At 47.6% G+C, this 244,504-nt stretch overlaps 3 protein-coding genes and 2 long non-coding RNA genes across 54 annotated transcripts in view; 3 read left to right on the forward strand and 2 right to left on the reverse strand.

The window, feature by feature from the left end:
- The window catches only part of RAB17 (RAB17, member RAS oncogene family), a 21,989-nt gene extending 475 nt beyond the window's left edge, over positions 1-21,514 (reverse strand). Inside the window, exons 1-6 of the mRNA XM_067027567.1 lie at positions 20,948-21,514; positions 14,743-14,904; positions 5,355-5,506; positions 3,967-4,092; positions 951-1,044; positions 1-676 (exon numbers count right to left, since the gene is read on the reverse strand). The exon at positions 1-676 is cut by the window's left edge and continues 475 nt beyond it. Of these exons, the coding sequence (XP_066883668.1) occupies positions 564-676; positions 951-1,044; positions 3,967-4,092; positions 5,355-5,506; positions 14,743-14,899 (642 nt within the window). The 5' untranslated portion in view covers positions 14,900-14,904; positions 20,948-21,514 and the 3' untranslated portion in view covers positions 1-563. The remainder of the gene's footprint in view (positions 677-950; positions 1,045-3,966; positions 4,093-5,354; positions 5,507-14,742; positions 14,905-20,947) is intronic.
- Positions 21,515-34,365: 12,851 nt separating this feature from the next.
- On the forward strand, positions 34,366-38,230 carry LOC136793641 (uncharacterized). Its single transcript, XR_010839259.1, has 3 exons — positions 34,366-34,548; positions 35,852-36,153; positions 38,125-38,230. It is a non-coding gene; the product is annotated as an uncharacterized lncRNA (long non-coding RNA).
- Positions 38,231-46,770: 8,540 nt separating this feature from the next.
- LOC131749812 (uncharacterized) lies at positions 46,771-48,162 on the reverse strand. The gene is made up of 3 exons (XR_010839258.1): positions 47,829-48,162; positions 47,572-47,653; positions 46,771-47,106 (listed from the first exon to the last, which is right to left on the reverse strand). It is a non-coding gene; the product is annotated as an uncharacterized lncRNA (long non-coding RNA).
- A 601-nt stretch (positions 48,163-48,763) lies between these two features.
- LRRFIP1 (LRR binding FLII interacting protein 1) lies at positions 48,764-195,928 on the forward strand. Of its 50 annotated transcripts, none has more exons than XM_059051638.2 (26): positions 48,769-48,927; positions 127,088-127,174; positions 133,314-133,331; positions 136,412-136,459; positions 138,070-138,114; positions 138,735-138,785; positions 142,202-142,240; positions 145,826-145,885; positions 148,176-148,238; positions 150,387-150,470; positions 151,839-151,883; positions 153,067-153,132; positions 158,398-158,487; positions 167,755-167,790; positions 168,236-168,361; positions 169,912-169,983; positions 171,970-172,140; positions 175,214-175,306; positions 176,240-176,332; positions 177,505-177,597; positions 178,906-179,047; positions 189,644-189,693; positions 191,248-191,365; positions 191,987-192,066; positions 193,095-193,199; positions 195,072-195,928. In XM_059051638.2, exons 1-26 carry the CDS (start codon positions 48,838-48,840, stop codon positions 195,180-195,182), a joined length of 2,076 nt encoding a protein of 691 aa, XP_058907621.1. In that variant the 5' UTR covers positions 48,769-48,837; the 3' UTR covers positions 195,183-195,928. The 50 variants fall into 50 exon arrangements, with proteins under 50 accessions (XP_058907625.1, XP_058907621.1, XP_066883337.1 ...); XM_067027235.1 differs by lacking the exon at positions 48,769-48,927 and adding an exon at positions 107,957-108,334; XM_067027240.1 differs by lacking the exon at positions 48,769-48,927 and adding an exon at positions 109,945-110,268.
- Positions 195,929-207,248: 11,320 nt separating this feature from the next.
- RBM44 (RNA binding motif protein 44) lies at positions 207,249-236,148 on the forward strand. Its single transcript, XM_067027263.1, has 15 exons — positions 207,249-207,306; positions 216,726-216,813; positions 219,641-221,253; positions 221,540-221,598; positions 223,152-223,328; positions 223,963-224,146; positions 224,238-224,260; positions 224,392-224,476; positions 226,898-227,012; positions 227,710-227,838; positions 228,507-228,589; positions 228,693-228,766; positions 230,886-231,177; positions 235,744-235,889; positions 236,025-236,148. The coding sequence occupies exons 2-15, from the start codon at positions 216,744-216,746 to the stop codon at positions 236,146-236,148; spliced, it is 3,174 nt and encodes a 1,057-aa protein (XP_066883364.1). The 5' UTR covers positions 207,249-207,306; positions 216,726-216,743.
- Positions 236,149-244,504: the final 8,356 nt, after the last annotated feature.

Raw genomic sequence — 244,504 nt, forward strand, 5'->3', positions numbered from 1 at the left:
CCCAGCTGCCCTCTGCCAGGCACCGGCCTTCGGGGGAACCTCACAGAGATCCAGGGACGACGGAACCAGCCCCGTGATGGTCGCGCCATCTCTCCCTGGCACTGCCCCCTGCAGCTGGGCCTGCTGTCTCCTCTCCCACCTCCCAGGAGCACGGGGGCTCCAAGCCCCCGGGCAGCCCCCTGCCCAACACCAAGTGCATGCTGGGTGCTTTTCCGATCTTTATTTCCCCTCTGACCATCTCATTCTCCGGTGTCTGGTGGCCAGGCGGCTAAGGGCAGGGTCACGTGCGCCCACCCCCAGGACATCCGGGATTCAGTCGGTATCTGGTGTCTGGGAGCCTTGGACACGGGACCCTCTCCTGAATGATTCCCACCAGCTTGGGAGGTGGTTATTCTAAGGGATGCCCTCTTCCAGAGCCTCTCGGACTCAGGAGCAAGCCAGCGTCGACAGTGAATCAGGATCAGTACCACAATCGACCTGGAGCTGGCGGTGGCTCACCCTGAGGGCCAGTGGGTTGGGGGCTGGGGGCCTCCTTCCCACGGCCTTTCCTGGAGTGGCCCCTTCTAGCGGGCGCAGCATCTGCCCCGCCCCGGGGGCGTCCCATTCAGAACCAGCCGCGCACCTCCCTGCTGCCTCTGGCCCTCCTTCTTCTCTTCTCTCTGCAAAAGCTCTCGGGCTGTGGACGACAGAAGGAGAAGGACGTGGCCTGGTTGGGAGGAAAACCCCCCAACCCAGCCCAGTACTCGCCTTGTACACGTGGCATCCCCCCAGGGCCCCACCCTCCCTGATGTTTTCCAGGAAGCAGGAAACACGGGCCCTTGACTCCTGCCCGCTTTCCAGGCCCTGGGGACGTTCTGCTGGGTCCCAGGATGCCAGAGAAGAAGACCTGTTGAGGACCCAGTGATGGTCCCCCCCACCCCCTGCTCTGGGGTCGGAGGCTGGTCACTCACCGACAGCACTGAAGACTTCTGTCACCTGGTGGTTCAGTTTGGCCGAGGTTTCCATGAACAGCAACCCCTTGCTCTCTGCAAACTCCCTCCCTTCCTGACGGAAATGGCCACGGAAAGCCCACATTAATCACGAGAAGTTTCCCAAGAACACTTACACGCCTTCTAACAGGAAGACCCAAGAAACACCGAGAAACAATTGCACCAGCAGAGAACGTCATTCCTCAAGTTCCGTTTCTGGGGCTCCTAGAGAAGGGGGCCCAGACCAGGGAGCAGGGCAGGGCAGGGAGGTAGGGTGCTTGCTGGCAGGGGAGCCCGGCACCCCCAGCGGGGTCCAAGGATGCTTTCCTTGGCGAGCTTCCCACCCCTACCACGGCTCTCTGGCACCGGTGGGCTCTGAAACCAAGTGAGAACAGAGCAAACGTGGAAGGGGCGTGGGGACAGCCTGGTGGGAGCCCGGCCCTCCTCTGGGTCCCCCACCACCGTCCCACAGGGGTCCGGCCTACGCGGAGGGAAGGGTGTATGGAGCAAGGGCGTCTGGGAAACACCAGGACTGCTCGTGTGGCCGAGAGGCCGAGAAGCGTTCATGGGACGGCCGTGGTGAAGGAGGACCTGGGGGCCTCCCCCTGCAGGCCCCTCACCTCCAGACCCTCCCAGGAGGCACTGAGCTCAGTGCCTGGCGCTGAGCCGGACCCTGGGGGCTGGGCCAGCCGTGCCCACAGCATATGGCACCCAGCGGTGTCTACTCCCCCCACCCCCAACCTGGCCCACAGAGCTTTGCTCTTCACCACCCCCAGCGAGCTTCTCGGCCCCTTCCCAGACACAGAGGGATGGGGACATTATTACTTGTATTTTAAAGGACAAGGTGACCTGGTACAGCTGAAGACTCAGTGACTTCAAGTAACTCATATCTGGGTCACGTGAATGAAGCTCAAATATCCCCCTTTGCCCAACTAGCTTGGGGGTTCCAGATGGGGTCATTTGAGGGGTTTGTCCTCGGGTCCAATGAGCCTCTGGCTCCTAAATTGCAGGTCCCCAGCCCTCCATCTGCCAGTTTGTCCTGGAGGTTCCCCAGGATGGGAGCCACGGTTACCTCACCCCCGGGGAATGAACACATCCAGTGCACAGATCTTGACTCCTAAATTCATTCCCCAACACTAGGAACCAGGGCTCTTTGGGGGAAATGATTGATTCCAGGGCTGGGGCCAAGAAAGGACGAGATGAACCTGGAACAACTTGGTGAGCCAGAAAGGAAGGAAGAGCTCAAAGACTAACAGGGCGGGGTGACAGGGCCAGCGGAGGGGAGAGCTCTCAACGGCCAAATGTAGGAGCAGATTTCCCCAAACCAAGAGAAGGGCATTAGTGGGAAAAATGATAAAATCTGAACAAGATCTGTAAAGTCGTTTGAACGTTCGTTTCCTGCTTTGCTTGTTGTTCTGTGCTTATGTAAGATGTTAACATTTGGAAAAGCTGGGAGAAGGGCAGACTTTTTTTTTTTTGCGGTACGTGGGCCTCTCCCATTGCGGAGCACAGGCTCAGCGGCCACGGCTCACGGGCCCAGCCGCTCTGCGGCACGTGGGATCCTTCCGGACCGCGGCACGAACCCGCGTCCCCTGCATCGGCAGGCGGACTCTCAACCACTGCGCCACCAGGGAAGCCCCAAGACAGGAACTTTTTGTACTATTTTTGCAACAATTTTTGTAATTCTGAAATTATTTTAAGATGAAAAGCCCCCAAATCAATGTAAAAGCTGCACTGGCCACAGGTCAGCTTGGCCTCTGCCCCAGCCGAGGCACTTGCGGCTCCGGGGTCAGCACCCTGCCCCCCGCCCCCAAGGCCCAGCTCAGTGGGAGCAAGAAGCCAGCGTGGGGTCTGGGGACGCAGGGTCTACAGCCCAGGCCGTAGGGTGGCCGCTTCCGTGCAGTGTAAGCCACAGGCTCCCCCTCCCACGGGTAGGGGTCCTGGGAGAGAGGAGAGGAGGCCCCTCCCGTCCCTGAGCCGGGCCCCCGGCCTCCAGCGGGTCTCCCCACCCAGGCCCCGTCTCCCAACTCGGCCTGACCTGGGCCCCACACACTCTTCCTAAATCTCCCATCAGGTCCCCACCCCAGGGACTCAAGGCTGCCCCAGAATAAAGCCCCCAGTCCCAACACCAGCGCGGGGATCTCTGCCTCTGAGCCCCAGCGCCTGCTGGGCATGGCCTCCTCTGGCCGCCCCCTGCCCCCAGACTCCCTCCGCATCCTCCCCTGTGCTGCAGCCCAGCGCCCTCCCCCTCCTGCTCTCCCCTCACCTGCCCCTGCTCCCAGAGCCTCTCCTAAAACCCACACCCACATGCACACACACACACACACCACTGTGCACACACGTCCTGTTCACACACACACACACACCACTGTGCATACACGTCCTGTTCGCACACACACACACCACTGTGCATACACGTCCTGTTCACACACACACACACCACTGTGCACACACGTCCTGTTCACACACACACGGACCCCTCGCTCCCTGCTGCAGGCTCTCATCACTTTGCAAGCATCTGTCTATAGAGCATTTCCTCTGCGGCCGGTCATTTCACAGAAGAACCGCAGCTTTCAGGTTCTTTCTCCCTTGCTCATTGCCTAGCAAAAACTTTGGATTTGCCCCTTCTTGAACAGTTTATTGAACACAAAGAGAAAGATCTGAAACCCGCATTACTCAAAGAAGGAGAGAGGTGGGAAGGGTCGTGGTTTCCTCATGGAAGCCGTTCCCTGCCCTGCGCCCGCCCCGCCAGCCCGTGGGAGGCAGCTGTGGTGTTCACAGCTCTCCCCGCAGCCAGGAGCGACCATCTCTGGGTCTGACCTTCCCAGGAGAGACCAGAAACCTCCGCCCAGGAGGGAAGCTAAAGTGGTATGTGTGCGTGCGCGCGTGGGGTGGGGGTGTGTGTGTGTACGAGTGTGTGGGTGGGTGGGCATGTGTGTTTGGGGCCCCTCCCCCCTCCCGTCCCGGGGACATAATGACAGTATCCAGGCAGGCCCACCTCAAGGGTCACCTCCCGCTCCTGGCTGAGGTCCGTCTTGTTCCCGACCAGCATCACCACGACTTCTCCCGGGTGGAACTCCTCCTCCAGGTCCTTCAGCCACTGCTGCGCCTTGCAGAAAGAATCCTGAGAAAGGAAAACAGGACGGTCAGGCAACCCCGGTGGTCTTCCGCAGCCGTCCCAGGAAAGACAAGGCAAGTGTCGGTGGCCACCCTGCGTAAAACACAGGATCCAAGCGACCCACCCAAGGAATCGTGAGTGATGGATGGGGGTGCTCTGTTCTGGGTACTCCGGGAGGACCACGGAGGGGCACAAACCCAACCGTGCAGCAGGAAGAGGGGCTGTCAGGGAGGGCTTCCTGGAGGAGGTGACCAACTTTCACTGAAGAAATCTACTGATTGTCACGATTTTAACATAAAATGGCACATGATCCAACTGGCCTTATGTCGGGCCCCAAGGGCTGTTCTGCCCCTTGAGCAGGGGTGGCTTGTCTTTCTCTGGCCTCGGGTGGTCTGGGCCAAAGGCAGCTCTGTCCCCACCCGGCCAGCAGGAGGCTGGGGGCTGCAGGAGGTTCCGAGTCAGACCTGGAGCTCTAGAGGCCTCTGCTCCAGGATGCCCTCAAGGACCACTTTGTGGGGAAGTGGCTGTCACCCCAAACCCTGATCCTAACTGCAGCGCCCCACAGACCCGGGAACAGGGCCTCTGCCCTGGGTCCCACGCAGCCCCTCTCCCCAGCAGCCATGCTGACCCAGTAGGCCTGCTCTCAGCACTGCAGGGGCTCCATGCACGGCACTCGACCTCCTTAATTCTACCAGCGCTGCCCTCTGACCAGCACTCCCTTCCCCCCCACCGCTCACATGCCCACCACCAGCTCCCTGCCCGGCCCTGCCGGGCACACACGGCACACACAGGGCTAATCCTGCTTCTCCCAACGTCTCAGCTAGAGCCTTCCTGCAGGAAGTATGGTGCCCCTGCTGTCAACTCCCATAGAACCCCACCCTTCCCTGCCGGTGCACTGAGCATCTGCTCACTTCTGTTTGGCCCGATGATATTCTGTAGAGTGGAGATGCAGCCAGGGGCTGTATCCTGTTTTCATAACAACCCCTCACCAGCTCAGTGGGCACCCAACGGATCGTGAGTGATGGATGGGGGTGCACTGTTCTGGGTACTCCAAGAGGATCACGGAGGGGTGCAAACCTAACTGTACAGCAGGAAGAAGGGTTGTCAGGGAGGGCTTCCTGGAGGAGGTGACTGACTTTCACTGAAGGATTCTCCACGGGTGCTCACGATTTTAACATAAAGTACCAGCACAGGTCAGTCACATAATGCCTCCAGAAGGTTGCGTCCGTGTGCCTGGGAGGGCGGGGACACACCCAGGTGAGCCTCACCTTCCTGGTGACATCATACACCAAAAGCGCAGCATTGGCACCCCTGAAGTAGAGGTGGCAGACGCTGTGGTACTTCTCCTGGCCAGCCGTGTCCCAGATCTCAAACTTCAGAGACGCAGCCCCCAAATCCACCACCTTTGTGAAGAACGCACCTGAAACAGAAGCCCAGCAGGAGCTTTACGTGGAGGACGAGGTCTTTATCCACGGCTCAGCCTGGACGGCGCGAGCCCTCCGCTCAGCAAACCAGCCAGAGACCGCCAGCCCCGTGCTTCCTGTCACCCTCAGTGGGGCAGGCTCAGCAAACTCCTCTTCTAGAAGGTGGCAGTTTCCAGAAAAAGCAAAGAGTCGCGAGGAATTTGCTGCAGACCTTTGCAGATTCCACAGGGGCTTTGGGTGGGAAGATAGACTCTCAGGGTCCTATTCAAATCCTCTGGACTCTGTGTGCCATGGAAGGGTCGCTGACAACCAGGGTCCGATATGGCCCCGTGGGTGTCCAGCGAGGTAGCTGGCGTATGCTGATGGTCACACCAGCTCCTCCTCCGCCTCCTTCCCGGCCTCCTGCTAACCTCCTGGCCTGATCCATACCTCCCCCTGCTGACCTCCCTTCTCCACCCACCTCTCTGCTTGGAATCCTTCCTCTTCCCCCCCTCCCTACATGTCCACCGGGTCTTTGAGTGTGAGCCCTTGGGGCGGTGCCGAGGCCCCCTTCCCCGGGGGTGGTCTATAGTAGGCCCTGTGCTCATCACTCAGCCACTGCACAGGTAGACTTCTGCGCTCTCACCTGTCACCCCTGGGGACAGAGAGCACCTGAGGGCAAGGACTTTTATGCGTTCTTACTCCTGCTTAATAAGTGCACACAACGAGAGACCTATCCCCAAGCCATTCATTCAACGTATCGCGCAATCCACCTTTCATCTGAAGACTGTTTTCCCCTTAGCATAGCTTTCCAAAGTGTTGTGACTTTAAGATACTTATTTACTAACACCAGGATGTTCTATCCCCAGGATGTAAATTGGTGCAGCCACTATGGAAAATAGTATGAAGGTTCCTCAAAGAACTAATAAGAGTTGCCATATGATCCAGCAATCCCACTCCTGGGCATATATCCGAACAAAACTCTAATTCAAAAAGATACGTGCACCCCAATGTTCACAGCAGCACTATTCACAATAGCCAAGACATGAAACAACCTTATGTCCATCGACAGATGAATGGATAAAGAAGATGTGGTACATGTATACAATGGAACATTACTCAGTCATAAAAAGAATGAAATAATGCCATTTGCAGCAACATGGATGGACCTACAGATTGTCATACTAAGTGAAGTAGGCCAGAACGAGAAAGACAAATACCATATGATATCACTCATATGTGGAATCTAAAACATGATACAAAGGAACTATTTACAAAGCAGAAACAGACTCACAGACATAGAGAACAGACTTGTGGTTGCCAAGGGGGAGGGGGGGAGGGAGGGATGGATGCAAACTAGTATATAGAGCATATGGATAAACAACAAGGTCCTACTGTGGAGCACAGGGAACTATATCAATATCCTGTGATAAACCATCGTGGAAAAGAATGAAAAAGAATATACATATGTATAACTGAGTCATTTGCTGTACAGCAGAAATCAACTATACTTCAATAAAATAAATTTTTTTAAAAAAAAAAGATGTTCTGCCCCCATAGCAGATGGGGTATGTCATACACAGAACTAGACCAGGGACTGGGAGGGGCCAGGGGTGAGACTCCAGGCAAAGCTTCTGCCCTGCCCAGAGCCGGGCTGGGTTGGAAGCTTGTTGGGAGATTCTGGTAAATGTAGCCACATGCTTGAAGTTAAATTTTTCACTCCAAGGCCAGTGTGTTAGTGTCCTGGGGTTGTCATAACAAATAACCACAAAATGGGTGGCTAAAAACAGCAGACATTTATTCTTTCAGTTCTGGGGGCCAGAGGTCCAAAATCAAGGTGTCTCCAGTGTTGGTTCCTTCCAGAAGTTCTGAGAGGGAATCTGTTCCACGCCCCCTCCCGGCTCCTGGTGGGGACCAGCACCCGTCGGTGGTCCCTGGCTCGTAGATGCATCTCTCCCGTCTCTGCCTCTGTCTTCACATGGCCACCCCCTCTGCATCTTTGTGTTCTCCTGTTACAGAGACACTGGTCATGGGATTCGGGGCTCACCCGACAGCCAGGAATATCCTTAACTAGTTACATCTGCAAACACCCTTTTTCCAAATGAAGCCACATGCACAGGCACGGGGGATTAGGAGGAGGATGAATCTTTTGGGGGACACAATTCAATCTGCTACACACAGGGAATAAGACACAAGTCTGGGCTGAGATTTTTAGCATAGAAAGGGTGAGATCATGATTCTCTCTCATGAGAATCCAGTTCGGGGTGACTCCTAAATGGAAACCGCTGACCCACCCTCTGGCCTGCACATCCTGCATTTTTCTGCTTAACCACAAACTTGAAGTCAGATACACTTCCTGGGTGTTATGGACTGAATGATTGTATCCTCCCCAAATTCACATATAGAAGCTCTACCCCTCCGCATGATAGTATTTGGAGATGGAGCTTTCGGGAGGCGATTAGGGTTACATGAGGTCGTGAGTGTGGGGCCCTCAGGATGGGATTAGTGCCTCTGTAAGAATGCACTCCCTCTCTCTCACTGTCTCTCACTCTGTCTTCTTCCCTCTGTCTCTTCTCTCTGTCTCTGTCTGTCTGTCTGCTCTCTCTCTCTCTCTCTCCCCTCCCTTCCATGCAGACACAAAGAAGAGGCCATGTAAGCACACAGCCAGTTACCTAGAGGGCAGCTATCCATAAGCCAAGAAAAGAGGGCTCAGGATGAAACCTACTTTGCCAACACCTCGCTTTTGGACTTCCAGCCCCCATAACTATGAGAATAAACCTCTGTTATTTAAGGCACCCCGTCTGTGGCGTTTGTTATGACGGCCCAGCAGAACACGACACCAGGTCAAACAAAGCTGCCATCCTCAGCTCAACAGTAGGACTGACAGCTCCCAGCTCATACGGGGCTACTGTCAGGACTGAGCAGGACAGAAGCTCCATTAAGACTGTTGAGGTCATGAGGGTGAGGGCCACGCCTGGGCCTTGGAGGGAAGTCTATCAGCTGCAACAAACTCCGGCGACTTGCTTCAACCTCAGAGATCCCAGCTTCCTCCTTTACCAAGAGTCAACAGTACCCTCTTCCCGGGGCGGTTGTCAAACCCAGGAGAAAAGAGAGGTGCAGGGTGTGGCACCTGACGCCCCCTCCTCCCCTCTCTCTCCGCCCTCCGGCTCATTGTCTGGGAACAGCAGCCTTTTATCCACACCCTTTGTCTGTTTGCTATCAGGTCAAATCACACTTCTGCATGCGATTTTGGTTTCCTCCTAAAAGCCATCACTGCCAGGTTACCGGTGGGCATAAAATTCAGGTTTGCCTCCTTTGCTTAACAGCCTTAGCTTCTGGTATTTTCCTTTTCTACTCTGAAAACGATGGCTGGTGGTTGAGTGTAAATCAATGTAAAATCCCAACCGATTTCCAAGGACCGCAGTGTCTTCACACCAAGCAATGACGTGGCATGAGTAGCTGTTGGATATTCACAGGCCGCAGCACCTCGTCTCCCCTGGAGAGAGACACAGACCCCTCAGGGGGGCCCCTGGGGGGGGGGGCTGGTATCCGAAGCAAACTTCCACCCCCTGCCCCGTGAACTCCTGGCTCCAGCCCACAAAAGAGCCCACATGTATTACCTTCCCTGTTCAGAAACCCACTGACCACGTTTTCTACCTGTTCACAGCTAAAGCCAAAAAGTGATTAAAAAATAAACTTCCGAGATATTCAAACAGACTGGGAGATTCTTCCTGAAATGATGTTGGCAGCAAGCTGGGGTGCGGGGGCAGGGCCGGGCCCAGAACCCGGAGTCGTTCACGTTTCTAGAACACGCTGGTGGAGGTGACATACCGGCACATTTTTACCCGACGACACTCTGAACCGGGGCCACCTGGCACTGCTTTATACGGTGACGTGACGTAAAGCAGGGCTCCGGCCTCTTCTGGCCCCAGCACAGACCTCAACACAGGAGCCCCAGCGGTGGGGACGCTTGGGGACGCTGCCGGCCCCCTCCGCAGCCTCTGCAAGCGGGGTGCCTTCCACTTGCTGAGCTGAACGGACCCCCAGTGGGCAACGAATGACAAGAGAATTCACGGGGGGGCGTGTTCTTCAACTTGCATTTTGTTGCCCCCAATTAAAAGGTGTCTCAGCTAAACGTTAACACAAGGAAAGGTTTTGCTTTTTGACCTTTTCCTTTAAATAAACGGCCGACCCTGCTCCCTGAAGCCCTCTCCGCAGCGCTCTCTTTTCTGTAAAAGTCACGAGCTGCTTCCTGGTGGAAGGGAACATGACATGGGTGACTTCTCAGGGTCACCGGGGCTCCAGCAATGTTTCATTCAGCAGGGAAGGGAGGTGGGGCGAAATCCAGTACCTTTTGCACCTTCCCTGCCCCAGGCAAGGCCCAGCTGGTCCAAACTGGCTTCTGCCAGCAAATCCGGACACAGGCACTAGATGTCACCATGCCTCCAAAGATGTCACTAAAACGTGCAGGGCAGGGAAATGGGCCAGAATTTCCCCTGCTGCTGCCCCTCAGGATTCCCGGATGAGGGGTCAGCGGGAGCTCAGTGGGACCTTCGCAAGCTCTCGGTGCTCCAGGTCCCCAGCCAGCATAAGCGCTTTGGGGAGCCGCCCACCTCCCCTGCCAGCCCCCCTCTCAGGTGGGCCTGGCGGGCTTTGTGGTGCTGGGGCAGCCAGTTCAGGGGGCTCTGGTCTCCTCCCAGCGGGCCACGCCCTCGGGAGGCTGTGCTCAATTCTACTCTGGCTCTGCTTTGGGTACAAGAGTCTGTCAGCGCCTGTCACAGTTACATTATGGCTCCGGCTTCCTCTGGAAGGACGGGTCTTACCGCAGGGCAGCTGGAAGCCTGTCTTGGCTCAGGCGCTGTTCTGCAGAGCTGTGCCCAGTGCTTGTGTAACCCTCCACTGCGGGGCCACTCTGCACACTCACCCACCGACAGATCCAGACCCTCCGAGGGGCCCAGGGACCCCCGCCGTTCCCCGGGGCTGGAGTACCTTGCAGCTACCCTGCCCTGAAGGCAGCACGGGCGAGGACATGCCAGGCCCCGGCCCCACCCCTGCCCACGGGAGTGTGAGGGTGGGGGCGCCTGAGGAAAGGGGGCAGCAGGAAAGGGTGACAACTGAAACCAAGCAGGACCCTGTGGGGCTCCTGGGCACAGACGCCTTTCCATGCCCCCCGCTTTTGTTCGTAGGGAACAGACTCCAGCCCCCGTGACCTTCCCTGAGTCCCAGAGGGCAGATTTGAACAGTTGCTAATCAGGGAAGGGAAGGGATGCAGAGACAAGGGAGGAGAAGCCAAGAAACAATAGAGCAGCCTTGGGCCAGGGTCCTGGTTCCCCCTCAAGGGATACACGTAGGAACTTCCCTGGTGGCGCAGTGATTAAGAATCCGCCTGCCAACGCAGGGGACACGGGTTCCAGCCCTAGTCCGCAAGATCCCATATGCCGCGGAGCAGCTAAGCCCGCGAGCCACAACTACTGAGCCCGTGTGCCACAACTACTGAAGCCCTCGCGCCTAGAGCCCGTGCTCCACAACAAGAGAGCCACGGCAGTGAGAAGCCCACGCACCGCAACGAAGAGCGGTCCCCGCTCGCCGCAACTAGAGAAAGCCCGCATGTGGCAACGTAGACCCAACGCAGCCAAAAATAAATAAAATAACTAAATTTATTGTTTTTATAAAGGGATACATATAACAATATCTTGGAGCTCCTTACAGAACTAAAACCCCCAACAAATAGATGTCAGCATACTTCATTCCAGAGAAGATCACAGTTTGATACACCTCGTCAAGAGACCACCTGAAGCCACATTAAAGGAGTGCAGGCCCTGCTACACCCCGATCCTTATCTGCAACCCTGGCCTTGAACCACTGTTATAAAACTCCTCACTAAATCCTCCTGGGTTGGGACCCACAGTTTTCGAGGGCAGGAGCCTGTTGTCTCCCCCTTTGCCTGGCAAAGCAGTAAAGCTATTCTTTTCTACTTCACCCAAAACTCTGTCTCTGAGACACAATTCAGCACCGGTGCAGAGGCCGAGTTCTCAGCATCCGAACCCTAAATCATAACGTGGTGATCCGTGACTTGACATCCTTGATCGACCTTTCACGAAGCCCTCCCCCCCCTCCGCAGCGAGGACTGTACATCCCATTTTACAGATGAAAGCATGGCGCTGAGAGCCTAAGCCCCGTCCCCTCGTTTGTAAGTTCAGCTCATAGTTACCAAGGGCTTCCTGCAGGCCAAGCCCTGGGCAAGGCACCCCCACCTGGTTCCCCCAGCTGCCCCCGGGGAGGAGGTGAGGGCCCTCACCCTCTCCCTATGGCTCTGCACCTCTTCTTATCCCCCATAAAGCCAAGCCGTAGTGAGAAAGCAATGGGTGTGTCTGCCTTCAAAGGGTTTCTGTACAACACAGACTGTCTCCCTTAGATTAAAGGGATATTCGTGGTCCATTGCCTGCTCTGAAAATTCAGGGAACTTCCCTGGCAGTCCAGTGGTTAAGACTCCGCACTTCCAAAGCAGGGGGCGCAGGTTCGATCCCTGGTCAGGGAACTAAGATCCCACGTGCTGCGCAGCGTGGCCAAAACAAAAAAAGGGGGGATGTCTGCTTTTATAATAATATAATAATTATCATAGCATAATAATTAATAAAATCACATAGAATATAATACGTGACTAAATATCATATTATAATAAATAATTCTTTATTTATTTCTATAATAACGTAATAATCCTCATAATATCCCCTGCAAAGGTCACAAGGTGTAAAAGGCATGTGAAGTAGGCCCAGAGATGTACGTGGCGGAGACCGTCATTCCCACAGGGGATTTAGCTCCTCAGAGCAAAGGAGGGCGCACTCATCTCTACGTCCCTTACACCCAGCTCAGTGGCTGGCACCTAGGAGGTGCTCCATAAATGGGCTGGTGGCTGGTTGAATAAAGGACCGCTAGACTCACCTAGAGGGCTGCAGGCCACAACAGTGATCCACACCCTCCCAGGGCAGCCCAGGAAGCTGGAGTGGAAGCCAAGACCTAGGGCTCCAGCCCCAGGGCAGACACGGGGTCCTGGGGAGAGGAGCTGGGGCCTGGGGGAGGTGCACGAGCTGGAGGAGGGCGGCCGGGGCCAGGCAGAGGACCAGGAGTGGAGAGGACACACCCGGGCCTGCCACCCAAGCAAAAGCCCCCCCACCCTGACCCGAGCCCAGGCTCTGTGCACCCTCCTGACCCCCGTAGGGCCCCTGAAGAGAGCGGGGTGACTTGGCCAGCCTGGGGAGGGTGACAGCTGGGCCCCCGACTTGCTGGCGCTAAAGGAAGCGGTGGAGGTGACTGGGGTCAGGGAGACAGGGCACCACGGCCACCGTCCACGAGCTGCGGCGCGCTGGACCTGCGGGTTTCTCGCTTGGGAGAGTTAGTGAACTTGTCTGCACTCTCCTTTCCCTCCCCGGAAATACAGAACGCCAGCCAGCACCGCCCGCAGGCTCGCCTGGCTCTGTGTTTACGGGGCTCTTCTGCCCCACAAGGTAGGTCCGAGTTGCAGGCCTCCCTGGGCCCGCTGAGCTAAGTTCTCGGCTCACGGTGAGTTCCAAGGCCACTCCATGCCCACTGGAGCCCACCCCCTGGCTGCCCACTGCCTCCCGGATACTGGCTCTCGAGCAGGGGTCCTAAACTGTTGAGGGGAAGTTCCCCGTAGAAAACATTTTAGCCTTCGAGGGATGTACTGTCACGGTTGCCAGCAATCAACTCAAAGCCCCCCTTCCAGAGGGAAAGCAACCACAGAGGTTACGCGGGCATGAGCGGAGCTGTGTCCCCATAGAACCTGATTTGCAAAAGCAAGCAGGGCCCCGTGAGCCGTGGCCTCAGACCTCGGTCTTAGAGTGAGATCCAAGCCGACAAGCCACCCGGTCTGGTGCCTGCTGTCCCCTCCCCTGAACTGGAATCCAGGTTCACACCCAGGCGCACAGCCCTCGATACCCCAGCTTGGCCTGGCCCCCGTCTGTGGTCTCTGCTCTCAACGAAACCCACCTTGAAGCCAGACTTGGCACTTTGTTGTATTTTTTTAAAGCCCGGTTTGATGTCACGGGTGAGCGGTGTCAACTTTCCTGCTGGTGGAGAAGAGGTGGCCCCAAGTGCCTCCCCGCCGCCGGCCTGAATCGCGGTCTTTACCGGCTCTGCCCGCGTTCCCGTCCTGGGGCCAGCGCCTCACCCTGCTCCGCCCTTCTCACCACTATTTCTGGGGGCCTGGCCCTGGCAGATCCCTCCGGGCCCCAGATTCCTCAGGGACTCAGGCACCGCCCCCCTGAGAAGATTGAGGTCCCCAAGGAGTTCATACCGTTTGCTGAATTTTGTGCTGTTTCTACGTTGGTGCGTCTGCTTGGCATCCTAGAGAATCCTCCACACCTAACGTGGGCCTGGGACAGACGCCACACCCAACAGATACTTGCTGAGTGAGTGAGTGAATGGAGGGGTGAATGAACGGATGGGTGACTGAATGAATGAATGAGTGGACACAGAGAAACGGAAGGCTTATCCATAGCGGAGTCCAAATTTCAAACCGAAGCTTTCGTTCGCAGTGAGGTGTCTCTTCCACCAGGACGGCTGCCTCCCGAGAGGACTGGGACAAAAGCAGACACTGGGTCTCCCTATTTTAGGTGGGGAGCGGGGCTTTTCACCCCCAGACAGGATGTGAAGGAGACCAGTTGTCCACAGATGCACCAAAGTCCCTCCCCTCTGAAAGCCATGACTTGCCATCCTCTTGAAGCAGTGCGGTGAGAGGGGCCTCCCTCCCGGCCGTCCCTTCCTACAGCACCCACCCGATCCGCCAGCCCGGGCCAGGTGGGCACGCGGGGTCCAGGCGGAAAGGGAGCAGAGGGCAACCAGCCGGGGTGAGAGGCCGGCTTGTCTAGGGGGCTGAGTCGCAGAGCCTGGGGGCAGGTTCTCCTTCTGGGCTCCCCACCCCCTCCACCAGCAGGAGCCCTCACACACCCAACCCTTTGGGGCCAGAAACTCTGTCCCTGATACACTACCCGCCCCCTCCCCGGCCCCCGCAGACTCCAGCTGAGCTGCAACCTGTCTGAGTTCTGGATTCCGTGTGCACGCCTGCCTGGGGTGGACCTCATGGCCTCCCTGCACGTGCCAGGCCCTGCCCGAGGCTCCAGGAGAGCCTGGGAAAGTCCCAGGCGGCCTCGTCCCCAGGTGCCCCACGTGTGTGTCAGCGGCCCTGGCTTGCCCACCAGGAGACGAAGGAAGGGTGCCCTGTCCCGTCACTTACATCCCACGGTCGGCAGGTTGCTCCAGAAGTCATGCTTCACGTACTGGAGAGCCAAGCTGGACTTGCCCACAGAACCACTGCCCAGCAGAACCAGCTTGAAGATGCAGGGCTGGCCCGGGGCAGCCCCGGGCCGGGGGGCCCCATCCACCTGCGCCATATGCCCTGCAGAGACACAACGATGGACGGAGGCTGCACGTCTGATGCCAAATAATCTCGGCAAGTGCACCCCCAGGACGCTGCTGCCCTGGCCGAATACAGACAGCCTCGAACGGAATGGAGCTCCAAGGCAGAGGCACCTGGCTGGCCACTCTGCACCTCGTCTCCCCTTCTGGAAAGGGCGGTGAACACTTTCTACTATATTATATAGCTGTGATATAGGCCTGCTGTGTAGGCGTATATTATAGCTACATAATATAGTAGAAAGTGTTCTGCTGTATTAGAAGGAGGGGTTTTCACCTCCAGGCAGAGTGAAAGTGTCGTGAGGCGCTCGGAAAGCGTGTCCTCGGTGCCCGGCGGGGGCCAATGCACACGAGCGGCTTCGTAGCCTGCAAAGTAGTGACTGTGTGCTAGCCATCACACCGCCTCACTGTCCCCTTTCCATCGCCTCTCACTCTTGAAAAACCTATGACCTATTCCAAAAGGTTCTGAAACACCTAAAAGGTACAGCACTCTCTCAGTTGTGGTTCATGGATTAAAAGTGGTGTTTCGAGAAAACCTATTTACAAAAAAGCTTGGTGTTTCAAGGATCTCAAAACATTGCAGTCCTTCCCACTGTACTGGAAGCCTCAGAACCCACAGTGATAATGCCCTGGAGAAAAAAGGCTCTGTGATCAAAATTAATTTGGGCAAACCCTGCATATGTTTTCACTGTAGAAAATTTCAGGCATGTACCGGAACAGAGAGGATGGAGGTGGTTCTGGTGGACCTCAGGCCTCCATCATCCACCTCCACAAGAATCAGCTGTAGCCAATCTTGTTTCACCCACATCCCCAAAGCCCCCTTCCTCCAAAGATTAGTTTGAGGGAATTCTTAGACATCCTATTAATTCTCCTGCAAATCTCAGTATATGTACACGCATCCTCTTTTCCTCTGTAATTTTATTTGTTGAACAAATCCGATTGCCCTGTAGTTTCCAGTCTGGATTTTGCTGATTGCATCCCTATGTTGAATTGAATTGAATGTGTTCCCTTGAACCCTGATTTTCCGTAGCTCGGTGGCTCAGAACAGAAATCTGATTGGATATAGGCTATCTTTTGGCAAGGATACCGTCGTGAGTGTAGTGTACATTTCCTCAGGAGGCAAATAATGTCCGGTGGTCTCTTTGTGATGTTAGCAGCCATTGAAAACTGTCCCTATGTCCACTGTCTCACTAGGGGGCTGCAAACTGGTGGCATTCTACTGTTATCATTTTGTCTTCGTCTATTATCTGGATTGCATCTAGAGAAAAGCTTCCCCTGAAAAATACCCAAACCCACCTCAGAGCTAGCCCGTCCAGTGAACAGAGCCTCTCCCACCTCCTTGCAGTGGGAGGGAATAGAGGAAGGGAAGGAATTTTGAAGAGGGAGGGAGGAAAGACAGAGCAGCAGGAAGCAGACCTTGTCCCCTCTCTGTCCCCAACAAGCAGCCACAGCCACAGACTGGTCTGGTCTGCCCTGTGGGGACAAAAGGAAAAGAATCGGGTTTGGGATCAAAGTTTCAAAACAAACAGGACCAGGCTTCCCTGGTGGCGCAGTGGTTGAGAGTCCGCCTGCCGACGCAGGCGACACAGGTTCGTGCCCCGGTCCGGGAGGATCCCACGTGCCGCGGAGCGGCTGGGCCCGTGAGCCATGGCCGCTGAGCCTGCGCGTCCGGAGCCTGTACTCCGCAACGGAAAACAGGACTGAGTCCTAAATACCAACAAGACTTTCTAAACAGAAAGTGAGCGACTGGAGTTACAGGGTCTGTCAGAGAAGGGTTCACAGGCCCATCCACTCCCTGGGGAAAGGGACACAGCAGAGCTGAATGGTTATTGGAAAGCATGTCTGGAACCCCATCTTCAATGGGATGCTCTCAAGTTTCCCCATTGGGGGTGATGCTTAATTGTGTCAACGGATGACATCCTGCAAGGGCACCCTGCAACTTCCTCTGCATCCCGCAGACCCACAGCTGCCCCAGGGGTTGGGGAATGGAGCTCTGCAGGGGCCAGGCCTCTCTCCAGAACCCACCACCCATGCAGGTATTCAAAGCAGTCCTTCTACAGATTTCTGATCCAGGGGTAGAAATTAAACTCAAAGGTAAAATAAAATAAACACCAGGAACAAATGGGGGTGCCCCCCAAAGTGGCTGGCCCTCCAGGGATAAAATGACAGCCTATGATTCAGCTCTACAGGCCAAAGGGCAAATCAGAGTCCGGAATGAGGATTGAAGCCCCAGGAAAGATAACAAAAAGATGCCGGCTCAAAGTTCAGAGGGGGCTAGAGCTGCTTATCTGTCAACCCCACTGCCTAAACATCTGGGGAATTTGCCTTACGGTGAAGCTGCTACATCTGCTGTCTTCTCTCTGTTCACCTTGATGCAAATCCCTCTCCTACCACAGCCTCCTGGCTGGTCTCACAGCCGCCACCCTTACCCCACCCCCTCATCCCCAACCGTGTGTCCAGCCCCCATAAATAGCAGTTCATAAAAGAGAGAAATGTCTCTGCATCGTGGGGCCTACAGCTCCCTGTTCCTCTTCTTGATGGAAATGATCTGTTTCCAACTCTACCTTAATTCGTAGAATTATTTTTTTCTTGGTTCTCTCTCTCACCGGGCTACAACTGCTCACGAAAGCAAAGACAGTATTCACTGAGATTACAGTAGGTGCTCAATAAATGTCTCATGCATATCCGTGGGGATGGCTTAGCAAGTCATTACTAGACAGACATGCTGTTTCCACCCACGGCCAGTCCAACCCCAGGGAGCTTGTCAAAAAGTGGGCTGGGATCTCTGCAGAAAGAGAGACCAGAGAGGGGCATCCAGCAGGTGCTGGGACCAGCTTCCTCCAGGCAGCTCAGCCCGAGTGACCAAGAAAAGCAGAAAGTTACAGGTTTAAAGGCAACCCCGCATTCAGATTCAGACAACGTATTCAGATGAGGCTGCTGTAACAGCACGTAAAACCTTGACCAACTTAACGTGGTTTTGCCTCCTTAAAGAGGCGGGTTGACGCATCAAACCCGGAGTTACTGTACAGAGACAGCACTGCGCATGCGCGAGGCGGGAGCCCTCGTCTCCAGGATGACCCCCGAACCAAGATGCCCCAGACTAGGGAACTCAAAGAATAGAAATGTTGCCACCAGAGCCCTTTACGAAGGACAGGTCCTTTAATAAGCAGAATCTGGCTTCCAGGAGCGCGTAGCTTATAGGGACTGATTCAAGACTAGCCAGTTCGCTTCCAAGTTTAAAATTCCCCGAAGCCCTTAAATTTTGCCCCAGACGTGGATTGCAGAGACTCGTTTGAGAGCCTTGCCGGTCGACGTCGAATGAAAGCTCTTGTCTTTTCTCAAAAGCCAGTGCCATAGTGTTGGCTTCTATGCTTGCTGGGCAGGGAGCCCTTGCCCTACAACACTGCGGGGGAGGAGGGGACCGGGGCTCATGGACCTGCCATCTCCACTGAGAAGCAGGGTTACCGTGCTCAGTGCCCCCCGCTGCACGGTTCGGCTGCACACAGGCTTCTATGAAGCGGAGCGAGAAGCCTCCGGGGGTCCTGGCGTTACCCCACCTTACAGAGAGGTCCAGCAGCTTTTCTAAGAGAAAGATGCAGGAGTCCAAAAGCCAAAGCAGGCTCAGCGACGAGGATGGGGGTCCGGGGAGGGATGGATCGGGAGTTTGGGGTCAGCAGATGCAAACTATTATGTATCGGATGGATAAACAGCAAGGTCCTGCTGTTTAGCACGGGGAATTATATTCACTATTCCGGGATAAACCATAATGGAAAAGAGTATGAAAAGGAGTGTATATATATGTATAATTGAATCACTTTGCTGTGCAGCAGAAATTCACACAACATTGTCAATCAACTATACTTCAATAAAACAAATTAAAAAAAATTTTTTTTTAAAGCCAGAACAGGCTGCCTTCACGTCCACACTGGATTCACCAGGCACAGCATCACTTCAGTCACGTACAGAGGCAGCAGGACCTGCGCTCCATCCACATCAAGAACCTGGTGCAGTGAGCCGGCCGGGGGGCCGCTGGCCTGACCTCATTGTCCAAAAGACGGTCAGCTCAGCAGCAAAGCCCTCACTTATAAACCACTTTTTTTTTTTTTGGCCTGATGTAGAGAAACAGAGAGTAGAGTGGTGGTGACCAGAGGCTGGGGTGTGTGTGGGAAATGGGGTGATACTGGTAAAAGGGTGCAAACTTCAGTTGTAAGATTCACAAGTTCAGGGGATCTCATGTACAGCCTGATGATTAGAGCTAAGGCGTTAAGAGAGTAGATCTTAAGTGTTCTTACCACAAAAAGAAATGGTCATTATGTGACGGGGTGGAGGTGTTTTTGCAATATGTAAATGTACCCAATCAACACGTAACATACCTTAAATTTACCCAATGTTATATATATGTCAATTGTCTCAATACAGCTGGAAAAAAGGAACGCTTTTAAGAATGGAACTCCCCAGGTTTCTGTGCCACCCCAGGCTAATACCTTGTTTCTTGCTGAAGTACTTAAAGCACCTGCTTAGAAGCAGATATTCCACTGATTTGTGCTGTAATTTTACATAAAGAGAAAGTTCTAACACACCTACAGCAATTCTCAAGTATTTAAAGATACCCCTTCCAGTTTTCCTTGCTATTTATGCACACTAGTTAATAAAACTCTCCTTAAGTCAAGAAAATCTTTAGCCCCAAACATGTCTGAATTAACCAAAATCGGTGGAGTATGAATAAACATGCCATTACTATGATACCATATACAGGTGACACATCTCTTTATCTAAAACATTATTTTTCAATAAATATGAACACATAATTGTCAATATGAAAAAAATGAAATTACCCGTAATCCCACACCTTTAATACAATGAGGGATGGTATTTTGCCTACTTTCTTCTAGTTTTTTTAATAAGAATCTTAAAAACAAACAAACCATCATTTTAACATAAAATTATGCATCCTACATTATTTTTTTTTTAAAAAATAAGACATATCAAGGGCGGTTTTCCACATTACTGCATATGTTGTAGATGCATTTAACCTATGTGTGTTTAATGACCACATAATACCCCTACAACGATTCCAATTTCCTGAACTATTTCTCTGTTACTGGATTTTTACTTGGCTTTCATTGTTTTTTCTCTGTAATAAATAAGACTGCAGTAAGCATTTTCATGTATGAGTTTTCACGTGATTACACGTTGATTAGAGGTTGAAGCCCTCTGTTCAGAGAGGGCTCCAAATGAAAAATGTGACTCCCGACTCGGCCCCTGGAATTCCATGAAGATAGGGTTACTGAAGTCTCTCTAAACGCAGAAACGTTCTCAAGAATGCCACGTTCGTGATCGGGGCCAGCAGGGACACCCTCCGGAGCATTTCGGTTTCGGGCTTTTCACTTCTGACAAGCTCATCTCCTTGCACCAAGGGAAAAAGGAGAGATCGCAAGTCCAAACCAGTCTTCCCGGTGGAGGGTCGCTCCAGGGAAGCGTCTGACCTGCCGAGCCCGCCGCCAGCGAGCACGTCCTGCTCCAGCTCCCCCCACCCAGGCGTGTAAGGAGCGCGCAGGGATTACTGTGCAGTTGTTTACTCTGAGGTCAGTCGGTAGCACTTGGGCATGGTGATCCGTTTGAAATGGATTCCTGTAAGGGCTCCTATTCCTTACGCTCAAGCCTTTAACTGGATTTTCCCAGAGGCCACGCTTTAAATAGGACTCTCCTTCCAGGACCCTGACCTAGCGAGCCTTCTGGACCAGCAAGGACATCTCTGGCGCTCAGGAGAACACACTCCTGGCTCTTCACTTCGCCCTTCGATTCTGTGCACAGGGGCTCGTGCACAGACACACGTCAGACACAAAGGTGCAGGCACCCATGGCACACACGGATACACTCACACCCACATGCATGCACACAGACACAAATACACACAGACACACAGATACAGACACATCGATATTCGCACACAGATACACACACACACACACACACACACACACTCACTCTCGACAAAGCACGCGGAAGTTCAAACAATGACTCACCTGTGTCCCCCAGGCCTAGTCACTTCCAGTGAGCCTGACGCCCTGTCATCACTGGGTCCCACAAGGCCCCGCTGTGTGTCCCCTTGCTCCCCGCTTCTGGCCAGGGGAATGTTTTGTTCCCTCACCAGGCGGGCTGGGGCGTGGCCGTGGCCCCGGGGCCAGGCAGAGGCTCACAGAAAACAGGTGAGAGGCAGCAGCCCGGGGCCAAGGCGATGCCCAGCCCCCTCCCCCAAGGTCAGGCCTCCTCCCTTCCCGAGAGGCCCTCAGGGCAAGGTCCACCTTGGTCAGGTGGTCACCTGGGGCAGCGCTGCGGGTGCACCTGGGCACCCGCCGGAAGTCTCGCTCCCATCCGGTCACCCAGCTCCGCCTGAGTTTGAGTCGCATTTCAATGCTGATTTATTTCCCTCTGCTTTGTCCCTCGAGCTGTGGGGCTCTTTGTTGCGCTTGAAACTAGTAGCCCAGAAGAGAAGGAAGTATGTGGGTCAAATGAATTCATTCCTGCCACAAATAGCTGGGCGCCAGCGCTGGGGGGGCCCTGAGCCTGGAACCAGGGGCAAGGCAGGGTGTGCTGGTCCTGGGGTCAGACCAGCCCATCCGGCCTGGATGCCTGGGGTGGGGGTGGGGGGGCTGTATTTCCCTGATGCCTTCTCCCAGCCACCTGACTGCATCTCCCCGGAGGTGGGAGGTGGGAGGGTCTGGGCACAAGTCGGAGGGCAGGGGACTTATCCCTGGTCCGCCCAAATTCTTCACACGACTCTAGTTGCGGAATTTCCCGCCTCAGCAATGATGGAATAGCCTCTGGGAGGTAAGATTTTCAGAGTCTCCGAGCACTGGGGTAGGGGGAGCCAGATGCTGAGAAAGGTAGACATTTGTCGGCCAGGAATCTGTCTGCAGACACCGTGCGCAGAAAGCTGGCTTTCTTTTGTTCTCATAACTCACCTTAATTTCCGTGAGACACGCTCTGTCAGCGCCCTGCGGGGCCCTGGGGTCTTCTGTTGGAGGGGACGCCTGTGTAGGTTCCAGTGGGGACTCCCTCCCTCCAGGGCCAGCCTCTCTCGGCTGCACCCACGCCACCCTGGGGACAGGGGCTCGACCCCCACACAGTCATTTCGTCCGGGGTGCAGCCACCTCCCCGGGTGCCACCACATAATTTTCCTGTCACTCTGGAGACTGAGAACCTCTCTCTCCTTTTGAATGATGTCCTCATCCCCGACCCGCAGACCGGGAACCAAAGGTCTGGGTGCTGACCTGCCTCTCTGCCCAGAGAACCCGTGTGACAGAGGGTCCAGCTCTGATGCAGGTGAAGGTGCTTTTCTCTAACGGGGATGGGCGTCTCCCCAGTTATCGTGAAGCATCCACCTTCCTGCAGGTGGACAGGGGCACAAAATGGGAGGGAGTTGTAAAGATCAGTTTTGTGGCAGGAACGCAAGAGACAAAATAGTTCATAATCAGCGTCTAACACCCCAAATGGGAGTTTTGCGTCCGCAGTCAGACAGCAGGTTTGAAAGCCAGACCCCTTCCAAAGAAGAGATTTGGGGCTCCTTTAAAAGCCTCCCATGTGACTCCCCAGCCGCCATGGATCGTGTTAGGGAGGGTCCCAACTGGCGGGCAGAGGAGGAGATGCGGGAGGAACGCGGACGCAGAGGCCACCTGCTCACAGCTGCACACACGCCTTTCCTGCCCACCCTCGAGGGCAGGGGCTTGCGAAGATGCTGGAAAAGTCTGGGGAGCCCAGATACGCCAGGGGGGCAGCTGGAAAGCCCTGGAAGAGCCACCCGTGCCAGTCTTCTCTGTCCCCTCCGCCTCCCGACGCTGCCGTGAGGTCTCCGGTCACCCTGCCCACCTAGGTCCGCAGCGTCCCTCTCGGAGAGAGGCAGGGGTAGAAAGAAGGCATCTGAGAGAGCGGGCATTTCACCCCAATCCTTTCTGTGACTGCGGGGGACCAAGGTCCCTGGACTGGACACAAGTTGAGAAGCCCTCCCTCAATTTTCCAGCAGAAGGGGCCTTGCAGAGAAGTTCTGGTTAATCGCTATGAAATAAAGCTGCATTAAGAATTCTGTGACCTGTGACCCCAGAACCCTCAGTGTCGGCCCCAGGGGAGGACGTGTCGCTCCCGGGCACAGAGGAAAGGGCCCCGAGTTTATGACGCTCCCACCGCAGCCTGGAACGGAGCCAACACAGCACTCGGACAACCGCTGGGTGGATAGGGGCTCGGGGCCTGTGTCCTTGTCTGTCAGCCTGTAACAAGCAACCACCAACACGGTCGCCTGCAACACACGCTGATTATCTCACCGTTCCCGTGGGTCAGGGGTCTGGGCACAGCCTACTGGGCCCTGTGCTCGGGGTCTCCCAGGCTGCGGTCAAGGTTTCGGCCGGGCTGCATCCGTTCTGGAGCCCTAGGTCCACTGCAAGTTCGTGTAACCTTGGTGGAACCCAGTCCTTTGCTGTTGTACGACTGAAGTCCCGTTTTGCTACTGGCTGCCAGTCAGAGGGCACTCTCAGCTCTTAGAGGCCCCCATAAAAGCGACAAGCCCCCAGGCCCTCTCACACATAGCAGCTTGCTTCCTCGAGGCCATCAGGGTCTCTCTCTGACTTCCAGACCCACTATCACAGGCCTCACCTGATTAGGTCAGGCCCACAGGGCACAATCTCCCTTTCCCTAACTCAGAGTCAGCTGAGGAGGGACCTCAGTTACATCTGCAGAAACCTCTTCCCCTTCGGCATGCACTATGACCTAATCTCAAGAGTGGCATCATTGTAACCAGGCCCTGGGCACCCTCAAAGGAGGGGATTATGCAGCGTGTGGACACCTGGGGTGGGAATCTCGGGAGCCATCTAGAATCCTGTCTGCCTCGGACCCGAGCCAGGGCACACAGAGGGAGGGCACTCCTCCCCGGACCAGGTGACGCCGAGGGAAAGCACACCACTGGCAGGTGGCGAGAACCACGCCCGGGGCCTGGACTCAGCCGGCCTCTTCCAACCTCGAAAGGCCCAGGGGCACCACGAGAGGCCAGGACTCAGGAGGGCCTAGGGGCTGTTGCTTCTGTGTTCTTAGGGTCACCCTGCATAGCTGTCATTTGGGTGGGTCTTCTCCCTGAAACCGGTGGGTTCCTCCTGCAGAGACCTTGGCAAGTCACTCCCCTCTCGACACCTGTTTCCTCACCTCTAAGGTGAGGGGGTTCCCTTCACCTCTGACCTCTGCGATTTGGTCTCAAGGCACAGAGAGCAAAGCCGCGGGCACTCATGCTTAAATCAGAGGAGGCTTTCCTGTGAGGTTGTGTGAGTCAGGCTCGGGGACGAATAAAGTCCCTGGTGGGGAGGATGGAGACTTAGAACACAGACCTTCTAACCCCACTGAGACCTACACCCCAGAATTATCACTGCTTATGGTGGAAACTAATCAAAGACAGTACATAAGCAATTTGCTTACGTGACCATAATTAATATTATTTTTATATGGCCGTGCCAACTTTTAACTTTCTCTCTTGGCATTTGTCAACTTTCCTGTATTGACATTCATGGGAAGAATTTCCACCGCACCAATTAATCAGGCCACAGATTCAGACACATACACTCATGGGCATATTCCCCCTTCAAGAGAAATGCAAAATTACAGCATTCTGGAGCTGAAGGGGCCCCTGGGGCCTATCTGGCCTGAACACCCAGTGGCCGAAGAACCCAGCAACAACGCTGCTGACTCATGTCCCAGTCCCTGCTCAAATATCCACGGTGGATTCTAGATTCTCGGATCTGAAATCCTGAGATGGTTCAAACATCAGCCTTTTTTTACTTCCCACCTGTTTGTCCTCCTGGGGTCACTTGGTGAACGCCTGACCCACTGCTGCATAAACATTTCTGAAATTTTTGAAGCTGTTATCAGGGCTTGTAACCAACACTGCCAACTGCTTGCCCAGACCTCCTTGTAAAAGGACCCCCCCCCCCCATGGCTCAGACGAACAACACAGCTTTCCAGTAGATGTGCCCAGCGACCCACTCGAGGGATCTGGGGCGAAGAGGAACCTCCCCTTCCTCCCTGAGGCCTCCTTGCTGAGCTGTAGTTAAGGATCAATCTCATAGTGGGATAGACATCTGAGGTGCAGATCTTCCAGAATATTCTTATCTCCTAAGGCCTTTGAGATAAGCAGGAATGACCTCCAGCCTTGCCCCGAAACGGTCAACCTTGCTTATCTCAATGGAAAATTCCAGCAGGGGTTTCTGAGCACCAAGTGAAATTCCTCAGCTCAACAATCAGTTCAGTGCATGGCTGCCAGCCAGGCTGGGCAGAGGAGAGGGGAGGAAAGCAAACAAAGCAAAGCCCTGCCCCGGGGTGCCCAGGGCTGTAGGGACGGGACAAGGACCACGCCGAGCAAGGGGGCTGCCCTGGTTCAGACACGGTCCAACAGGGGCAGAGGGCGCAGGCAGAGGAGACACCTCGCTTGGCCGGAGGGAAGAGAGATGGGTGTTTCCAGGGGGACATACTGACACACAGATGGACAGACGGATGAGAAACTTACTCACTGGCCCAGAGAAGGAAGGGTTTTCCCAGCCCCAGAGGTAGTGTGAGCACAGCGCGAGCCCTGGAACCGCGCACTAAGGGGCGCTAGGGGAGGCCGCCAGTGAGTGCGGTCTGGGGTGGGCAGCCGGGGTGAGGGTGGGGAGGCCTTGTCCGATTCCATGAAGACTAGAAACGTAGCAACCAACGTAGGTACTCTTTATTGAGCACAGACTATGCACCAGCACTGTGCTCCGTCCTTAACTCGGAGTCTCTGATTTCACCCTCATCCTCACAGCAACCCCAGCCTGTGGGCCCCTCCCCAGAGGGCCCTCTGCTGGCCTTCTTCCGGCCGTGCCTTCCTCACGGGAGAGGAGTCCATGGAACCAAGGGACATGACTACTTAAAACCCGTGCCCCTGACTTCTAGATTCTGAGATGGCAGAATTCCCTAGGAGACCTAAGCCCACTTCCCTGCAGGTCTCGGGGCTGGGTCTGCCCCCCCAAAGCAAAGCACGCCACCGGCGTGTGCGTCCCGGCCAGGAGGCAGTGGCCGGCGGGCAGAGTGCTTGGAGATGCAGAAAAAGACTTGATACCTGAAGACCTCAGGCTGCTGCCAGATCAGAGACTGACGTCCTGAAGCTGACACTGCCCCTAACCCCGCCTCATCCAGTTCAATGAGTTACCGTTTCCTGAATATGCGTGATAAAACATGTAACAATCTACCTGTACATCATAGCCTGGGGCTTAAGAACCTAGGCCTCATTTCCTGTCTCAGGGCGACACTATGTTTTAACGTCCAAGTACACCACTTGTAAATGAATGTTTTGAGCCCACCTGCCAACGGGGGGAGCATTTATGAGTATGAACACATTTCCCATCCCATCTTTCCCACTGTATACCTTACAGCAGCGGTCCCCAAACTTTCTGGCACCAGGGACTGGTTTCATGGAAGACAATTTTTCCACGGATGGTGGGGGGGTGTGGGGGGGATGGTTCAGGCAGTAATGCGAGTGATGCGGAGCCATGGGGAGAGGTGGGGAGCAATGGGGAGCGGCTGTAAATACAGATGAAGCTTTGCTCGCTCGCCCGCTGCTCACCTCCTGCTGTGCGGCCCAGTTCCCAAGGCCATGGACCGGTACTGGTCCGCAGCCTGGGGGTTGGGGACCCCTCCCTTAAAGGGAATTCTGTCTTTGCCTTCTCTGCTTCCTCCCGTCACCCTGCCTTCCATGGAGCGTATTTCCAGGCCAGCCTGACTCCAGGCCTTATGGGGCTGACTTGGGAAAGTGGATAGTGAGGCATGGGACTCGCGAGGAAGGAAAGAGGTAGGGACCACCCCCGCCCTGCCGCAGGGCAAAGTGAGCCAATATATCTTTTCCATACTTGGATTTTCAGCCTGTTTTCATGCTTAATGTGCATCTCTTATAAACAGTATACAGTGTTGAGTATTAACTTTTTGATCCTGTCTGCCTTCCAATTTAGCATCTGGTCCGTCTACCTTTATTTTTTTTTATTTTTATTTTTTTTGTGGTACGCAGGCCTCTCACTGTTGTGGCCTCTCCCGTTGCGGAGCACAGGCTCCGGACGCACAGGCTCAGCGGCCACGGCTCACAGGCCCAGCCGCTCCGCGGCATGTGGGATCCTCCCGGACCGGGGCACGAACCCGCGTTCCCTGCATCGGCAGGCGGACTCTCAACCACTGCGCCACCAGGGAAGCCCTGTCTACCTTTAATATAATTATTGGTGGGGTTCTGCTTAAGTCTGCCATCTTGCTGTTTGTTTTCTGTTTGTTCCCTCTGTTCTTTTTCCTCTGTCCTTCTCCTTTTGATTTAATCAAGTACTTTTAGCATTCTATTCTATCTTCTTTACTGGTTTTTTAAGTACATTAGATTGTATTTTTCAGTTCTATGGTTTCCATTTGGTTCTTTTCTAGAATCTCTAAATCTCTCCTGAAATTCGCCCCTTCTTCGCTCTCTATATGCATCCTTCCCTACAGATTCTTTACCGTGTTCACCATAGTATTTTAGACTCCTTATCTACTAATTCCAACATCTGGTTAGTTTGTGGATCTTTTCCTACTGATTGGTTGTTTTGTGTTTTTCTTGACCATGGGTCACATTTTCCCGATTCTCCATATGTCTGGGAATTGTTATAGTGTATCAGATATTGTGAATGATGTGTTGCTGAGATTCTGGATTCTTTTCCTTTGAAAAGTGTTGAGCTGATTCTAGAAGCCAGTTAAATTACTGTGGATCATCTTGAACTTGTGGAAACTTAGCTTTACACCTTGTTGGGGAGCTTGATTTGCCTTTAATCCTAGGGTGAATCTTAATCCTGGCACATAGTCTTTGTTCCTAAGCTGAGGCCCTTTTTGGGTTTTGGTGGAAAGTCTGAGGGGTCCACCAGGCCCCTCTACTCTGCAGAACTTAAACTCCAAACTCACTCTCCCCCTGCAGCGAGGGGGTAGCAGCTGAAATCTCTGCTCAGCTCTTTTTCTTTTTTTTTTTTTTTGCAGTATGCAGGCCTCTCACTGTTGTGGCCTCTCCCATTGTGGACCACAGGCTCCAGATGCACAGGTCCAGCAGCCATGGCTCACGGCCCAGCCACTCTGTGGCATGTGGGATCTTCCTGGACTGGGGCACGAGCCCATGTCCCATGCATCAGCAGGTGGACTCTCAACCACTGTGTTACCAGGGAAGCCCCCTCTGCTCAGCTCTTTAAACCTTACAGGCATTGCTTTTCTCTGGGTTTCTTGAAGCCTCACCTCTGTATGAGTTTTTGAGGGGTCTGTTAAGGATTTAAGGAGCATTAATATGCAATATTTGGGACCTCCCTTCTTTTTAAGATTTCACCTCTGCATCCAACAACAGCAGAATACACATGTTTCTCAAGCTCACATGGAACGTTCACTGAGACAGACCACATTCTGGGTGATAAAACACACCTTAACAAATTTAAAATAATAGAATTCATACAATGTCTGCTCAGACCACAGTGGAATTAAAATAGAAATCAATAACTGGAAAATCTCCAAATTCATAGAGATTAAACAACACACTGCTAAATAACATATGAGTCAAAGAAGAAATCACAAGAGAAATTTCAAAAGATATTTAACAAGATGAAAATGAAAACACAGCTTATCAAAATTGTGGGGTGCAGCAAAAGTAGTGCTTAGAGGGAAATTTATAGCATTGAATGCATATATTAGAAAAGAAGATCAAAAATCGTTAATCTAAGTTTCCACCTTAGAGACTAGAAAAAGAAAAGCAAATTGAATACAAAGTTAGCAGAAGAAATAATAAGAATGGAACAGAAATCAATGAAATTGAAAATAATAAATCAATAGAAAAAAGTCAAAGAAACCAAAAGCCTCTAGCCAGGCTGAGAAAAATGGAAAGAATAAATAAGTCACTAATATTGGAAATGAAAGAGGGGACACCACTCAGATCCCATGGATATTTAATGATAATAAAAGAGTGCTATGAACAACTCTATGCCCACAAATTTGGTAATCTAGATGAAATGGACCAATTCCTTGAAAGACCCAGTGTGCCAAAACTCACACAAGAAGAAATAAACAATCTAAATAGGCCTATAGTTATTATAAAGAAGTTGAATCAATAATTAAGAATCTTGCAAAACAGAAAGCTCCAGGCCCAGATGCGTTCACTTGTAAATTCTACCAAGCATTCAAGGAAGAAATTATACCAATTCTCTACAATCTCTTTCAGAGGATAGAATCAGAGGAAGTACTTTCTAATTCATCCTATGAGGCCAGCATTATTCTAATACCAAAACCAAAGATATTACTACAGACCAATATCTCTTCTGAACATAGATGCAAAAACCCTCAACAAAATATTCTCAAATCAAATCCAACAGTGATGAAAAGAATTATACACCACGACCAAGTGGGATTTATCCCAGGTGTGCAAGGCTGGTTCAACATTCAAGAATCAGTTCATGCAATCCATCACATCAAGACGCTAAAAAAGAAAAATCTCATGATCATATCAGTAGATGCAGAAAAAGCATTTACAAAATCCAACACCCATTCATGACAAAAACTCTCAGTAAACCAAGATTTCACCTCTCATTTTCCAGCCACTCCATCCTCCGACTTCTCAGACCGGTAAGTTCTAGCTGCCCCTCCCTGAGCAGACTAGGAAGGGCCCTCCCCCTCTGAGGAACATCCCATTCACATGGATCTCATCCAGATCAGTTCCCTTCTTTCAAGGGTCAAATCCCCTCCAGTTTTTGCTTCTTACGTCACTCTCCAGTGTCCTGAGACAGTGTTTTACATTTTATCCAGAGTTTATCATTGTTCTTTGTGGGGAGATTAGTCCAGTACAAGCTCCTGCACAGTTACTAGAACTGGAATTCCCCCTGGAATCACTTTTTAAATTACCTTTAGTTGTCGGATAGTATTTGTTTAAGGGGGAAACCAAACTGTGATTGGGCCATGGGGTGCTGGGACTTACGTAGGTTAAACACCTATTTATCTGTTGGGGGACTGGCTCCATACACAGACTCCTTCACTGAAGGAGAGTCGAGACACTTCCAGAAACGGCCACTGAGAACGTACGTTTTTCTGGAGGGTAGACTGGGAATAGGTACCGATGGGCTGGACAATAATACAGCCTTTGACTCAGCTGCTTCCCCACACGCAGAAAGCGTCTAGGACCCGGAGGGCAGAATTGAGGAAATGATTCAGTTCTTTAGTTCATCGGCTGATTTTAGCTACACTTCATATGCTGATGGTAAAATTACTCACCCTCCTGCCCAGCCGGCTGTTATGCACACAAGGCAGCCTTGGGAAAACGCAGAGCTGACAGTGGAGGAAGGTGGAGGAGGGGCAGGGATTCAGCTCGATTCAGATACACGTCTGAGACGCGAGCTCTTTATATCTAAGGGTTGTCTGAGCCCCAGGCCGTTGGGTTTCCTTTCCTTTTCTGGTGGTTCCTCAGCTTTCACTGAGATTCCCTGGCTGACCTCCCTAAGGAGGAGGCTCTGGAATAGACCTTCTCCAGCACCCACCCACCCCTGACCCTCCCAAGCTCAGAGGCTCATTGGAGCGGTCACGTTCTACTCCCGAGGAGCCTTGGGTGGCGTGACCAACAGCAGAGGCCACAGGCTGCTGTGCCCACGTGCTCAGCCAGGGCAAGCGAGCGGGCGAGGCAAGGGGGACTCAGCCGGGATGTTCTTGGTCATGTCCAGAGGCAGCCAGGCAGGAGTAAAGGAAGAGCCAGACATCGGGAAAACGCATCCCCCATAAAAAGTGGAGAAATAGCACTTTGTCCACCCAACCATTGTGTCGGCCGGTCAGTTCCCTCTGAGGCTGAGAGCGGGAAGCTGTTTCAGGCGTCTCCCCTGCCTCGGCGGGCGTGCTGCAACCTTCGCCATTCTTTGGCTTGTATTATAGAAGCATCACCTCCATCTCTGGCTCCATCCTCAGGAAGCCTTCTCCCCGTGATTGTGTGTCTGTGTCCAAACTTCCCCTTTGATTAGGACACCTGTCGCATGGGCCCGTGACCCACCCTGACGAACTCACCGCAACCCGATGACCTCTGTAAAGTCCTTCTCTCCAAATAAGGTCACGTTTTGAGGCACTGGGGCTTAGGACTTCAACATATGAATTCTCGAGGGACGCAATTCAACTCATAACACCTTGGACGTCATAAATACTCATGAGAAGGTCAACCAACGTACTTTTTCTTTTTTTTTTTTGTGGTACGCGGGCCTCTCACTGTCGTGGCCTCTCCCGTTGCAGAGCACAGGCTCCGGACGTGCAGGCTCAGCAGCCATGGCTCACGGGCCCAGCCGCTCCGCGGCATGTGGGATCTTCCTGGACCGGGGCACGAACCCGTGTCCCCTGCATCGGCGGGCAGATTCTCAACCACTGCGCTACCAGGGAAGCCCCTAGCAATGTACTTTTGTGTAGGTCTGTCTCTGTGAAAAGCAACTCGAGCATTTGCCCCAGGCCTGGTCCTTTGGGGGTTCCTGAATCAAGAGGAGGCCTTTGGACTCCAGACGACTGTACTGCATTGAAGAGTGTCCCTCAAATTCATGTCCAAGGAACATCAAGGATTGCCAGTAACCACCGGAAGCCAGGAGAGTGGCAAGGAACAGATCGTCCTCAGAGCTTCCAGAAGGAACCAACCCTACCCACACCTTGACTTCCAGGCCTCCAGGACTGTGAGACCACAAATTTCTGTTGGTTTAAGCCCTCCAGTCTGTGGAGGTTTGTTACATCACCCCCAGGACACCAGTACAGACCTCAGCCCAACCTGTGCCCTTTGGGAGGTTACTAGGCCGACACAGAACGTCAGGCCAATGCTGGAGTCTTCCGGAGCACAGCCCTGTGTGTCTGCACAGGTCACGCTCCGTGATGCTAGCCCCCCGTCAGACCCGCACCTGGGCCCCAGGTGACAGAGGCTGTGCACGAAGTTTACCCAGCAGAGGTAATGCTGGTAACATGTATGTACACTCACGATGTCACTCGTTAGCCCCAAGTGACTAAGACAGTTTAGTCTCTGGTTAAGCATTTGGCCACAACAGCAGAAACCAAGAAGGCGGGCGGAGAGAAGGAAGAGGGCAGTGGAGCGGTGACAGCGTGACACTCCAGAGGGCTGGCCGACTAGACTTTGGCCCCTGGAACTGCAGAGAGAGCCCTGAATCGCTTCACTCCTGCTCCCATGAGGGCTGCCGTGTGGCCGGCATTTTCTGCCGCTGACATCTTCGTCACTCTTTTTTTTTTTTTTAACATCTTTATTTGAGTATAACTGTTTTACAATAGTGTGTTAGTTTCTCCTTTACAACAAAGTGAATCAGTTATACATATACATATGTTCCCATAACTCTTCCCTCTTGTGTCACCCTCCCTCCCACCCTCCCTTCGTCACTCTTAACAGCTGAAGAATTGGCAGCACAGAGTCCCTGCCCTGCTGGCCGAAGGCGGGGTGGCGGGCGGGGGTGTAGGCTGAGCTGGTGCACCGGCACCAGGCAGGGTGCCTGGAGATCCCCTCCGCCACCTCCAGCAGGGCCGGGGCTCCCCATGGCCGCCCAGCTCCCTCCACCGGCTCTGCGGACAGGGGAACCCTCGGAGCAGTGAGGCTCCAACCTCTCACCCCTGAAGCCGCAACCTCCCCCCAGTAGAGGCCAGTCTAGGGCCCACCTGGCCTCCGCCCGGCCCTCCCCACTGCGGAGAGAAAAGTACAGCTCGGCACACACAGAGAGAGGTTCAGGGCATGGCCTTGGTGTCTGACAGACTGGACTTGGAGACTGCTCTGACCTTTGCTGGTTGTCTGACCTTTGCACATCACACGAGCTCTCCGAACCTCAGTTCCTCCATCTGTAAAAGATGAATAGGTCCAGTGGTTAGGACTCCGCACTTCCAATGCAGGAGGCAAGATTTCAAACCCTAGTGGGGGAACTAAGGTCCCACATGCCGTGCGCTGTGGCCATAAATAAATAAATTAATTAATTAAAGTGCTTCTTCTTTTTTTTTTAAAAAAAAGAATAAAGTTGGGCCTCAGCCGCAGGAAGTTGTGAGTACTGAAATATCAGGTATGGATAAGACCCAGCACAGAGCCTAAAAAAATGCACTCAAGAGGGGTTTATTTTTTTATATTTCTTTTTTTTAAAATAAATTTATTTTATTTTATTTATTTATTTATTATTTTTGGCTGTGTTGGGTCTTCATTGCTGCATGTGGGTTTTCTCTAATTGTGGCGAGTGGTGGCTTCTCTTGTTGCGGTGCGCGGGCTTCTCATTGCGGTGGCTTCTCTTGTTGCAGAGCATGGGCTCTAGGTGTGCAGGCTCAGTAGTTGTGGCACGCAGGCTCAGTAGTTGCGGCTCGCAGGCTCTAGAGCGCAGGCTCAGTAGTTGTGGCACACGGGCTTAGTTGCTCCATGGCATGTGGGACCTTCCCGGACCAGGGCTCGAACCCATGTCCCCTGCAGTGGCAGGCAGCTTCTTAACCACCGAGCCACCAGGGAAGTCCCAAAAAGGGATTTTGAAAACAGTTTTTTTGGTTGCAAGTTACCAAACCAATTCAAGCTAGCTGGAGTACAAGGGATTTTATTAGATATCTACTGAGGTTGTTCATGGAAGTGGAGGGCAGCCAGGCCTGGGACCAGTAAGTGACGAGCTGTCACCCCCAGGGGTCCTCTCTGCGTCCGCCATCGCTTGTCTGCTTCTCTGCACTCGCAGCAGCCCGCGGTTCTGCAATTGACAAGGGACCAGCCCTGCCTGACGGTCGGTCCCTCTCCCTCCTCTTCCCAAAGTCCCACACGGTCACCCAGAGCCCATCAACGGTTGAGGAAGCTGGAGGCGGTGGATGGTGGGGGCAGGACCGTGAACAAACACGGTGGAAGGAGGGAGCTCTGAGCAGAAGGGGGCCTCATGGGGAGGAGGGGTCCCCTGCAGAGTGATGGCTGTCACATCAGTTGTCACCATTAAATGGCCGCACACGGCCTACCGACTCCAGAGTACAACAGCCAAGCTGGTCTCGTAGTGTTTCAGCTCCTCAGGGCAGGTGTACCTAAGATGCATCCTGATTCCAGAGAGGAAAGGTGCCCGAGCCTGTTCCGAAAGCCGCTGCTATGGGCTAAATATCTGTTCCCGGGAAACTGTCATGTGTTGAAACGTAATCCCCAGTGTATGATGGTATTGGGTGGTGGGGCCTTTGGGAAGGGATTAGGTCATGAGGCTGTAGGATTAGTGTCCTTCTAAAAGAGCCCCCAGAGAGAGCTCCCATCCCCTCCACCCCGTGAGGACACAGGGAGGAGATGACGGTCTTTGAACCAGGAAGCGGACCCCACCAGCCATGATCTTGGACTTCCCAGCCTCCAGGGCAGTGAAACATAAATGGCTGTTGTCTATAAGTCACCCAGTCTGTGGTGTTCTCTTATCTTACAGCCCGAATGGATGGAGGCAGCCACAGAAAGCTCCAGTGAGGCACCCAGCTCAGCGGATGAACCTGTCTGTTGCAAACTCGCAACCGGAAGAGCCCTTGGCCTCGGCCTTGTCAGACTGTACTCTGTTATCCCCGAAGTGGGCTCTGTGAATTCTAGACCTGTGATGTGTTTCCAGGGCAAGGGTCCGAGGTCAGATGGGCTTGGAAGGACTATTCCTTGCAATCCCTTCTCGGAGACTCGGTGCCCATCTGTACACAGAAGACCCCGAGAAGGCCCTGTATTGCAACCTGTTCAACTTTGTTCAAACCAGCGTTTCCCAACGTTTACTGGAGCCCAAACACATTTTTCATGGAGCACCTATTATCATGCCCCGGAATTAGTGGTCCAGGAAACACACGTGGGGGAAAACTCGCCCAGCCCGATACCAGCCCCTCCTCGGGGCGGGGGGGGTGGGGGGAGGGGTCCTTTGGAGGCTCTCCGCGCTGGCCGAGGCGTCCCTGTCCTCCCTTGGGGCCTGACGCCGAGGAGGTCCTTCCTTCCTGCCATTGCACCCACGCCTGTCCCTCGGCCCCCTCGCCCGGGACAGTCGACTCTGCTCAGCCTCCTCCCATCACGAAGTTCTCCCACTTGCCCTCTGGACGCTTTGCCTGTGTCCCACTCAAGTCCACTTCCTGAACTAGACCAAACTCCCGAGAGCGCTCCGACCAACACGGGATGGAGTGGACACATCTCTTCTCTTACACAGTAGATCTCAAAACTTACCCTTCATTCAGTGCTTATCAAAAACCTTCCCGAGTCCCCAGAACTGTGTCAAAAACCTACAGGGCCACCGAGAAATACCCTCCGGGAGCTTCCCGTGTACTGAGGAGGCCAAAGAAAACTTCACAAAGTTCAGCAACAAAATAAACAGTAAATTATTCATGTCAGCAGTACAGTACATGTTGCAATAAGAATAGACGGGTACTCCTGTCCTGCCCCTAGGTCCTTGAGGACACGGGGAGGGGGAAGGGTAAGCTGGGACGAAGTGAGAGAGTGGCGTGGACGTATATACACTACCAAATGTAAAACAGAGAGCTAGTGGGAAGCAGCCTCATAGCACAGGGAGATCAGCTCGGTGCTTTGTGACCACCTAGAGGGATGGGATAGGGAGGGTGGGAGGGAGACACAAGAGGGAGGGGATATGGGGACATATGTATAGGTATAGCTGATTCACTTTGTTATACAGCAGAAACTAACACAACATTGTAAAACAATTATACTCTAATAAAGATTTAAAAAAAAATAATAGACGGGTAAGGCCCCCAAGAGTATAAAAGATAATCAGAATCATCAAAAGCACGCAGTGCCCACCTCCCCACCCCCCACCCCACCCCCGCAAGAAAAGTGCAGCAGATGCATTGGAACAGATGCCAGCACGGAAAGTCAGGCGGGGGAAGGCAGATGTCTGATCTGACTCCGTTTCTCTTTCTTCCTCTCTGGGTTTGCTGTGCAGGATTCTTCTCCCTCAATACTGCGGCCTGAGGACAGGGTTAGTCTCCCCAGAACACGGCAGAGCGTGGAAGACACCTTCCCAGGAGGCGGGCCGGCGGGAAGAGCCTGCGGTGAGACTCCGCCAGCAGGAATGGTAGCTGTGGAAACGCTGATAACCACAGGAACTGCTGTGATCCAGAGGGAGGAAGGGGGCCTCTCAAGGACACCGGAAAAGGCTCTGCCTCACCCTGGGCTCCACCAAAGGATGGAGGGTTCCCGCTTGCCTTGTTCCCAGGGGACATTCAATAAATACTTATCCAATTGGTGAGTGATGGAGTGAATGGTGGGTAAGTGAAAACCACAAAAACACAAAAGTCAGGCCTCCCACCGGAAGCAAGGCCAAGCACAGAATTAAAGGGCCATGTGAATGAATGGATAAATGAATGAATGAATGCCCCATTTCCTTTAGGAAATGAAATAATTTGAATATGGAATACATTTTGGTAATTTGAAATAATTTGAATGGATGCTTTACCCCCAGTCTACCCAGAAAGACCAAAGCAAGTTCTTGCTCAAGACTGGGAAGCAGGAAGTTGATGATGTACCTTACACACTCAAACACACACACACACACACACACACACACACACACACACACACCCTAAGCCGGGCTCCGTGAAAACACACGCACACGCTCACACACACACACACACACACACACACACACACACACACCCTAAGCCGGGCTCCGTGAAAACACACACACACACACACACCCAAACACACACTCACACACACACACACACCCAAACACACACTCACACACACTCACACACGCACTCATACTCACACAAGCAGACCTGTGGACACGTGGCTTCGCACGGCCACGTCTCTGTGCCCTTACCTGGGCCTGTTCTGGAGGCCTTCCCTCCTTCAGCGATTGGCCCTGACCCGATCCTCAGCCCTGTCCCTGCCTCCTCCGGCCCTGCCCCTCCTCCCCATGGCCAGAGGCCTTCCTTCCGGGGAGCTGGCTTCTCATCTCTGTCCCATCAGGGCAGCCAGCGGCTTTGGTCAGCAGCTAAGGTCTGGTGCTGAGCAGGGATCCTGAGTCCCCTTCTCAGAGGAACAAGACGGCGGTCCCTGGAGAGAGACAGAGATGGCTGCAGGGCAGAAAAAACAATTCTCCTTTTGGCCTTCTGAGTTCTTGGCTGAGGTCCCTAAAATAAAACAGTAACAAGAGAAAAACAACTAGAAGTTTATTAACACGCGTAGCTCGTGTACACGTGGGAGATCCCCAGGGAAAAAATGAGTAGCTCTTCAGGGGGGCCTCAGCCACCAGCTTAAATGCCATCTTCAGCTAATGACACAAGAGAAAAGGTGGGAGGTTCATCTGGGAGCTGAGCAGGCAAACAGGGTGAGGCTGTCGGGCAGCTCTAAGCTGTGCCTTCGCCATTGATGCGAGTTTCTTGTGATTTAGAGTCATCCTCTATTCCTGGTACAGGGAAGGAGACCCCCTTATTCATGGAGATACCCTTTCCACGTGCAGATTTCACTTACAAAAGGGCAACTTCTACTCTGTTTGCTGAGCTTTCCCTGTGTCTGCTGTTTCTCGAAATAATCAGCTCAGAATAAGCCTCAAGCCAAAAAGGCGTATTTGGGGATAATGCATCCTGCTACCGGTCGAGGTTTCACTCAAAATTTTCCCCTTCAGGCAGCGAAACCATGGCCCGCGAGGCCCGTGTAAAAGCAAGGATGCAACTCACAGCCTCCCTGCCTGGGCTTTCCTTGGATACAGCTTCTTCCTGTGGGAATAAATCCTATCCGTCCACAGAGCAAGTGCTCCTTCCTGATTTTCCCAGTGAGGTGCTCCGTTGGAGCAAAGCGATTTTATCCCTCCTTTTGCCAACTTGAGACCCACTGGAGACAGGAACGGGCTCTTGCTCATCTTCCTCTTTCTCCGGCCTCTCTCTACTGCACACAGTAGGTGCCCTGATGTACATTTCCAGCATGCTGGACTCTGCCAGGCACTTTGCAGGGTTGTGATTTCATTTAATCATCCCAGAGATGCTAACTTGCATTGTGATTAGATTTTACTGTGAGAAAAGAAAAATTTCCTAAGAAGAAGACCATATAATCTTTGCTCTGCTTGAGGCAAAGCTAAATTTTACAAACTGCTTGTAGCAAATTTTATAAACTGTTCTTTGTCTGGGTTAGAAAGACATAAAGAACTTAACTTGAGCACAGACTGCAGATGAGTAAGTGGTAAACTATTTTTCTCTTACGTTCCTAAAATAGCCCTGGTGCCGGCACGGAGAGCTTCATCTTGGCCCAGAACCCTTGAGCGCTGTTATGGCGGAGAGTAAAACAAGGTAAAGCTCAGGACCCTCCGGAGTGTTTTCAGTTGTTCAGCGTTACCTTCATGTAGAGAAATTTCCAGTGAATTCCTCACAAGAAAGTCTTCAGAGCACTATTCAGTATAACTAAAACTTGGTGAAATGTTTGTCCTATTTAAACATTGGCAAATCCAGCGTACAGTGTACTCTTAAAAGCTACTGCCAAAAATATGGTGAGCATCTTCCTATAATAATGAAAAAGATCTGAAACATCTGTGCTCAATTTCCGCTTTGGAGGACTGGAGTTGAGTAGTTGATAAGGATGCTGCTTTGCTCGTAAACACAGCGATTCCTCAAGGGGAAAAGCTACATTCACTAACTGGTCCATGTAAGTCGTGGAGAGACTCGGTGACTTCCTACTCAAGATGCCTCACCAAGTGGCAGGGACATATACACACTACCAAACGTAGGGTGGCTAGCTAGTGGGAAGCTGCCGCATAGCACAGGGAGTTCACCGCTGTGCTTTGTGACCACCTAGAGCGGTGGGATAGGGAGGATGGGAGGGAGGGTGACGCAAGAGGGAAGAGATATGGGAACATATGTATATGTATAACTGATTCACTTTGTTGTAAAGGAAAAACTAACACACTATTGTAAAACAGTTATACTCCAATAAAGATTTTTTTTTTTTTTTTTTTTTTTTTTTTTTGCTGTATGCGGGCCTCTCACTGCTGTGGCCTCTCCCGTTGCGGAGCGCAGGCTCTGGATGCGCAGGCTCAGCGGCCATGGCCCACGGGCTTAGTTGCTCCGCGGCATGTGGGATCCTCCCGGACCAGGGCACGAACCCGTGACCCCTGCAACGGCAGGCGGATTCTCAACCACTGCGCCACCAGGGAAGCCCAATAAAGATGTTTAAAAAAAAAAATGCCTCACCAATAAATAAGCTACAAGGATATATTGTACAGCATAGAGTATGTAGCCAATACGTTATAATGACTTTAAGTGGAGTATAATCTATAAAAATATTGAATCACTATGTTGTACACCTGAAACTAATATAATATTGTAAATCAACTATACTTCAATTAAAGAATAATCAGGCTTGGCTGCAAAGCAGAAGAAAAAAAAGGCCTCACCGGATGTACAGATGTATACAAACTGTCAAACACTGCACAGGTACCAGGCCAGGACTATGATCACCTGTACCAGACAGAAAACAGGGCAGATGAAACACAGCCTGGAACTCCATGGCTCTGCCCTCCAGGCTACAGACGCTCAGTGACCACGAGAACAGAAAAGCTCACAGGGAGAAAGGGCCACGGGAAATGGGATGAATTGGCAGGCGAGGAAAAAAAGGAGTGAGCTTCACGATTCCTTTCACAGCTGCCACAGTGCGTTGAACTGGACTGTGAGAAAATCACCTTTTTGTTTCCGTGTCCTGATGTTACCTGTGGTCCTTCTGCAGGAAAACAGCACGCCAGTGGGGGTCTGAGACCCCACAACAAGTAAATAGGGGAGAAATAGATGGAATCTCCCCAACCCCCTAAACCGTCCCAGGAGACAAGTGTCAAATAGGCTGACACCAAATATCCCTTCACAGCATCTCTTTTTATCCAGCATCTCCACATCCTGGAGGAAGTGATGTGTAGTCAGTGATGGGTCGTCAGCGCTGTGTTAGGTTTTGGTCTTTCCAAAAGTCATTGCATTAAAACCATGAGTTTAATACGAAGCCTAAAGGAAAATGCTCTCTTCTGTTGCCTGCTTATGTTTTCATTGGTTTGGTTGTTTTCCCATCATAACTTCTTTAAATACCCTTTTTTTTTTTTTTTTTTTTTTTTTTTGCGGTACGCGGGCCTCTCACTGCTGTGGCCTCTCCCGCCGCGGAGCACAGGCTCCGGACGCTCAGGCTCAGTGGCCATGGCTCACGGGCCCGGCCGCTCCGCGGCATATGGGATCTTCCCGGACCAAGTGACGAACCCGCGTCCCCTGCATTGGCAGGAGGATTCTCAACCACTGCGCCACCAGGGAAGTCCTAAATACTCTTTTTTAAAAATTGTATAATCAACACATAATAAGATGCACAAATTTTAAGTGTGCGTGCTCCTGGACATGCATGTAGACATGCATGCAAAAATCCTACGAGTTGTGACAAATGCTTACATGCGCATATGAAAGGTGACCAACTGGTTCCAGTTCTCCTGGGACTATCCCTGTTTGAAGTCTGAAAGTCCCACGTCTCAGGAAGCCCCTTATCCCCAGATAAAACTGGACAGTTCGTCTCTCTACGCAGCAAACACTCACTGAAGATAAAGTATATTTCCATCACCCCAGGAAGTTTCCTTGTGCCCCTTTGTAGTCAATCCACTCACCCTGCAAAGGCAGCCGCTATTCCAATTTCTATCACCACAGCTTAATGTTGCCTGTTGCAGAATTTCAAATAAAGAGAACCATCCAATATATACTCTTTTGTGTCTGGCTTCTTTCACTCAACATCATGTTTTCGAGCTTCATCCACATTGTTGCCTGTATTAGGGGTTTGTTAGTTTATATTGCTGAGTAGTAGTACATCTATAACTATAATTTGCTTATCTGTTCACCTGTTGGTGGACATCGGGCTGATTTCAGCTTTGGGCTGTTACGAACATTCTTGTGCATGTCTTTTTGTGGACATGCTTTCATGTCTCTTGGGTAAATACCAATGACTTGAATGACCGGGTTACAGCGTAAGTTATGTTTCTAAGAATCTTCCAAACAGCATTCCAGAGCAGCGATACGATTTCATACTCCCACCGGCAACGAGTGAGAGTCCCAGTTGCTTGACATCCTCACCCACATGTGGTCTTGTCAGTCTCTCCAATGGTAGACATTCCAGCGGATGTGAAGTGGTATCTCACTGTGGTTTCATCTGACATGATAAGCATGTTCTTAACACTTTTCCTATACTTTTTGGTCATTTGTATATCCTCTTTTTTTTAAACAAACAAACAATTTTTTATTGAAGTGTAGTTAATTTACAGTGTTGTGTTAGTTTCAGGTGTACAGCAAAGTAATTCAGTTATACATATACATATATATATTCTTTTTCCAATTCTTTTCCATTATAGGTTATTACAAGATATTGAATATAGTTCCCTGTGCTATACAGTAGGTCCTTGTCATTTATTTATTTTATATATAGTAGTGTGTGTCTGTTAATCCCAAACTCCTAATTTATCCCTCTACTTCCCTTTCCCTTTCAGTAACCATAAATTTGTTTTCTATGTTTGTGAGTCTGTTTCTGTGTCATAAATAAGTTCATTTGTATCATTTTTAAAGATTCCACATATAAGTGGTATCATATGGTATTTGTATTTCTCTGACTTACTTCACTTAGTATGATAATCTCTAGATCCATCCAAGTTGCTGCAAATGGTATTATTTCATTCCTTTTTATGGCTGAGTAATATTCCATGGTATATATAAACCACATCTTCTTTATCCATTCATCTGTTGATAGACATGTAGGTGGCTTTCATGTCTTGGCTATTGTAAATATTGATGCTATGAACACTGGGGTGCATGTATCTCTTCAAATTAGAGTTTTCATCTTTTCTGGAATATATGCCCAGGAGTGGGATTGCTGGATCATATGGTAACTCTATTTTTAATTTTTTAAAGGAAGCTCCATACTGCTCTCCACAGTGGCTGCACAAATTTACATTACCACGAACAGTGTAAGAGGGTTCCCTTTTCTCCACACTCTCTGTATATCTTCTTATATAAAGTGTCTGTTTAAGAATTCAAATCTCTTGCCTGTTATTTAAATGACTTATTTATCTTTTCCCTATTGATTTGTAGGAAGTCTTTCTACATTCTGGGCAGAAGTGCTTTGTCACATTTACATACTGAGGATATTTTCTCCCAGTCTGTGGCTTGTGCTTTCATTTTCTTACTGAAGTTTTTATATAAGCAGAAATTTTTAATTGCAACAAAATCCAATTTATCAATTTTGGATTTGATGATTAGTGCTGTTTAAAAACTGTCCAGGAAATCTTTGCCTATCCCAAGTTTTCAAAAACATTCTCCTAGATTTTCTTCTAGAAATTTTACAGCTTTAGCTTTTAAGTTTAGGTCGAAAATGTTTCATGATTTCATTATTGTGTAAGGTGTTAGTTAAGGGTCAAACTTTATTTTCTCTATAGATATCCAGTGGTTTGGGCTCCACTTACCCAAAAAAGATTTTCCATTCTTTGCTGAATTTTCTTGGTGCCTTGTTAAAATCAAGTGACCACTGTGGTAGCCTGAATCCCTGTAACCTGTTTTTTTTAATGTCTTTTTCTCTCTGTCCTTCAGTGTGGGTAATTTTACTGACCATTCCTCAGGTTCACTGATCCTTTCTTCTACATTATCCAATCTATTGCTAATACTATTCAAAGATTTTTTAAATTGGAAAGCATTGTATTTTTCAGTTCTACAATTTCCATTTGGTTCATTTTTAGAGTCCCCAAATATTTCCTTAAATTCCTTATGTCTTCTTCCATTATATCCATCTTTCTCATAGTTATTTTATAGTACTCCTCTGCTAATTTCCACATCGAGGTCATCTGTGAATCTTTTCCAACTGATTATATTTTTCTTGACTGTGAGCCTCATTTTCTTGATTCTTCTTGTGTCTAGTAATTCTTTATTGTATACTGGACATAGAGGACATTACATTTCAGAGACTCTGGATTCTATTGCCTTCTTTTGAAGAGTGCTGAATTTGGTTCTATCAGGGAGGGAAGTTACCTCAACCCTTCATAGCACCTTGATCTTGTAGAGACTTGGCTCTAGGTTTTGCTACAGCATGTGTATTTTGATTTTCCTGTGATAGCTCTTAGTCCTCTACTGTCATCTTACTATTAAGGCATAGTCCTTCTGTGGTTTCCATGAAAGGCTCAAGGTGTTTGCCAAGCCCTCTAACTTGGTAAGACTTGAATTTCTAACTTTGTCTTCCTAACATGGGACAGCTGCTGAAATCTCTGCCCAGTTCTTCCAGGCTTCCAGCTTCCATGTGAATTTCCTGGAGTTTCACTCCACACACGCATTGTTCAGGACTCAGCCATGGCTTTCACATAAGTTAGTATGCAGATCTTGAGGCTTAACCCTCTCTGCATCCCTTTTTCTGGGATTTCCTCACTAAATTGCCAGCTGTACTTGTAGTCTCAGACCCTAACATCTATTCCCAATCCAATAACTCTTGAATTCTATTCCCAGTGCACCTTGAGGACTGGAGAATATCCTCTGGGGAAGCGGATGTCACCTTTTACTTCCCTTAATTGAAAGGTTGTAGCCACTCCAGTCTCTATCTGCATTAATTACTCTTCAGTGGGTACTTTTATATTTTGTTTGAGGTTTATAATTATTATTGACAGGAGGATTAGTTTGAGGTAAGAATCCGCCTGCCAATGCAGGCGACACGGGTTCAAGCTCTGGTCCGGGAAGATCCCACATGCCACGGAGCAACTAAGCCCATGCGCCACAACTACCGAGCCTGTGCTCTAGAGCCCGCAGGCCACAACTACTGAAGCCCGCACGCCTAAAGCCCATGCTCTGCAACAAGAGAAGCCACCACAATGAGAAGCCCACGCATTGCAACCAAGAGTAGTCCCCACGCGCCACAACTAGAAAAAGCCCACGCGCAGCCACGAAGACACAGTGCAGCCCAAATAAAACAAATTAAATAAATAAATTAAGAAAAAATTGTGCTCAATTTCCTGTTTAGGTGCCCTTTACTTTCTTCCTTTTTCTTTTTCTTTTTTTTTTTTTTTGGTGGGTGAGAGGAATCCAGCCTTTATCAGATTTTCAAAGGAGTTCACAATCCCCCCAAATTTAAGAATTATTGATCTAGAAACCAGACTTTTTTTTTATCATGAACTCAATCACCAAATATTTTAAAATACACCCCAAATTTTATATATTTATTTATGTGTAAATTGTGTTCATAATCTATTTTCATGTGTGATATCAGGGCACAATATCCACTAAAAATAATCATTAATAATAGGAAATGTAAATGCGTGTTTCAAATTGTTTGCGATGATTATTCACTGTTCTCATCATATCTAATAACCTGATATTGAGACCAATGAAGAGTTCCTCCTGAGTTAGAAATATGTCTCTCATTCTCTTGTTTGTCTGTGATTTGGGGGAAATATTTTCTTGAGAATCTTTTAAATCCTTTGAAGTCATTTATCTACCTTTTGAGTTTTAGTTAAAACTAGATTATGTAACCCATAAACCCATTTCTTGTTCATGCAAATACATCAAAATATTCTGAAAATGGTCTAATGAGAGAGAATGCCATTAGCAGCCCCTGGGAATAGCTTGTGTATCATTATGACATGACCTGTGACCGCTTAAAGTGAGGCTACAGATCACACATTAACATTTGATCTATAACATTCTATTTTTAGTTTAAAATACATATTAATGGAAGTTCTAGTATGTTTCTCCTGCACCCCTGTGTATTGTCGCACGCACCCCACCCTGGAGACCTCAAGTTCAGGAGATGATTTACTGCAAGTCACCCACAGGTATGGCAAAAGGTGAACCAGGTACAGACCATCACGGAGTCAGCGAAGATGAGGAAGGGGGATAGGGATAGAATCAATCAGAGACGAAGGATAAGATAAATTTAAAAATCCAACATGATTCCAAAGTTTTAACTCCAAGAGACATGAAAACATGACTGGAAGTGGTGGTATCCTGGGAGAGGAGAGGCATTTAGAATGACAAATTGGGTTGGGTGAAGCATCAGTCCAATTTTCTGCTTCGAGATGCTGAGAGAGGAAAGAGACAAAGGCCAGCAGGCCACTGGAGACAAACCATTAACCTCCCAGGCGTGGTGGAGACCCTGACCTCAGCCAGCTCCCCTCTGGGCATGATTTTGGCTCCAGGTTCTGTCCACTGCCCTTCAAGCCATCCTTGTGAGTGGCTGCGATTCTCCCTAGCCTTTCTCCAGCTGTAATCCAAGGGAGGTTTTTCCATCCTCTGTTAACTGGAAGAGCAAGGCTGGAGCACGAGTGAACGCTGTTTGAACCACTTGGAAGGCTTTCTCAATGGACCCAGTGAGTCAGCTCACGGCCCACGTGACTGTCCTTCAGAGGGCCCCATCAGAGCAGCTCTGAGTCACCCTCCAGCCTGGATGACTCCTCCAGAGATGCCCATTAACTTCTTCCCCCAGCCGGCTCACAGGCTTGCCTAGTGAGCTCCCGAACAAAAGGGACGCTGTGTCGGGAGTGGAGAGTCCACGTGGGGTCCCCTGTGTGGTGCCCCTCACCGAGGCTGCCTTCACGTATTCGGGGGCCCTTCCTGAAGGGCATCTGTATCTCAGTACCAGGCTTGGAGCCTCAGTACCAGGCTTGGAGATGAATATATTGATTCTCTTGCCCGGGACCTCAGACTCCTGATGTGGCTTCTCTGAAGTAACGCCTTGTGGGTAGTATAATCACCTGGAATAAGAAAGGGGCCACGTGGGAGGGGCTAGGTAGTGCTGGTGGCACAATACAGTCTTCTAGGTAGAAGCGAGTTCAGGGACTGCCGTGCAGGAGAGGCCGAGAGTCCAGAGCAAATAGAAAGCCACAGCTTCCTGGTAAGCCCGTAGCTCAGCGTGATGGACGGGGTCTTGCAGGTTTCTGTATCCCTCAAGGGGCACCCCAAGAACAGGTGACAGCCACAAAGCTGCCTGATGTTCTTGCGCACCTCCCCACGCCCCAGCAGGAGCTGCTGCCCTATTCATTCCAGACCCAGGCCTTTGGGGAGACGAGCTGGAGGACCAACCACTTATTGATCGCCTGTGTGTCAAGCCCTGAGATACATCTTTACATGGACTGCCCCCACCCTGCCAACGCAGGTATCATATTTCCACTTAAAGGCAAGAACTGATTCCAAAGGGAGAAGCAGACAGCTGTAGGGCACATCACCAAAGAAGGAGGAAGCATGCGGATGGTGGTTCAGGAGGTCACGACACCATGGGACCACCTGAGGACCCGCAACATTGGTTCTGATGATTCCCAAAAGGTTGGCCTTTCCCCGATGTGGGTGGTTGATGGGGGAGAGATGGGAGACAGAATTCACCCTAGGGTCTGAGAACACTGTGTAGGGACTGAACTATCCAGAAATACCTCCAGTCAGTCCCCAAAGCAGTGAGTCCCCTGTCTCTGTACAAAACCCAATTGGGATGGTGAGGAGGCGCTTGGGACCTGGACTCAGTGCCCAAAGTCAGCCAGACGCTCTCATCAGGATTGAAGCAGTGGCACATGCAGTCCCCAGTGAGGGAGGAAAGATGAGCAAGACAAGGTCCGTTCCTGCCCTCCTCACATCGTTAGATCAGCACAGAAGAATTCAAGTGCTAGAATAGAGAATCACCTGATGTTCTGAAGACCAGTGAGGAAAGTAAGGAGCAGCCTTGGAGAGCTGGGAAGACTTCCTCCAGAATGGAGAGGGGTTAAGAGAGGTTAAGACTCTGCACTTCCACTGCACGGGGCATGGCTTTGCTCCCTGGTCAGGGAACTAAATCCTGCATGCCATGCAGCATAGCCAAATATTTTTTTCTGAATTTTATTTATTTTTTTATACAGCAGGTTCTTATTGGTTATCTATTTTATACATATTAGTGTATATATGTCAATCAAAAAAGAAAGGAGATGTTGGAGCTTGGATGTGGCTTTGGAAGAGGAGTTCCAGGTATCTCAGGTAAGTCCTGAGAGAACAGCGGCTCTGTCTGTGTCCTTTGCAGTTCTGCCCCGGCTTCCGGCGCAGCACCTGCCAGGAAGCAGGTGTGGGGGAATGAATGAGTGAAGCCATGGGAACAAGCCTGAGCAAAGACGAGTCTTCACCCAGCATCACGGGCTAAGGGAGCAGCGAGCCTCCAGCAGGGCTGAGGGCAGAGCAAGAGATGGTCCTCCAACCAGGACCATGTCACCTAAGGAGTATGGGGTCCTAAGTGATGTAATGTGACATAGAAGATTCAATCAACAGGTATTTCCTCAGTCCCTCCGCTGTGTCAGGTGGAACAAGGTCACAGCCCTAATACCATCTGCCCTGTCGACCCCCCCACACACACTGAGGTCCACTCAGGTGTCCTGAGCAATGGAACCTGGTTCCTCCCTCCTGTGTCACTCCCCCACCATCTTTTCCCTGCAGTAAACCTCCAACATCCTTCTCTGCCACTGTCAGGTCCTCTTTCTGTTCCCTCCTCCATCCAGCTCCCAGGTTACTCTCTGAGAACCCAGACCAACCTGGTCATGTCACTTGATTAGAAATATACCACAATGTCAGCTGTACTCATCTCTAGGGGGAAAATCACAGGTGACTTCAGGATGGCCCTGCCCTCCCATTCTTCCCCAGCCGCATTAAAGAGCTCCCCATACCCCCAAAATACCAGTACCTATTGGTTACTGTGCTTCCGCCGGCACATTTCTTCTTCCCTAATTCAGTACAGACAGCTAGCAGTTACTCGGGCCCTTACCCTGGAAGAGAAGGTAATGGCTTTGTAAAGCGCATCTGGTCCTCCTATTCATTTCCGCGGCACGTGGGATCTTCCCAGACCGGGGAACGAACCCATATCCCCTGCATAGGCAGGCAGACTCTCAATCACTGCGCCACCAGGGAAGGGAAGCCCCTCCTATTCAATTTTAAATCCACCTTTAGAGAGTGGAAGGTAAAGCTGAAGTAGTCATTCCCAAAATCTACTTCTTGAGAGCAGCTGATGTTTCAGACCTTTTCCGAGAAGCTGGGGACACAGGAGTGCGGTGGAGAAGGAAAGGCCCACATCAACACGGGGGTTCTGAACGTGCTGTAAAGCTCAGGGGGCTGGCGGGATCCCACAGAGCGGGATCTGACCTCCCCTGAGCCTGACCCTAGAACCCAGCTTTCACCCATCTGTGAGGCCAGACCCCACTTCACCTGGGGCGCAGGTTTGAACCACGACGTCCCTGCACCCACCCCTGGGTGCAAACCCCTCTCTGCAGCCCACTCCCTCCCTGTGAGCCCTCCAGCGCCCCCGATGAAGTGACTGCTGCCCTGGTGAGGTCAGCCCACGATTACCAGGGGGGTCCACCCTTCAGTGTCCCCCGCCCCGCCGGCCCAGACCTCTCCAGGCATCTCGAGCTCCAGCCTCCCGCCCCTCCCGCCTCCGAACCCTCCGTGGTCCCTTCCCCCCGTCCCCAGCCCAAGCCTTCATCACCCCGTCCCCTGCGCCCACGCGCCCCCGACCCCCAGCCGTCCCAAGTCTGCTGCCGTTTCCACGCTCACCGTCCCCCAGCGTGCCCGCACACCCGTCCCCGCTCCCCACTCGCATCCCCAGCCCTCGTCGTCCCCGCGGGTCGCCGGCGTCCTGGACCCCGTGTCCCGCCGCTCCGGCGTGACCTCGCGCCCCCAGCCCGTTTCCACCGGCACCCCCCGTGTCCTGGCCCCCAGCGCCCCCGACTCCCAGGTCCCCTCTCCGGCGCGTCCCCGCGTCCCCGGCGCCCGAGTTCCCGTGCTCCTCCCACCGGCGCCCCCAGCCCCTGTGCCCCGCGTCCTCGCGTCCCCGCGTCCCCGGCCCGCGCCCGCTGACGCCATGACGCCGCGGCGGAGGGAGGGGCTGAGCGGGCCCGGCCGCACCGAGAGGGGCGTGGGTCCCGCGGCGCGGCGGGCGACGCGGCCGGTGGACATGGGCACCCAGGGCTCGGGGCGCAAGCGGCTCCCCAACCGCGAGCGGCTGACGGCGGAGGACGACGCGCTGAACCAGATCGCGCGCGAGGTGAGCGGCGGGGCCGGCCGGGCGCGGGCGCTGGGGGCGCCGCCGTAGCTGTCAGGCGGCCGGCCGTCCGCTGTGCGTCGGTCCGCCGGCGCCGCGGACGGGGCGCGGGCCAGGCCGGGACCGCGGTGGGCCGGGCGCCGGTCCTCGGCCGCGGGGACAGGCCGGCGGCACCGACCGACCCCTGCCCCCATGTCGCCAGCTCCGTTTGGCCGCCGCCCCTCCCCCCACCGCGCAAGGTGGCCCCGGGCCGGCCGGGTGGGGGGCGAGCGAGCGCCCCGCTCTGTTGCGCCGCATGGTGAGGGTGATGTAGGCCCAACCCTGGAGGCCCGAGGACAGTCCCCGGAGGCCACATGGCCCGGGCGAAATGACCCGCTCCTGTCGATAGCCAGTTGTCGTCTCGATTGACACACAAGGTGCAGCTTGGGCTCGAACCGGGGTCGCCGTGAATCTTGTTTCTGGACCAAGCGTGCAGACGGGTCAGGCACGCCGAGAGGTTCTCCTCAAAGTTTCCCGGGCAGAGTTTATTATAATGGTCGGTGATGAACTTGAAGTGTGGCGAACAAAAGGTGCACCGCCCGCGTAGCTGTACAAGTGCCTTTTTCTCCCACAAGGATTCAGCCTTCAGGTTAAACAAACAGTGACGTAGGCAGAGATGCCCAGCAGATTGGTGGCAACAGCTTCCCTGGGAAGGGGCGTGATTCCTTTGGGCCCACAGTGGACAAGCTTATTTTTTTACCGTATACCCTTTTGTACCTCTTGAATGTGTACCCAGTGTGCTAACTATAGAGGATGTATATGCAGAGGCAGGGCCACCTTCCTGACGCCCTCTCCTCCAGGTGTTGGAGTGTGATAGAGTTTGTCTGCATGTCATTATCATCACCTGGAAAAACTTCCAGGCGATTTAGGCTGAGGCGTCTGGTTGCCTCAGTCAGCTATTTATGGTCTATTCTGTAACCAGTTCTTAGGCGATTTTGCTTTTATGGACACATGGCTGTCAATCAGTACTTGTTGACTACTGAATGAATGAACACTTTTGTTTTTCTCCCTACGCGAAGAGAAAGGCTTTCCAGGAAAACTCCTATTCATCCCTTAAAGCCCACGGTAGATTTGTGTCCTCTGTGAGACCTCCTACATCACCCCGGGGCAGCAGTCTCCCTGCCTTCACTTGGATTCCATTAGGTCTCACTTCCTACGCCTGCTGTGGTAGTCACATGGCCTCAGCATTATTTGTTCACTGGTCTGTCCCCCGTAGAAGGTGACCACCAGGCAGGCAGTGTCTTACTTTCGTATCCCCAGAGCTCAACACAGAGCCAGGCACATAGTAGGTGCTCCTAAGTCTGTGTTGCATTGCCTGAAAAACAAAAGAGGTACAAGGCACTTACAGTACATTTGGCTAAATATAGACATTTGCTAAATGCAGTAGCTTGAACATAATCCCCATCCCCTGTGAAGACGGTCCTTTAAGTATGTATTTAAACATAAAACCAAACAGGTGTTCTCTGGGAGGCCTGAGGTGACACGATCCGTGAGCCTTGTCTTTCTGGCAGTGGTTCTGGTCAAAGGAAGGAGTTCCCTAAGTCCACCTCGTATCTGCTGGACTTTATAAAAACATACGGAGAAGAAAGGCCAGGGGCTGCTCCTGGGTGGACAGCCTTGAGGTCCTGAGTAACTGGGAACCCGCAGTCCCGCCTCCCAGCCAGGGGACGCAGTTGGCGGTGACAAATTCAGACGTGGGCATCAGACCTGGCCTCGAAACTATACAGAGCTCCTTGTGAGCTGTGCGATCCTACTCAGCCCCCTCCCAGCCTCCATTTTCTCACCTCGAAAATGGGGAAGAAGAAATCCCCCGAGGCTGTCGGGATTAAAGAAAGTGAGTAGCAGACATAAAATGAGAAACTAGCTGAATGCGAGGGCTATTCACACACACATCCTCCCAATAAAACCAACCATAGATGTAGTCGTTGCAGATGCTACATGGCACGTATCTGTAGTGTTGGAAGGAGCTGGTGCAACACTTTATGTCTTACTACAAATTGAATTCTATTTCCCAACTGTGAAACTTAGAATCGCTATTCAAATGGCAAATACCTATTCACCATGAAGTTCTCAAGAGTTCTTACAAAAATTAACAAAATCGTCTTAAGTTCCGTGCTTTCGTGTTTGCTCGTTGATTCAGCAGATACATGCTCTCCGAAGCCCTGTCCTAGGGAGTCTGGGATTCAGGGATGGACCTGAAGAGCATCCGCCCTCGAGGAGTTGGGGTCTGACATAGATCAATAACAAAAATAGAAGACAGGAAGAGATCTGAGATTTGAAGGATATTGTTCCCTGAAGGTTTTGAAATGAGAGAGTTACAATTTATTGACGTGACTAAGAAAGGCAATCAGAGGAGGCGCCCCCCCCCCCCGGGTGAAGTGGCATTTTGAGTTAGTCTTGAAGTGACAGAAACCCTGACCTGGGCTGGCCTCCACAAGGGGAAATGATTTGGCTGGAGGATGGATTCCCGGGCAGCCTCAGCAGCGCGGTGGCCTCTCTTCTCCATGGCTCCTCTGCAGCTGGCTCTGCTGGGCCGTCCTCTGCGGGTGGCCTCATCTTCAGGCTGCCTTGCTTTCAGCAGACTGGCTGCCGCGTTCCCAGGCTGCCTCTCCTGAGCCCACACCCTGTCTCTTCCGGTGGCTCTGTCCTGAGAGCTAGAAGCCTCTCCCAGGCCGCCCCTGAGCCACACTCTGGGACCGGGACGGTGGCCTCGGCGGCGTGGCAGTGGGGCAGAGGGGGTTTACCCTGTGATCAGTCAGACCCATCCTGGAAATGGGGGGAGCTGGCCTCCCCTGAAGCACTTGGGGAGGTATGGGGGCCTGGACAAAAGCCAGGAGGCCTTAAGGAAGTGGCAGGGGGTGGGGTGCACTCAGGGCATAAGTGGAGAGCTCCAGGCAGGGGTGATGGAGTCTGGGACGGGGAGCCCCGAGCGCCGAGGCAGGGCCCTGCTGGAGAGCTGGCTTCCCTGCTGAGGGCTTTGGACTCACTGGGCAGGAGCGGGAAGCAGGAGCCCAGTGGAAGCGCTGCATTTATATTTCTGCAGTTAGTTTATGGTTTCACTCCAGGCAAGATTACAGTAAATGGGCTTGTAACTTTAAAACACTGCAGCTGCACGAGTAGCTTGTTTCTCGCTGTCTTGTCGGAGGCAGAATTCAGGCAAGACGTTTTCTGGAAGAAGGTCCAGTAAGCACTTTGAGAAGCTCGAGCGCCGTTTCTCACATCCCAGGGAGAGGTGTTTGGAAAGCAGATATACTTTTCTCTCCCACCGCCTTGAACATTCTGCTAATGCTTTTTGGTAGCGTCCCAAACCTCTCATTCAGCGCTCTGCTGCTGAGTGAAATGATCTTGCTCTCACAATGCCCGAGGCAATTCAGAGTATGCGTCTCCAGCGGAGGAGGCCTTTCCAGTACAAAGGAAGTCGGCTGTGCGAGCTGTGCAGGCGGCATTAGACGGTCCTCGCGGCGAGCCTAGCATCCTCTCTGCGGCCGTGAACGCTGGGCGGTTTCCCTTCCTCACTCGCAGCATGGAGACCTCCCCCATGACTGTTTCCCGTAGCCTCCTCTCCTAGGTGGTCCCACTGGGATGCTGCCCCCTGGGCCCATGATCCCCCCGGGGACGCTGGTACACCTCCCAGATCCCCCCTGTTGCAGGGTCTCAACCCCTGGCCTGTGAGTGTGACTGTTCTGGGCTCCTGGCCCCCCTTCGCTAGAGAAGTGCCCATGGCCACTGGGTGGGGTCACTTTGCAGGGGAGGGGGTAAGACCTCCCACCCCAGGGGCAGCCCACAACGACTGAGCCCGGGATGTGAGGACACAAAAAGCTGCACCCCCAGCCCACTTGCCTCCCAGTGGAACCAACTCAGTGGTGCAGTTCACGCTCCAGGGCTCCGCGTGGGAGGGCCCGAGGGCAGACTGAGTCCACCTCCTTCACTGCGCCGTCTGCCCCCTCACACCCCCTTGCTGGCCACACTCCCTGGTAGATGCCTCACATGCAAATCCCTGCCTCAGGCTCTGCTTCTGGGCACCCCAACTTAGGACAGTCTCCATGTCTCATTCTGGGTGGTCCCATGAATAAAGGACTTTCTAATCCTAAAGCCCTCTTTCATTCGCTGTCCCCCCACCTCCCGTCCTTCCCAAATAGTGCCCACAGAGCACCCTGTCTTGAGGGACCCTGACTTCTCCTCAAGCCTCAAGGCCATTCGAGGGTCAGTCTGGGGGTTGGGTGCACAAGCCCTTTTGCAGAGTGGCCTGGAAATCTGGTTCTGTTTGGGCCTCCACTTCACCTTTGTCCGGCTCTCAGCAGGTCTGGCCCCTTTGGGGTCACGCAGTCCAGGAGGGAGCCCAGCTGGTGTGACACACGCTGCTGGTACCCTGGTGCGGTCCCTGACCTCAGGTGAGATCACACCGGCATTTACAACACAGGCTTGTTGCTGCAGCCAGTTTCACTTCATTTGAACCATCACCTTCATACCTTTTTTCCCAGTGAATTTGCTTTTCTGAGGCTGGCTCGTGGATGCAAACCTGTCGGACACTGACTGGAGGGTGAAATCGGCGTGGCCTGCGGTTTGGGACTAGGGGTGGTATCAGGGCCCCACCTTCCAGGTCGGGAGCAAGTCAGGGGCATTCAGCACCTGGCACTGCACACACCACCCTGCCCCAGACTCTAACACAACTACCAGGCCCTTGCCTAGTTGATCTTCCTAAAACAGCCACACACATCTTGGTAGATCAATAACAAGCATTAGGAATGTGACAAGACAAGCGTTCCAGGCGGATTTTTATCACAGTCCGAGCTGTCAGGGGAATGGCAAGCCCCATGCCTGTGACCTTGGGCTGTTTCCGTGATTCCAGACAAGATGGTTCTGGATGGAGTTGGAATTGGAAACTCAGGGGTGGACAGTCCCACTGGCCCCCGATGGCTTGTGGGCCCCACCGCACAGCTGTTTCTGTCATAGGGCCAGCTCCCTCCCTCTCCCTTTTCTGGGCGAATCTTTAGTGACTCCTGGGTTCAGGAGTCAGGACTGTGAATGCGTGTGGAGGACCTGAAGAGTCTGCTCGGTAGAATGGAAACTGAAGACCTGGGTTCCAGTTGAGCCTGTTACCTGTGAGCCTTGTCAGGGTCCAGGAGGGGAAAGGGGAGAGATGGGGACGGAGGTTGCTTTTAAGGCCTAAGTTGTGCCAGGTACTCCCAGAAACTTCACCCCCGTAATTATATGATATCCCATCGGAAGAGCGTAGAGTATCTCTATCTGACACAGAGAAAAAGGGTCCGAGATGCTAAGGTCATCTGCTAACTAAGAGGCGCCAGTTCGTCATCCAGGCTGTTTCCTGGGATCAGTGTCTTGGCTTCAGCCAAGGCCCTATTCCAGCTGGTGCCCTGAAGTCAAGCTGACTTGCTTCCCATCTTGGGGACTGTTATCCCCAACTGACCTCTGAGCCATCAGGCATAACATTACATGGGAGAGTCCCATATTCTTCTCTGCCTTACTGTGTCTCTCCTCTTCTTTTTTTCATTCTTTCGTCTTTAAAACTTAATTTTTATTGAATTAAAGTAATATAGGTTTTCACCCTGGTCCCATACTCCAGGCCATTCTCCACACAGCAGCTGGTGGTCCTTTTAAAATATGTCAGATCATGTCACAATGGCTTTGCATATCCCTCAGTAAAAGCCAAGCTCTTAATGGCCTTACAAGACCCTAAATGATCTGGTAAGTAGCTCCATGTTTGTAAATAATATGCATATGCACTCTTCATTGATTTTTTTCAATTTTAGGTACTATCTGCTGGCCCCCTGGTTTGAGGATGAGGGATCTGTAGGTCTAGCTCAGGTCCTCTCCCCACCTTTCTTTCTCCTTATCTTCACACCATAGTTACATTGTACTTTTAGGTTAGAGAAATGGTCACTGGCAGAACAATAGCCTGGTTAAGAGTGTGGGTGCTGGGGTCAGGGTTCCTGGGTTCAGTTCCTGATTCTTCCGCTTATTCCATGACCTAGGGTAAGTTACTCAACCACTTTGTGCTTCTGTTCTCTCACATGTAAGATGGGGAAATTTTAACAGTATACTTCTCACAAGGTGGTTATACGGCTATATGAGATATTTCATGAAAAGACCTCAGAATGATGCTCAGTAAACACTAGTGGTGATGATGATGTAACATGATAGTGTTAACTGCAGAGCCAAGTAGTATACTGTAACCTTTTTCCTTGCACGACTTGCTGCTTTTTCTGGGGTTAATTCTTTCTCTCTTTTTTTTTTTTCACAACTGCTCATCTCTCTGCATATCTATCATACCTAATTCCTTGCAAACTTTTCAGTAGAACCCCTCACAATATTATTTTCTATGTGATTAAACAAATCTATCAGTTCCATTTTATTCCCTCCTGGAAATCTACCCCCTGGAGAGCTCTGTCCTCTAGACCCGGTCTGCTCCGAGTGCTCTCAGGATTTGCTTCAGCTGCCGTTCCCTTTGCCGCCATTCTGAGAACTCCGTTTGCCCCTTTGTTGTTGTTGTTGTTGCTGGATCCAGACTAACTCATTTTGCTGGAGCACATCCTTCAGTAGCTTTCTGAGAGAGAACGCCTTTTCTAAGTGCTTGCATGTCTGAAAATGTCTTTATCTACCTGAATACTTGATAGTTTGTCTGAGTATAGAGCTCTAGGTTAAAAATAATTTTCCAAAGAATGACCGAGATTTCTATGTATTCTTTGAAATGATTTCCAGCATGTACTGTTAATTTAAAAAAGCAATGTGCGGCAAGTGTAGATAGCATGCTGTCCCTTATGTGAGAAAAGCTGTAATTTGCCTGCATTTACAGAAAGAAACACTGGCAGAAAGTATAGTAAAAGAAACGTGGAGATGTAAGTGGAAGCAGATTTGTTAAGTGTAACTTTTCATACTCTTTTGATATTTAAACCATGCGACTGTGTTACCTATTTGATAAAATAAAATAATAAATATCAAAAAGTATAATTAACAAACTATTTTCTACCACAATTTTGAAGACTTTTTTCCATTTTATTCTAGCTTTCAGGATTGCTTTGAGAATTTGATGCCTTATATATTTTCAGTATCTTGTATAATATCTGTTTTTACACTCTATAAGCTTTTAGGATCTTCTCTTGATCCTCAGTATTCTAGATCTTATTTTTCCATTTATTAAGCATTCACTGGGTTCATTCAATCTGGAAATTTGTATCCTAAAATTCTGGAAAATTTTCTGAAAATTGTCCCCTTCCCACCATTTTCTCTGTTCTCTTTTAAAGGAACTCCTGTTGTTGGAAATAATTTCCCTTTCCCCCTCATTGTCTAGCTTTTGTCTTTTGGTGATACTTTATGGGTGATAACTCAACTTTGTCTTCCACTCCTTCTACTAAACTTACCTGTTCTATATTTAATTTCTAAGGTTTTTGTTTGTTTGGGGTCTTTGTTCCATTTTTTTTTTTTTTTTTTTTTTTTTGCGGTACGCGGGCCTCTCACTGTTGTGGCCTCTCCTGTTGCGGAGCACAGGCTCCGGACGCGCAGGCTCGGTGGCCATGGCTCACGGGCCCAGCCGCTCTACTGCATGTGGAATCTTCCTGGACCGGGGCATGAACCCGTGTCCCCTGCATCGGCAGGCGGACTCTCAACCACTGCGCCACCAGGGAAGCCCTGTTCCATTTTTATAGCATCCTTTTTGATTCACTAATGCAGTACCTTTTCTTATTCTGAGGAATATTCATTTTGGGTTTTCTGGTTTTTCCTGAAAATTTCTTTTGTTCCCTACATTATGGTCTCTTTCTTTTTGCCCTTTGTGTGCTGTGGCCTCTGTCTTTCATCTTGGAGCCTTTCTCAGATGGGTGGTGATCCTTGGATCCATTCAGATGTGGGAATGAGACACTAAAAAACTGTGAGAACAATTTGAGCAAAGGCCAGCAGGGGAGATGCCTCAAGATGTGACCAGGACACCACCTGGGGTGCAGTGGGCTGGCTGAAGTGTTGGCCCCAGACGTTAGTTAAGTCGTCCCTCAGGACACTGGCACAGAGCCTGGACTTGAATCCAAGCCCCCTTGTCTTCAAGGCCAGTGCCTTCAAGGCCAGGGTCAGTGTTGGGAGGAAATGCTGCTTAATGCTAACAAGCCAAACCTCTCTAATTTGGTACCTACAGGTAGAGTTTTGTTTTTGATTAAGGGGGTAGAAGGGATTGAGAAGAATGTTGAAAAATCATCTGAGACATACCAAGGAAGATGTAATGTCCATACAGCCCAAACAAGAGAACTAGCCATCACAGCGCTCTTTTACCGAGAGTGGAATCAGTGCCAAATTAGGTGAGCAAACAAAGAAAGTTATAAAAAAAATAAGATTTTCATAGCTTCAGGCATCAAGGATAATTCATTTATTTGTTTGGAAAATTCTCTAAGATGTGAGATATACTTTCCATAAAACAAATACAAAATACCTGGAGAGTTTAGGTAGGCAGAATGTGATATGGTCTTGGCAATGGGTAAACCCCTGGATCAGCAAGTATGGAAGCGCCAGAACCATCCAGAACCTCCACTGGCGTATTATATTGCAATGTTTCCACCCACTTCTTGGCTTGGGGGAGTGAATGAAAAATCACAGAGTGGTCATGATAATGTTTCAGCATAAAGAAACCAGGAGATCTAAAGTTGCTCATTATGCTTTTAACCTCCCTCACATAAGTTTATCAGCCTTTCCACCCTTACCCTTGATTGCTTTCTACTTTTCACCTTCTTTTGTGGTGTCCCTTAGGCACATGGGAAGATGTGGAATTTTCCAAGTTGACCCTCAGAGAGATGGAATTTCCATGTTGATTGAACAACTAATATGACTCCACCCTGGATGCCCTAAGATGTTGCTGGAAATCACGCAGATACACTTCTAAATCATCTAGAGCAGTGATGGCCAGTAGGGCTTTCTGTGTTGATGGAGATGTTCTGTCTCTGTGCTGTGTGTCATGGCAGCCACCCGCCCTGTGTAGTAATTGAGCACTTGAAATGTGGCTAGTGCGGCTGACGAAGTGCACTTGAAATTGTACTTAATTTTAATCCCTTTAAAGTTAAATAGCCACCTGTGGCTGGTGGCTGCCATATTGGACAGCACAGCTCTAGAGCAATGGTTTATTCTTTGTTGAAATTGGCTGTGTCATAGAGGTGTGCTCTGTGGTGCAGAAGGTATTGAGTCTCACGACAGGAGAGGAGTGAAATGGGAATGCAGGAGGACGGGGCTGGCGTCCCACAGGCCGGAAGTCAGTCCTGCGTGGGGAGAAGTTTCGGGACAGTGGGAGAAGCACAGTCAGCCTTTTGAAGTCGTGTGTCTGTGGGCAAGTTAGCGTATCCAAGCCTCCTTTCCTTTGTCCGTGACGGAGGAAAAACATTATCCGGTGGTTGTAGTAATGAGCCGTGCTGGGAAATGCAGAGCATCTACCGGGTACCTGGTAGGTGCTAACCCAATGGTAGCTATTTTCTCCCTTCGTCTCTACCAAGGGACAGCAGTCCTGCTGGACTGGCCAGGATGTGCCTCAGGAACTACTGATGCAGAGGCAGGGGTGAATCCCTCCCTCATAGGATGAGGGCTGGAATGAGAGGCGGGGGTCAAGGGGAGAGAAAAGAGAGCGGTCTGTACAAAAGTTGTGAGAAAAATACAGGAAAGACAGTCTCCTGTGTGTCAGGAGGACACAGGCGGCCCCTGGGACTGGTTCAGCGAACTCAGAGTACAGGCAGTAAACGGCTGCTGCTTTAAATACACCCCGTAGATCAGTATTCTTCAGTGTCAGACCACTGGAGACTTTCTCATAGTGTAGAGCTTATTACAGTTCTCCGGCATTTAGGTGGAAAGGACCCTCTGTTTTCAACAGTAGTCTTGCTTCTTGGCCTTGAGCTGAAGAACCAGTAGTGAGATGCCATCAGATTTTTCGAGCTTCTTCATTGTCAGGCAGCCAAGCCTTGCCGTCTCGTGCCTCTGGTTGCCTTCCTGGAGATAACGGGCCACTTCACCCAGGCCCAGGCCCGCACCATTAATCTCTGGGCTTATCTGCCCTCTCGGGAGGTACTGAGTTACCTGCCTGTTTCTCAGCCACGCCTGCAGCCGGCTCCGGAGTGAAAGGGCCACGCGAGCTGGGATGAGGTGGTGGCCACGCAGCCTCTTCCAAATCTTCAGTCCAGTTTCTCAGGGTTTTCCTCTAACTCTTTTTTTTTTACATCTTTTTTTTTTTTTTTTTTTTTTTTTGCGGTATGCGGGCCTCTCACTGCTGTGGCCTCTCCCGTTGCGGAGCACAGGCTCCGGACGCGCAGGCCTAGCGGCCATGGCTCACGGGCTTAGTTGCTCCGCGGCACGTGGGATCTTCCCGGACCAGGGCACGAACCCGTGTCCTCTGCGTCGGCAGGCGGACTCTCAACCACTGCACCACCAGGGAAGCCCTTCCTCTAACTCTTGCGTCGGGGTTTCTCAGCCGCGGCGTGACTGACGTTGGGCCGGATGCCGGCAGGTTCCTGTGCCCAGTGGGATGTTTAACAGCAGCCCGGGGGGCAGAACGCTTGTTGTCCGTTCCCCATCTCCACTGGGTTTGTACCTTAGCTCTGAACTGCACGCCTCGTGCCCAGAAGCCTGGATCCTTTGCTCTCAACTCTTGTCAGTGGCTGCTCCCCAGGAGGGCAAGAAGCACCAGCTGACCGAACTACATTCTCCTTGGAGCTTCCCCACGTAACCCTCCCGGAAATTAGTAGGAAGCGCCTGCATCCTCTGGAAGGCCATGGTGGCGCCGTTTTAGGAGAAGCTGCGCAGGCTCGGAAAGCTGGGACTTCAGCTGCAAATGTGATTACGCTTCGCTGTGTGCCAGAGGGCGCTTGAGTTGACGGTGGCGTGGGAGCAGCGTGGGGAGAGGCTAAGATGGGGGAGGTGGAGTGGACCCTGACGGCAGGCCTGCGGAAGATGGTTGACATGACGGCGGGGCTGGTGAGAGGGGGTCCCCGTTGCGTGACATCCTGTGGGCCCTCGTGGCTGCCTTCTGCCCGTCGGAGCCACCCGTTTCCCCCCGACCAGGGCCGTGTTCCAGGCCAGCCAGGCCAGCGTCAGGCCCGATTCCGCCGGGACCCCAGAGCGATGATGCAGGCCCCCAGGCTGTGTCAGTTCTGTGTTGTCTTTCTCTCGGCCCCAGGCCGACGGCTCAGGCGCGCCCCAGGGGTAACAGGGCCATGGTGGCACTGTTCACGTGCCCCCCCCCCCCCGTGAGCACTGCCGAGAGCCAGCTGTGCCAAGAGGTCGGGGGAGGGGGGGCACAGGCTTGACCTTCCGAGCCAGCTAGGGTCCAGTCCCCACAGCCCACGGGCTCTGCCTGGCGCCTGCCAGCTTCATGCTGGGGACGCAAGAGACCACCGAGGAGGGAGAGACGCTGCCGGGCGCTGCCTGGACTCAGCTAAGCACATCCGCCTGTGACCCCGCCATCCTGGAACCCTGAGGGTGGCGTTTCCATAGGGACGCCCACCACCTGGGAGAAGGGGAGCAGTCTGGGAGAAACGTCAGGCCGGTAAGCGGCCAGCCCTGGGATGATGCTCCTGGTGGACTTGACGTGCCCCAAAGGGCAGGGACAGGGCAGCCCCCCACAGCCAAGGGAGGGGGTCCAAGCTGCCACCTTGTTCCCTAAGAGCCAGCAGGTCTCTGAGGCTGGGCATGACCCTAGCACAGCCGCCCGCGTCACCTGCTCGTGCAGAATCCCAGGTGTGCTGCAGGTAGAGGAACAGGGAGGACCCCACTTCAGCCTCCCGCTGGGGGCGCGCTGACAGCCCGTTGAAACTCCAGAGCCCCTGGAGGGCCCCCCCCGGATCACACGGGGGCTGGGTGTCGAACAGCACGAAGACCAGTGACCAGCACCATTCCATAGGGTTAAAATTGTCCCCTTGTCTCCTAAGAGGCGTGTTGCTTTTGTCATTCGTAGCTGAACTTGTTACAGTAGATGACCAGCCCTGGGCCCTGTGAGGACCCCACTGCGTGCCAGGGTCTTTGCTGCTCACGCACAGCAGGACACCTGCCTTTCCTTGCGGCTTGCTCTTTAGAGAGTTCTGTGCCGCCTCCATCTCCCCGTTCTTCCTGTTCCCAGGGGAAGAACTGGAAAAATCAGCCGTCCCCGTGGCTCACCACCTCCGCCCACCCCCACGCCCTCGGCCATCCCGGGGCTCTGTTCCCTCTGGATTCCCTTGGCCCGAGGGCCTGTGAGTCACCGCTGAGGCTGCAGGGATGAGACCGGAAGAGACCGTTAACCACGCTGATGTTCTGTGTTCCATCGTGTTCCCCTCCGACGTTTCGACCTCCCGTTTCTGTTGGTTTATTTATTTATTTTTATTTTATTTTTGACTGTGTTGGGTCTTCGTTGCTACGCGCGGGCTTTTCTCTGGTTGCGGTGAGCGGGGGCTACTGTTCGTTGTGGTCCGCGGGCTTCAGTAGTTGTGGCGCGTGGGCTCAGTAGTTGTGGCTCGCGGGCTCTGGAGCGCAGGCTCAGTAGTTGTGGCGCACGGCCTTCGTTGCTCCGCGGCACGTGGGATCTTCCCGGACCAGGGCTCGAACCCGTGTCCCCTGCAGTGGCAGGCAGATTCTTAACCACTGAGCCACCAGGCAAGCCTCCTGCTGCTGTTTTTATGTACAGTTTAGGAAGGAAAACGCACACATACAGCACCCCTCGCATTCTCTGAAAATTCAGCTTTAGGATTCCTTTGAGTTTAATACATCCTTTTTACTTAGACTTTTGTTTTGTGAATAGTGTCACAATTTTAATCTATTTTTTCTTTCCTGAACATCTTTTCCAACTTTCCCTAAACAGCATGAGGCAGATAGTAAATTATCCTGAATACAGGACAGAGTGGGGAGTTGCCTTGCAGTTTAGCGCCGTGCTGTACACTAGCCTGCTTTTTAAATATGATTTAATATAGAAAAGTGTAACAGGTAAAAAGCACAACATATAATATACATCGTATATTGTACAGTTTTAATTAATTCTGTTTATACTGTTCTGTGTTCAACTTTTTAGACTTTGAATTCTGTCGGGTGCAGGTACACCTGACCCGCTGGAGGGTTTCAGGGCATCGCTGAGATGGCCATCACGCTCCCGTCTCGGGCCCTGGCCGCGTTCCGTGGCGGCTGATTCATTTCTTCCAGAGACGTATGAGCGGGCCCAGCTGTGCCGCCAGCTGGATCTGGGACGTGAGTCCTTCGCCGTCTTGAAGCTTCAGTTCCTCGGCCGTAGGATAAGGACAGTGGCGGTTGAGAGAACTCACGAGAGTATATGCCCGTGAGCAGCCGGGGTGTGGGCCTCCCTCCCCAAAGAGGTCACCTCCTCCGGGAAGGCCCAGGCCTGCCCGTCGCCCACCCCAGGCCTGAGACGTGCGTCCTTCCCAGTGTCCCCAGCTCCTCCTGTCTCACGTGTCGGCTGGGATGCTATGTCCTTTTCTCAGCTCCCTCCTCCCTGGCAGACTGCGTGCTCTCTGGGGGCTGCGCCTGGTCCAGTTGCTGGTGAACCCTGCCCCTGGCACACGGGAGACCCTCAAGCACGAAGGAGGGCCCTGGACTCTTCAACCTTTACTTGGACTTTGCAGTCAGTGGTGTCTCTTTGGCTCTGTGCCCGCTCTTGCGTTTTGCCGAGTTACCTGCACAGTAAACCAGCAAGGACCACTGGTCCTCGTGGGGTGGAATCAGGTCAGCCTGTCACCCAGATGGGTTCTGGTCCCTCAAGGACGTTCTCAGGGCTTCTCTGAAACAGTAGCTGTTAAGTTATTCAAACCTACTCTGGGTGAACGAAGCACACCGGGCTGGAATTGAGGGTGGCTGATGGTACCCTGGGTCAGCGGTTCTCAAAACGTGGCCGCCAGACGCAGTATCAGCACCCCTCGGACCCGTTAGCAGTGCTGCTTCTTGGGCCTCCCACACCCGACTGAGTCCGAGCCTTGGGGTGGGGCCCCGCTGCCTGTCCTGAGAGCTGTCTGGGTGGTTCTGATACACCCCAAAGTTTGAGAAGCTCTGCCTTCGATAAAACGATGCAATTAGCGAGTCTGACTAGAGAGGTGAAGAATGACCTTTACACTAATATTCCCGATTAGAATAGTAGGGCCTTTTCCTGCTCAAATGCCAGAGGAGTCAATGGCTTGTTTCAGTGACAAATGTGAATATGTTATTGTAAACTTCAGGCCGAGTGAACCTGCCCCATGTCACAGGCGCCCCTCCTCACAGGAGCCTGGCCGCGGCCACCAGCCCCGAAGGTCAGCCTCCTGGCGCACAGCAGATGCTCAGTTACTGGGGTTAACGGTGAGTGAGTGAGTGAGCGAATGGATGGACGGATGGATGGATGGACGGATGGGTGGAATTAGCCCTACTTCACCGTAACATTTGAAAATACAGATTCTTTTGAAACTAGAACAAGATTGTTAAATATCTCTGATGGTCGCCGGGGTGTCAATGCAGATTTTCCAGAAAGCTGTTGCCAGCAGGGTCTAATCTGGCAAAGGTGTCGACTCCTGAAGCGTCCGTTCGGATCCCCCCCACCTCCACCCCGGCCGGTTTGGTCAGTGACCTTATCCATCATTCATGTAAAGGGAGTTGGAAGGAGAAATAAAGCAGAACTTTCAGTCCTTTCCTGATCACGCTTACAATTGTTCCCTCTTCCAACTCCTGCTTTTTAGACTTTCCCCCCCTCGTGTTTCTCCGCTGACTTGTGACGTTGGCGCTTGGACATAATCCTTGGATGACCCTAGTGGTGGCCTCCGGGCCGCGCGGGGACCGTCGGGTCCCACTGTTCGTTGCCAGCGCCCCGAGCTCGCGCTCCCGGAAGAGACATTCACCGTGTCCGGGGAGGTTCTGCTAAGGTTGATGGCACACGGCCAGGGCCTGAAGTAACTTGGAGCAGGTTTGTGGAACATTCTCCTGTGCGGTTTCCCTGCTGCGGAGCAGGGTTTGGACTGGAGGAATTTAGGTGGATTCACACACCCTGCCAGGGGCAATAAATAGCTGTCTTTGCCTGACCTTAACCTCACCTAAGTGCTGTGGTTCTGAAAAGCCTAGCACACACCGGGACGAGCTGAAAACTTTAGGAGGAGTGATGCTGCTGTAACCTGTCGGAGGCGGGCTGGGCACACAGATGGAAATTAAAACGATTAAATGTTGGAGATGCGCCTCGTAAACCAGAAAGCTTAGCTGGACTGAGCATTGAAAGAAGGCATAACCTGTTCTAAGCAATGTTTTGTTTACTCAACTACAGACTTTGTACAGATCTCCCAGTTTTTGACAAAAGTATTCCTTCTGTTCCAGGATCCGTCCCCGGATCCCACATTGCATTTTGCCATTGTGCTGCCTTTGTCTCTCCCAGTGTGTGAGGGTTTCCAGGCACTTTGGAAGAGTGTCAGCTGTGCATCCAGTAGAATGTTGCTCAGTTTGGATTTGCCTGATTAGACTGAGGTTGTGGATTTGGGGAAGAGTCTGGAGGTGCCCCTTTGCTCATATCACATCAGGGGCACGTGACATCAGCATGACATCCCTGACGACGTCAGCCCTGACCGCTGACCTAAGGTGGGGTCTGCCAGGTTCCTCCACTGCAGGGGTACTGTTTTCCCTTTCCCTGCTCTGTCCTCAGGAAGCAAGTCCCTAAGCCCAGTCCATCTCAGGGGAGGGGACTTCTGTTCCTCATATCCTGGAGGGAGGGGTATCAAAGAATGTGTGGTCCTAGGTTGAAACCGTCACAGTCATTAGCAGATTGGGAGAGCGATACTCTGATGCTATGCAGATATCCTGGGTCACCCTAAAGCTCATCGGTGGGTGCGTCATTCTTTTTTAAGTGTGAATACAAAAAGCGAGTTATCTGGTGTATCCGGTGAACTTGAGAGCAGGGATTGGGAAGCCCTGTGTGTTGTGGCACCTGACCCGGCCTCTTCCTGGCCAGACCCTAAGGCCTTTTCTGCTTCTCCTCGCTGTGGGGATGCCGGCGGGGTGGGTCTCTGGGTCTCCCGCCCCTTTGAGTGTTCTACTCACTCACTGCTGTGGCCTGGATATGCCGACACCTCCCTGCCCCGCACCCGGTCCCCCTTTTCCCAACTTCCACCAGAAGGGACGTTTTCCAGGTTTCATCTCCATCTTCCAGTTTTCTTGGGGTGCAGCCAGGAGAGGCCTTGCTGCCTCCCCAGTGGGGATGAGATATGCTTGGGAAGATAATTCTCTCTTTCTTTTTTGGAGGGGGTAGGGGGAGACCAAAGAGTGGATCATTATTGAATGGAGGTCTTACACAACGAATAGAAAGAATAATGATTTTCTCATCTTAAGTCACTTTTTATAGTCAAGTCATTTATTGCCTAGTTTGAGATGAGATCTCAGTTTTTAAAAGCACAAGTCTGGCTGAGAAGTGCTCTTGAACACGTGACATTGTAAAGACATCGATACGTGGAAAACAATCACATTCACTCAGCTGAAGCTCATTTTGCAGTTAAACCTAAGTACCGGCGGTTCAGGGACATGTTTTTTGCTAATTTTGTTCCCTGCTTTTCTACTGTTAAAGTGAGCAAAGACTTGAGGGGAGAAGTCTAGTGGAAAGAAGGGAAAATACAGTACCTGTCTTTTAGAAATTACCTTAAATAACAATGAGTCGTAGAGTGTGAGAAAAATCAGAGAAAAGATGCAGACCAGACTATTAAAGATGAAATGTCCAAATTGCAGAGAATTATAAACCTTTCCCTAGAAAATGTCAACGTGAAATCCACACAAATCAGCGTTCATCGGATTCTAGGGAGCGTTCGGAATTGCAGTTCTCCCTAAGCGCTGGCCTAGCTCTTCATCCTGTGATACGGTCCTCTTTTTCTTTTCCTGAGGTGGATTACTCATTTTGGGCACCCTTGGTAGTAAGATCAGAGTAACAACAACAGAGGGAGTGGTATAGCAGCATTTACTGAGTGGTTAGTACCCGTTGATTAACTCACTAGATCTTCAGGGTGACACTATACGGCCGTGTGTAGACTGAATGTCTGTCCCCACCCCAACCCCTGTCCCAAATTCATATGTCGAAGCCCTAATCCCCAGTATAGCTGTATTTGGAGATGAGGCCTCAAAGGAAGTAATTAAGATTAAATGAGGCCATAAAGGTGAGCCCCCGATCCTATAGGGCTGGTGTCCTTGTGTGAGGAGCTCACTCTCCACGTGTACACAAAGAAGAGGCCACGTGAGCACACAGGAGAGGGTGGCCGTCCACAAGCCAGGAGGAGAGCCCTCACCCTTAGCCACGCTTGCTGGCACCTTGATCTTGGACTTCTAGCCTCCAGAACTGTTGTTTAAGTCGTTTATGGGGCTTTTTGTTATAGCGGCCCAAGCAGACTAAGGTTGGTAATATCACTCCCATATCAAAAGTGAAGAGACGGTCGTAGAAAGGAGAAATGACTTGCCTTATCCATCTGTTGGTTTTTCCTTTACTTTACTTCTCATCATGTTGCTTTATGCATTTGGTGAAATCTTCAGTTTATAAAGGTTCTCAGCAGTTATTAGCTTAATTGTAAACCTACCCAGTTATAGTATACTAGTATTTTCCATGTTTGACTTTTTTTCACACTGAATTCTCTTCTCTTTAGTGCTAATGTTTGAAACCCTTGTATCATCAGGATAGGCTAGGTTTCGACGTGGTAACGAACACCCCAAGCCTGAGAGGTCTGAAGTGACAGAAGTGTCCCTCCTGCCCACAGTAGACGCCCATCACAGGTACGAGGGGCTCACTGTGGCCTCGCAGGGACACTGCCTGGTAGTGACTTCCTTCCCAAGGGCGTCTGCTGTCATCACAGCAGTGGGCGGAGGCCACAGCGACTTTTTCACTGGCTCTTAACACCTCTGCCCTGAAATGGCACATGTTTCAGGCACAGGAGGCAGGGAGTGTGCTGAACGGCTCCCCTGGCTGATGGGATGGCCTCTGTGCAAAACAGACAAGGGAGGAAGCCCCGCCCCACAAGTGCGCTGCTGGGACAGGAGAGGGCCCCTCCCCTGAGGTGGGGCAGCCCCCAGGGTGTGTGGCTGGGTGGGGGGCAGGGGCTGCGTGGGGCCCTGGTTCTGAGCGTGTTCTGTCCCTTAAGACAGCGCCTGGGAGCGCCACGAGGGGAGCTGCTTCTTGTCCCCTCAGCCGGCGTTTAGTTAGCAGGAGGGCCCCCGGGTCCCGGCCCCCGGGTCCCAGCCCGGGGCTGCGTCTCAGCTGAGACGGGGTGGGCCTTTGCCTCTTCTCAGCCTTCGTAGGAAATGTTAGGAGCAGTCAGGGCTGCTGCAGAGACTGCCTTTCAGACTCTTCTTGATGTAGAAGCCACCTCTGCTTGTTGAATGTTCCAGAACCTGGGGGAAGAACTTACACTTTTCCTTGATATTCTGAAGTCCTGAGGGCTGCTCCTGACTACAGCAGCGTCCCACCCTCAAATTGAGGCAGTATCTGAGGACACTGGTCTTTTGCTTTGTTTTGCTTTCTTCGATTGGATTGTAACACTGCCCTCCTTTTGTTCCCATGTTAAAGTTACATTTGAATGACTTAATGTGGGTGGAGGCAAGCCCTGAGCCTGACCTTTTCCTGCATGTCCCACGTGGCACTTGTGTTTTAAGATTGCAGGAGCCTGGGAGCAGCCACGACTGTCTGGCACATCTTCCTGGCACCTGCTGGCTCTTTCCTGATGCCATAATTCTCCTCTTTCCCTACTTTAGGGATTTTCTTTTCTGAAAGCATGTGGCAGCTCACCAACGGTGTCTAGAGTGCCCGCCACAGGCTGGTATAAAAGACACCTTTCAGGTACTTCCCTGGCGGTCCAGTCGTTAAGACTCTGCGCTTCCAATGCAGGGGGCGTGGGTCCTATCCCTGGTCGGGGAGCTAGGATCCCAATGCCACCAGGCTCAGCCGAAAAAAAAAAAAAAAAAGGACACCTTCAGTTCAGAAGACTTGGAGTTTAATCTCGCCTCTCAGGATATTTGCTTCGTGAACTTGGACAAGTCACATGACTCCGACTTTACTTCGCCTCTCACGCTTTCTGGTGATGAGCAACTGAAACCATTTTTCCTAGAAACCACCTGTGCCCCCATCACCACCCCAGCTGTGTAGACCCAGGGAGGAATTATCTGGAGAGGGTCCCCTCCAAGCAGGAAGCGATGGCAGGCTGCCATGGAAAGGAAGGAAAAAGCACTGAAATCAAGCCGTTTATTACCTCTCCCCTCATTTTCTCAAATTCCTGAAAGACTCACATCTTTTCAGGATTTTTTCTCTTTCTCCCTTCTGGGTACCACACTGCCGGGAGATACATCCGTTCTGCCATTCCGGCTGCCCCAAACGGATTCTCGGAACAGCCAGGACTGGAAGCAGAGAGGAGGCTTTCATCCGTTGCCTCCCTTCCGTGGTCAGCGGCGTGGCTGCCGGGCCCGTGGCTTCTGCAGGAGCTGGAGGGGAGAGCCAGGGCCACGGGCTGGTTGCATCCATGGCCCCCACTGGGGACCCCCACTTAGCTCAGAGCCGGTGGTAGACAGCTCGGCCCCGACCGGGTCCCTCTCTCCCCACCCACGGAATGAGCGCTATTTAATTAGCTGTACTCAGCTGAGAGCGCGGTGATGGTAGATGCAATTATAGGTCAACCTGAGGGCATTCTCCATGTATTTTTAGATTTTATTTTCAAAAGGAAGATGGTATTTTTCAGGCCACTGTTGATAGCGGACTGCAAAGGAGTTGACATTTTTTACTTTTCATTTTATTGGTTCCTGTGTTCGCTGTCTCCTTTCTCGCGCCGTGGAACAGCCATGGGGCTGGTGGGAGCCCCGGCTTGTCTTTTTGTTCATGTCCCTGTTGCATCAGGTACTCACTCCTTCTCTGACCTGACAAACAAGTCTTGAGTGGCCCCTACAGGTACAGCGTTCTGGGGCCACAGAAGGAGAAGATACGGTGCTTATCTCAACAACCTCACTTCCAAATAGCCCTCCGGCCTCGGGGCCGATTTTACTGATCACGTCCACTGTGCTGGAGACACAGCGGGGCTCAGGCAAAGTCCCCACCCCCTGTAAGCCTAAAGATAAACTTCTGAACGGGCAGCTCTGCAACACGTCAGGGGTTGAAAGGGCTTTGCAGAAAAGCAGGAGGAGAGGTGTAAGGAGGGAAAGGGGGTTGCCCTTGTGATCGCTTAGCGGTGGGGGGGCTCCCTATCCCAGGTGGAGGGAACAGCAGGTGCGAAGGCTGAGGGCACGCCTGAGCGGGGAGGCTGTGGCGCTCAGCACAGTGCACCCAGGGAGAGAGGCAGCTGGGGGCTCCCTCCTGTGGGGCCGTCCAGGACGTTGTGAGACTTGAGTTTTCTCTCCTCGTGGATGGGTGGCTGTTGGACAGCTCCAGTGGAAGACGGCCTGCTCTGGCCTGTGTCTTAAGAGGATTCTTCACGGCGCCACGTGCAGGACCACCGTGGATGGCCGTGCAGTTTGTGCACCGCAGAACCCCAGAGCACACCCTGCAGACCGACACTTGTATGCGTGGCCATCACCTGCCTGAGCAGGGCTAGCCCTGCATGAGGAGCAGACAGGAGGACGTGAGGGCAGAAGCAGGGACCAGGCTGGATGCAGTGACCCAGGGTGAGAGGTGCTGGTCGCTGGACCAGAGAGGAGCAGTGGGGGTGGTGAGAGGTGGTCGGATTCCACATGCCTGTGCAGCCCAGGTTGGCCATGGGATAGGAGAGGAAAAGAGACACCAAGAGAAGACCCCAGGGGTTCTGCCCTGAGCAACCGAAAGAGGGATGCTGAGGTCTGACAGAAGCCAGTCTGGGAGTTGAGTACATGTCACTTTTAGGGGGGAAGACCTAGTTACCTCTCTTGACAACTCTGCTCTCCCCCACCTGCTCCTCTGGAACGCTCCCCGCGTCCCTCTGGGGTGTGGATTTTTTTTTTGGGGGGGGGCGGTACACGGGCCTCTCACTGTCGTGGCCTCTCCCGTTGCGGAGCACAGGCTCCGGACGCGCAGGCTAAGCGGCCAAGGCTCACGGGCCCAGCCGCTCCGCGGCACGTGGGATCTTCCCGGACCGGGGCACGAACCCGTGTCTCCTGCATCGGCAGGTGGACTCTCAACCACTGCACCACCAGGGATACCCTGGGGTGTGGATTTTTGATGCAGGGAACCCAGAGGCTAACTCATGGTCCCTAAGGGGTACACTGACATTCATTTCTACAAGTTGTATCACACTCTTTGTTGGAGGTTTATAAAAATGAATTTTAATGTAAAAAATTTCAAACGTACCCCAAATTAGGGAGACTAGTACAATGAGCACCCATCCGTCCATCATCTAGAGATTCAATAAGATTTCTCCATATTTGTTTCATCCAGCTCTCTTTTCCTTTCTTCCTTTGCTCATAATAAGCAAATTCCAGATACTGTTTTGCCTCACCCTTACACATGTCAGTATGCATAACTTAACAGCAGGAACATTTTCTTATGTAACCACAATGCTTTCACACATGGCAAAACTGACCTTAATTCATTGTATCGTCTAATACCCAAACATAGTAAAAATGTATGATTTTTATTATCTCAAAAATATCATTTTACAATTAGTTTCTTCAAATCAGGATCTACACGTAGTCCAACATCAAGGGCTGCCCCTAAGCATCTTTTAATCCATGGAAGCTCCCTTCTCCCCACCATGTTCTTTCAGAAACCAAGTCACTCGACCATTAGCCTGTCCTACATTTACATTCCTAGATTTACATTCTTTCTTAGGCACTGAGCCTTGAAATCCAGTGCATTCTGCACTGGCGGCGCACTTGTTTGGTAGCTCACCTGCCCAGGAGCCACCTGTGGCGAGGTGCACTGGGCAGCGTAACTCAAGGGGCTCCTCCAGATTCTGGCGAACCTTTCCCTCATAGGTGGTGCTGTGTGCTTCCTGTTGTGTCATATCGGAAGTTCCTCAGTGGTGGCCCCGCTTTTAGTGATCTGTGGGTGCAGGTCCTTCCACCGCAAACTTGCCCATCCAAAAAGCTATGGGGCTTTCACTTTCTGAGATGGGGAAGATTGAGAAGTCAAGGAGTCAGGAGTTGATTTTTGCACATGTAACATCTGAAAATCCTATCTGACATACAACAGGAAAGTAAATGAGGCAGTTGGATGTGAGCTTGGAACTCAAGAGCAAGATCTCAGCTGGGGATATAAACTTGGGAGTCACCAATGTATTGATGGTGTGAGTATAGATGACATCACCAAGGGAACAAGGGCCAGTGTTGAGAGGTCACTAAGGTAAGGAACCAGCAAGGCAGGCTGAATACTACCCCAGATGCCAAGTGAGGAAACTTATCTATAGAAAGAAGGGATCACCTGTGTCAGGTAACACCCATGGGTTGGGGACTTCTAGGGCTGAGAAGTGCCCATTGGATTTGGAAGTGACTTTGATAAGAGCTGGTTCGGTGGAGTAGTAGGGGTGGACACCCAATTGGGAGAAGTTTCAAGAGAAAAGCTTTCCTTAAAAAATTTAACATAGAATTGCTATATGATCCAGCAATTCCACTTCTGGGTACATATCCAAAAGAATTGAAATCAGGATCTGGAACAGATATCTGTACACCCTTGTTCATAGGAGCATTATTCACAATAGCTAAGAGATGGAAGCAACCCAAGTTTTCATCAAAGTATGAATGGATAAACAAAGTGTGATATATATTTACAAGGGAATATTATCCATCCTTTAAAAAGAAGGAAATTCTTCTCAGATCATCCAGACAGAAAAATCAATAAAGAAACACTGGCCTTAAGTAATACGTTAGACCTGATGGACTTAATAGATATATAGAGAATATTCCATCCAAAAGCAGCAGAATACACATTCCTTTCAAGTGCTCATGGAACATTCTCCAGGATAGATCACATGCTAGGCCACAAAAGAAGTCTCAATAAATTTAAGAAGATTGAAATCATACCAAGCATCTTTTCCATCTATAATGCCATGGGACTAGAAATCAACTATAAGAAAAAAACCTGTAAAAAACACAAACACATGGAGGCTAAAAAATATGCTACTGACCAGCCAATGGTTCACTGGAAGAAAACAAAGAAGAAATTCAAAAATATCTGGAGACAAATGAAAATGGAAACACAACAACCCAAAATCTATGGGACACAGCCAAAGCAGTTCTAAGATGAAAGTTTAAAACAGTACAAACCTTTTTCAAGAAACAAGAAAAATCTCAAATAAACAACCTAACCTTGCTCCCTGAACCATGCTCCCTGGTTTCTAACAATACCACAAAGCTATAGTAATGAAAACAGTATGGTATCAGCACAAGAATAGGTACATAGATCAATGGAACAGAATAATAGAGTCCAGAAATTAACCCACACTTACATGGTCAATTAATCTACAACAAAGCAGACAAAAATATACAGTCGGGAAAAAACAACTTCTTCAATAAATGGTGTCAGGAACACCAGCAGCAACATGCAAAAATATTAAAGTGGACTACTTTCTCACACCGTATGCAAAAATAAACTCAAAATGGACTGAAGTCTTAAATATAAGACCTGAAACCATAAAACTCATAGAAGAAAACATAGTACAGTACTCTCTTTGACATCAAACTTAGCAATAGTTTTATGGATCTGTCTCCTCAGGCAAGGGAAACAAAAGCCAAAACCAAAAATAAACAAATGGAACCATGTGAAAGTGAAAAGCTCTTGCATAGCTAAGGAAACTATCAACAAAACAAAAGCCACCTACTGAATGGGAGAAAATATTTGCAAATGGTATGTCCAATAAGTAAGTGGTTAATATCCAAAATATTTAAAGAACTCATAAAACTAATATCCAAAAAACAAACAACCCAATTAAACAATGGACAGAGGACCTGAATAGACATTTTTCCAAAGAATACATACAGATAGCTCCAGACACATGAGAAACATCACTAATCAGGGAAATGAAAGTCAAAACCACAATGAGATACCACCTCACACCTGTCAGAATGGCTATTATAAAAAAAGACAAGAAATAACAAGGGTTGGTGAGGATGTGGAGAAAAAGGAAGCTTTGTGCACTGTCGGTGGGAATGTAAATTGGTGCAGCTACTATGGAAAGCAATCTGGAGTTTCCTCAAAAAATTAAAAATAAAACTACTGTACAATCCAGCAATTCCACTTCTGGGTATTTTTCCAAAGAAAACTAAAACACTAATTCAAAAAGACATATGTGGGACTTCCCTGGAGGTCCAGTGGTTAAGACTCTGCACTCCCAATGCAGGGGACAGGGGTTGGACCCCTGGTTGGGATCCCGCATGCCACGTGGCGCAGCCAAAAAAAAAAAAAAAAAGACATATGCACACCAGTGCTCTTTGCAGCATCATTTACAATGGCCAAGATACAGAAGAAACCTAAGTTTCCATGGATGGACAAATGAATAAAGAAGAGGCGGGTGGTGTGTGAGTGTGTGTGTGTGTGTGTGTGTGTGTGTATACACACATACATACATATACACACAATGGAATACTACTCAGCCATAAAAAAGAATGAAATCTTGCCATTTGCGACAACATGGATGGATCTAGAGGGTGTTATGCTAAATAAGTCAGAGGAAGACAAACCCTGTGTGATTTCAGTTAAATGTGGAATCTAAAAACCAAAACAACTGAACAAACATAACAAAATAGAAACAGAGTCATAGATACAGAGAACAAGCAGGTGGTCACCAGAGGGGAGGGGTATGGGGGACAAGTGAACTAGGGGAGGGAAATGAAGAGGTACCAACTCTCAGAAAGTAAATGAGTCATGGGGATGAAATGTACAGTGTGGGGAGTATAGTCTTAAGTTTGGAAATAAGGAAGGAAGTTCTGTCACAGGCTACATCGTGGATGAACCCTGAAGACATTATGCTAAGTGACGTAAGCCAGTCACAAAAGGACAAAGACTGCGTGATTCCACTTATATGAGGTGGAATCTAAAGATAGGAAGGAGGTGGTGGGGGCCAGGGGCTGGGGGAGGGCGAGGGGGAAGTTGGTCTTTAACGGGAAGAGACTTTCAGTTGCGGAAGATGAAAATAGTTCTGGAAATGGGTGGTGCCGATGGGTGTACAACACGTGAATGTACTTAACGCCACTGAAGTGTACACCTAAAAATGGTTAAGATGGTACATTTTATGTTATGTGTATTTTACTGTAAAAGAAAAGGGTGTAGGGAGAGGGGGAAGTTGAGGCAGGCTGGGACTGCAGGGGCGAGGTGGGGGGTGGAAGTGCCAGATGGGAGGTGGGGATGAGAAAGGAATTAAAAAAGAGAAAATGAGGGTCGTTCTGTGAGGGAGTTGAGCTGTATAGAAGATCAAGGGCAATGCATTAAAAATGTACAAAGTTAAGGAGAGAAGGCCATCACTTTGGGCCACTTCTCCATGGTGACCTTGGAGGCAGCAAAAAATCCAGTAAGCTCTTGATTTGGTTTAATTTTCAGGCCAGGCTAAATATGCTTCCAGGGAGTGTGTCTACAAACAGATCATACCAAACAGATTATATAAAACAGATATCTCTGGGGTGATGGAAATGTTCTAAAATTAGTGCAGCGATGGCTGCACTGCTCTGTAAATGTACCAAAAATCCTTGAATTGTACACCCAAAGGAGATGACTGGTGTGTGAATTATGCCCCAGTAAAGCTGTTAAAACACACACACACACACACACACACACACAGAAATGATCATGCTTCCCTGTAACCCGCCCTTGTGCCTTATCCACAGGCACCCTGTCCTTCGCCCCCATTCCACCAGGAAGGGAAGGTGGTCGTGGGCAGTGAGCCTCCCCTTCTGTCCGGGTCCCTTCACAGTCTTAGTACCGGACTGCGTTCTAATCTAGATGTGTGAGCTCATCGGAGGCGGCTCCCTGGGGACCTGGCAAGTGTGCTCCACTTCTGGGCACCCACGGTCAAGGCTTCCCCGCAGTCGGGGGCCATCAGAAGGACGCCGGCAGATGACAGCTCTCGGGTGTCAGCCACGCTCACGGGCCGTGGGGTGGGCAGCCCCTGGGGAGGCTTGAGGGTGCGCCCGGCTTCTCCACGCCTCCGGCCTGTCACTCGGCCTGGCGCACTTCTGTCATCTGCCCCAGAAGCAGCAGCTGGGTCAGCAGATAGGAAAGCCGGGCCGGCGACCTCAGGCTTTCCTGAGTCTCTGTCTGCAAATAGCTCTGAGCCCGGCTTTTTGTTTGAGAGCCATTCATCACCTCATTCCTTTCCATTCTGTCACCCGGCCTGCGGATGCCATGAGGGGGGGCCCACCCGGAGGTGCGTCTTAGCAGGGAGGCACTTGGGCTCGGTGACTCGGTGGAGAGCAGCTGTTCCCGCCAAAGTTCTGGCTCCTTAAGTGGTGCATGAAGCATCACCGAGCTCTCCGCTCGGATCAAACAGGGCCAGGTGATAAGTGCTCTCCTAGATGCATGGCATTATATCAAGCCATCATAATAACTTAGAGATGGAAGGGGTCTTAGAGATTTATTTATTTCCAGCCCATCTCCTTCATTTGAAAAACAAGACTCAGAGGGCCTAGGACTCGCCCGAGGATACACATCGATTCGCTATCAGGACCCAGACTTGCTGCCATGTTTCCTGGCCGCTCTCCCGGGCAGGGCCGCCCTCACTCCATCAGGCCTGATGTCCCCTTCTTACTATATTTAAATGCTTCAGTGAGGAGGTGCTCACAGTTCTTTAGCCCCAACAAGGCCTGTCTGTTCAGGGAGGAGATCACTTACACATTCATCATTAGAGCAACCTGACAATTTTAGGAAATGGACCAATGGCTGTGACTTGCAGAGGCAGTAAAATCTTAATCTGGAATGAAATTACTTCAGGCCACACTTTAGATCGGCCCCAACCGTGGATCGAGCTGTTATCCACATGATCTTAATGTTTTCAATTTATTTCGGTATTTATAATATTTAGTTGGTTTTGGTGGCTTTTTTCAATGTTAAAGGTGTCTGGCACATGAAAGGCATTTTAAACTGTGAGTTATTCTTTTACCATGTGAGTCAGTAGCTTGGAAACCAGCACATGGTGGCTTGGGACGTGGCCCCTCTGGGAGGATCACTCGGCCAGGGGTGCTCAGAGCTGAGGGCGAGCCCGGGCTGGGGCGTGGACATCCCGGACGGCTGAAAAAACTATTTTTGTGCCCAGATTGAGTTAGGAACTACTATTCTAGGGCACAACAGTCAAAAATAGTTTTTTGAGATCACAGTTGCCTAGCAAGGTTACAGTGATTTTAGAAGACTCTCCAGGCCACCAGAGCACATGGGGCAGGTTGTCTAAATCTCCTAAATCCACGGAAGCTGATCTGCTTGCTTGTGTTGTGATCGGATATATATATTTCATCTTTTTAACCTCATAATATGATTTAACCAAAGGCAGTTCTGTGTATTCCCTGTAGAAAACATACCAGCTCAGTGTTGATTGAAACCCAATCATATGAACAAAAGGAAAAGTATCCAAAGATATTTTTATATCCAAAAATATCCAAACCCTCAGTTGAAATAATAAAAGACAAGACAAGAGAAAGACTACTTTTTTCTCCTCAGATTATTTTTGAGAAAAACCCATAATTCCATCAGGGCAGGCATCTCTTTCTGGTCTCTTCTTCTTTTCTGAAATGTAAGCTCTTGGTTCCCAGTCTGGGATTTATTCATGCAGTAGACTGTCAGGATTTTTTATTAAGGTTGCTTCTCTCTTGTTTCCTTTGGTTTTTGACCTTGACTCCCTGGACCTGTAATTTGTGTGTAGGGATTGGGAAGATGGGGAGGAAGAAGATCTACCTGGCACGAATTACCTATGCAGCCTTAAAAAAAAAAAAGACCAATTTTTGGTGGCGATTGTATTATATATTCAAAACCAAGTAAAGCAAAAATTGCCTAAGCAAATCAGTGCTACCTACATAATTTTCCCTTTTGGTTGTTTGAGATCGCAGCCTTCTTTTTTATGCAGTTAAGGGTTAAAGTAAGAATAATTAAAGAAAAGGTACTAGCTATTATACTGGGCAGGAGTGAAGCATGGATTTTTTGGGGGGGTGGGGTGTGGATTTTGAAATCTTTGAATAGATTTACTCAAATTACATTTATGCCCTTTTGGGGGGACCAAGTTGAGATACATGGTTTATTATATTATTGAAATATTACCTTCTAAGATCAGTAAAACGACTAATATTTATTGAGCAACTATGTGTACAAGAAGACTTCGGCTAGATTTTGAAGGCAGTGGTTCTTGGCTGTGGGCCTCAGACACCTCAAAGCCACAGTGCTCTGTCCTTCTGTATCGACACCAAGCATTGTGGAGGACAGCAGCAAATTTCTGATGGCATATCCATCCAACACACGTATGGCTACTTATTCATAAATTGTACATGCACTACCACAATGAAAGTTAATTCATTGTACAGTACAAATAAAAATAGAAACTAAAAAAAGATGAGAAAAAATATAATGAGAAGAGTATACATTTCACTTTGGAGAAGTAGGCCTATAGGACAAAAATAAATATGCCTTATACCTGTACAGACTTTTACTTTTTAAGCATTTGTAGATGCTGCTGTGATTAGTAAGACGGGCAAAGGAGATTTAACATGCAAAATTAGAATCTCTGAAGAAGCCAAAATAAACAGAACGGCATAAATATTTCAAAATATAAATTAATAAAACATCTTAGAAAGAAAAGAAGATTTAAATTTACACTGTGACCCAGAAAATAGAGTCCTAGTACAGTCAATACCAAGACATAGTCTAATAAAGTTTCTAGACAGACATAATAAAGATGTCCACGGGAAACTGGGCCAAAAGATCAAGTCATACATGAGGGGAAAAATATTCATGCTGACCTCAGACTTCTCCATGGTAACAATCAAAGTAAAAGACAGGGGACTTCCCTGGTGGCTCAGTGGTTAAGAATCCACCTGCCAATGCAGGGGACACAGGTTCGATCCCTAGTCTGGGAAGATCCTACATGCCGCGGAGCAACTAAGCCCGTGCGCCACAACTACTGAGCCTGCACTCTAGAGACCACGAGCCACAACTACTGACCCCATGTGCCACAACTACTGAAGCCCTCACGCCTAGAGACCGTGCTCTGCAACAAGAGAAGCCACCGCAATGAGAAGCCCGCGCACCACAACGAAGAGTAGCCCTCGCTCGCCGCAACTAGAGAAAGCCCGCGCGCAGCAACGAAGACCCAACGCAGCCAAAAAAAATTTTTTAAAAAAACAAAGTGAAAGACAGTTGGAGTAACGGCCACAAAGCTAAGAAAAGGAAGGATGACCAAGAATGGTATACCCCAAACTGCCATTCAGATTTGAGGAGGAAAAATGTTGTATTTGTTTGTATATGCACGGAGTTTCTCTGAAAGGATATGTACGGAAATAAAATCCCATTTTTGAAAATGCAAGAATTCAGGAGTACCACTCCCATAAGCCCTTCTTGAATAAACTATTAAAGACAGTGTCTTCCATGTAATGTTGCTCAATGGAATCACCTGGAGATCTTCACAACTCTCTGTGCCCAGGCCACACCCCCTACTAATTAACTCAGGTGCTCTGCTGTTGCCACCGAGTTACTGGTAGTTTTTGAAACCCCAAGTTTGAGAATCAGTGCAACCAAGAAATAAGTAAAACACTACACAAAAGAACTGGCAGTGGACTTCCCGGGTGGCGCAGTGGTTGGGAATCCGCCTGCCGACGCAGGGCACGCGAGTTCGTGCCCCGGTCCGGGAAGATCCCACGTGCCGCGGAGCGGCTGGGCCCGTGAGCCGTGGCCGCTGAGCCTGCGCGTCCGGAGCCTGTGCTCCGCAACGGGAGAGGCCACAACAGTGAGAGGCCTGCGTACAGAAAAAAAAAAAAAAAAAAAAAGAACTGGCAGTGAACGTTGTACCCACTGAGCTGTAGGACTAAGGTTAAAACCAGTGTGGAAATGCTGTGACCAAGAGGACCACCTGAAAAGCGATTACAAACCATGCAAGAATCCAGTAGGTTGGCTGGCTGTAAAGTACTGCACCCAAATCAGTAGCCTCCATAGAATCATGCAATGACCAGTTGGAAGCTATAATGGAAGAAAAAGCCTCATTTAATAGCTGCAAAATACATAAAATACCAAGGAATAAGGTTAACACCAGCACAGTTTATGTGAAGTCATCTTTAAAACATTACTTAAAGATGCCAAAGATTTCAGTAGCAGGACAGGCATACTGTGTTCTTCAATGGGATGACTTAACTTCAGAAAAAGATCAAGCCTCCCACACTAATCTACATAATGCCAGTTCCAATCAAAATAGCAATAGGATTTCTTTTGGAACTAGACAACCTGATTCTAAGATACGTACAGAAAAATTAGCAAACAGTAATAACCAGGAAATTCCAAAAAGGTAAAATTCCTAGGGGGATTAGCCTTAAGATATTAAACACATTATAAATCTATAATAAATAAAACTATGGTCCTGGGCATACATCTTAGAACAGACAGGCAGGTGAGGTACAAAATAGGAAATGCAGGGCTTCCCTGGTGGCGCAGTGGTTGAGAGTCCGCCTGCCGATGCAGGAAACACGGGTTCGTGCCCTGGTCCGGGAAGATCCCACATGCCGCGGAGCAACTAAGCCCGTGAGCCATGGCCACTAGGCCTGTGCGTCCGGAGCCTGTGCTCCGCAACGGGAGAGGCCACAACAGTGAGAGGCCCGCATACCGGAAAAAAAAAAAAAAAAAAAAAAAAAAAAGGAAATGCAGAAGTAAATAAATATATGGCAAAAGGAGCATTTCAAACCATTGGGGAAAGACAGATTATTAAATAATTGCTTGGGCACAGATGGCAAATTACGTGGAATAAAATTAAATCAGCTAATGCTTCACAACTTAAAATAAGAAAATCAAAGATTTAAATATAAAAAAATGAAACCGTAAAATTACAAGAAGAAATAATGAGAGAATTTTGAAATAATATTGGAAAGCCTTTCAAAGTAAGATACAAAACATAGGAGTTACAAAAGAAAAGATGTTTACATTTGTCTTATGTAAACGTGAATGTTTACATGTATTCATTATGGTGAAAGCCAACATTAAAAATAGGTCAAAAGAAAGTCAAACAACAGAAAAATATATTTGCAACTTGTATCACTAAGGCTGATTTTCCTGATACAAAAAGAACTCCGAGGGCTTCCCTGATGGCGCAGCGGTTGAGAGTCCGCCTGCCGATGCAGGGGACGCGGGTTCGTGCCCCGGTCCGGGAGGATCCCACGTGCCGCGGAGCGGCTGGGTCCGTGAGTCATGGCCGCCGAGCCTGCGCGTCCGGAGCCTGTGCTCCACAATGGGAGAGGCCGCAACAGTGCGGCCTCAAAAAGAAAAGAAAAAAAAAAAAGAACTCCGAGAAGTTGTAAAGACCAACTATACAAGGGAAGAGTAAGCACAAGAAATCGAGGCCACTCCTGAGAGAGAACCCCTGTCTCCATCTTTCTGGAAGTCAGACACCCAGCTCGTGAGGTGGGCTTGGACCCTTTCTGTTGCATCCCCAGCCCAGGGCATGGCCCTGGCGCCCTGGTACAAAGGAGGGTTGGTCTTCAGCTGTCGGGCTGCCCTGCCCAGCACCCCCCTCTCTCCTTCTGGATCCTAGTTGAATCTGGGACTTGGCCGCTCACTCCTCCTTACCCCTCTGTCTTGCTCTGGGCCCCTGGTCCACCTGCAGTCCCTGCCCAGGGTACCTTGCTGTCTGGGTGCCTCTGTCCTCACCCATGGTGCCGTCTTTGTCCTTACTGCTGGTCTTCTCAGGCAGAAGCAGAAGAGTGAGGAGGATACCGATGGCCTTGTCGCCGTCAATGGGATTTTGAAATGAAGCTGAGGTCTGTTGCAGAGACATACCAGCCCCAGGGAGTACATCCAGCGTGCCCTGCCCAGGGACAGGTGCAGAAAGAAAGATGGCAGTGTTTCTCTGTTTTCCGAGTGCACCATCTGCAGTTATCTGGCCACGCTGCCTGGCAAAGGCTCTCCCGACCCAGGTACCCGTGAGCCCCCAGAATAGGAGTCACCAGGATTCCTTTGGGCAAAATATAAAATCTCTCTGAAGACTGGTGTGCCCAGGGCAACATACGACAGTGTGTTTGTATTAGTGTCCCGAGGCCGCCATAACTGCTACAAACTGGGTGGCTTAAGACAGCGTAAATTTACCCTCTTCCAGTTCTGGAGGCCAGGAGCCTGAAATCAAGGTGTCAGTGAGGTTAGTTTCTTCCGGAGGCTCTGAGGGAGAGTCTGTTCGCTGCCTCTCTCCAGCTTCTGGGGGTCACCGGAACTTTGGGGCGCCTTGGCTCGTACACACGTCCCTCCAACCTCTGCCTGCATCCTCGCAGAGCTTTCTCGCTGTCTGTCTGTGTCTCTGTGTTCAGGCTTCTCTCTTCGTATAAGGACACCAGTCATCGGATGAGGGCCCATCTGCATCCAGGATGACGTGGTCTTAGAGTGATTGCATCTTCCCCCATTTCCAAATAAGGTCACGGTCACAGGTTCTGGTGGCCGTGAATTTTTGGAGGAGACTATGCAACCTGGGACAATGTCCTTAAGTGTCACATGTATGATTTTGTCCTTCGGGGTTGAAGTGTGTGGTGTGTGTCCTGTGCTCTTAAGGCCTTCAACAAGATAAGGAAAGACATTTTTTTTCAGGCCCAACTACTGAAAGTATTTTTTTCCTTTCTCTTGGGACTTGAAGATGTATAACCGTAGGTCATAAACTGACCTGAAATACTTGTTTGTTCTGCAGTAAAATCCATTAATAATACCTTATAACTAGGACAGTTTTATGCCCCCTTTCTCGATCTGGCTATTTATAGTGAAACCTATTTTCTCTGAATTAAAATGCACTGGTTACCATTAACACCTGGAACTGGTTTAACTAAAACGACTGGAATTTTTGGCTTTACAACGTGATTGATAAAGATGGTGGCCATTCTGTAAGACAAGGAGGGGAAGAGGTGAACAGCTTGACCTCGGGGCTTGGGGGAGGACGGTGCACTGTCACGGCCCCACGTATGTGTTCAGGAGCCAGTGGGTTGGCGGGGCAGGGGGTGGGCGACAGGGGAGAGTGCAGTTGCCTTCTGAAAGTGTTGTGTTGGAGGTGGCTGGGGGCTGCCCAAATGGAAAGATCGAGCAAACGTTCAGACACATTGGCCTGCAGGTGGGAGTCATCTCATTCGGGGGTGGTCGGAGCCACATGGGCCCATGAGGTCTCCTAAGGAGATGAGGAGAGTGGGGTGCTGAGGACGAAGCGCTGGGGGCCTTGGACGGACAAAAGGGAGCGGAAGTTTCACCTGGCAAGTTTCACCTGGCACACACACCAGGAGCCAGCGGCAGAGGAGAGTCCTCCAGACTCGGGAGGGAAACCGGCAGGGTCTCATGCTGCAGAAGGACCCAGAGGGGCACAAGTAGAAGAATGTCACTGGGACCTCGGGGTAGGGAGCTCCCTGGTGATCTGAGCCTGGGGGTTCGGTGAAGGACCTCGGTGGACTGAACCTCAGGGGGCCAGGAGGGGAGATGGAGGGGCAGAGATCAGGCTCAGGCTTGTGGCCGGGACCCTGGATTCCTGTCCTGCATGGTTCTGTCCTCGTGTGTGCCTGCCATTCGCCCGCCCAAGGCTTTTCGGTCCCTGACTCCACGCAGATCCCCTGGTCCAGTTACAGTGGTTCTGCCCCGAGCTCGGAAAGCACCTTGGTTTTCAGACCAGTTTGCTGCTTCAGGCAGCATCCCCTGCATCTCCTGTCGGATACTCAGACCTACTGTCCCCACAGGGATCAACTTGAAGGCAAAAGGCTGTTCTAGGAGCTGAAAATCTTGATAAAAATCATGGCTGGACTTTACCGAGTGCTTGTTACAAACCAGGCCTTTTACTTTCACCTTCCTGACAGTGCTGTGAACAGGTGTGGTCAGGGGAAAAGAAAACAGAGACAGGTCACTGGCCAGAGGGTGGGCACCCCTCTTCCACTAACAGACAGCCCTGTAGGAGCGGATGTCCAGGGGCCGGGGTCTGGCGTTGAGACAGCACGTTCAAGGGCATCAGTGCCGCCTTTGGCAGAAACAAGCTGCATTCTGTACAAGGTTCAGCAGCTCCGAGGAAGCTGGGCTTCATTCTATATAAAAAGGAACTTTCCAGCAAGTAATGCTGCTCAAAAACTGAATGGACTTCCTTGAAGATGTGAAGGTCTGGTCTCTGGGAGTGTGTTTTGCTGCCTTCTTTGAACTTTTTTGTCTGAATCCTAGAATTTTGAGCATTTTATTTCTAGAATTTTAAAATTGATACATTCTAGAATTTGATAAAATATCATTTATAAAATAATCATTCTAAATGCACTTTTTCTACCCAGTGGCTTCATAGTGTTCTATCTATATTTACCACAGTTTATTTCCTTCTGCCCCTATTTCCCTCTGCTATAAATAATATGGAGACAAACATTCACATTTAATCACCTTTGCCTGCATCTCTGGTCGTGGCTGGAAGTGAAATCACTGGGTTCAAAGGATGTGAGCATTTGTGAAGAAGTTTGGAGCGTGTACTGATTTTCATGCCCCCTTGATTTAGTTTTCCATTACTGTGCAGAGTTTCATGACAGCCAAGAATTTCCATTCATAAAATTGCATGTAGGGTTTTTTCTGGAAACTAATAAACGATTTGAGGGTTATTATCAGCCCACTGCACTGTGCTGACGCTGAAAGATTTTTAAGTTTCTCACGTATCGTAAAGAACGCGTACGATTTTAATTATTTATGAAACATTTAAATAAGCTTCTTACTGTTCAATAATGCAGCATTTCTTATTGTGGAATAAACTGTTTACTGATGCTTTTTGAAGTTAACGAAACTAAAGTCTAAGGGTTTCAAATAAACATTAAGGTAAAATACAATAGTAATTTAGTTTAAAAAGAAAGAAATGCTAATTTTCTTATTTACTGGAGTGAATTGTTCTGATGTTTTTATATTTTGAAATAATTTTAAGAGCCTGTGATTTTGAATAAAACACATAAATAATCTGTAATCTACAAAACATAGGGATCCTGACGTTTCTCCCAGATTTCAGAGTCAGCATGGGAATCCACTCTTCTCATAAGTTGGTTCCCAGAGATAGCTGCAACTCAAAATATCTTAATCTGATGCCTTACTGATTATCAGCACAACATTTAAAGGAGGGTTTTTATTCTGAGTAACTCATTTCCTGCCATGAAACTGCCAAAAGGTACTACGAAAACAAAGCAAACATATGCTCTTTTTAAAAAACTTTTCTTTTATATTGGACCATAGTTGATTTACAATGTTGTCTTAGTTTCAGGTGTACAGCAACAAATATATGCTCTTTATAAACTTGGTTAGTATTAAAAAACTCTGTAGAAGCAACCTTGTGTGTTTGCAGAGGGGGGTCCGACATCCTTCAGCAGGCTGAGTTGGCTGGTGCGGCAGAGAGAAGCCCCCAAGCCTGGGTAGGTGACACCATCTCCCTGCAGCAAGGGGGCAGGCAGTCCGTACTGTCCAGAACAGCTGGGACAGCGTCAACTCTCGGGGCCTTGGGGCCCGTTCTTCCCCTGGGGCTTGATTTACAGGACTGCCTCTGATGCGGGGTTTCCATGGCAATTCCCCTGCCACCCCCCGTGGCCCCTGACCCCGTGTGTCTCTGGTTCAAAACACCCAGGCGCCGGGGCCTTTCTGGTGGAGGAGCCCCCAGGGTCCGGCCACACCACTGACCAGCCACATGACGTGGGGCAAGTTATTTTGCCTTTTTTTGCCTCCACGACCTTACTTGGAAAATGGCTGTACTTCAGGGGCTGTGGTAAAAATTAAATAAGAGAACCCAGGCACGCGCCAAGCTCTGGAGTCGGACTCCTGTCCCCCACGTCGAGCACACGGGCAGGCTGGCCGTGTAAGGACATCGCCACCGCCCGGGAAGCAGGGCAGGCAGGGCACGGCCGCTGTCACTGCTGTACCCGTACTTTCTCTCTTCTGGAGATGGGGCGGGCGGCGGGGGCATGCGGAGGAGGCCAGGGCGTGGGGGGCAGGCCCGGCTGCCCTTAGGAGGCCACAGAGGGCGGAGAAGCTGGCTTCCTGACGTCATCCATGGGCGCACGATTCACGCACGCGCCCGTCGCCGTCCGCTGTGCGCCACCCACGGTTTCCAGCTGGGACTGACACGGGCCTGAAACCACCCAACCGGGAGCCGGGGAGCCGTGTCTGTGGCACCGGACCGGCCTCTCAGCCGCCCCTCCTGACGTCTGACCCCCCCGACCGTGTGTTTCGCCCCACTCCCGCCCCGGTCCTCCTCCTCTGCCCTGTCCCAGGCTGTGCTCTGTGCCGCTCCGGCCACACTCACGGCGTTAACGCCCCGCACGAAGTCTCCACGTCCCGCCCTGACCCCCCTTGGAACTCGGCCTGACGACCCGACATGCCCGACCCCCAACTCTGAGGCTCTTCATCTCCAACCAGCCGCTGCCCCTCCGGTGTCTCGCGTCCCGACCCGCTCGCGGCCACCTGAGCCAGGACCGCCCCCCCCCCCCCCCCCCCCGCCACGTGTTCCTCCCGCTGTGCAGTCGTGAGCACGGCCCGGCTGAGGCCTGCTCACCTCACGTGGTTGCCTTGGTAGCTTCCTAGCCTGTGGGCTTCCCAGACTGACCCCCGCCTCAAACCGGTCTTCATCTTGGTGTCGCAGGGATCCCTAGCAAACACAGACCTCACGCCACAGTCTCCCTCTTTACCACCCTTAATGACTCCCTGTAGCTTCCAGGGTACATTTACAAGTCTTAGGATAACACCAGGGGCCTCTCAGCCTCCCCTCCCCTCCCCCTCCCCACCCCCCTCCCCCTCCCCTCCCCCCTCCCCTCCCCTCCCCCTCCCCTCCCCCTCCCCTCCCCCCTCCCCTCCCCCTCCCCACCCCCTCCCCCCCTCCTCCCCTCCCCTCCCCTCCCCCCTCCCCTCCCCCTCCTCCCCTCCCCCATCTCCCGTCTCTCTCCCCCAAGCACCTTGCACTGCAAACGTACTGAGCTGCCAAACAGTGTCTCCCATCCCTTTCCATTCTTCTAGACTCAGTTTGCCCTTCCTCCAGGAAGCCCTCTCTGACTTCCCCAGGCTAGGGTGGGAGCATTCACACTCACCGCATATTCTGAAAGCATTTATCCTGAAGTTTGGTTTACAACAGGTTTTTGGCTGAATAAATGAAGAAATTACCAACAAAGTTAATAGTGGCTGATGAAAGGAAATGTTTAATTTATTACATTAACTGTATTACATGTATATTATAGAAAATAATAAGGAAAATTCAGACAATTATATAATATAAAAATTATGCCCCATACTTGACCAAGAGTAACATTTGGTTTTATTCCCCTCCGTTCTTTTATCTATGGATGTTTTTGAACATAGTCTCAATTGTGTATTTGGAAATACTGCATTCTTTATTGTCTTTCTTAAGGAAAGAAATTAGTGCAACCTTGGTATCGAATGCTCTGAAAAACGTTTTAATGGCCACAGAATGCGGCACTGAGGATGTCCCATCATGTCTTTGTTTTCCTGTTGTTGGATTGGAAAGGTTTTTTTTTACAGGTTTTTTTTTTTTCTCTCAGTTGTGAGTAACACTGCAGTGAATGTCTTTAAGAGTAAATAATGTTTTGTACTTCAAATGATTTCCTTAAATTAGAATATTAGAAGTGCAAATATAGATTTAAAAAGTGAAAACATGTGTGAGAACCCTGATATTTGTTTCCAAGCTGCTTTCCTGAAAGGCTGTATCAGTTTACGTTTGCATCTGTGTTGTCTGAAAGAATCTTCCTCACCACAAGATTAAGTGCTGTGATTATTCTTAGCCTTTGTAAATTTGAGAGCTAAAAGCTGGTGGCTCTTTGATTCTTCATTTTTGGAAGTTCTTTTTCAAATTGCCAAAACATGTCTTGGAGTGTTAGTATTTATTTAATTTATTTATTTTTTTTTGGTGATTTGTAGATTGCTTATTAACCCATTTCGTAGCTATTGCAAATATGTTTTTTCAGTGGAGATTAGGAGGTGACCATCTTCCTCCTTGCTTGAAAGAAACATGCCTACCCCGGTGCTTGACAGCCGTAAAATAGGTTCTCCACTGGGCTTATCTTATAAGGTGTTGAAGCCGTCACAGTACTTTGATCAGATCGATGAGAGCAGAAGGTTGGACTTAAGTGAGACCAAAAAGATGACTCCACCTCTGGGAAATGCATACGTCCACTCCTCTCTTTCAAAGTAACACAATCCCCTTAAACACCCACTGGCTGTTGCATCACATCGTTCCCTAGGAAACAGTTGCTGAGGAGCAGAAGCCGACAAGTTCTCCTCAACTTCCACCCCTGTGTGAGATGTGCCTGCTGGACACACAGCCTTGCTCACCACTGCCTGGAGAGTGGGCTTGAGTCAGCTTCTGGCAGGAGATCATGAGAGTCTGGACAAATCTGAATATTAGACACCGAGCCATTAACAAAAACCAGCTGGGAGGAGTACGTTTCCTGTGTTCTTGGACATTTGACAAATGGTGGTAGATGGTTGTAATTCCAAAAGGGAAAAAATAACTCATTATCTAAGGATGATTTGTCAACTGGGTTTGTTCACCGAGAGGAAAAAGTCTGAAATGGCCCCAGTAAAACTGTTTGCCGTTGTTATAACACAACGGGCAGGGCAGAAAGCGGTGTTGTTGAAACGGAGATTGCTCTGTTCTAGGTGTGGCTGCTTGGCCGTGTGACCTTGCACAGGTCACTTGTCAAGACTGGAATAGTGACATCTGCTGGGAGCGGCGACCAGGCCAGATCATGTCTGGAGGCCCCTTCCAGCTGTGGTTTGAAGAAAGAGAGAAAATATTGGACCGATGGAGGCAGGGATGGGGTAGGAAAGAGCCAGGACTATGGGGAGGGCAGCACAGCTGAGCTCCTGGTGAGGCCGTGTGGTCTTGAACCTGTGTCAGCTGGAGTCCATCGCTCAACCCCCAGCCACGGTTTCCGCACAGATGCCCGGGAATCATAATACCCACCTTTCAGGGCTGTTGAGGCTTAAATGAGATAAACCCATAAAGTGCCAGTGCAGCATCTGACACAGTGTTCAGTGACCATCTGGTGAAGGTTTGGGGACCACGTTCCTGCCGGTTCTGTGTCCTGGGCTACATCCGGCCGCACCGCCCCCTGGTCACAGGACCTTGACGAGCCACTCACCCCGTCTCTGCCTTGGTCCCAAATCGGAGAGTGGGATCCTTCCTCTTGATGGGGCTCTTGTGAGAAATAGCAGAATAAAGCATGCCAGGCATTTCAGTAGCATCTGGTACACAGTGTTAGCGCTTGTTTTTGTCATCAGCCTCATGGAGAAATGTCTCCTTTGAGAGTCCAGCGGAGGTGCTGAGCATAGCACACGGGGGCCAGGGGCGTGCTTACAGCAAACCTTCCCCTTCCAAAGTTCCCGTCCACCCCCTTGTTTTCTCTGAAGAGACTCACAATATCTTCAGGTCGTATACGGAGAACCAGTCCTTTGCATCCGCAAAGGGTGCTGGGATCCTGAACTAAGGGAACCCCTTGTGGTTCGTGTGGCAATTATTGCTATAACAGCGGTACCCCCTTTGCAAGTGATGAGCGGTGAACTTGTGTCGGCTCGTGGTGTCAGCCGAGGACCATGTAACAACGTGCACTGCTCACATACCTTGCGAGTGGTAGTGGGTGTTTCTAAGCTGCCATGGAGGTGCAGATCCAAGAGCCAGAGACTTTTCACATCAATTCGGGCTCTGAAGCACTTAGCCTCAACCTATGAAAACAAACCAGGCACCGCCCATGGTCCCACGAAAGCTATTTTTTTGTCACACGTCAGAAACCCAGGATGGCACAGAATAGATTCTCTCTCGCTGTTGGACACTTAAGTCAGACACTTTCCGATCAGAGGTGAACCACTGCAACGACATTTGTGTTGAGTCTTTTGTGTTCTCAGGACAACCACAGAGAAATGCAGCAGGAAGAGCTGGGGGCAGGGGAAGGAGCCGGTTCGGGGGACCTGCCAAGGCTCAGGGGCTGCAGTGGGCCGCCCACCAGCTCCTTACTCCTTCTCCCCACTTCCATGCTCCCCTCAGAGAAGCTGGCCAGCTGGCTAGGGGCTAGGGCCCCTGGTCAGTGCGGGCTTTACGTGTGTCTGGGCATGCGTGTGTGTGTGTGTGTGTGTGTGTGTGTGTGTGTGTGTGTGTGTGTGTGTTTCCCTTGTGAAATATCTTAGACCACCTCTCTAAGTAAATTACAGTTACAGTGACATGAATGACCGGTCTGGCAACATTTTTCTTAAGGCTCTTTCACTGTTCACCAGGTTGAGAGTTTCTTTTCCTCATTCTAATCTCTGCAGCGGTATGAACGGTACTGTATTAGGTCCTCACAGCTTCTAGAAGTCTACGGAAGCCCACAACAAGCAGCTCAGTCTCAGGACATATAGTCACTGATGGACCCTTTACAGATGAAGGGTCAGTGCCCTCCATTTCTTGTCTTGTTAGTGACTTTTTTGTGTGTGTGTGGTACGCGGGCCTCTCACTGTTGTGGCCTCTCCCGTTGCGGAGCACAGGCTCCGGACGCGCAGGCTCAGCGGCCACGGCTCACGGGCCCGGCCGCTCCGCGGCACGTGGGATCCTCCCGGACCGGGGCACGAACCCGTGTCCCCTGCATCGGCAGGCGGACTCTCAACCACTGCGCCACCAGGGAAGCCCCTTGTTAGTGACTTTTAAAATGTGGTAGACAACATAAGACTTCTTAAAATAGAAATGGAAAATGTGGTTCTTAGGCAAGAGAGTTAGACTTTTGTGTTCAATGAGAAATTTAAGATTTGAAAAATAAAAAATTGCATAGAAATAAAAATTTAAAAATTCTTAGGTATCCATTATGATCATATTACTTGTTCAAACTGGAAAGCAGAAAATTTTCTGCACCTGCATAACACAAATTTTATCTTGCCTTTAAAAAAATTGACCTAAATTTAAGTTCGTTTTATATTTGGTTTATTATTCTGGTTATTCTAAGAGAGTACCTACTTTATCATATTGAAATAAGACCTTACAAATACCTTAGAATTGATGATATATATTTTAAAATATTTCCCTTAGCTTGAAACTCTAAACAAAACCTTGCAATGTGATTTACCTTGTATTTTCAAGTATTGCTGTAGATAAGCCACAAAAATAGTGACTTTCAGTGACTCTAGAAAATACTTACTGTTTTTCATTTCTTCATAGAGCATATGATGAAGTGCATTTACAGTCGGTGGAATTGTTCAAACTTTGTAGATTAAGAGTAGACTTATCAGTGCGTGTATATTCCATCTGGGGGACAGAAGGGTGATCTCGTTTCTATATTAACCAAAACTCGGACATAAATGAGCTTGGTACCAAAGTTCCTCAGCTGAGGGTTGGGTCCTCTTTGATTATAATTATCGTTACGTTTTTATAAATTGTCTTCGTGGAGAAAAAGAAACATGGAGATTCAGTCTCAAAGGTTTGAAGTCAGCACCAGGAGGCAGTCTTCGGTCTCTGGTCTGTGGGATTTAAGGGCGGTGGTTGAGTGGCTGGTGGCAGGACGCCAGGCCGGCATCTGGGAGGCTCGGTGATGTCTGGGAGCTTGCCCTTTGCCCGGCTCTCAGAGGGAAGCCTCACAGGTCTCACAGGAGGGCTCTCCTTCCCCACCCCTCCCCGCTTGGAATCACTTCTTGTTTCCTTAGAAACACAAAGCTGTATTTTCTGTCTGCATCTGAGGATATTTTCATTGGGTGTCATGGCACTTATCATGACAATGAATTACTTACTTGGCAATTATTTAACGTCAGTCTTTCCCCGGAGGTGTGGCTGCTCCTTGCTCACTGTTCCATCCGTGGTCTCGGACCCGTGGCAGCCCTCCCCCACACGTGATGACTGACTGAGTGAGTGGATAAGAAGACTCTGCAGCGGGGGGCGGGGGGCGGGGGGGCACTGGGGACAATTCTGATCATTCTGAGGAGTCACGCTGAGGCCGGTTAAGGCAGTGGCCCTGGGGGCACGTGGAAGTGACATTAGGAGAAGAAGCCGACTTGGTGATGCACTGCCGGCGGAGGGGGGAGGGCACCAACCTCGCAGGGGCGGACGCTTACTGATGTCAAGACCTGGCAGCACATTTAGTTCTTACGACAGCCCAGGGGGTTGTGACTGTCACTGCCTCTCGGGAACTGAAGCCCAGAGACGTTACAGAAAGCCTTCCTAGGAGGCACTGGCTGGTAGTGCCCCCTTGGAGGAGGAAATGCAAAGGAAAGACCCTTGGAGGAGACACAAGTTCCGTTTTGAATACATCTCGAGCTTGGGGTGACTTTGGGACCTCCAGGTGGAGATGTCCACCTGGCAGGTGGGCTGAAACTTGGAAAAGTCAAGAGAAAAGAAATAGACACCTGGTGTTGGGAGACATCTGGGTCACAGTCAAAGCGGTGGGACTGAGAGGGGACCTTACAGGAAAGAGCTCTGAAGACCACCCAGGAATCCATGTCCCCCAGGAGAGCCGGTGAGGGTGTAAGCACAGTTGTGTGTCTACTTTATTTTTCTCTGGCATTCAGAAATAGGCATAAGATGATCAATAAAATGCAAAAATTACTATTTACTATTTGCAGGATGGTTGATAATGTCAGTGAGAGAGATGCACCAAGGCGGGAATTTGCGGTAGTATTATTTTCCCTTTCAAAGCATAAAAAGACACCTGGTATCAGTGATCAATCATGTGATCATGTGATCAGTCATGTGACTTTTTAAAGCAAAAATTAAGGAAGAAAAAGAACTGTATTCAACATCTTGAAACACCCAGAAGGATTCTTAACTTCGGGTCCAATCCTCCTCCAAGGGTCTTTGTTTAGATTTCAAAGGATCCCTGAAATTGGATCGGAAAAAGAGAGCAGCCTTACCTCCAATTATGAATGTAGGCCCAAAGCTTTAGAAGTGTGTGTGATTTCATCACCAAGGACCAGCTATTTTTTTTTTTTTTTTTTGCGGTACACGGGCCTCTCACTGTTGTGGCCTCTCCCGTTGTGGAGCACAGGCTCCGGACGCGCAGGCCCAGCGGCCATGGCTCACGGGCCCAGCCGCTCCGCGGCACGTGGGATCTTCCCGGACCGGGGCACGAACCCGCGTCCCCTGCATCGGCAGGCGGACTCTCAACCACTGCGCCACCAGGGAAGCCCAAGGACCAGCTATTTTTATGTCACTTCTCGGTGGTTGCAGACAGCTGTGGAAATGTACAAGGCTGTGTCGATATTACGGTGGATATGAGCTCTTGTCACTCAGTACACTAAGAAAGAAGCTCGTATTTGAGCTAGTGATTAAGCTGTTGCCTCTCTGCTCCAAACCCCGCTTCTTCCCAGTCCTGTGATGCTGGGGCTGGAGCCCTGCACACCTCATCTCCCCGGGGTCTGCCCAGGCCCTAGAGGGCAACTGTGAGGCCAGGGAAGGAGACAGGACCCACTCCTCCCTGTCTGCCTCCTGTTTCTGTGAGCATCACCCCAGCAACGGCCTTCACCCAGGCAGCCCCGGTCGGTTCCATTTCTGGTACTTTTCGTGCTCTCAGAAACCACCGTCATGGAGCCCCATAGGAGATTCTGGAGCACAGTGCCTTCCGAGCCTTTGGGGTGCGCTAACCCAGCCCCTTGTTCCCCCAGCCCTAGCTGGTCCACAGAGTATTCCCTCCGTGTCCTCTTTGCCTTCTCAGTCATCCAACACCTGTATTAAATTGCTCCTATTAATAGAACGGGTGTAATTTCCTTTTTCCCTGTCTGGACTGTGATTGATATGATATATCACAATTTAAAAATATATTTTGATAATATATTTCAGAATAATCACTTTCTTTTGTAACCCTATATACTTTGTTTTAAGCACTTAAAAATACCATTCTGGGACTTCCCTGGTGGCTCAGTGGTTGGGAATCTGCCTGCCAATGCAGGGGATGCAGGTTTGAGCCCTGGTCCGGGAAGATCCCAAGTGCCACGGAGCAACTAAGCCCGTGCACCACAACTACTGAGCCCGCCTGCCTAGAGCCCAGGCTCCACAACAGGAGAAACCACCGCAGTGAGAAGCCCGCGCACCACAAAGACGAGTAGCCCCCACTCGCCACAACTAGAGAGCACCGGCGTGCAGCAACAAAGACCCAACGCAGCCAAAAATTAATTAATTAAAAAAAATACCATTCTGAGAATGGCCACAACCTTCACCAGCCTGCCAGGGGCATCCATGGTACAAAAATAGGAAAGAAGTGAAAGTGGTGGGCAGAGTAATTAATTGCAGTTTCCTTTTAGCTTTAAAAGCCTCTGGGAACAAAAGGCATCAAGGTTTTTCTTCTCATTCTTCCTTTCTTTCCAAATAAAGTTACAGAGAAAAATGAAATTCTGTGTTATTTTCCCCCTTTAAAAGTAGTACATGCGTAACAAAATAATCATTGGAAAACAGAAGGAAACAAAAAGCATTATAACATAAAGACAACCATGCTCTATTTTGATTTATTTCCTTAAGGTCTTTGTTGTTTATTTTTTCATAGATGTTATTGGGGTGTGTGTGTGTGTGTGTGTGTGTGTGTGTGTTGAGTGTGTGTGCACTCAACATTGTCATAAGTATTTTGGATTCTATTACATACTCATCAGACACTTTTTTTTTTTTTTTTTTTTTAGATGTTGGGGGTAGGAGTTTATTAATTTATTTATTTTTGCTGTGTTGGGTCTTCGTTTCTATGCGAGGGTTTTCTCTAGTTCTGGCAAGCACGGGCCACTCTTCATCGCGGTGTGTGGGCCTCTCACTATCGCGGCCTCTCTTGTTGCGGAGCACGGGCTCCAGACGCACAGGCTCAGTAGTTGTGGCTCACGGGCCAAGTTGATCCGCGGCATGTGGGATCTTCCCAGACCAGGGCTCGAACCCGTGTCCCCTGCATTGGCAGGCAGGTCCTCAACCACTGCGCCACCAGGGAAGCCCATAGACACCATTTTTATAGACAGAAGGGATGCCATAAAGTAGATATCCCAAGGTCAATTTGGCCACTTTCTTACAGTGTAAAACTTTTAATATAAATTATTTTTTGTTGTGGTAAAATACACGTAACATAAAATTCACCATCCTAACTATGTTTAAGTGTACAATTCAGTAGGATTAAGTACATTCTCACTGTTGTGCAGCCATCACCACCATCCATCTCCAGAGCTCTTCTCATCTTCCCAAACGGAACCGTATCCATTAAACAGTAAATCTCATTCCTATGTCCCCTCCAGCCCCTGGCAACCACCTTCTACTTTCTGTATAAATTTGACAATTCTAGGTATCTCATGTGAGTGAAATCATACAATATTTGTCCTTTTGCATCTGGCTTATTTCACTTTGCATAATGTTTTCAAGGCTTCATCCACATTGAAGCATGTATCGGAATTTCCTTTTTTAAGGCCCAGTAATATTCCATTGTATGGATACACCACATGTATTTATCCATTCAGTGGACCCTTGGGTTGTCTGACATTATTAAGCCAACATGAAACCTTTAGCGCAGGCCCCTCGGGAATGCTTACCGGTGACCACCAGGAGGCAGCCGCTGGAGCTCGACCCCTCTCCCAAGTGTATCTGTTTCTCCCCGATTTCTCCCGTTCGTCACTGCCTACTCCCCTTCGTCACTGCCTACTCCCCTTTGCCTCCTTCCAGAGATAAAGATGCTGAAAGATAGAGATAGTGCTATTACATTTTATTTTAAACGTAGGGCAAGTGTTTTAAATAACCGAAGAATATTAGAACTGAAAACTTTGAATATTTTTATTCAAAACTCTTAGTTGCTTCACTGTGGAACAATTTCTTCTTTTTCAAAAATTGTACCATAAGAGAGTCTCTTTGCCCAAAAAGAGAAGTTCTTGGGCTTCTGTTGCCTAATACCACTCTTTGCGGACACAGTCAAGTCCAGACATCTGGAGCAGAACTCTCAACTAGGAAGTGACTGGGTGCCTGAAAGACAATAACTGTCCCAGAGTTCAGGCCACTTGTTCTAGAAAAGTAATCATGGTTTTGCTCCTACTAGAGCCTCACGACTTAGAATTCCAGCTAGTCTTCCAGTTCCACGGGCGTTATTAACAAGCTCATATATTTCCCTTGCACCAGGGTGTGCCCTGCAGGCTGTGGGTTCCCGGCTGGCAGAGATGCAGGCTGAGATAGAAGCCACAGTGGGGTGGGGCCGGAAGGCAAGAGGGAGGGGCCCTTGGTCTGGGACAAAAGTTAATTCCCACATCCCTTTGTAAATGGTGACTGGTTACCTTAGATTTAGGTGAAATGCGCCTTGAGGTACTTTGTAACCCAAGCACTATGCTCACAGCCAGCGTTTTATTTATTTAGATACTGATTATGAATAATCACTCATTTAATCCTTGTAAATGGTATGAACCAGGTGCCATTGTTACTCCTATTTGACAGATGAGGAAACAAAACCGAGGCATAGAGAGAGGTTAACTGGCCGGAGACCAACAGCAAGTTCTAGGCAGAGGCGCGGCTTCCCGCCCACGCAGTGCTGGCCTGGGACTCTCTGAGTGTCATCCCTCCACAGGGCCTCTCCCTGCAGAAAACAATTGTATGGTAACGCTCACAATAATAAACTTTTCACTGACTTCAGTACTCATCTTTCTTCAAGTCGTTTTGCCTGTTTATCTTTTATTGGTCAAAATTGCGTTGTGGCCTTTAGGCAAGAGTGTCTTGTTTTGAGACTTATAATTTCTTTCCTTTCAGGGGCTTTATCAGTTGACTGACAACAAATTCTCTGTTTACTTTATAGGCAACTTTAATGCTGTTTAAATGCTAATAAGGCTGGTGTCCTGTCCTGTATTACTACAGTGCAAGCACAAACCCACAAAGCTGCTGAGTCCTTAGTACTTCCCTAATTGCAGAGTATCCAATTTAAGAAGAGACGGCAGACCAGGGCTAGTGTAACATTATAATGATGGGAGTTCTGATGTTCAGACAGGATAAAGAAATCGGCAATATTAACTACTGAAAAGGAATAGATACAATTTGTAACTACTTTCAGATTATGTACATAGCTAATCCAAAAAAAATCAGTCTAAAACTGAGAGTTCAATGAAATAATTTGTGATGATATAAACAGAAATCCATAGCAGGGGGGAAGGGTGAGGGAAAGGGATAGTTAGGGAATTTGGAATTGACATGTACACACGGCTATATTTAAAATGGAGAACCAACAAGGACCTACTGTAGAGCACAGGGGACTCAGCTCAATATTATGTAGCAACCTAAATGGGAAAAGAATTTGAAAAAGAATAGATACATGTATATGTATAACTGAATCACTTTGCTGTACACCTGAAACTAACACAACATTGTTAATCAACTATACTCCAATATAAAATAAAAAGGTAAAATTAATTAATTAATTAAAAGAATATGTTCAGGGAACAAGTTTCCCTACTTCCCCCACCAAAAATCCAAAGCATTCCCATATGCCACAATAATTTTTTAAAATAACGGCAAGAAGATAAGATCCCATTCAAAAGAGCATTTAGGAATAAAGAAATATGTAGGACCTATATGAAGGAAAGTATAACGATATACTGAAGAACATAGATTTAAAAATGGAGAGAGAGATACCTTGTTTCTGAATTAGAAGACCCGGTATTAAAAAGATGTTAATCCTTCCCAAATAATTTATAAGTATAATGTAATTCAAATAAAATCCCAGTTTAGGGGACAAGGTTGGCTTAAAGTTAAAAAGTAGACTCTGAAGCTGACCTGGAAGAATAAATAGTGAGACCAGCCAAGAAATTTTTGCAAAAGAATAATGAGGGTGATTTTTAACTTTTTTGTAGCCTACAGGTTCTTTGTTCAGACAAAATCCTACTTCCCTGTTCAAACACTTACAGTGGGTCCTTTACTACCTCCTGAACAAAGTTCAAGTTCCTTAAACTGTTACATAAAAAAAGAGCATTCAAACAATATCTAAAGGTATTCTGAAAAGCAATAAAATTCCCACGAATCCATTACTTAAATAGAGCAGCTCTTTTGTTTACTGCGTTTCCTTCCAGTCTTTGTCTACATTCGTACATTCGTCCAGAGTTGTATTCACAACACACTTATCTAAGGGCGGACGGTGCCAAAAGCTTGGCTCTGGGGAGAGCCATAAGCCCCAAACTCTGGGCTTGGAGGGGGGAGGTTCCAGAAAGAGGGCAAAGCTCCAAGTTCTCAAAAATGCTGACACTAGGGCTTCCCTGGTGGCGCAGTGGTTGAGAATCCGCCTGCCGATGCGGGGGACGCGGGTTCGTGCCCCGGTCCGGGAGGATCCCGCGTGCCGCGGAGTGGCTGGGCCCGTGAGCCGTGGCCGCTGAGCCTGCGCGTCCGGAGCCTGTGCTTCGCAACGGGAGAGGCCACAGCAGTGAGAGGCCCGCGTGCCGCAGGGGAAAAAAAAAAAAAAAAATGCTGACACTAAAGCCTTAAACCTAATCCGAGCCAATTAAGTGACTCGGGACTCTACCTATGGCTTGTCTAACCCTGTATGTAAATTGTAATTCCAGAGTCTCTTATCTGCAGGAAAACTAATCTGTGTTCTTTAGAATAAGAGTGTGTGGCAGGTGCCAGCCTGGGGTCCCACCGTTTATCTGCCACCTGCCTGGTGGCTGCGTCTCTCCTGTGTCACATGGGAAGCCGAAGAGGTCACAGGAGTTGCCGGAAACTACAACCTAGTAAGCGACAGAGCAGGGATTCCAACCAGCTTTTCTCCCAAACCTCTGCTTTGGAGCTTTGAGGGCTTTTGTGCTGGGTTTTGCCTCTGCTGGCTGCTGGCGCCAGGGCTCTGGCTTTGCGCTCCATCACTTGCCCCTTTTTGACTGGGCCTTCCCAAAGGGTCAGGAGGCAAAACTCAGTTCCTCGACCTTCTCACTTACGACGCTCTTCCTTCCGGCCCACCTCCGCCATCACACCCTGGGTCTTGGCGTGACTGTACCGCGTCTGAAATCTCAGCCTCAAACTCCCCCCCGCCCCCGCCGTGGTTTCCACGTCCTACCTTTCAGTGTCTGGGGCTGACTTCCTTGCTCTTCCTGACTACAGCACCCAGCCCTGCTTTTGAGCTCTTACTTGAAGCAAAAGGGGGGCTACACACATTAGAGAACGTGTTGAAATATTTGTCTTGATCATTATTTCCGTGCGTGTTTAGCTGTGTATTTGTTGAGGCGACTTGTCTATGCAAGTCGATAAGTCAGTGTCCTGCTACGGTGTGCGTGCCTCGGATGAAGGCTCAGACCCTCTCGATCAGGGGCTCTCAGCAGGGCTCTCTTTCCCTCGCAGAGGACACGTAGCAGTGCCTGGAGACACCTTTGGTTATCCAGGCGGGGTGCAGAGTGTCCCTGGCATCTGGTGGGTAGAGGCCAGGGGCGCTGCTGGTGCACAGGACAGCACCCCAACAAAGAATCGTTTCACCCAAAATGTCAACAGTGCTGCTATTAAGAAACCCTGCTCTCTATTTATAGTAGAGTTTCCTCATAAATTCTCACCCCATATTTAATACAAATGCCTCAACTGAAGTGGGGATAGGAGGAAGGGGCTTCCGTGTAACCTGAGTAACTAAAGTCAAACCCACGGGTCCGAAGAGGCCTTTGGAAAATCTACAATGGGCTCCGGGAACCACGCCCTTCCATTAAGGTAGGCGGGTCGAAGCTGCCCAGTGAGGTGGCGGGTATAAAGGTGCCTTTAATTGACCTCTCCGTTGGCGCTCAGAGGTGAGGTGGTCAGGAGTGGCTATTTGATCTCCTGTTTTTCCAGAATTTCCACTCTCATGCTCAACATGTCTCTCCAGGTCTTCGCTCTTCCTTAAACTCCATCTAAAATCTTCATTTCTCAAAGGTGAGGCTTTTATGTTCTATGTTGTCTGCTGGAAAGATATCTGGTTCATATGGATTGATGATAAGAAAGGTGCCAATAATCTGGTACTTTCCTGGAGGCTAACAGTTGATGAGTGTTCTTTGCCCTTTGTTTCAGGGGCTAAAATGCAGAGGGGAAAACCCTTATTTTAGGGTGTGGGCATGTGTTTTTAGGGCTGTGCTAAAGTGTGTTTCAGTCTTTATTTTCCTTTAGGAAAATTCATTTTCTTAGAAGGATTATTTTAGGGTTGCTCTTTTAGAAATTTCTGTACCTTAGGTTGGAAGGTTGCTTACTTCTGATATTTTTGTCTGTCCTGAAGTCAGGTTGTCTTCAAGTCAAGCTGTTTAGTAGGAGTGCCTGGATTTTAAACCTTTGAATTCACCCTGTGTGCCCTCAAATTTCCCTTTTTGCTATGAGTACTGTTTACATTTAGATTATAAACACCTGTGTCCCCACACTTCCTTTCTATGACTGACATTTGTCAATCACACTTGTAGCCTGATGGATTTCTGGATTTTTCAGCTAGCAGGGTAAAGATTTCTTTCATGGCTCGATCGTTAGGCACATTCTATCTCTCCTATAATGTTAAACTCATAGGCAAGATTACTGAGGCCAGAGCCAAATAAATCGGTGAGCATCTAGAAGAAATTTTGCTTCTATTTTTTTAACCATCATTTTATATCCCTTAATATATTTTGAAGCATTTCATTTATTTCTTATCAGTGGGGTGTTCTGTTAGCTAGTGAATACAGTTGTTGAAAGTAAAGCCTATTTTCCCTATTTTACTATCTATTCTGATCAAAAGTTTCTTAAATGGACCATTCTGAGTGCATATATAGATATTTTTTCTTTGCATTAAGGTTGACTTACAGGGACTTTTCAAAGTCTTTTCCTATGTGGTTAAGAAATATGTAATGGATTTGAGTTCTGTTCTCAATATTTTTAGAAAATAATTGGGTGGTATTTGCAGTGTGTTGTGTTCATGAAAAACAGAACTGGTTTTCCTAAGAGGTGCTTTATTGGAGGTGTTTGTGGCCATTTCCTTGGATACAATATATGGTGGGGGGAGGTCTCTGTGATCATCTGGTCTGGTCTTAAGGGTCAGCAGTTCTGAGGAATGGATTGGAAAAATGGATACATCCCTCCCCCCTCCAAGATTGCTATGGACTTATTGCTGGACACTTTTGGAGATGAACTTAATTCCAGAGTAAAATAAGCTAGAAATTATTCTAAATGTGGACAGATTTTACCCTGCGGCAGCATTATTGGGCCCTCTGGAGCCCCGTGGAAGGGCTCTGGGCTCAGGTGCTGAAAATAGCGTCCCCCCGGCTGGACCAGAGGTGGCTTTCTGGCGGGTCCTTCAGTCTCTCTCCTCCCACCCTTCCTTGTGCCTCGGTTCTGTGTCCACAGTCTCTGCACCAGGACTGTGCTTCTTGTTATTTGTCCTCTCCTGGACACTTTGGTTTTCTCATCCTCATTTAGCTCAGAATCAGGCCAAATCCTGAAAGTCCAGAAATGCCCTCACCACTGTCCCTTAGTCAACAGTCTCCCACACGCCCACCCTGTTTTGCCTCAATCTCCTCTAACTCCCACCCTGCAGCCTCCAAACTGGCTCAAGTCTCTTCCATCCTTAAAAGCAGATGGACACATGAACAAATCTCTCCCCACCGAAAACCTTCTTCTTGATTCTGTCTTCCTCCGAGGCTGTAACGTGCCGTTTATCTTGTGTGCATGAACCATTGAAAACGCTTAAATGTAGAATTTCAGTAAGAGGATACAATAGCCGGTGTTTTTCTAGTTGCCAATGAAAGGCTTTCTTGACCCTGTCCTCTTCACTCCATCTACCTTAACACCGGTCTTCACGCCAGCCTTCTGAAGAGTGGCTTCCAGAAGGCGCCTCTAATTTTCTGTTTCCCTAACTACCTGTTGTCTGTCTTGGCTTGTTCTTGACACTGTCTTATTCATTAAGTGTCGGAGTCCGCGGATCCCTCCCTTCAGCCTCTTTTCTGTTATATGCATGCTACCATTTGTATCACCACCTTAAACCGGTTCATGCTTCTGGTGCCAAAGTGCCTGTTGGACACCTTCCTCAAGGCTTTCTGCCCCACTTCAAGTTCAGTGCAACCAAAACTCAAGCTCATCACCTTCCTTAGAAAATCCAAAGGGATTTTCAAAATATGTACTAAAGGGAAAAAAAAGTGTGGTGAATTGCTGCGTGCTAGGTAGTTATGCAAAAAAAAAAAAAAAAAAAAAATCAAAAGCCATGCAATTTTTTTTTTTAATTTATTTTATCTATTTATTTTTGGCTGCGTTGGGTCTTCATTGCAGCGTGCGGGCTTAGTTGCTCCGCGGCATGTGGGATCTTCACGGACCAGGGCTCGAACCCATGTCCCCTGCATCGGCAGGCGGATTCTCAACCACTGAGCCACCAGGGAAGCCCAGTCATGCTGTTTTAAAAAGAGAGTTTCTATTCTCAGTTGCTACCAAAAATATAAAATCCTTAAGATCAATGAGAGTTAATGATAAACTATCAAAGCCCTCCATTTTCCTGGGAGAATCACCCATCCATCCATCCGTGAGGTGAGCAGCTGCTCCCGTTTTGGAAGAGCCCACTCAGTCTCTGCGGAGAGTGACGACTGAGTCACGGGCAGCGGTGAGTATGAAGTATGTGGTTGTAGGACACCCAACACAGGGTGGGTGCTCAGGAAGCAGGAGCTGTCTGTATGCTAGAAATGAGCTCTCTTGCTTTCTAGCCACTCCTACCCCCAATATTTCTGTCCACTGGAGGTGGTCCGGGCCCAGGCCCGAGTGTCAAGTTCACCGTGGGCCTGATCTGGCCCAGCTGGCTGTGGGGTACAGTTTTCTCTGTGAATGGCAGGCAGGGACCGGCTCCCTCATTTGATGTTCCTACCAGGGCCCTGGGTCTTACCGGGAGAGCGAGCTGCGGCCTGGACCTGGGTACGCGCACTGCTTTGCCAACACCCTTGGGGCAGGAGATGGGGTTATTGGTCCAGGTTCAGCCCAGGGAGACAGCCTGTCTGGTGACTGCGTGTTCCCAGTGAGGATCCCTGGGTGGCTGGGGGGAGGGGGCACCTCTGTGTCAGGCAGTGGGCCGGGTGCTAAGGGCTTGGACTTTTAGCAGGGACTTGGGTTAAAAACCTCACTTCACTCTGCCAAGGTGCCTCTGTGGACAAGTTATACAACCTTCGTGGGCCTCCGTGTGTGTACACCTGCCTAGTCCTGGTTTTATTGTACTTCCCTTTATTGTGTTTCAAAGATACTGTGTTTTTTTACAAATAGAAGGTTTGTAGCAACCTTGTATTTAAGAAATATGTTTCATAAGGCTATAGGTGCCATAGACAGTGATTCCTCTGATGGGTCTGGGCAAAGTCAATTAAAAGCCTTCCAAAAAGGAGTCACCATTCTACACACCATCAAGAACATTTGTGATTCACCAGAAGAGGTCAAAATATCAGCATTAACAGAAGTTGGGGAGAAGTTGATTCCAACTCTCATGGGTGACTCTGAGGGCTCAAGACTTCAGTGGAGGAAATAACTGCAGATGTGGTGGAAACAGCAAGAGAGCTAGAATTAGAACTGGGGCCTGAAGATGGGACTGAATTGCTACAATCTCATGAGAAAGCTAATGACTGAGGGATTGCTTCTTGTGGATTTGCTACGAAAGTGGTTTCTTGAGATGGAATCTGCTCCTGTGAAGATGCTGTGAAGATTGTTGAAATATCAACAGAGGATTTAGAATATTTCATAAACTGAGTGGATAAAGCAGTGGCAGGGTCTGAGAGGACGGACTCCAAATTTTGAAAGAAGTGCTACTAGGGGTAAAATGTTATCAAACAGCATTACGTGCTACAGAGAAATCGTTCGTGAAAGCAGGAGTCACTCGATGCAGCGAACTTCATTATCTTATTTTAGGAAATCGCCGCAGCTGCCCCAGCCTTTAGCACCCACCACCCTGATCAGTCAGCAGCCACCAGCACAGAGGCAGGACCCTCCTCCAGCAAAAAGATTATGTCTTGCTCGGATGATGATTAGCATTTATTAGCAATAAAATATTTTTAAATATAGGTATGTACATTGTTTCTTACACACAATGCTCTGGCATGCTTAAAAGACTACAGTGTAGTGCAAACGTGACTTTTATGTGCTCTGGGACGCCGTAAAACTCGTGTGACTCCCTTTATTGTGATATTCACTTTACTGCAGTGGTCTGGAGCAGAGCCCACAACGTCTCTGAGGTGTGCCAGTGTAAAATGCTTTGCAAACCGAAAGGTGCCGTGCAAATCTGGGTAATCACTTCATGAACCAGCTTTATGATATGAAGTGGTTTTTATATTAGTCAGAAAGATCCATATAAAGTTGTAACATACGTGTAAGCTCACTGTTTGTAGGAGTAATAGAGAGATGTTTATTCTGCTGTAATCAATACGGCTAGGGATTCATGTTCATGAAAAACAGCTGTTATGGCTGGGATTTGGAATACGGTTTTGTGGGTTATCAACTAGGAGTGCAGCCAGGAACCACTGTGCCCTCCCCTGCCTGCCCTCTGCCTTGTGCTACATCCTGGAAGGCTTTGTCTCCGTTGCTCTAGCACTTAGCACCAACCACAGCAGGAGGCAAAGCTACTGAACCCAGAAGCAGCCCAGCACCATGAAGACCAGTCAACCAAGTTTGGGTGTGACCCCACAGTGGTTAAATGTGGCATTTGCTGGTTAGCGATGAGTCTGAGGTGCCTAGAGCAAAATTAGATCATTCTACTTACCTTTTGTTCTCTTCTAGGGGTCCCCTTAAGAAATTAAGTTCCTGCACGTAATCTTATGGCACATCAGAGAACTGCTTTTTGAGATTTGGGACCTTACACTTCTGTTGGGAGGGCTCAGAGCAGGACAACCACGGTGGCTTTTAGGAATGCCCGAGACAGTCAGAGCCTCCACAGAGCCTAAGGTCCCTCTCAGGACGGAGTCCCTGGGTTTAAACAGTGACGAGGGGCTTGCAGGTCAGTGACTGCCCAGCAGCTTGGAAGGGGCTGGAAATAGAGTCCACCTGCTAGAAGTGGGATCTTGACCTAAAGAAGGGAAAACTGAGCCTGCCATTGACCTCAACGGCTCTTTATATAAAGACCCTGGGCCCACACTGGTGCAGTCCGGATGGGTGGCCACCCCCCTCCTCACCCCTCCCCAGCCTGCATGCTGCCCGGACCATTCAAAGGTGCCCTGGGTTTCTTCCGCCAACCTCTCTGAGGATGGAAACCTGGGGCTGCTTTTTTTTTTTTTTAACATCTTTATCGTAGTATAATTGCTTTACAATGGTGTGTTAGTTTCTGCTGTATAACAACGTGAATCAGCTCTACATATACATATACCCCCACATCCCCTCCGTCTTACGTCTCCCTCCCTCTCACCCTCCCTATCCCACCCCTCTAGGTGGTCGTAGAGCACCGAGCTGATCTCCCTGTGCTATGAGGCTGCTTCCCACTAGCTATCTGTTTTACACTTGGTAGCGTGTATATGTCGATGCTACTCTCTCACTTCGTCCCAGCTTATTCTCTACATCTGCATCTTTATTCCTGTCCTGTCCCTAGGTTCTTCAAAACCTTTTTTTTTTCCTTAGATTCCATATATATGTGTTAGCGTACGGTATTTGTTTTTCTCTTTCTACTTACTTCACTCTGTATGACAGACTCTAGGTCCATTCACCTCACTCCAAATAACTCAATTTCGTTTCTTTTTATGGCTGAGTAATATTCCACTGTATATATGCGCCACATCTTCTTTATCCTTTCATCTGTCGATGGACACTTAAAACCTGGGGCTTCTTGTCTGATTTCTTCTCACCTGACACTCTTAGGTGGTTTTAGTTTTGTCTTCCTCAAGCTAAAGGATTTAGATTATTCGGCCGAGTGGCCTTTAGAGCTGTGAGCACTGGGGTAAAAATATACCAGTGCACGTCCATGGTTTCCGTTCTACAAAATGTCACTTTCTTTGACTTCCGCGTGGACTTTCCCAGCACCAAGTTTGTAGGCTCCAGTCACTCAGTAATCATCCTCCCAAGTGGCCTTGCTGAGTTTTAAAAAAGGGGGTGGAGGGCTTCCCTGGTGGCGCAGTGGTTGAGAGTCCGCCTGCCGATGCAGGGGACATGGGTTCATGCCCCGGTCCGGGAAGATCCCACGTGCCGCGGAGCGGCTGGGCCCGTGAGCCGTGGCCACTGAGCCTGCGCGTCCGGAGCTTGTGCTCCGCAATGGGAGAGGCCACAGCGGTGAGACGCCCGTGTACCACAAAAAAATAAAGGGGGGGGGGGGATGGAGACTGCCTGGGAAGGGGCTTACTAAGGGGCCCTTTTCACTAGAGAGCTACTTATGTCAAAGTGAACAGAAGGCAACTAGACCCTCTACACTTTGTTTGGGGCCCGGGGTCTAAGTAACACCAAGAAGTGTGAATTCAGCACCACTTAAAATACAGACTGACATTTCCCTACAGCTGGGAGGGGTCTGAGCCATCTTCACGGTACGGCTGGGCGGGAACACATGTCAGAAGATAGAGGCCTCTCATCTAGAAGGATGTCAGCAAAGCAGTTTTCTCTAATTTGCTACTGCTTAGTAGAATCAGAAATCTCTTGTGCCTTTACTATCATTATTTTATTGCTGGTATTGTTAGTTTGTTCCTGGGAATAAAACTAGTCAACCAGTTGCTTCTGCCTCCATGATAGTGTCCTGCAGCCAGGCCCTCTCACAGCTTTTGTGGAGGCTGTGGGTTTGCTGTCTTCTCTGGGGCTACCCACAATCTCTCCCGGTTCTCAGCCATTTAAACCTGGTGTTGCCCAGCTTCCTTCCTGCTGCGGAGAAGGGCGGGAAGGCCTGGGCGCCTGGAGGCCAGGAGAAGAGAGCGGGCGGACGGGCAGCAAGGCGGCTCCCCTGACTGTGCTCAGTGGGGGTCCTCCCCTCCGCCCTGGGCACTGTCATTCTCACTGTCATGTTTCAGATGAGACTCGAGACACAGGGGCTACGTAAATCAGTCATGATCCCACAGTAAGTGGCAGAGCCAAGAACTGAGCCAGATGGTTTAATTCCAGAGCCACTTAACCCCTTCCCTATGTGGTTTTCATAAAACTGATAAATAGCCATTGGACGGCCACCTGGGAGCTGGGGAGGGTGCAGGTGTCCACAGGCATTGCCCTGTGACAGTCAGGACAAAAGAAGCCCGTTCCCTGTGCCCTGCTCAGGGAGATGTGGTCATCAGGTTCCAGGTGGCAAGTAGCTCTAGAATTTGCTTATCTAGATCAGAATATTCAAACTGAAGACTCCCAGAAGGCGATTTTATTAACTGGCTATCATTCTCATCTGTGGAGCTCTTAACTAAAATCATCTTTGCTTTCCACCAAAGATTCCCTAAGTCCCGTACTTGTTTATGTAGAACAGTTTAAAATTATTTTTGCCAACTAGTTTAACTCTATAGAATCAAGAACTGTAACGCACTGACATATTTTAAAAGTGTTATAGCAAGAAAACAAGGTATTAAAGGTATGCATTTCAATCTCTGAAAATTATTCTTGCCAACCTAACGCTGCTATCCAACAAGGCTTGGCGCTTGTGTGCCGGCTCATCAAAGTGGAAACCTGCTGTTTCTCCCGCAGAGGCCACTTTGGGTCTTTACTCGGCCTTGCTTTTCTGCTGTCCCTACTCTCTCCTAGGTTAGGACCTCGGTCCCTCAGAACTTTCTCTGTTCCCCACCCCCCAACGCCCCCCGCCCCCCGACACATACACCCTTCCTTCCAGAGCCCCCTGCCCTGAAGCCAGAGCGGGAAGGCGAGTGCACACGGGCCTTGCGCTAACGTGTTACCGAGGAGTAGGTGAGTGGGGCAGAGAGTGGGGAACTGGGGGACTGTAACATTTAAAAGTATATTTGCGGTCTGTCGAGGCTTTCGCTGGAGCCGCCTTTGCAGAGAATTAGGCCCAGCCGCTCTATTCTGAAGTTCTCGTTTCGGGGGCGGGGAGGTGGTCTTTCTGAGAACGGCCTCCGAAAACGTGCCCCCAGGGCATGGGCAGGAAGGGCCCCGGGGCCGCCTGGACGCAGGGTAGGAGGCGGGGGTGGGGGTGGGGGCCAGGAAAGCTTCCAGACGCCTCAGGCAGCGGGCTGGGCCGGGGCAGGTTGACATTCCGATGAAAATCTGCGTCGCTTCCTGCTCGTCGCTTCTGCTTCGGCCTGGCGAGGTCAGGAGACGTTCCGTTGCTTTGCATGTAGGACTGCTAAAGACCGAGCGACGCGAGTTCTGCGGCTGGAGGAGGCGCGTGCTGGGCGGCCGGGGCCCCGTCCCGCCGCTGGACGCTCCTCTCCGCGCCCTCCCCGCGCGGCGCCCGGCGGGGACCTCGGATCGGCCCCTGCCCCGCACGACCTCCCGCCGGATCCCTGGCCGGTGCAGCCCCCCGGCTCTGAGACGCCGCATCCGCGCCAAGCCGCGTTCTTCTGCCGCCGCTCGCGGAGGGGGAGGCGGGCGGGGCCGCACCCGGCCCTCGGATGCTTGCTCTTACCCCGCGGGCCGCGCGGTGTGGTCGCCCTGGAAGCCGGTCTTTTCGCGTTAGCTGGGCACCCCGACCAGCAGGTGCTGCGGGGCTCGGGCGAGGTAGTCGCGTCCGCAGAAGCTCATTTCGGCCAGAACTTGGAGAACACCTTGGGGCGCGAGCGCAGCGCCGACGGCGAGGGGGCCGGGGGCGGGGTCTGGCGGGACAGCCCGCCCCGCCCCCGCGCGGGCCCCGCCCCGGGGACCCCGCCCCGGGGACCCCGCCCCGCCCCGCCCCGCTCCGCTCTGGCTCCTCCACCAGAGGACCCCGCCCCTCGCACAGAACCCTCCCCCGAGCAGGCTCCTCCCCAGGGCGACCCAGGCCACGAGCGGGCACCTCCCCACTCCTCCCCGGTCTTTCGAGGCCTCTCAGCTCGCCCTCTCTCGGCGGGTGGGGGGGCGGCCGACGGGGCTGTGGGCGGGGCCGGCTGGGGTCTTTTTTCCCCGCCGCCTTTCGGGTGGGGGGCGGAGGAGGGCTGGGTGGTGATTAATAACCGCGCCGCTGGGGCGCGGGGAGGAGCGCTCGCTGAGAACGGGGAGGGCGGGGTGCGTGGTGGAGCGCGGGTGGGACCCTCGTGGGTGGAGCGCTGGGGGCGGCCCCAGCTCCTCTTCTCCCGGGTGCCGCCACCCCAGGCCCGAGGGCTCCCGGGCTCCGGCCACCTGCGCCCCGCCCCTGCGGCCGCACCCCAGCCCCGGAACCGCGGAGGCGCGCCCCCGCCTTGGGAAGGGCGAGGTCCCCGTCCCGACGCGCGGATTTGTCCCCGGGCAGTAGCCCCGCCGTTCTCGACATGCGGCTGCGCTGAGAGCCGGCCCGGCCGCGGATCCGGGGAACCGGGCGTTGGCTCCCTTTCCCTGCTGTGTGAGAAGGTGGACCTGCAGCCGGCAGGATGACCAGCCGTGCGTCCGCGCAGAACCAGGAAATAGACTGTCTGAGCCCAGAAGCTCAGAGACTGGTAAGAAGAAAACACATTTTCGAAACTTTTGGTTCTGTTTGCCAGTGTTTGGTCCTTGTTGATGTTCTAGGGGCCAAGGGCAGGCGGCACCTTCCGTCGCAATCATCTGTGCCCGGGGAGGTGTGGGGCTGCCTCGCCTGGTCGGGACCCCCTTAAACGAATGTCCCCACGCGAGCATGGGCGTGGGGGTGGCCTGCTCTCGGTTCAGTTCGGGGCTCGGTGTGCACTGTCCCCCCCCCCTTGCGCCCTGGAAAGCACAGTTCCCTGGGCAACGCCCCTCAGCAGGACGGAAAGGAACTTCGTCTGGTCCCCTTTGCCCGCAGTTACGGCCTTTTGATGGGCTCTGCCTGGCTGCGTGACTCGGCCTCGGCTCCAGCCGAGGTGTGAGACCTGCGCGTGGTCTAGAGTTTCGCTCAGAACTGCTAGTTTGATGTTTTACAAAATACAGCCCCTAGGAACTGGTGCCCAGAGGCGGTGCCCTCACTCTGAGGCTGGCACCCCCAGCGGCCGGGTGGCTTGGCGCACTTACCCTGCGCTGGGTCTTAGAACCAATGGGTTGCACCCGGTTTCTGTAGTTCCCCCAAGGACCCCAGTTCCCAGATCCACTTTGGCGGGTCTCCTGGGGTCTCTGGGTCCGGAGGGGGTCCTCCCTCTGGGGGACTTTGCAGTTATCCGGCTCAACACCCAGCGTTGGAACCATGGATGTGGGGGTAGTTTGGCGTTAAAATCGGGCAGGGGGTGCGGTGGGGAAGGTTTGTAACTCCCCCTTGTCATGTGGCTTATGGTTGATGATGAATGGGAATATTTAAAGGTGAAAGGGCGCAGTTTGGAAAAGAAGCACATCGTTAAGTTAGTACTGCTGACGGGAAGAGAGAGACCCTAGATTCCACTTTATCCGGCCTGTGTGGAACCTTGATAAAACTGTGAACCCCAAATAATCACTCCTTCACCAGGTAGGAATTAATCACCTACTGAGTGTTTGTGGAAGATTCAAGATGAATAAGACTGCCCTGCCCTGAGCTTCCCGGTCAACACAAGAGAGGAGTGTAGAAACAGATTCTGATGAATACACACTTGAAAATTACCTTCCTTGAAAATTACCTTCCTTTCTGAGGACAGTCAGGTGGATTTGTGTGTGTGTGTGTGTGCGGTACGCGGGCCTCTCCCTGTTGTGGCCTCTCCCGTTGCGGAGCACAGGCTCCGGAAGCGCAGGCTCAGCGGCCACGGCTCACGGGCCCAGCCGCTCCGCGGCACGTGGGATCCTCCCGGACCGGGGCACGAACCCGCGTCCCCTGCATCGGCAGGCGGACTCCCAACCGCTGCGCCACCAGGGAAGCCCCAGGAGGATATTTTTAAGGTCGTCGTTAGTGTGCTCCTCTGACCTGACAATGTTCCACCCCTGGACCAGACCTTTGGAGCTGGTTCCTACCCCTTAACCTAGTTGGGAACCTAGAGAGAGATCCTTGAATCACCATCAGGGACGGGCCCTTGGAAGAAAGAAGGATGGGAAGCCGCTGAGAGAGGCCCAAGCTCCCGAGGAGCCGCCTAGGCAAACCATAGATGGCAAGGACAGGCTGATGTCAATGCTGGGCAAGATTTGAGCTCAGAGGAGTGAACTGCTGGGCGAGGAGAAGAAAAGAGTGACCATGGAGAACAGGACGCGAGGAAGGGAGCGCCAGGCCGTCAGAGGCAGGAGTAGAAATAGCCTGTCACCCGAAGGCGCCGGCTGCATGGTCTCGTTAACCCTTCACTTAGCCCTGGGACTGGATCTGGTTGCGATGCATGCTTCACAGAGGTGCTGCTGGGAGTTGGTGACAGGAGAGACCGGAACAGCTGCTGCGTGAGGAGGTGCTCAGTGGGCAGAGCCCACCTTCTCGGACCCCCAGTTCCAGGATCCAGGAAGCTCTGAAAATCAGAAGTTGTTTCTCTTTTTTGTAAGTTGTTAGCGGGATTCGTTTGGCAGTGATGGGAGGCTATTCGCGGTCCCCGAGTTTCATCTTGTTGTAGGTATATCTGTGCCGAGGTCCCCAGGTCCCATCTGGCTGATGGGAGGCTATTTTCAGTCCTTATTCTTCTTAGTGCGAATATCTGTCCATTCCTCTGCAGCCCTGTTAAGGTTCTTGACGAAGGGCTGTTACAGAATATATGGTGTACGCATCTTGTTACCTTTCTAAAATCCAAAAATGTTGAATTCTGAAACACATTTGGTCCTACGGGTTTTCCGTAATCAATTGTGAACTTGCTCAAGTAAATAGCAGAGCAGCAACAACTTTTTTAGAGCAGGACTGTTTTTTGAGGTTACTGGTTGAAAAGGAGACCGTTGCTGAAGGACCAGTGGGGTGGGGTGGGATGTGTCAGGAGGAGTCGCCCAGCAGCCACCCTGGGCGGTAGTGTCCCAGCAGGAGAACGGTGGGCATTTCAGACTGGCTTGTGCTGGCTTGTGTTCTGTGCCCAGAGACCCTGTGTCCCGGGAACAGGGCTCTCCAGGGGAGGAGCAGGGCCGGGGCCACCTGGGTGTGAGGCCAGAGCTGGGGTTGGCAGGAGGAGATGGATTTGTCCAGCTCCATCTCACGGGGCAAAGAAAAAAGCAGGATCCGAGCAGGAAGTCCAGGCTCCCTTCAGGAGAGGACAGTGTAGAAACCATGTTTCTTTAACTTTTGTAACTTCCCCGTGTTCGTGCCGGGTTGTGTCACCTCTGGTCGTTTTCCACATACTGATTATAGCGCTAAGCCCTCACGGGCGACCAGCACCATTCTGAGAGAGGCTGTCAGGGTAGAACGTGGACCCCCCAAGTCTCATCTTACTGTAGGTACCAGGGCATAGGTCCCCAGGTCCTGGTGGCGAGGGGACATGTGGATGAACGGGGGGGGGGGGGTGAACCCAGTGCTGGGGGGGCTGACCCTGCCGGGCTCAACAGGAGACCTTTGAGCGTTGGAATCATGGTTTGCTTTAGACGAATCATTTTCCCAAACAGTTAAGATATAAAAACAGTAAGTTAGGTCTCTTCTCATAGTAGTTAAGAGTGTCCCACTAGGGCAAAGATGGAGGCTCAACTTCCCTTTTTCTTTCAGGGTTAGTTTCTGTTCAGCCTGAGCTAATATCAAAGTAGTGGAAAAGCCTCCTTAGCAAACTTTTTGTAAACCCTGCCGTCCGAACTGCCACTTTCAGTGAGCACAGGAAATGGAGTTATTTATAGCGGCTGAAGTGTTTTCAGGCAAGGTTGATTGGTGTATTACCTGATTAGAGTGAGGTTCTTATCTAGTTTCTACAGAATTAGGAGGCCACGTGTTGGTGCGATGTGTTTGCTCCTCAAAAGGCAATGTTCAAGAGGAAATTCTTATCCCTGAAAAATCAGGCTGTGTGACTCAGCAAAGGAAATGTGTTTTTTTTTTTTTTTCCAGAACGCACAGACTATTTATTTATTTATTAAACATCTTTATTGAAAGGAAATGTTTATGACTAGTTACTCATATGCCAGTGTTTCCAAAATATCTGATCATATTTAAAAGCTTTAATCTTGGAGCCCCATTGGCCATAAGGTTCGAAATACTAACCTGTTAAGGCAGTTAGCCTGTTGCATCTCACTCTATGTTAGCCGTGGGTCAGGGAGAAGAGGAATTTTTACTACTTTACTGCTTTTACTCTGGGCCACCCAAATTTTACTGTGCGTGCGTGTGTGTGTGTGTGTGTGTGTGTGTGTGTGTGTGTTTTAAAGCAGCTTATTTCCATACTTTCATGGAATGGATTTACCAGAACTTTCATTATTCAGACAGTCTAGATAAAATTAAGTAAGTGAACTTCTTTCTTCTAAGTTAAACAAAGCGCTATTTTGACGACATCCAAGATTAAGAGGTTCAGAATTGCCACGAGCTTGATTGCAGAGACCACCACTAAATTCCCCTTGCTGTGCCTCACGTATTCATTTGGGGGAGGGCCAGAGTTTCAAGTGGTTTTTCTCCTTAATGCTGTAACTTGAGGACGTTAAAGCCATATAAATAGTTTGGATGCGAAAGTACTACTACACTCGTTGTAGTTTAAATTACTATAAGGAAGATTTACTTTTCGTTTTAACTAAAATGTTTCATTTATATGTTTGTGTAATAGAGCTTATCAAAGCAGCATCATTTCAGATCCTCACATCTGTTTTATTATCTCTGGCCAGTGGGTGTGTAATCTTCCTGTGGGAAGAGAAATAGGAGTGGGCTTTTGGTGTGGGTGGGGAATCTCCACTTACCTCCTCTGAAATTTCCCCAGCACTCTTTCTCCTGGCGAGTGCTTCAGCACGCTTGTCTTCTCCTGGTGCTTTTAAACCTCCTGTGAGCTGAATTCACACTGTCGTCATGTCATAGAAGACACTGTGTAGGTAGTAACAGTAGGTAGCATCTCCCAAACCCCTGCCGTGTCAGCCCTGTTAAGTGTTTTCTGTAGAAAAGTCTCCCCTTCCCCCTTGCATAACCTCAGAGGTGGTTTGGTTATTTCCACTTACACATGAAGAGAAAATGGGCTCAGAAAGTTCAGGGGACTTTCCCAAGGCCACACAGCCAGCAGGCAGTGGGGCCAGTTCAGACCCAGCCCTGCTGGTTCAGAGCTGGTGCTGATGATGTCACCACCATACACGGTGCTCGGCAGGGTCTGGCAGGCAGTCAGCGAGCATCATTGCTCTTGTCAGGCTCTCTTTTGCAGCCCTGGGGCCTCACAACGCCAGTATCAGGGCTGAAGGGTTTCTTTTTACTAAGGCAGCCTGTTAGGACACAAGACCTCGCTCCGGAGTGCATACTGAGAAGTCTTCATTTGATTAACGTTTCCTTTGTATTTCTGGTAGTTTTTCAGACAAAAGAACACTCAATGAACTGTATTTTTTCTAAATAAGGAGAGGAATAGTAGAAATGACAGAGCTACAGAAATTTTTATTTTTCTATTTTTCATACTGTACCACCTTTTTAGCTGTCACTTGTGTCAAGCCATGCTTGGAGCCGCTGGGCACCAGCCTCCTTCCGGCGTGCTGTATAGCTCCTCCCCACCATCCAAACAGGCAGGCTTGTTGAGCATGGGAATGACGGCTTCTGGCTCTTTCCTAGCTGGTTCCAGGAGAATCACTTGCGCACAGGAAAGGCTGTCTGGTTGTGTGCTGCCTACATGGGAAGGTGTGGAGCTGCTGGAGGGTCCAGCCTTCTTCTGAGCAGGAACAGTGTTAGTGTTTCGTGTCACCTTAAAGGTGTGGAGTTTGCAAGGAAGACCCTGAGTGGAACAGGTGAAGTGAAGGGTGTGGAGCGCAGAGGCACTGGCTGGAGGGAACCTGTCACCTGGAGAGCTGCACAGGTGAGGCTAGGCTGCTCTTACCTGTCACCCATCGGCCCTGTCGGTCACACACAAGGTTATTTGTGGCCACCACGCCCTTGCTTGAAACTCCAACATGTTGAGGCTGTTGAAGCAAGTGTGAACATCACTCATCTCAGAAAAAAGTTTTGAGTGTATTAAAAAAACAAGAGGAGAATTTATTTGCGTGGAAGATACTGTGCGCACTGTTTTTATTCAGCAGCTTGAGTGTGGGGCGTTGTTAAGCCAGAGATTGTGTTGTGAAGTTTGAATAGGTAAATGGTATTAGTCTGCTCTCGATACAGGAACATGGATAATTTTGTTCCTGATTAAAATCTTTGTTATTCTGGTATGTTTTTCTGAGAAGCAAAGTCAGGAGATTTCCAGTAGCAAAATGGGGAAAGAGAACTCTATGGATAGTCTCAGGGTACAAAGGATTCACCCCAGAGTAGAGACACAGCGTCTCAGAGGCCAAGGAAGCACCCAGAGCTCACGTCACCTGGTCCCCTTGCCACCGGTATTGAGGGCTAGTGTTCAAAAGTGGTGCAGTTTGTCCAAGTTCACATAATGGGTCAGCAACGGAGCCAGCGCTGGTCGCTTGGTCCTGAGACCCCTCTCTGGACAGTCTCTGTCTTCGGAAACTCAGGGCCCCGCTGAGAACATCACAGTCACAGCCGCGAGAGGTAGCTTTTCCACCTGGTCCCCCACGAGCCAGCTCCTCACAAGCAGTGACGTAAAGTGGCCTCGTGAGGTAAGGCTGCTGTTTTATCATAAAATTCCATCATCATTTTACAGTCCATAACTCATCTGCTTTGATTTTGATGGAAACACAGTGTTTTAAATAACCAGTTACACTTTAGTCCTTAACTTTATGTCCTCCAAGTCGTCAAGTAAAATTGATAACGTGTCTTGTTTATTTTGTGGCCCCAAGACCTGTGCCCCGAACCTGTGCCTGAGCTGTTTCAACAAGCCTGGCTGTGCAGTAGAGGGGTTCATCCCCCCCCATCCCACCCCGAAGTTTTAAAACTGTGGTTTGCAGCTCTGTCAGACCCAATGCCCCTTTTTTATAACAAGTTTTGTTGTTGTTGTTGTTTTTGTGGTATGCGGGCCTCTCACTGCCGTGGCCTCTCCCGTTGCGGAGCGCAGGCTCCGGACGCGCAGGCTCAGCGGCCACGGCTCACGGGCCCAGCCGCTCCGCGGCACGTGGGATCTTCCCGGACCGGGGCACGAACCCGCGTCCCCTGCATCTGCAGGCGGACTCTCAGCCACTGCGCCACCAGGGAAACCCTATAACAAGTTTTTAACATCCTTATTACTAACCTGAAATGAAGTTCCTAGGTGGTAAAATCTCCCTTCACACATAATTTCAAGTCAATATAGTGTTTTAACTGTAACATTAAAAAGAAATAAAATGAAAGTAAATTGCAGTGACAGAATGTGAATATTGAGAGTAACTCTTGGGAAGGTTCTGAACAAAGCCATGTATGATCTTCCCTTGATTTCCATGCAGATTGCATTCCTGAAATATTCAGTGTATGTTAAAACTACTCATAATGTATTTTGAATTTATAAGTGAGTTGGAATGAATTTATAGGTCTGAAAGTTATAATGTGGTTTTTCTATCTGCCTGAGTAGCCAGCAGGAAGTTCCTCCTTGTGCGGGCCTGTGTGAGTACAGTATGGTTGACATACCACGCCCTGCCCCTAAATGCCATCAGTCCCCTCCTCCAGTCACTGTGACTTCCCAGCACCCCCCAACAGAATGCCCTCTCAAGCATTGGCACTTCCCCCATGGACAGCTGTCATGCCAAAGTGCCGCCTTCTCCGCGGCCATCATAATTACAGTGATGGCTGTAAAGATCAGGCCCCCTCGTGGGGGAACTTATCATGATTGCCTGAGCGAGGGGTTTGGAAAGATGAGATGTTGAGAGTGGAGTAAAATGCACGTGGCAGCTGAGGGACTCGGGGGCAGTGGACACATGTGGTACAGAGGCCAGGATCGCCACTGTTTCTGAGCTGCCGGCTGGTATACGCTCCCTCTCCTGTTCCTGCCTGTGCAGGAGAACACATTGCCCAGTCTGCTTGCTTGCTTGGAATAGCAAACTATTTTTAGAATCTACTGCATATGAGGAGTTGGGGGTTTACATAGAAAACAAAAGTCGGTAGCTGTTGCCACTTCCTGTAGCAAAGTCAACTCAGGAAAATAATAAAGATCAGAGAGGAAATAAATAAAATAGAAATTAAAAAATAGAAAAAGTCAGGCTTCCCTGGTGGCGCAGTGGTTGAGAGTCCGCCTGCCGATGCAGGGGATGCGGGTCCATGCCCCGGTCCGGGAAGATCCCACGTGCCGCGGAGCGGCTGGGCCCGTGAGCCGTGGCCGCTGCGCCTGCGCGTCTGGAGCCTGTGCTCCGCAACGGGAGAGGCCACAGCAGTGAGGGGCCCGCGTACCACACACACACACACACACACACACACACACACACACACACACAAAATAGAAAAGATCAATAAAACCAGGAGCTGTTTTTTTAAAAAGATAAACAAAATCAACAAACCTCTAGGCAGGCTCACCAAGAAGAAAAGAGGGAGGACCCAAATAAAGAAAATAAGAAATGAAAGAGGAGAAATAACAACTGAGACCACAGAAATACAAAGAATTATAAGAGAATACTATGGACGGTTATATTCCAACGAATTGGACAACCTAGAAGACATGGACAAGTTTCTAGAAACATACAGCCTGCCAAAACTGAGTCAGGAAGAAACAGCTAATTTGAACAGACTGATTACTAGAAGTGAAATAGAATCTGTAATTAAAAAAAAAAAAAAATCCTCCCTGCAAACCAAAGTCCAGGACTAGATGGCTTCACTTGGGAATTCTACCAGACATACAAGGAAGAACTTATTATAGGAATCCTTCTCAAACTATTCCAAAAAAATTTAAAGGAAGAGGGAACACTCCCAAACTCATTCTATGAGGCCACCGCCACCCTGACACCAAAACCAGACAAAGACACTACAAAAGAAACAAAATTGCAGGCCAGTATCTTTGATGAATATAGATGCAAAAATCCACAAAAAAAATATTAGCAAACTAAATACAACAATACATAAAAAGGATCATACACATAATCAAGTTGGATTCATTCCAGGGTTGCAAGGATGGTTCAGCATATGCAAATCAATCAGTGTGATACACCACATCAACAAAAGGAAAGACAGAAACCACATGATCATCTCAATAGATGCAGAAAAAGCATATGACAAAATTCAACATTCCATTCATGATAAAAACTCTCACCAAAGTGGTTATAGAAGGGACATATCTCAACATAATAAAAGCCATTTATGACAAACCCACAGCCAACATAATACTCAATGGTGAAAAGCTGAAAGCCTTCCCACTAAATTCAGGAAAAAGATAAGGATGCCCACTCACACCACTTCTATTCAACATAGTATTGGAAGTCCTAATCATAGCAACCAGAGAAGAAAAAGAAATACAAGGTATCCAAATTGGAAGGGAAGAGGTAAAATTGTCACTATTTGGAGATGAGATGATACTCTATATAGAGAACCTAAAGTCTCCACACAGAAACTGTTAGAAGGAATAAATGAATTCAGCAAGGCAGCAGGATACAAGATTAATATACAGAAATCTGCTGCATTTCTTTACACTAACAAGGAAGTATCAGGAAGATAAAGTAAAAAAAAATCTTGTTTAAAATCACGTCAAAAAAAAAATACCTAGGAATAAACTTAACCAAGGTGATAATAAAAGTTATCTGCTGAAAATTATAAACTGTTGATTAAGGAAACTGAAGATGATTCAAAGAAATGAAAAGATATCCCATGCTCTTGGACTGGAAGAATTAATATTGTTAAAATGGCCATACTACCCAAAGCAATCTACAGATTTAATGCAATCCCTATCAAAATACCCGTGACAGAATACCCATAGAACTAGAACAAATAATCCTAAAATGTATATGGAACCAAAGAAGGCCCAGGATTGCCAAAGCACTTCTGAGGAAAAAGAACAAAGCTGGAGGCATAACCTTACCAAACTTCAGACAGTACTACAAAACTACAGTAATCAGAACAGCATGATATTGGCACAAAAACAAACATATAGACCAATGGAACAGAATAGAGAGCCCATAAATAAACCCACACACTTACGGTCAATTAATCTATAACAGAGGAAGCAAGAATATACAGTGGAGAAAAGACAGTCTCTTCAACAAGTGGTGCTGGGAAAACTGGACAGCTGCATGTAAATCAGTGAAATTAGAACACTCCCTCACACCATATACAAAAATAAACTCAAAATGGTTTAAAGACCTAAATATAAGACATGACACCATAAAACTCCTAGAAGAGAACGTAGGGAAAATACTCTCTGACAAATTATAGTGATATTTTCTTAGATCTCCCAAAAGCAGTCTCCCAAGGCAAAAGAAATAAAAGCAAAAATAAACAAATGGGAACTAATTAAACTTAAAAGCTTTTCACAGCAAAGGAAACCATAAACAAAAGGAAAAGACAACCTACGGACTGGGAGAAAATACATGCAAAGTATGCGACTGACAAGGGCTTAATATCCAAAATATACACACAGCTCATACAACTCAATAAAACAAACAACCCAATCAAAATATGGACAGAAGGGCTTCCCTGGTGGCGCAGCGGTTGGGAGTCCGCCTGCCAGTGCAGGGGACACGGGTTCGTGCCCCGGTCCGGGAAGATCCCACATGCCACGGAGCGGCTGGGCCCGTGAGCCGTGGCCGCTGAGCCTGCGCGTCCGGAGCCTGTGCTCTGCGACGGGAGAGGCCACAGCAGTGAGAGGCCCGCGTACCGCAGGAAAAAAAAAAAAAAAAAAAAGAACAGAAGACCTAAATAGACATTTTTTCAGAGAAGACATACAGATGGCCAAACAGGCACATGAAAAGGTGCTCAGCATCGCTAATTATTAGAGAAATGCAAATTAAAAGCACAATGGGGTATCACCTCACACCAGCCAGAATGGCCATCATTAAAAAGTCTACAAATAGTAAATGCTGGAGGGGGTGTGGAGAAAGGGGAGCCCTCCTGCACTGCCGGTGGGGATGTCGGTTGGTGCAGCCACTGTGAAGGTTCCTTTAAAAACCAAAAATAGAGTTGTCATAGGATCCAGCAACCCCACTCCTGGGCATATATCCAGAAAAGACAAAAACTCTAATTCAAAAAGATACATGCACTCCAATGTTCATAGCATCGCTGTTTACAGTACAGTAGCCAAGATATGAAACAACCTAAATGTCCATGGACAGAGGAATGGATAGAAGATGTGGTATATATACACTATGGAATATTACTCAGCCATAAAAAAGAATGAAATAATGCCATTTGCAGCAACATGGAGGGACCTAGATATTGTCATACTTAGTGAAGTCAGACAAAGACAAATACCATATGATGTCACTTATATGTGGAATCTAATAATAATACAGATGAATCTATGTACAAAACAGAAACAGACTCACAGACTTAGAAAGCAAACTTTGGGCTTCCCTGGTGGCGCAGTGGTTGAGAATCCGCCTGCCGATGCAGGAGACACGGGTTCGTGCCCTGGTCCGGGAAGATCCCACGTGCCGCGGAGCAACTGAGCCCGTGAGCTATGGCTGCTGAGCCTGCGCGTCCGGAGCCTGTGCTCTGCAACGGGAGAGGCCACAACAGTGAGAGGCCCGCGTACCGCAAAAAAAAAAAAAAAAAAAAAAAAAGAAAGCAAACTTATGGTTACCAAAAGGGAAAGGGAGGGAGGGAGGGAGAACAAATGAGGAGTTTGGAATTAACAGATACCAACTACTGTATATAAGATAGATAAGCAACAGGGTATATCTTACAGCACAGGGAATTATATTTAATAGCTTGTCATAACCTATAATAGAATATGATATGAAAAAAATAACTGAATCACTTTGCTGTATACCTGAAACTAACACAACATTGTAACTCCGTTCTACTTCAAGAAAGAAAAAAAAAAAAAGGCAAGTCAGGAAAGGGCTTCTGTCTCACAGCCTCATGGACCCTTTGCACTGTCTGCAGCATGTGGTAAATCCCTTTAACGCGGGGCTCCGTGTGTTCAGCAGCGACTCTGAGATTTCAGCCTTGCCCAACAGGAGCTGTAGTCCTTCCTCATTCCCAGGAACAGTCACACGTGGAGACAGAGGGCGCCTGCTTGTTCCTAAACAGAACCACTTCTTTGTCGCACTGCAGGCTTCAACTGCATGATATTCCTATTAGAGTCACATGAGTGAACCTTAAATACACCCTTTAACTTTTCCCAAGAGGTTATAAACGACAGTGGTAGCACATCACGTGGCCTGAGGGAAATTCTGCCATCACAGAGCATTCGGGTCACTGATTCGCACGTCAGTAATGAGCAGTAGGTCTCCCCGGGCCCCGCGGGGCAGACTGGGAGGATAGTCCCAGAGCATCATCTCGGTGCCTTTCCAGGCTCCAGGGCTTTCTCCTTCTAGGTGGAGGAAATGACGAAGCAGCTCAGGCCCATTTCTCAAGAGTCGTCCTAGAGTTACGGCTCATAAACCCCTTCCAGCTTCCATGTAGAATTCTGGAACCCCAGGAGAATTTAAGAACAGAATAAGAACTTTTCCTGGGACTGTGGGGTGAGAGGTCTTGGGATATAGAATTCCACACTCTGCTTGAATCCCAGGAAAGCTTCGAAGCTCAGGAAGTATGCAGACAGTCAGGACTCCGGAAGTCATGTGGGGCTTTTTAGAAAGCTGTTGAGACTACGTCCTGGGCACTTTTGTCCTCTCCAAGCAGGCAGGACTTCGGTTCCACCAATGTTTATCGCATTTCTGCTTTTCGAAGATCGTGATGTGGGGTTGAACGGGTAGGAGCCACAAAAGGGTGCAGATATTATCAGAGCTCTTAGAGCCCCCGACATTACTGGAATTGGGGTGCAGGATACTGGGGACTGTGTGTGGTTGCTGCACCCTCGGGCAGTGTCTGCCACTGCTTACAAAACCTCCAGCACAGACAGGAGGTCAGGGAGGAAGGAAGCTGTGCAGCGGCCAGGCTCGGAGGGCAGGGCCTGCCTCACCCAGGGCTTTCTCCTCCCATCCTGGTGCATAACTTCTCTTTTGGTTTTGCTCAATCCCCAGGCCAAGCAGGGGGCTGTCCGTGAGTTCCCTGACCCCGAAGAAAGGAGCAGCCGTTGTCTCTGGATGACAGTTTTATTGCAGCTGGAAGTTTCTGGTGCTCCGAGCAGGAGGCCTGTCAGGGTCGCCAGTAGAACAGGCTTGCATGTTTATCCGCTGACTTTTGTGTCCCGCTCTGGTAGAATCCACTTCTGCTCTGTGGTCCGATCTAGAACTAGAGCTGATCAAGCCCTCGGCCTATTGCAGAGACCCCTCACCAAAGTAACTCCTGTTTTTGCCGGTAATGTTTTCACATAACCCTCCAGCCTTTCTCCAGCCCAGCCCGGGTCTGGGCCGCCAAGAGAGGGCATTTCAGAGAGAAGCATCACTTTGGTTAGAGTGTACCTCCTCAGCCAGCCTGTGCGCCCCTGTGGCCGGGCCCTTGGCCGGTGGCCTCTGTGCTTCCGCCCCTGGACCTGCAGAGTGCTGTAGGGCTGGCGTCCCAGACCCTGGCTGGGTGCGCCTGGCTGTTTTTAGCCATTCGTTTAGGAGGGCCTGGGGCTCAGCCTTGTGCTTCTTTGTGTGTTTTTAGCATCTCTCGGACCATACATATCACCTTAGTGTCAGAGCGTTGTCTTCTTTATCTCTGGTAAAATAAAATGTAAAAGTGGAACTTTGGAATCAAGGGTTCAGCTTTTTAGAATTATTAAGAGGCAACTTTGGTGACAAAAGGAATCTTCTCTTCCCAACCATCTCCACCATCAGACGGTGCCTTGCTTGAAAACCCCGTGTCTGTAAAGCTCTGTTTATGAGGTTCCAGGCCAGGACGGTAGGATCCTGGGGGACGGTGTCCCCTGTGAGGGGGCTGGGACTCTGGCGTTTGTTCCGCACCAACACTGGGCGGTCCTGAGAAAGCCAGGGAGCCTGGATCTCGTCAGAGGAGGCCCGGCTGGGTCAGCTTCTCCCTCCCCAACTCCCTAATCCTGGAGGTGCGCGGGAGCAGGGAGGGGGGACGACGGTGAGGGCTGGGGGGCAACGCTGCAAGGGTTTTTAGCGATGGCGCCAGGCCACCTTCTCGCAGCAGTGAACTTGGCCTTGGGGCTTCTTCATTTCTCTCCTTCCCTCTCTTTCTCTCCCTTTCAGCCTCTGCTCCCTTCCCGCACCCCCTTCCTTCCTTCAAAAAATGTTTGCTATTTATTATGAAAAATGTCAAACATACCGAAGCGGAGATGGGATAACAGAAAGCAGAGGTCCTTGCACTGGAGGGGGCAGCCAGCTCCCGGAGGGCGGGTTGAAGCCCAGGCTGGCCGCACCCGAGGCCCTGACTCAGCGGGCCTGGGGTGGGGCTGGAGACTCTGCATCTTCCACAAGCCCCAGGGGCTGCCGCTGGGGCACAAGGGCCCCCCGCTTCCTGCCACCAGCCCCACAGCCGCCAGCCTACGGCCACTTTGCCCACCTGAGCGAGGTCGTCAGTGTGTATCTCAGCAGAGATGGTCTTGGGCCGAAAAAGGAGGGTTGGGGACCCGGAGCTACACCTGTTCCAGAGCCCCTTTCGAGGACAGCGGGCTGAGGGTCGAGCAGCCCGGCCGGCCCAGCCACCAAGCTCTGGGCGGGAGCGCGGCCCTGCCGGTGTCGTGCGGTCACAGCGAGCAGGCTGGGGCTTAGTAGCCAGTGGAGGACCCACTGACCTTGACCTCCAGTGGGCGCTGAAGGACGGTGGCTGACAGCCGTCGCGGGCGGGGCGAGGGGGAGCCTGGGAAGTCTCGTTTCCCAAACCTTGTTTTACAGCCCTGTGCGGGTTTATCGTTTGTACCCGAAATGCCGTAGGTCCGTCTCCTCTGCTCCATCCTGTCCCCTCGCCCAGGAGCGCGGCGGCGGGGGGGTCAGGGTGGAGAAATGCCCCACCTCCGAGGCCGGAGGCGTCAGCGGACCGTGTGCCTGGGTCCGGGTCCGGGTGCCCGGCAACCGACGCGGAGCGGGGCTGGGGCCGCGAGCGCCTCCTTGGGACCCTGGGCTCATGACGTCCCCTCCAGGGTCCTCTCGCCTCTCCGCCCAGCTTCGTCCTTGGCTCGTGGCTCATGTTCTCGTGTCCGTCCCCCCCCCGCTCAGAAGCAGCCTCTCCTCACTTCCCGGGTCCCACGCCGCCCTCCCTACCCGTTCCTGCTCCCCACGTTCAGCCAGAGCCACGTTTCTAAAGCGAAAGTCAGACCCCACTGCGCTCTGCCTTCTTCAGACCCGTCAGTCATCCTTCAAGAAGAGGTTCCAGGTACCAGGGCTGAGGCTGGCGCGGGCAGCCGGGCCCTCGGGACTCCGCCGCCCTGTGCTGGCCCCTCGCCGCCCGCGCCCTCGCCTGGCCTTCTCTTTGCTCCCCGGCGCTGGCTCCGGGCTCCCGTCCTCCAGGACGCCTTCACGACACCCGGATGGCTTACGTTCTCCTCCAGAGCAGCCCCAGCACGGTTTCTCACCCACCGTAGCACTTGTCACTTGCACACGGTCCCCGGGAGCTTTGTGCGCACCCCCCTGAGGCTGGGGCCCCAGACCGCACGTTGGGAGTCCTTCCCCTGCAGTCTCGGCAGCGCCGGAAGCGGCAGTCCCCTACAGGCGAGGGACAGAAAGTGAAAGTGTGCATTTGGAGACTCAGTGTGACATGGCTGTGAGTGAGTTTATGTTTTACAAAAGTGTCAGTCCGCAACGGATTTGTCCTGCGTCACCGAAGCACTGGCCGGGGGCACCCCGACCCCTGGAACAGCTCGCCTGACGCGTCGGCAGCTGGAGGGCGGGGCCGGGCCTCCCTGGAGATCTGGGAGGGAATGCACTCGTGCCTGCAGGTCACCAGGGTGGACCTTCGCTATTTCGTACTTTCTTCTGTTCATTGAACGACTGATCTTATCAAACATTTCCTCTGATGCTGTCTTAACTAGCATCATCTGTGATGCTCTGTGTCTGGCTGTTGTGCGTTCTCGGCGGTGTCGGCGTTTTAGAGTGAATTGTGTTGTCAGAGCTCCGTGTGGTTTTTCTTTTAGGCAGCACAGGTTGTGTCAGGGTTTTTCCGCTGATGCTGGTTTTGTGCTAATGAAGTTGGCTGTGCGTAGGTTTTGTGCCCCTTCAGACGTTGGCTGGTGTATCCGTTGGCTTTTAGCCAGAGTCCCGGAAGCACGCGTGGTTGTTAGCACTTCCTGTGTTATGAGAGCCTGTTCTCCACATAGGAGTCACGTAAGGATCCTGTGAGATGTAGGTGCTTCATGTGGCGGAGACTGCAAGTATTTGAAACTGTGCTGAATTATTTATCCCCTTTCCACATTCTGATCTAAGGTGAAGCTTGACCACATCGATCTGTCTTCAGGGTTGGCTAGCTCGTGTCCTCACAGGGAGCTTGTCCTGTAACTTGGTTCCTTCATGGAGTCCCTTTGTCAACCCAAGCCCACGTCCCTCAGGTCGGGGGTTGTTCTCATGGACAGGACAGACACGTTGGGTGGACGTGAGGACCAGAGAGGCGGGGGGCCATGACGGGAGCCCTTTGCTGGTGGGTAGAGGCCCACCAGAGTAGCTGGGGTCTGATGGCACATGAGTTTGGAGGCCTGCCAAGCTGGTGGGGAGGCCGTCTCAGGTGGCAGGGACCACCTGCCGAGAGAGGTGGCCTCTTCCAGGATCTTTGCTCCGGTCCCAGAGGAGGGGGCAGGACGGACAGACTGGGGAGGAGGTGGGCGTGCCGGGACTCGGGCTCCTTAGTCACAGAGGCACCCACGCTGTGTGAGCAGGAGTCATCCATCCCAGACCTCCCCGCCTCGTGACCGTTGTCTGCTGATGTGTGACAGATACCCACAGATGTGGCAGCTTGGAACAGCACACGCCGATTATCTCGCCATTCCCGTGGGTCAGGAGTCTGGGCACAGCCTCCTGGGCCCTGTGCTCAGGGTCTCCCAGGCTGCGGCCGGGCTGCATCCGTTCTGGAGCCCAGAGTCCCGTTCCCGGCTCACGTGCTCGTTGGTGGCATTCACGTCCCTGCTGTTGTGGGACTGAGGTCCCATTTTCCTGCCGGCTGTCAGCTGGGCCGCCCTCATTCTTTGTCGTGCGACCCCTCCCAGGCCCTCTCGCACGCACGTGGCGGCTTGCTTTTGCGAGGCCGGCAGGAGTCTCTGTCTGACCTCCAGGCCCACTTTTCCAGGGCTCACCTGGTGAGGTCAGGCCCGGCCTGGAGCTCGGTTCTGATGAACTCAAAGCCGGTTGATGAGGGACCTTCATTGCTAGTGCGCTTCTCTTTGCAGAGAGTATAATGTAACCCAGTCACAGGGGTGACATCTGTCATACTCACCGTTCTGGCCTCACTCAAGGGGAGAGGAGGATGTAGAGCATGTACAGCAGTGACGGCAGTCTCGGAGAGCACCCTAGAATTGTGCCTGCCACACGCCTCTCTCCTCTGTCCCCCTCTGGCAGCCCCTCCTTCTTCCAGCCTCTTTCTCATGTTCTCACTCCTCCACCCCCCTCTTCTTCCTGCATGCCCTCCCTTCCCTTTTCCTAACCCCCCTTGCTGTTCCTCACCGCCCCCTCCCCAAGCTGATGGGCTGTGGCTGCCTGGTCCACACCGGCTTAGAACCTGAGCCGACAGCCGGGGAGCCCAGGAAGGGCTGGAGCGGCAGCTGCCCTCAGCGTGGACGCAGACCTCTTGCTGGCCCGTTGATGGGGCTATAGGGAGTCAGTGTACCCAGATGTCAGTCTATCAAACCTTCCCCTCCCCTCCCCTCCCCTCCCCTCCCCTCCCCTCCCCTCCCCTCCCCACCCCTCCCCGCCCCTCCCCTCCCCACCCCTCCCCTCCCCTCCCCTCCCCTCCATTTTGGCTGGATCTTTTTATAGACCCTGAGCACTCATGGCTCATCACACAATGTAACATGGTTTAGAAAATTGAAAATGGCAATGAGGTATCAAATTTCTGATGCAGTTGTGATTTTTGACATCCTTGATTTGAAGGACCTGGGCTTGGGTTGATAAAGAAACCACATGAACGAAGCGGGTTCTAGAATAAATTCCTTATAAGGACATTAGCTAGCTAATCTCTGACAGATCAGCTGTGGTCAGTTTTCAGCTTAGATTAGAATTTAGAAAGAAGACGAACTTGTAGTTCTGTGCAATATAATTGTGGGGTGAGGGCGAGGGACATCCTTGACGTGAGGAGCCACGGTCCCGGTGGGAGCCTGCGGTACAGGGTGCCTGGCCTTTGGGAAGAAACTGGAGAACAGGACCTTTGGGCCACCTCACTGCTTGCTGGACCCAGTGACCACATCAGAAGCGCGTGGCCATCTCCGATGGCCCCGTCTTAAGATGACCTGGGGAACGGCGGAAGCTGTCAGAGTCTTGGAAGAATCACAAGTGTATTCCCATAAAGAATTAGGTGGAAAGGATGGATTTGTTGGACACCAGAAAACCTAGATCCTGGTACCCTTGCACCGTTCACCTCACTGGGCCATTTTATCACCTGCGATAATGAATAAGCTCGAGATTTGTAGAATGCGAAACAGGGTTCAAGTGCCAGGTCCGACGACAGTTGGTTGGTCCTGGTCAAGCGTTTTAGATGCTCTTGAGTAGAATAGGGCAGATCAGCTACAAGTTGACAGGTAGTTAAATGGAGCCAGATTTTGTTTTAATGTAACATTTGTAACAGCTGGAGCCACTCTGCGCTGGTGGAAGATGTCTTGCTTGAGAAAAGATGGGCTTCCCGGTGCTCAGGTGCTGCAGGGGCAGCTGGGGGGCAGCGGGGAGTAGTGAGGGGTGACTGGGCAGGAGTTTTGGAAAGCAAGGGCAGAGTCTCAGCCCTGTGACCTTGGACGGGTCTGGTGGCCTCTCCGGGCCTCTGCTTCTTGGTCTGTAAAGGGAGGGGTTCAGCTCTAGTGCTTTGCTCCGTGCACTAATCTGTCATCGCTCCAGAGGAAGGCAGACCGCCCAGCCCTGCCACTTACGGGCTGTGTGACCGTGGGCGCCCTACCCTCTCTGTGCCCTAGTTCCCTTATCTATTAACTGGGTATGGTAACACCATCTCCCCAATAGGGCTGTTACGAGGAGTCCATGGCATAATATACATGAAGCCCTCAGAATAGCACCCATTGGCATTCAGTAAGGGGTCAATAAAAGGGAGCCATCGTGACTGCTGTAACTATGGTGACTGTGATTCCTGGACCCTTTTAACGCTTACAAGTCTGTGTTACTATTTATTAACCTCTGAACAAGAGCACCATTGTTGACCGTGTCCTGGACGGGAGCCGCTGGTCTGTCTCCTAATGCCATCTCCGGCTCTGTTGCAGGCGGAGGCCAGGCTGGCGGCAAAGCGCGCGGCGCGAGCAGAGGCCCGAGAGATCAGGATGAAGGAGCTGGAGCGACAGCAGAAAGAGGTAACTAACGCCGGGCCCCCTGGCGGTTCTCGGAGGTTCTCACGGGAGGGCTCCTTCCAGTCAGAGAGGGCCCACGGGGGGGCACCTGCCCCTCTGATGCTGCTCTCGATGTGAAGGCACCTGTGCCTGTGACTCTGGTGCAAGGTCAGGCCAGGGCGTGGCACAGCACCCGGATGCCAGACGGCCCATCCTGGACACTCAAGCTGTCGGATCCTGGGACCAGCCTCCGCACAGAGCACTTGCCCACGTGGATCTCCCTGGCCCGGCCTTCCGGCCGGAAGGAGCCAAAAGGTGCTGGCTCTGGACTTGAGGTTCTAACTGTTGAGCTAGAATGCCCGTCCTCTGAATTAAGATGTGAAAGAAGAACGGGTTATTATTTGTTCAGGCTAACCAGTCTCATTTAGAAATACTTCCCCTGTGGTTTTTGCACTTTTTCATAGGTTTCATGAGGCCTGAAGCCTGTGTGTGATACAGAGAACAGAATAAACACTGGATGAAATAACCAGGAAAGAAACTGCCCTCCTGGCAAGGTGGACAGTAATGTGTTTACACACCTGTTAATGCTGTTGGCTACTTTCTTTCACCACCTTGAGCCCGAGCCAGAAGCCACGTGGGCAGCGTGGGGGCTCTTTCACTTGCAGTTCAAGGGGGTGGGCTTTCCTGTGACCTCGAAGCCCACGCAGCGAGTGAGCGGGTCCCTCTCCATGGTCTCCGCCTCGTCCCGGGGGCCTCAGCCTCGCAGGGTCCGCGGAGCAGCCGTGCCAGGCCCACCGGCGGCTCCGCTTGTTCGGAAGATTTGAATGTATTGTGTTGGAGAGGCGGCCAGCTGCTTTCCCCAGGGATCATGTTCATCCTCAGAGTCTGGTTTGGTTCATGCAGCCAAATTTTCAAAGTTGAACCGGTGTCCTTAAAGCTTGTGAGGTTTCAGATAAAACTCTGGATTTCCAGTTTCTCATAAAACCAGTGCAGTTTCTGCCAGGTTCCCGAGGTCCCGTTCCCTGCAGAGGCGAGGTGCTCACTGTCGTTGCCCGCCTGGCTGGGGGGTTTGCCCCTCTGCGTGGACGTGTGTACTCGGGGGGGGAGTGGCGTGGCCAGGCTTGAACTTGAGGAGGAAACCTCTGCCACGTGGCTCCAAGAATCTCTTGAGGGTTACTAGAAACTCGAGCCCTGGGGGTTCTCGTTAGGAAAGCCATGCCCGGGTCCTGATGACGGGAGGGAGTGATGGGGACAGAGGGGACATGTCCCTGAGAGAAAGGCCACGCCACACGCCAGCGGTGATGTTGGGAAGTGGCCCAAGCAGAGGGGCAGCCACGCCTCGACCGTGTTTTAGGCGTCACTTGGGGATGTGAAGAAGAAACACTTCTGTGGGGAGAAGTGTTTGGGCTGGAAGATGGAGAAAAGGGACAGGTGTTGTTGTTTTGTAGACCTTTGTCACTTAACCTGTCTGAGACAGTGTCACCTGGGCTTTAGGAGTCACCCTGACGGCAGCCAACAGCCGGGCACCAGACTCGGACATAAAGAGTACTCGTTGGAGGCCACCTAATGGAACAGCTCTCTTAGCTTGGACTGGTTTTTAAGTTAGAGATTTGATTGATTGGTTGGTTGATTGATTGAGCCGAGCCGCGTGGCTTGTGAGATGTCAGCTCCCCGACGAGGGATCCAACGCGGGCTCCAGCAGTGAACGCGCCGAGTCCTAACCACTGGACCGCCGGGGAAGTCCCTAAGTTAGAGATTTCAAATAGCAAATTGATTTTTCAAACTGCCTGGCATCGATGTCTGTTTAGAATATTCCTGTCCATTCAGTAGCTACTTGCAAAGCCCCCGTGTGCGGGACACTGCCAGCCCCTCCCCTCTGCTTTGGAAACCAGCTGGCACGGAAGCTCGGGGGTTAATGCAGTGGCTTCATCACAGTTTGCGGGGTGAGTCTGCTTTCTCCAGCGCCAGCAGAGGCTCATTCGTTCATCTGCTTGCCCTGCTTTCCCTCCAGCCCCCAGTCTGTTTTATATCAAAGCCTTAAAAGAGCTGTAAGAAGAATTTTTCAAACTACATTGTTGCGCCTCCAGGTTTTGCCACATTTGACTGAGTGGCCACCTGGTAGCGTTTCTGGTGGCCTGTGGCTGTCCCCTCCGCTCTGCTGTTGGAGCTGGACCACTGGACTCGGGAAAGATGACCTTGAACCTGTCAGGGGGCCTGCCTTTGGTGGTGTGACCAATGATAATCGTTTTATCATTTGTCTCACAAGTGAGAGAAGGTTACTCTCACAAAGGTAAAATTTCTACAAAATCAAGGCCAAAATGAATTACATAGTATATACATACATATCTGTCTTCCAAATTATAATATATTCTAGCCTTAATTATGGGCAGAATTGAATTAAATATATAGTTGATAACATAAGCAGCCTATTACAGAGTTCTTTGGCAGAAGTTCTTGATTTAGAAAGTGAAAGTTAAGAGGAATTCGGCTAAGTAAGAAACCATTTATTTGAAGGGCTTCCTTTCAAAGCAAAGCACCCTTTTCCCCCTTGGAGTCAAAGAAAGTCCCCTCCCATTCCATTATAATTCTGCAGAATGATCTGCTGCTGAACTCCTGCACTTCCGTTGCAATAGTTCAAGTCGCAAAACTGCAGTTGGTACCCAAAGATGGGAAACTAAGTCAGGACCATTATCATTAAATGGGCGTTGGATGTCGGTGGGGGGACAGGGGGGACCGTGTGGAGGGTCCCCTGACGCCTGCCACGCCAGGCACAGCCCTGCCCCTCACAGCAGCCTCGCCAGGCCCTGGGAGCCCCACTGTGCTCTCAGGACAGGGGAGCCCGGAGGACTGATGTAACCTGGCCCCGCAGGAGCTGAGATTCAAGCCCAGCTCCTGTGCAGCGTGGCCCGCCCTGGGGTGTCTGGTGCCTGCTAAGGACCTCGGGCTTTGCAGAGAAAATTTGATTAAAACCTGGGAAATCCGATTAAAAATGCCACAGTTTTCCTCACTCGGTCGGTCGGACACACAGTGTCGTTGGTTAGTAGGTGGCATTAGAATCTTGAAATTCTTTTTTTAAAATTTATTTCATTGAAGTAGAGTTGATTTACAGTGTTGTGTTAGTTTTTGCTGTACAGCAAAGTGATTCGGTTACACATGTACAAACGTTTTTTCATATTCTTTTCCCTTACGGTTTGTCACAGGATATTGAATGTAGTTCCTTGTTGTTTATCCATTCTCTATATAATAGTTTGCATTGAAATTCTTTATTCTTGCGGTAAAGACACTTGGGTGGTTCACAGGGATGAAAATGTTTTGTCGTGATTCAAGTTCCATGGAAGGTCTCGCACAAAAACAGTTTGCTAATTGGGTGCCCTTAGCATTCAGCCACCGCAGAGATGCTTTCAGACGTGGGAACACGTTTCCAGGGACCTTGCACAGGATCAGGCCGTGTGCCGGATGGCCCAGCCCCACTCTGTGAATTATCTGGGTGCCGAATGAGACCCCGGGTGGGGGGCCTGTATCGGTCAGGCAGGAAGCAGAGAAAGTAACTCGGGGCAGCACGGTGGGCGAGGGCAGACGCTGGGCGAAGAAGCTGCAGGTGGGGAAAGCCAGGACGGGCAAGAAGGCCTCGTGGGCGATGAGAGTGAGATGGTGGAGGCCTGGAGGATGGAGAGAGGGCCCTGGCTCTGCCCGGTGGTCTGTATCGATGTGTGAGCCCAGGAGCACTGACTCATACAAAGGACAGTTTTGCTATCATAAATTCAGCGTGCTTGGGACAGGAGCACATTGCCATTTAAAGCATGTGTCTGCTTCCTCAAAAAAGGGATTTGAAAGGTTTAAAATAAAATACGCGCATCTTTTATCCGTAGTCAGAGAGATCTGGGGTGGGGCGGGGGGCCTGGCAGGGACCTCCCGGAGCCCCTGGCGTGTGGCGATGCCGGGACTGGGTGCTGTCACAGTCTGGAGAGGGGTCTGTCCGGGTTTTATTGACAGGCGAGGAAGACGGACCTTAATTAGACAGTTTTCCCAGAAGCTTGTCGGCTTCCCAGTACATCCTCTGCCTCCAAATCAAGAGTATAACCAACAGTGAACGCAGAGGGCGGCGTCAGCGTGTTACCCTTGGCTTCAACCCTGGCAGAGAGCACGCCGCCACTCGCCACCAGGGCGGGCGGAGACCCACGTAGGCCTCAGCGTTTTGCAAGCAAACGTGCACCTTGAAAAACAAGTTTTTTCCTTGGTGCTGATTCGGGGCTCGTCCTATAAAACGCAGACGGACCTTTGTGTCCGCTGAGTGTTACCGAGGACACAGGAGCAGCAGCTGTTTGTCTAGCTGATTCTTGACGTGACCCGTGTCCCGGGCCGGGGGAGTGGGCCCGTGGGCGTGCGTGGGCGTTCGTGTGCGCGTCTAGAGAGAGGAGACAGACAAGCTTGCAGGTTTGGCGACACGCTTTTAGGACTGAGGATGGTGTACAGACAACATCCCTCGGTCTCCCCTCTGCATATCACATCTCCGGGCCTGTTATTAGAAATAGCACCACAATCTGAGGTTATACAATCTTGATAGCCCAGGCACTGGCATATTTTAAGTTGTTGATTAAGTGGAAATGAATATGCTTTGGAAGACCCGTGTTTAACTAGTAGGGTTGACATTTTGGTGTAAAACTTGAGAAACACAGTCCCTGTTTCCAGCGGCTGGCGGGCCACCTACCTCTGCGCAGGCACTTCTGAGCAGGACCAAGGCTTTCCTTAACACGGAGGTCAGCTCAGCTGCCGGCGGACCGAGGCTGGGAATGCCTGGAGAGCAGTGACCGTCGCTGGGGGCTCAGGAGAGCAGGAAGCTGGCAACACCACTGGGGGGGGGGGGGTCGGAGGTGGGTCGTGGTTGAAGCCACACTAGTGCCTGAGACCCACCCTCCAAGGCCAGCATGAGAGTGCACACAGAGGAGAAGTGAGAAGAGTCACCAGTGCTGGAGGAGTGCAGACCTGTCATCAAGCCCCAGCAGACCCTGAGGACACGGGGGCCTCGAGCCGGCTGCAGATCTGTCCAGATGGCCCGGGCACCCCAGCCCTCCTAGCCGCCCACTGCACCCTCCAGAATGGTTCTTTTCACCCGTGCGGATGGTGAGAACCGACTACATTAGCTGTGCTTGGGGGCCGTTTCAAAGGATTAGGAGCTCCTTTTCAATGGATTTATTAGGGAGAATATATAGATATTCTTTGGGAAATCTGAGTGAACCTTTTACTTTGTTCGAGAACCTACACGAATGGGAAAAAAAATGGTGGTGTGATGCCCAGGTGATCTCATGATGATCAGAGTGCATCTGTTGTCGCTACTGACCCGGTAGACATTTCTGTTGGAAGAACAATGTTTAATAGGCATAGTGTTCAATATATTGATCTGTGCTCACCCACGTAGGGCTAGAAGCACCGAGTCTCAAGTCTTGTAGCTGTGGCAGTGCCTTGGACAATGCCTGACTCAGTCAGAGTTGTGTTGAATGAATGAATGAAAGAACGGATGGGTGGAGTAGACAGACACCTCAGTCTTACCTAGAGATTACTACAAAATTAGGAGAAAGCTCTAGAGCAAACTTATATGTCAAGGTATGATAATAAGCTTTTCAAATTTTTTTCAGTTATATTCCAGCGATCACTCCATTTGGCTGGAATTTTCCTGGTATTCTGTTTGTATCTGTTGAATTTTCCACGTATTCTGCATGAATCAGAACGTGAAAGCCTCTTTCTTCACTCTTTGTGAATTTGACCAGTTGACTTTCCAATTAAATTTCTGTACTTTTTTGTTAAACGTTGATCACGGTGAAAAGAAATTTTAAATTGAAGATGAAGTTCTTTTTCCCATTAATGGTAACAGGTTATACAAACTTCTGCATTAGAATAGTAGCAGGATTCTTGTAGACTGGTGTGGACATGCCTGTGTTTCACCAATATGTCTAAAATAGAATGTAAAATCTGTTATGAAATTACTGATTATTTCAATGAGACTTCAAGAGGTTTTTTTCATTCCTATTTTACCAGTTTTCACCTTTTTTCCAATATGGCTTTTATTCATATTTCTAGGTACTTATAGAACCTTTCTTTCTGATGTTTATACTTCTGTAACTGGATTATGTATTTCTTTTCCAATTTCTTTTGCCCTCCTCTATAGATCTATCAGGTTCAAAAGGTAGGCTCTTCCTTCTTTATTTTCAAATTTGCATGTACTTTTTCTCCCTTGCCAAGGACCTGGTCACCTTTCAGAAATAACACCTTTGATTGAAAACTCATTGAAGTTCTTACTGCTTCTTTTACTGCTTTATTTATGAATCGGTTTGAAAAAGAATGCTTAGGTCCCCACTTCAGCCCACACGCAAAGCAGCCGTCAGCACACATTTCTGTGTACTGAAAGCTTTTCCCATCTCCCTTTTCTCAAGAAATTAGAAAATTGTTGAAGAGGAAAAATTAACTCTAAGACAAAATAAAAATCACACCTCAGAGTTTGGAAAACCTTTTGAAATCAGATATTTAAAAAGAAAGATTATCCTCTCATATAATTTTATTAGAAGGGGTTTAAGCTATCAAGGCATATTACCATACATTAGGAGATTATTACATACTGATTTAAAATCTGAGTAAAAAAAGAAAATGATGAGAGAACAGTAAAATCCAACAGCTGAAAACACACCTGCCTTCTATCCCCAGTATTCCCTGTTTCCTAGTATTTTGTACAGGGCAGCTGAGGTTTAGAAATAAATGCACGGAGCAGGCCAGACACAGAAAATAAAGAGGAAAATAACCAAGTCAGTGACTCCTGATCCAGCAATAACGAAGGAAGGAGTGAGCGGTTCCCTGAGAACTTACAGAAAGTGTATACAGTGAGCCTTTCCCCAAAATGAATTGCTGTTACTTACAACACCTGTGGTAATAGCTTCGTGTTTACAAATTTATTTAGTTGATAGATAAAGAAGGGACTATATTTGTCTTTGAGAGCAACTAAGAAAATCAGAACAAGGTGACTTAATTTCGTAGGTTAGAACATGCCGACCCTTTAAACACCCTATATCAGTAAATTTAAAATTCTGTTTCCGGATTCCTTTACCAGCTACAGTTCCTAATTGCCTTTCCTTCCTTCCCCCCTCACTCTGCATAACTACTGTCCCCCAGAGTGTTAAGAAACCACTTAAGTAAGTGCCAGAATCTATTTGGACTTCGTTAGTTTTTGCAGGGTCCACTTGGAAATGTATATTGAAGCTAGAGTTCCAACCCATATACAGAGAACCTAGGTAAGAGTTTCATAGGTAAAAGACAAGGCTCGGAGCCATCACAGTATCTGACGGAGCAGAGGACATAATTGCCTAAAACCTAGACAGGGGGCTCCCATCGGGTCATTTCCACTTTGATTCATTCCCGTCTGGTGCTGGATCGAGATTACTTTCCTTTTTCCAACTCACCAGGGATACACCCTTAGAACTTTGTCAGAATGGTCATCTGTATACAGAGTACAACTAGAGGGAGTACAGGAAGCCCTCCGTGGGAAACAGATACACAGTTTTATAATAAAGATGTGTCCGAGGGAAGGGAAGGCTCTCCCTGTCACTGAGACTCAGGAAGCAGAAAAGGAAGCAGTAAGGCTCTGTTCTAGCCCATCAGCTACATCCATCACGGTTTCTCTGCTGCGGAATCAAAGCTGTTTCTGAAAGTCGAGCGCTTCTGCATTTGTCTGCCTTTTGCTTCCTTCCGCATGACTCACTGGCTAATCGCAGCAGTTGACATGTGCAATATCGTACACTTTCTAGAGTTTGCTGTGCTGCCACTGCTTAGCTAACAGCGGGACTGCTTGTTAACCGCACTTCCTGCTCCCGGGGTGCCCTCCCTCCACGGGACGGGACGGGACGGAGATGTAGCTGTAGAGTTACAGCAACTCTTCATAAGGCCACCTGTGGACTCGATGCAAGCCTTTAAATACGGATTCTTATTTTTGTCCTAAAAAGAGCAATAGGTAGAATGAAGTATTTGATGGGGGTATAGAATTGGCCAAAGAGGGAAATATGGAAATGGAAAATCGGATAACACAGACGTCTTTTGGAATTTACGTTTTGTGACTTTCTATAGGCCCCTCCTTTTTAAAAACCACATTTTCTTTCTGTCTTTTCAGTTAAGCCATGAGATAAAGGAGGGTTGATGGCATCAAATTTTCATATCTGGAATTTGACAGTGAGAGCGGGGCTAACGGGAATCGAACGCAGAATAGCTTTAAGCCGTTGCGTTTCACTTAAACTGATGTTAAAACATGACTTTAGGAAGTGTTTACGTTTATTTCCTTTCTCGATTTATAGTCTAAGGAAAGGAACTTACAGAAAAAGATTTGGCTTATGTGCTTCGGATATTAGGGTTCTGTATTGTTTGAATTTTTAAAGCATTGTTAAATTCTCCCTCCTGGGGCCTCCCTGTTGGCGCAGCGGTTGAGAATCCGCCTGCCGATGCGGGGGACGCGGGTTCGTGCCCCGGTCCGGGAGGATCCCACGTGCCGCGGAGCGGCTGGGCCCGTGAGCCATGGCCGCTGAGCCTGCGTGTCTGGAGCCTGTGCTCTGCAACTGGAGAGGCCGCAACAGTGAGAGGGCCGCGTACCGCAAAAACAAAAACAAAAAACAAACCACCAAGCAGAACTTTTCTTCTCTGGGCCAAGACCTCTTCTTCAACAGCCTGCTTTGGTCACCTTGCCGTCAGTGGCGTGTTATAAAGACGTCCACAGCCCAGAAATTCTCGAGGGCCTAAATTTAGCACGGCTATCAGATAGCCGGAGCGAGTGTACCAGAAGTCTGGGGGCAGCACTCCACTTCTCCCCCTCTCCTCTGGTGGTCTCGTTCCTGTCGTAGCAACATGGGAACGGCTTTGGCTTCTCTTAAATTGTGCTTTTATTCCTGCAGTACGCCTGCTCTGAAGGCATGGGCAGCCTTACAGAGGGACTTGAAAGCTGCTGGGCTCAGTTTGATTCCTGGTCTCCACGGAGGCCACCCCCTCGCCCCAGACTGCTTTTTCCTGGGCTCTCTTGTCTTCCCCGAGGGAGCGGGTCGGGGGGGGGGGTCTGTCTTAACAGGCTCACAGGCTGCGTGGGGGTCAGAGCCTGACCATGTACTTCCCTGCTTTGCCCTGGCATGCCGCCTTAACCCTGAGGCTTGGCAGCACTTTGGAAATGCATGTCAGAACAGTGTCCTGTGTGATTACTGTTGCACTTCTTGCCTAATTTTCTTTCCCTTCCATCTGTAGAAATATTATGGGCTGGATACAAAGTGGGGCGACATCGAGCAATGGATGGTAGGCCTTGAATCTGATTTTTTAAAGCTTAAATGGTCTGTAATTGGATTCTTCCACCGTTTAATTACATGGCTAGATCCCTGTTGCACCCTAATTTGATAGTGAGCGATTTCCTGCTGGGCACGCTTGCATCTGGCCTGGGTGTCTACATCCCACGTGAAGCCTGGTCAGAAGGTGCCCTGGCCAGGGTTGGTATCAGGTCTGTTCAGTAGAAGCTGGCTCCCGGAGCTTCCAGGCCGGCGTTTGTGAGGGTCCCGACCCCGATCTCCTCTGCAGTGGACTCCCCACTGGGGACACTCGGGCTGCGCGTGTGCCTCCGGCGCGAGGACCTTCCCACGAGCCTCCGGTCCAGCCAGCTCCAGTCGGAATCCAGGGGGACGCGTGGTGCTGCATTTCCTTCACTCACGATTGCAGTCAGCTGCCCGGTCACCCCATTCCAACCTCTGTACTTCGCTGCTGGGTACCCCCGCCCACAACCCCATCCTCTGTGCCTGAGAAACCACTGTCCTCTGCTGAGAAAATTCCTTTACCTTCTCACCCTGTTTCCTGGCACAACTTAGCTGTCCTCCTTAGCCGGTTAAGAGCTGGCCCGCCCCTCACGATACCCCTGTCCTTACGACCCTCCCAAGGGGAGCTCTTGCCCCCCGTCGGGAGGCTCTAGAAGAGGGGGGATTCCAAGAGCTGTCCACTGGTCCCGAGGGAGCACGGCGCCATGCCTCCTCTCACGAATTCATCCACCTGAGCGCCCCCCACATCTCCCTGTCCTTGTCACCTTGCTGACTGGCCTCATGGACATCATCACATTCCTGTAGCATTTGAGAACCTGACCAGTATGGAACTGTCCTACTAGATGTCCCTTACACATAAAATAATCTAAGGGAGTATAAAATTACCTAACATTCAGAGATCTGTGTATAATATACAAGAAAACAGTTGTTGAAATATAAAGAGCACACAATTCCTCTATTTAAAAAATTATTAACTTCAGCCTCTGTTATGTGTAAGCCATCACTCTAAGTTTATATGGCACAGGCAGATGTATGTTTAAAAATCGTAAGACACAGTTAAAAGATGTGTCAGTGTCTCATATACCACTGAGAAAGAAAAAAAAGGTTGCGAATTATAATCGTGAGCAACTCTGATCATAAGATATGCCCCAACTTCAGAGACGTCCAAATGCAAAACGGAGCCCCTTAGAATGCACAAAATATAGTAGATAGGGTGGCATCCGTATTGGATCTCTTACGAAAATGATTTCTCTTCCGATTCCTGAAGAGAAGTGAGTAAGGTTTTGAATGTAAGAAGAAAAGTAGGCTGATTTAAATGGACCACATTCGATTCGGAAAAAATTAAGACCCTGCTTTTCACCCAACACACACTTGTTTTTAAAGCCAAAATGAAATATGATGATTATTTGTGTGCTTAAGTCCCCCGCCCCCCACTTTTAGAAGAAAACATTTTCCCCCAGTGGTTTAATTGAAGCCTTTAAGCAAAAGCAAAGAAGATATTTGTTTGACATTTATGTCAGAAATACTGTATTAGGGAGTATGTAAGCCTTCTCCTGTGCCTCCCCTAACCTTTCTGTGCTGTTTCCTCCGTTGCTTTGGTAGGCAGACAGTGAGCGCGCCTCCCGTAGATCCAGGAGAAACACCTCGGTTAGTACTGTGTTCGTTCGTCACCTCGGCGTTTTGACTGAAGTCCGATTTGCAGTTTTAATGGCTGAAATACATAAATTGTCTCTCTATCCATCTATCTGTGTGTACATACATCTATCTATAGATCTGTATCTATATCTTAATGATACTTACGAAAGAAATTAACTAACCCTGATACTGCTACCTAAACAAAGACTGTGAACTCAGCTTTTAGCATTTTGACCTGACCTTGGTGAGGGGAGAGTGTCTGCAAATTTTCTGAGTATTAATGTATTCATGACAGTTTGAATGCTTTTTTCGCTGCTGAATACCCATGAATAACCTGCAGAGTAATACGCATTAAGCTACGTGTTTGTAGCTTTACCAGTGCAGTGAACAGCATCACTGGAGTGAAATTAAAGTCATGGTATCCAGAAACAGTCTTCCGTTAAACAGAGGTGCACAAACAAAGCCCTTGTGGCGAAAACGCAGACGCACGTGCACTGAGACTTTCAGAGGGGCCTCAGCTGCCCCCCCTGCCATGTGTCGGGCCAGCCGCTTCCCTCTGAGAGCTGTCATTGGTTTCTCTGTGTCTGTTACGTCATCTCCTCACGGTGGTTTTCATCCTTTCTTTTTACTAGGCGTCTGATGAAGATGAGCGCATGTCAGCGGGTAGCCGCGCAAGTCTGAGGGTCAGTAACCAGGACGGTGGTTGAGTTTGCATGGTACAGTCTGTGTCCACGTTCCCGGCCCTGCTTCCATCCCTGCGTTCAAAGTTCTTGTTCATTATCCCTGTAGCCTTATAGTCAATATCTAACTAAGGGGCTTCTTTCAAATCTATTCAGCGGTGGGGTGTTTCTTTGCGATGCAGAGAGATTGCGGGTGAGCGTAAAGCAGTCTTGTTGTGTCCTCCTCCCCAGAGTGGAGCTCCTCATTTCTTCCTGTTGGTCCACATCACAAAACTGCCCCGTTTAGAGGAAGTGGCCTCACTGCCAGCGTGGTCAAGGGCAGCTTGAAGGCTCACTCTGTCCCAATGGACGTCCACGTGCTTCCCAGCAAATTGGCATCTCAGTTAAAGTAACTATTACTCAGAGACGTTTCCCAGAGCTCCCTGAAAGCGGCGGTAGGCGCTGCCGGCAGGAAACCGGAGCACATTGAATCCATCCAGCCTGGGGCCTCGGGAGCCTTTCCTCTCATCAGCTGTAATGAAGTCTCCTCACCACTGACAGCCTGATGCTTGACAAGCACGAATACACATTATTCCTTAAACATTCCAAAAATCTTCATAATTATACTTGGAAACGAGGCATATGCTTTGGGAAGTGAAGTCGAGAAAAACGCGTTTTGCTTAGTCCTTTAAGTCAGTGAATGAACCCGAGCGTGTCAGTGTAGCTACCCCTGGATTAAAGCTGCATCTCTCTGCTGGTAACAGTTCAGTCTCAGCGCAGCCACTCCATTCTACTGAAGGGCTGTATGGGGCAGAAGGCTTGTTTTTAATCACCGTGGCAATTAAATCATGATGTAAGTCCTAGCCTTCCTATATACACACCAAATGTACATTTAATTTAGCTGTTTGTAACAGCAAACTATAAAGGTGATACAGCCAGCCTGCCATATACCCAGGTTCTGCATGATTCAACCAATCACGGATTAAAAATATTCGGAGGGAAACATTCCAGAAAGTTCCATATAGCAAAACTTGAACTGGCAATTATTTACATAGCATTTTACATTGTATTTACAACTATTCATGTAGCATTTACATTGTATTAGGTGTTACAGGTAATCTAGAGATGACTGACTGTGTGCAGGAGGGTGTGTGTACGTTATATGCAAATACTACGTCATTTTATATAAGGGACTTGAGCATCTGCAGATTCTGGTATCTGGGGCGGTCCTGGAACCAACCCCCCACAGATACCGAAGGATGGCTGTTCACTGTTGCTTTGCTGTTAACCATTGTCACTGTCCTGAAGGTGCCAAAAGCATATCCATCGTGGTTTTGCCGGAAAGTTACGGTTCAAAGGTGAAGCCAGTTAAAGAGCTTCCTTGCTGTTTGAAACTTTCTCCTTCGCCATGTAGTTGTAACTTCCTCACATACCCTCTGACGTGATTCACGCAAGAGGAAGTAAGATTTATGTAACCTAAACATTATCAATGCAAAACTCAGTTTGCAGAATCGATAGACAAGGGTCAGAAATTATAGCTGTCCAGCAGGCGCGGGAGAAGGTCGGGTCCTTGAAAGCAAGTGAAGAAGATACCTTTTCAAGGAGAAGGGGAGCGATCATGTGAGCACAGGACTCACATGACCATCGGCCAAGGCGTTGGTGAGCTTGACACGGGCACTTTTTCTGTGTGTGTGTGTGGTACGCGGGCCTCTCACTGTTGCGGCCTCTCCCGCTGCGGAGCACAGGCTCCGGACGCGCAGGCGCAGCGGCCACGGCTCACGGGCCCAGCCGCTCCGCGGCACGTGGGATCCTCCCGGACCGGGGCACGAACCCGCGTCCCCTACATCGGCAGGCGGACTCCCAACCGCTGCGCCACCAGGGAAGCCCACACGGGCACTTTTGATGGAAACAGTGAGGGGAAAACCTGACTGTTTGGGGCTCAAGAGAGAATAGGAGAGAGACTGGAGAAAGAACCCAAACTCTCTTTCAAAACAGCATTTTCCACCTGCGATCCTCCTTGAAATTGTATTCAAGATTTTGTTTGTACTTGCATTTTTCTGGGAAAATAATCTGTTACTTTCTTAAGATTCTCAGAGGGTTTCCTGACCCCAAAGAGCTTAAAACGATTGTATTATTAGTGATTGTTTGGGTGTTTATAGCATCTATTTCATTTTCAACGATTTTAACCAGAAATGAGCTAGATTTCTGTGCCGGACACCATTCTTTGCCAAGATACAAGCCTATTTGTTTTAGGATATAAAAGTTTATGGAGGAGCTCCACAATTAGGGTGCTAAGTAAAGTAAGAGACGGGGAGAAGGTGGAAAGTCAGCAGTGGATGGGTTTTCGTCGTTAGACGGGTGGCACGCTCCCCTGCTCTTTCACGTGATACACATGATCTAAAGGAAATAACTCTCTTTAAAACTCACAGAACTTGGATCCTGGGGATAAGAGTCAAACCTTCTAATTTTTACAGACGTAGAACAAGCCCAGAGCAGCGAGGAGGCCTGCCCAGGGCCAGGGTTCTGTGACAGCATCAATCCCAGAGCCCCTCGGGGGCCCGGAAGTGGCCTCTCCTGGTTAGTGGGCGAGCAGGGTTCTCCACTGCGCCTCCCCCGCCAGGGCGGCTCATCTCAGTCCATCTCTGCATAGGGCCAGTTTCTGCTGTTTTTCATATTTTAATATTTGGAAATCTTTCATTTGCAAAGTTCAAAGACCCTATCTTTTATCTCTTGACTTTCTCAAAATACAGGCCTTCTTCACTCCACTGACAGTGATGATTAAACCCTTAAAAATGGAAGTTTTTTTTCTAGCGTTTGTATGGACATTCTCAGAAAACCTAGATTTAGATATCATAAGTACTTAACTTTCTTTACTTAAAAATTGAGAGTGGGCTTCCCTGGTGGCGCAGTGGTTGACAGTCCACCTGCCGATGCAAGGGACACGGGTTCGTGCCCCGGTCCGGGAAGATCCCACGTGCCGCGGAGCGGCCGGGCCCGTGAGCCGTGGCCGCTGAGCCTGCGCGTCCGGAGCCTGTGGTGCACAGCGGGAGAGGCCACAGCAGTGAGAGGCCCGAGTACCACTAAAAAAAAAAAAAAAAAAAAAAAATTTGAGAGTGACACGTCTGTTGACCTTTTGCCTGATATAAATAGAATGTTTTAGGCAGAGGAGGAGAAAGCATTGCTCGGACTGCTTCAGATTCCATGAATTAGAGCAACATCTGCCTTGGAAGTTTTATTTAATGCTAATGGATTTCATGGTAATGCTAATGTAATTGCGTTTGTAAATACATATGAGATCCTAGAAGTCATGAAAACAATTTAATTTCATTAAGATTTTCAAGATTGCCTGTTTTTTGTTTCTGTTACGCCTTACGTAGCTTTTTAATTGATTTTGGGCAACTCTTTTCTGTTGTTTTTCTCTTCCATCCCCCCTCGGACAGTCGCAGCCTGACTTGGAGTACGGGGGTCCCTACGCTTGGGTGAGATGATTGGGAAGACGTGTGGCCTGATCCTAATAGTGTGGCGGGGGGATAATAACCTGTGGTGTTTCCACTAATCTCACGAGCATTTGCACACCTTTGTTTTAAAAGACACACATGCCTTAAGAGACGCACCTGTTCTTACCTGGGGACTGAGAGCCAGAGGGCAGGTGCACACACCACGGTGAGCTCTCTTCTTCCCAGAGCCTCCTGGGTACAGCTCTGACCCTCATGGGCGGGTCTGGAACCCAGGTGCGGGTGCTTGACCATCTCCCGCACCTGGCGGCCCGTGAACACGGCTGTCTGCCAGGCTTTGGGTAGCAGCTGCAGACACCAGATGGGGAAGATGGTGTCTTCTTCAGGGAGCTCAAATCACATCAAGAATTCCCAAGCCTCTACACTTCCTTTAAAAGATTGAATTTAAAGTCATTTTATCTAATGAAACATTTATTATTTTCTAATCTGTATCCTTTCAAATTAAATGTCCCAGATGGCTCTTTGGCCAGAAAGTGCTCTTTGAGAAAGACCCCAAGTCCAGTACCAAAAACGAAGCCTTTAGATTTAAATTCAGAATTTCCCTTCTTACATCCATCTGGAAGAGTTTGTATGCCTTAATGCTTTCTGAAAACCTGTAAACTTACATTACACTAAAAGGAAGAAAAATGTAATCTCACCAGCATTAATCACACTCAGCATTAAAGTGACTCAGCACCGAAATTATTATAGCGGATTATACACTTCTTCACGTGAAGGACTTTTCCCAAAGGGATCTTGTGCTTCATTCATTCCATTGCACTGAAAAAATATCTAGCAAACTTCGGTTTTTAAAATATATTTTTACCCTTAAGATGATAATTAACAGGGCCGTACATCGGCACAGCTCACTTGTGCCCGGAGTCTCCTGGTGAGGCTGCTGTTCTCCACTTTAAAACTAAATTGAATGTGTCAAGGATTACACTTCCAAGCTCTGATTTTGCCTTTCTTATTTTGTTTCCCATCTCTAATGCCCTTGAAGGTGCTGTTCTGACTCCGTAGAAGAACACCTAAAACTATTCGTTAAAATAATAACAGTTGCCTTTGGCGTGGTCCCGCGTGAAGTTGGTTATGCTTTGACAGCACTGCATGCAGTCGGTAACGTTCTGACTAATCACAAGTCACCATTAGAATAACTGGTTTTGCCGGGACATTTATTCTTACATCTTACTTACCCTCTTTTAGAAAATGCTGATTTTGGTGAATGTCTTTACTTTGTTCTGTCTTAGAGCAGTGCTTCTCAATGTTACTATATGTCAGAGTCACCTGGGGCGACTCATTGTTAAAATGCATATTCCCGGGCCTCTGGGTATTCCGATGTCCTAGGATGGGAAGCACGCCCCGTGACCAGGATGCAGGGGGTCTGAGGAGTGTGGGAAAAAAATTCTGTAAAACAAAGCTAGGTGAACATCCGAGACCTGACTTAAGATGAAGGTGATACATGCCTTCTGTGGACTTTTTATTCTAATGTTGTCACAGTTAATTTTCAACTCTCCTTATTACCCTCTTGTGCCACTAAAAACAGCTCCACCCATCTGAATCCAACACAGAAAAACTCCCCAAGAGGAGAAAGTTGGTGTGTTATTTAAGAAGGTCAGAGTACTTCTCACCACAGAGATGATGTTGGTGAGGTCTGCAGATTCGGGAATACGGTGTAGGGATACATTCCCTATGACAGAGTTTCATTACGACAGAAAAGTGTGGACGTTCCACAAAGCCTTCAAAAGAAGGGTTTTTCCTGCATTTTCATGGAAGGCCAGAAGAGAAAGGGACAACTGAAGGCGGGCATTTGCTCTCCCAACCTTCACCCACCCTCTGCTTTACGCTGCAGGCTAATTAAGAGAATGAGAAGATCAAAAAGGAAAAATCCATCTACAGCAGTATGTATTTTATAAGCAACAATGGAAAGCCAGAGGGTTTATATATGTAATACATTTTTCTTCCTTATTTATTAGCAAGGTAAAAATCATCTAAAATTGATTGATGTTAGCCTTCAATATTAATTTTTTCCAGAAACTAGCCTCTAAACAGGTGTCAAAGGAATAAGACTGAGGTCTGAAATATACAAGTCCTTGACATGCAAGATTATTTCTCCCGAGAGAGAGAAAAACAGGAAATTAGACTGAATAAAATTCCTGCCCATCTCCAAAGTTTTTTTACTATCAAATTTATTTCAGAAATGTCTTAATGTACTCATAGTTTTAAATTTTAATTTTGAAGGATTTCTACATACTCTTTTTCATTCAGAAACTTCGAATAGACTTGCTTTTGAATTGTAACACAAGTGAGTATACACAGTTTTATAGTCAGAGTTTCATGAAGCTGGATTTATAATCTGCCTGGAAATCCATATATTTATTCTTCATCAGCGTCAAAGCTGCATAGTATGTGCTGAACCGCCTCCCCTCCCCCGAACTTTTAACAAGGCAACGTGTCCTGCTGTCCTTCCTCGGTACCAAGCACTTAGCCATACAGTCAGCACTGATCTGGGCACTCATTTGAATCAGCTTTAATCCTCACAATGGCCTTGTAAAGTATTTATTACCATGCACGTTTTCAGAGCCAAGGAGGTAGAGGTTCCGGCGGATTAAATAACTTTGCCTAAAGTCATATGACGAAGCTTCTACTTGGAATCTGGACTCAGGCCCATGATCCCCTGGCATCTCCTTCCAGTTTTAGCGGTTGTGGGGACTGCTCCTCCTTTTTCTGTCTCAGGAGCTGGTTATGTCCCTGATACTTGGCAGCTCTTATCTTGAATCAGCAGAAATTTCCTTATAGGTGAATGAGAGCAGTTTCTAGAGCCTGAGCTTTGGCTGGGAATCGGGAAGAGAAGGGAGAAAGCATATGCTGAACTTAATCATTCTCTTTTTTTCTGGAGAACAAATTATGAAACCATGAGATATGTGCTCAGATTTCACTTTGAAAAATAAAATAGGAGGACTGGATGAATGAAAAACTGATAGAGAGGCTATACTGCCATGATAGACATTTTTTCCATGACGAGCGTTTGCATTTAATTAGAAATCGAGTAGACGCTCTCTCTGAATCTTCTGAATACAGCTTCATAATGAGCCGTGGTTTTTAAGGACTTCATGCTGAACCAAGAACCCAGGACGAATTGACTCAGGTGGAGGTCATCAGACCACGTTGCCTGGCATCCGGGCTCCTCACAGGCTGGGATTCGCGCATCATCGGCACAAAACTGGAACCAAAAACTGCCCAGGAAAGCAAGTGCACCCAAGGCCCGTGCACCTCACTCCATGGGGACTTGGCATTTCCTCCCGTCCCCGAGTGAGTGCCCCGTGGTCACCAGTGACACTAAGAGGGTGACGTGATCCGCCGACGGGGCTGGTTTCTCCTGAGGTGTAGTCAAGCAGATCAGGAGCGTGGAGGCAGCGGGGGGCCTGCCGGGATGTGTGCTACCCTGGCCGTGTCCATCCGCTCCACTCCAAGATCTCTCTTTATATCTGGCTACTTCTTCCCTGCTGATCTGTACCTGTGTCTGCATTTGTATACTGATGTCCCTTTTTCTCCTTTTCTTCGCTGAAACAGACAAATGGTTATGATGGAGAATTATACGGATCACAGTCCCTGAATAGAAGATCTGGCAGGGTTAGAAAATTTGCATGACACAAAATTCAAACAGATGGCTGCAAAGCTTTTTAAAAATATCGCTAAATTTAGCTTCTTTGGTTCTTTTCTGTGTTATAGTAGTTCTCTGTGTATGTGTGTGCATGATAGAATGAAAGCTAATGTTTTTCTGTTGGTTAGCGATCTTAGACTGTTCGTCTTCTAACATTCTAAGTGTTAAGGTAAGAGATCAACATTGAAAGGAATCTCTTAGGTATTAAAAGGTCGAATTAAGTACTAGCTCCTTCCTTATTTTATTGCCCTGGGTTGTTTGTGGGTAATGTGCATATGAAGAGTGTTCCACTCTCAAATATACTTAAATTCAACATTCCCACTGCTGTCCACCTCTCTCATTTGTAATTTCAAGGACACATACCCTAGAGCCTGTGTTTTGCTGAACACTTGCTCTCAGAGCTCATAGCTCCAGGGTAGGAAGCAGAAGAGGAGAGGGATGCCATCCAGGGGGAGAGAGAAGAAGAAATGAACCCGCAGCGGGGCAGTCAGGAAGGAGTGGGGGAGGTCTCAGGGTTTACCGAGGAGGAGGAGGTCATGGGGGTTTCAGATGGTTAAACCAGATACATTTTAATTCAGTTTCCCGACCCGCTGCAGATCTCTTATACATTAAATTATCTAAAATCTTCCTGCATTTGCTTCATTTATTTTCTTGTAGTAATAAATTTGACTAGCTGTATAAAACAGTATTTCTTTTCATTAGCCTTAATTATATTAAGCAATATCATATATACGTTTAATATATTTTCAGGTTTATATATTTTTATATTTTATATTTTCAGGTTTCAAAGGGGTAACGGGTCACCCTCTTAGCATTCTGAAACAGGCTAGTCAGGTTTTACCTTCTCCTTCCTATTAAGGACTGCATACACTCCTGTTTCAGCTAAGCTTTTCTCATTCCAAACTAAAAAAATCCTCCCGGCTGAAGGGCTGTGTCTTCCTGTGTATGTTGCCTTTTGCACTGACAGCCTTTGGACTTTCTCAAGCTCTGCTATGTTTTTCTTTAAGGTAATACAGCACTCCCGGGACAGAAGCAAAAGCAACATCCATTCTCTTCTTATAGGATGTTGACATCCTATAGCTTCCTGTGCTCAGCATCCCTGAGGGCTGTTTAGTGCTGGCTTTATAGGACAGGAGCTCTGATGGCTGCCGACTGCTTGCTGGGGTTAAATGGACTAGTTAGTAACTTTTCACCCTAAATGCGTACTTTCACCATATTGATCACAGAGAATCATAGTTCAGAGTTGGAAGCTACTTTAGAAGTTCTTTAGTCCAACTTCTACCCAATACTACATTCTTCTCTAGAACATCCCAAACATGTAGTTGCCGGCATGTTTGTGACCATACAAGGTGGCATCAAGCTCTACGTTGTACGTATATCCATATATCTTCATCTTTGATTTTTACGTTGAAACAGTGGAAGTGTGCCTTATGATTTAGTTAAGATTAAGTCATGCCCCTAGAAATCAGATACAAAAGAACTCGATTATAAAACTGTTCACCACAGAGTGAAGTTGGATATAAAATTGGTTTAATAAATAATCGAGACATACTGGTTGGCCAAAAAGTTCGTTCGGGTTACAAAAACCCAGACACACTTTTTGGCCAACCCAATATAATGACTGAAGGACGAAGTAAAGTACTTCTAATGTAGCATCTTATATAGGAGCAGAAACCTCCAGGAACAGTGTGTAAGGATGGGCTTGGAGAAAAATCGGATGGGAATGAGAAATTTCATACGCGTGAGAAATACCAGTCTGTGGGCAGGAACAAGATGGCCAGACTGATGATGTCTGTTTCCTCCCTGGGGCTTCGGGGCCGAGCTGCAGCCCTCAGATGTGCTGGGCTGAGGAAAGAGCGAAAATTGTGCAATAAATGGAATTTTAGTTACCTAAGAAGAGATGTCATACAGAAAGTCTAGACTAAGAGGTTATAGATGGTCCATCATGAGATTTAGTGAGGAATTACAAATAACAATAGCTAAATTTAAATATAAATAGTTAAATAATGATAATAGTTAAATCACACGACCTCACTGAGGTACAAACACTGAAAAGTAAAACACAACTTAGAACCCACCCCTAGGGGTTAAGAGTTTGTGCTGTAGTAGAGGGTATCAGTTCTCTAGCTGCCTCGGCGGCGTTCCTGGGGTACTAATACTGCTTCGGTTGTGTCTTTCCATATTTGCCTCTGGACCGGGACAGCTTTGGGGAGAGTAAGGAAGTGCGCCACACTTAACCTTGTCTTCTTTGCTGCTCAGAGTTCCAGCTACAGCGGTGACAGCAGATTGTCCACTTTGTCATCATCCAGAGAGGACCCCTTGGTTGGTTTCCATTTAAATCTTTCACATCCTCCCTGCAGAAACTACAGGTTTTGTAGCATGCAATCCTGTATGTGTAAATTCCACTCTCTTTTCTCTTTGAATGTCTATTTTGTGGAGTTTCATTTGGATAACTGTTCAAGTCCATTTGGGGGTGGTAATTAACATGATATATTTAATTCAGATTTAGCCCACTCTCTTGCATTTGAATTCAGATTCAAATGTTTGAATACAGATTGTGGTGTTGAGTTAGGTGCAGTGAAAGAAAGTATGTGGCTGTTTAGTAGCTGGAATTAATCAAAAGGGAAAGAAGAAAGCCCTGAAATTCTTTCCTTGAGAATTCTTGAAAGCAGAATTACTTTGCGCAGGGTACACGCATACTTGGGGCAATTTCACAAGGATGGAATAGACTTGGAATGAAAATCCAATCCAATCCAAACGTCCACACAATAACATTCCTTCCCATACTTTAAGAACATACACCAATCTTGATAGGCAAATGTTTCTCAATTATTTAAGAGCCCTAATAGGTAAGGCTTGTTTATCTTACCTAGGTGAGATCTGTATTCACTCAGCAAACATTAGGGAACTCCTTTAGGTGGGGAAGTCACAGAGACAAGCAGGTGAGTTAGGTCCTCTGGAAGCATTTACTTCTAAAACAGAAGACAGACAGACACACACACACACACACACACCCCACCCCTCACACTCGTGCAGAAACTGATTTTGCCAGGAAGTGTCATAACAAAGAATGTCAACTGAATCTTAAAGAATACGTAGGGGGAAAGAAAGAATAAATAGAAAAACTGACCAGGTAGAGCCGCAGTCGTCTAACTCCTAGTCCTTCCTTCGTCCTCACCCCTGTCGTCCCTCATCCCCGCCCCCAGCTTTCTACTCCTGCTGCGGGGGGGGGGGGGCGGGAGGGGGCGTTCCAGGAATCGCAGCCCCTCTCTCTCCCCACCAGCTTGCCCACCTCCCAAACTCCCACCGCCGCCCCCCACAGTAATAAATACTCCACCCCTTCCTCCCCCTAGTATGTGAATTCTCACGGAATATAACATCGACTGCAAGCACCAAAGGATTGGTGGGTTTTGACACCTTGAGTTTTTTGTGTATCGTGTGCATCTTCTTAATTCAGCGGGAGATTTTGCTGTTGAAAAGAGCACTTCGTCATTCAGAAAACTTTACTTCCAAGCTTAGATACTTTCTGTAACATAGAACATGCTGCTAGTTATCTAATACTTGGATGTGAATTATTCACCCAAATTAATTGACAAAATGGCTTCTGCCCAGGGCATTCTCCCAGCCACTGGAACAAGTTTCAGGGTTTGTGTTGAAATATTAGAAACTTTCTCCCTGCCCACCCCAGGATTCCACTTGCCCGCCCCTCAGGTCATTCTGGTGCACCAGATCCAAGGCATCGGAACGACAGGCACACGTTACGGGACCCCGAAAGGATGGGGAAGTGTCTTAGGGTGCCGCCAAGTTACCCGAACAGAACTACTTCATCCGCTTCCAGGGCTGCCCTGGGTTTGTGTGATCAGTAGAATACCGCTGACATGGAAATCGGAAACAGCTAGCCTCCTCTTCAAGGGTCCTTTAATGTGGATAGAACATTTTATTTGGGGAAACCGCTAATTTATGTAGCAGTATTCCCCAGAAATCTCGTACAGATTCTTGGTCTCAGAAATGTACCACTGATTCTATCATGTCTTCTATGAATCCTGAACGCATGTGCATTGTGTAAATACCGAACCAAGCCCGAGATCATCTCCAATGAAATATTTTATTACATAGAATAGAGGTTACTATCTCTGCAAATTCCTGATTTTGAGTTTTTCCCACCAAACTGTAAAAATTAGAATTTGCATCAGAAAGACCTTCAAAACCCCACTGATCTTGCTGTCAATTCAAATTAAGGAAACCTGTTTTTGCCTGTGTGTAGACACACAAGTCCTAGTTTAGTCCCAGGTGATAGTTTTGTGGGTTAACTGGGCTGTCTATTCCTTCCCCTCATTCTCTCTTCCCTGCAAGTGCATGTCCTTTACCCATCTTGTTGCAGAAGTCAGTTTCGTGTGAATTGGTGATGCCTTTGAGATGAAATGAAGCTGTGAGCCTTTTTCCCCTCCGGCCCGTTTTCTCTGATTACAGGGACTTTCCTGCTCCGACATCGACTTCGGGCTTCGCAGTCGTGGCCTTGCTCCCAAACCCCTGTCTGCTCAGAATGGAAACCGGGTCTGTCCTCCTCCTTTTCACATCATTCTTCCCTCTTCTTTCCTTCTGTTGTCACTTGACTTGCTGATTAAATGGACGTGGATACTTCAACCTCTTCCATGTGAAGTCCAAAGAACAAAGCTTAGTAGATGTTTCAATTGGCTTGACTAACTGGCTAAGACTTTTCTCATCCTTTTAAAGCAAATCAAAAATAATTTAAGACCTTATAATTTTTTTTAAAAAGGAGTTTAGGGAAAAGGAGGCTCTATTAAATGTATATTTTCAAAAGCTCAAGTCCAAAAAATTGGTCTCTTGGGTCTCTCCTCCTTTTCCAGCAATTGTTCCCCATTTGGGGTTTCCTTTGTTTTTTAAAAAAACATTTTTCTCCTGTAAATGTATCCAGGAAGCAATTTGGAAGGCTTTTGTGCCTAATCTAACTCCTCCGTCTTGGAAAGTGGGGAGAACTGCCTTACTTCTCTGGCTTGCTCTCCGCTGTGTTTCCTGTTTGTACAAGGCAGTCCCCGAGGTGCTTGGCTTTTTTAGCTCCAGGTATAGGAGTCCTGTTCCCGTAGGAGGATGTCAGAGGCCGAGCTCCAAGAACACATCACGTTATGGAGGTTGAACTGCCATCTCCCTGCACTGTCGTGTCCCTTGGCGTTGCTGAGTGATTCAGCCCTATTCCTGCATGTTCCCTGACCAGCTGGTGGGGCCCCTGCCCTGGGCTCTCCGCGGCCTCTGCTGGTAAACAGGTTATGATGCTCTTCGGAGGTGAGGCTCGGGTCACACCAGCGAGCTGCCCCTGTGTTCCAGCACACCCCGCACAGGCTCCGTCTCTGTTCGGGTGTGGGTTCCCCTGTGCCAGAGACGTGCCAGCCCTGGGCAGCTGAAGCCCCCCTACAGCTCCTCTGTATCTTGGAGACTGTTGCTTGGATCCCCTGATAGAAGCAAACAGGCTATTCCTGCCGCACTGTTCCTGTGGGGAAGTCTGTGTATGCAACACCCCCAAGTGCTTTCTTCACCTGGGATTTTGAGTCGGGGGTTTGGGCTCTTGCTGGTGTCGTTGACGTTGTCACCATTCTGTCTCACTCCCCGACCCTTTCTTCTAGGAATGCCTGAAAAGATGCCCAGAAAATAGCCATATTTCAGAGGTTCTGTGGAAGTTCACTATTTTTAAAGTTAAAAATCATCTCATGTTTATTTTTCTTGTAAATGTGGATTTCCATCAGAGTTATTGAAGGCATGGTGCCTTTGTGGACTTCTTTTCCTTCTAACAGTCGTACGATAACTTGGCTATCATGATCACCAAAAGCGTCATGATTACCTTGTCACTGTTATTTGTTGCTGTTTTTTCAAGGGTTTAAAAACCTGCTATTTGCTTTCATCCTCCAGCCCTCCTATATGTACGGCGCTGCCCGGCCGGCTGGGAGTTACCGGGTGCGTGTGCTTCCCACAACCCCTTGCCCGCTCCTGCTCCCTCCGCCCATTCCGACCCCCGCACCGCACACACACCCCCGCACCCCCCACCCCGCCTAACCGTCCCCCGCCCCTCAGCGCGCATGCGCGCCCCTCCCCTACCGAACAGCTGCTCTGAGTGCGGTGGACTTAACCTGTTTGCAGCCCTTCTGGGGGTGAATTACCCCTTTATGTGGAGCTTACACCTGCAGCCCCCTTTGGCCAGATCTGGGATTTATTTCTCCCGACAGTTGACAATAGCTGGGGAAGACACGGATTTGTATAGGATTGTTAGGAATAAAGTATTGGCAACATTTACTTAATCTATTGGCAAAAAAGAAAGGTAGCTTTTTATTGCTTTGGTAACCTTAACAGATATTAATCCATTATGTTATATTATCTTGGAAATTTCCAGTTTTAAATACCAGGTACTTATGCCCTGCAGGAAACTTAAGTATTCAAAGCAGCCATATACTCTTATTGTTAACAACTTTCTGAATATCCATCAGATTGCACACTTACGAGTTAGATGTATAACTGGTCCAGCAAAACCCGCCGTGTCCTCAAGGAGCAATAGGGAAAATTAAAGTTCCATTCATGGTATTGTAAGCTCCTATTTACCCTCATTTACCCTCAGTGATTAATAACATAGGATTTTCAAGTTAATGAAATGTTCTGTTCTCTAGTTAGCAATTCTTAAAGAATTATAAAATAATTGAGCTATAATCAACATGCTATTTTTATTACAAAGTCACTTCATATTGGAGTAACTTTCTAAGCATCAACTATGAGGATGCCATGAGAAAATTCGGGATATTTGAACTATCTGCTCGTTTTAAATCTAGATGAACAAGTTTTTACTTAGCAAGGAATATTTTTCAGAGTCACAGATTTAAAGGATCCGTTGGAGATCCCATTGCATGCCAGCTGGTTGACAGCAACTAAAACCTCTCTCACTCGGACTTTTGCACGACCCTGTTTTTTTGCTGCACAGTCTTTTCCTGTGGAGGTGGTTTTGAGCCTTTCCTGCATGTCTTCCATCGTGATGTTTTCCAGGACGTGTTCCTGGCATGTGTCACTCCTCTTCAGCTTACATTTCAGTGTTTCCCGGGTGCCGATGGAGAGAGGAAAGGTGCCCCGTCCTGACAGTCTGTTTTCGTCACAGGCGTCTGTGTCGGATGAGAGCAGTCTCGGTGGGGCTCGGCGGAGCAGCGCCTGCGGTTCCCACGCTGTAAGGCGCTTTCTGTGTTTCCCGAGCTCTCTGCTGCATGATCCTGGGGTGACTCTCTCAGGCCGGCTTCAGCCCCGGGAGGTAACTAACCAGAGTTCTAGGGAGGAGACACTGTCGCATCCCAGTTTTCCATGGTGATAAGGGTCATGGATAACGTCAGTCATCTAGCCTTTGGTGGTTAGTTTAATGTCCTCCCTCATCAGTTTATGTTGAGGTCAAAGGGAGAAAGATGCATCTTAATTGAGTTTCATCTGCTCTTTCCCTGCAACAAGGGATGAAGTGATCTTATAATAATAAAAGGAGTCAAAGAGTCAAAAGGGAATTCAACAGGCCACAAATTATTCTCACCTCTGGGTGACCGAGGAAGATGAACTAATTTAAGGACTAGAATATTACACAGAAGGAATTTCCTTTTTTTATTTTGTTGTCTTTTCACCTCTTTGAAGGATTTGAAGTGATAGGGTTTCTCAATAAAGGTGTAGTAGTTGTACAAGAAATACTTGTTGAATGAAAACGATGAGTGAATGAGTGAAGGATAAAGGTAAACAAAACGGGATCAGCCCATGGAAGTGAGGAAACTGGTTGACCTGTCCTGGGGATCCGTTGAAACTGGGCATTGGACCCAATCGGCCCTCCCCGGGGGCTCCTGCACAAATCCTAGAAAGATGCATCCACGCCACACGTGAACTATGATGGCTTAAGAAATACTTGAAAGTGCTTTTATAATTTTGCTTTTGGAAGTAATTAACTACTTAATTAATTGGCTAAATGGCCCAGCTTTATGATTTATTATTTTTCTCCAGTCATGAATATTCAGGAATTCTTATGAAGTAAGCCAGGGTAGCCTACAGTTTTCTTCATAATGTAGTTTCTATAAATATTAATTATAATAATTGATGTAATATGAGTTTTTAAAAATTTTTATTGGGGTGTAGTTGATTTACAGTGTTGTGTTAGTTTTAGGTGTCCAGCAAAGTGACTCAGTTATACATATGTCCACTCTTTTTTAGATTCTTTTCCCATATAGGCCATTACAGAGTATTGAGCAGAGTTCTCTGTGCTGTGCAGTAGGTCCTTATTAGTTATCTGTTTTATACGTAGTGGTGTGTATGTGTCAGTCCCATGTAGCATGAGTTTTTGTTGACATCTAATTAAACACCTGCAGTGAACAATTTTATATTGCATAAAATTTTAATGCAGTGGAACCCACTCTATTAAGGCTTTTTCCCAGTTCTTAAATATTTTTGAAGGCCCTTAAAAAGCTCATACACCATACCTAATGGATGAAATAGCTCAGGCCTATAGGGTGGTTAAAATGCAACGAAATGATTTACTTTTATCAGTAAGAGGCAGCAGCCTAATTCTTTGAGAGAATGGATCTTCCCAAAAGCACCAAAGCAGAACTTCTAATGTCTGGTGGGATGTTCGTCTCATAGATTCTCTTTAAATGTTGCCTCTGTAGGTGGACTTTTTCAAATAGCTGATTCCTGGCCTTCGGGGCGCTGTGACTGGCATCGCTGATTGCTCTTTCGTGGAGCAGTTATTTGGTGCTTTAAACCCTCCTGTAGGAACTGCCGGGGCGGTATGGCTTGAGGGAGTTAGGAAGTAAGAGGTCTTCTTGTCCCGGCAGCAGAATGCCTAAAATAGGGCCCACGTCCCTGGTCTCACACCAGGCTGAAGAAATAAAAGAGAATCGAAAGATATTTTTTCTCTGCACCTAACACTGCACACTCTCTTGCAGAAGGAGCACAGCATATGCATTTGCTGGATTAAATGGGACAAATTGAACCCCGGCATAAAACCCCTCAGAAGAGATCTCTGGGCCAGCAGCGGTGTGCCAGCCACAGATCGGCGAGCCTAGTGGGAGGGAAGGTTCACTGACCTCTCACCCTTTCCCATCGCCGCCCCACCCCCAGCCCTCAGGATAGCCCCGCGAGGGGATGCGGAGTCCCCCACGCCCAGGAATGCTCTCTCCCCAGGCTCTCTACGCAGCTAGGAGCCGTGGCCGCTGACCGACACACATACAAAAATGGGAGGACACTGCGCCTTGGGGGTCCCTCCTGTCCTGACCTGTAGTACTGTGAGCTGAGTCCAGGCTGACCTCAGGCCTGCCCAAGACAGTCAGTCCTGAGCCCACTTTCAAAGACCTGTCCCCATCTCCATTCTCCCAAGAAATTAGCCTCAGACACAGTATGTGTTTACAGTGAAAGGACTAATTACAATTACAGTTAAGTGATTAAATGACTGGTTCTCGAACGTAGAACGGTTTTGCTTCGAAACCTTTCTATTCTGTACCTTCCTTACCATTAGTAAGCTGTGTGCATGTCGTAGGAAGGACTCTTGGCCGTGTGTGACGTGACCTCCTTAGTTCTGACCCTCTGGGAAGCAGTCATCACCACCGATGCCACCTGGTCCAGGAGCCATGAAAGTTGTTTCTAGCAGAAAGTGACAGCTTGAGAAAAGCCCAGCTTGTATTCTCTTGCATAATCCTTAGAACCTGTGTGGTCAGTGTCTCTACTTCATGACATAGATGACAAGATATGTAACTTTCGCAAGGTCTCGTGGCTGATAAGAGTTGGACCCTGGACTCAGATCTTGCTATTGAATAACTTACTTCAGCCCACATTAGCCACGCCGACTCCAAAGTATGGGCGACGCCAAAGGTGCCACATGGACCACAGTGACACAGACTTTACACGCGCTCTTTTCCGCGTGATCAACTCAGATCGGATGATTTGAGACTCCGGAGTTGGGGAAACCTGGGTCAGAGATAAACCGTATTAGCAACAATCTGTCATATCTCAGCACCATAAACCAGGACTCGAATGCCATAGGATACGGTAGGATTTGTCTACAGGAAGAAGTTTTCCTCTCGTGTCAGCAAACCCAAAGGCGAAATACTTCTGCTTTAAAGTGCTGACGTTAGGTGTTTTCCTTTATTTTGAACAATAAAGCTAAAAGGTGAGCCTAGTGATGCTGGTAGATTTCCTGTATGTGCCGTACCTGGCAGTGGCTCTTACACACAGTGTGTGTGCAGCTGTATTATCTGTGCGTCTGAAACAGCATCTTGCACCGCAGCGTAAGTACACAGTATTTAGCCAACATAGGAGCGAGTCCAGGCGAGACGGGTCTGGGGAATTTGCTCCTCTTGACCCAGGCTGTGTACAGCCTAAACTTGAAGTGGTTCATTCAACAAGTATTTCTCAAGTACCTACTGTGTGCCAGGCCTCCTCTGATCGCTGGGGATTCAGCAGGGAACAAAACAGACACAGACTCTGCCCTGGGGAATTCCACTCTGGTGGAAAAACAGGCAAACTAAGCGATGGTATTTACGATAAGGATCCCTAGCACCCCTGAAGTTTCGTGGCCCCATACAATTTGCAGTAGGAATGATGCCTGCGGCTCTCCAGGGGGCCTGGGGGCGGGGAGAGGACAGTCAGCACCGGCCTCTCAGACCAGCGCCTCAGTCTCCCAGTGCCTGTGGTCCTAAATGGTGTTCGAGGTCCGCCTCCCGTCCCACCCTCCCCCTGCCCTGCCTTGTTCAAGAGGAAGGTAAGATTTCTTTTTAAGGTCTCATGAGGTGCTTTTTTTTTTTTTTTTTTGCGGTACGCGGGCCTCTCACCGCTGTGGCCTCTCCCGTTGCGGAGCACAGGCTCCGGACGCGCAGGCCCAGCGGCCATGGCTCACAGGCCCAGCCGCTCCGCGGCACGTGGGATCCTCCCGGACCGGGGCACGAACCCGCGTCCCCTGCATCGGCAGGCGGACTCTCCACCACTGCGCCACCAGGGAAGCCCGTGAAGTGCTTTTATTCTATGATTTTTTTCAGATATGTACATACTTTTTTTTTAACATCTTTATTGGAGTATAATTGCTTTACAATGTTGTGTTAGATTCTGCTGTATAGCAAAGTGACTTGTAGTGAGATGGATGGACTTAGAGTCTATCATACAAAGTGAAGTAAGTAGAGTCTATCATACAAAGTGAAGTAAGTCAGAAAGAGAAAAACAAATACCATATGCTAATGCATATGTATGGAATGTAAAAAAAAAAATGGTTCTGATGAAACTAGTGACAGGACAGGAATAAAGACGCAGATGTAGAGAATGGACTTGAGGACACGGGGCAGGCTTAAGGGGAAGCTGTGACAAAGTGAGAGAGTGGCGTGGACATATAGACACTACCAAACGAAAAATAGCTAGCTAGTGGGAAGCAGCTTCATAGCACAGGTAGAGCAGCTTGGTGCTTTGTGACCACCTAGAGGGGTGGGATAGGGAGGGTGGGAGGGAGACGCAAGAGGGAGGGGATATGGGGTATATGTACACACATAGGAAGGTAAGATTTTGTTGTTGTTATTGTTGTTAAACTAAAAATGCATTTAGGGCTATCACAAATGTGAATACAAATCAAAGTTAAGAGGGCATAGCCTCCAGATACACGAATTACTGGTGTTTTCCTTTACTAGAAGAGAGAAAGTTTAGGTAAATGGGTAGACAGACAGATAGACACGCAGGCCACTAGATAGAAGGTCCTGTGGTACTTTAAAAAGCCTTGCCTGGGGCCTTCCCTGGTGGCGCAGCGGTTGAGATTCCGCCTGCCGATGCAGGGGGCTCGGGTTCGTGTCCCGGTCCGGGAGGATCCCACGTGCCGCGGAGCGGCTGGGCCCGTGAGCCGTGGCCGCTGAGCCTGTGCGTCCGGAGCCTGCGCTCCGCAACGGGAGAGGCCACAACAGTGAGAGGCCCGCGTACCGCAGGAAAAAAAAAAAAAAAAAAAGCCTTGCCTGATTTTGTATTAACCCTAAATCTTATTTTGTATTCCCTTGCAAAGATAGTCGAGAGGCAAACTTTTGCATTTTGCCCCGAAGCCAGCCCCGCTTGTCCCGCTCTTCAGTTTCTGTGCCGGCAGGCAGCTCACGTCCTCAAAACCTGTCTCTTCCACATCGTGGAGGCTTTTCTGCGCAGAAGCCAGGTGTCCTCCACACCCCAGCTGAACAGATGCTCTGTGTTACTTTCTTCCTACTAACCAAGAATTCTGCGTCCTTTTGATGGTGTGATTAAGTTTTGTGTTCTGAGTGGCCACATGTCGGGTGCTGGGAAGACACAGCCTCTTTTCCTGGGCTCGGCCAGCGGCCGCACTAACCTCTCCTTCCTTTCTGGGCTGCGCCTGGCTGGCCTCACAGCTAACCGGAGCCTTTGTCTCGTGGCCTCCGTCCTCCTTGCATCTTCGCTGACCTGTTCCTTTGTTTCCGTCTGCGTGTCCCGCGGCCAGCCGGGTGGGCAGCCCTCGGAGCACAGCGGCCACTTCAAGTCCAGCTCCCGCAGCTCCTCGAGAGGCAGCTCGGCGCGGGCCAGCCCAGTGGTGAGTGCGCCTCTCGCCCCTGCTGCTGTCCACTTCCTCCTTTCCTCCCCATCCCCTTGGACCCTTCACTCCTCTGTCCCGAAAGAAGACCCCTCCACCTCCCAACCGGGAGAAAGTAGGAAGGCTTTCCATGATTTATTTCAGGTCTAAGCAAAAGCAGGATTGGGGAAGATGCTCCCAAATTTAGAAAATGACTATTCAGTGAGCTCAGAATTGCACTGCTCAGTTTGCAAAGGACCATCTAGGAAGCTGCTGACAGTGCTTAAGAGATGGGGGTGTCTCACTGGGAGGAGAGAGCTTTGCACAGTGCGGGAGAAATGTGGCCGTGTGCCTGTGTGTGTTGTTTTTATGATTTAAAAATTTGAAGGCTCTTTTTGTATTTGTCCCAGTTAATTTATTTTTTTTTAATTGGGGTATAGTTGATTTACAGTGTTGTGTTAGTTTTAGATATACAGCAAAGTGAATCAGTTATACATATACACGTATCCACTCTTTTTTAGATTCTTTTCCCATATAGGCCATTACAGAGCACTGAGTAGAGGTCCCTGTGCTGTACAGTAGGTCCTTATTAGTTATCTACTTTATATATAGGAGTGTGTATATGTCAGTCCCAATCTCCCAATTTATCCCTCCTCCTCCTCCCCCTGCTTTCGCCCCTCGTAACCATAAGTTTGTTTTCTACATCTGTGACTCGATTTCTGTTTTGTGAGTAAGTTCATTTGTACCATTCTTTTAGATTGAAGGGTTCACTTTTAAACATTTTGTTTGGAACGTTATCTGTTATTGGAGCCCAACAGTCTTTTAGGGTAAAGTATCGGCCTGCGAGTGCCACAGCATCCCTAGCTCTATCCCATCCCCCACTGTCCCTTTGGTCCTCTGTTCAGTGCCTGTGAAACAAACGACAGAGCTGCTCTCCTGTTTGTTTCCCGGCCTGAGATGACCCAAGTTCTGCTTCAGAAAGCAAGAGGGGGCTTCCCTGGTGGCGCAGTGGTTGGGAGTCCGCCTGCCGATGCAGGGGACGCGGGTTCGTGCCCCGGTCCGGAGGATCCCACATGCCGCGGAGCGGCTGGGCCCGTGAGCCGTGGCCGCTGAGCCTGCGCATCCGGAGCCTGTGCTCCGCGACGGGAGAGGCCACAACAGTGAGAGGCCCGCGTACCGAAGAAAGCAAGAGGTTCTGCCCCCCAGTCTCCATCATCTAAGTCTCATTATTGCGTGCTTCTCCCATGGTCTTTGGAATTTTAGGCAGCTTCACCGCATCTGTTGCTTTGTATGAGGCAACTGTATTGTTCTCTTGACCATAGGAGTTGGCAGGGCACATCCGCCCCGGGGGCCTTTGGGACGGGGCGCTGACCCAATGACCAGGGGAGGACGTTCAGTGGACGGGCTGGGCTGTGTGCCGAGCGGTGCGCGTGCCAGCGCTGCACCACGGGGGCTGCCACGCCGAGGGCCAGGACCCCTCCTGATAGACCTGGGCAGAAGAAGGTGAAGGTGGGCAGAGTTGAACTTGGAGCTTGACTGTGGTAACTCACTTACACACCACCACGGTTAGACGCGTCGACGTCTCAAATTCAGGAAGTGTTCCTGGTCATCAGAGAAGAGGCCGTGGGGCTGAGTTGCCCACTTGCACACGTGCACCCGTGGGGTGCTGCTGATTTGTTTTTTAAATTAGATGCAGCCTTTTAAAGCCAGGAGTCTTCACACCAAATGCAGACATCTGCTTCTTCTGGCGACACAAACAAAGGGGTGGATCCCTTTGCAGACTGAGCCCGCATTGCTGCATCGGGGGCCTCAGTCCCCCCACGCCTACCCTGCTTTCCCTGACTCCAAGGCCAGAGCCATTCGTCACTGGGCTTGCCCTGGTGCTTCCCTGCTAGTCGGGAAATGTTCTCTCTGCCACTGACACATCGAGGGTGAGAACACCAAAGATAGATGAGGCAGGCGAGTATTAGAACAGGAGAGCCTGTTTCTCTCTGGAATTGAAAGCTGCCCCCCTCGCCCCGCAGCAAGGAGGGGACTAGGAGAAGCAGCTTCCTGACTGCGCTCAGGTGGGGCAGGGAATGTGGGGTGACGGACACCCCGCAAAGTCCACTGCTTACTGCTCCAGCCAGGACCAGTCAAGCAGGGACAGAAAGCTATCCAGCTGTTCCATATCATGTACGTTCAGTGTTGAAAACCCGGCGAGTCACTTCTTCTGCACGTGGCAGGCGGGCCAGAAGCGCCGCGTCTGTGCGCTGAGGGATCCCTGCTCCGAGGTCAGCAGCCCCCGTCTGCGTGGGCTGGCCTGCCTGCCTCCGCCTTCGGGCCCTTGCTTGCGTGTTTCCGCCGCAAGGCATCCGTGTTTTCCCTCGATGGATCCGACATGGAGAGCCGCTCGTCCTCAGGCCTCAGGCTCTCTGGCACTCACTTCGGGGAACACGAAAGTTCACGGTCGTCAGAAGAAGCTGAGGCCTGACCCCTCCTGGGCTCCCTGCCTGGCGCAGCTCAAGCGAAGCAGGGAGCTGCGAGCCTGCGACGGTCTGACGTCTTTGGGTTTATTCGGGCATCAGGATGAAGTCACAGCATCGCAGCGCAGTCTCGTTCCCCGGACGGAAGAGACTGGATGAAACCAGATACGAATTCCTCTGTCATCTACCTCCTACATCTGACAACAGTTTACTCCCACAAAATGGGTTTAGCGGACACAAGAGAGGTGAGCGTTCGTTGTGCCCGTGTCCCTGGGGCCTGAGGACGAGAGGCGGGGGTCTCTCGGTAACTGGGGGCCCTGGCAAGACCTCCCCACCGTCCCTTGGTCCCTTGAGAGCCCTGCATTTGCAGGACTCTCAGGGATTTGACTGAGGTGATTGTTCAGTTCATTACACACAGGTTGTTGGTTCCGTCTCCTGTCTCAACCCTGAGTCAGCTGCTCGTTGACAAAGGTCGACTGACTCAGGTTGGCACGGTTAGTGAGCAGAGGTCAGCAGCCGGGCACCTCACGCGGGTGTGGGGCGTCGGAGCTGAGGACGCCTCTGGGTGTGGCCCTCGGAAGGCAGAGACCCCCGTGCACCGCGCAGGGCACTTCCACACAGTTTGGGTGGCTCCCGGGCATCTGAAGGGTAGGGCCCGGGCAGCATCCCTGGCCTCTGCAGAGAGTCTGGAGGACAGAGCTGAGTGAACCCGCTGCTCCGCTTCCAAACCTCAGTCCTCCTCCACGAAATCTGCCCCATTTCTGTTTTCTGAGCGTGGACATTCACACCACTGGCAAGGGCTGGGAGTTTGCATTTTGGGCTTGCGAGACAAACGGTGTAAGTGGATGCATTTGGCCTTGTTGATTGGAAAGAGGCCGGGAAACTTGTGCTCTGACTTCCCTGGTCCCCCTGCCTGGGAGGGAGGAGCTGCAGGACAGGCGGTGCCCAGGGAGAGGCCCGTGTGGTGAGTGACCCTCCCCGCCTGGCCTCTCGGAAGGACGCAGAGCGGGAAGGGGGCGGGGAGTTCCGAGACCCAGGTTAAGGTGTCACAGCTCTCATTCCTGGCTGGGGACACCCGGCCAGGCGCGTTGACTTCCTGAACTCCGCCTGGAAAGACGAGTGTGCTTGAAAAACAAAAACAAGAAAAGATTTGGGTTGATGACCTGCTTCTCCTGGGCGCGTTTCCCGGGGCTGTGAGCGTTGTGTCCACTATGGCTCGGGGAGAAGGATCCCGCCTGGTGATCCGTCAGGAATATGGTTCCAGGGGCTGGTACGGGTGAGGGCAGGGGGCAGGGGCCTCTCCGGGAGGAAGTGCGAGCCGGGGCAGGGGCAGCCCTGGGAGGCCCTGGGTGTGGGGTGTGGGCTGGTGCCCGAGGGGGCGCGCAAGGGGAGCACGTCTACGAACAAAAGTAACCAGAATGAGGGAAGTGATAGCTTGCCCCACTTGGAGAAAACAAAGGTACCTCAGCATCCAAAGACGCGAAGTGTGCCCCACCCCCCGGGTCCTCCAGCCTCGTGGGGAGCAGAGAGGGTGCCCATACACTACTGGACCTCATCTCATTTTTCACGTTCTATAGGTGAGCCCTATTGTCTTCTCCAGAATCTTCCTCTTGAGGAAGTTGGGGTCCGTTCATTCAGCCAGTGTTTATCGAATGTTCTAGGCACAGGGCTGCAGGGGCGAAGGAACACACACCTGTTCCCCTCACAGACCCACAGGCTGGAGAGGCAGACCTCAGCAAATGGGCGCAATGCAGTTTAGAGCTCAGAGCACAGACTCGAGGAAGAAGGCAGGGTGCTTCCAGGGAGCTGGACTCGGGAGTCTGGGTAACCCAGGCCCGGAGAACAGCCCGGCAGAGGGCCTCACCTGGAGGGGCCGACGCAGCTGCGTCATCCGGGCCTCAGAACCCAGTGAACCTGCCGGCCCACGGAAGCATCGGTCGGGGTGTCCTGCGTGGCGCCCAGGTTCACGTGCCAGTGTGTTTTCCGAGAAGCATTGGTGGTGAACAGGAATCTCAGCCCCATCTGAGTTAGAAAAACAAAAGACTGTAATGACTCATGTTTTGTGTCGTGGGAAGAGGTGGAAGCAGGAACCAGGTGGAAAAATAGGTCTTGAATTATAAATACAAGAGTTCAAGGACGAGTCACTCAGGACGAGGTCAATATTATCGTATTTAAAACCAGAAATTTCCATTCTAATGGTAGCTTCCACTGCGGTTTATAAAACTGAAGGAAAATTACCCTTAAAGTGGGTGTTTTCTGAGCAGCGTTCAGTGCTGTCCGTTGGTTTCTCGAGAGGGGACCCCGTGATGACACTGCTTCTGTGATCTCATTTCCCATCTGGGGCTTGGGGCACCACGAGGAAAAGTCCCCTTGTCCCTGGCCCCCTTGCTAGGGTCTCCCCACGCCCACGTACCGTACTCTGTCTCGAGGAAGGTGGGCGAGCCAGGTGGTGATATGGAAAACTTGGAATTTGAAACCTCACGGGACATTACATTTAAGTGAGCCTAAATAATATGCTCATTTAGACACGATTTTAGACGGCTGGAATTAATAAAATATTTAACGTTCTCCGTTAAGCGTTTGTTTCTGAAAGGAAGAGTTGCCATAATTTAAAAGCCCACAGAAGTTTTTTGGAAGTGACTACCTCCCGTAGATTTTAAAAGATGCCTTTTTATACACCCCGTTGTGGTTATAAAATGCTGGTTTGCATGTTTCATAAGCCTGTTACTGTAGAGCGTTCACGCTGACCTGAGACGTTTAGTATTGCTCGGTCAATGAGAGTAAGAAGGCTAACAGGCTGCAAGATCTGTGGTGCTGCCGCCCTTCCGCGGCTAAGAAGGCGATATGTCCACGAGGTCCCGTGGCTCTCCCGGGTCCCGTGCTGCTGTGGGCTGCAGCGTGTTGGGGCACGTGTGGTCCACGGCGTGCCCTGGGTCACATCATGCAGCAGAAACGACAGTGTTTAAGAACCCTTCCGTCTATTCTGTTTCTTCGTATATTATTTTCAGAGATAAAGTACTATGCTTTATGTCACATTAGACTCACCGTCAGGGTTACTTATCTGTTCCTTTGTCAGGGGCAGTGAGGGGTGCCCTGCCGGACCAAGGCTCCCTGGGCCCGTCCCACTCCGCTCGACGCAGGCTGCCATCTAGTGGCGTCCAGTGGGGCTGCAATGGCTCCATGCTGCTGCACGGTTTTTCTCTCTCCCTCCCTCCCTTCCTCTTGCCTTGCCTTGCCTTCCTTCTTTCCTTTCCTCCCTTCCTTCTGTTTTATTGAAATATAGTTGATTTACAATGTTGTGTTAATTTCTGCCATACAGAAAAGTGATTGTTATATATATATATTCTTTTTCATATTCTTTTCCATTATGGTTTATCACAGGATATTAAACATAGTTCAGTTCCCTGTGCTCTACAGGAGGACCTTGTTGTTTATCTATCCGATATATAATAGTTTGCATCTGCTAATCCCAAACTCCCAATCCATCCCTCCCCCAACCAAAACTGCACCACTTTCCTTGGGGCTCCGCGTACTTCTTAGGTTGCAGGAAGGCTGGCAAATACACGTGTCCCTTGTCATTCAGAAAACAAACAAACGTCAGTCACCCTGATTCGTAAAATACAGATTGGAAACAATGGTCAAGCATAGATTGGCTGTAACTCTCATTGAGAGCTTAATTTTTCCCTCCGTGGTCTCTACTTAAAAACGTCCTGAATTTTCGCATTCTGAGTTCGTTATGTATTTCAGAACAAAGGCTTTTTTCAAACTACTTTTAAACTTGTTTTAAACTAAAGAGAAAGCTATGGTTTTAGGGTTTTTTCTCCCTTATTTGGTGTTTTGCAAATTACAAAAGTAGCGTTTGTGTTAATGGTGAAACTATGCAGAACAAAGCTATGCTAAAGGCCCCCAGGAAACCAGTGCTTTGGGGTCTGGTGTATAGTTCTTCTCGTCTTTCTCACAAGAAATACTACAAAAAAGAAAGTGGGGTCCTTCTTTTATGGGCACGGATATTTTTGTAGGTGAACATAGGATTTCTGGAGCTTCATTTCTCTAGGCAATATTTATCTATTGCTGATGAACAGTCAGGAAAGACACTATTTAAACTGCAGAGCAAAACAGCAATAGGTGGGCTTCCCTGGTGGCGCAGAGGTTGAGAGTCCGCCTGCCGATGCGGGGGACACGGGTTCGAGCCCCGGTCCGGGAAGATCCCACGTGCCGTGGAGCCGCTGGGCCCGTGAGCCATGGCCGCTGAGCCTGCGCATCCGGAGCCCGTGCTCCACAACTGGAGAGGCCACGACAGTGAGAGGCCCGCGTTCCGCAAAAAAAAAAACCCAAAAAACAGCAACAGGCTTCTCACGATAGCTTGATAGTCTGTTCAACTGAATCTTCCCTTTCCACCAACAGTTAAATTACCCTCTTTATTTTCATCTCATTATTATTTGTTCTGCAGACTAACTTATTCTAGGGAATAAAGGCCTTGTGTCCAGGAGATCTAATGAATGGATTCTTCAGCAGAGCAAGTGCTAGACACTTAGCTTTTCCTTAGTTATTTGAAGTTTTCAGGACTATTTGTATTCCCAAGTGGAGAGGAGACCCACACTTGAGATGCTAAAATCATCCTCATGACTCAGAACATCGGTCCGGGGGCTCCCTGGGGCTCTGCCAGGGAGGATGAGATAGAACCATCTCAATTGTAGGCCATCTACAGGTGTTCCAGAATATATCTAGTTAGGCTGGTGTGACATGCACATCTGAAAAAATATAAATATAGAAGTTTACACGCACTAAACGCACGTGCCAACAGACGGCAGGCGGTGTGCGACATGGTAGTGAGTGAGCTGTCTTCATCTAACAGGCTGCGACTGCCACATCGAGAGTGAAAAAGGATGCACGTGGCCAAGAGTGTCCGGAAATCTCCTGTCCTTGGAGGCCAGCCGGCTGTGGCCCAGTGGAGAGGAGAGCCCTCTGGGCGGAGGCAGCGCCAGAATCCGAAGCCCCACCCGCCCAGGGGCTTATTTAGCAAAGCTGGGAGTGAGGCCAGCTCGGGTCGTCCCGCTGGCCTGAGGGCCACAGCTCCTTCATCTCCTCTCCTCAGGACAAGAAGGAGACTGGTTAGCTGAGAGTAGAAAGTTCTTGCTGAAGACCCAGATGTGAGCTGGGTGCGTGAGACCAGACGCGGTGGATTTGGGAGCCAGACCCGGGGGCAAAATTGGATCTGTCATGCAGAACACCCTTGAGCTTGACTCTCCTGAGCTCAGAGCTGGTTTCAGAAGTTGCCGTCTTTTGAGTTAATCAAGTGTTTTGTACGATTCCATCTGATCCCCTTGGTCGGCTGATTAGCTCTCACACTTTGCTGTGTTATTCTAGCGGTTACTTCAGGCATCCTGCCCTTGGAAAGAAGGTTTGAGGAGCGTGAAGGAGAGAAGGTGGCAGTCAGTGAGCCTTCTTGGTGGGGGACAGGATGGTGAGGATGTGGGCATCCAGCCCAGCACGGGCCCAGGGTGGGCAGAGGACGGGAAGTGCTCGTCTCTACAGGAAATCACCGCCATCACGGCATCCTGACCTGCGCTTAGCGCCTGCACCCACGTGCCCCGTGCGTGACGGCGTGTGGGCAGTTGAGCTGTTGGTGAGCCGCTCTGCGGTGGCCTTGGAGCCAGACGCATTAGGATTTGTCCACCTGCAGTCTGGGTGGTCTGTGGCGTAAGCAGTCCAGGGTGACTGCAGGGTCCCGGCTCACTCATGAGGGTCTCCTGAATCAAAGGTGTGGTCCCACCCGTCACGGGGCATCTTCAGTTGGCTCCCTGGCCATCAAATTTAAGAACCTCTGAGCTACAGGAGGTGGGATTGGAGGCATGATGGGAAAATCCAGAGAGTCTGGAGACAACTTACTCCAGGGTTCTCTCGCCCTCTGGGACCCTTCCCGTGGGCTTCCGGAAAGGAGCCCTCAACGTGCCCAAAAAAAGAAGACCAAAAAAAAAAAAAAAAAAGAGAGAGAAAGTTGGCCTTTCGTTGGATGCTAAGCAAAGAAAGAAATAGCACCAGTGCAGCCTCAGTCTGTTGACCCCAACAGACCCTCGCAGGGCAGGGGTCTCCCATAGGGTTGAAGCAGATGTGCTGTCTTGGGGGTCCCGCAGAGACCCCTGCTTGCAGGAGGGAAAAGAGAGGATTCAGAGACAGTCCAAACAGGACAGACTTTGGAAAGCCAAATTCTTGGGGTCGCCCTTTTCACCCAGCAAATTCTCCTGGACCGTCACCCACCCCCAGCCAGCTCCCCACATCTGGGTGTCTGTCTCAAAATGTTTAAACTAGAATTTCCACATTGACTCAGTTACTCAGGAGCAGTGGAGAAACTGCAGTGGGCCCCACTGCTCTCTGTCGCTTTGGAGACCGAGTTTGGTGACAGTCAAAGTTAAAACTCTGTGTGGTTGCATCTTCCAGCCCCCAGGACCCTGGTCACATTCTCGCGTTGCGATCATAGTAATTGTGGTGGGCGAACGAGGCTGGTGTCTGTCCTGTCCCACGCTGTGTCCTGCACACATGTAGAAACTGGTCAAGTCATCCTGTTCAGATTCAGTTCGTTCACAAATCATCTTCCCGCGGAAATTGTGAAAGTTGAAAAACCGCACGGTGAAACTCAGCCAGGCTCACCGAGCTGCCCGTGGGCCGCCACCGTGGCACCAGCGTATCCGAGAGTCTCGTGGCAAAGGAGTGTTTAACGTCACAAAGGAAGCCGATGCTTTATTTTATTATTATCTTACCCCTAAATCCAGATTCTCCGTTTAATGCTTCTAAGTATTTAATATTTATCCATTTTCCTCTCCAGGTTGAAGAGAGACCAGAAAAAGACTTCACGGAGAAGGTAAGGGATTCCTGTAGAGCTTTATATTGTGTCATCTATAAACCACGAGGGTCCCGAAATTTATGGATGAAACTAACAAGAAAATATATTGCTTGATCTTTAATAAAGAATTTCACCATGGACTGAACAGGCCTAGTGGGTGGCTCGCCAGGCAACACACAAACTTTGGGGTCCCCCGGGGGGGCGTCACTTCCAGGGTGCGTGTTAAACCTGCAGAACGGTGAAGGAATTCACGATGGGCCCAGCCGTGGAGCTTACAGTTAATCCAGACAAACCCCGAGCATCCATGAGGCCCCTCGAGATGAACCTCTGTTTGTTGTTCACCATAAACCCACTGAAGATTTTCCAACTTGGAAACGGAATTCGAGTAAAGGTGCCATCATAGCAGACTGAGAAATAATTTTGGTTTTGGCTGAAATCCCATCTGCTCTTTGCCACTTTGTAGGGGTCTCGTGGCCTGCCTGGCCTGTCTGCAGCCACGCTGGCCTCCCTGGGTGGGACTTCCTCCCGAAGGGGCAGCGGGGACACCTCCGTCTCCATTGACACTGAGGCCTCCATTAGGGAGATCAAGGTAAGGCTCTCTACTTATGCATGACCTAGGGAAAGCTTCTGTGAAAATCAGTCTTCAAGTAAAATAGGATTTAATTTGTAAAGTTCCAGCTCTTTCTTCTCTGTCCGGTCTCCCCTCCCTCCCTCTAAGCTTGGTGTTCTAGGAACAGTAGGGCCCGGCCCGGTTCTGGGTCCTGCAGGGAGCCGCCCCTGACTCCCCCGCCCCGGTAGGGCCAGCGCACCTGCGCTGGGATCCCTCAGCTCCCCGGGCGCACCTGGGCGAGACCCCCTCACCGCGCTGCCCTGAGGTGCTCGGCCACTTCTGTTCACAGAGCAGGAGTGGACCTTCCGCCCGCGGCGTCGCAAAAGGTGCTGGACGCAGATTGCCCGCTGCTCCCGATGCTCCCACCCTGCCCTTCGCACATCCCCGCCCTCTGCCTGCAGCGCGCCCTTCCTTTCCCTTTGTGATGTGCGTAATACGCCTTCGGTAGACCCCAGCGTGGTATTTCAGTGATTTTTTTCCTTCTCCCACTGGTCTGCGGACACTGTTCTCTGTTACGTCCTCAACACGGAGTGTGTGAGACAGAGAAAAGGGCCTCTGCTCGTTAAAGTAACTAGGGACGTTGCCTCCGAAGAGGAGGCTGTGCAGAGGGGAGGCTGAGTCACCAGACCTCGTGTCCTCGGGACAGAGCACCGAGGCCAGGGGGGCTCCTCCGGGTCGGGTTTGGCTTCATTTACGGACGAGCTCTCTAGTAAGGAAAACTGATGAAAGGGAACCAGTCTTCAGTGGTGCTACCTGAACAGATGGATGGCGTTTGCCAGGGAGGCCAGAGAAGCGCTTGAGCACCAGGCCCGGTGGGGCTAGGTTCCCCTGCAGACGCCTTCCAACTCCTATGCTCTCTAAGAACAATGTCTTGACTTCTGTTCCTGCAATGTCCCTCCCTGTGTGGTCCCTCGGCCTCCTGCAGCCCTTCGGTCATCCTTTCCCGCCTTGAAGTAGAGTTCGCTGCAGTCGTAATCTGTGTCTGGCCTTCGTTTGTGAGCATGGTTCACTCGTCCAGTAAGGATTTATTGCAGCTCCGGCTCACGCCAGACACCAGCCCCTGGGAATGTGGCGGCGAACAAGACGGGAAAGTAGTCCTTGGGCTCCGTGAGGGCAGGGACAGGCTTTGCCGATCCCTGTCTTCAGTATCTTACTGGGTGTAGCACAGAGCAGAACTCCAAGAGCTCGAGGGAACTGTTAAATATGAGTAAATTAACCTGTTCCGTTTTCAGAAGCTCATTTGCCTGTCTTATAAAATTGTGTAAAAATATATGAAGACACATACCTTTGATAAAATTGTGTGACAATATCATATGAGATACACCTAGATTTTCACCTTTGTTAGTGTTGAAATTCATCTTATTTTCCTCTTAACACTTAAAAAAGTTAAAAGAAGATAGCTGCTCCAACTACTCACGTAAGGAAACCGCCCAGAAGTGGAAAAGAATCAGAGAGTCGCCTCTCCTTCTTTGTGGTCTCTGTCCATTTTCCCCTTTGACATCCTTTGCCTCTTTCGCCATTTCCCCCAGGAACTCAATGAGCTGAAGGACCAGATTCAGGATGTAGAAGGCAAATACATGCAGGGATTGAAAGAGATGAAGGTACCAGCTTACGGAAGTGTGGACTTACGATATTAACCCAGCTTAACTGTAAAAAACCCTACAGAAGCCATTCAGACCGCATGCTTGCTCTAAAGAGGCCCCAGACTGTAGACCTCACAGTGGCAGGAACGCTAGTAGCACGGGGGGGGGGGGGGGGGGGTGTACTCATGGTTTTCCCAAAGGCACCTTTGAAACCAAGACTTGAAAATTGTAACTCCTCATTAGCAGATGTTACTAACATGTTTCCCGGAGCATGTCTGTACTCACCTCGCCACCTGGCTTAAAAAGTCTTATTTCCCACAGAAGCGTACCCTGCACTTCAAGAGGGGCCTTTGGTTTTCTTCACTTTCTGCAGTCCTTGCATACAAGGAGTGCTTCAACTTAATTTGCTTCTCAAAACACCTGATGTCTCCCGTTAAGGGAGTTCTGTTGCTGTGCTTTTGAAACACACAAACGATTTGCATACTGTGCCATTTTACTAACCGAAGCGATGTCTGAACTTGTGTCTTCCGGGATTTGAGTACACGGTACATGTAGAAAGTGGAATTACTGCCTTGTGCGGACCAGGAAAGTGAGTTGCCAGGCTCCCTGGAAGTGAGGTGGGGCGTCAGGGACTTTAGTCTCTGGCTTCACAGGGCAGCTCGGGCAGCTCATGAGTCTAGCAAGAGATGGTAAATCTAGGGGGCTTCCCTGGTGGCGCAGTGGTTGAGAATCCGCCTGCCGATGCAGGGGACGCGGGTTCGCGCCCCGGTCCGGGAGGATCCCGCGTGCCGCGGAGCGGCTGGGCCCGTGAGCCATGGCCGCTGAGCTTGTGCGTCCGGAGCCTGTGCTCCGCAACGGGAGAGGCCACAGCAGTGAGAGGCCCGCATACCGCAAAAAAAAAAAAAAAAAAAAAAAAAAGAGAGATGGTAAATCTGTTCCTTCCTTTGCAGCTCCTGAGAAAGTACCCCCAAACCAGTCTGAGTTCAGTATCCCAGGGGTGCCAAATCTCATGACTAATTAATCACTTTCCTATTTGTCACCGCTCTTTCAAAAGGGGGGGGGGGCGGAATTAAGATTCTGGCTTTCAACTCCTGCTGGAGTTGGAAAGAGAGCCATGGAAGCAGCGCAGGAATCGCCGGTCCCACCTGAAATCCTTGCCCTGGTTTGCAAGTGCGGGCGAGAGCAGCGCTGGTCTCTGCAGAGCCTCCTGGTAGCACCTGACACACGCCTGACCCGCCAGTGCCCGCCTTTCTGTAGCTCGGGGTCCTTTGCACCCGGGATGCTGCTCTCTGTTCTCCCAGAGTCGCCTCCCACTGGTCTCTGCTTCGGGATCCACACGCTGCTGTACTCTGTTGCCTCCCCTGCCGGTGTGTGAGCCCCGGGTTTGAGGGGGGCACGTTTACTTTGCAGGCCTCCTTCCCTGATGGTCTTTTCAAAGGAATGAGCTTTGTCTTTCCAGGACCTGTCCAGTGAGGCCTGTGTACCTTGTTGAGTTTTCCTGTGGGTTGAACATGTGAACTTCCACTTAAGCCTTTCCTGGTTCGTGAGCCCCAGAGGGGACAGTGGGCGGCTGGGGGCAGGTGTTCTACTCCCCCTGCCCGGCACTGGCTCTGCCCCAGGTTCTGGTCACGTGTCTTGAGCGGTTACTTCAGACACCTGCACAACGGGCTACAGAATCCGATTCCCACGGCCAGGGCTCTGCTGCGTCTGCGACCAGAGCCCCCCTCCACCCAGCGCCCCCCTTGTCCTAATGACTGTAAACTATCTTCATCCCTAGACACAGTTAATAACTAATTTCCTGAGTCGTGAGAATTGGAGCCCATTGAAAAGGGGGACTTGGGGGACATTTCACATTGCCATGTGTTTCTTCTTCTGATTCATCTGCTCTAAGAAATAAAGCCTAAATTTAGGGCTGCGTTTTTGGAGGCTTCGTTAAAAATGCTGAACTAATCTGTGTTTTTGTTTCCTTACTACAATTTCAAAAACATGACCTATTTTCTGCAGGACTCACTAGCAGAAGTTGAAGAAAAATATAAGAAGGCCATGGTTTCCAACGCTCAGCTAGACAATGAGAAGACAAACTTTATGTACCAGGTCGATACGCTAAAGGACACGCTGCTGGAGCTTGAAGAGCAGCTGGCTGAGTCCAGGCGGCAGTACGAGGAGAAAAGCAAAGTACGTGCTAGTGCGAGAAAGAAGGCTGGAGTGTGTGCACGTGTGTAAGCGCTCTATGTAAGGACGGGAGAACATATAGATTTATAAATGGTGTATGTAAGGATGATAGAGTATATATATAAATGACATATGTAAGAATGGGAGAATATACATGTAAATGGTATATGTAAGAATGCGAGAATATCTATATACACAGGCATAGGTATATAAATGGTATATGTAATTATAGTAGACTATATATATAAATGCTATATGTAAGGATGGGAGAATATACACATGGTATATGTAAGAATGGGAGAATATCTATATACGCAGGCATAGGTATATAAATGGTATATGTAATTATAGTAGACTATATAAATGGTATATGTAAGGATGGGAGAATATACACATGGTATATGTAAGAATGGGAGAATATCTATATATGCAGGCATACGTATATAAATGGTATATGTAATTATAGTAGACTATATATATAAATGCTATATGTAAGGATGGGAGAATATACACATGGTATATGTAAGAATGGGAGAATATGTGTGTGTGTGTGTGTGTGTGTGTATATATTTGGTACATGGTATATACATGTTATACATGTGTATGTATATATTTGTGTGTGTGTGGTTTTTTTAAAAACAATAGCTCTCCACTTGCCCTGGAAGCCCAAACATCTAAGAATAAGAATACCATGCTCTTTGCTGAGGGACTTGCAATGTTGGTATGCACAATTTCAATATGTAAACTAGAGACAATTCTACTCGGAGGACATGTGTGTGTTTTGCATGTAAGGTAAAATCATAACCATGAAAAAAACCTGCCTACGAAAGACCCAGCATGCTTGGACAAAGCACAATTAGATGCCTCAAGATTTTCCTGTTAATACACATTTCTTCGTTCTTATTTTGTCATCTCAACACCAGAGAGAAATAGTTGCAAGTATCAAGGATTTTAAGAAAATTATATTCGTTAGTTTTCTGCTGATTGGGAAAAGACATGGTTACTCCACTTGAGAATTCAAAACCTTCATTAACCTCAGAAAAGGGTAGAATCTTATTTGGGCTTTCATTAAGAACCACTGGAATTAATATGTTAACGTATGTTATCAACCAAAAGCATGAGCATATGTTGAAATTAATGACGGTAGGCTGACTTGGCGAAGGCTGGGCTTAGCTGTTCTTTGTGAGACAGCAAGGAATACTTGTTTTTCATATTTTAAGGGAATTAGTGGGTTTGTCAAATCCTAGAATATTATCCAATTTTTCAGAGTTGCTGAGACAAATAGAAAATTCAATTTGTGAGTGTCATTATCTTTTTTCTTTCCTAACTAGCTATGTCCTCTAAATCCCAAGGGCTAAAGCCAAATACATAACAACTCGAGGGCCTCCTCTTTCACTGCTGTAGTTGAGTTAGAAGCTAAAGAAGAATTTCGTCCATGAAGTTCCTGAGAACTGAACTCTGAAACAAAGGAGAAGCTTTTCATGAGACCTGATGTCATGAAAGCTTTCTTTGAAACTAATTCATAATTTAAGAGCGGAGAGCATACTCTGAACCCACTGGGGTGGAACAGTACTGTAAATACTAAATACTCCTAGAAGGCCCTCATTTAGGCATCAGGAAGTAGCCCGAGAAGCCCCAAATCTAATTCCAGAGAAATGGGGTGATCCTGGAACGTTGACGCAAGGTGGGGACCATGGGCGAAGCAAAAAGCCCGACAGACATGTCTTTGTCACAGCTAGGAGGGTCCGGTCACCCCCAGGCTTCAGAAAGTGGGTGAGCACGCGATGCCAGGGTGAGCTAAGGTCAAATCCCTTGTGAAATAACCGGTAGCCAATCGAGGGAAGGTGCTCCCTGCTGTTCCCTGAACTGTTGGCAGCTAGGTGGGCCCCGCGGCGTCGTTAGGGACTGCGCTGCTCTGCTGAGCTGAGTGGGAGGCCAGAAGAGCGGGTTGCCCGCTTGCAGGGGTGAGTTTCACGCAGGGAAGGGTTGGCCTGGGGGAGCGGCTTTGTGCTGACAAGGGCTTTGCTTCCCCCGCCCGTTTCTGTTTTGTCTCTGAGATACAGAGCTGGCCGCCTGCTGCTAGTGAGATGAACTTGCCAAGGTAGACCGTCCGTTTTTGTCCCAAAGAGTATTCATCGGCATATTTCAAACTCAGGGGTGATTTTATGACTGCTCTTTTTGCAAAGCTGCCTCCTCCAGGCCCTCAGCAGACGGCCTGGGGGGCCTTCCCAGGGCACGGCTTACCTGTAAAGAAATCAGGTCATACTGTCAACTGCGGCAACTCCTCAGGTTAATTTTGTTTTTTGAATTTTTGAATTTTATTTAATTTATTTTTTTATACATCAGGTTCTTATTGGTCATCCATTTTATACATATTAGGGTATACATGTCAATCCCGATCTCCCAATTCATCCCACCCCCCCACCCCCCCGCCCTTTTCCCCCTTTGGTGTCCATATGTTTGCCCTCAGGTTAATTTTACAGTAGATCGTAGGGGTGTCTTCTAGAAAATCCAGAGAAACTGGTTCATGTTGTTAAAAAGGCCTTGAGGGCTTCCCTGGTGGCGCAGTGGTTAAGAATCCACCTGCCAATGCAGGGGACACGGGTTCGAGCCCTGGGCTGGGAAGATCCCACATGTAGCAGAGCAACTAAGCCCGTGCGCCACAACTACGGAGCCTGCGCTCTAGAGCCCGTGAGCCACAACTGCTGAAGCCTGCGCCCTAGAGCCTGCGAGCCACAACTACTGATCCCGCTTGCCACAGCTACTGAGCCTGCGCACCTAGAGCCTCTGCTCTGAAACAAGGGAAGCCGCCGCAATGAGAAGCCTGCACGCCGCAACGAAGAGTAGCCCCCGCTCGCCACAGCTAGAGAAGGCCCGCGTGCAGCAACGAAGACCCAGCACAGCCAAAAATAAAAACAAAAACAATAAATAAATGTATTTTTTAAAAAGGCCTTGAAAACTGTGATGACGTGGTAACAGGTAATTTGTTCCAGGTAAAGGTAAATCATAAGAAGGTGAACTAGGGTGACAGAAAAATGTGATTCCACTGGAATTTGAATGCTCTTCTCCTTTATAGGAATTTGAAAGGGAAAAGCATGCCCACAGTGTCCTCCAGCTTCAGTTTGCTGAGGTGAAAGAGGCCCTGAAGCAGAGAGAAGAAACGCTTGAGGTGAGTAGGTTGTCCTGTTTTTCTTTTTTTTTCTTTGTGTGTACTTAGGAGCATCTTGTTGGGTCGTTACTAAAGCTACCAGTTTTCTTGAAAATTGAGTTTAGGCGAATTCTCTATGCCCCGCTTGAGGAGACAGTTCCTTTTACTAGAGAAGATTCTCATTCTTTGGTGGTTTTGTGTTTGTTTGAGGAGGTGTGGTAGACCGAGTGATGTCCCCCTGAGATGTCCATGTCCTAACCCCTGGAACTGTGACTGTGTCACCCTCCTCAGACAAAGGGACTTTGCAGATGTGATTAAGTTAAGGACCTTGTGATGGGGGAGTCTCCTGTATCATCTGCGTGGACCCAGAGTGATCCAAAGGGTCCTTGCAAGGAGGAGGCCGGAAAGTCAGAGGCAGATTAGGAGATGTGACCACGGGGGCAGAGGTCAGAGCCACGTGAGGAAGGGGCCACAAACCAAGGACTGTGGGCACATCTAGGAACTAAAGAAAGGGGGAAATAGACTCTCCCCTGCCCCGAGCCTCCAGAAAAGAGCCCAGGCCTGCCCAGGCCTTGGGGACACCGTAAGACTCATTTTGAACTTCTGAGCGCCAGAACTGTAAGAAAACAAGTGTGTATTGTTCTCAGCCACTGAATTTGTGGTAATTCGTTACAGCGACAAAAAGAAACTAATACAGGCTTGATATTTTACTTTTTTAATTTGGTTAGAACTCTAGTGCCTGTTAGTGAGAGTTTCACTCCAGCTGGTTTTCTCCCTGCACTTGGAGCTGGGGAAAAGGACGAGGACAAAGTCCCAGGAATGAACTTGGGATCAGTGAGAAAAAATGGTGCTGGGACCTCCAAGGGCGCTTGCTGGCTCAGGAGTTGTCTACACTGCAGTTTCTTCCCGTTTAACCCTGTATCTGCTTTCTTTCTATCTGTTCCTATTCTTCAGGAAATCCGACAGCTACAGCAGAAACAGGCGAGTTATATCAGGGAGATTTCTGATCTTCAGGAAACAATAGAATGGAAAGACAAAAAGATAGGGGTAGGCTTCTCAAGTCTTTGAAATCTGTTCAAGTGGGCAGTCTGCTTAGCAAATTGAGTGCTTTCAGAATCTCTGGTTTGCAAAAAGGCTTGTATGGGTTTGCATGTGACCCCCGTGGGACACAAAACGAGTAAAAGAGAGACGACAGGAACTTACCCAAACTGACATTAACTCCAAATCGGAAGTGGGCTTCCAATGTGGAGGTTCCCCTTTGGTCAGCATTCCCGGGCTCCCCGCCTGCCTGTGACCAGCCAGCGGCACAGAGATCAGAGGAGTGAGGAAGGCACGCCGGGCGGGCTCACGCGTGGAGGCTCAGACCTCTCGGAATCCCCTGTCCCGTGTGGCCTGGGCTTTTTCTCCAAGGGCTTGGAGGAAGCTGCGAGGTGGCAGGTGCTGTGCCTCATGCATCCCCACCTTGAGCCTGCCCAGGGAGATGTCAGCCCCTCTCCCTCCACAGGGAAAGAAGAGGCGGCCCATCTGCATTTAGGACTGACGAGTAGGGAGAAAGAACACGCTTAATAAAGTGACGGCTGTGCTCCGCGATGCCAAATGGCTTCCAAAACACGGCGGCTCACTCCACACGGCTCTCATAACAACCTCTAGATGTTGAAGCACACGTCAGCACCTTTACATCGTGAAGCTGCACCTTGCCTTCACCTTGATATGCTCACCGACGCTTATTTAAGATTTTGTGTGCATGTCTGTGTGTGCATTGTGTTTGCTTCAGGACCACTTTATATTTATCTGTGACAACAAACACCGAGAATCAACGTACAAAAATAGTCTAAATTACTCAAATAGTTGTCACTGGGGGTTTGTAAACGTTTCTTCTTTTCCTTTATTTATCCCTCATTTAAATGGGTGCATGGCTTCTGTTCCTTCTCAAACTATGCCGTGAAACCGCAGGCTAAGCCAGGAGAGGGTGTAAAAAAGAGAGCCTCCTTCAGAACTCTCATGTCTTGCAGGGAGCATGCACAGCGACGTGTCTTGGCTGGCGTAAACTAAGTGCAGAGCTTAACGTTGCGTTGTGTTTATATCTTTAAGCATAGTCTGTCGAATGCCCTGCCGACGTTAGCCTTTTACATAGTAGAAGGCTCCTTCCTAGTCCTGCTTCTGAAGTCGTCTGCTCACCTGTGTGAATCTTCTCTCTCTTTGCTCCGCTACACACTCAGGCATTAGAGAGGCAGAAAGAGTTCTTTGATTCCGTAAGGAGTGAACGAGACGATCTTAGAGAAGAAGTAGTCGTGCTGAAAGAGGAATTAAAGGTATGAAGCCAAAGTACAGTTTTTTAAAAATCCAGGCGACAACAGCAAATTCCAGGATTCTCAAGGATGAATGTGTGTGGATAGTGGTGTTAATTGTATGTCGTTTATTTTAGTTCTGTTAATGAAACCAAATCGTGGGTTAACTGACCCCAAAGAGACATGTGGAGTCGTGTAGATCCTGTGAGGCGTGTCTGTTGTCTTTAGATGTTTATAGGCATATCTGATCTTGAAAGCAACTCTGATTTCCAAGAATTTTTTTGATAGGCTATCTAAATTTTTTTCTCCAACTCGCCAGTAAATTCTCCAGGACATGACTCCAAGGTAGAGAATGTATTTCTCTCTTATATTAAAGTCTCGAACATCAGGACCTCTGCAGCTGAACAGTGGTGTGGCTGATGCTAGTTAGTCTTGGAGACCCCGTAGATGGTAGGAAGGTTCTGTCCGGGCCACGTCAAGGGGTCTTCAGCTGCTGGCTGGAAACCGAGTAAAATAAACCAACGGGCGGCAGCGGGGGTCAGAGCTCTGGGTGGACCCTTGGCACGGTAGAAGGTGGTGTTGAGTCTGGGGGGTACGGCCACGGGCCAGAGCGGGCATCGCCAATGGAAACATCCGTGTCAGCTACTTACAGTGAAGGGTCACGGCCAGAGCAGTAAGCAGCAGGGAACAGGCTTAGAGCTCAGACTGACAGTGCTACTCCTCGCCAGGGTGTGAGTACAGGGGTGGGAGTTCCTCCAAGCAGGAGAGAAAGAGCTGTGGCCGGCAGGAGGGGGTAAGGGAGGGGGTGATCCCGGGTGAGGGGGGCATCCTGGCATCGTGAAGCGTCGCTGGGTTTAAAGTGTTCTGCTGTGCAGTGGGCACGACTTGTATTTCTTTTGAATATAACAAACCCTCCAGCCACGTTTCGTCATTCCTTTCAGAACACGTACATGTTTCTTTATCTCTGTCCTTTTAAAGAACACGGCCGGGCTTTTAGAGGTCAAGACCACTTTATAGTGATGTACTTGAAGTTCCGCTCTCTGGCGGCGCCTACAGTGAAAAAGGATGCCCGAGGAAAGTGTTTTGTTTTGTCACCGGCACATTGAGACATGGATGGGAACATGTAAGGAAGAAGGACCCGTGGAGGAAGACATCCCAGATTAGTGTGTGTTGATAGAATATTTACAGGGGTGGAGCCTAGCACTCCTCTGTCTCTGTAGAGTTTTCCTCTGCTTAGGGAAAAATAGGGGTTTTTAAAATTATTATTCATAAAATAAAGTTTAACCTAATATCACTTAGTGAGTATTACGACGAGCCTGTTTTTATTCCCAGAAACATGGAATAATCCTAAATTCAGAAATAGCTACCAATGGAGAGACTGCAGACCCGCTAAATAACGTTGGCTACCCAGGTTCTACAAAGATGACAAAGGAAGAGTTAAATGCCCTCAAGGCAACAGGGGATGGGACGCTAGGTAAGTACTTGTTTCCCTTTGATCCTTGCGTCTCGCAGTCGGCACTGTTCACCTTCCGTGCGTCGGTAGAGTTGACGTAATCATCACTGATCGATTAACAATCACCCAGCATGCCCTTCGTTCTGTCACCTCATGGGAACGTCCTTCTCAAACGATGCCATCACCCGCGTGTGTTGTCTGGCATGTACCTCTGCTCAGCGCTCACCACCGATGGCTTAAGAGTGCGTTTCTTTTGCTTCTCAGAGCTGCCAGTGAGATTGTGACTACAAGGAAAAGAATCTCAAAATTAAGTGACGTGTTGACGGTTCTGTTGTATTTGGTTTTCTTCCGTTATGTGCCCCACACGGCGTTGTGACTTACTCTGTTACAGAACTGTCAAAAGATCAGAATAGCAGAGCCGTAAAGTAAGTTAGTTGACTGTATTTGCGAGCCAAGGCTGCAAATCCCGTGCACCATTAAGCGTTTTGAGAGTCCGAAGTGCCTGTGGACAAGCAGCCCTGGGTGTAGGCGAGACGGACAGGGAGCCCTGCGCGGGGAGTGTGGTCCTTGGGGAGGGCTTTCCTTACCAACACGAGTCTGGAAACATCCGCCCCTTTGTCAGAGGTGATGTTCCTTTGTATGTCACATTTTTGCTTCTGAAAGAATGTAAATTGGGAAACCCAATATATTGTAGGACTATTTTACACAGTTTTCAAATATCTGAAAAGATTCACCGATTAATATTTGTCGTCATATACTTGGCTTTGGGATAAACCTTCTGCATGTGGCGGGCCGCCTGAAGTTGTAGCCAGCAAACAAGGCCTCGCTCGCAACCATTTCCAGCTTTTCACAGTGAGGCTGGGATGAGGTCAGGGACCATGGCTGCAGTTTCCGTTTGGAAGGTTCTTCGTGGACATGAAGAAACCTGTAGGCCCCAGCTTCCCAGGACTGGCTTTCCGGGAAGGTGCCTCATTACCTTGACCACTATTCAAGAAACACAGCTCTTTTCGTTGTGTCAGAGTCACTGAGGGAAGATAAATTGATGAATGTCCATCCTACCTTTATGTTCCCTACCCGAGCAGCTAGAATTTATCATGCTGCTCTTGTTCAAATATACATTTTATAAATCCTTGATAACTGTTGTGTAATGAACACTCAAAAGAACTAGAAACGTTGGTTTTGTAAGTGGTCTCCGTGTATTTTTTGATCACCTATCCCTGTAAAGGATTGCAGGAACTTCCCAAGATACGTGTTTATTTTTTATTTATATTTGTGTAATATTGAGTTAATATAAAGCGTACATTATAAAACGTATGCAATACTAGAGATTTTTAAGGGGCGAGGCAAAGCTGACGCGGGATGGAATCCTGCCGGGCTCTCCATCGTCCCTGGAGACTCTGCTGGTCGTAAATTACCGAGCTTTGACTTCCAGCATCGTGGTGGTAGCTCATGTGCTGCGATGTTGTTTGTGTGGAGAATCCAAAGTGTAACATTCCAAAGCAGCAACAGGTTCTTTTTCCTTCATAATTCTTTGATCGCTGATTGATTTACATCTAATCAAGCGGTCTCTTGATCTGAGGCATATTCCCCTCCTGCTGTAACCGGGCCCCCTTCCCTCCAGGAAAGGAGTAAGGTGTTGAGGGCACGCGCTGCTTCCCCAGGAAGACAGTGATGAGGGGGGGTGGGGGGTGGAGTTCTTTTTGCCTCCATGATCTATTTCAAAAGTGGCTTCCCTTGAGATTGACCTTGAGGCTGAGCTTCTTAAGGTGAACTGAATGTTTCTTTTAAAAATTATGTGAAAGCCGCTCTTAGAGCTGCGTGATATTCAGCGCAGTTTGACAGCTGGAGAAGTAGGAGTGGCCCCCGTGTGCCTCCAGAAATGAGAACGGGGACCACGAACCTTCGGTCCTTCTGAACCCCCTCCTCTTGGAGAGCTTGGCTGCCTGATCCAGAGCTCTTTCTTATTTGTTAAAACTTAACTTCACCTTTGAAAGTCGGTTCACCCCAGGTGGCACCAGCAGCCACTCTTGCCTCTGACATGGTGGCAGTGGCCTCCGCTGATGCAACATTTGCTAACGCGACGGCTGCTTTGCCGCACGGAACTGGCGAAGGCTTCTGTCCGCGCGCTTCTCTGACGGCTCTCTCTCCTTAGGAGCGGGGTTGGCTGGGAGAGAGAACATGTGTTTACGTTGTGCTGTATGTTGTGTGGTCAAGCACATCATGGGGTGCCTTCAATTCTCTCAATGGTCTTTTAGGAAGAGCCAATGAAGTGGAGGTGAAAAATGAAATGGTGGAGAATGAGGGGAAAAGAGAAATCTGGCGGAGCACTGAGCAGAGACAGCACAGAGACGACCCAGGAAAGGGCTGTGTGGACACAGAGGTGCTACGTCCTGGTGACAGTGCCGAGGGCCAGGAAACCTCTGAAGACACTGCCCCCTCCCCAGGAACGTTAGTAAATTCTGAGAACGAGGTTCAAAGCCAGATTCTGGAGAACACTTCCTTCTTTGAAAACACACAGCAGGGTGAGTCAAGTGAGGTCATAAACAGTGAACTAGACGGTGAAATCCCAGGTGCTCGGATTGGGCAGGGCAGCAGTAACGCCTTGGAGATCAAAAACCAAAGGAAAGAATCTGCAGAAGAGTGGGAAAAAGAAACACGGGGAGATTTTGAAACCAACTTGGAAGAGATGAGCATAGAACCACGTCAGGAATCCGCTCCTTTGCAGGTATCTGAAGTTGGAAGGGAGAGCAGTGCAGACACTGGAGAGCAGAGTGGGAGCCCCACAGAGGCTGGGCCGCAGGCGGGGCTCACCGGGCTGGGGGAGCGGGTGGGCACAGTAGCCTCCGGTCCCCCAGGGGGCATCGATGACACAGCGAGTCACCGTGAAAAACGTGAGCCAGAGGCTCCAGAAGGCTTGGACCCAAGCTCAGGGCACGATTTAGAGGAAGAACTCACCAACCAGGAAGTAGCTGAGCCCAAGGAGGTCCCAGTTCAGAGCACAGAGGCAGGTGGGGGGAGCGATGAAGAGGAGGGTAAAGGAAGAAAATTAAGGGATGAGAAGCCAATCAAGCTGGAAGTGCAAGCCATTCCTTGTTCTCCAGAAGCCAGAAGCAGTCCTCAGGAGGTGACAGGCCCAAGCACGGTAGACGCTGAAAGTGAACCCCTGGATGTGAAAGAGCCCGAGGAAGAAAAGAATGACCAACAGGGAGAGGCACTGGATTCGTCGCACAAGAAAACGAAGAACAAGAAAAAGAAAAACAAGAAGAAAAAATCACCAGCCCCTGTAGAAACCAGAGACGTTCCGAAAGAGTTAACATTTCAAAGCCCAGATTTAAGTGAAGTGAAAGAAGAGCAGGTAAAATTTACTGACAGAAAACCAGTTGTAGAAGCACAAGATGAGGTCACTAAGAACCCCAGACAGAACCCCGCGGTAGGCAGCAGTAAAAATGCCGACGGTCCAGAAAATCCTAAAACCGAGTTGGATGGAGGACTTGACCAGGACGATTTTGGTGTAAACACTGAGACAAGGAAAGCGGTAGCTGATGGAGACACGTTGCATTTTGAAGATAATGCAGTTCAGTCATCAGGCACCAGTGCCAGTAGTAAAGAATTAGAGGAAGGTGCCGTAAAAGATGGTGCTGAAGAAGATGGCACCGCCCCCAGCCATCCTCCGGGTCCAGACGACGAGGAAGTGCCGGGCAGCGGCCCGCTCCAAGACGAAGCTCCCCCAAAGAACGTTAACGACGGCTGTCAAACAGAGGGCACAGAAGAGCATGTGACATCAGGAAACGTAGGTCAGACAGTCGGGAAGCCTTCAGATAGCATTAGTCGAGAAAATGATGACGTGGCGCCAGCAGGCGAGGTGGGGGACTCTCACTCAGAAAGCAGGGAAGAGACGGCAGGTGAGCACGGGAAGGGCAGGAACAAAGAGGACTGTGCCTTGTCGTAGGCTGAGGCGGGGTCTTGGGGAGGGGCCGGGACCGCACAGCAAGTCCGCCTGCGAGAGACCCCACCCGTGAGACTCAGAAAATGTTCTAGATTGGCATCGATGCACCAAGTGACAATCCACCGCCAAGTTGTCGACTCCTTGAGGCTATAGATTGTTACCTGTAGATTTCTATTTCATCACTGAGGTCATCACCCAGATGAGAAGGACACTTCTGTTATTGGAGTTAGTTCTAATGGAGAGCGTTCCAAGAGCCTCAAACAGTAATGTGCACTGTTTTATTTCTGCTTAAAATCAGCATCAGAATATTTAGCTTTTGCCTTAAGCTGATAGGAATGTGCATATTCTTGACCAAATGTATCATCATCTAATTGAAGTGACTAAATAGTATCCTGAGATTTCCACATTATGAGTATGATTTAAATGAAGGTGTCTCATTTAAATATATGTGCTTTCATAGTTGATCTTGCTATGTATAATATAACCCGTATGGTATTTTATTTAAAAAGTACATAAACGGCCAAACAGCACATAGGTCACGGAGTGATGAGATCTGCATGTTAGGACAATATTTAATCATGTTAGGGATAGCAAATAAACGTCTTACAGCACTAGGGATAGCTTACTTGCCTTTACCTCATATAAGTATTTTATCTCAGACCAATGCTTTTGGATCTCATTCTTGAGGATACCTGAATTTATTCTGTAGGAGATTTTGACTTCATGACAATTATGTACCAAAGTCATTTTATACAAAGACTTGTTTTTTTTTTTTACTTTTTTTCTGGAAGAGATACATGTTGTAATTGCATTTCCTACTGCAGTATTTGGGCAGAGAGAATCATTTCTAACATTTATTTTTTTAACCTTAAAATTACTTCTCTTTGTATTTGTCTAACCATTATTCAGTAGAGCAAGACAAAAGGATGCTATTCTTGTGCAAACTTCTTGTGTGATTAGACTCTAACAGGATATTTTAAATAGTTGAATCCCTTGGTATTCTGGTATAAATATTTTCATTTGTTGTTTTTTAATGTATTCTTACCGGAAATTTCTTGTTTTGATCTTCCTGAGCAAGATATATATTTTCTATATAAAGAAACATTTTAAAAATAATTGTAAAGTTAAATAAAAAACCATTATAAAATATTAAAATTACAGGGGAATGTACAGTTTGAATGCTGTTGACACTTTATGGGATCATATGACTTCATATTATTGTTATAAGATATAATTGAGTACAAAAATGACCAATACCTCAAGAAAATTTGAAATAAAAACATTTTATAATTTTACCAGCGTGTGATCACTCTCGTGCTACTTGAATTCTGACTACGTGTGGCTACATAATATTATCTTTAATCTACTTTTATCTACTTCTGGGTTGCTAATTCGCAGTTGGGGTTCTATGGAGGACTCATGCATAATACCCATTGTCAGTAGTGAATAGCTTCTCTCCCAGCATCTAGACTGGGACTAGTGTTGGACCATCCTTGAGTAAGATCTTCCCTCATAGAATCTCCTGTGGTCTGTGGTTCTGATGAAGAGCCCAGTTGAGAAAGGTCTCCATCTTGTTGCTTTACTTACAGGTGCCAGTACTTAGAATGTTTTGAAGAGGATGATGAGAATTTCAAATAAACATTGCCTATTTCTGCATAGGTGTCCCGAAGCAGAGGATAATGGGACAGATCAGTTCTCTCCACTTGTGCCATATAAATAGAAAACTATGGGGCTTGCTAGAGAATCAAGTCCAAGGGCCGCAAAGGACTTTAAAGTTGGTATCTCTAACTTAAGGAAAGCTGCGTGCATACCGGAACGCACATTGGGAAACAGCTCTCCTTCCTACTTTTCTTTTTTTTTTTTTTTTTTTTTCCCGGTACGCGGGCCTCACACTGTTGGTGGCCTCTCCCGTTGCGGAGCGCAGGCTCCGGAAGCACAGGCTCAGTGGCCATGGCTCACGGGCCCAGCCGCTCTGCGGCATGTGGGATCTTCCCGGACCAGGGCATGAACCCGTGTCCCCTGCCTTGGCAGGCGGATTCTCAACCACTGCGCCACCAGGGAAGCCCTCCTTCCTACTTTTCAAGGCCTCTGGGAAAGTGATTCAGCAGCCAAACTCACTCAGGGGTGAGATCGTCAAACCATTTTAAGTTCTTTCCTTTCTTTCCCATGTTATTGAACAGCACATTTAAGGGCACTATTATAGGCTTCCCGTCCCTCCAGCCAGCCAGCCAGCCAGCCAGCAGCTCAAGTGTTCATCCCTCATTTAACCAAGAAACATGTAGATCGCTTCCTATATGGAAGGTGCTCTGCCCATGAACAAGCACGTAGGACCCAACCTCTAGTGGGAGCAGCAGAGAATTGGAAAGTCAGCAAAAAAGAAGATAAGGATTCTGAAGAGCCAAACCATCCCTGATAATCTAAGAGCCTTCATTATGAACCTCAATTACTCTGCTCCGAGGGCAACATGATATTACAGCCCCACACAGTAATTAATGTGCACGTGAAGGCCCCTGAATTATCAAGAAATGGTTACCTTCGGTATATCCAGTGTAGGAAGGCGCAGAAGTAAATAAGGCCATTTGGAAAGATCACAGTGTCAAACAGTTCAGACTCAGAACAGAATCAAAAGGTGACCTGTCAGCCACAACCCCAGAGGAACCTGGACCACTGAGGTTTCACTATAATGCAGGACAGAGAAAAGCATCGATCGCTGATACTTTAAATCAAAAAGCTGGGGTGTTTTTCAACCCCAAACCAGAACATGGCTACTGTATGTAAAATGTTAATCTTCCTTCCAAAGTATGTAAGTATAATTAGGAGTTTCTGTAAAAAATAGGGAAAGGTAACCGAGAATTTTGAATTATAGGCTATTTTATAACATACAAAGGTTGGGAAGCAGTAAAATTTTTGAAAAGAGTGTTTAAGAATGGGATATCTTGCATTGTCTACTTTCTATAACACTGAGTATTTCCAATGAATGGAAAACCTAATGACCTGAACATTTAAACTTCCACTGTCACTAGGACCCTGGAGTGCTGCTTCTGGGTGTTTAGACAGGTTAGGGTTCCTGTTCTCTACCGATAGATTCTTTTTCCAGGAGACCACCTTGTATGACATGCCACCATGGCCATCGAAACAAGGGAACACAACAGTAAGATTCATTCCAAATGTCCGGGCTCCGGAAGGAAAGGCAGGGGCGTTTGTGAGCGTCCTCCATTCAGAATATGTGCTCATTCAGTGTGCTGACCTTATACAGGGAGTACAGCCTTTCAGGAGAAAAACCCTTTCGCTCTCTCCCTTTCACCCTCTCTGCCTCTCTTACATCAAAGACGAACGAATTTTTCGAGACGTGAAAGGCTTCAGCTGTTGGGCTGAACTGAAGCAGCAGCTGCTCTAGGGAGTCGCCGTCTGCACAGACCTCTTCGGCAGCCTGTCCCTGTTCCGCCTTTTACAGGAAGGAGGGGCGATCCTGGCCTGGGAGGCCAGCCCTGGCGAAGCTGAAAACTGACCACATGGATTATAATCAAATCAAGTCAGTGCAAGGAGGGAGCAGAGAAAGGGCCACACTCAGTGGGTGTCTTGAGATGTCAGTCTTCTGATCGTTATCTTTGTGAATATGGAGGGAGGTGACTTTCTCTGCAACGGGGAGAGGAGGCCTGAGGCCCAGGGTTGGGTGAAATTAACCCACAGAATGAAAAGTATCCTCCTGATAATATAGTATTGTGAGTAAGCTACTTACCCTTACTGTGTCTCATTTTAGTCTCTGAAATTGGGGTTAGAACCTGCCTTTTAGAGTCGGGGTGAGGATCGCACCCAGTAGAACACTAGAGAGTAAGTGCCGAGTGACCATGGTTGTTGCTGGTGGTCGACCTTTGCAGCCTGGACAGACGCCGTCACGGCGCGCAAGCCCGTCCGGAGCAGGGCTGGGGGTCCCTGTGCTTCCTCGCTGCCCCTGTGACTGTCTGTATGGCCTCGCCACTTTGTTTCTTGTCTCACGGGTCTCTAAAGCTCACACCAGAAAGTGCGGTGGAATTTAATATATATAAAACAGGTTTTTAAAAAATGTAATCCTTTAACAATGTTACTAAAATAACTTTAATTGCCAATTGATTTTAACTTCCCTGTGTAAAAGAAAACTCTTGAGTTCGAGACAGTGTGACTTCATTTTCGTTACTGCTTATCATTTGGGTGTTGGAGACCCGTGATGAGCAAGGCTGCTTAGCGAGTATAGGTTTGCAGCCCTCTTGCTCAGTTACCACAGTAATTACCCGTCATGCATCACTGTTCACGTCACAGGTTAGACTTGTTGACTTTTTTTTTTTTTTTTGCGGTACGCGGGCCTCTCACTGCTGTGGCCTCTCCCGTTGCTGAGCACAGGCTGCGGACGCGCAGGCTCAGCGGCCACGGCTCACGGGCCCAGCAGCTCCGCGGCACGTGGGATCTTCCCAGACCGGGGCACAAACCCGCGTCCCCTGCATCAGCAGGCGGATTCTCAACCACTGCGCCACCAGGGAAGCCCTCGTTGACTTTTAAGACTGTAAAAAAAAAAAAAAGAGCAGTACTCATTTTCATTTCTGTTTTGAATTTTTTTTTTTGAAGTATAGTTGATTTACAATATTATGTTCGTTTCAGGTGTATAACATAGTGTTTCATTATTTTTATAGATTACACTCTATTTAAAGTTATTACAATATAGTGACTGTATTTCCTGTGCTGTACAATATACCCTTGCAGCTTATTTATTTTATACATAGTAGTTTGCACCTCCTAATCCTCTACTCCCTCTTGCCCCTCCCTCCTTCCCTCCCCTCAGTGGTAACCACTAGTTACCATCTGTGAGTCTGTTTCTGTTTTGTTATATTCATTCGTTTGTTTTATTTTTCAAATTCTGCATATAAGTGATAACATATACTGTCTGTCTTTCTCTAACTTATTTCCGTGCTTATTTTCTTTATATCAAACAGTTTTGCTTCTTTCTTTTTTCCAGTTTCCTGAAACTATTGTTTTAATCTTCTCCACTTCTGCTTTAAAATCTCTCTTCCTTAAACGTTCCATTTGTCTCTCTCCATTTTTCATATTTTCACTATAAAACTAAAGGTCAGATTGCTCTTGCTTTTTATTGTTAGCACTATTATTACGTTTCAACATTTTTTTACTTGCTGTCTAAGATATTTGAAGTCTTCTAATAGAAAAAATAATAATAAAATTGTGAATAGATATGTGAGCCTCAAATCACTTTCTGATATATTCACTGTTTCTTATGATGCCTGTGGTTTTTGTATATAGGAATATAAAATATACAAGATAAAATGAAAAGTGATATTGAATAAGAGAGCCAGGTTTTTAATTTATTTTTAATTTTTGTTTCAGTGTTGGGTGCATTTATGGAAGGGACAGAATAAAACATCTGTCAGAAGCAGTTTGTATGTAAATTAAAATGGAACTCAAAAGGATTATAAATGTATCTTATACGTAACGTTTTCTGTTTTTATTTATTTTGTTATTGTGCCTTTCAAAATAGCAATTTAGGATGTTTGGAAAAACAATTAGCGAAAACGCGTAACTTGGATATTAGAATGTGGATAGATGATTTTTTTTTAAATGAAAACAAAGGTGCGCTTTGTATGAATTATTTCCATTTCACACGGCTAATCAAAACCTGGGCAATGTGAGAGCCCTGCGGCCTCGGGAAGAAGAGCCTCAGGCCAGGAGTCCGGTCTGACTTGCGAGGACTGTGTTTAGGAAAACAGTGGGTGCAGGGGTTAGGGGCGCAGCCCTGGGGCCTTAGGAAAGCTGCTGGGCCTGGGTCCCCGTCCGTAGAAGAGGGACGTGGCAGCAGTGCCCACCCGGAGGGCTTTGCGGGAGGTGGTGTGAGTGGCTGGGACAGTGCCTTCCACACGGTGAGGGCACAGCACACGTGAGCACCCACCACCGGCACGTCGTCCCGATGTTGCCTCGAAACTGGTGTAGGATTTTGCCCCTAAAATCCTCCCTGGGTCTTGGTTTCCTCTCTGTACTCCGGATGCCCCGATGCCCCTGCAGAGAGATGTCGGGGGGATTTCTAGGTGCTCACGTATCCGCAAACTTCTATGTCTGGGGTGGGAAGACTGATAGGAACCTGAGTTATTACTGCGTTCTTCCTCAAAAGAACAGCAGCAAGTGGGTTCCCGGCTGCGCTGTCAGCACACTTCGGGTTCACAAGCAGAGTCAGAGCTCTGACATCGGTGAGTCTTTGAGAGAAATGAGGAAGGTCAAATGATGGAAGCTTGGAAAGTCAAAAAGGCTCAGGGAAATGCTGGTGATATTTGCTCCCCACTCCATGTATTTGTACCTCGCTAATGATGTTAAACTGTGAAGCCTTGTGAGATCTTGTGTTGCAGTGTGGTTTGGCCCTAGAGCTCTTGCATGCTAACCCAGAATAGAAGATTAGCCTGTTTGCATGCAGCCGGATGCTGCCCTGAGGAGCCAAGCATGTGTAGGAGGTTGACGCAGTGCACCCCCCTTGGCTGAATTCCTCCCCCGTCCTGTCTGTGGCCTCATTCGCTGTGGTACGTGTATAATACCTTCATCATCAGTTTCACTAACCCCAACTCTCCTTCTTCAGTTTAGCAGTCTGCTGAAAGGGGCAGTCCATGGAGTCACCTAAACCTGTGTCTTTCTCATCTCTTTAGATATTAGGTTGAAAAAGCTTGTTGATGAACGGGAATGCTTATTGGAACAGGTAACGATCTTTTCATTACTTTACGAGTTCGGGAACGGGGCACCTGAAACCGGGAGCCTTCCCATTCTAGCTTCTTGCTTCATCAGGAAACCCCTGATGCATCGTGGCTGAAAATAATCACCAAGCCAACCAGTGTTCTTATCCAAGTAAAACATCAGAAATCATATCAGATTCAGAGAGGATGTCCCAAAGATTCAAGGCCATGGTCTGAATTTGGTACATGCTACATGAATTGCTGGTTAAAATAAAGATTTATGTAGAAGGCCTCGATTAAGCATTGAGAGGCAAGGGTGTTGTTCCCCAGACATTCCAACACCCTTCCTCTTCCACTGGCCTGTAAAAGTCAGTTTTGTAATCTCTCAGTGATCAGCACCCCTGTCCAGCAGGTGTTTCTTTGTTACAGCTGATCCAAGTTGTTTTAACTATAGTTTACCTTCCTTGATCTCTTCTACCTCAAGAAATACTACACGGTTAGTTGTCCTATTTGGTCTTTTTCATGTGCAGGGTAGTATTAAATTATTCCACAATCACTTTCTAAGGAAGCTCGATTTCTCTCATTTTCCCGCGTAAGCCTAATCAAAGGTATTTGCCTCGCTTTTTATAAGATTTGAAGATTACTCTCAAAATCGGGTAAGGCGCTAAATGTGGTGGGAGGAGTCTCATGAAGTGCCTGTGATCTCTTAAAAACATGTGTCCATGGTAATTCTGTACTTGTTTTCTCAAAGCAGCACGCACCGATGGTTTGTATGTCCCTGGGGGTCTGCCCTGCTCCTGTCGGTGTGTGGGGGGACTTCCAACAAGTCCGCAGAGATTAGAGGTTAACAGAACAAGGGCTGGGGGACACCCCCATTACATAGCAGAAGATTCTACAGTCGCGGCTGTTAACTGCAGTTCCAGCTACTCTCTGTGCGTGTGTGTCTCTCTCAGAGGGAAGAAAGCTATGCAGAGGCCAGCTCTCTGCAGGTGGCAAACCTACAACCTGTTTGGGTTCTGCTGGGGACAGCACTGCTGTGCCTGGAAGGCTCCAGGTGGCCCTTCCTGGCTTTTTAGTGAATAAAGCAAAGGTGCATCGTGTACTGATTTATGAACTCATAGATAAACACTCAAAACTGTTTTATGGAAAATCTCCTGAGTTCGAGAGGAACTTCAACCGTAGAAAATAACTTCTCGCCCAGAGTTACAAAATAATGCATGCCTGTTACAGTAAATATAATTCCATTTTCGTCCTGTATATACTACTGTTACTTTCTACGAAGAGTACTAAGTGGTACAAGGGCTTTTCATTTATTTATTTGGGTTTGTTCCTTTATGAAATGGGAGAGACTCCCCCGTCTTCCTGGTGGATTGTAATGTCTTTTACGACATTCCTCTCCTGCTTCATTACGGAACCCCTGTCTCTCTGGCCCCTTCAAGACACATGAAATAACTGCAAGGCAACATCGGATTGTACTTAGGGCGTGTGGGCTTTTATGTTGCATGCAGCTTCCTTTCTGATAGGCTCTCGTCTCATTTAGCGTAGAGAAATTAACGTGCTTTATTGGTGGATGTTTTCAGATTAAGAAACTCAAAGGGCAGCTGGAAGAGAGACAGAGGAATATCAGATTAGACAGTCTGCACCCGGAAGATGGGGTCTTACAAAACGGGACGGACGTGCATGTGATGGATCTACAAAGTAAATGTCAATCCTCGTGTAGAAGAAACCCCTTTGCCACGCGCGATTTTTATTGTACTAATGCGGGAGGAGAAAAACTGTCGTGGCGAGGCACGGCCGCTGTTCCCAGCGTCCCCCCAAAAGCCCTGAGTACAGAAGCACAAAGATGTTTCCTTGTGGGCTAGAACAAGGGTGGGCAGGTGGGCAGAGCAAAAGGATGTTTCTGTCTGAGCCTAAGAAACAGAACAGGTGCCCCAAAACGTGCACCAAGGTACCACCAGCTGACGCGCTGCTGGAAACCACGTTTACTACGCTGAATACACTCTTTGGATCTGCTGATTGAATGGGGAAATCGGAAGGTATTTTTCTGTGCCCGTTAACTAGAAAGAGGCTTAACGGGGACGAAAGCAGGCCCAGTCTCTCTCCCCTTGCCCCTTCCCCCTACCATTTCTTTGCCTTCTCTGCTCAAGGGCGCTGTCCCTTCTGCGGAGAAAGAGCGCCTCCTGAGTTGTGAGGCCACAGGCCAGGACTTACAGATGGGCAAGATGATTATAAAGTAAGGGCTTGGTTCTCAGTAACTATTGTTTTAACATGTTAAAAGCCCAAGAGCTTAACAGATTTTCCTTCTCTTTCAACCTTTAGGGGATGCCAACAGACAGATCAGCGACCTCAAATTTAAACTTGCAAAGTCTGAGCAGGAGATAACTGCATTAGAACAAAATGTACGTGCACGCTTGTAAGCGGTCACTGGCCGAAAGAAGCAGAGAATTTTAGAACCAAATAAGGTCCTAAGCGGGATAAACAAGGCAGCAAGTCTCTCCGTGTATTGCCTACAAGGAGAGGACATGGGGAGGGAGAGGCCATAAGGAGGATCTGGGCTGTTATAATCAATACTAATCCTTTATAAACAGAGTTAGTTGCAGAAAGTACCTAATGTGGTTAAGGGTTTTTTTTTTTTTTTGACAGTTTGTTCTTTAAAAAAAAAAAAAAAAAAAATCGGTTAATTACAAAACGCTTCATGCAGGGATGTCCCTTTCGCCTGGACAGCCCAGTGGCTTGCTCTGGCCCCTAGATTTGGGGCACTCATGCCTCTAGCGTGCTGGGCCCTGGGACAGACTGTGTCCTAGCTGAAGGGAGAGATAAAAGCAGGTACTCTTGCCCCCTCCTTTGTGGGTATATGTGGCTGGAACTTTTTGGAATTTTTGTAGAGAGGAAGGTGAGAAGCGCACCTCGAAAGCAATGCGTGTTCGGAAGCATGCCTTTGAGGGAAGGATGAGGCTCTGGCCGCAGATGCCACCCCAGAGCCGCCTTCCGTCACCCCGCTCTCCAAGTCCCTTGCCTCTCTCCTCCCTTTCCTGCTTCCCCACCCCCCAAGCCCGGGAGAGATTAGACAGGAGCTGAGGTCCTGGGGGAGCCGTTTCCTCACCAGCCTGGTTCTGCAGGATCGACCCACATCGGGGAGAGATTTGTGTCATGGGGTCTGCACGGTGGGAACCACACTTGGGACAAGGATCAGGGAGGAAATGAGTCCCTGATAGGTGTCAGTACTGGCTTGCTCAGCAATATGAACAAATAGCTTGCGTGGCCAGAACCTATGTAATAGTCCCAAACGCTAGATCATAATAACTATTGTCATGGTGTTTTCTCTCATTTTATTAAGTTACACCCTTTGATCTCAAATATAGTAAAGCAATCGGGGAAAGAAAACAGGCCTATCAATTTATACACATGATTTTTCCTTTCCTTTCAGGTCATAAGGTTAGAAAGCCAAGTATCACGTTATAAATTGGCTGCTGAAAATGCTGAAAAGATAGAAGATGAACTTAAGGCTGAAAAACGGAAACTTCAAAGAGAGGTAAATTTTCTAGGCTATTTCTCTTTTTTTATTATTATTTATTTGTTTATTTATTTATTTATTTTTGGCTGCATTGGGTCTTCGTTTCTGTGCGAGGGCTTTCTCTACTTGTGCCAAGTGGGGGCCACTCTTCATCGCGGTGCGTGGGTCTCTCACTATCGCGGCCTCTCCTGTTCTGGAGCACAGGCTCAGTAGTTGTGGCTCACGGGCCCAGTTGCTCCGCGGCATGTGGGATCCTCCCAGACCAGGGCTCGAACCCGTGTCCCCTGCATTGGCGGGCAGAGTCTCAACCACTGCGCCACCAGGGAAGCCCTCTAGGCTATTTCTAGGGAAAGAACGGGTAATGATACTCTAGTTGGGAGAGCAGAGGGAAGGTTTACCGCCGGGAAAGCTGCGGCCGAATCGTTTATTGTCACATCTGCCCGAACCACTCTGAAGGGCTGTGCTCACACCATAAAGGAAATTGTCGTTCAGCCAATTGGGAGCTTAGGGCCAGAATCACCTGTCAGTGGTTTTTCTATCTGTGGTGATTGCAACTAGGTTGCCACCATCTTCTGGCTTCTGCTAAGAAATCTGTCATTCTAACTCTTTCTAGGTGACCTTTTTTTTCTCCCCTCTCTAGCTGCTCTGCCATTTCTCTTTGCCTTTGATTTTCTACATTTCACTCTAATGTGTTAATATGTGGGTTTACTGCTATTTGTTCTGCTTGGGATATGTTGTGTTTCTTTGATCTGTGAGGCCTTTTTTCTAAGTAAATTTTGGAAAATTCTCAGCCACGATCTCCTTCAGTAACTCCTCTTCCCTAGACTCCACCTTCCCCCTGGGACTCTGATCAGAGGATACCAGATCTTCTCATGGACTCTCTGCATTTCTCTGCCATCTGTCTTTTCCGTTTCCCATCTCCTTAACTCCCACCGTTGCATAATGTACAGTTTTCGTAGATCTAACATTTCACCTCCTTTTGTTTCGTATTCTCATTCCTGATTGTTTCTTGTTTATGGTTCCTTTGATGATTATGGCCTTATTTCTTTAAAGATGTCATACACAGCTCTTCTGTTTTCCACACTGACTGGCGACTGAAACATGTTGTCTTTGGGGTCTGTTTCTGTTGTTTATTGCTTCTGTTGACTCCAGTGGTTTGTACCACCATGTGTTTGGTGTTTTATGAGATTATGCTTGATTTGAATTTACACTCCAGGCCTGACTTGGGGAAACTCATACAAAAAGGGCTTCTGCCTCTGCCTCTGCTGGTGAAAGGCAGGGCAGGGGCGTTTAACCTGTCTCAGGACCCCACCCACCCTCCTGGAGGGTTTTGGATCAGAAGCAGAACTGCAGACTCTGTTCTAACGATGCCTGTCTCCACAGTCACAGGGCTGCGAACCCCTACCTTAGGGCACCTCCACTCTGCCTCACTGCCTGCTGGTCCATGCAGCTCCCTGCTGATGTGGCTCCTGCTGTGACCCCCAGGCTCTGTGGCCCTGGCTCCCGGGTATGAACATCCTGGCCTCAGGCATTCCCACTTTGGTTTCTGGCTGCAGAGCCCTAGCACCCAGCTGCCCAGGGCTCTGGGGATCACCTCCTCCAGCTGGTCTGGCTCAGCTCTTGTTCGTTTGTTTGCCTCACCTTCTGTGAGACCATCAGGATCCCCAAGACTGCGCCATGTCTGGGGTCTAGCTATTTCAGAAGAGGAAGATTCCCTGGTTACTCATGAGGCCAGAATCTTGTGCCTTGTGTTCCTTTTTAAATTAAGAAATATACGTATACACACGTGTAGGTATATGTGTATTTTTAGAATCTCAGTGGGTCTGGGTCATAATTTGTTTTTCAGTAGGCTTGGAATCCAAGCTCACTGCCTTTTGCCTTCATTTCCAGCTTCGCTCTGCACTGGACAAAACAGAAGAGCTCGAGGTGAGCAACGGCCACTTAGTGAAGCGTCTGGAAAAAATGAAAGCCAACAGGAGTGTCCTCTTGTCCCAGCAGTAAAGGCCAGTTCTGAACAGGAAACGATCGGGTGGATGGAGAGCATTGTTTCGCACGCCGTTCTGTTGCTGTCTGGGAGCACTGCTTCTCCCCCTGCTTCTGAGAGAACCCCCCCCGGGGAGCACCCGGCTCAGCCCCGGGACCCCCGGCGGCAACCAGATGCCTCTGTGTCTGCAGACCGCAACCCGGGCTGGGGCGGCCGCTCCGAACCTGCAGGCCATTTCATAAGCACACTGGGCCGTGGAGCTCTGTTTCCCGCGGTGCAGCAGCCTCTTTATGCCGTTTGACGTGGTGATCAAAGTAAAGACGAAAGTGGGACTTGAGTTTTCTTTTCATGTGTCTTGCTGAACATTAAGGGGAAATGGTTCAGTGTTGGGACTTCCTTTTGTGGCAGAATCTACAATTTGAGCGACTTCAGTAGTATCTCTTAGTCTATGCTTTTCATACACAAAACACTGTGGAACCACAAAGCCATTACCAAGCAAAACTCTTTCACCAGAAACAAGGGGATGGTCTGGAAGTAAAAGTGACCTTAAGAAGACCCTTTACAGGCAACAATGAAGCTTTTCTAAGGGACTTTTGCATCAGTTCAATCAAAAGAATACTTTTTTCCAGGGTAATTAGGCAACAGCTTCACTGAAAATGACAGCCTTTCATTCGCATTATTGAATCCTTATATTTGGAATTGAAGTTGTCAACTTCTTTTAAAGAGTGTACTGTTGGAAAAATTAAAAAATGAAATGTTGAAAGACTTCAGCAATATGGTTTTTATTTTTTCCCACTGAGAAAGAAGATCTTTATTTCATACTAATTGTTCTGTATATTTTGGATCATCTTTTTTTTTTAGCATATCAAATCAATGCACTTTTCTTTCTCTATTTAAAAAAGAAGGTGTATGGGCTTCCGTGGTGGCTCAGTGGTTGAGAGTCCGCCTGCTGATGCAGGGGACACGGGTTCGTGCCCCGGTCCGGGAAGATCCCACATGCCGTGGAGCGGCTGGGCCCGTGAGCCGTGGCCGCTGAGCCTGCGCGTCAGGAGCCTGTGCTCCACAACGGGAGAGGCCACAGCAGTGAGAGGCCTACGTACTGCAAAAAAAAAGGTGTATTCACAGTGAAGAAGAATAGAACACTTATAAGAATCAGCACTCTTAGAATAAAAAGTAAACTGAAGAAGTTACAGACCAGAGTAGAGACAGTAACTCCAAGGACAGAAGTAAAGGAGTTGGGCTACTTGCTGATTTTCAGTTACTCTTTTGTGTACGTTGGGTTTCACATAAGGCTGGTTCAGCAGGCCAGCTTTTCAGGATATTAGCAAGTGCAAACCAAGATAACATCATCCATAACGATACCCATTGTGGACTGCTAGACATCAATTGGAATATATAATTATTCCATTTTTCTAAATTATATATAATTAAGAAAACATTCCCAGCAGAGTGCTAGAGGTCACGAAGTTCTGTCCCCCAGCACTGTCTGGATCTGGGATATGCAAAGCTACATTTCACTGGGTAAGAGAAATTCGGTCTCCTTGTGCTGAGGATATTCAGATCTTCTTGACTGTTCCATAGATAAAACTATCCAATAACTAATCCACACGTCAGTGCCACAGACCTGCTATAGCTGCTGCATATTCAAAAAACAATGTTTTTATGTGGAAACCTACTCTGCATTCATCCCAGGACAGCTCCAACTCCCCACAGGTTTCTTTTTTTTTTTTTTTTTTTGGCGGTACGCGGGCCTCTCATCGCCACGGCCTCTCCCGTTGTGGAGCACAGGCTCCGGACGCGCAGGCTTAGCGGCTATGGCTCACGGGCCCAGCTGCTCCACGGCATGTGGGATCCTCCTGGACCGGGGCCCGAACCCGTGTCCCCTGCATCGGCAGGCGGACTCGCAACCACTGCGCCACCAGGGAAGCCCCACAGGTTTCTATTTACCTAAGATTTGTTAGAACAAATTTTAGGATGATTGGTTTCAAAAGACTTAGTTTGAAATTCTACTTAATGAGCATTAAACGTTCCAAGTTGTTTCAAGAATGCAGTGTATCGGTCCGCTCCAAAACCAGAAACCACCCAGTAATGTGAACAGGGAAAGTGTAATATAAAGAGTGATTAACTCATACTAGGGGATTAACTACTACAGATGAAAGAGGATCTAAAGAACCCAAGAATGCGACAAACTGGGACTGAGACCTCATTGGAGGGGTTGGGGCCACTACCCACTAGGGGCAGACAAGTTACAGGGCGACAGAGGGCTGACATCAGGAGACAGGAAAACTTGGGCCGAGACTGGGAGACCGGGAGAAATTTTGGTTGTGGGTAGCACCACCGGGTGACCTGAATTGCTCACCACAGGTGCCCCGTGAACGAGGAGGAAGAAAGCACAGCAGAGGAACCAGAAAGAGGAGCTCCTGCTTTCCTGCAATGTCCTTCCAGCCAGCAAAAGAGCAATGTTTACTTCATTGTCTTATCTTTAATGTTCCTTCCACAACATCTGAGTACAAACATGTTTTAACCAGTAAAATATCCATCTGGCTCACAAATAACACTAATGACAGCAAACACTTATATATCATTTAGACATGCCTGGCAGTTAGTTAGATGCTTTTACATATTTTCACTCATTTGATTTTCATGAAAACCCTAAAGAGGTAGATGCTGTTATTAAATCCGTATCTCCGATGAGGAAACCAGAGCCCAGGGAAGTCTCACGGTTGGTGAAGACGCGACTCTTGCTTGTCTCACCAGCCCTGGGAAGACGGTGTTTCTCAAATCAGTGGCTCTGAAGGAAGTCAAACTTTTAGTTTGGTACCTCTCGTGCCAATCCTTACAGACACAGCAAATCCATGTTGCACAAACTTCCTCATCCAGAGGAAGCTAGAACACAGTTTTAAAATTTATTGCATAGAATAACACTTTTCCTGTGGCTATTGGGAATCTGTCGCTGGCTTTTTTCATCCCTGTAACCCAGCGTTTCTCAGCCTCACACCACTGACGTCCCGGGCCAGATCACTCCTGGCTGCTGGGTGTCTCTCCTGAGCATCGTAGGATGCAGAGCAGCATCCCTAGATACTAAAGGAAAGAGTATCAAAGAATTTGTGGACATATTTTTTAAACCATCATACTATGTATTTGCTGAAAATTTCTCTTAATATTGTCAGCTTTATCTTTAACCATTTTTATGTAACAAAGCACGCTTTCATGTTGCTCTTCCCAGGAAACCGAAATCAACATTCATCGTGAAATCCACACCACACCTCCTCCCAGTCTGTTTCTTTACTTTTTCAGTCATAGTACTAGCTTCTACATGTCCACTCGATTTCTGCATCAGCAGCATGTCTTTGTTTTAAATCTAAGTTTGTCCGTGCTTATTTTAGAATTAGAAAAATAATTTAAGTATAATTAAAACAAACCGGGACTTCCCTGGTGGTCCAGTGGTTAATACTCCGCCCTTCCACTGCGGGGCACGCAGGTTCGATCCCTCTTCAGGGAACTAAGATCCCACATGCTACGTGGTATGGCCAAAAAAATAAAATAATAATTTTAAAAACCTAAGCGTTTCAATTTACTTACCAAATATGATTTAATATGTATGAATGTAACTTATGCTATCTGCATGAAATAGTCAAATAAACACGTTGAAATATTATACGAGTACCTAGAAAAAAATCATTCGCGCAGAATCAGTCTCTTGACACCAAGCAGACGGGTTCGTGTGTAATTACAGAAACGACCCCCATGCCTGAGAATCTGCACACTACGACATAACAGTAAGATCTTACCTGATGCAACCGTGAAAGTGAAATGTAGTCCCACAGACACAGGAAGTCAAAGAGGAGGGCTCAGGAGTTCCATCTAGGCCACATCAAGTTTGAGAAGCTAATGAAACATGAAAACAGCTGCACCATAGAGTAGCGAGTACTTCCCCGACCACCCTATTTAAAACAGCCAGCCCTCAGCAATTCCCGTTCCCTTTTCTGATTCATTTTTCTCAAATTATCACTGTCTATCATACAAGAGATTTTGTTTTATTTACCATCTCTCATCCTCCCCTGGAAGGCATCCTGCATCCCTCCAGGATGACAGAGAACTGAGTGTGGAACTCACGGAAGAGACCCAGGGTGGAGATGTAGAGTTAAGAGTCATCGGCCAAAAGGGGATTTTCTAGTCTTGGGACTAGATGCATAGGGAGAGGGTGTAAATAATCAGAGGGCACAGGAAGAGCCGGAAACAACCTGACAGGGGTTGGGTGAAGGAGGAGGGGCCAGCAAAGGGCATTGAGGAAGATCAGGAAAGGGTTACTTAATGAGAGATTACAAAAGAATAAGCAGAGTATAGAAATACAAAATCCAGTTCCGCTTACAAAGCCAAGTCTTCTGATGTAAACTGAATTCCTTGTCCCCCTCCCACTCCCCAGCCCCAGCTGCATGCTTCTCTTCCCCAGATCCTTACCACTACAGAGGCAGCATCATCCAGGCCGCCAGCCTAGTCCGAAGCCCACGTGTTATTTTTGATCCCTTCCTCCCCCTCACCCATCTCCACTCTGATCTCAAGCACACAGCTCTATCAACTCTACTTACAAAAGACCTCACAAATCCATCCTTTTTCCCATCACCATAGCTATTCCTCTGGACCAGGCCACGGTCATTGGCAAACTACCCTTGCCTGGCCTTCTCTGTTCCAGTGTTCGTCACACCTCCAATCTATTAGAGTAACATTTTTAAAAAACTGATGATGTCGCTACCTCCCCTACATCTATAATCATATTTGATCTTTGCAATAATCCATTGAGGTGGGCACTCTTACTGCCTCCATTTTATAAATAAGGTAACTGAGGCACAGAAAACTCAGGCAACTTGCTTAAAGGGACACAACTATGAAATGGAGGGCCCTGGATTAGAACTAGCAATAGGATTCCAGCCCGCCCCTGTAACCATTCTGCTCTGCTGGGAGGTCAAGGTCTTGTTCAGCACCAGAGGTTCAATGCTGAGAACAGTGTCTGCTGCACAGCACTCAAGAAATGGTAGCACATGTTGCTTCTTCATTATTCGGACTGCTACTATTACTGTAAGTCCAGTGTTTCCCAGCTATAACCACTAATTCCTAGGAATGTTAGTAAAGAGAAGTCTATAAATAAATATTCTTTGGTAACAGTTATAACCTTCAATGGGTTTGCTTGTTGAGGAGTATTTACTTGTGAATGTCACTGGGATATTCCTGAAGAGGGAAATGGACTAGGTACAATTTCCCAAACTGTTTGATCATGGAACCTGTGTTTTATTTTTTCAGAGCCTTCTGGGACCAGGACTCTGCAGAGCACAACTTAGGAATGACTGTTGTAGCCACAGGGTCAGGCACGAGTGTGTGGGTTCCTAGCCTGAGTCCCCTGCTCCCAAGTCAGCCTCCAGACGCAGCCCAGCATCCCTTTCCATGATGCTCTTCAATATCTTGACACTTCACAGTCCAGAGAGAAAGATTCCGTTCTTCCCGTACTACAGAGGGCCCTGGAAGTTGCCAATTTGGGTGTTTAAGGCTCATCTCTGCTTGAGAGGACCAGCCTCGAGGGTCTTCATGTGTTCTTCAGGTGTAACGTGTTCACCACGTTACAAGCCCATCAGCAAACCCACAGCTTAATTCACTGAACCACTCACTCCTCACTTTTTTCCTCATCAAAATTTCCTCGTTCCACCATTCCTGTTTCTTTCAGAGCGCTAGAGGCCAGTTATCCAAATTTATGAAAACAGATGGTTTTCCCAACTTTCAAAAGGAGAGTAACATTGGAAATTGCCTGGCTGTCCAGTGGTTAAGGCTACACACTTCCACTGCAGGGGGCCTGGGTTAAATCACTGGTTGGGGAACTAACAAGACTGATTCTAAACCTTTCATAAATGAAAATATGTTTCTTGTTATGTTACTAACTTTGATCACAGCCTTCATAATGTTTTTGACCAAACTCATTACAGTGTTTATGAGAACGGGGGCAGAACAGAGGATACAGACAGTTTTCATGGTCTACTACCTGCTACAGCTCAGTCTTACTTAGTATAGATGGAAAATGATAAATGAAATTTAAAAGTCAGATTCTAAAACACAGCAAAAGACAAATTCAGCACAATAATGTCAAGTTTGTAGCCTCCAAAGGGAGGTTCTGTGAGAAGTAAGGTTATAGGGAATTTCTATTTTCTTTACATTTTCCTGAATTTTCTACATTAAATACATGTGACTTTAATAATGTTAAAATATTTAAGATATAAAAAAGGAAATGTTAAAATAATCAAATCATAAAAGGCACGTAAAGGGGTTAGCAGATGTAAGCTACTGTATATACAATGGATAAACAACAGGTCCTACTGTATCGCACAGAGAACTATATTCATTATCCTATGATAAACCATAAGAAAAGAATATTATATGTATAATTGAGTCACTTTGCTGTACAGCAGAAACTAACACAACATTGTAAATCAACTCTACTTCAAAAAAATAAAAGTATCCACTGTCCTGACTTAAAAAAAAAACAAGTAAAATCTACTGTGTAAATACCATTATTCTGAACCTGAAATGGGGTTAAAATCACTGTATTAAATCACAAAGAGATCGACAGATTTCATAAAAACGTCACACTTCACATCCAAACTATGTAAGCCCCACATCAATTATGTAAGAGCTGCCTGGAAGCAAACACAGTGCTTCAGGCTACACACACAGACACCAGAAACTCCCAGAAGCAAGGACCCCACTGCCCCAGGGCTAGTGGGGAGTATCTGGAGACAGCATCAAAAAACTAAGATTTTAATGCAACCTGAAACGATTTTAAACAACATGATTTAAGCAAAAGTCAAAATCCATGCAAAAAATTCATGATGAAAAAAATGAACATTTTTAAAGACAGGATAACAGTCCCTTGAGGAGCCATATTAGAGCCTGAGGCAGAAGGAAAAATTAGGAGGGCTGATGGGGCTATTTTGTCCATCTTGGATTTTACATTACTTTTGATTGCCTTCAACGACAGCATTAAAATATCACTTATCTTGATCATCGAGATTTTTGACGCCCCCTTAAATTCTGCGCCCAAAGCAAGTAAATGCCTCATTCTCTCACCCTAGCCCCGTCCCTGCTGATGATATTGTAAAAGACCGCCCGAGGGAGGACACGCTGTGTTAGACATGAAGAAGGGACACGTGTTGGTGGGGACAGCTGTACAAGGAGAGCAGCCAGGGCCGGCCCGGCTGTCCGGACACTGTGGGCGCAGGACCTGGCGGGCGCCGGGCCCGAACCAGAGGCCAGTTGGGGCCCCTGTCGGTGGTGGCAGGGAGCGCCGCCCAGCTTTTTTCCTCCAGTGGCTTTGCACAGCCGCGCCGTCCAGACGAGTCGAAGGTCACGGGTCGCGGGCTGCAGAGCAGTTAAGGCTGCTCTGCGCGCCGCTGCGAGCTAAGCCCGCGGGCGACACCTCTCCCGCCCCGACCCCCACCCCACGGGAAGTGCAAAATCCCAGCGGGCGACTCCGTTCCCGCCTTCGCGCCCGCACGTCGGGCCAATCACAGAGCCGCCCCTGTGTGCGCCGGCCAATGGGAGCGCCCCGCCAGGCAGTGGGCGGGCCGCGAACGGCCGTTACCCAGCAGGACCCGCGGCTGCACGAGGAGCGCCACTCCTTCTGAGGCGGCGGCCGAGACGGTGGCGGCGACAGCGCGGTTCCGAGGTGCGCCACTCCTTCTGAGGCGGCGGCCAAGACGGCGGCGGCGACAGCGCGGTTCCGAGGTGCGACGAGCGGGGAGTCGGGCTGGCGGGGCGGGCGCTGCGGGAAGGCTAGGGCGGAGGCCGGGAGTGTGGGGGACGAGGCAGCGTAGCCCAGTGGCGGCGAGTCCCCGCCAAGGGCCCGTCGGCGCCGAGGGCCGCGCGGCGTGAAGGAGGCCAGCGAGGCCTCGTCCAGCGGGTCCTGGAAGGGGAAGCGGGCAGGGTCCGGGGTCGCCGCCATGGTCCGCAGGGTTTGCGCGTTCGTCGGGGGGCCTTGGAGTTCCATAATCTCCCAATGTGGTACCTTTGCGTTCGGTTCCAAGCGGGTCCCCTATCCTCGCTTTGCGGGCGCCGAGGTGGACTTGGCACGCCTAAAGTTCTTTTCGAGCTGCGTTGCGGGACCTGACGTTTATTTCTCCGGGGAAAGGTGGGAATTCACTCACGCGTGTATCACTGCGACAAGTACACATGGGGCCTGTGCAGCGGGCGCGGTGTACGGCAGCAGCCAGCCACGGTCCAGAGCGAGAAACGGACGCTGGACATTAGTTATTACCCTGCTATGTGGGACAGACGGCAGAAGGGTGGGATGTTTTCCAAACTGGCGGACGTTCTTGATGTTGTGGGGAGGGCCAGGAAGGTTTGCCTAAAAAACGTGTATTGGGGGTGAGGTCTGAAGGTTGAGAAGGAATTGTAGGTGGTTGGGGGGCCGGAGTGCGGCAGGCGGAGGACGCACGTGGCCCAACCTGTGTGGGGAAGCGTTGTGGCCGGTGCATCTAGAACCCACAAAGTGCCAAGGTTCCTGCAGAGCCCAGGCCCTTGTGGGGCGGGGGGTTTTGCAGACGGTAAAGCTTTAATAGTTAGCCAAAGAACAGTGACAGTCTGTTGCTTAGTTTTAAGCAGTGGGGTCAACTGACCAGATCTGCATTTTGGAAAGATTATTCTGGCCAGGTAGGAGGTTGTTACCCGGATCCATGTTAGCAGTCAGTGGTCTCCTGACCAAGATGCGCGAGGGGTTAAAATTGACAAGACCCAGTAGGGATGAGGGAGGTGTCAGAAGGAGGAGAGCAGGTTCTGGTTTGGTTCCGGGATTGAAAACACAGGAGAGAATAGTTTGATGAGTGGGAGCTGGGAGAGCAGAATAAAAAGGGGTATATGCCTGGGAGCGGAATTGCTGGATCACATGGTCGTTCTGTTTTTTTTGTTTTTTTTTTTTTTGAGGAACTGCCAGATTGTTTTCCAGAATGGCTGTGCGGTTTTACATTCCCACCAGCACTGTAAGAGGGTTCCAATTTCTACGTTTCCTTGACAGTACTTACTATCTATTTTAATAGTCATCCTTGTGGGTGTAAAGTGGTATCTCACTGTGGTTTTGATTTGCATTTACCTAATACCTTGAGCATCTATTCATATGTTTATTGGCCATTTGTATATTCTCTCTGGAGAAGTGTTTATTCAGATCCTTTGATCATTTTAAAAATTGTGTTGTTTGGCTTTTTGTTGGACTTGTAAGACTTCTTTGGATATGCTGGATGGTAGACCCTTATCAGATATATGATTTGCAAGTATTTTTGTTGTACTAAACTTTTTCCATCTGTCAAAGTTCTTGAGCCTTGGTGTCTTCATATTTAAGAATGAAGCTTGCAAAACATTGAAGGTAGATTTGACTGCAGAATCAGATGTGAATGAGGCTCCGGCTTGTAAAGGCATATAGTAAAGAGATTTGCAAAATACATGTTTTTCTCGCTAATTTTTTGGAAAATATATGTTTTTTAAATTAGAAGTGTTACTTATATTAAGTAATGGGTTTATAAGTAAATTTAAAATTTTTGTTTTACTTTCTAATATAAGTATTAATAGATATTATCCACGTAAACAGATACTCCTTGGGGTTTTCAGTACTTTTTAAGAATGTGAAGAGTACCAGAGTCCAAAAAGTAAGAAAACCACTTATCTATTTTAATGTTAATTATTTTGATAAACTAGCTTTCTTTATACCCAGTCTTTATTTTAAACATTTACCTGGCATTCGTAGAGTAGGATCTTTACTGACTTAAATAAAATCTCTTAAGCCAGGAGTTACAAACTTGCAGTAAATTTATTTTTATTTAATAAATTAATTAATTTATTTTATTTTATTTTTGAGTCTTTGTTGCTGTGCATGGGCTTTCTCTGGTTGCAGCGAGTGGGGGCTACACTTCGTTGCGGTGCATGGGCTTCTCATTGCGGTGGCCTCTCGTTGCAGAGCACGAGCTCTAGGCACGTGGGCTTCAGTAGTTGCAGCATGTGGGCTCAGCTGTGGCTCGCGGGCTCTGGAGCGCAAGCTCAGTAGTTGTAGCACACGGGCTTAGTTGCTCCATGGCATGTGGGATCTTCCCGGACCAGGGATCGAACCTGTGTCCCCTGCATTGGCAGGCAGAGTCTTAACCACTGCGCCATCAGGGAAGTCCAAACTTGCAGTTTTTAAATGTAGTGTAGAAGTCCATAAATCCTTTAAATTCTATGTGTATGTATGTGCATTTTCTCAGACTTTTATCAAATCTTCAGAAAGTCCATAACCCCAAAGATTAACAACTGCTAGCCAGTTTTATCGCAGTAAAAAAATAAATAAGTAAAAGGCTATTAAGCTCTTGATATTGGGCCAAATCTTTTCAGCTACCAGCTAAAAAGAACTTCTGAAACATTAGTTGAAAGTTGAATATTTCCAGTCCAAATAATTCCTAAGCTTCACATCTGTGTATCTATTTCAAATTGTTATAGGCCCTTGAACTTACTATGTATAAAAATGAACTCATCACTACTGCTCCCTACCCAAAATCAAAATACTATAAAGAACAGGAAGGTGTTCTTCCTCCTAGTTTCCTAGCTCAATGAGTGTAACATCAACAATGAGTTCACTTTTATACATAAGTCTAGTTATCCTGTCTCTTCTTCTTACCCTTCTCTTAACCTTGGGGCCGTCCCATATTTGTCCCCTTAGGTTGAGGTGCTCTGTTCACTTCCCTGCTCCTTAGTCTAGCCAGCCGCTATGTGATCTTCATGATTTAGCTTAGATAGATGTCACTTTCTTTATAGGCTTTCCCTTACCTTTATAGATGCAAGCATGCTATATTATTTCCTACTTAATTATCTGTGAAATCCAAAACTTTAGTTTTTAATTGCTTTTTAAATACAGCTCTCAGTTTTAAAAACTCCAAATGCATTTTGTGTGTGACACTATATCCTTTATATAAAAATCTAATACTAAATTGATATGATAATCAGTATTACAGATAATGCCTCCTTGCTCTTCTTTCCGATCTCAGGTTAAAGGTTAAAGGACACTTTCTCATGAAGGCCTTAGATTAGGTTAGGTCTTTTTATGTTTCCCTAAATCTTCAGGTTATAGAAATTTCCCATTATTTCTGGCCTCCAAATTAGGCTGTGGAATCTGTATTTTTAAAGAGTGCCCCAAGTGATTCATATGTCAGGCAAGTTTGAGAAAAGGTACTCTACAATAAGATTTATGTGCTCCATTCCCATCCTCCCACATGACTTTTGGGAATTGCTTATTTATTGTGTGCTTATCATTAACTGATAGGGCAAGAACTCATGTCTTCAACACTTAGCATATGACTTAACAAATAGGGGTTCAGTCATCATTGAATAGTGTATTAAAGAATGATTCTGTAGAGAAGGGTATTTATTCCTGTAACTAGAATGTAATTTCTTGGTAATAGGGTAGTTATGTGGTTAACATCATTAGAAACTGCCAGTTTTCCAAGATACGTGGTCTTAACGCTTTGTATTCACTTTAGCAATGTATGTGTTCCAGTTTGTTCACATCCTCACAATATTAGGTGTTACCAGGTTTTGTTTTGTTTTTTTCCATTCTAGTGAGTGTGAAGTGGTATCTTGGTGTTTTGAATTTGCAGTTCTCTGATGATTAATGATGTTGAGCACTTGCTTATACACTTAAGAGCAGTTCATTTGCTTTGTGTTATGTACATGTGAAGTAAGTGTCCAGCTTCTTTGTCCATTTTTTAAAATTAGATTATCTTTTTTTAAAAGGTTCTATTTATGCAAGTTCTTTGCATAATCTATGTAAGAGTCCTCTGTTGGATATGTAAATTGTGAATAGTTTCTTCCAGTCTTTGGCTTGTCTTTTCACTTTTCAGTAGTGAGAAGTTTTTAAATTTTGCTGAAGTTCCAGCCATAAAAAGGAACGAAATTGGGTCATTTGTAGAGACGTAGATGGATCTAGAGACTGTCAGACAGAGTGAAGTAAGTCAGAAAGAGAAAAACAAATATCGTATATTAACACATATATCTGGAACCTGGAAAAACGGTACAGATGAACCGGTTTGCCTGGCAGAAATAGAGACGCAGATGTAGAGAACAAGCATATGGACACCAAGGGGGGTAGGTGGCAGGGGGTGGGTGGTAGTGGTGGGATGAATTGGGAGATTGGGATTGACATGTATACACGAATATAAAATAGGTAACTAATAAGAACCTGCTGTATAAAAATATAAAACAAAATTCAAAGAAAATATTTTTGCTTAAGTTCAAATTAACAACTTTTTTATTAACACCTTTTGTGTTCTAAGAAATCTTTGCCTACCCTAACGTCATGAATATGTTCTCTTATGTTTTCTTTGACAAACTTTATAGGTTTGGTTTTCACCTTCAGAAGTATGAGCCATCTCACTTTTGTTATTGGGTATAATGTGAGGTAGGGATCCCAGTATTTTTTTCCCCTTGCAGAAATCTGATTGTGCCAGTACCATTTATAGGATATGCCTTAGAACTTCCTTTCCACATTGAATTGAATTATTGCCTTTCTTAAAAGTCAAGTGGCTCTCCTTCTTGCCTCTCATAATATGTTCTTTAATCTATTAGTTTAACATACTGCACTGCCAGTACTGTAGCTTTGTAAATTTTGAAATATGTGTCATCCAAATTGCTTCTTCTGGATTGTTTTGGCTATTCTAGGTTCATTGCATTTCCATGTAAGTTTGCAATCAACTTGTCAACTGCTACCAAAAAATCTTGCGATTTTGAGTGAAGTTGTGTTGAATCTATAGTTCAATTTGTATAGAACAGGTCTTAACAATACTGAGTCTCGATCCGACAGTACGGTATATCTCTCCATTTATTTAGTTCCTCTTTAATTTCTCTCGTCATTGTTTTGTAGTTTTCAATATAAAAGTCTTGTATATCTTTCATTACATTTAACCACCAACTGTTTCATGTTTTTTTATGCTTTGGTAAGTGGTACTGTTTTTAAGTTTTCATTTTCCAATTGTTTCTTGCTGGAATAGAGAAGTGCACTTGTGTTTTTGTACATTGACTTTGTATTCTTCAATCTTGCTAAATTTACCTATTAGTTCTAGTAGTTTCTCTGAATATCCCTTTGGTTTTTCCCTGTATGTTACCATATGGTCTGTGAATAAAGACAGTTTTACCTCTTTTTTTCCAATATGTATGCTTCTTATTTCTTTATTGCACTGGCTAGGACCTCTAGTACATCAAATATAAGTGGTGAGAGAATAACTGTGTTGTTCTTGACAGAAGTTATTGAATTTTTCACCATCAGGTATGATCTTAGCTTTAAGGTTAATTGGGGCCTTTTTGTTTGTAGAGACCTGTTATTAGATTGAGACAGATCTTTACTGTTGCTGGTTTGCTGAGAGCTTTTTACCATGAATTGGTTCTAAGGGGTTTTGTTTTTTAATTTTTTAAAATATTTATTTAGTTAGTTATTTAGTTAGTTTGTTTTGCCTGTGTTGGGTCTTAGTTGCAGGATCTTTGTTGTGGCATGCGGGATCTTTCATTATGGTGTGTGTGCTCTTCGTTGTGGTGTGCGGGCTTCTCTCTAGTTGTGGCATGTGGGCTCCAGAGCGTGTGGGCTCGGTAGTTTGCAGCACGCAGGCTCTCTAGTTGAGGGCTGCGGGCTCAGTAGTTGTGGCATGCGGACTTACTTGCCCTGCAGCATGTGGGCTCTTAGTTCCCCGACCAGGGATCAAACCCGTGTCCCCTGCTTTGGAAGGCGGATTCTTTACCACTGGACCACCAGGGAAGTCCCTGGTTCTAAGTTTTAATAAATGTTATCAAATTCTTTTTCTGCATCTATTGAGATGATCATGTGATTTTTTTTTTCCCTTTATTCTCTTACTGTGGTGAATAACATCAGTTGATTTTCAAATGTTAAACCAACCTTGTATTCCTGGGATAAACTTCATTTGATTAGAATGCATTATTATTTTTATGTGTTGCTGGATTTGCTTTGCAAAAAATTACTTTAGGATGTATGAGTTTTTGTACATGAGAAGTGTTGGTCTCTTTATTTTTTACTTGCAGTGTCCTCAGGTTTTGGTATCAAGATATTACTGGACCTATAAAACATTGGGAAGTTATCCCTCATCCATATTTCTCTAGTGGACTTTGGTTAGGATTGAATTGTGACTCTATTTCTGCCTCAATTGATTGGTAGACTTCATCAGTGAAACCATCTACATCTGGAGTTTTCTGTGAGGAAAAAATTTTAATTACAGTTTTAATTTCTTAAGAGATATGGGACTATTCAGATTGTTTATTTCTTCTTGCATCCAGGTTGTATTTTCATGGAAGTATGTTCAGGTTGTAGAGTTTACCAGATCATGTTGTTCATTATATCCCCTATTATCATTTTAAAATTTGTCGGTTCTGTAGTGATGTCCCCTTTATCATGCATGATATTGGTAATTTGTATTTTCTCACTTTCTTAGATAAGTTTTGTGAAGGGTTTATAAATTTTATTAATCTCTTTTAAAAACTTTGGATGTGTTTTTTGTTGTTGTTGTTTTGTTTTTTGGCAGTACGTGGGCCTCTCACTGCTGTGGCCTCTCCCGTTGCAGAGCACAGGCTCTGGATGCGCAGGCTCAGTGGCCGTGGCTCACGGGCCCAGCCGCTCCGTGGCATGTGGGATCTTCCCGGACCGGGCCACGAACCCGTGTCCCCTGAATCAGCAGGCGGACTCTCAAGCACTGCACCACCAGGGAAGCCCCTGGATGTGGTTTTTATAATCTGTTTTTGTTTTATTTATCTCTCTTTTCTTTATTATTTCCATCCTACTTTCTTAGGGTGTAATTTTGTCTAATTTTTCTAGTTTCTTAGGGTAGATCTTTAATTTTAAACCTTTTTTTCTAATATAAGCACTTAACGCTGTACATTACGCTGTAATCACTACTTTAGCTGCATCTCAGAAATTTTGATGTATTGTATTTTCTTAATCGTTTAGTTCAAATTATTTTCTAACTTCCATTGTTGATATATTCATTTCTCCATGAATTATTTACAATTGTGTTGTTTAATTTCCAAATATTTGGGAAGTTATTGTCATTTCTGTTGTTCTTAACTGTTCTGTAGTCAGAAAACATACTCTTAAGCGTAATGAGGTTTCTGGCCATGATGAAGTTACAGACTGGTTTTACCATGTTGCCATAAAACAACTTGAAAACTAGGCCACGTGTGTGAAACAACTGTTTTCAGATGGATAATGGGCAGTACAGGACTGTGATTTCTGAAAGAAAGGTAACCTGCAACATGAGCCCTGGGGTAGCCTGACTTCCTGCCCAGAAGAACATTGCAGACCATGGAACAAGGAGCTTGAGATTCCAAGCAAAGCAGTGGTCACCTTTCCAAGGGCCAGAGAAGGTGGATGTCCCAGTTCAAGCAGATTCACCTTTATTCCACCTCTTTGCTCCATTCAGGCCCTCAACCTATTGGGTGATGCCCACTTGCATTGGTGAGAGTGATCTTCTCTACTCAGTTTACCAATTCAAATGCTAATCTCTTCCAGTAACGCTCTCACAGGCATACCCAGAAATAATTTTTTTACCAGCTGTCTGGGCATCCCTTAGTCTATTCAAGTTGACACATTAAATTAACAGTCACACGTTCACCCCTTGTCAACTTGGCACCCATACGCATCTCCTTAAACCATGCTTAATCTCCAAATAAAGACAACTACAAGATCATAATTTCACCTAATATGATAACAGCTATAATGCATACAACTGAAAATGTGCTAATCCCTTGGCCCCAGAAGAGGTAAAATTTTGAGTGATTTTACTCTTCTCCGTAAGTGCTGTTATGTAAAGTTGACAATGCTTAAATACTGATAAGGTCAGTACATTTTATGTTACTTAATAAGGGAATAAGAGAGGAAAGGAAACAAAGGTATTTGCTTAATAGATGTATATATACATATGTATATTCATAACAGAATAAGGAGGAGATACTCATTACAATTACAGTCCTCATTTCTGCAGCCGGTCACGTAGTTGTAGCAGGTATTTACAACTGCGTTCTTCTACTACCTGTTGTGTATTCTTTTTACCTGGGGGATGACCCAAACCTTCATTCCTGAAGGGTCTGGGCCTTAGTGGTCCTGACTAGATTGGGTTGTTTTAGTTTTCCATTGACTGCAATCACAGGGCATGGTGATACTAAGAGACTCCCTAAGGAGTCTCCTGTATTCCACAGGGATTCTTCCTTACCTCCACTGTGAAGTAGTCATCCAGTTTCCCCTGGGGAGTCAGGAGTAGTCACCCTGGCCAACACTGTTACTCCCTTCTTTGCCTGTTGATTCAGAGGCGTGAGGAGCCCAAAGTGTCCAGGTGGCAGTCTGAACTTCTCATTCAGTGGGGTCGTGTCTCCTGGTGGAAGCATTCCTCTTGAGGCCAGCAGAGCATAATGTTGTGGAAACAGGAGGCAAACATTATGCTGGTAGATTACTGGTGGTAATATTGAATGGTGCCACTCCCATTTCCAACCCCTTTATTCCTGGTTCTGTGAATCCTGGGGCTATCAGAGGAACAGCACCATATATTGGATGCTGATTTAGAGTATATGCCACCTTCTGGAGAACCTTGCCCCAGCCCTACAAGGTATTGTCACCTAGCTGGCACTGAAACTGAGCCTTCAAAGGGCCATCCACTCTGCTTTCAAGCCAGTTGCTTCAGGATAGTGGGTGACACGGTAAGACCAATGAATTCCTTGAGCGCGGGCTCACTGCCCCACTTCTTTTTGCTGTGAAGTGAGTTCCTTCGTCAGAAGCGTTACCGTGTGGAATACCATGGCAGTGAAAGCATTCTCAGAGTCGATGGATAGTGGTTTTGGCAGAAGCGTTGTATGCAGGGAAGGCACATCTGTATCCAGAGTAAGCATCGATTCCAGTAAGGACAAAACACTGTTCTCTTCCGTGGTGAAAATAGTCCAGTGTAACTAATCTGCCAACAGGTAGCTGGCTGATCACCCTGGGGAAGGGTGCCATACTGGGGACGCGGTACTGGTCTCTGCTGCTGGCAGTTTGCCAGACTGGCCTTGGCGAGTGGAAGTCCACGCTGCTGAGTGCGTGCAGCATCTCCGTCCTGGCCACCACAGTGCTGCTGCCCATGAGCCCACTGGGGGGTGACATGGTAGCTGGGGAGAGACACGGACTGGCATCAACAAAATCGATCATCCCATCCGTTAGATTGTTAAAATCCTCCTCTGTTGAGGACACTCTCTGGTGAACATTCACATGGGACACAAATATTTTCACGTCTTTTGCCCATTCAGAGAGGTCTATCTACATACCCAAATTTCTTCGTCACCAGTTTTCCAGTTACGTTCTTACCAAGTTCCCGACCATCCAGCCAAACCGCTGGCCACGGCACATGAATTGGTATATAATTTCATGTCTGGCCATTTCTTCTTCCAAAGCAAAGTGAACAGCCAGGTGCACTGCCCAAAGTTCTGCCCACTGGAGAATTTCTCTTTGCCAGTGTCCTTCCGGGATGTCATTGAGGGCTGGGGGCTGGTAATGCTGCAGCTGCTCACTTTTAGGTAGTGCCTGCACATCACACAGAACCATCTGTGAACCAAGCCCAAGTCGTCTCCTCTGTCAGCTGATCATAGGGAACTCCCCATGAGTCCATAGGTGCAGCCTGGGAGAGAAAAGGCAGTGTAGCAGGAGTGGGGGCCATGGGCATTTGGGTCACTTCTTCATGTAACTTATTTGTGCCTTTAGGGCTGCTAGAGCCTGATCACATATGTGTATGTACTAGATCCACTTGATGATGGAGAGTTGCTGTGCACACTGGGTGAGTCAGATAACAGGCAGCTCAGGTTGCATGATAACTCAGTGGCCCTGGGTCATGTGTTCAGTCTCCACCAAGGCCCAGTATCAGGCCAAGAGCTGTTTCTCAAAAGGAGAAGAGTTATCTTTGGATAATCTCTGCAGTCCCTCCAGGGATGTGGCATTGCTTTTAGTTTACTATTTTCCTAGGTAGAGGCAATTCTAATGGTTCCACTTGCCCTTTCCCACCATAATAGCCCTCACTCAACAGGTCAGAAAACCACTGCAGGGATTCTGCCAGCTGCTCAGTATGTCTTTCCCAATTATGCGTTCTGGAACTGAGAAAATAGCCACAATATGGGTTCAGGGCCCCACTGGACGCACTGTGAGATGAACCTGAGCTAAAATTCCATTGATCACCTGACCTCCATAAGCCCCTACTCTGACTGGAAGGCCACAGTGATGTTTTGGGTCTCTAAAATCAATGTCAGTTCAGAACCAGTGTTCCTGAAAGGTGTGGTTATTTTCTTTTATTTTTTTAAGTACAACGAAAATTTATTTCTTGGGTAGGGAAAGGTTTTCGAGATAAGTAGTTTAATGCTGATATGGTAGGTCTGTTCCACAAAGTCCTCAGAGATCCAGCACCTTCTGTGTGATTGCTCATTCATATGTAGCTCCATTACCAAGGTTACCTGCTGGCTCAAGATAGCTGCTCCAGGTCCAGCCATCATGTCCATATTCATTTTCCATTGCACAGTACTCTTGAATTTCTCCAGCAGGCCAAGACTTTTATCTCTCTTGAGGCATTTTCACATCTCTCTTCTGCCTAAAATGTTAAGCTACTAGTGTTGGAGGGTCTCCCACAGAGGTGGGGGGTGGCTGTGGCTCACCACGGGGACAAGGACACTGGCAGCAGAAGCTGTGGGAAGCACTCTCTGGCGTGACCCCTCCCAGAGTCCCCTGATTATTTTCTTTTCCCCAATGTACAATTACCCCGGTAAAAGGCTTTAGAGAGCATTTAGGGAAGAGTATTTTTAGTAGCATATTTGGGGTTCTTCCTGAAGAAGACCCAGCCTCCCCTTCATTCAAGGGCTTCTAGGTCTGTACACTGACACAAGTCTGGGAATTGATAGAGGGGCTGTCATTCTGTTTTTATGACTCAGGTTAGAGTTTTGTTCACTTGACCTAGAACTTTTTTGCTTATACAGATGAATTAAGAATTTAGTAGGCTTGATAGGAATTGTTATAGGATAAATCTTTGATGGCCTGTTCAATTTTTTCTATTGTTGATTCTCTGTTTAGCTTTTTCTGTAAGTTTTTTTTTAAATTTATTTATTTATTTATTTATTTATGGCTGCATTGGGTCTTTGTTGCTGTGTGCAGGCTTTCTCTAGCTGTGGCGAGCGGGGGCTACTCTTTCATTGCAGTGTGCAAGCTTCTCATTGCGGTGGCTTCTCTTGTTGCAGAGCACAGGCTGTAGGCGCACGGGCTCAGTAGTTGCGGCTCACGGGCTCTAGAGCGCAGTCTTGGTAGTTGTGGCGCATGGGATTAGTTGCTCTACGGCATGTGGGATCTTCCCGGACCAGGGCTCAAACCCGTGTCCCCTGCATTGGCAGGCGTGTTCTTAACCACTGCACTACCAGGGAAGCCCTCTGTAAGTTTTTTTTTTAACTATTTTCTTAGAAAATTGGCTATTTTGGTTAAATTTGCAAATTATCCATCAAAGGTGTATATAGCAATTTCAATTTTTAAAAGTACATTTTTATGTCTTGTTAAAATGCTTCTTTTCTCATTGCTGGCTTTTGTTTCAGTACTGTCAGTGAGATTTGTCTGATATTATCTACTTTAATTCATTTTTCAAAGAATAGCTCTTGGTTTTAGTTATCACTTTTACTGTTTTTAAATTGGTCACTTTTTCTTTTGTCTTAAATAATTCTATCCTCAACTTTTTGAAATAAAGACTTTAATTCTTTTCTAGATTCTTGACTGCTTATTAAATCATTTATTTTAGTTTTATTGAATAATAAGAATCTAAAGCTGTGACTTCTTTTGGCTATAACTTTTGAGCAGGTCCCATATATTTTGGAAGTCCCATGTTCTCATTGTCATTAATTTTTTTCACACTGTTAATATTAAGTGGCTAAATCAGGTTTCAAAGCTAGACAGACTGTCTCCAAGGAGTGAGTTCTTCTGCTTTATAATGTCTTCTCATTGTAGAACAGGGAGAGTAAACTTGGGGATTTGTTCAGGATCATCGATTGAAATAGTTCATGGAGAATTAGAACAAAATCAGGTTTTTTTTCCCCCAAACTCATCAGGAACCTTTGTAATACCTGGTCACCAGAATCCCTTGACAAGTACTTCAGCTTTTTAGGGCTGTAGACAGTAATGATAACTAGAGGCCAGAAGGCTCAAAATGATTTTGTGGGTTGGCTGGACATTTCTTCTGCTGGTCTTCTCTGGGGTCACTCGTGACCATTAGGGTGCCTTGGTTTTCTGATAGGTGACCAGCTTGGGCTGCCTCACGTAGCAGCTGGGCTCAAAGAACCATCGTCATTAACTTTTTAAAAACAGATTTATTGAAATATATCTCACTCATTTCAAATGTACAGTTCAGTGATTTTAGTCACTTTGTCAAGTGGTGCAGCCGTCACACCATAAGTCAGTTTCAGAATGTTTTAATCTCTCTGATGAAATCCCTTATGCCCATTTACAGTTAACCCTTCCTGTGCTTGCTTCAGCAGCACATATGCTAAAATTGAAATGATAACCATTAAGCCCTCTTCCCATCCCCTGTCCCACAAAGCCACTAATCTACTTTCTGTCTCTATAAATTTGCTTTTTCTGTACATTTCATTTAAATGGAATCATACAATATGTGGTCTCTTGTCTGCCTCCTTTCATTCAGCATAATATTTTTGAGATTAATCCACCAGTTTATATATATCAGTAGTTTGTTCCTTTCTGTTGCTGAAAGATATTTCATTGTAGGGACTTATCATGTCATTGGTTTTTTTAGTAAGTCTACAATTTGTTTTGGAAACATTTTTATTCTGGGTTTGACATAGATAGGGTCACATTGTAGCCTTTAGTACTCTGTTTTTTGGATTAAGACTTTTTGGGTAGCCTAACATGGTTTTTAAATGTTCCTTGGAAATTTTAGAAGAATATGTCTTGTCTGTTTAAATAATACAGTCTTTTATGTAGCTGTCCATGCCTTTAAAAAAGTTACTCAGAGCTTCCCTGGTGGCGCAGTGGTTAAAAATCTGCCTGCCTCTGCAGGGGATGTGGGTTTAAGCCCTGGTCCGGGAAGATCCCACATGCTGCAGAGCAACTAAGCCCGTGCGCCACAACTACTGAGCCTGCGCTCTGGAGCCCGCAAGCCACAACTACTGAGCGCATGAGCCACAACTACTGAAGCCCACGCACCTGGAGCCCATGCTCCTTAACAAGAGAAGCCACCGTGATGAGAAGCCCGTGCACCACAACAAAGAGTAGCCCCCACTTGCCACAGCTAGAGAAAGCCTGCACACTGCAATGAAGACCCAACACAGCCAAAGATAAATAAATAAAATTAATTTTTAGAAAGTTATTCAAATATCTTGTTTTGTTTATTAGACCTTTGATATTAGAATCTTTGACTACAATTACTACTTTGTCAGATTCTTGTTTTTCTAATAGTTTTTAAAATATAATGCTGAGTATAATAACAGTTCAATATTTATAGTTCTTCTAGGATATACATCCTTGAGTGATGCAGCCCGCTGCAGTGGTTGACACAGCTTCTGGTAAAGGCTACCACAGTAATGGAAACATCCAGAAAGGTGAGAAGCTAGTCCAGTTGGCTTTATTCTGGGTGGAAAGAGGTATTAAATGTAATTAGACTTGATAGTTCCCTCTCCAGTGTTGCTACATCTTAAGCCTTCCTACCAGTAAGGTAAGATTCAGCATGTTTTTTTTTTTTTTTTTTTTTTTTTTTTTTGTGGTACGCGGGCCTCTCACTGTTGTGGCCTCTCCCGTTGCGGAGCACAGGCTCCGGATGCACAGGCTCAGCAGCCATGGCTCACGGGCCCAGCTGCTCCGCGGTATGTGGGATCTTCCCGGACCGGGGCACGAACCCGTGTCCCCTGCATCGGCAGGCGGATTCTCAACCACTGCGCCACCAGGGAAGCCCAGCATGTTTTTATCTTGACAGATGACTCAGGTGATTTTTGGTAAATATGAGCAGCCTATATAGGATCTCTCAGGTAAGTGGAAGATTTAGGAGAGAGAAGGTGAGCCAGAAGAGAGGGTTTCTGTCCAGGCAGGCTTTCAGGAACTACTGACAGGTACAGTTGCCTTCAGGGTAATAAGTAGAAAGCGGGCAGGTTGACGTCTGCTACCGAAGTTGTGTATGTTTTTTCTTCACATGGATCTAAAATTTCTCTTTCTGTCATAATGGTAAGAAGAGAGAATAATCAACAAGGACATAAAAAGCAAGCTGACTAACCTTTGTATGCTCATGAATACCTGTAGTTGTAACTATTAAGAGGACTTTAGAATGTGATAAAAATGCTATTTCAAGTCAGACGGGAAACAGTGGATTTTTCAGCAAATGGTATTAGGACAACTGACCATCCTTTTTGGAAAAAAATTAAGTTAGAGTCCTACCTCATGCTAGAGAGAAGCATTAATTCTGCATAGTGTGAAAGGGTTAAGTGTTACACACATACACCCACACAAAGAATTGGAAAATTATAGAAGAATACTTTATAATCATGTGGTAGGGAAGGCCAGAGAGACAAACCCAGAAGTCAGAGAAGAAAAGACTGATTCATTTAACTAAATAATCTTAAAGCCCATGGCATGACGAAATATTATAAAAAGTTAAAAGATAGTAAATTGGGGAAAGTCACTTATATTATAAATGTGAAAAACAAACACCTAGTATCCAGAATATATCATGAACTCCTATACAAATCTCTAAGAAAAACACAATCAACACATGAGTTTATAATTATATCTGACCCTACTCTCCTTAGCTCCAACCCCATATTTATAACAGCTTATTAGACATTCACATCTGGGTGAATGACCTTAAACTCCACTTGCCTGGAACTGAATTCATTATCTTCTCCCTCCACCTCCCTCCCCAGCCCCTTGCTTTTCCTCTTCATCTTGTAAATCTCCTCTTCATGAAGTCCCTACCTCTTTAACACCAGATACTCCCATTCATCTGTTATACCAAGCTGTAACCCTTAGCATTATCCTAGAAAGATATTTAAGCAGGTGGTAGCTAATTGATGAGTCATGAAATCAGCTTAGCTGATTGTGATCAGCTTTTTTTTTGAAGTAAAATGAAATAGACTAGAAAATAGCAGAATACTTCGGACATAATTGGAGTAATCACTGTTCTGTAAAATTTTTGTTTCACTTATACAGACCACATATATGCTAGATCTTGATATAAAATGTGTTTCTGATTGTGTTCTTTAAAAAAATATGTATTTGAAAGCCACTAATCTCTCTCGCCCTTATCTACCATTTCTAATTGACCACCAAGTCTTGTCAGTTGTGGAACTTTTATACCAGTCTCTTCTTTTCCAGTCCCATTTCTGTACTCTTGGTCTGTCTCCCTTCAGTCTCCCCCATCAAGCCTTCATTCTTACTGTTGCCAGAGGTGTCTAAACTCAGTTGCATTCACGTGACTACCTTTTGAGAAGCTTTCAGCGGTCCACCGTGTTAGCATAAGAACCAGACTCCTTAACACCTCATAAAAGGCCTCTTTCTGTTCACAGCTCCTTTCACTCCCTTAGAGCTACCTCACTCCAGACAAGGTGGCTTATAATTTCCTGGAAATGCCATGTTTTTTCACCCAGCTAACTTTGTAGTTCTGTTTAATTTGCCTAAAATAACTATTTTGTTTCAAAATAACTTTTTAAATGTACAGTTTTCTCTGACGTCTACTTCTCCTTTTGTAAGCATTTACCTGCTAATCAGCAGCATGGTACAGCACCCATGTCTTCTTCGTTTTATTTCTGCAGTGCCTAAGGTTGATATTAGGACACTAGGAGGCACCCAACGATTACATAGGGAATGACTGCCTTCTAAATAGTAAACGCTTTGCCACTGAAAGAGTTCGAGAAGAATCTTAGCTCCTATCTTAGTCAGCTGGGGCTACTATAGCACAATACCATGGAGGTGGCTTAAAGAACAGATACTTGTTTTTTCCACAGTTCTGGAAGCTGCAAGTCCAAATGGGGCTGCTAGCATGGTCAGGTCTTGTAAGGGCTCTCTTCTGGCTTGTAGATGGCCGCCTTCTTGCAGTGTCCTCACATGGTGGAGAGAAATAGAGAGCAAGCTCTGTGGTGTCTCTTCTCTCATAAGTGCACTGATCCCATTTTGAGGGTGCCACCCTCCTGACCTCATCTAGCCTTAGTTACCTCCCAGAGGCCCCGTCTCCACATGGGGAGTTAGAGCTTCAACACATATGAATTTTGAGGGGGACACAGTTCAGTCCATAGCAGTAACTATTTAGGGATATTTGTTATGGATAATGTAAAAAGTATATTCCTACATTGGGAAGAGCTTAGGCCAGATTACATCTGAGGTCTTGTGTTTAAATTCTGTAATGTTTCTGCTAACATTTTATCCTTTTTTTTTTTTAATCAGATGAGCCTTCTAATCGTAAGAAAGAAAATTTGTTATCTCCTAATGGTTGTAAAGAAGCCAAATTGACTTTTCTTGATTATGACTGGGATTCCTTGGCATTAGAAAAAAGAGCTAATGACAAAGAAATCAGCAATATTGACAAAGTAGAGTTATTGGAGCCGTCTTTTACTGTGAGTCCAAATACTAAGATAGAGAGTACTCACTCTCAGTCAAGTGAGTTTGAAGGTAGTATTGACAGCGCTTTCCTGAATGAAACCTACTCTATACATCATTCAGAGTCAAAACTGAAGAATGAAAGTCTTATTCATTTAAATTCAGAATTAGATTATGAAATGCAGAAAAGAAAGGAGGTGTTTTTTGATATTTTGAATCATCGAGGTAATAAGACTGTTGGCTTGGAAAGGATCTACAAGATTTCAGATGATGATTATAAAGAAACTCCTGAAGATGTGCAAAAGCGTGATCTAGATGATGACTCAGAGCAGGAGTATCACAGTGCGGAAGAACAAGAATATATAAATAACCATTTATCTTTTGACCAAACGAAAACATTGAACGTAGCATCTAATCTGGAAGTTTTGGGACTAAGAAGTTCAGGTTATGGAGTTAATTGTGCTAGCAATCTAGAAGATAATCATGTTAAATTAGAAAGTAATTCTAGCACCTCTTTAGATTCAGCTGATGTTTGTGGACAAGAAGGTTCACTTCATGTCTCCAAATTTCAGAATTCTGTTATGTTAAGAGAATACCATGAAGCAAAGCATGGAAAGTGTATGGAACAAGACACTAGTTTAATGTACCACACAGTATTTGATGAGATTGTGCTAAAGAGTAGTCCTCTTGAACACCAGGAACCTCAATCTAAGAGTGGTTTCTTGAACCCTCAAAAAGCATTAAAAACTAAAATTTATACTGGAAAAGTGAAGTCTCAAATAATTAAAAGTAAAGATTTTTGTGGAAATTCAGTTGTTGAGAAAAAAATGTTACAGCACCTTGAAAATCCAAGCACATTACCACAAGACAAAGATTTAGAGACATTACTCCAGCCCTGTAAAGACTGTCAAACTTCCTGGACCTCTATTTTTGATGATTCAGTAATTTCTGCCTGTGGGTATTCACGTTATAAAAGCCTACAAAACACCCCTAACCCAGCCTTAGATTTTTCTGTTACTCTACCAAGGTCTGCAATCAGAGATAACCAGGCAATAGAAGAAGGTAGCTCCCTAAAAGCTGCTAATGGCAATACCACAAATAAAGCATGCTTTCACCATATGGAAGGACCATGTCCTGAATCAGTGACAGATGTAGCAAGTTGTACAGTCACAGTTAATCAAACAGTGGATGTTAGCACTGATTTTAGGGCTTGTTTCACAGCAAGCAGGGCGACGAGCGCAAGATCTTCTGTAGTATCTACATCAAGCAACACGGAGATAACAATGATGAATAAAAAACGGCCTGGTGAGTGGCAAAGTGAGAAACGAAGTGTGGCGTGTAACACAGATTGGACACACAGTCGAGATAATGAAGATCCACAGATGGCTTTGACGAAAGGATCTTTGGGGAAATCTGTTTCCGTTGACAGTTTAAAACCTAAGGGAAATTTCCTAAATAAGGTAAAACCAATATGATTAATAATAAAAATTTATTTGACTTTATAAAGAGGCATTGTAGGCTAATGTAAATGTTTTGGTTCATTGAATTATATCAGGGGTTTCTGAGGCTTTTGTAAGAAAATGCTGGATGAAGGAAAAAGGTGAATAGATTGCTACCAACTCTGTTCTTCCCTGTTGGCAGCTATTGCCACAGAGTCAATTAGAAGTTGGATTTTACATCTTACCAGATAAGCATGTATTATTGTTTGTCGTATATGTCTAACTTGATTTTAAATCATGTTTTCAGGATTCCCTGGAATTAAGGAAAACATTTGGTTTCACACACTTAGAGAACCATTCTGAAACGTAAGTCAGACATATAAGCTTTCAGATACGTATGAGGAAATAATCAAAATAGTAATTTGCTTTTTGTGTGGGTACTTAACCATATAGAATAATAGCCAGGAGTGACTTGAAGAGATCATCTGTTTCAGCCATTTGTGTAGGGTACTTAAACCATAATGAATAATAGCCAGGAGGGACTTAAAGAGATCGTCTGCTTCAGCCATTTGTCTTGAAAGAAATAAATATTAGAACAATGTAGAATGTTAAAGCTTTCCACTTACTGAGATTTCAGTCTGAATAATTCCTTCAGAAAAACTCATGGCATCTTATCTTTATATATCCAACCCAAACCCACACTGATTTAATTACTTTCATTTTCTTTCATTTGAGCCCCTGTAGTCCAGAACAAAGTAGCACATTTGGAAAACATCATATATTTGAAGAAGTAAACAAATACTTTTATTGGGATATTTTAATCTTGATTTTAATTCGTTGTATAATTTACTTTGCATCCACGGAGAACCAGGTGGCGGGGGAGAGGAAAGGGAGAAGTCTCTGAGAAGTCAAATTGGTTTTCATGCTCTGAGATCATTTGCTTTTTCCTTCATTCTTCTAATGAGTTTGATCTGGTGTCCAGTCCTATAAAATTAAATAGAAGAGTTGGTTTCCAGAGGCAGATGTATCGAGAATAGCTAGAAGTGGCCAGTATTAGCAAGGGAAGAACTATTAACATTCAGAGAAGTAGGGATTTTGGAGCTTTTTGTTATAACAGAAAAATATTTGCTTATAATAACATAAGCATCGTTATTATTAAGAAAAATGTAAATTATATTTTCTGTTTAAAAGATAACATGTAAAAACAGTTTTCCTCCAGAATGTTTATAACTTTTTAAAATGCTGGCCAGTGCTTGATTTAGGTTGAAAAAATCCGATGATTCTGGATAAATTAGTACTTTACTTTAGAATTCTTTTTTTGGTAAAATAAAGTATGAACTTGAGACTTACTTACTCTCTTGAATTCTAAAAGAGTACATTTATTTTTTTAATATATTTATTTATTTATTTTTGGCTGAGTTGGGTCTTCATTGCTGCACACAGGCTCTCTCTAGTTGCGGCGAGCAGGGGCTACTCTTCGTTGTGGTGCACGGGCTTCTCATTGTAGTGGCTTCTCATTTCAGAACACGGGTTCTAGGCACGCGGGCTTCAGTAGTTGCAGCACGTGGGCTCAGTAGTTGTGGCTTGTGGGCTCTAGAGTGCAGGCTCAGTAGTTGTGGCACACGGGCTTATTTAGTTGCTCTGTGGTGTGTGGGATCTTCCCGGACCAGGGCTGGAACCCGCGTCCCCTGCATTGGCAGGCGGATTCTTAACCACTGTTCCACCAGGGAAGTCCTAAAAAGAATATATTTAGCATTGACTCTTGACATCCTTGTTTTCTGCAGCCTTTCCATCTTTAGTAGAAATTGATTTAAACTTGACAGAGAAATGTAAGAAATTTTAAATCTGTTTCTGGAGGTATGTCATTAACACAGAAAAATATTTGGAATCTTACCTAATCCAATTTTTTTATTTCAAAGGGAACCTCAACTTTCTAAAGAGATGGAGAAGAATTTGCCATCAAAGTGCTGTCAGCAAATAATGCAGAGAGCCATCAAAGCAGAGTTGCAGCTTTTAAATGTTCGCTATCAAATGTGTCATCACCATTGCAGTGATATTTACAAACTTGTAATGGAAAATAGAGAAGGACTAAATAGGTGATTGTTAGGGTTTGTTTGTTTATTATCTGCTTTTTTATTGAGGTACAGTTGATTTACAGTATTACATGTTTCAGGTGTACATCATAGTGATTCACAATTTTTAAAGGTTATTCTCTATTTATAGTTGTAGGTGATTGTTAATTTTAAATCTGTATCTTCCTGGAAATTTATCACGCACTTTAAGTTTATTCTAGAAAATTTCTTTAGTTTACATTATTAAAGGGCAGAAGAGGGGTGGATTATAACTGGGTTTGTTAACTGGCCTAAGGGTAATAGACTTTTAAAAGTAGTACATTTTAATTTCATGGAGAGGCAGCAGTGCATGTTGGAAGGATGAATCCAGTAAAAAGACAGATTCAGGGTTTCTTTATGAAGTCCAAGTTCGGATAAGTCAGCTGGGTTTTTCGTGACATTCGAGCACATTCTTTCTGGCTTATATGTATACTGAGGATTGCTTATCTTGCCCCTGGAAAAACACATCTTCTGTGATTCATTTTCTTTTACTAAACATTTAAAAGAAAAAATTTTAGGGATCTAGTAGAGCTAGAATTAAGTGTATAATTTGACATTAATTTTAAATGGGTGACTTGGGCCTAAATAATTTAGTTTTGTGAACTTAACTTTTGAACAGGAATTTATCAAGTAATTCTGCTAAGAAGGAATTAGGATCAGCTCTACTGTCAGTTTTAGAAGACTTGAAAGTTAGATATGTGAATTTGAAAGAAAAGATAAACAAGGGTATACCACTAGAAGAGCTGCCTCCACTGTCGGTAGAATCAAAATTATTATCTACCTTCTCTGCTTTTGCTTCCAGGGTATGTATTTATGTTTTAGGAATAAAATTTTTACTTCATTTAGACCGAAAACATTTTAAGCTAAAAGCTTTTTCTTCCCTGCTCTTTCCAGCTAATGAAAGAAGAATCACATATGTAAGTTACGTTTTCATCTAATTTAGAATTCATTAGATCTTAACCATTGCTAATTCATTTAACTTTGTTTTCTGTTTTGGTCCTAATTCAGAACATTGATAAATGCTTTAATGAAATGTTTATCTGTTTAGCTTTTCAGGAGCAGATTCTGAACTAGATAATCAAAGTACACGTGATGTTGATGGTTCTTTGAGCCTGAAAAAGACACTCTCTGAAGTGAGATTTTTTTAGAGTAGTTCATCAAGTGTAAATCTTTAATCTTATGGCTTGCACAAAGTAATCTATAATTTTTAGAAGCTCTCACATCCTTCTTTTCACTCAGCTGGCTTATTTTGTGTAGTACCCAGAAGGAGCATAATGTCCTGATCAATGGGATGTCAGTAGTATATGTTGTGTAAGATGACCACATAATTTACCATCAAATTAGGAGACTTTTGAGGATGAAAGGTAGTGATGTTAATAGTTCACCATGACAATTGGTATAAACCTTGAGTGTCTCTGGCAAATCAATTTTTGGCCCCCATGATGTTAATGCAATGTAGTAAAAACTAATATGTTATGCCTTCATCGCATAAGATAGTATAAAATAATATCCTGGGCTTCCCTGGGGGTGCAGTGGTTAAGAATCCGCCTGCCAATGCAGGGGACATAATAGAGTTCTAGCACTGGTCCAGGAAGATCCCACATGCCGTGGAGCAACTAAGCCCATGCACTGCAAGTACTAAGCCTGCACTCTAGAGCCCACAAGCCACAACTGCTGAAGCTCACACGCCTAGAGCCCGTGCTCCGCAACAAGAGAAGCCACTGCAATGAGAAGCCACCGCAATGAGAAGCCTACACACCACAACAAAGAGTAGCCCCCGCTCGCCACAACTAGAGAAAGCCTGCGCACAGCAACAAAGACCCAATGCAGCCAAAAAATTAATTAGTTAAAATAATAATATCCCATTTTTTTATTCCCCATTTATTTTAGACACGGCAAAGTTTTCATTCCACCTTTGCTGAAATGATGAAAATAATTTTTAAATGCCTTTCATAGGTTTTCTTAATCTCTCTTTGTCAGATGACAAAGGAAATGTTTGTCAGGTGACAAAATGTTTGTCAGATGACAATCTGTGTAAGAGCAAACTGTGAAGTGGTAGAGAAACATGAGTTATATTCCATTATCAATGGAGTAGGAAAACTGAAGATTGTTTCTTTTTTTTTCTTTTTTTTTTTTTTAAATTTTTATTTATGGCTGTGTTGGGTCTTCATTGCTGTGTGCGGGCTTTCTCTAGTTTTGGCAAGCGGGGGCTACTCTTCGTTGCAGTGCGCGGGCTTCTCATTGCAGTGGCTTCCCTTGTTGCGGAGCACAGGCTCTAGGCACACGGGCTTCAGTAGTTGTGGCTCACGGCCTCTAGAGCACAGGCTTGGTAGTTGTGGTGCACGGGCTTAGCTGCTCCGCGGCATGTGGGATCTTCCCGGACCAGGGCTCGAACCCATGTCCCCTGCATTGGTAGGCGGATTCTTAACCACTGCACCACCACCAGGGAAGTCCCCTGAAGTTTGTTTCTGCTTTTTGACTTTAGTCTTAACCCTGGGGTTATATTATTATTTGGGTAGTCTTAAACAATAAGATGCATCCCAAAGCCAAAAGTGAAATAAATACTTGATTGATTTATATTCCTTTCTATTAAGACAAATGATTAAAAGTAAATTATTTTAGCAAATTATTTATTCCATTGTTCTACTCTTTAAAAAAAGAAAATCTCAGTTATCCACAAAGAATTAACAGGTCTAAAAACAGATTTTTATATCTTCAGATTTCTTACATAGTTTGCTTAAACAACTTGTCCATTTAATGATATATAATGTTCTGGAGGGGTTTTGTTTTTTACTTTTTTATTTTTTTTATCATTGTAAAGGTAGCAATGGTGTAACCTGCTTATTTGGGCAGAATAGTAAATCTTTTTAAAAGTACAAGATGCAGATACAACATTTTTATAATCTTAATTTTGGCTCTAAAACGATCTACTTTGTTAGGATTACATTTTAATACCCACCTTACTAAACTAAGTTATGCATGAAAGCCAGCATCGTATAGTGTAGTGTTTCTAAATTTCAGCTACTTATGTACCATCTTCACAATTTTTCATAGCCAGGTATTACCTATAATGTTATTTGCTTTGTATTTTTTAAATGATTCTCCTCTTTTAAAAAATTTGTCTGTGAAGAGTAATTTATTATTATATATGAGAAAGAAATATCACTCCCCATAAATGAAAGGTACATATAAGCACATGTTAAATATATAACTGTTGATGTTTATGTGAAAAATGCTTATATGTGCAGCTCCAAAAATTATCTCAGGTACTTCTAGTGTGTGGATGCCACACTTTGCTAAATAATGGTGGTGTTAGCATACAGTCACTATACATAGACTAGTTTCAAATCATAATTCGCATTGTGTGACAGACATAAAGCAACACATTACTTAGATTCAGTTTGCTTACCCATAAACTGGGTCAGTAATGATTTTGTCTCATAGCCTTTGTTGTTGTGAGGGTAAATAATGCCAGGGAAGCATGCTTGTCACATAGAGTGCAATAACTGTTACTCCTTATTTATTATTGTTGTTTTTATTATTTTAATCCTCAGATGTCTCTATTACCTGACAGTAGTCATCCTAAACAAGATATATCACCCAAGGAGGATGGTTTAAAAAATGGTGACATAGATATAGACTTTAGTCAGCTCAAACTTGATGATAAAGGTCAGTATAAAAATGTTTGTCTTGTGTGATTACCAGAAAGCAGATAATAAGATTTAAAATATCCCTCGTGCCCATCTATTAAGTTAAAGTAAATATTTTTAATTGAATGGCATCATTCAGATTATGAATGTTAAGTATGTTCTTATTACATCTATTTGATATCTTTAAGGTTACTTAATATATCTGATAATGCCAAATAATAATACAGACTTTTGTTCTTCTGGTTCATGTTTTCCATTTTGAAAATTCTTTTTTCTGTCCAATTTGTATCTCTGTAAATTGTATGGGTTTTTTGTTTTGTTTTTTAGTTTTGTCCTCAATGAGAAGAGAAGTATCCTTTTTTAGTAAAATAAAGACGTAAGACTTTTAATAAGCTAGGAATCAGTGTTAATTAAAGTAAAACTGGGGGCTTCCCTGGTGGCTCAGTGGTTGGGAGTCCGCCTGCTGATGCAGGGGACACAGGTTCGTGCCCCGGTCCAGGAAGATCCCGCATGCTACGGAGTGGCTGGGCCCATGAGCCATGGCTGCTGAGCCTGTGCGTCCAGAGGCTGTGCTCCACAATGGGAGAGGCCACAGCAGTAAGAGGCCTGCGTACGGCAAAAAAAAAAAAAGTAAAACTGGGAAGCAGATCACTCAGATAACTTCTCACGGTTAAACATTGTCCATAGTTCCTTGCTAAGTGTGTTCGATTTTTCAGACGCCAAAAATTACCGAGAAATAAGTGAAGACTGGTTTGATGCTAAAGAGAACGTGTCTGGAGCCGACTTATCAGAAATACAAGAAAATCAAATAGTACAAGACAAAGGGGATCCGAAGGTTACACTAGGTTGGTTCTTAACAATTTACCAAGAAATCCTAACCTAGCTCATTTATAAAATAGTGCTTATCTTCTTCTTTATTATTTTGGGGCATTGCACTGTTTTAATATTTTATTCCTGTTTGTATTTCTTTATAAATATGAAAAATGAGAAAATTGGCCATTTGGATGTCATTTTTTTAAAGAGTAAATCAGTTTAAAATGTTCATTTCTCTTTCAGAAAACTGTCTGCTAAAAGCTTAAATCCAAGATTTAGTTAGTGGATAGAGGCCCACCATTCTCTCTCCCTACTCTAGTCCAACATCAGTATTCCTTCAGGCGTTCTTTTCCTCTAAACCCTCATCAGGCACTTCACAGGTATGGGGTACATAGTGAACAAAAAAAGCTTCTCAGTTTCCATCAGGCAGCCAGGACTACCTACTTACTGATCCATTTTTGAGCTACAAGAGACTAAATATCAATCAGTCCAAGCTCTTTGTTTTTAACATATGATTAAAGCCCAGAAATCTTGAAACTCTACTCCAAGCTCTTAATCTTAAGCTTAGTGCTGATATTTGCTAATAAGTTTATAATAATCTTTTTGATAACAAAAAATGAAATACTTGACAATTTTCACATTTTCTCTTAAAAATATTTATAAAATAATGATTATCTTCTGTTGTGTGTTTATCTTCAAGCAGAAATGAAGAATGTTGAACCCTTACGAAGAGATAAAGGTTACTTGATACATGTTGGTAGTCTCTGCCCTTCAGTGTCTGAGGTATGCCAGGATTTATTTTTTGAGCTTCACTTCCAAATATATTAATTGTTCATATTTTGATTGTTTTTCTACCTTTCGCAAACTTTTATTTATCTTCTTTTAGGCTGATTTAAGGTCTCATTTCCAGAAATATGAAATTTCTGACATTTCAATTTATGATTCTTCTCCTAATTACAGGTATGTTTCCCAGATTCAATGAAAGTACATTTACTGGATATGCCCTAGGTTCTAACAGAGGTCTGTTGTGTACTGAACATGAACCACAGTGGTGATTAAGCCAGGCACCATTCCCGCAGGGGTTTCCCAGCCTGATAGAGGGATACACATTGACAAATAGCTACAGTCATTAATTGGTGCTGTTCTTAATCACATCTTTCTTTCATTATACTCTCACTGTTGTGACCTCTCCCGTTGTGGAGCACAGGCTCCAGACGTGCAGGCTCAGTGGCCATGGCTCACGGGCCTAGCCGCTCTGCGGCATGTGGGGTCTTCCCAGACCGGGGCACGAACCTGTGTCCCCTGCATCGGCAGGCGGACTCTCAACCACTGCGCCACCAGGGAAACCCTCATTATACTTTTTAACTTGTTACTAATGAGATATAGGAGAGTTATTGATTTTTCTGCAGTTATCTTGTTTCATAACATTTCATGGGGGCAGTTGAGTGCATTAGTTAAGAGAACGGGCTCTACAGCAGATGTCTTGGGTTCATGTCTCAGCTTCGTCAGTAACGTGATGAATACATTTGGGCAAGTTACTTAACCTTTCTGTATCTGAGGCTCTTCATCTATAAAGTGAGGATAATAGTACCTACATAGCATTACTGTGGAACTATTATAAGATAAATAAGTAAACCAGTAGAAATAAAGGCTGGCATATAGTAGGTACTCAGAAAATTATATTTAATTTTATTATATTTTTAATTACTTTTTAGTTGATGCTTTTTTATTTTTGAGGTAGATGGCTATATCATCTACATAGAGTCATTTCCAGTATGTGTGTTGTTACTTCCTGTTTTGTGACATTATCAGAACATTCCAAAGTATCGAATAAGAATGGTGATACCTTAATGGAAATGCCTTTACTATTTTATCACAAAAAATGATAGATCTTTATTTCAGATATGAAAAGCTTTATAAATTAGAAAAGGATCCTATTTGTAGTTGGGTTGAAATTTATTAAAAATAAATGTTTAGGGCTTCCCTAGTGGCGCAGTGGTTGAGAATGTGCCTGCTGATGCAGGAGACACGGGTTCGTGCCCCGGTCCGGGAAGATCCCACATGCGGTGGAGCGGCTGGGTCCGTGAGCCATGGGCTCTGAGCCTGCGCGTCCGGAGCCTGTGCTCCGCAATGGGAGAGGCCACAAGAGTGAGAGGCCCGTGTACCGCACAAAAAAAAAAAAAAAAATGTTTAATTTTGTCTTAAATGGATTCACTTAAGATCATGTGCTTTTCTTGGACCTATTAATTAATATATTGTTAATATATTTTGTTATATTAAAGTAGTGTTGTACTCCTAGGAGTATTGCTTGATGTGAAAGATTCTTTTAGTGTCTTGTTGAATCCTTTGGAAAAAAAGAAACTTTATGGTTTTTTATTACTTTGAAGTATTATACATTCTGTGTGGAAATTTAGGAACTACAGTTAAGTACAAAAGTGTAAGGAGGTTATAAAAATTTATCCATAGTCCCATCTTGTGGAGGCAACTGCTCTTCAGATTTGGTCTATACCCTTCCATTGACGCTGTCTGGAGCTGGCACTTGCATAAGGATGGCTCTTGCCCAGCTTTCTCAATTTTATGGCTAAAATTCTGGTTAGATTTTCCAACTCTGTTTGGACTGCACATTTTTTCACTACAAGGCCATAAGGACATTCTCTTCTGTGTTCTGCTAAATGTTTTTAAATTTTGCCTTTCACCTCTATGCCTTCGCTGTATCTGGAGGTTATGTTTGTGTATGGGGATTAATTTTAATTTTTTGGTATGGATAACCAGTTGTCCCGAGAACACTAATCTGTGCAATTGTGTCATATATCAGCTTTGCAAATGTTACATTTTAATATAAAAGTAACAGGTGATAATTTAGAAGAAATACTAACTACCTTTTATTTCCCATCTTTAATTTTTTGTATTTAGTTATCTTAATATTCTTCCTGATCCCAAGGTAAGTATTGTAACTTTTATTTTTAAGAGCAGTTATTCTTATAAAAGATATATGCTAGCCAGTAGTTACACAATGAAGTTTGAGGCCATTTAAAGTCATTAACAAAGAACCTTTTGGTTTTCTGCTTTTATATTTTAGATATGCATCTCTTGCTTTAAAAAAAAACAGTGATGCAAAGCTGGCTGTGAAAGAAATGAATGGTATAGAAATAAATGGGAAATCAGTCAATGTGCGGCTTGTTAAAACTCCTGGAGAATATACATCACCACTTTCGTCCAGAAATGGAAATAAAGTTAGTTTCAATAATTTGGAGAAAAACATCAGCAAAGAAATCAACTCAGCCTCCTCTGTTTCTAGATTGCCTAGAACTAGGCCGAGGCAACAGCTGGGATCTGAGCAAGACAGTGAGTTTTTCCCTTTTGACCAAAAGGTTAGTTTTCTTAATCAAGCCCTTAAATGGTCTTCATATATACACTATACTGCGATAAGTAGCTTTGTAGGACAAATAACTCCAGGACAGCAGTCTTGAAGTGGGAATAAGGACATTAGTCTGAATTGTTTCTAACATTGGATCCGCCCTAACCTGCTCTTATACAACCCCAGTCGTCCCTGGAGGAAGCACAGATCTTTACAGGCCTAGCCTCAGACAATGTTTCTCTGTAACTAGGCTCTCTGCCGATGCTTTTCAGTCTTTGTATCTCTTTATTCTTGATAGTGTTATTCTATAAGTAGCTACTTAACACTTTCATCGTTCTTTTTTTCACAGCTAACCTCATCTCATAATTATTTAAACCATAAAATATAGTCATTTTATTATGAATGCTCTCATCTTTACCACATTGAGCTTTTAAACGCCACATGGAAGGTGATAAAGTTGACTTATTCACTCTTGTCTCTCCACTGCTCAGCAAAATGCCTGGCATCCTATAGGCATTCCATAGATTTTTTTAAATTTACATATAGTAAAATTCACTCTTTTTGCTGTCTGTGAGTTTAGACATGTGCCACAGGCATGTAACCACCATCACAATCAAGGTATAGAACAGTTCCATCTTTCCAAAACATTCTCTTGTGCTCTGCTCTGTTTTCTGTTCTTATAATTTTACCTTTTCCAGAATCTCCTGTGAGTAGAATATTATATAGCCTTAGTAGTCTGGCTTCTTTCACTTAGCTTTATGCATTGTCTTACTGAGTTCTGAGAGTTTTTTATATTCTGAATATAAATCATTTATCAGATAGGTATGTACTTTGCAAATACGTTTTCCCAGCCTGTACTTTGTCTTTTCGTTCTTTTAATAGTGTCATTCTCAGAGCAGGAGTTTTAAAATTTAACCAGTTGCAATTTGTTGATTTTTTTGTTTTTTAACTTGTGGGGATTTTTTTGTTTGTTTTTTGTGGTTTTTTTGGCTGTGTTGGGTCTTCATTGCTGCGCATGGGCTTTCTCTAGTTGTGACGAGTGGGGGCTACTCTTCGTTGCAGTGTGTGGGCTTCTCGTTGTGGTGGCTTCTCACTGTGGAGCACAGTCTGTAGGCACGCAGGCTTCAATAGTTGCAGCATGCCGGCTCAGTAGTTGCGGCATGAGGACCCTAGAGCACATGGGCTTCAGTAGCTGCAGCGCATGCACTTGATAATTGCAGTGCACAGGCTTCAGTAGTCTTGGCTCGTGGGCTCTAGAGCACATGTTCAGTAGTTGTGGCACATGGGCTTAGTTGCTCTGCAGCATGTGGGATCTTCCTGGACCAGGGATCGAACCCATGTCCCCTGCATTGGCAGGCGGATTCTTAACCACCACACCACCAGGGAAGTCCCTTAACTTGTGTTTTTAATGTTGGTATCTAAGAAATCTTTGCATAACCCATTGTCACAAAGATTTTGAGTTAATTTTATAATGTGTGGAATATGAATTGAGGTGGTTTTGGTTTTTTGGTTGTGTTTTTGTTTTGTGTATGGAATTGTTCCAGCATCATCGTTGAAAAGCCTAGCCTGTCTCCACTGAATTATCTTTGTGCCTTTGTCAAAAGTTAGTTGACCATATTTGTGTGAATCTATTTCTAGACTCTGTTCTCTTCTATCTCTTAAACTTTCCACCAGTACTACACTATCTTGATCATAATAGCTTTATAGTAAGTCTTGAAATAGTAAGTCCAACTTCATTCTTTTTCAAAATTTATTTTGGCTATTCTAGTCTCTTTGCCTTTCTGTATAAATTTCATAATTCAGCTTGTCACTATCTATTTAAAAAGTCCTTGGATTTTTACTGGAATTAGTTTGACTCTACAGATCAGAGAAAATTCCTTTTTAATAAATGGATGAAAGAATAAATATTTGTTGAATAAATTAATTTTGGTTTTTTCCATAAGAATAAGATAAAGAGATCTCTTTTCCCTATGTCCTTTACCCTGTCCTTTCCTAATTCCTGGAGTTATCCCATTATTTTTCTGTACCATTAGTGCCATTTCTGTACTCACAGACCTTTCTCCACTCACAGTTATGAACAACTCTTCTTAATCCGAACAACATTTTCACTTGACTTTTCATTCTTTTGAAGTTACCATCGTTATGTCTTGTGTTTTTCCTGCCAAACTTCCCAAACAAGTAGTTTATACCCAATGTCTGAGTTTCTTTAATTGTTTCTCTTCTTCATCCTGATAATCTGACCCCAGTCTCTAAAATTTTATTTACAGTGCTCTTTCTGTAGTCACTAGTGACGTTTTTATTGGGTCTTTCTCCCTATCTACCTTCTTTTTGACCACTTAGCCTATTTGGTGCTGGTCATTCCTTTCTTTCAACTCTTTTCCTTTAATCTCTTTTCCTTTCATCTCAGTGACACTTCATGTTTAGGATGGGTTTTTTGGTGCATAACCTCAATCCACAATAGGAAGGAAGGAAACAAACTGCAGTCAGGCTACAAGGGCGCTTGAGCTGGAGATATGGGAGCTGTGGCTCCTCCCTGCCTCTCTCAGGTAGTGCCCCTGGTGTCTTGCCTCTGCATGCCTGTAAGCTCCATCCTCCTTTTTCTCTCTGCACACTGGCTTTCTCTGTCTGCTCATGACTTCTCTCTTCCTCCACTAGGCTTTATTTTGCTTAATTCTAACTCTACAGTACTTTTCAGTTCAAGCTCCTGTCATCATTTGACTAACTCATTTGCTCTGTGTTCCAATTCCACATTCTTTAGACGGGGAATCTGATCCAGCCCATGATTTTGGTGTTCATGAGTTCAGGTAACACCACTCTTGGTCTTTTAGCTGAGGAAGCAGGTCATGGAGTTGGTAGAGGGAAGGTTATGTGTCATAAATAAATAGGGCACCGTGAGCTAGGGTAGGAGTATGTTGTCTTAGAGTGTGTGGACAGAGCAGCTCTTACTGCTGTCTTTGTTAAACTATACTCTTACTTTTCTAGCAGTTTCTTGTCACCTTTCTTCTCAGATTCTCAGCATTTTTTCATTATATTCATTCATTTAGAAAATATTTATTGTCTGTAATAAGAGGTAGTGATGACTAAGAAAAACAGATTCATAACCTGGCTTTGCTACCTACTCATGGGCTGGGCAAGTTACTGCCTTCTGTGTCTGAGCTTCCTTATTTTAAAATGGGGATAGGCACTTCCCTGGTGGCACAGTGGTTAAGAACCCGCCTGCCAGTGCAGGGGACATGGGTTTGAGCCTTGATCCAGGAGGATCCCACATGCCACGGAGCAACTAAGCCCATGCGCCACAACTACTGAGCCTGCGCTCTAGGCCCCGCGAGCCACAACTACTGAAGCCCGTGCTCCACAACGAAGAGTAGCCCCCGCTCCCCGCAACTAAAGAAAGCCCACATGTAGCAACAAAAACCCAATGCAGCCATAAATAAATTAAATAAATAAATAAATTTATTTTAAAAGAATAAAAAATAAAATGGGGATAAGTGTTCCTGCCTCACAAATGTTGTGAGCTTTAAATGGAACAGTGTCTGTCATGGAGAACGTACTCCGTAAATAGTAGCTACTGTTATTTACTAGCAGTTTGGCTGTTTCTTGGGAAACCAATCCTCTTGTGGTTTCAACTACTATTTAAACTATTGTATCCCAAAATTATTTATTCAATAAACAGTATACCAACTGTGTACACTATTGTAGGCACTGGGAAAGTAGCAATGAACAAAACAGACAAAAATCTGTGCTGTTACAGAGCTTAAATCTAATGAAGGAGATAAGACAATAAGCAAATAAGTAAAATATGTAATATTCTGATGTGACAGATCTAATATTTTGTATATCTTACCCTGACTTCATCTAGGTTTGAAAGTATCAGCTCCTCCTTTGTTGAACTTTTATGGGATGTACAGTGGTTTCATATAATTTATATCCTCTTGGCATGGTTAATAGTAATTAATTGATCATTTTAATTTTGTCTCTTCAGTTGAATTATAATATACATAAGTGATGGAGGTTCTTTTTTATAGCACTAGTTTCCCCACCCCCACTCCAGCATGTTCTGGGCATATAGTTTATGTACATTAAACATTTAGTAAATAAGATATAGAATATATGATATAAATATGTACATATAATTACCATGTAGGCCAGCCTTTCTCTGTCAGGTTGGGTAAGAGAATTCAACCTTCATGCCCTAAGCCTAAGATACCCATTGTATATAGCAAATGACTCTCTCTCCTATGCATCTAGAATGGAATAGTTATGTCCTATCTTAGGGAAAATTGAGAAAATAGTTAACATCATTTTTTGTGTTCTGTGGATCAGATGAGAATCCTGTTTGAGAAAAGCTGATTTTGACATAGCCCGTATATTATACTTCATCATGTATTTGACATTTTTTAGATAAATGGCCCTGAATATATCTCATTAAATTTACTTGGTAGAAAAAATAATCCCAAATCAAAGTAAATATCTTACGAACTTTGATTTTACTATTTGTAATTTTTAAACTTAGAATAAGCTGGATTATCTCTATGTAATCGTTACTGACTTAAATTAAACTTTAAAATTGTTTATTTAGGGTGTCAAGAAGAATTGTAAACAGATTGAATCCACTAAATTACTACCTGATGCACCTGTTCAATTTGTACCTCCAAATACATTGAACCTGCGTAGCTTTACCAAGATCATGCAGAGACTGGCTGAACTACATCCGAAAGCTGGCAGGTAGTGACTACAATTACATTTTAAGTGGTTTTATAAGTTGTATGTAAACTACCGTTCCTTTCAGTACCTTAGCCATATCTAGAATGTGCTGCTTTGGAGAGGGCAGATGCTCATGTGTGTCTTCCTTTGGCACAGAGATCACATTATAAACGCTCTTCAGGAGGTTAGAATGCATCATAAAGGCTCTCTCAGTGGCCTGTCTGTTAATGCTATTGTGAGAATGACTTCCTCTGTTTTGGAAAACTCTGCTTCCAGTTAGGTATAAAAGAAGCAATAAGAGGTAAGTCAGTCATACCTTTCGTATTTAAATAGTAAACATTTTAAGCTATGGATTCCATTTTCTTTTCAAATAAAAATATTATATTGAAAATAATAAAATAACATAAAAGCTAGAAACAAGCATACTGTATTTGAAAACTATTTTGGGGTAATGTTAAATTACCCCAAAATTATTTGGCTTAAACAACATTTATCATCTCAGAGTTCGCAGGTCAGGATTCAGGAATGGCGTAGCTGGGTGGTTTTAGCTTAGTGATTCTCATGATGTTGCACTCAAGATGTTGTCCTGGGCTGTGGTCATCAGGAGGCTTGATTGGGACTGGAAGACCTGTTTGTAAGACGGCTCATTCCCATGGCTGTTGGCAGGAGGCCTCTGTTTCTCACCACATGGGCCTTACCATAGGGGCTGCTTGAGTGTCTTTACAACATGACACCTGGCTTCTTCAGAGCAAGAGCCATCAGAGAGAGAGAGAGCAAGATGGAAGCTGCAGTATCTTCTGTGACCTAACTTCAGGAGTCACACTGTCGTTTCTGCCACATTCCATCAGATGCAAGTCACTACATGCAGTCCACACTTTTGAAGAAAGGTGTATCAAAGAATTGGTGTATGTATTTTTAAATTACCACACACAGACATAGAATCCCTGTTTATAAAATAATGGTTGGGGATTCGTTTCCAGTTATAGCTGTCCAGGTGAGTAAAGCCAGCTTTCCATGGAGAAGAGTTAGAAAAGCTGAATAAATATAAAGACATTTGCTTGAAGGCACTGGAGAACTGTCAAGATACTATAAATTTGGCCAGTGTAAGAGAAGATTAGTCTCAGGGAAATATGCCCATTGTTTGGGACCACTTTCCCCCAATGCTGTTTGCAGGTGGGGCAGCTAGGAGTTTAAAGGGACCCTTCTGATAGCACTGAAGCCAGGGGGGTGGGGCCTCAGCAGTAAAGTTGGGACACCAGTGGGTTACTCTACTCCAGGAGTAACTTTGAACCAGAAGTAGATAGTTCCTCTGAGGGACTGTAACTCAGCTTCAGAAGCTAAGTTAGATTGAGATGATCTGGGGTTACTAGTTCTGCCGTGCACCTAGAAGAAATGAAGGTAAGAATCCTCTGGAAGAAGATAGTATCATTTTAAGCCTCAAATTGTTTCTCCCAAAATTTTTGCACATACTAATAATTTTGTAAATGAGTATATAATCAAAAATAACTAATCATAAATGAAATAAGGCCACATGAATGAAAACTAGCATGAACACCAGGTAATAGAAATTACCCACAGGGACTCCAGCTAATTGAGTTATCAGACAAACCTTTTTTTTTTAATAAATTATTTTATTTATTTAGTTTTGGCCGCGTTGGGTCTTCGTTGCTGCGCGTGGGCTTTCTTTTGTTGCAGTGTGCAGGCTTCTCATTGTGGTGACTTCTCTTGTTGTGGCGCACGGGCTCTAGGTGCACAGGCTTCAGTAGTTGTGGCGCACGGGCTTAGTTGTTCCATAGCATGTGGGATCTTCCCGGACCAGGGCTTGAACCCGTGTCCCCTGCATTGGCAGGCGCATTCTTAAACTGTGCCACCAGGGAAGCCCCCAGACACACTTTTAAAAACCATACTTGTATGTGATAGATTGTTTGCAAAAACAGCCACAATTATTCCTTTCCCTATAACCATGCCCATTTGCAGTGTGACTTGGAAGCTCCTCTGATCAAGAAGTGGAGTCTGTTTTCCCACCCCCTGAATCTGGGCTGACCTTTTCACTTGCTTTGACAAGTTATGCCATTCCCAAGCCCGGTCCTCAAGAGCCCTGATCACTCTGCTCTCTCGGAAATTTGCTACAGCCACATAGAGACACCCAGGGTGCCTGCTAGAGGACAAGAGGCTAGAGGACAAGAGGACAGTCACCCCTCAGCATCCGTGGGGGATTGGTTCCAGGACCTCCCCATACACCCACCACCGCGGATACCAAAATTTGAGGTTGCCCAAGTATCTTACGTAGTATGGCGTACTATTTGCATATAACCTACACACATCCTCCCGTATACTTTAGATCATCTCTAGGTTATTTGTAATACCTAATACAATTGTAAATACTATGTGAATAGTTGTAAATACAATATAAATGCTGTAAACTGTTGCCAGAACACAGCAAGTTCAAGTTTTGCTTTTTGGAATTTTTTTTTTCAAATATTTTCAATCCAAGGTTGGTTGAATCTGCAGATGCAGAACTCACGGATATGGAGGACCAACTGTACATGGAGGATAGCAAAGACATTCCAGCCTACAGCCAGCTGCCCTTAAACATGTGACAGAATCTAGCATAGATCAGCAGATAACCTACCCAGCCTGGCAGCTGTCCACAGATGCACGAGTGAGCTCAACCAAGATAAGACAAATCACCAAAATGAGTCCAGCCCATTGCTAACTGGCAGAATTAGAGGCTAAATAGGTGGTCATTGTTTCAAGCTACTAAGTTTTGAAGGTTTTGGTACACAGCAAAAGCTAATTAATTCAGATGTATTATGTTCAAGGAGACAAGACAGGATTGAGAATTCTAGTATAGAACTGGAAATATTTTTTAAATGGAAATTCCATTAATAAAAAATAGAATTACTTAAATGAATAACTCAGTTAATAGGTTCTACAGCATATTAGACAAATTAGAGAATTAGAAAGGTCAGAAAAGAGAATGTAAGAAACATAAAGACATACTGAGAAAGCCTAATTATTTGTGCAACTGGAGTTTTAACCAAAAAAGAAGAGGGAGAAAATTGGGCAGATACAGTATTTGGAAAAAATTTTTAAATGATGAAAAAAATGAAGTCAGAAATGTAGTAAAGCCCTTTCAAATCCCACACAGGAAAAGTAAGGCTTCAGTGCATCAGAAAAACTGCCTGAATATGGTCCTTGTGAGCCCCATGCAAAGCTGCTGAAAGTCAATCAAAACCATGTATTGAGCCCCAAAGCTTTATGAATAAGGGATACACAAGATAAATAAAAGGCAATACACGCACGCGCGCGCGCGCATGCGCGCGCGCACACAGACTTCTAAGAAAATCTGTAAAGCAGCTAGAGGGAAATAAACTTACCTTAAGATTGCAACAATTAAACTGACATCTGATTCTCAACAGAAGCCACCAAATAATTCTACCAACTAGGATTCTATACTCAGGAAAAGAGCCTTCAAGAATAAAGGAAATAAATATATTTTTACCCAATTAAAAGCTAAGATAATTTGTTACTTAGAAGACCCATTGTATTAAAGAAAACACTAGAGTGTTTTCTAGGAAGAAGGAAAGTGATTTCAGATGAAAGGTCAGAGGTGCAGACGTACTGAAGATCAAAATGTTTATATCAACTAATACTGTATAAAACAAGAATAATGGTATTTTATAGGGTCTAATAATTAACATGTATGACAATAGTAGCATATAAATTGAGAGAGGATTAAGTACTGCAACTATTCTGAGCACCTTGTAGCTTGGGAAGAGGGTAAAATGTCCTGCGTCGAGGGTCCCCAGTACTACCCCCAAGGCTTAGTGATTGATTAGGAGAACTCACATGACTCAGTATATAGTTGTACTCATGGCTATGACTTATGGCAAAGAAAGGATACAGAGCAAAACCAGCAAAGGGAAGAGGCATATCAGGTGATGTCTGGAGGAGATCAGGCACAAGCTTTGAAGAGTCCTTCCCCGAGTAGAGTCACATAAGACATGCTTGTTTCCTCAAGTAATGAGTTAAGACAACTCATATGAAATGTTGTCTACCCTCATTAGAGGTTCAGTGCCTAATGTTTTTGTTGGAGGCTGGACACATAGGTACCCACCGTCTAGCATGTACCAAAAGTTCCAGACTCTCAGAAGGAAAGCAGCTGTTCAGCACAAACTACATTGTTTATATACAGTTTTGCCACAGTGAGCCACTCTTATCACTACTAGGATTGGTGGGAACTAAGTTCCTAGACACCAGGGCTAACCTTGCAAACAGGTCTTTCTACAGAAGACTGTCATCTCAGTCCTGCTATGTTAATTCTCTTCTACACATGTACCAGTTGATGTCAGACTTTGATAAATAGAGTATAGTTGTAATCTCTGGGGTAGAGTTGGACCCTTATCTTACACCAGGGTTCCCCAACGCCCCGGGGACCAGTATCGGTCAGTGGCCTGTTAGGAGCCAGGCCGCACAGCAGGAGGTGAGCCTCGGACTAGCTTAGCAAAGCTTCATCTGCCTCTCTCCATCGCTTGCATTACTTCCTAAACCATCACTCACATTACCGCCTAAACCATCCCACTACCTCGCCCACCCCACCCCCGTGGGAAAACTGTCTTCCATGAAACCGATCCCTGGTGCCAGAAAGGTTGGGGACTTCTGCCTTACACTGTATACAAAAACTAACTCAAAGTGGATCAAATACCTAAACGTAAGACCTAAAACTGTAAAACTCTTAGAAGAAAACACAGAGGAAAAGCTTCACAACTTTGGATTTGGCAATTATTTCTTGGATATGACACCAAAAACACAACAAAAGAAAAGCTGGATAAATTAAACTTCATCAAAATTTAAAACTTTTGTGCATTAAAGGACATTATCAGCAGTGAAAAGGCAACCCACAGAATAAGAGGAAATATTTGTAAACCATATTATCTGATAAGGATATTAAGAATATAACTATATATCTATCTATACCTACCTATCTATATATAGATATATAAACAATACCTACAACTCAACAACAAAAACAAAAACCCAATTTAAAAATGGACAAAGGATTTGAATAGACATTTCTCCAAAGAAGATATGCAAATGGCCAATAAGCACATGAAAATAGGCTCATCATCACTAGTCACTAAGGAAATGCAATCAAAATCACAATGGTGGGTGGGGGTGGTGGGGGGACTTCCCTGGTGGCGCAGTGGTTGAGAATCCACCTGCCAATGCAGGGGACACAGGTTTGAGCCCAGGTCCAAGAAGATCCCACATGCCGCAGAGCAACTAAGCCTGTGCACCACAACTTCTGAGCCTGCGCTGTAGAGCCCACGAGCCACAACTACTGAGCCCTCATTCCGCAACAAGAGAAGCCACTGCGATGAGAAGCCCATGCACTGCAACGAAGAGTAGCCCCTGCTCACTGCAACTAGAGAAAGCCCGCGTGCGACAATGAAGACCCAACACAGCCAAAAATAAATTTATTTAAAAAAACCAACAACCCACAATGGGATACCCACTTCATACCCATTAGGATGGCTGGTATCCCCCCAGAAAACCAGAAAACAACAAATGTTGGTGAGGATGTTGAGAAATTGGAAACTTTGTGCATTGCTGATGGGAATGTAAAATAGTGCAGCCACTGTGGAAAATGGTATGACACTTCCTCAAAATATTAAACTAGAATTACCACATGATCCAACAGTTCCCCTTCTGAGTATTTACTGAGTTTAGTGATATTCTTAGTCAAGGGGTAGAACTTAATGGTAGATAAGTATATATGATATTCGTTTATATGATAAATCAGTTTAATTATAATGATTGGTTTAGTAGTAGAGTACTGATAACTATATACTTTTCTGGAATTTTAGATTTAGCATAGCACATTTTATTGTTGATTTCTTCCTTCTTTTCTTGACCTATAGAATTTCTATGGAAAGCATGAGTTCCCTCCTGCAGAGAATGTTCTACAGCACTTAGGAAAAAATTGTGGTAACAGCAAAACGATGCAATTAAATAGGCTTGGTAAATGGGTTTAGCTGTTTATAATATTCTACTTTATATAGTCCTCTCTTAAAATCTAGCAACTTTCTACAATATAAAGATCTCTCTATATAAAGTTAAAAGATAATTTTTAATGTTTATAAACTTTATATTTCAGACTTGTTACTTAGAGACTTAAAGCTGTATGTTTTGCATCAGAAACAGAAATGGTGTTTTTAAAACTCTGTGTTAAATCAGTTTTTTAAATATTGACCAAGAAAAGGTATATTATTATTACATACAAGAAAAATATAATTTACCTGAAGTTCTTAGTTCGACTTTTCAGTTGTCTTAAGGCTCTTATATTGGACCATAGGATAGCAAATAAAGTGAGTCTATAGATATACATTTTGGAATATGTATATTTTTAAGTTTCCAAAGTAATTACTGTTGTGATACATTTAATGCATTTTTATGACTTTAGTATTAAACATTTAGATGTATTTTCCCTGCTTTCACTAGGAAGAGTGAACTTTGGTAAAGTAATTAAGTTTAACTGGTCACCATATTATGTTCATTTTGTAATAAGTTCTGTTATATTAGGTTAGAGTATAAATGGGAACAGTTTTCAAGACCTGATTTTATGCTTTATCTGATAACAAATTAATTGCTTACTTAAAAGTACTGTTTAAAGTTGGAATTTTACTAGTAGTAAGATGAACAAATATGCATTTTCTTCTTCAAATGTTTAGAGCATTCAATATTTAGTGGGTATTGCTTGATTAAAAGTTACCCATTTAACATTTATATTTGGAGTACTTATATTTAATAAAGGTAGAATCTATAGTAAAATTTAATACTTTCTGCAGGTTTGGTGTCATTTTCCAAGGGTAAATTACCTACCAGTTTTTATATGGAATACAAATGGACGTTAAGGCTATAGATCAAACTATTAGATTTCAAATTTTTCCTCTTTCATGGACTTTTTGGGCTTATTTCATATATTAATTTGTCTCCGGTTATTACCAGACCCAGTCCAAACGTCTACCAGAAGTTGGGTTCCAGGATGTTTAAAAAAATTGCGGGGGGGACTTCCCTGGTGGCTCAGTGGTTAAGAATCCACCTGCCAATGCAGGGAACATGGGTTCGAGCCTTGATCCAGGAAGATCCCACATGCCGCGGAGCAACTAAGCCTGTGTGCCACAACTACTTGAGCACGCATGCCTAGAGCCCGTGCTCCAACAACGAGAAGCCACCGCAGTGAAAAGCCCACGCACCGCAACAAAGAGTAGCCCCCGCTCACCACAACTAGGGAAAGCCCGTGTGCAGCAACGAAGACCCAGCGCAGCCAAAAATAAATAAATTTTTTAAAAAAATTTTTTTAAGGACTCAATTAAATGAAACTTGAGAATCATCAAATTAGTAGATGATTCTCTAGTTTTGGCCATACATCAAGTTAGTAGAATCCTAGAATTATGGAGATTTCTTCTTATCTGTTAAATCATATAGTTATTTATATTAAAATGCTACATTCAGAGTAACCTTTTTTATTAAAGTTGAAACATAGATTAGACATTATTTTTAACATACTAGCAGCCATGAGAAGTATACCTCTAGTCGTTTGTTTCTAAAAGGATTTAATTCAGTGGAATTCTCTTTTAGAATACATAGAGACCAAATTACTGAATTCAATTTTAGTAATTGAAAATATAGAAAGGATCATTTGAAATCATTACTTTGCGGTTTTTTGAAATAAAGATGTCCTCTTCAAAACCTAAAGGTATAAAGGTCAGGCAACTTTTAGATCAAAAGGGTTTTAGCCATGACCATGTAAATTGATCACTGTTATTAAGCTTCCCAAGTAAAATGTAGAAACTGGAGAAATTCATGAATCTTTGGAACTGCAAGTGAAAAAGCAATATTTATCTTATTTTCTAAGATCTCTAATTTGACATTGGTTAATTACATTAAATCGTTATAGAATTTAAAAGACTGGTCAAATTATCCAGGTTTCCAACTATCTTCAACCAGCAAAGTTTCAGATAATTTTAGCAGACTTAATTATTGCTCAGAAGCATTTTTCTTTCATACTGTATTACTCGGACACCAAAGAGCACTTCAGCTGTACCAAATAGAATATACAGGTAATTATGTTTGGAGATAACCAGAGGCCTGGAATGTTGTAAAATACCCTGAGACTATCACCAACCAGTGACTGGCTGTCCCCAGTATAGGGTTCGCAGGGTTGGGCTGGGCCCCACTCAGCTTCCGTAACCACGCCTTTCCCACCTGGCCTGGTCCCCGGTCACTGGCTCTTTATTCTGGCCTGCAGCCCCTCACACACTCCTCCACGCAGCCCTCAAGGCTTCTTACACTGCAGCTGAGCCAAGCACACCAGGCCCCATACGTGTGGTTCCTGTGTCACAGCATTCATGTTACTTAGATCTTCTGGACGTTCCTCACTAGATCCACCAACTGAAGCACAGGCCCTGCCTTGTTTACGCAGCACAGTCTTGCACACAGTTGGGACTCAGATGTTTCTTAAATGAATAGTGAGAGAGGCCAGGCCACCCGCTGGGGTGTATCTTCCTAAGGTCTGGGAAGAGGGGCTGTTCAAGTCAAGAGCGCATGTGGCCTCCGCCACCATCTGACAC

Source organism: Kogia breviceps, chromosome 2 (genome assembly GCF_026419965.1).
Source record: "Kogia breviceps isolate mKogBre1 chromosome 2, mKogBre1 haplotype 1, whole genome shotgun sequence".
Classification (NCBI taxonomy): Eukaryota; Metazoa; Chordata; class Mammalia; order Artiodactyla; family Physeteridae; genus Kogia; species Kogia breviceps.

What these genes read in the sequence shown, in the direction of transcription:
- LRRFIP1 (XM_059051568.2), top strand. Translation starts at nt 48,838, where the DNA reads ATGGGCACCCAGGGCTCGGGGCGCAAGCGGCTCCCCAACCGCGAGCGG. An exon ending in ACGGGGGTCCCTACGCTTGG is followed by an intron (nt 142,241 to 145,825) that starts GTGAGATGATTG and finishes TCGCTGAAACAG; the next exon opens with ACAAATGGTTATGATGGAGA. An exon ending in AAAAAGACTTCACGGAGAAG is followed by an intron (nt 167,791 to 168,235) that starts GTAAGGGATTCC and finishes GCCACTTTGTAG; the next exon opens with GGGTCTCGTGGCCTGCCTGG.
- RBM44 (XM_067027263.1), top strand. Translation starts at nt 216,744, where the DNA reads ATGCAGCCCGCTGCAGTGGTTGACACAGCTTCTGGTAAAGGCTACCAC. An exon ending in AGGGAAATTTCCTAAATAAG is followed by an intron (nt 221,254 to 221,539) that starts GTAAAACCAATA and finishes TCATGTTTTCAG; the next exon opens with GATTCCCTGGAATTAAGGAA. An exon ending in GCTCAAACTTGATGATAAAG is followed by an intron (nt 227,013 to 227,709) that starts GTCAGTATAAAA and finishes TCGATTTTTCAG; the next exon opens with ACGCCAAAAATTACCGAGAA.